The sequence below is a fragment of the Ambystoma mexicanum genome, chromosome 13, assembly GCF_040938575.1.
Source record: "Ambystoma mexicanum isolate Mex_15411 chromosome 13, UKY_AmexF1_1, whole genome shotgun sequence".
Taxonomy (NCBI): Eukaryota; Metazoa; Chordata; class Amphibia; order Caudata; family Ambystomatidae; genus Ambystoma; species Ambystoma mexicanum.
Genome location: NC_090938.1, coordinates 621,701,300 through 621,989,657, shown reverse-complemented (window position 1 = coordinate 621,989,657; position 288,358 = coordinate 621,701,300). Strand labels below are relative to the sequence as shown.

General features: G+C 47.0%; 1 protein-coding gene and 1 long non-coding RNA gene across 3 annotated transcripts; both read right to left on the bottom strand.

Moving 5' to 3' along the window:
• Positions 1-21,426: 21,426 nt before the first annotated feature.
• On the bottom strand, positions 21,427-40,871 carry LOC138521571 (keratin, type I cytoskeletal 19-like). 2 transcript variants are annotated; one of them, XM_069634516.1, is made up of 8 exons: positions 40,287-40,871; positions 32,766-32,848; positions 30,165-30,321; positions 28,674-28,835; positions 28,432-28,557; positions 27,083-27,303; positions 23,801-23,826; positions 21,427-21,957 (listed from the first exon to the last, which is right to left on the bottom strand). In XM_069634516.1, the coding sequence occupies exons 1-8, from the start codon at positions 40,779-40,781 to the stop codon at positions 21,860-21,862; spliced, it is 1,368 nt and encodes a 455-aa protein (XP_069490617.1). In that variant the 5' UTR covers positions 40,782-40,871; the 3' UTR covers positions 21,427-21,859. The 2 variants fall into 2 exon arrangements, with proteins under 2 accessions (XP_069490617.1, XP_069490616.1); XM_069634515.1 differs by lacking the exon at positions 23,801-23,826 and having other exon boundaries at positions 40,287-40,870.
• Positions 40,872-68,888: 28,017 nt separating this feature from the next.
• Positions 68,889-189,167, bottom strand: LOC138520645 (uncharacterized). The gene is made up of 3 exons (XR_011282835.1): positions 189,042-189,167; positions 73,921-74,033; positions 68,889-69,015 (listed from the first exon to the last, which is right to left on the bottom strand). It is a non-coding gene; the product is annotated as an uncharacterized lncRNA (long non-coding RNA).
• Between the last annotated feature and the right edge of the window lie 99,191 nt (positions 189,168-288,358).

Below are 288,358 nucleotides of genomic sequence, written 5' to 3'. Positions count from 1 at the left end.
AACAGGGGTAGAAATGCTTTTACTTGTTTATTTGCTTTACAGTTCAGAATGAAGTTCTCTATAAGGGCATGTTACTGAGAAATACGCTCCCAGCACCCGTGTGGGTGTTCAGAACCAGTAAAACATTATAGTAGGGTGCATGCTCCCGACACCAGTGTATGAAAGTGGTCGGCCCCAATATGTTATTTGCACATCTGGCAAGCCCCACTCAAATAGGCACTTCACCTTTGAGCAAACCTGCACATTTGACAAACTTGCGCAAATAAAAGAGGGGATTCTCTGTGCTTTTTTGTTTGTGCCACTGTTTGAGAATCTGGCCCAATTAATCAGATTCAGAAAGATTTTCACTGGAACAAGTTCAGATGTCTCCAGCATCTTGGATTTGCTTATGCTCCATCACCCCTCATTCACAAAGCCTAAATCTGAAGCAAATTGGACTCTGCACAGAGCCTTTCTTAGATGTAAATGCACAACCAAGTGCATTGCACATAGATGTGGTCAAGGGCATCTCAAAGAGTCTCCAGGAAGCTCCGGATTTGCGGCAGTTACCTTTACGAATAAAGTACAAGTTAGCAGGAGCAGATCTGGGGCCAGATTACAGAAGCTTTGCCACCGTGCAAGTGCAAGGTTTGCACGGAATTACCACTAGGGCAAGGTTTAAACTGGGACATATTAGAAACCCATTGCACCATGACAAGTACAGTTTCGCCTCTTACAAGCACCCAGACAAACATTGCCCTAGTGCAAAAAGATACATTTTCAATGCATTTTTGAACCAGGGCAAAGTTTGCACTAGTGCTAATGCCATTCCGTATTAGCACTAGGGCACATTTTCCCTGGTGCAAAAATACAGTGAAAATATATTGTTTTTGCACTAGATCAATGTTTGCTCTAATGCTTATAGCATGCCAAAATGCACCTGTCATGGTGCGATGGTGTTCTAATATTTCCATATGTTTTTTAGAAATTGGGCAAACTTTGCCCTAGTGCTAATACCGTGCAGCTTTGCACTTGCTCCTGTGCATAGTTTCCGTAATCTGGCCCCTGAGATGCTCAGCGCATCACCTGATCTACCTGGGTGCAAACCAGGCTCGGTGTGACCTGTAACATTCATCAGCATCAGGTTACTGACTCGATTTCTGGTTGCAGGACGTGCAAGGGAAAATGTCCTCATTGCTGCACACACATTAGTAAAGACTATTGGCTTTCATTCTCGGGTATAAGAAGCAAGTGAAAACCCAGACCTTTCGTATACTTTATTGTTTTATGACATATTAATATGTTTCATTGCTTATCATCATCAATTCATGGATTGAGGTGGATAGGCTCTTCAAGCTAATTCTAATCTTCTGTTGTGAACAGCATAACATTCTGTTTCAATGTAAGCACTTATAAATATATTGCACATTTTAGAATTCACCAAATTAAGAAACTGTGCCAATTGTGTCTATGGTCCTAAGAGCAGGTGCTAGATCAGCTCATCACGTGTGCCAAAAGATGACGTGCCCGATTCTGAAATGACAAGTGAATATATGCATCACTGATTCGCACATTCAAATGGCCTCTTTCATAGCCTTTGTGCATTTTTGCAAATCAGAAATTGTTTTTCCACATTTTAATGCATGTCCTAGAATTAAAAATAGGGTTGCATTTTATATTGTGCCAAAACAAATACATTCCCCTGTGCCTGTTTGGAGCAGACACAGGGGGTGTGCATCGGATGGTGGGGTAATTCATGAACTCGTTATGCATTTCTTTTTCAGTGGAACAGCCTATGTATGCACCGCTGCTCTCCCAATTGCATTTCTAGCCCTCGAGCAGAGGCAGCACTGTTTGATCCATATCCTTATCAGCCGAAGGCAGACATCATTTCAAACTGCGCCCCAGAGAAGATCTCTAAAGAGGGGGAAACATGGATGTGGTTGTCGGCATCCTTAAGAGCTGTCCACCTTGTGCTATTCAAATATTGCAGCTCTATACGACACTCACAGTTTCACACAAAGCAAAAGTGCTTGCTTTTCATCTAATTTGCATTCCCAGGATGCATTTCTCATGGCCATGACCAGAAAGAGAATTTCCAGATATGGCTAGTGATGGTGTTGTGGCATGTGTGGCTTGCTATCCAACATGGAATGTTGTACCCTCACATTTTAGGTAGAAGAGATGTTTTCATGCATTTTTAAACCGAACATCTGTGTTAAGGGTTTTATTCCTAGTTTGTGTTTTGTAGCATACTACTGTTATGCGTGTACTGATGCTGTATGTACCTGGCATGTTAATGTCTGTTGCTATTTGGTGTGTAGTGTGATAGCAATAGTAGATGTGGTTGTGGCATAGTTATTATGGTAATTGTGGGCACGTGTTGAGATCATTCAATACGAATTGCGAATGTAAGGGTCGTTTTGAGGTAAGGTGTGATGTGGGAGTATGTGTTTTAGGCCATTTAATGTAAGGTCCATGTTTTTCTATATAGTTACATGATAATAGGGCGTGTCTTGGGATTTATTGAAGGTTTGCTACTATGTTGTTTTGTTGTTGGTGTACATTTTAAAGATGTACCGATGTGCCGGTGTAATTGGTTTCTTGTTATTTAGGAGGGTGAGTTAAGGTTCCAACAATGTTGGTGTTACCATTGCTTTTATTTTATGTTATGCTTACTTTTAATATTGGCTTGTTGTTTAATACTAAGTTAAAGATTACCGTTGGCATTCCCAAGGTTTATAAACGTAATCTGTTTATAGAAAATAACCTCATATTATTTTTTTGTTTTAAATCTATATTGATTTGCTCGTTGTTTTAAAGGAGTGCGCTTTAAATTGTGAATGCATTAAGTTGGCAGAATACCTCGGAGCACCGACATGTTCAGTATGTGCATACTATTTTCTTAACTTTTTGCATTTTGTTCTGTGGTGTGTGTAGATTATGTGATCTGAGCATGAACTCTCTTCATATTATTTTGTTGATGAGTTGTTATATTTTGAAAATGTTCGAGTTCATGTGGTTCATTTAAAATATCGTGGAAGTGGTTCCATTTCATGTCGAGTACTAGCTGATGTTCTGTGTGCATGGCATCTGTTTTGATTAGTGCAATGCATCGAGGGATTGTTATGGTTAGTGGAATTCATGAATGAAGAGGGCAATGGATTTGGAGAAACGCCAAGTCTGAATGCGGGCCCTTTTAGTGAGATTGTTGCCATGTTCTTGCCACTGAGAAGTGAGTCTTCCTTTTAAGAACAATAGAGAGTCTTAAAATGCAGATTTTGTTAATGTGTTTCTCTTTCTTTATCATAGAAATATTTTAAATACATGGCATGGGAAGTATTTAAAAGAGTTTACTAGATCTTTGTTACGCTCTTTATTTAAATTCCCAATATATTGTTCGTATTTATTGTTCACAATTAAATTAGTGTACACATTCTTTCCTTCCTTGTCCATCTCAATGCCATGTAGGAACCTCAAGGAGAACATTTCCAGATCCATAATGGGAGAAAGATAATAAGGAAGAAAGTAGTAAGCACTGCCCTAGAAAAGCCATAGTGTGTGACCTCGCACAAGGGCGGAATCACTAATGGGAACTGTGAGAGATGTGGCGCTGATGGGGTGGCTTAATCTCTCCTCTGTTGGAGCTCAACACCACTATCATAGGCAGAAAGCTTGATAGAAGTGAGCATGACGCAAACAAGAGATTCTAGTCTGACAAAAATCCAAAGGCCAGGCATACACGTGTGCGCAGAGTCCCAATAAGTCATGAAACACATTATGCAATATAAAGAAGACAGCTGTGGGCATTTCATAAACATCAGACATAAGCGTCTGACTTGTTGAAACTTGAAATCTTTCTATGAAGTCAACCTTTTACACGTAAACTATTAAGCATTAGGGACCAGAAAGGAGGTGCAATAATAAATATGAAAGATCAACAAGAGAGTGTGGATTGAAGAACTGGCCAGGAGATCTGTACATCTATGCAATTTAGTGATTATGCTATTTATGCAATTGAGCTGGGTCCCTGTGTCAGGATTTGCAAGCGAAGAACCAGGGCTCACCTGAGGAGACTTGGATGACTTCTTCTTGGATGGTGATTTCAGGGGTGTTGCTAGGTCTGGAAAAGACCCGGGGCTACGCTGATGTCGGAACTGGGGTCTAGCGAGCCTTTTGGTTGTAGCTCCTGATATTCTATCCGGGGCTACAACCAAAAGACCAGGGGCTATATCCCCCTTAGCCCCCCTAGCAACGCCTCTGGGCGACTTGGTCTTTTTCTGAGCGGTGCGGGTCTCATGCAGAAAGGGGCGAGCCACCTCTGACGCCACCCTACTAGTTCTAAAAGATCAAGCAGACTGACACCGGGGAGACTGCCCAGAAACAGGAAAAAAAACGGAAAGGGGAAAACCTGCATAGATGTTGTGGCGAGCAGCTGACACAGAGGATGCAGATGATGATGTATGGTACAGCTCACAACGTTGAAGGCAAGAGCAGCCTGGAGGCAGTAGAAACTGTGGGAGCTGTGCCCAGCGTGAAGGTAAGAGCTGCTCAGAGATAGCAGGCAGCGGGAAAGCAACACGCTACGTAGAAGGTAAGAGCAATGTAGGAGAGAGGAGCAGGAGACCACCACAAGGAAGAGCGGGGCGCAGCCAGGAGAAGAGGCGGAGCACTAGGGAGGCAAGGAAGGGGGAATGGTTCCAAGAAGGAACGAGGAAGTGAAGGCAAGGAGCACTGAGCATGGAGGGACAACCGGACTGGATAGGCAACCGAGCGTTCAGACGCGAGGCTGCAAAGCCGTTCAGTGCATTTATGATGACAGCTGGGGAAGACAGGGCAACTAGACCGCGGCCGGCGCTCAGCAAGAGGTGGCGCTGGCCATCTTGGAAGGAAGAATAGCCGTCGCAATGATGCGACGGCTCTTCTCTGCAGCCCAAAACGGCCGTACACAGCACGGCATGACACCCTGGCCTGTGAGGTGAATACGGTTTGCATTTTGGAATCATCGTCAAATTCTCTATATGCATATAGTTTGTCTGAGCCATTTGGAGGACGATGATTCATTTATTTTTAATAACGTTTTCTCCCTGTTAACTGTGTGAATTTCAAACTTTACAGAATCACACTTTTAAAGTACCATTCCTAAGTACTTTGGTGATAGTGAGAGAGACTTATTTTGGGCTTCTAAAATGTTGTCTTCCATGTTTGTATGTGCTATTTATGTGATGCCATGTTATATCACTCAGCTTTTAATGCAAATGTCAAACTTCATTGAAACCATGATTTTGAGATGTCCTTTAAGAGAGTCATGATATTTATGTTAAAGTGTTGTTTCCTTTTTTATGTTTTACGTTGTTGACATTTCCCGTAACTTAAGAATTGTTGGGGAATCTTGGAGGCTCTGGCTCCAGTGCTTTCGTCTAAACACAGGAGAAGGATTGGATGAAAATCTCGACTGCAACATCCTACAGAAGGTCTTATAGCACAACGAGCTGAGCACCTGTTTCTGACATCTGTGTGCAGCCTGCTGATGCAGGTTTGAATCCCGGCAGGGCCCACCCAACATTTCATCCATCCGAGGTCGCTAAATTGAGTGCCACGCATTACCGCGTGGCACCGCGCTGTGGGATAATCATATTATTTCAGTGCTCAGTGCTCAGATGCCTGTGGGCTTGGAGCACTATATAAAACTAGATATTATTAAGGAAGGTCTTGTATTCCCAAACCTGGTGATGCTCCTGATATGCCGTGTCCTCCACGTCAGTATCAATGACCTTGGTTATACCAGAGGCACAAACCATCTTCAGCTAATGCGGGCCGGCCTAGGTTGATTGTTACTGCACATTGTGTTGCCATGTATCACCGCCCCAAAATCGGGACTCTGAGCCAGAGCAAGTCACCCCAAGATTGACAAAGCTCTCTGCAGCGTGAACACATCTGCACACTTCAGCATGTGCCGTAATGGCCCTTATGTGTATTATGTGGCGACAGGGTTCATTTAGCCCCTCATGCACACATTTTCTTTTTCCAATAGGTTGTTTGTGTGGTCAATGGATATAATGTATTAAATATTTAGTGCTACTGAACAAACATGCAAAACATGTTCTTTGACACCGTCTCTTTATGTTGTTGTAATGGCAGTGGTTGTTGGGCTTAGAGGGTGTGTGTGTGTGTGTGTGTGTGTTTTTTTGTTGTTGTTTTATTTGAGTAAATTAAGCTTTATTTTGTTGTGTTCAATTGTGGGCGTGCTATTTGCAACTGGCAAAATGTTGGCCAATATAAAGTTAATTGCATTGGTCATTCTGGCCTTTATTTAGGCAACATGATGCGAGGAAGGGGAGCATTACCAATCGGGTAATGTCCCCGGGGCCATAGTTAGAAGCCTGAGCGAAACAAGGGCTTTAATGGAGCTCTGCGGGCATTACCCGACCGATAATGCCCCCCTCCTTGGGTCATATTGCCATTAGTACCCCGGCACGCCGTACTCATTTAAATTTTTCTCGAGTCGTAAAACAGCGCTGCAACCTTTTCTCAACTCGAGAAAAAAAGCAAAAGGAATGCCCGCCAGGGATCGGGGAGAAGGGACTACCAGAAACTTTAGGAGTACTTATGAACACAAATCTTGAAACATACTTTCATGGAACTCCAGAGGACAATCAACATATTTAGCATCCAAAGCTTTGTGTGCAAAAATGAGTACCTATGAGTTGATTTGCATCCAGGAAACATGGATGACAGTCCCTCTCCAATTAGATGGTTTCCACTCTACACACCAACTTGCTAGAAAGGGGGCCTAGAGGTAGACCTACTGGTGGTGTTTTAATTGCAGTCAAAAATGCTTTAGGTACACAAATTCTTTAACCAATGGATGTAATTTGAGGTGTCCTGACTTTGGTCATTCTCATATCTATATTCTAGTTCTTATTATTTTTTGGACCCCCTCATTCTCATTAGGGTCTGTAATACTAAAGCTAAATGTGTGCCTCTCGACCATGTTACTCAAATACAGAGGTCTGAACATTATTGTTGCAGGCAACCTTAATTATGAAATTGAATATGGCTTTGGTCTAAACAAAAAGATGGGATCCATGTCCATTCGTAGTGTTCAAAATAATGGTGTGATTGAAGATGCCCCTATTGGCTCCTCTCGAAAAATTATCCATGGCCACATCCGACGAAGCTTATTTGAATCATGGGGTCCTAGGGCTTAATACATGCAAATGCTTCATTTGGCTCCTCTTCTGAAGAGTTTACATGGTTGAATGGTCAATACAAATCTAGCATTGATCATGTGCTTTTGTCCAGCGGACTCTCTGATGCGTGTGCAAACTTCTCTGTGTCTGACTCTGTTTTTAGTGACCACCGCTATTTAGAGGTAAAGCTAGCCTGGTCTCCACAGTCTATAGAATTTGGAAAAATAAAAGATAGTTTCATAGTAACAGCTGCAGGAAATCGCTTTAAATGGCATGCAGGTAACACAAGTAAGTTGAATGTTACCTTTATCCAAGAATTTCAGAATCATACTTGGCCCGAAAGACTTGAGCTTTTCTCTGTTCCTCTCTTTCTTGACTATTTAAAATCTATGATCGATTGTTCTATGAAAACCATTAATATTAAACCAGGCCGCCCTCATAGAGCGCATGTTTATGATCCATTGGTGAGGCAAAAATAAATTGGTCCAACCGTTGCATTAGCTCTACTTTGGATCAGGAAACTAAGGGGAAAAAAAATCGAGTAATGAAACAGGTGAAGAAGAGCTGGCTAAAAAATCATAAAGTGCTGATGTTACGAAAGGACAATTTTTCGATGTTAACAGCCCTAAGAGATGCATCGGGGCGCCAGTTCTGGTCCCTAATTAACTCTTTGGAGACACTGCAGGTCGTTGTGCAATCGAATCTGGAATCGAATCGAATCTGGAAGATGCTTTTCTCTGTTACTTACTGAATCTCTATGAAGGGAAATTTGCAATGATGGAAGAGCTTGATGCAATTAGAAACTCAATCTCTCAATCCCACTTATTGAGCAGCAGATTGTCGCTTCTAGTTCCTCTAGGGCAGCCGGGCCAAGTGGCCTGACAAATGCTATGCTAAAAAAGAACCCAGAAATATGGGTGAAAGCCCTCTTTATTCTATTCTCAGACATCAAAATAACTCGCACTCTTCCAACCTCAGGGAGAATATCATATATTATTCCGATCTATTAAAAAGGTGATAGGCGGTCTCCAGCAAACTACCGTCTGATAGCCGTTATGGATGCAGACTCCAAAATGTTTGCAGGCCTGCTCTTGAAACATATAGTGGAATGGTCAGAATTGAAATATATTCTGTCGAATCATCAGTTTGGCTTTCTAAAGGGTATGGGAACAGAGATTGGGGGCTTGCTCTTTACCCTTTTGCAAGAAAAAGCCTGTAAGAAATCTACAACTCCAATCTTCTTGGCATCTATTGACCTATCCCTCGCTTTTGATTAAGTGGACAGGATTTGTCTATGGTCAATGTTGGCATCTCCAGGGATGCCTTTTGGGGATCCTGGCTCCTCTCATTCACCTCCATGAGGCATTGGTAATTCAGATCAGGCTCAATTTGGAAAGTAATGTATCCGTCCCATAAAAATTTCTAATGGACTGAGACAGGGGTGCCTATTCACCCTGACTCTTTTTAATACATATGTCTCTGATGCAGGACCCTCGCTTGATTGTGCTCCCTTGGTCTCCTCGACTGTGGAGGGCAGTAGAGTGACCTGGTGTGCTTATGCCCATGATTTCTTGCTTGTGGATGGCACTCCAATAAGGCTCCAATGTAAGCCCAATGCCATGTCCCTCTATGTTAAAGCAAACGGTTTGTTCATAAATGAAAGGAAATATGTCATAATATGCTTAACTAACAAGAGAAAAATCCCCTCCTTTGAATGGATCCTTAACTCCCAGCTAGTGACAAAAGTAAGATCAATGTGCTACTTGGGCTTTCCTGTGTTTTGTAGACCTACAAACTATATGTATTGCAATTTCTATTTTGACAGAGCTGACAAACTGGTTCCCCAGATGAAAAAATTGGCAATTAAATACTGCAAATATTGTATCACTCCTCTTTTAAAATTCTACAAACTAAAAGTGGTACCAAAACGTACCTATGGTTTGGAAATCTTGCCCTTCGACCCGCACCAACTTCTGCTTAAACTTGAATCCAGAATCTGGCGCAGGATCATTTATTATCTCCCAAAGAGAGTGCCCATTATTGCAATACGCTTTGAGTTGGGTAATCTATCACTTGAATGTATGGTGCTCTGGAGAAGAATGGCTCTGTACAGAAATCTTTATATGGGTCATGAAACTAGCCTTTTTGCCTTGATGGGTTATAATTTACAATCTGGTGTTTCAAACTCTAAATGGTTACTGACCCTTCAGATTGATTGCCAAAAAATCTTGGACCGTATGGGTCTAACGTATGAAGCCCTTCTATTTAAACCAGACAACGTGAAGCGACTACTATATTATATTGATTGGGAGAAAACAATAGACATGATTCGAGCGTCCAGACTTCATCACCAGCTAGTCCCATATTGGAAGATATTGGGTAATCCAGAGTCGTATTGCATAAAATTCCCTGATCCAAACTGACGGGCCATTTATCTAAGATGTTGCTTTAATGTATTACCTACAGGTGACATTTTGCAGATTTGTGCACATGAGCCAATAAATCTTATTCCATGTCGCTTTTGTCATTGTAATAAAACTATTGAAACATTGAAACATCTATTGCTAGAATGTACAGCGCTAAACATCAACATATGAATTTCACATAGCATGTGAAATGTGCCCAATAGCCTCTCTGGTAAATTGAATTTAGAAGTGTACCCAAGATCCTATGTGAAAGTTGCATCTGGAAGTGTGCCCAATAACCTCACTGTGAATTTAGTAGTGTTCCCAATAACCCCTCTGTGAAATTTAGAAGTGTACCCAATAGCCTCTGTGAGAGTTGCATTCAGAAGTGTGCCCAATAGCCACGCTGTGAAAGTTGCATCTAGAAGTGTTCCCAATAGCATCTCTGAGAATTGATTATAGAAGCGTATCCAATAGACACTCTGGAAAGCGGCATTTAGAAGTGTGCCCAGTAGACGCTCTCTGAAAATTGCTTTTAGAAGTGTACCCAATAGCCCTCTGCCCAATAGCCTCTCTGGTAAATTGAATTTAGAAGTGTGCCCAATAGCCTCTCTGTGGAAAATTGTATTTAGAAGTTTGCCCAGTACCCTCTCTGGGAAAATTACATTTAGAAGTGTGCTCGTTGAAAGAGCACCACCATCATATCACACCACCAGGCGTACTCTCTCCTTTATATCACCACTCAACTAGAACGCAGAGATACTATGACACCATTCGGTATATCTGTTCTCATACCAACATTCCGCCGCTTACTCCACATCACTCTATGTAAACACTGCTGGTTTCACACCCCCAGCCAGGCGTTCTCCTCAGGCCTAACGCAGCCACATGTGTTCCGGATAAATCCCGCCAGAACGAACACATACTCCTGATCTCTCAACCACCACACCTACCGCTAAGAAGCAGCTATTACACGAGTACCGCACGAGCTGCACACATACCCGGTGCTCACACGCACCTTTTGACTCTCCCTACTCTCTCTACTGATCTGAACTTCGGTTCCCAAGGGCGTTCAACCTACCAGCGCCTTCAGACCATACCAATGGTATATAAGGCGCTATATAAGTGCAAAATAACATAACATAACATGTGGCTGCATTTAGTAAATTTGTTCATGATCCAGCTAGAGTTAACATTGAGGATGTATGGTGGAATATGCTTCATGGGAATTCAATTTCTCTAAAGTTGGCCGTTGTCAGGTTTTTATCTGCTGTCTGCGGACTAACCGAACCCTTGAATTAGACAGAATCGGTTTAGAAATGTGAGTATTAGACAAATCTAATTTGTATTTACTAGGCTGTATAGATAAATATCACAAATTAGTATATTATGTCTACTGAAGGATTAATTCATGAATCAAATGTCACAAATTTCAATAATTAATTTATGCTGATTGATGTGGACTCTTACTGTTTGGACTTTTTTTACTCATATTGTATATAGGATATGTTTATCTAAAAATATCTTTTTTACTCACATTTCTATTTAATCATTTTGTAAAGGTATAATTTTGTAAACCATATACAAATAAAATAAATAAATAAATATAGCTAGTTATGTAAGTTTCATCGCCAAGTCACAATCGCAAATATCGGTTAACACGCGGTCCTGGATTTACTCCAAAGGAAGCCTTCACTGGCTTGGGTCTCAACATGTCTTTGAAGAACCTCTGATTCAGTTTCATACGTGTTCGCAAACGATATGGCTGTGAGGATGGGAGGTCCAGCAATCTTTTAAAAGAGGGGTTTTCTGCTACCTGGAGACGATCAGTACTATCATATTGAAAGATGGTGCTTACTGCTGGAGACAGGTCTGAGAGGTCCCAACTCTTCCTTTCCTCATTGTTGCCGGCTGTTCCTGATTCCTTGTCACTCGAAACCGGTATCCAGTCTTTATAGCGAAATTGTTATGTTGACGTGCACATATATCAAAAATGTTACGACAAAACAGAACGAAAATGTATGTGGGAGTGGGGTCAAGGGTTAAATCTTGTGGGGAAACGGTTGTGGTGAGTTTTTAGCGGTGCGAAAGGGGGGCTTGCAGGGGTACCCCCCCCAAAAAAAAAAAATGTGTTATGTTTGTTGCAAAATTTTCGGTAGATGTGCCTTCGTCATAAAATATGTCATTATAAAGACATGTAACCCTCGAAACCTGGGTTTTTATCGCAAATCGGAATGTTCTTTCTTCCCTTGCCCTCACCCTCTGAATATCCTTCCAGTGGGTTCTCTAATGTCTGCTTTAGTTACAAAGTTGGACACATGGATATGGGATGAATTACCATCTTCTCCTTGTGGTAAAGAAGAAAAGTACCCCTCAGGGTCCAGCCCTTGACATGCTCTTCCAGTGTGTACAGTGGCTACATTCAATGAGCAGACATCATAAGTCAGTTTCCACATGATTTTAAGTTAATATGGCTGTCGCCCCTGCAGTGGGGGCCGGACATGGCCAGTAATGGTCTGCAAGCTGGAATCTTAGGCATGGGTGGGGCGCCATTTGCAGCCTGGTGTTTATCCGCAGTGCAAATGGTTTATTTGTTCTCTTCTGGAGTTTGGCTGCACAAGCAATGCAAATCTCCAGAGATTTCTTTTAAAAAAGATGTCCGTTACTATAAGGAAAAGGGACTAAGTCACCTTTCCATTTCTATGGTGGCCGCCGGGAGCAGGAGAAGTGCTGGACCGGAGCACAAACCTCTGGTTGAACAGGTAAGTGGGGAGGGAGGGAGAGGTGAGGAAGAGTTATGGTTTGTTTTGGTGGGTGGGAAGGTGGGGAACAGAGGAGGCAACAGGGATAGTCTCTCTGTTGCCTCCCCACATTAAACAAAACAAGAAAAGATGGTGCCACCCGGGGAAGGGCCTCCAGTGGCTGGAAACTGCTGGTGGAGAATCTGCATTCTTGCCCACTGTTCCAGCCACTTGATTGGCTAAGCACCATTCACTGTGTGCTAATGCAATTGTAACCATGAATTGTGATCTATGTACTTTAATTCTGATAGAGCTTTTTGTTGGTAAGCCCTGCATAGATTGTTCTGCACAGGCAAAGTACTTGTAAAGGTTCTCCATTATCTCTAACATTACCAGGTATGTGGACCATACCCTCCATTTTCTTAGTGCTGGAAACACTATACATTTGCTCAGGGAATTGAACACCTGTAGGGATGGCGGCTGAGGATGGATCGTGGCTAGAGCAAAGTGGCTTGGTCTGATGGAAGCGGATAGTGGTGCTGTCATAGCAGGCAAGTGATAGGCTTGTATAAAGGCTTCTATTAAGTGTAAAAAATGCAGGGCTAAAATAACACTATTCTAACAAGATGACCCGAGACATGCACAAATCACGTAATAAAGTATCTGGACATAACGCATTTCATCAAACTTAGCACATATTACTAATAAACAACACAATGCAGAGCAATATATTCTAATAGTGACACAAAACCCAATGAATGTATAGCAACTAAATGTAATACACAAACCACACAGATAAAAAACAAACCACAAGACCAACGCACATCCCCAGACACATACCCCCGGCTAAACTTATACATACATATTTGATCATTAAATGCTCTAATCTACACTCATCCATACATATCATTGAAGGGCCCCCATAATTTCAGATACATTTCTTCCCGATTCTGTCTTTGAAGCATATGTTTTTCAAAGTTTGAAGGAGTTTGCATGTCTGATTACCAGCCCTCTACAGGGGGTTTCCTTCTAGTTTTTCACACTCTCAGAATTTGCTTGATTGCTTGATTGCCACAAGAAGGGCTTTTTCAATCAGGCATGATGATTCACATGCAATATCACACCTACCCTTAGGTGACAGTAGGATCACTGCCAACGAAGTTCATGGAAATTAAACAACCCTGATTGTATCTAGTCTATCAAGCACATCCTTCCAAAAGTCAACCACTCTAGCGCAATTCCACAACTCATTATATGTCAGCTTATCTATCCTGAAAAGCATTCCCAAGTACCAGCATTCAAAGTAATGCACATCTAAAAACAGCTGTGTTTCTTCACACCAAAATCAAGACTTAAAGAAACATAGGGAAAGAAAATGTATGATAAAATCATCTGCTTGTAGTCATTGTTTCAGACAGCATGTAGGTTTATGCACCCTCATTTCTAAATATCAAAATTAAAAACTCAAGACATGCCACAATCAACAGCTACTCTCAATTGCCCTCTCAGTATTGCTTCCAATATTAAATGTTCTTCTGAAATGAAGAGAAGGGTTGGAAAGACATGTGACAGACCCTTACTGCTGGTGATGTCCTGTACCTCCTCTGCTATTTGCTTAAATTCAAAAGAAACAAGCATTGGCAATGCCAACAGTTTTAACCTTTGTCTAGATATGTGAAAGGCACTTGCCATGCATTGCCGTGGCGGTATTAACTGGCTATTGATAGTAGCAGGTGCAAAATGGTGCAAGTACCTCAGCATCTAAGAGCAGTTTTTTGCAAATGCCTAATACTTCTACATAAGCCAAAGCTGTTGGTGTTGCCAATGCTTGTTTTTAACAGAACTTCGGTGAAGGATGCCATAGGTCTTATACATCGAGTGGCTAAAGACAGAGCTGGTTAAGACATTTTTATTACAGTCGTAGTAGGTTTTCAGCTCTAATTAAGTCATTAAATAAAAGTTTGGTGGTAAGGTTTGACTAAAGCAAGCTCAAAGAGTTCCCATGAGGAGATGTTTTGGGCAGGAACTGGGTGGAAATGGCCATAAGGATTAATGGGTCACTGGGCTGGCAAATACCCAAACAACACCTACAAGCTGTGTAATCCTGGAATTGTACGATCGGACAGAAAAAAAAGATCCGACCGTACAAAAAGTGCAAAAAATGCGACCACCAAAGGTTCAAACACCAAAAGTTTGAACCTTTAGTGGTAGCATTGTAGGTAAGTATAAAAGAAAAGTCTTCAGGGGCTGCAGGGTTGTCCCCCGCAAATCCCCGCTCTCTATACAGTGAGCGGGATGTGTCCCACGCAACACCCCGCTCACTTTACTGTGTGGTATAGTGAGTGGAGGACAACCCTGCAGCTCCCGGAAAAAAATAAATAAGAAAAGGTCCCTGCGGCGCCAGTTCCCGATCACGGAAGTGAGAGGGAACTGGCGTCGCAGGGACTCAGCGTGTAAAAAAGGTAAGTAGGGTCTGTTTATGTTGGGGGTGTGGGTAGGGGAGTGTTGTGGGTATGGTGTAGGTGTGGGTATGTAGGGTTCTGAATGCGTGTTTGCATGGGAAATGTGCAAACCTTTTGTGGTTCCGACATTTCTCATGCAAACTTTTCCGTTGCAGACTTTTCTGCGACAGAAAAATTCACGCAGATCCATAACCTCCTCCTATGCCATTTCTCCCTATCTGTGCTCTAATGCAATAGTTTTGGCTTCTAGGCGGTGCCCCTAATAGCCCAAACCAAATAGGGCAAACTGGAGCACGGCTTTTCTGAGCTCTGAAGTTGGGCTCTGAGCTTAAGGGACAGTCCCACATCACCTGCACACCTCATAATGTTTTTCTGCAGGCGCAATGTTGTATGGCTGCTGGATCATGAGGTTTCAAGGGGCAGGGGGACAGGGACGTCATTTGGGGGTCGCAAGAGGTCGCAACTGCAACCTCTGTGGTCTCCCTTGCGACCTCTAAAAAGAAATTAGAAAACAACGTTTTTTTTTTTTTTTGTAAAGCAAGCACCTGGGCTGTGGCCAGCACCATGTGGCTCTTTACTTCTGGAGTGGCTGGCTTTCTTGTTCAGGCCCCTTAAAAAAAAAAGAACAATAAGAACAGGAGTGCCACAAGTCTAACACTTTCAGCACTGACCCTGAATAAGAAAGAATAGGAACACCAAATAATGTGTCTTTCTGGAATTCTGTACAATAATTGCTATACTCATTAAAGGTTTATTTCAGGCACACTTCAGGGGGTGAGTATTTAGTCTGTTCTTAAATGCCTCACCTTTCAGCCTTCTGAGGTCAATAAATGAGTACCAACATAGGTTGGGTGATATTGGGTGTATATTTTTTCTATATAATGCGCTTAAGCGTAAGTGCTATATAATAACACATCATTATCATTTGGTCATGGACGTCTGCTTGCATTCACAGTCATTTGGTAATATGGGCCTATACACACTGATCTTAACGCTACATGTGGCGATTCATTCTTGTATGAAATGTATATCACATTATAGTGATATCGTAACCATATTTTTCATAGTGTACTTAGGAACAATGCTATGTGATGCCACTTCCTGTTTTATCAATGGGTGAAAGGTTGTGTTCCATCGCTTCCCGCGGTATCACTTCGGGGTGGGGTCAAATAACATAGCGCCTGTGATGTCATCAGGGGTCAAGGGTCATGTGATGTCATTTCCGCTACCTCTGGCATTTTGGTGAAATGACGTCCCTGCAGGGGAACAATTTTGAGCAGGAGGTCCCGCCTCTTGCACTGACCATGATTTTTACCCATTCCCATCTCCTTAGCTGCCCTATCACTATTGGAATGTACAGTTCACTCTCTCCGGGAAGCAACGACAGAGCGTGATCCATAACTTTTTTATGGCCAGGGGCGTCGAGTATGCGGGTGCTCCGCCCCCCGCTCACCCCGCCACCCCCCCCCCACCTGGGAAAGGACGTCTGCGTAGGAGGCCATATACGGTCGATCCCCCCACCTCCCGGAAAACCAGAAGTCCGTGCCCCTGCTTATGGCAACGGCAGGCAGCATGTTGATAGGGAATATGCATGGAGTATCGATGAAAGAGAACACACATACCCGAGGCTCCTTCCTCGGGTTCGGGCTTGCAGGAAACCCGCTTACCGAAGCAGCAGCGATATACAAAATACTTTACATGCCACGGTCCACTCTGCCCTGAATAGATAGAAACAGAGAGTATTTCGAGAACGTGTGTGGTACAGAGAGCAGGGATGGCGTCAGGGCCTTTCAACCATTTTCGGTAATAAGGGGCTAGCGTCAAGGGGCCTTGCAGAAGCAGCGCCCTTGTTAGCTGCCTAAATACCAGACAACAGGCTGGCTTTGCTCGGCTTTCAAGCTATCATCTTCCTCGGCTTCTCGCAGTATCCAGCCAGCAGCATTATCACCTCGCTGCCTTTGTTCATCCGCCTCGCCTGCGTGCATGCTCTTTATCGGCATGGTGCAAATGGCGTTTCTGTGCACGTTTGTTCATGTTTCAGCTACGGCTGCCTTTCCCGGGATAAGCAGCCTCTGTTAACCACGTGCTACTTTCCTCTGTCTCCATTTTAAAGTAATCACTGCTGGGAACGTCAGAATGTTTTCCCAGCTTGTGGGTGTTGCTTAGTTAGTTATCCAACCATTGACTGCCCCAGGCCATGCTAATCCCTATGGCCAGTACCACCCACTTCCTGCTCCTCCGTGCCCAAAACACATCCTCGTGAGATTCTGGGATATCTTTGGGGTTCCACAAGCATTCTGATCAAACTTTGGCCTGTCAGGTTCATTTCTAAGCAGTCTGCTGAGAGTTAACAGCTTGATTGCAACTGTAAATGGCTACTGGTGTAATCAAAATGTCTTCACCAAGTGTGCCTTCAGCTACTTGATTTGTATGTACCCCTTCCATTCACCGAAGTTCTTTTGATAACAAGCAAGGACAAGGACAACAATGTTGCCTTGAGGTATTAGATAGGCATTTTCCAGGTGCTGACAGCATATGCCCAGATAATCACTCCGTGTTCCAGCTGTTGTGAAGTTTGTGTCAGGAGGATAGCTCAGGGGCAATGTGCTTGCCTTGGAAACAAGGTGACACAGAGCAAAACAGGTTTGATCCACTGATCTGCGCATAGAAACCTCTGGGTGTTAAGTGCATTATAAATAACCAATTATGATATAATATAATTTATAGTCAGATAGTACCATTAAATGAATGCTAGTAAATGCTTACCCCCATATCGGTATAGGACAAAAATGTCGAATCCCATAACTGCGAGGCTGAAAATGTGTGTGGGGGTGGGTGGATTCTGTATTTTTGCACCTTTTTTCACACAAGTAGATGGTAAGTGGGGTAGGGTTATTAATTAGACATGGGGGACAGCGGGGGATCTCCCCCCACATTTAACTCCAAATAACAGTGCAAAGAAACTATGAAAAAAAATATCAACATTTTGGGAATTTGCAGTAATTTTTCGCATTGATCACAGAGATCCCCCCATATCTACACAAAAGCCCAAACTGTTGGCTTTGCCTTTGCTTGTTTCTTTTTCTGTTTGCTTTCTTTCCTACCAGCCTCTCCATCTTTCTGTTCAATGCTTTTTCTATCGCCTTTCCTCTGTGTGACTGAGTTTCAGTGTGTCTCCTTAACCAACAATGCATCCATCTGCACATCTAATGTCAATCTGGCCCTGATTCTGAAAAAACTCGTTTTTGGCTCAAGTGATGTCATGTGCGTGTGCAGCCCCCTTCATATGGGCAAAAAAGCTGTACATGATTCCCAAAGTGCATCATAATGTGTGCACCATGCATGCGTACAGTGCATTCAGATGCCTTTTTTTGTGTGTTTGAGCCTTCTATGGCTTTAACTTTGCTGAGTAATGTTGAGCCTCGGCCAGCATTTCTGTGTTATATCTTTGAAGAGACAGAGCTGCTCTCCCTAGAACTCCAAAGTGGTGTGGGTTGAGCCAGCATGTCCAACCCCAGTGTTCTGTTTCATCATTCATTGGAATCGAAAATTTAGGAAAGAAGACAATCGATAAGAAGCTCAGCAGGTTGCATGCTCGATGCTATGAACTGCAGGTTCAAATCCCAGCAAAGTCAACTCAGCCTTTTATCCTTTTGAGGTTGATAAATTAGTACCAACTTAAGTTGAATGGGACTTGTGTGGAAAATGAACTATGTAGAGTGCTTTGAGAAATACGGGGCAGTTTGAGCCGATTCCGGTTAATTCTTAGAAAAAGCTGTGAAATCGAATTTCAATGGCAGCAGGAAGAGTGAGAAGTGTGAGGCAGGTGTGTTGCTAGGTCTGGAAAACATCCTGGGCTATGCTAATGTTGGGACTGTCGAGACTCGGGGCTAGCTAGCCTTTTGAGTGTAGCCCCTGAGCTTCTATCCAGGGCTACAACCAAAGGAACTGGGACTATAGCTCCCTCTGCACCCCTTAGCAATGCTTCTGATGTGAGGGGAGGCAAGGGGAGTGGTGAGGCGCTATAGGTTATTACCAAGAGGACATGGAGTTCTTGTGGTGTGTGCATTCTGTCCGGATAAGCCAGCCCTTCCCAGGCTTGACTCTGCTAGGAACAACGGAGTCGTTCATCCATCCGAAGTTAGTAACATAGCTGCAGTTCACGTGAGTTATAATGAGATTTTACAGAGGACATGCAGAAGCATGTGTCAGACGTGCCTGGGTCTGCATTTCAACCTTCTGACACTGGTGAAATGAGTACCTTGAGGTTTATCATTTCACAATGTAAGGAGTTCATGGCACAAGTACCTTCTGAAAGGGCCATAGACCTGGGGCATAGTCAGTTGCATGTTAGGTGGACATTCTCCAGCGTTTTTAAAAAGATATTTTGGAGGCTGTGTCCACGAATACCACTGTTTTTATTGATTTGCACGAAAAGGGTATTCCATGGCTGGAAAGTAATACGCTCAGACACTCCACTAGTGCTTGGACATACTCAGGCACATGTCAAGTATGAATGATGCAGCCATGAATCACTCTGATGTTACTTATTACACAAGTAGTATTGCAATGCTGTGTACCTATTGCCAGCCTCTACTTGGGAAGTAGAGCACAACATCTTTGACACAGTGTTTGCTTTTAAGGATTGTCTTAAAAAACTAAAGCAAAGTGTTATAATGATGTGTTATTTATATAGCGCTTTGACCAAAGTGCTTTACAGAGAACAGATTTACAAACGGTATCCCTCAACCGAAATTGGTCCTCATTTATTGACCTCAGACGAATGAAAGGCTGAGTTGGCCTTGCCAGGATTCGAATATGCAACTTGCAGAAGAGGCAGAGATTGTGGCAGTGAACACTCAACCCGCTGAACTATTTTATCAGCTATTGAAGGTCATATTGCAGGAAGTAGATTGTCATTCAGTGGCTGCAGCTGTGTGCACCACACGTGCCATCTTCATGTGGCTAGTACTAGGGAGAAGCGAATTGGGAGAATAGATTTCGGCAAAGTCAGGGGAGTTCAGGTGTGACTTGGGAGCACTGACGTGTCCTAGAATGGGGTTTGGTTTGGTTTGATTGACAAGCTCCCAAACCTTCTCCATTGGTGAGGCCCAGGATCACAGGTGTGGGGTGAATTCATAGACGCCCTAATCATTAAAGGTGGACTATGAGGGTTGGACCATTTTAACAAGGCATGATGGGAAGGAGACAATGTTAGGTCCCGCTGAGAATATAATTATCACAGTAACCTGGCATTACAGAGGCTAGAGCTGCAAATATGGCACACTTCATACGCTGTGAACATGGCAAACACAACAAACTCCCACCCGTGGGGCCCAAGAAGCCAAAAGAGATTCTGGGTGCAAGAGGCAAGTCATATATTGTGCAATTGAATCAGAAAATGTGTTATTCAAGGTGGACGACAGAAGAGGATTACCTGAGATGTGTCTTCATGTAACCTAACCACTGTGACCCAAGTCAAGGTGGTGTGGATGTAATCAGACATAGATTGGTAAGTGGCAGAGGACAGAGCAAATTTGTAAAGTGATCAGTTGGTTATGAGGTGTAGAGGTATCAGCAGAACTGATAGAGGCCTTGCTCTGTAGCACTTACATTAACTATATTATAGGAGTTTTTAATGAACTTGGCAACATCAACCAGCAATGATTCATCCAAAAACTATACGGGGTGAAACCAGGCATCAAGTGTGCCACAACAACTTTCATTTGGTTTTGTGCAATGTTTCATGAAAACATTGTCTTTTTGAGTCCATTCCTGCAACTCTACAGTATTGGCCAGCTGCAACCAAATGTGTCTCTTTATGAATTGAGGCAAGCTCCATCAGATGAGGTTACTGATGCATCTTCCAGGAGGATTTGCGGCACGCGCATTCTGCTGCATTTGGCTCCCCTTCTGAATTGAGGGCATGGGTCTGATCCTGACCGTTTGACAAGGGGAGGATTTAAGGTGGCACTCCTTAAACTATATACCATACCCAGAGAAGACATTCATTCTTGGTCATATAGTACAGCAAGCTTTGTTGTTGCCCCTGATATCTGTGTGAAGCCTGCAGTGGCAGGTTCGACTCCCAGCAGGGTCAACTCAGCCTTTCATCCTTCCGAGGTTGATAAATTGAGTACCACGCTGTGGTATAACAATGTCTTCTGTTATTTCAGCGCTCTGGGAAACGCATTATTATTATCATCTCTATTTCTAAGAAACTACATTAATTGTATTTAGATTTTCTCCAATGTGTTATGCGGGTTCTTAGCACGGTTGATTGGTGACCTGGACTCCAAGTCGAGGTGGCTTAAGTGGTCATTCAGGAGATGATCTGAAAAAGGCAGTGCTTATGAGAGACCACTTGGGCGGTGTCAGAGTCATTCACTTGTCAGACTGCCTGACAAGTGAATGACTCCAATTCAGGTCTAATGGGTCATCTGAAACGTCCACCTGCCAAGCGTCCACCTGCCAAGCAATGTCTTACACTTTCAGGAGAGGCTGGACACGATATGATCTTGCTACCACTGGTGAGGGCTGCATTATTCTTTCTGAAGTTGACCTGAGGTCCAATGAACATGGAACATGAAGATATTTGAGCAGATAAACATCTATTTCGCTTCTAATGACATAGAGATCAAAAAAGTTATAAGATTATACATTTTTATTAAAACCAGAGAAGATGAGCATACATCGGTGAGACAGAAGAAGTGGTGGACAGTCATGCAGACATTGTAGGTGCTACTGTGATGGACCCTGCCAGATGATAGCTGACCTTTGAAGCTCATCATCACTTTCCTAGGTCTCCTAGATCAATAGCCTGGAATCCAAGTCACATCAGAGTTCAGGTGAAGCGTGTCCAGTCAACCTGTGCAAGAGAGACAAAACTGCAAAGACTAAAGTGGAGAAGAAAATCCTTAAGCGGGATTGACTCCAGACAGTATTTGGAAGCTGATGTCTGAAGGCCGGCCACTATTCTGGGCAAAACACTTGGCAAGCTCTCGGAAAGGTAGTCCAGCTCAACCTGACATGTTCATGATTTACCAGTCCGGGTCAATCCAAGATCGGAGGTTTCTTCCTCAATAGCTGGTATGGTAGACCTTCTCGGTGGAAGACACGACATGTCCATCCACAGCCTCCTGCACAATGGTAAGGACCTTTTTAGATGTTTTTTGTGCTGCAAAAATATGAGGACAAGAATTATTCCTATTCTATGGGGTCTGCATTATTCAAACCTGCCACTACAGGAAACGACATACAAAGTACGTAAATTGTTCTCATAGCGTTCCTTAAATGGAAGGGCTAGCCAGTCTACTAAGGTAGTCATATCCAGAGGTTCCTATCTGCATAAGTATTTTCAGTATAGCCAGTCAATATGCTACTTTTCCTGGGAACGTGTTCTTTTTATTACCCATGTCTCTTTCTCTGTCTCTTTTTAGTTAAATTAGCCCTCTGGATGATCTCTCAGCCAATCAAGATGGCTTAATTTATAGGGAAATGAATCAGATATCGGGCCTCATTACGAGGTGAGCGCAAAGGGATACCGGGCACTGTTAAGGACATCAGTGCCGGTAATCCCTTTGCGCCCTATTCCAAGGTCCCTTAGCGGGTCCCTTACGGGTCTTTGCGGAAGCCGCAAAGGGACCAGAGAGCAAATAACGGTACCGCAAATTGCGGTATCGTTATTAGCGCCCTCCCCATTCGCATTGAGCCCTATGGGGGCTCAAATGGGAATGGGGATCGCCTTTTTCAATGGGGACTTACCGGTCCCTCCAAGATCGGAATGGACCAGTAAGTCCCCATTGAACCAGGGCAGACTCGGTACCGGTATGGGAGGTAGTCATGGCGCAAATAGCGCCATGATTACGTCCATACTCGGAATGCAGCCTATCGTTCCCTTAAATTGATCTGCTATTGTCACTGTTCTTGCAACTGTTTTGCAGGAATCACAACAGCAAACTATATCCTCTATGTTATATTGACTAACATTGCATACATATACTGATATATATGTTTTAATATTCACTTAATGACAACATGCCTAGGGGATCTGAGTAAAAATCATGTCAGTGGGGCAGTGCTCACTGTGTGTTACTTCAGTGACTATACATTATTATTACCACATGAGTTCCAGTGCAGAACCTTTCTCAGCCACTTAGAATACTTGGAATTCAGTGTCTATCATCTGTCATCTAGACTTCATCCCATGGAGTCTGACCGCAGCAGCAGCCTGAGAAGCAGCAAAGAAGCATTTGCCTTCGGCTGTGTAAAGGCCGAACTGCACATGTGCGGCCCCGTGCCCCAAACTACCAAACAGCAATGAAGCACAAGTGTAAAGGACACTGCTGCTAGTTCCATGTTCAATACACTGACATTGCAATTTACTTCTGTGAACTCCGTGCGCCTCTGCAGTAAAAATACTTCCCCTTTTAGATGGCCACAACTGGCTCAAAGTGTCTGACAGGACTCGGGACCACTTAGTAGCTACGGAGATAGAGTGGTCCTGCATATATGAGACACAAACATGTCAAAGGAAGCAGGTAATAAAAAGTGCTCCCAAGTGTCAGCGGTAAGTGGCTCATCCTGCGTGAGTAATGTGTTACATTCTGGTACTTGTAGCCCTGTGCCAATAGGCGGGGAAAGGCGAAACTACAAGTACCAGAATGGACTGAAAAACCCCAGGAGGATGAATTAAGCGCTCCTGATAGGGGTCAACTTGAGATGTGTAAGATGCATGCATGCCTGCGTGCCTGCGACACAAAATCTCACTTCAGAAGCTAACAGCTCATGCGGAAGTCTCCCAAACTTCCCACATAAAAGGGATGGCATCGAGTCCCCTAAACTGCCCACATAAAAGGGGTGGAACGCATCCACCAGGGATAATATGCTGAACCCTGGGGGCGCCGCACACAACATTTCAAAACCCTTTGTAATTGTGGCACTATTGGGAAGGGGATGTTCTCTCCTGCGAGGCTTTTGGATCCAAGTACAGATGAATAAGTGCGGCTGAAATTCCTTACCATCTTTGGAAGGTCTGGACGAGAGCCTAGGAGAGAAGAGAGAAGTCGAGACGTTAGAATTGAGAATGTCTGAGCCCTGCTCACAAAGGAGCCCATTGTCAGGGAAGAAGGAAGGGCTGGGGAGCAGTGGGGAAACAGAGGAACCACAGGCACAGGAGTAATTAAAGCACATGTTGGCTCCAATTGGCTTCCTGACCTTCCTTTCACAATGAGGCAAGCAGCGATTAAGTAGACCAGTGTGACATACTCACGCCGTCGCGTGACGTGGGCCGGCTTACATAGTGGCATGCGTGGAAAGAGATTTAACGCTGAAAGCCCTCATCAGGGAAAATGCAGTTACTGACTTATATCTAGGAGGCCGGCTCACAAACAAGATACTATGAGTAACTCTGAATTACCCCAGACTTACCCCTTAGAGAGGGCTACTTGAGTCAGAAGGAGTTACCATCAGTATCCCTGACTTACTCTTGGCTTAACCCTTGAGAGGCTGTTAGAAACAAAAAGACGCTACTATGAGTCGCTCCGACTTACTTCTGGCTTAAACATGAAGAGACGTGTGTTATTCACAATGCTGATACTATGATTAATTGTGATTTACCCTTGTCTTACACCTGGAGAGCAGTATTCAATTAAAAAATAAGTTACTACAAGTAACTTTGCCATACCCCTGACTTGCTCATCTATGTCCAGGAAAAGTAAGGCATAAGAATTACCCATAGTAACTGTTTGTGACTCAAATAGCATCCTCCAAATTAAAGTAAAGATTAAGTTTGAGTAGCTTTTTAGTGAATCTGCCTCTAAATCTTGTTTTTTTAAAAAAAAATGTTTTCTCTATTCGACTTTACCATTACTTCTTGGAGGAAACTGCTTTTTAAGTTGTTGATATAAAATTCATTTGAAAAGGACTTTCCCTTAATGCACACACAGCGGGCCAGTTCCTTTCAGAATTCCCTTCTGTGTTATCAGTGATGTATCTTCATCAGCTATGCCCTTGACGCGCCCTTGTTAAATCACATGTTTTTTGTGTCATAACAGAGCTGGAATACTGAAAGAACCCTACAAGTGGTTCATGTTGATTTCACTAGGATGCCCATTTTGGAAAAAACACATATAATGTTTATAAATAATGCCCCTTGTTCTGCTGGAGACAACTGTGTTGATGTCATACCCAGATATGATATGGAGACTATCTCTATGCTGCACAACCCCAGCCAGACTCTCTTTGGCAAGCAACTGAGCTTTATAGACCCAGTCCATTGGCTGCACCACATGTTGTGGACCCTGAAGACTGAGATAAAGGCCAGAGTGGAACAAGGGTGTTTAAAGAGGTGCATTCGTACAGGACACCAGGTACAGCCCACATGTGTAGTCTATAAAGCTATTATAAAATACATCACTTTGGATAGTTTAGAGTATATGTAAATATGTAGATGATGTTATTAAATACACCTGCCTGGGCCGTCTCAGGGAGTTGCCTATGGTATGCCCCACACTGCCCATAGCCTTGCAATGTAGCGTTCTACACAATCTGTGGCTCATTGAGCTCATCTAGGGGCTATAATGGTTCATATTGCCCGCAGATTGCCCAAAGAAAATACTCTTTGACCGCGTTTTTACAGCAGGCTGTCCTAGCAGTGCAATGGACGTCTGTCCATCTGTTGGGGTTTTGTCTGCTTTCGCTGTTGTGGATCACCTTGTAATGCAGAGCAGGAGGGAAGGGCTGGATGGAGAGATGGAGTGGCAGCAGGGTGCTGACAAGAAGGGAGACGACAAGGGAGCGGAGTGGAGAGAAAGTGATGGCGGGGGAAAGTGAGGGGAAGCAGGCGTGCGAAGGGCTTCACTGAAGAACAAATTGGTTCCAGTTGGCCATGAGGGATAGCAGCGTAACAGTGATTATTGTACGGAGATGACAATCCTCACCGGCCCGCAGGAATTCCAAATTCTACTCCAGGTGCTAATAATCGTTTGGATGTAACTCTATGGCGCTCACTTTATCACCTTTAGGAGGATGAAAGCTCCAGTGGACCTTGTCTTTGGCGAGGTGTGCCTAAGAGCTACAGGTAACTAAGAGGCCTCTGAAGACCCACACTGATATAGGCAGGTTACACACAGATATCTACCGTAGCTTGTAAGGCCTCTGCCACGGCAGGGCACATACGCCTGACCACAGCCCCAGAAACGAGGTGCACACAAGCATACGCCTTACCTCCTGTACACTCCCCCAAACCACCCGAAACTATCCACCCTACGTGGCTGAATGGGAATGTGGAGCATTTTTTTTCCTGCGCCCGAAAATGGGCAATTACTGAGTCTGGCAGGGCCGTAATGAGCTGATAATTGCCCATTTGCGGGCGTCGGAAAAAACTGCAAGTTTGGCGGCAGCCTGCTGGTTTTACCAGCAAGGCTACCACCAAACTTTTAATGAGGCCCCTTGTCTCTGACTCCTTGTCCTTAGATCTCTATGGCACGTGACAGAAGAACATGGACTTTGACCACCGCCATCACATAGCCATATGTTTTGGTAGCTCAGATGGTTTATATACGATCTGGTCCATAGAGGACATCGAAAGCTCTCCAAGAAGGCTGGTGATTCGATAAAGGCTGGTATGGTTTTGGTGGACCCTGCTTTATGACTCGCACTGCCCCAACCCTATCAGTATTTTAAAGGCAATGGCACATTTTGAAATCTGCTGATTTCCCTGTCAATCAGACCAATGGTGGCCCACGCCTGATTGTAATAGGCAGCCTACTTGTCAGATCCCCCAGCTCCTGGAGTTTCAGGACATAAGAATATAAGCATTTAGTAAATTCACATTGCAGATAGGGAGCTGTTAACACAGCACTTGGAAAAATTATCCGTCTTGCTACAGGTGTGCTGATAAATGTAAAACTCACGTTTAAAAAAAAATATATCCCATTTTTAAAATGCCACCAAATTACAGGTTGGCATTTCATGGAATATATTGAAGGCATGGGGCACATAGAAAGTACTGCATGGGGCATGAATGGGTCTATTGTATATATTTGCTCTGCTGGCCACACCCTCTTTTGCACCACCTTTGCTTGCTGTTCATTTTTTTATTCAAAATTATCCTTTGGATGCCATGTATTTTTGTTCAGTCATCTTCTGTATAATGGAAGATTTAAAATGATAAAGTATTTTGAACTAAAAAAAAGTTTCTTGCTGACCAATTGCAAGGTAGACGTCATCTACATACATCCCAATCTGTACGTCAATCGTTCAGACTCTTCTTCAAGGCATTCGCCTTGGCTCGCACTTACTGTGCGTCTTCGCCCTCCAGCAGGCGGCGGTAGGTGGCGATCTCCATCTCCAGGCGGGTCTTCACGTCCAAGAGGATCCTGTACTCATGGCCCTGCCGCTCCATGTCGCTGCGCAGCTCGCCCAGTTGAGCCTCCACATTCGAGATCATTCCCTGAATCTGGTTCAGCTGCATGCAGTAACGGCCCTCGGTCTCTGCCAGAGTCCCTTCAAGAGCAGATTTCTGAAAGCAAAGTGGCGGAGAAACAGACGTTAAAGTAATGGCCCAGGCAGCCAGGCAATGGGCGGCCATTTTACACTTTGTCAACACCAAGGATAAAATGGCCACCACCGGGCTATTCTCCTGGACAAGCATGTTTATTTCATGCAACAGGCTGGCACGTGCACTGTGGCCCTCACACTGAGACAGAGTACTGAAATCATGAATAGTCCTAGGTAATGGTACACATGCTTGTTTTATTCCAACAAGATTTCCCAGAAAGTGGATGTCCTTTCTCTCACCCATTGCCCTACTGCAATAATAAACTGCAACTGGTGAGTGCACAATTGTCTGTGTAGGTTTCTAGGATATATCAGTACAATTCTTGTGTTACATAGATGTGATGCCAAAAAAAAATTGTGAAGACATCACCACCACCGCCTGCTCTTATCGCATATTCACAGAATGCGCCACACTTTTATTCACACTTACTCCGTACTATTGCTCCACTGGATTTGCACTAGGCCTTTTGTCTGCCAAGAAAAGATGATTCTAACACACATTATATGACAGTGATGAAACGTGCCCTTGGTTCCATTGAATTCCCCAATGTTGCATGTAATTTTCTACACTGTTACCATTACCCTGCAAATTGCTGATGCATGGTTGCGCTCACTCTCCACTGTCTAACACAATTATCTGTAACCCTGTATCTGCCATATGTGTTGGACTCCAACACCCGTGTAGCACAACATTGACTATGCTGGCTAGGGCTGTTGGGAGTTGTAGTCTGAATCGTTTAGAGAGCCAAAGGTTGCAGACACCTGTCTAGCAGTTTCTCACCACTGCCTTCAAAGTCCTATGCATTGCACGTTATACACAACATGGAATCCCCCAAGTTCCTAAGTAGTAGCTGGTAAGCATAATCAGTGCAACATATAACTTCTGCTACAACTATGCTGTTGCACCTCAAATGCAGTAGCAAATGGGCAGCAGCATATTTGCAGCCCATTATGCAGATTCCACCCAGCCATGGTCTGTAATGGTTGCGCACAAGGCCCTGGCGCTACAAGGCCACACCAGTGAGATGTGTAAGATTCGTACTGGCCAAGGCGCTATTATCGTAATGTTAGAAGTGCATGAGATCCCTACCATGCTCAACTGGGTCTGCAGCTCTATCTCTAAACCTTGCAGGGTCCGCCGCAAGTCTGTGATCTCGCTCTTGCTTGACTGGATCTCTTGGCTATGGGTGGCGACTTCGCGGTTCAGTTCTTCTGTCTGAAACGAGAGGGGTGAATCATTCACTGAAAGCACCTACAAACACTTCTAAAATCTTTTAACCAACCTGCAAGAACCCCAACAAAGGTCCCCAAAGTTGGCCATCATTCCCTTACCTTGCTGAAGAACCAGGCCTCAGCATCTTTGCGGTTCTTGTCTGCCATTAGTTCGTACTGAGATCTCATATCAGACAGGATCTTGCTGAGGTCTGTGGCTGGAGCCGCGTCCATCTCAACGTTGACCTGCCCGCCGACTTGGCCGCGCAGGGCGTTCATCTCCTTTTGTGACATGACAGAAAATTGGACACAGATTATTCTTTGGCATTGCTTCATGACGTGGATTCCATCCCCTTGCCCCATCTCATCAGTGATTGAAATATTGGTCGCCTGGACCAGGTGCAGCGTGGTCTGTGCCGAAGACATTGCTATCCCAAGGTTCCACACATCATGTACACTTATATGACAGGCAGGAATTGTGCTGTTGGTTTGATCGGGTATGAAAGGGTTCAAGAACTAGATTTATTTATTTCACTAGATCTACCTTTGAAAATATTAAAAGAATTATGATGGGCCGAGTTTTGTGCCACATAAACGATGGCAGTTTGATATCAAAATGAGCCTCAGCAGGGTTGTCCTCCTTGATATGGCAGTCTGTAAGATGTCATCAGATGATTGTAGTATGTCATTGGAGAAAGAAGTGGCGCTCAAAGGGGCAGCGCGTTTGTCTCGAAAGCAAGACAACACAGAGCACACCGGTTTGAATCCTGTTTCTGTGTTTAAAGGCTGGTCTCTGGTATTAACATTAAGCAGGATATAAAATGTTAATTAAGTGCTAACTGAGTAAAGAAAAACTGTGGTGGTTGCACTGATCTCACTCTTTGGAGAGGTTGACATCGTATGTCTAATTTAACACTAGATTTGGAATGCTTAGTAAGGCCACCTGGCTTGTGGCTCTGCGGCAGCACTAGTGGGCCATTGGAATTTCTCACATAGTTCAACATGCCAGTTTCCTCTGACTAAGGGACTCAGCACAGTTTCCCCAGTCCGGATACAATGCTGATAACATTACTGGTAATATCATCACCAAGATTTTTACAGGACCTGGGAAACACAAGTTTGCCAGTGGGGGGCCACAGATCTACCCCCAGGCCTCACTTGCCGGGAGACCATGCTCTCACCGGCAAAATAATGCTGCAATTACCAGCACCAGTCTTACAGGTGCTGGTAATTGTGGCAATCCCCTCCGTGGAATGGGGAGTTACCAGCATTTCATACACCCATAATATACCAGTAATACCGGGATATCAGGCGGCAGGAACACTGATTTGGTTTACTGGCGGGATACCACCAAACTCGGAATAAGGGCCTAAGCCTTCTTTGTTCCTCAAAATGGCAATTTTCCACATTTACAAGAAGTAGGGCACAAAAGAACTATGTGGTGCAAATATGTTTCTCTCCTTTCCATAAAGTTTGCTTTAACCCTGTTTTCATGAAAGAGTTACCCTTTGGAGGGACAATTATCTGTCTGTCTCGCTGCACTGGTTCATCGAGCCCCCAATTCTCTTTATGATGTTTGCGTGCGTGGGGTTCTGGGTACATGAGTCCTACCTCCTCGTGGTTCTTCTTGAGGTAGGCCAGCTCCTCCTTCAGACTCTCAATATTGATCTCCATGTCTGATCTGGCCAGGGTCAGGTCATCCAGCACCCTGCGCAGCCCATTGATGTCGGCCTCCACGCTCATTCGCAGGCCCAGCTCAGTCTCGTACCTGGATAAAGAAGCACATTGCAGGATAAGCCACAGCAAGCCTAGTACTCATGGAATGACCCCAACTGGGCACCCTCGGAGCTATTTCCAATATACAAGATGGCTCCAATTTATTGCCAATGAGATGCAAGACTTTGATTCCTCCAGTTGGCCTTACTTTCCAATTCCCTGCTTTCTAATTGGACCTATTTAGAGTGGAGAGAAGAGAGGGATTGGGGGAGGAGGATGGGGTTAGCAAAGAACTCTTGGCTACAAGACGAAAATGGAGGCTGGGGAAGATTAGGTTTGTAAGCACGTGAAATAGTAGGGTTGGTGCAGGCTGTGGATGACTTAAGACAGTGAGAAAAGCTTAAGTGGAACGAGGACAGAGAGAGTCAGGTCAGGCATTTCCTTGGGTTGTTTGATGCTCTGATTGGTTCTCCCACCCACGTGATGTAATGGCTTATGGGGAAATGAGATGCTAATGCCTCGGAAAAGCCTATCGGCCTGGGGCCAAGTCATCCACGTGTCAAGGGCTAGACTGATATGTGACTGAATCTGACCCTGTTCTACTGGCTTTCAGGACTTCCAGCGTTTCATTATTTGTTGATCACTCTGCATCATCTATTCCTGGTCTGGGGAATGGCTCCAAAGCCCCAGGGTGTACATAAACTCACACACGTGCGCGTGGGCGCGACTCTTTTCCTCCATCCCCCACCGGCGTGTCATGTGTGATGACTGCAATGGATTCAGCGGTGTGAGAGGAACTAGCCAACCAAATAAGGACAGAGTGATTCTTCTAGGAATTGCCCACTCATGAAGGGACCTGGCAGGCATTGCCCATTCCAAAACAATTGCTATTAAATGATGATGTAATCTCAGTCCTGGCCACATGCCCGGTCTGCCCACTTCCGCAGGTCTTTATAGAGAGCGTAGGCGTATGGGACAAAGAGAGCGTCGTTCTTGCCACCTCAAACACAGAGGCACATAATGGAGTACGTTCAAAGGAGTGCCAACAGGAGTGCAGAGGCAGCCTGTGTGGTCTGCTTTGTAGCCCCCTCCCCAAACAACATCCCAAAATGAAGAGGGTACTTTCAATCCAATGAGGAGAACGATTTGTTGCCACGGGTAGTATAGCTCAGTGGCAACGCACTCGTCTTGGAAGCAAGATGAGGCAGAGTGACAGAGGTTTGAGGCTCTGCGCTTAGAAACCTCTTTGGTATTGAGTGTGTTGTAAATAAGCAATTATTGTTATCTCTGGGACAGTGTCATTGTTTCTGTCACTTAACCACCCAGAAAATTAGAAGTGTTATCTTTTCTCACGCCCCACATCGCCCCCCACCCCCGCCCACAATAAATCTGGAGTTAGGGGTCTTTAACAATTCCCTGATTTCATGACGTTTACCAAAATACAAAGTAAAGACCAAAACACGTCATTAAAGTCCACTATACTCCTGAACATGATCAGTGGTGGAGCGGCTCTCAAATAAAGTCGATGGAAAGATGGCTATTTCCCAGTGAACAGGCTGTGCATCACCAGGTGGGAATCCCCTGTAAATGTATAATAATAATAATTTGGTATTTATATAGCGCTACGAACCCTCAGGTATCTGAGCGGTGCTTATTATGTGTGGTCATTTATCAAAGGATGAAAGGCTGATTTTGGCCCGGCCGTGAGCGCTCTACTCACTGTGCCACTTGACCGGCTTGTAGCCCATGAGTAGGAGCTCATGTAAGCTGGCTCTTTGTGAGGCTGATCTCTAAGATGTCAAAACACGTGATCGCTTATGAGATCATTGGGACACTGTGCTCTAAGATGGGTAGCGCTATGATAGCCTACAGAACAATGGAAACTTGCAGGACTCAGAGTGTGCTTTAATGTTTCAGAGTGCGTACACATATTTGGTGCAATATAAGATGGCCAGGAGTGAGACTCCACACAAAGAGGTGAGGCTACATTTAGGCTCATGGATCATAAAGGCTTGCCCGGAGTAAGAACGCGCATCAATGCCTGAGACTCTGTTAATTACTAAAGACCAAGGGCATTTCTAGGACTGAGCAATTGCTCCAAGGTGTGAGATCCCATTAACGCCTAATGACCATGGACATGGATTAGGGATAAGGCACTGCTCAAAAGTGTGAGATCCCATTAACGCCTAATGACCATGGACATGGATTAGGGATAAGGCACTGCTCAAAAGTGTGAGATCCCACCCATGAAAGCATGTGACCACAGGAGTTGCTGGAGTCTGGTTAAATTTAAGGGACAGTGGAAAGCGGCTAGGACTGAGACAGTGCTCCAAGGCATGAGAGAGACTGCGTCAGACATTTAAAAGGGAAAATATGAATGCCTGAGAATGATTGGATGACAGGGAGGCCATTAATGACAGTAGGCAAGAGACGCCCCTAAAGTCTGCGCACTTAGACTGTGCACCTTGTCTCTGGACTCTCCAGTATATGGCTTACTTGTTCCTGAAGTCATCAGCTGCCAGCTTGGCGTTGTCGATCTGCAGCAGAGTCCTGGCATTATCCAGAGTGGCAGCGAGGATCTAGGAAGGAGAAGATGGCATGGCATGAGCAACGGCAAGCACCACCGTGGGCAGATCATTAGGTGCAAGAGCAACAGAGGCTACCATCTGAAGGTGGAGAAGAAGTACTTGAAAGGTGGGGACCAATCAACGAGACACCCAGAGAACCCGCCGGGGGTGGGGCGTTCTGTTGTGTCAGCTGAACTGGAGTGTCTGTGATAAATCACAATTGGCAACTCTAATATGAAAGTGAAAGTCCTGTGATTGTGTTATTGTTTTGTGTGTTAACTTTACAATGTTTGTTAAATCTTAATTATGAGGGACTGTGCTGGGCACGTAGGGAGGGGGGCAATGCATTTGTCAGGCCCTGTGCAGACAACCTACTCGGATGACACTGTTGGCATAGAGAACGTTGGATAGGCTGCCTAGTGCCTCTGATAGGCTGGTTGTGCCTGGGCGGAGTCAGTCTCACACAGGGCAGACTGGCAGGCATTATTAACCCCGCCCAAGCCTTATAGAGTTTCATTGGTGAGTGCTTGTCTGATATTTCCCTAATTCCCGATAGCGTAGTCTCCCCAAATGTTGCCTTCTTCCCTATAGACTCCCAACATCATAGAACTCGCAGGAGGGAGGTCTGGGGGAATGCGTTCAGCACTCGCCTAATTGCAGTAGTGTTATATGGAGATTGTTAGAAATTGGGATAGTGTGTGCAGGCCCTTGAAGCATCTTCTGTGCAGAGCAGTGTTCCATTTTTAAACCAGTAAAGGTGGGTGAGAGGGGATAGCTCTGCAACTATGACTGAAACACAGTAAGCTAGCTGGCAGATGAACAGAGATGGCACAGTGCTCCTTCCAGTCCAACACGGAGCGGCTCTCCCTTGGCTGGACTACACAGTCCAGGATCCTCTGAATTGACCATTGTCTTTGCCAACAGTGGCGGGCCAGTCTGTGCCCAGTGACCTGGATTTCAGTGAACTCAGCATCCGTGCACAAGCTTACCAGATGGATCTATGTCCTCGGGGACGCCAAGCGAGCCATCCCAGGCTTTCCGTACTGCAGCAAATTGATTCTGGGAGTTGTAGTAGTGTATCACTTCAATTGAATAACATGGACAACGTTAAAGTAACTTAAACGCAAAGGCCGGACTGGAGTAAGTTGTGCCACGGTGGCCTGGATTAATGTGGTAGCTTTATCCATGCTCACACACGGCAAGCACTTACCCTGTAGTATATGTTAAAGGACAATTTGAACCTATCATGTGGGCCTACCTTATCCAATTCAAATATGACTTTTTGTGTTTACAGAATGACCTTGTGAGTTATCCGAGGCGCCTAGAAGACCAGGTAGCACAAACGGTCGAGGGAGAAGTGTAGTGGATGTTTGTGCATTCTTCTCCGGTGCTGCTCTGGAGTTAATGTCTAGTAAATTGTTCGAGGGTAACCTCTGTTTTCCTAATGTGTGCCCCCTATACAGGACATCCGAATGACTTATTCATGCGGCATACTAAATGTCTCACTATTTAAAGCCCCTGCATGGCCACGTGGTCCTTGTCTATTCCCTGCACCAACTGGGATCCATTAACAGAGATCCGGCGATGTGCAATGGCATGCCTGAAGTGCTAACCCACTCCTACTGTTTTCTTTGCATTCTGGGACTTGTAGTTCTGCTTTTCTCGTTATAAATACATGACTACAAGCACCAGAATGCACACTAAAAAACAATACAGGACTGGGTGAACTTCTCATGCCTGACGTGGGAAAACTCGTGACCTTTGAACCTGGACCCCTCTCCTTTTCCTGTCTAATATTGAAGCTTTCTGCAAGTCATAGACAACAAGGTATCCCAGTAATTATGACCCGGCTCTGCTGTGCAGAGCAATTGCTGTCTCGTGCTCCTCACTTCAGATTACGGTATATTACTACTTCCCAATGTTAAACACCTGAAAATGATGAAATGCCGAGTCAGTCGCAACCACATAATACAATGCTGTGATGAGATGAGTGAACGCAGGTTTCCACATCAGGTGCATTATCCATGGGAGCTATCGAGTCTGCAAGTCTAGACTAATACACTGGAAAGTCCCTTTATAATCCTTCTTTGCAAGCCGCAAATGCCTCATTTTACTTCTGCAAATTACACACAATGAGAATACATCTAGACAGCGGGAGTAGTCAAATAATAAATAAATGGGCCAGTCCTATGCATTAGCCCTGTAGACATGACATCATGTTTAAAGACTATGGACATGTTTTCTCTTTATGGTTTTTAGGGATGATGTCCCTGTCATCTGTGGCATATTCAGTCATGTTATGATAAAAGACATTTCCTATACTCGCGGACCTACTGGGAACCAGGGCCTACATTCTGGCGGAGGAGGTTCTGATGGGTATGGACCCACTGGGAACCAGGGCCTACATTCTGGCAGAGGAGGTTCTGATGGGTATGGACGCACTGGGAACCAGGGCCTACATTCTGGCAGAGGAGTTTCTGATGGATATGGACTACTGGGAACCAGGGCCTACATTCTGGCGGAAGAAGTTCTGATGGGTATGGACCCACTGGGAACCAGGGCCTACATTATGGCAGAGTAGGTTCTGATGGGTATGCACCTACTGGGAACCAGGGCCTACATTCTGCCGAAGGAGGTTCTGATGGGTATGGACGCACTGGGAACCAGGGCCTACATTCTGGCAGAGGAGGTTCTGATGGGTATGGACCCACTGGGAACCAGGGCCTACATTCTGGCAGAGGAGGTTCTGATGGGTATGCACCTACTGGGAACCAGGGCCTATATTCTGGTAGAGGAGGTTCTGATGGATATGCACCTTATGGGAACCAGGGCCTACATTCTGCCAGAGGAGGTTCTGATGGGTATGCACCTACTGGGAACAAGGGCCTACATTGTGGCGGAAGAGGTTCTGATGGATATGCACCTTATGGGAACCAGGGCCTAAATTCTGCCGGAGGAGGTTCTGATGGGTATGCACCTACTGGGAACCAGGGCCTACATTGTGGCGGAAGAGGTTCTGAGGGGTATGCACCTACTGGGAACCAGGGCCTATATTGTGGTAGAGGAGGTTCTGATGGATATGCACCTTATGGGAACCAGGGCCTACATTCTGCCGGAGGAGGTTCTGAGGGGTATGCACCTACTGGGAACCAGGGCCTACATTGTGGCGGAAGAGGTTCTGAGGTGTATGCACCTACTGGGAACCAGGGCCTATATTGTGGTAGAGGAGGTTCTGATGGATATGCACCTTATGGGAGCCAGGGCCTACATTCTGGCCGAGGAGGTTCTGGTGGGTATGGACCTACTGTGAACCAGGGCCTACATTCTGCCGGAGGAGGTTCTGATGGGTATGCACCTACTGGGACCCAGGGCCTACATTCTGGCGGAGGAGGTTCTGATGGGTTTGGACCCACTTGGAACTAGGGCATACATTCTGGCAGAGGAGGTTCTGATGGGTATGGACCTACTGGGAACCAGGGCCAACATTCTGGTGGAGGAGGTTCTGATGGATATGGGCCCACTGGGAAACAGGGCCTACATTCTGGCGGAAGAGGTTCTGATGGATATGGATGGACTACTGGGAACCAGGGCCTACATTCTGGCAGAGGAGGTTCTGATGGATATGGATGGTCTACTGGGAACCAGGGGCTACATTCTGGCGGAGGAGGTTCTGATGGGTATAAACCTACTGGGAACCAGAGCCTACATTCTGGCAGAGGAGGTTCTGATGGGTATGGACCTACTGGGAACCAGGGCCTATATTCTGGCAGAGGAAGATTTGATGGGTATGCACCTTCTGGGAACCAGGGCCTACATTCTGGCCGAGGAGGTTCTGATAGGTATGGACCCACTGTCTACATTCTGGCAGAAGAGGTTCTGATGGGTATGGACCTACTGGGAACCAGGGCCTACATTCTGGTGGAGGAGGTTCTGATGGATATGGGCCCACTGGGAACCAGGGCCTACATTCTGGCGGAAGAGGTTCTGATGGATATGGATGGACTACTGGGAACCAGGGCCTACATTCTGGTTCCCAGTAGTCCATCAGAGGAGGTTGTGGCAGAGGAGGTTGTGATGGGTATGCACCTAGTGGGAACCAGGGCCTACATTCTGGCAGAGGAGGTTCTGATGGGTATGGACCCACTGGGAACTAGGGCCTACATTCTGGCAGAGGAGATTCTGATGGGTATGGACCTAGTGGGAACCAAGGCCTACATTCTGGTGGAGGAGGTTCTGATGGGTATGGACCTACTGTGAACCAAGGCCTATATTCTGGCAGAGGAGGTTCTGATGGATATGCACCTTATGGGAACCAGGGCCTACATTCTGGCCGAGGAGGTTCTGATGGGTATGGACCTACTGTGAACCAGGGCCTACATTCTGCCGGAGGAGGTTCTGATGGGTATGCACCTACTGGGAACCAGGGCCTACATGTTGCCGAAGGAGGTTCTGATGGGTATGCACCTACTGGGAACCAGGGCCTACATTGTGGCGGAAGAGGTTCTGATGGGTATGCACCTACTGGGAACCAGATCCTACATTCTGGCAGAGGAGGTTCTGATGGGTATGGACCTAGTGGGAACCAGGGCTTACATTCTGGTGGAGGAGGTTCTGATGGGTATGGACCTACTGTGAACCAGGGCCTATATTCTGGCAGAAGAGGTTCTGATGGATATGCAGCTTATGGGAACCAGGGCCTACATTCTGGCCGAGGAGGTTCTGATGGGTATGGACCCACTGGGAACCAGGGCCTACATTCTGGAGGAAGAGGTTCTGATGGATATGGATGGACTACTGGGAACCAGGGCCTACATTCTGGCGGAAAAGGTTCTGATGGATATGGACTACTGGGAACCAGGGCCTACATTATACCCTATGGGGTTCTGTTGGGTATGGGCCGACTGGGAACCAGGGCCTACATTCTGGCGGTGCACTTTCTGATGGGTGTGGACCTACTGGGTACTAGGGCCTACATTCTGGTGGAGGGGGTTCTGAGGGGTATGGACCTACTGGGAAACAGGGCCTACATTCTGGTGGAGGAGGTTCTGATGGGTATGGACCTACTGGGAACCAGGGCCTACATTCTGGTAAAAGAGGTTCTGATGGATATGGACTACTGGGAACCAGGACCTACATTCTGGTGGAGGAGGTTCTGATGGGTATGGGCTTACTGGGAACCAGGGCCTACATTCTGGAAGTGCAGCTTCTGATGGGTTTGGACCTACTGGGAACCAAGGCCTACATTCTGTTGGAGGGGGTTCTGAGGGGTATGGACTACTGGGAACCAGGGCCTACATTCTGGCGGATGGGTTCTGAGGGGTATGGATCTACTGGGAACCAGGGCCTACATTTTGGCAGTGCAGGTTATGATGGGTATAGACCTACTGGGAAACAGGGCCTACATTCTGGTGGAGGGGGTCAAGAGGGGTATGGACCTACTGGGAACCAGGGCCTGCATTCGAACTGAGGAGGTTCCGATGGGTATAGACCTACTGGGAACCAAGGCCTATATTCTGGCAGATGAGGTTCTGATGGATATGGACTACTGGGAACCAGGGCCTACATTCTGGCGGAGGAGGTTCTGATGGGTATGCACCTACTGGGAACCAAGGCCTATGTTCTGTCAGAAGAGGTTCTGATGGATATGGACTACTGGGAACCAGGGCATACATTCAGACTGATGAGGTTCTGATGGGTATGGACCTACAGGGAACCAAGGCCTATATTCTGGCGGAGGAGCTTCAGTTGCTGATGAGTCATTTGAGGACCAAGTCCTTTATCTTCTGTTACTCATGGATCCACTGAGGACTGAGATCAAGGATCTGATAGAAGGAGATTCCACCTCTCATGGATCTGCTGCAGACCAAGGCCTCTGAACGGATTGAAGGAGATTCCATCACTCGTAGATCCCCTGAGGACCAAGGTCTATGATCTGAGGTTCCATCACTGTCGGATCTGCTATGGTACAAGGCCACTATTCTGAGGGAGGGTGGTTCTTCTGTAAATCATGGCTCCACTGTGGAACCAATCTGGTGTCCTGATGCATGAAGGTTCCGTTACTCTTGGATCCGCTGTGGGCCAAGACATATGTTCTAATGTAAGGACGTTATGAACACAGTGGGTACCAGGAAGTGGCCTATCCAACTACTCCATCTCGTCAAACGTTCAAACACTGCTTTTGCAAGAAACGAGGCTTTGTACTGATGAGGAGAAAAAGGCAGCAAATATTCTCAATTAGGTTGTCTCTGCTCAGTATACGATAATTTGGTGAGCAAAAAAGGCCTCTCCTGTCAGTCCTGGGATGTCGTTAGGACCTTACTAAACCAGGAAATTGCTTGTTCTTTGCCTCATTGCTAAATGAGACAAAGTGCATAGAGCATGTGTATTTTACCAAGAACATACAGAAATACAGGCTGACTCTACCGGATGTGACTAGCTGAAAAGTCCCCAATTCAGACTGCAATGTAACCAGGACAGCATCCAACAAGGGTCCCCGTCACCTGCCTCTGGGGGACCACCACACATCGAGAGGTTAGCATAGTGTGTGCATTCCAAAACCCCAGGACTTGCCATGGAATGTGTGTGTGTGTATATGTGTACATGTAGATAGACAGACAGATAAAGATATTGATTGAGAAATCTGGTCTGTGTGATTTCATCGAGGAGATTTGGTCGAATCCAAATCCATCATTTTGTTTCATTTTAATCCATTTACCCACAAATGTATCAAGGGGGTTCCCCTGCAGCCCCCTTTGCCCCTCCTCCACCTCAAATATTACACTTACCCACCCTCCACATATATTTGCAGCCAAATTCGGTCAAAATATTTTTGTTGGATTTGGATTCCAATCAAATCTCCTGCAATGGAATCCTCCTATCGCAAGAAATCCACTGGGAATCGATGTTATATGCAGAGCCGGACCATTGATCACCCAAGACTCAGGTGTGCACCGTGATAATATCAAGGGGCATCTCCCATTGCTATGAAGTTGGCCAATCAGCCAGGTTTGCAGCTGTGCACATTACGTGTGCTCCTGGTAACACACACACCACCCACTATATACAATTAACTGTTGGTTCCCCAGCTCACTGGTACTCATTTTCATTCTCCTCAGGTGGGCGAAAGGCTGCTATGCCCATGCCGGCTCTTTTTACCTGTGCCATGCATGTGACACTTGCCGGCTGAAAGGGTCAGCCCTTGTACGTGTTCATATGAGATGGAACCTGTGTATGTCAACATCATAATATGGCACATATAGGTGCTCACAATTTGGGCAGATACTGGAAGTTATGTGCAGAGTAATACATTGATTTGACCAGGATCACACAATGTAGTCAGGTGGGAAGTCGGGATTAGAACTCATGTCAAGTGGTTGCAAATTGTAGAATGTGATCACTGTATGGACAATGGTGTCTTGGTGGCATGATTGGGAGAGCGGTAGTGCCTTACCTTGCTGCGCAGCTCTTCGATGGTCTTGTAGTAGGGGCTGTAGTCCCGGGAGGGACCGGGCCCCTGCTTCTCGTACCACTCCCGGATCTGCATTTCCAGCTTGGAGTTGGCCTGCTCGAGGGAGCGCACCTTGTCCAGGTAAGAGGCCAGGCGGTCGTTGAGGTTCTGCATGGTGGCCTTCTCACCACCGGACAGCATGCCATCTCCAACACCGTGGCTAATCCCAAAGCCAACGCCTTGGCCACTGCCATAACCACCGCCGAAGCCATAGCCACCGCCACCCCCCATACCACCCCCCACGCCAGAGGACACGAACCTTGCCGTGGAGACGGAGATGCCCTTCCCCCCACTCCCCCCATGGATGCTCGGGGCTCGGTAGGTCCCTCCAGAAAGGACCGAGGACACCCTGCTGGCCGAGCTACGACCCAGCATGTCGGCCATGGACCCTGACCCGGACCCGGAAGAATAGCTTTGCCTGACGTTGTACGTGCTCATGGTGCGGCGAGAGTGCTTGCTGACTGGACCCCCAAAGCCTGGCTCTGTCACACCTGTGGAGACGCAGCGAGAGTGAGGTGCCTCAGCTCCGCCGGCCTCCTTATACCAACAGCCCAGGGCGTTGGCCGCGCACCCGCTTAATTCCTCCTCAGCCTGCGTCAGCCTTGATGTCGGTGCCAATTTTCTCGAACATTACCTTTTTTTTCCAGGTCTCTTTTTTTCCCCTCGAATGTCCTTACGAGTGTGAAAAGGAATTGTCTGTACCCCTCCCTCTCTCTCCCACCTGCCTCACGCCCTCTGAGGAGGCCCTGGCTCACAGGGAGGGCCGCCTCGATCACCTGCCTCTCCCAGACAAAGGCGCAGCCCGCTGATTCACAGGCTGGGAGGCCGGCTGCTCCGGGCTACAGTTTTGTCTGTTGCTTCGCATTGTTCCGTCGAGGACAGGTTACAAGGCACTCCACTGCTTCCTCCTCTTTGCAGAGTGCGGGTGGGAGGGTTCGTCAACACTGTATTCAGCCGTGTAAACCAGACCTTGCCCCAGCCAGGCCCCTTCTGCCTAAAGCAGCCACATGGATTTGCCATCTTCCAGCTAAAGTCGGTCGACGACCCCATCCTCAGATACCCACTAGAGCCGAGTTCAGCCTTTTTAACCTGCTCCCTCTCCCTCTGTCGTGCGGGATACGTGGTGAACAGAGTTTAATGTACACATGCTGTGATACAGGGACCGGTCCCTGGCATGTGAGTGCCTGGGCGTCGAATGTATGAAGGGTGTTTAATGGTATCTTTTGATTGTAGTTGCTGTTTTCATCTAACAAAACATCATGTGTCTCAATATCCCAATGGAACTTTATAGAGAAAAGTAAACAAACGTCTATGTCCCACAAGGGAAGGGATGCAGTCTCCTGGTGCTAGAGACGTAATGTGTAGTGAAGCAGAGCATCTTTGGTGCTAGAGATTATGTGTGAAGTGGTGTAGAGTATCTCTGGTGTTATAGATGATATGTGAAGTGATGCAGAGCATCTCTGGCGCTAGAGATTATATGTGAAGTGATGCAGAGTATCTCTGGTGTTATAGATGATATGTGAAGTGATGCAGAGCATCTCTGGTGCTAGAGATTATATGTGAAGTGATGCAGAGCATCTCTGGTGCTAGAGATGATATATGAAGTGATGTAGAGCATCTCTGGTGCTAGAGATGATATATGAAGTGATGCATAGCATCTCTGGTGCTAGAGATTATATGTGAAGTGATGCAGAGTATCTCTGGTGTTATGGATGATATGTGAAGTGATGCAGAGTATCTCTGGTGCTAGAGATTATATGTGAAGTGATGCAGAGCATCTCTCGCGCTAGAGATTATATGTGAAGTGATGCAGAGTATCTCTGGTGTTATAGATGATATGTGAAGTGATGCAGAGCATCTCTGGTGCTAGAGATTATATGTGAAGTGATGCAGAGCATCTCTGGTGCTAGAGATGATATGTGAAGTGATATAGAGCATCTCTGGTGCTAGAGATGATATATGAAGTGATGCAGAGCATCTCTGGTGCTAGAGATTATATGTGAAGTGATGCAGAGTATCTCTTGTGTTATAGATGATATGTGAAGTGATGCAGAGCATCTCTGGTGCTAGAGATTATATGTGAAGTGATGCAGAGCATCTCTGGTGCTAGAGATTATATGTGAAGTGATGCAGAGCATCTCTGGCGCTATAGAGTATATGTGAAGTGATGCAGAGAATCTCTGGTGCTAGAGATTATATGTGAAGTGATGCAGAGCATCTCTGGGGCTAGAGATGGTATATGAAGTGATGTAGAGCATCTCTGGTGCTAGAGATGATAAATGAAGTGATGCAGAGCATCTCTGGTGCTAGAGATTATATGTGAAGTGATGCAGAATATCTCTGGTGTTATAGATGACATGTGAAGTGATGCAGAGCATCTCTGGTGCTAGAGATTATACGTGAAGTGATGCAGAGCATCTCTGGTGCTAGAGATTATAGGTGAAGTGATGCAGAGCATCTCTGGTGCTAGAGATGATATGTGAAGTGATGCAGAGCATCTCTGGTTCTAGAGATTATATGTGAAGTGATATTATATGTGAAGTGATAGAGAGCGTCTCTGGTGCTAGATATGAAATATGAAGTGATGCAGAGCATCTCTGGTGCTAGAGATTATATGTGAAGTGATGCAGAGCATCTCTGGTGCTAGAGATGATATATGAAGTGATGCTGAGCGTCTCTGGTGCTAGAGATGATATATGAAGTGATGCAGAGCATCTCTGGTGCTAGAGATTATATGTGAAGTGATGCAGAGCATCTCTGGTGTTAGAGATACAATGGGAAGAGATTCGTAGGCTATTCGATGCTAGATGTCAAATGGGAAGCGATGGAGAGCCTCTCTGGGAGTAGAGATGGAATTGGGAGGTATGCACAGCCTCTCTAGTGTTTTAGTGATGGAATGGGAAAGGTTGCATAGCCCGTGGTGCCCGGGTGAAGAGAAGCCTTGGGCTGGCGTGGCGAGACAGCCAGGGGGAAGCTCTGGTGGCCCACCCCCTGCGTCTCTATGATGCAATGCAGAGGGGTAGGGTAGGAAGAGAAGCAGGCCCTGGGTGCAGCTGGGACAAATGGAGTTGTCCCCGTTGCCATGGGGGCCCTGCCTGACTCCAATTTAGCTCTGTTGGCACATCTTGTAAGCTAAGCAACGGCGTCCCCACATCAAGGGAGATCCCATCAGAAGTAAATATGGTCCCACAGGGTGCGGTGGTGATGCAGGCAGGCCCCACAGCAATGGGGCCACCCTGGAAAAAATAATGTGGGCACTGGACACAGTGGTGAGTGTGGTCCCCTCCCTTGCCTATGGGGCCCACCCTGAAGATTAAAGAAGGTTGCTGGTGCGGCGGGGATGGGAGTGAGCCGCCATGTGAGCAGGGCGCCACCCAAGGACATATAAAGAGGTGTGGGCCACACATGGTGAGTCGGTGGCCACTTGCAGTGGACAGGGCCACACAGAAGCAACCAGCAGTGGGATCACACCCCAGATTCAAAAGGGCACAGGCCCTTAACCAGCCACCAGAAACAGCCCTATAAGGTACTGAAAGGGGGTGACTGACTGCAGCAGTCGTCTCCATTGTGATGTAATGTGTCTTATGTGTTTATATGTTATATATCATTGTGTATTATATATATGTATGTACACATATAGTTAAATGTATTGTACATGTTGTGTAGAGTACTGTATATATTAATGAATAGTAGAGATGTTAAGTAGGGGATTGTAGAGTGGGGAAATATATATAGGGGGATATGTTAAGTAGGTAATGTTATGTAGGTTAGGCATAGTGAATATATAAGGGAGTAGAGTGGAGGTGCTCTGGCGTGAGGTAGTGGCAGAAAGCAGCAGCTTGTCTGGAGCTGCCTGGGGACGTGGGACCACCCATGGAGGCCATCCTCTAGCCTCACGCTTCAGTGGGTAGTACAAGGAATTGGGTAGGGGGTCTGTTCTGGCGGTTTCACCACGTGGGTCTCTGAGGCCTCTCCAAGGAAGTGTGGGCTGAGGGAGCATATGCCCTTTTGAATGATTGGTAATTTAAAACGTGCTTAATACCTGGAGGTTTCTAAGCACGGACCTGGGGATCGAACCTGTGTTGCTCCGCGTCGTCTAGCTTCCATGGAGATTGTGTTGCCCCTGAGCCATCCTACCAAGATGGTACTCACATCAGGGTAATGTTAGGAGTGGGATGAGAGTTTAAGTGTTTTATAACTAAAGAGGGGTCCCCGTTGGCATCTCTATAAAATCCACTTTGGAGTCTGTGTCCAGTAAATAAGGTAAGAACTCAGGGTGTAGCCCATCTCCTGCCAACAGCAATTTTATTTTACAGGTGCAGTGCCCCTCCTTCACCGGCTGGCCTGGTGGGTGGGGCTATGAAATCATGGGCTACATAGAGACATAATGGAAAATGATGCAGATCATCCTTGATAGTAGGGATGACATTAACATAGATAGAGTCTCTGTGATCTTAGAGATGGATTCGGGAGTGATGCAGAGCCTCTGTGGTAGTACCTATGGGCAAGTGATGCAGATCCTGTTTGGTGCTAGAAATTAGGTAGAGGGTGATGCAGAACCTCTCTGGTGCTAGGGATGACATGTGAAGTGCTGTGCAGGTTTAGCTGGAGAGAGATGACATGTGAAGTGCTGTGCAGGTTTAGCTGGAGAGAGAGATCAAATTGGAAGTGGTGCAGAGCTTCTCTTGTGCTAGAGATGGATTAGGAGGTTATGCAGAGCCTGTTGATGGATATGAATTGTGATGGATTAATTGGTGTTAACTGGATGCAGAGATTCAATGGGAAGTGATGGAGAGCTTCCCTGGCACTAGATATGCAATATGAAGCAATGCAGAGGTTATGATAGGTTATTTATAACTCGCTTAATACCCAGAGGTTTTTTAGCGTGGACCCGGGGATTGAACTAGTGGTGCTTCGTGTCGTGCTTCCAAGGCAAGCACGTTGACTCTGAGCTCTTTGTATGGTGATGTAGATGAACTAGAAAGTTTTAGAGGGCCTGTCCTGGGGTAGAGGCTAAATGGGAGGGATTCAGGCCCTCTCTAATTATAGAACTTGAATGACACGTGATGCATAGCCTCACTGATAATAGAGGTGTAATGACAAGGGATGCAGGGCCTCTCTGGTATTGATGATGGACTGAAAAGAGATGTAGAGTCTATGCGGTGTTGGAGAATTATTGGAAAGAGATGCATGGCCTCTTTGATGCTAGAGATTAATTAGAAAGTAACGCAGAGCCTCTCTAGTAATAGAGATGTAATGTTAAGCGATGCACAGCCTCCCTGGTAATAGAGGAGAAATGAAACGGGACGCAAGGCCTCTCTGGTGTTGTAGATGGATTGGAAAGATATGTATTGCATCTATGGCGCTAGAGGTGGATTTGAAAATGATGCAGCGCCTCTCCGGTAATAGAGATTAAATGAAAGGGGTTGCATAGCCTCTCTGGTGTTGTAGATGGAGTATTGCCTCTATGGCACTAGAGATGTATTTGGAAGTGATGCAGAGACTCTGTGGTAATAGAGATGTAATTGAAAGTGATGCAGAGCCTCACTGGTAGTAGAGGTGAAATGAAGATGGATGCAGAGCCTCTCTGGTGTTGGAGATGGATTGGATAGAGAAGCAGGACCTTTCTGAGGCTAGAGGTGGGTTAGGCAGTGATGGCGAGATTATCTGGTAATAGAGATTTAATGGAAAGTGATGCAGAGCCCCCCTGGTAGTAGAGAGGAGGCAGAGCTTATTTGGTGTTAGTGATGAAATAGAAGGTGGTGTCGAGCCCCTCTGTTGCTAGACATGAATCGTGAACAGAAGTAAGGGTTTTAGCTCGAGGTAGAGATTTAGGGCCTGATTCATGGAATGTTTTGCACTGCTGAAAAGTGACTTTGCACTGCCGACGCAAACCCTGATTCATGGAACTGTGCAAAGTGTATTTGTGTGGTGCAACGTCGGTACAAACTCATTTGTGCAGTACAAAAATGACTTTGCACTGGCTATGCACTGCACAAATGTACTTGGCAGAGTTGCATGAATCAGGGTTTGCGTCAGCAGTGCAAAGTCACTTTGCAGCAGGGCAAAATTCCATGAATCAGTCCCTAAATGTGTAGTGATGCTGAGCCTCTCTGGGGCTTAGGATGAAATGTGAAGGGGTGCAGGACGTTTTAGCTGGAGATAACTATCGAATTGTAAATGACGAGTGAAGTCCTCATTTTTAAAGAGAGTTGAATTTGTGCATTGCAATTATTTCAAATCTATGAGTGGTTTACGAAATTGCGTTTGAGCAATTAACTTCACAAATCCTCCCTTTTTGAGTGCCCTTACAGAGGGTTGCACCCAAACCGCTACCCCCCTTCTTATAACCTCACCCCACCTCCTGTCCTCCCCTACAGTACACTGCACCAGTGCCTCACATTCCCTGTTTGGTTTTGCTGGGTTGTCATTTTCATAATCATGTGGTCTAAAAATATATCCAGGATAAACACGCATGCTGCCATTAAGTTTAATCATCTTGAGATCACTCTTGCTGCAATAAGAGACAATGTACATTTTCCAAGTTCTATAAAAAGTTAAGGGGTGATGGAGAACATCGTTTCCAGGCACTTGCAGCTCTGTGCCCCTTACAAATGCCGGGCGCTCATGTCCCAGCATCTCGACTTTCTTTCTTCTTCTTGCTCACAGGTTTTATCCATCAGCGGTGATTATTGGATACCGAGGCTTGAGCCTCATTACTCCATCTTCTCGGGTTGAGTGTGTAGTCGTGGGTTAGGATTCTTCTTGGTCTGTGTGGACTTGTCACAGTAGGAATGTCCCAGCATGCATCTTGCTTTTGAATTTAATGGCACGGATGAGGAGGTCACACATGACGTGGGACACCTTGCACTGCAGCCACCACGTAGTGAGCACTGCCAGCAGTACCTAAAATGGCCATTCCCTTCGTCAGCGCCGACTTCCGGTCTACCACTGCCCTTCACACTTGACAGAGCAACACCGGACGCGAGTCTCCGCTCGTTCCTCGCTTTCCTGAAAGCCTCTCCACTGGGACAGCCAAAAGGCTTCCCATCTTGGTCACAACTGAAGCGGCAACATAGCCCCTAGGAGCCCTGCACCACTTGATTTGGCCACATTCCTTCCTCGTGCCAAGGAATAGTCTGCACTCGTTTTCACCCTCCTTGTCTTCTGTGTTTTCCTGTCGTCGTGGAGACGTCGAGTCGCGAGCTACAACCCGAGCGCAGCACTGAACTCTTTTAAGCTCTTGGCACCTCAGCCTTTCCCAAGAGACAAAGAGCAAATACTATAAGCTGCTCCTCCTAAACATTCACAGAGAAAAGTGCCCCTCTGTGTGTCGCCCGGCACCTACCAGCACTCTTACGCCGCTAGGGCCTTAGTACCATGGGTGCAGTGGGAACCAAAAGAGGCCCTGGAAATCATTTTCAATGTGGCCCAGTACTACACATTTTCAGCAAGCCCAACACTTTCACTATGTGAACATTTGGAAATAAAATAGGATACCACACAAAAGAGGCCCAGGGTGCAAAGACCTACCGCAAAATCTCTATAGGCCAGTTCACCCCTGCCTGTTAGCACCCCCACACAGCTCCACGTCTTTTCCCATTGGCTCAGATCTCATTAGCGTTGGACTGGGAACCAAAAGTGGTCCTGGAAATGGTTTTCAAAGTGGACCCATGTTAACATATACTGGAAGCTTTGTGACAAATTCTTTACTTCATCCTACTCAAAAAAGGTCCATGCTCTGAGGCCCATGGTGAGAGGCCCATGATGAGAGGCCCATGGTGAGAGGCCCACCGAGAAATCTCCGGATTTCCCTGGCATCCAGCCCACCTCTGGGTCTCTCACGAGGGACACGTGGACTCACTGTCTCCTTCAGCCCGTTACAGTCCACGTCAGTGGCAGTCCCCATGTGCCAAGTACCTCAGAGTCCATGCCCGCTAGAGCGGGGCATCAGCACATCAGCCCACTGACTTTCATAGCCTCATGACTGGCATGACTACTCAGAATCTCCTCTTAATGTTGAGCCCCTTTCTGAACCAGAGTCTCTCGCTCTGGGGAAAAAGTGTGGTTTCTGCCAGTTTCCAATCATGCCGCACACCCTGATTTTATTCCCAGCCATAACCGGTAGACCCATATCCAGGAAGAAAATGTACATTGTTATATTGGGGTGTCTGCAGATACGTTCCCCCCCCCCAAGTATTATGCAACACATTTGTTGTTGTGTTGACAAATAAAAGGCTGTGGAATTTTATTTGTACAGATATGGTCATAAACAACACATAGTAATAATCACATATCATAGTATATTGTACTTTTGGGCATCGGGTCCTGAGCTTACCCCCTCTGGCCTGTGCCGCCTTCCTTGTCCCACTCTTTTTGGGAGGGCAAAGAGGCACGTGGCCTGGGCTCCCACTCTGAGTGTGGGTGGCACATGGCTGTCTGACGCAAGGACACCTATTCCTATTTTTAAAAAAAATGATTAATAACATCATGACATTTTATAGTGCTTAGTTGAGGCACCTGATGCCCACCTTTCTTTCGTTCACAAGTGCATTCCATTTAGATCATGTAGTCATGCAATGCTTCCTGTGTTCACTGTAGTGCATACAGTCTGTGCGTTCACTATAGTGCAACTCTTGTAGCTGTGTCATGTTTTTGTGGACAATGGGCCTCATTACAAGTATGGCGGTAAGGCAATAACAGCGCCGGCATTGCTACTGGCACCTTTTCTACCGTACCGCCATACTAGGAGTTCTGCTCGCGGGTGTCCTTGCAGCCACGAGGTCTGACCTGGTGGCCGTACCGGCACCCGTGAGCAGAACATGATGGTAGCACCGTTACCGGTGTTAAATTTCCGCGCAAGCGTGCGAAAGCGTGCGAATCGCAGCGCAAGTGCAAATATCGCAGCGAAACCCACGCACATCGATTCATGGAAGTCCGGGCGCGTGTAAATCCATGGATGTGCGCTGAACAGCGTGCGCTACGCGCACAGCGAAAGCGCACATAGCGCGGCGCACACAACAAAAGTAGGCGGAACACGGGGCATACCACGCGGAATGGGGAACAACGCGTGAAAATGTGGGCATTACGGGGAAGTACAGGAGGCAAATGGAATGCCCACACGCGCGCCTACAACACGTATTCATGAAATCGAACAGGGCTAACGCGTGCGTCAAAAAAGACGCGCTAATCCAGAAACACGTACGCCAGCAGGAGGCAGGCGTACGCGGACCCGCGCAGCAAAAAAGTGCGTGCAAACAACAAACAAGCTCAGATGCTACGATGAATATACCGTTCCTCGCAGCAGTGGTCGTGGGATACCGCAGGAGAAGGAGGAGGATAGTCAGGGCCAGAATTTCTACACCCAGGACCAGCCTTTTTGGGATGCCTGATGACCAGGTGAATGGGAGGTACAGGTTTCCACCTCACATAATACTCGACCTGGTGAGTGAGTGGGAGGATGACCTCACATCACCCACCCTGTGCTCCCAAGCACTGAAACCCTTGGAAAAGGTGCTCAATGTACTGCACTTCTTGGCTACTGGGTCATTTCAGCGGACAAGTGCCATAGTGGGGGGGTGTCACAGGCCACGCAGTCACGCTGCCTACACCAGGTCTTGGCCATCATGACTGCACGGCCATCAGTCCGCAGGCACATATACCTGCCCAGAACACCTGCAGAAAGGCAGGCTGTTGTCCAGGAGTTTAACGGGGTGGCACACTTCCCTAAAGTGCTAGGTGCCATTGATTGCACCCATGTGGCTCTACGTCCTCCCAGGGCATCAGAGCACATCTATAGAAACCGCAAGCACTGGCATTCCATCAACGTGCAGGTGTGATGCCAAGGGAATCATCACCTCAGTATATGCCAACTATCCAGGGTCCACCCATAGCAGTTTCATATTCAGAATGTCAACCCTAAACCGGGACCTAGAAGCTGGGCGGCATGGCGATACATGGCTGCTTGGTGAGTATAAATGCCACTGCACATGCATGCATGTCAGATACTGAGTAATGTCACAACCCCACTAATGATACCCATCATCACCTCCCCAGGGGACAGTGCCTACCCTCTGAGCACCCACATGATGACGCCAATTCGGAACCCCACCACACCACCCAAGGTAAGATACAACACAGCCCATATTGCAACCCGGGGCATAGTGGAGCGCACATTCCGAGTGCTCAAGCCACGCTTTCGCTCCCTTGACCGTACTGGTGGGCAGCTGCTATACGCTCCCCCAGTAGTGTGCAGGATCATAGTGGCAGCATGTGTCCTGCACAACGTTGCAACACGCCGGGGCCTGCCGGTGGACATGGTGGTGCCCCCACATCCCCAACCACATGCACGGCTGCTGCGCATGGGAGGGGAAAGGGCACTTGGTGAGGCAGCCCGTACGCAGCTGGTGGCTAATTACTTCACCTAAAATCACACCCCTGTGGAGTGCACACAGCCCTAGCACATACCAGCTGACAATCAATGATGATGACATAAGGGACAGTCAACTGTCACAACCATACCAACCTGAGATTGGTCACCTGGAAGTGTTACATTGTGTGCATCCCTACCTATCGAAAGACAACCAATGCTGTGTCATTAAAAGACATACATTCATGCTGCATGAATGACTACTCCCTAGCAAAATACAACATGAAAATAGTGCCATGTCACCCAACCCCTCCCCATCTCCGCCACCCAACACACCATGGCATGTCATGCAAAGTGAAAGCAAACAAAGCAATGCACAAGATCTGACACAAGTGTCACAAAGTGCACTGTCCCAAATGGAAACAGCCCACAGACAATATGCTCCCAGTAATCAATAACAAACAGCACACATGACCAAATACTTACCACCAACACAATACAGCAACACAGCATGAAACATTGCAAAAACATGACAGTACAAAGTCAAAGTAGTGGCAGTCTTACAACCTGAATAAGCCATCACATCGACCCCTTCCAACTGCAGAGAGTTGCTGCCACGCAAATGTGTCAGTGTACTACATACAACATGAACTCCATCTGCAAAGGAGACGGCCTTGTGAAGACATGAAGAAAGTACCTGCGAATTTTGAGGAAGACATGGATGCACAAGCACATATCAATACACCATGCAGTGTTCAATACAACAACAATACCCACTAGGGATGTACACACAGTATTGACTACAGACTGCCCACACAGCTCACGGGAGCCCAATGTCACTGTGTAAGTCACTGTCACTTGGTCACACCCTTTGCAAGCCCATGGAAATGGGAAGCAGGAGGGTTGTGTGTGTCACGAACCCAAGCATTTAACCCAAACTCAGGACAAGCCTGCATGTGCCCAGCCGGAATACACAGTGGATGCCCACGGGAGCCGCACAAGGCAACACACTGTAAAAAAGAAAAAAAAAAAAATGGCCATGTGGGGGGCAGAGGGGTAGGCCACCCAGGAGGTTCGAGGACAGGGTGCACACCAACACTCACCTGTGTGGATGTTGTGGGAAAAAAAAAACCTCCATGGGCTCATGGCCTTCACGGCTATGCCATTGTGGGAGAACTGCTGTCGGTCTCTTTACCCTCTGCTGCTGCATCAGGAGGTGGTGGTGCTATGGGAGGCAGCCCACGCAAAGCCCTGGTATGGTCCTCCATGGCAGCAAGCATGCAGGTCTGGAAGGTCTGATTCTGGAAGATGATAGTGCGGAGATCCCCATGCAGCACCTCACGGGTTGCATGCATTTCTGCACGCATGGCCTCGCGTGATGCCTGGATCACCTCACGGGTTGCCTGCAGCTCAGCTGAGAGTGAATGTGTGAGCTGCTCCAGCTGCTGTTCTGCCCTAAAATTTCGGGAAGCCTCAAGTTCAAGCAGAGTCTCCCTGACGTTATGGAGTTCTACCCTCAGGGTTTCCCTGTGGCTCTGTGACTCTATTGATATGGCTTCGCGCAGCGCTCCAGTGCTGCCCGTCGGTCCCTGTTGGATGCCAACATGTCTTCCCTGTGTGATTGGCAAATGGAGTCTGTTGGCTGCTGTTGTTGCTCCATCTGCCTTTCAGGGGGGATAATGGAAGTGGCCACCCTCTCCATTGCCTGAGCCATAATTTCAACTGATGCTGCCTGTTGGGTTGCCATACTGTACATGGAGTTTTCCCATACAGTATTGCCTGGTGGCGCACGGCCACCACGTCGGCGGGCACCACACCTGTTTGGGGCAAGGCAATCTGCACCTTGTTGTGCTGGCACTGCCTGAGGCTGCAGGACTGCAATCCCCCTCTGATCTGCTGGCCCAGGAAAAGGATCAGATGTTGTGGAGTGTGACCCTGCATCCGTAACCGCCAAAGGCGGACCTACCAACACTGACATCCCCATAGAGGGTTCTACCCCTGGTGCAGGTGGGTTGGACAGAACAGAATCCCTGCCAGAAGCACTCACCTGCGACAGCACATAAGTCTCATCATCCAATTCAGCACCTGAATAGAGGTCTGGGGAGGTGCACCCAGAGATACCCCAGTATGGTCTGCAGTAACAAAGGGTTTTCACCCACCACCACACCCACACCACGTCCTCCACTGGTGCCCGGTCGTGGCTGAGATCCCTCCTGGGTCTGCACCATCTCCTCAACCTCACCAGCATCAAGTGCGTCATCACCTGCAAAAACATGAAATACAACAAATGGAAACAGGCATGAGCACCATAGCACACACATAGGCCTGACAAGACAGAGATCCTGTACATGATTTACACATGTCCCACATGACTATAACCCCGGCATGCATGCACTGTCAATGAGTTGGAAGGGGAGCCAAAAAGCAGACACTGAGGACACCAAGATGGAAAAGAAATACACTTGCTGCATGGTGGGTAGCACTAGCATCACACATTAGCCTGTGAGTGACATGTCCAATACACATACATGACACATGCCAGCACACAGATGGCATGTAGCATTGCCATGGTACATTAGACAACTACAGCGATATGTCAGTGAATGAGTACTGTCACCCATCCATGTGAGATGGACATGATGAGATGAAAAATCCTAAATAGTGTGGCAAAATATGCATGTGCCACACACTGCAACACATCCAATGTACAATAATACAGTGATTGTAGGCAGATGTACACATCAATGGTTGGTCACTTTAACATGACAGGAAACAACTATCATGTTCAGCATGCAAACAGGCCCTAAAAATAAATGTGAGCAGGCCAATACTCTATTGGCCTGAATGATCTAATCCATGGGTGCACAACATACAGCCCGCGGGCCAGTTGCGGCCCGCCATGCTCTTTTGTCCGGCCCGCAAGGCACAAAGACTTTCCTAATGGAGGGCGGCCTGCGGCCGCCCTCCATTATGAAAGTCTTTGTTGTCTTCCGGGTCGGACAAAACACTGGCCCTCATTGGCTCAGCACACACACGCACCATGTCGCTCCTACGAGCCACGTAATGCGTATGTGCTGCACCAATGGAGGGCCAGCACTACGGCTGGCGTGGTCCATAAGGCTTGATGCCGGAAGGCATTTCAGCCTTGGACCACGCCAGCCGTAGTATGATTCCATTGTTCCAGCTTACCTGCCGCTTACCTGCCTTCCAGCACGTCTCCGGTAAGTGGTCTGTTTGTGTTTGTGTGTCGGGTCTGTTTTGCTTTATGTTTGTGTGTGTATGTTGCGATGGGGGGGGGTGTCGGATGTGTATGAATGTTTGGATTTGAATGTTTTTTGTGTGTATGTTGAGATGCGGGGGTGGGGGGTGTCGGATGTGTGTCGGATATGTATGAATGTATGGATTTGAATGTTTTTTGTGTGTATGTCGAGATGCGGGGTGGGGGGGTGTCGGATGTGTATGAATGTTTGGATTTGAATGTATTTTGTGTGTATGTCGAGATGCGGGGTAGGGGGGTGTCGGATGTGTATGAATGTTTGGATTTGAATGTTTTTTGTGTGTATGTTGAGATGCGGGGGTGGGGGGTGTGTCGGATGTGTATGAATGTTTGTATTTGAATGTTTTTGTGTGTATGTTGAGATGTGGGGGTGGGGGGGTTGTCGGATGTGTATGAATGTTTGTATTTGAATGTTTTTTGTGTGTATGTTGAGATGCGGGGGTGGGGGGGGTTGTCGGATGTGTATGAATGTTTTGATTTGAATGTTTTTTGTGTGCTGAGTTGGGGGGTGGGGGGTTCGGGTCTGTGTGGGTGCATGTTTGTGTGTGTGCTGAGTTGGGGGTGGGGGTTCGGGTCTGTATGGGTACATGTTTGTGTGTGCTGAGTTGGGGGTGGGGGATTCGGGTCTGTATGGGTGCTGGTTTGTGTGTGCTGATTTGGGGGGTGGGGGGTTTGGAGTTGGGGGTGGGGGGTTCTGGTCTGTATGGGTGCATGTTTGTGTGTGTGCTGAGTTGGGGGGTGGGGGGTTCGGGTCTGTGTGGGTGCATGCTTGAGAGTGTGTGTGCTGAGTTGGGGGTGGGGGTTTGGAGTTGGGGGTTTGGGGGGTTCGGGTCTGTATGGGTGCATGTTTGTGTGTGTGCTGAGTTGGGGGTGGGGGGTTCGGGTCTGTATGGGTGCATGTTTGTGTGTGTGCTAATTTGGGGGGTGGGGGTTCGGGTCTGTATGGGTGCTTGTGTGTGTGTGCTGATTTGGGGGTTGGGGGTTTGGAGTTGGGGGGGTGGGGGGTCCGGGTCTGTATGGGTGCATGTTTGTGTGTGTGCTGAGTTGGGGGGTGGGGGTTCGGGTCTGTATGGGTGCTTGTGTGTGTGTTGATTTGGGGGGTGGGGGGTATGGGGGGTTCGGGTCTGTATGGGGACATGTTTGTGTGTGTGCTGAGTTGGCGTGTGGAGGTTCAGGTCTATATGGGTGAGGCCATGGGGCATAGTGTTTGGTTGGGGGTGAGGGGGCCATGGGGCATTGTGTTTGGTTGGGTGTGAGGGGGCCATGGGGCATATTGTTTGGTTGGGGGTAAGGGGGCCCTGGGGCATAGTGTTTGGTTGGGGGTGAGGGACATGGGGCATAGTGTTTGGTTGGGGGTGAGGGGGCCATGGGGCATAGTGTTTGGTTGGGGGTGAGGGTGCCATGGGGCATAATGTTTGGTTGGGGGTGAGGGACATGGGGCATAGTGTTTGGTTGGGGGTGAGGGGGCCCTGGGGCATAGTGTTTGGTTGGGGGTGAGGACATGGGGCATAGTGTTAGGTTGGGGTTGAGGGGGCCATGGGGCATAGTGTTTGGTTGGGGGTGAGGGTGCCATGGGGCATAATGTTTGGTTGGGTGTGAGGGGGCCATGGGGCATAGTGTTTGGTTGGGGGTGAGGGGGCCATGGGGCATAGTGTTGCACTCCAAGAGTGAACCCAATAATAAAGCTAAAACAGGCACAGTTAGGAGATGTTCATCTTTGGCTTTTTAAGGAAACCTGACTCAACGAAGGCCATACTCCTTTTGGGCAACCCAAATAGCAAACTGTAGCAGTCCAAAATAACGGCATGTCCAATCTAGGGTCAATAAAATATATATAAGTTAATTAAACAGGTGAGATACAATAACTAAATAGAAATAAATTATAACAATGGAAAATGTGTAGTACAAAATGTAAGTTTGAAATGCAAATAAAAATCGTTACCCCTCAAAAACATTCTTTTTCCATGTGATTAGTACAAATTGGGGGTTTAAAAAGCCTCCTGCCACGCCCCACCTACCGCCCGCCCACATTTACTTTTCGGCCCACTATAGCCCTCATGTAAGGTACTTTCGGCCCTCTGTCAAAATCAGTTGTGCACCCCTGAGATTCTAATCATTCACATAACCAGGTAACAAATGTGGCCCCATTTGTGGTGTAATCAATGACAGAAGCATGTCACATATGTGGCATTAGGGCTGAATTTTTGCGTAGCAAAAATTGGAGAATTGAAACAATCAGCCTGAATGAACACTGAAAAAATCTGAACAATGTTGTTACAAGATGACAGTTCAAGGGCAACTGCAGTAATGTGGCGCTAATTGGCTACTGTGGGCAGAAGGGATACTGTCATACCCAAATTCAAGGCACATGAATGTATTGGAGGAAGCACCTGGGTGACCCATACCACTCTGGAGTACACACCCTCACCTGGCACTCAATCAGAACCCGTCACCCAAGCAACATACACATGGATTACACACACATGCATAGGCACTCACCGGACAATGCGTCATAATCAGGTAGGTCTCCCACACCTTGGATCTGTTGTTCTGTGACGAAGGTTCCAGCAACAGACTCATGTTCAGTGAGTTGGTTGTCCTCTGGTGGAGACCAACCGCCAGTCACCAGAGTAGAGGCATGATTTGAGGCCAGCTTGTTATTTGCTCTGCGTTTCAGGTCATTCCACCGCTTGTAGCAATCATCAGCTGTGTGCCTCACAAATCCAAGGGCACTAATGTGGTCCGCGATGGTCTGCCAGTGTGCCCTACGTTGACCAGGTGTGGTCTTGCACCCTGCAGTCACCACCATTTCGCGGCTATGTGCCGACACATAGGCCACAAGTGCATCAAGTTTGGCGTCATTAAAGCTAGGCTTCCTTGACGTGCCGGAGTGTGTAGCCGTGCCTGGGGTCTCAGCCTATAGTGCCAGAGCACCCTTCTACTTCTTTTTCAAAGGTGGTGCAGATCCTGAGTGGCTTACGCCGCTCTGGTCAGTAGGGGCAGAAGCGCCGGTGGACTGTGTACTAGGAGTGTGCGAAGACACAATGACCATAGGTCTTGGTACAGGCATTGGCTGCAGGGTGATGTTGGCAGGGACAATGTCGGTTTGATGAACCTGGACCGACACTGTCCCGGCTGGGAGACTCAGAGCTGGGTGGATAGAGCTGCAGCTGCCCCTGCAGCCTCCCCACCCTGCCTACTTGGGGCAGCAGATGACATTGCTGCCCCAGATCCACGTGGCCTGGTGACACCAACTTGCACTGCCACACGTGGCTTAGACTTGCTGACCTGGAAGTCAGCCTGGGAGTCTTCCTGTGCCGGTTCAGGTGCCACAATGAGTCGGTCCACCAAGGGCTGAGCTGGGATGGTGTCAGCTACGTTTCCCACAACCATGGGGGCGTGGGGAATGGGTGTCCCTGATTGGTCCTCCACACATGGGGGTCTAGGGGCACCCTGCAAATCCTGGCCATGTCCGCTACCGCGCCCACCACGCCCACCTTTTGAAGGTCGGCCACCTTTGCCTCCCTTACCGCTTGGTCACCTCCCAACCATTGCACTGATGTTGTTGTGTGTATGGGAGTAGCAGTAAACTATTGTCCTGGGCAATTGGGGGTGAAAGGGGTAGGGTACTAGATGGAATTCATACCCTAGTGCTCTAGCAAGACTGTCTGTGACCCGTGGGGGAAGATGACGGGTCACGCAACGCACAGGCACCCCGAAAACAAAAATGAACGTGCACGCAACCCCTCATAGACCACGTGCGTGGAAAAATGAACCCGCACTACGCTGTGGCACCCAGAAACACAAAAATAAGCGTACGCATAATACACGCAGCCTACAATGACCTTCGAAGGGGTACATGACACACGGGGCAAGCACAGTTGGTAAATACGTGCGCGGCTCAACGTATGCCTGGAAAAAGAACGTGAAAAAGACGCGCGTGTGCGCTTTGGCAACACCCCTGCCAAAAGAAGAATTGTACGCTGTCTGAGGAAACAGGACAAAAGAAGAAGTGAACGGTGTTTGAGGAAACAGGCACAACAAAAAAATTGAACGCTGTCAGAGGTAACAGGGAGTATGAACTTGAAACGCTGTGAAGTAATCGCGTGTGAACCGACAAGAAGTACAAAATTCACCCACTCGCTCTCCACGAAAAGCACGCACAAGTAAATGGCGTCCTACACGTACCTTTTAAACTGGTCCACACGTACAACGTCACTTACGCGTGTACGCGCTAAGGCCCTTTCCTCCAATTACACGAGATGACACTCGGACGTGCAGTTTTTGCACATGTACGATGAACATGCACCCGTGTTAAGGGAAACACCCTTGCGTGTCATGTCACAGACACGCTTAGGCGCTAAAGGTCCTTTGGCCCAATGAATTTGCGTACGTGCTGTGTATTCACGTGCTGATTCACTATGCACCCGTCACGAGGGAAACACCCGCACGCGTAACGTCACAGACGCGCTTACACGCTAAGGCCCTTTCCTCGAATTGCACGCTGACGTGCAATATTTTCACGTGCCAAATCACTCCGTATCAAGCTGGCCACACGACAACATACGGAAGAGCACGCTCCTGCCCAGAAGGCCAAATTACTGCCCCCAATAGCCTCGAGCACGCTCCCACCTGCCATCTGCTGCTGCCTGCCTGCCTGCTGCCCACGTGCCCTGTTATTTGCTGCCTGCATGTCAGACAGGGGTGAAGTTGCTGTGAACACCCCTGCTGGAACTGAAGACTCCTGACTGGGATACCATCGCTCCACAGCCCAGCCCCAGCACCCAGTTGTACACCCACACCTGCCTCTGGGGTTGCCATGTCGGGCACAACACCATCTGGCACCACCGGCAACCCCCAGCCAGAGAGGCAGAGGGCCACCAGCTTCAGTGCCAGGGAAGTTGGTGTCCTGGTGGAGCAAGTCCTGGGGCAGTATGATGCCCTCTTTGGAATTTTGTGCACCGACTATGAAGGACGGACCAGGATCTGGATGGACAACGTGACTGCCATCAACGAGGAGGGGGTGGCAGTCCGCGACATCAAACCTGTCAAGAAGCGCTGGGAAGACTTCAGGTCCAGGACCCTCAACAAGGCCCGGTGCCTCTTGAAGGCAGTGGATGCCAAGGGGTGCTGGGGCCACCTGTCCGACCACCAAATGAGGGTCCTGGAACACATAAGCCCAGCGCTCTACGTCCAGGTCCTTGAGAGGCAGACCCGTCTGGAGTCGAGCGGTAAGTGTACATGCATACTGGTTGGACGCTGTGTGTGTCGTGGTGTGCCAGTAGTGTGCAGGTTGCACACGTGTTTCTGTAGGGCCGTGTATGGTAGTGTATGTACAGGGGCGTGAGGCTGACACATGCGAGTCCTATCATGTGTGAGACACATGGATGGTGTATGTGTGGATAAGCATGCAGGCCAAATGCAGATGTGGGAGTACACATGTTTGAATTACTGTGTATGTACGTTCGCATGGTTGTGGTGTCACACATGGATGTTGGTTCCAGCTGCATGTATCTGCACTGTGTACATGTGCATGTGTGTGTATTTGACAAGTGTGTAACTGTGATGCAACATGGATGCAACGGGCACTGACATGTAGAAGGCTGAATGCCAGATGTGACATGGATGGCGATCTCATCACTCTGACAGTTGGTGGACATGTACACATGCATGTAAGTGTGTTGGTGTGTGTGCATGTGTTGTGTACTCCCCGTGTTTCATGTGACGTCAGGCTCACCTTCGGATGCTGATGCTGTTGTATGTGTATGGATGGTGCTGCCTGGTGCAATATTGCTGTGGAATTGCTCATGTGTGTGAGTAGAAATGACATGTGTGTTAGGGAGTGTGATGTCATGTCTGAAGTTTGACACTACCACTCATGTGCAACTGTCATGTGTGTTTCAATCCATTGTACAGTGCCCTGATGCCTGTGTTCTATCTCTCCCTGTCTGCAGCGTCAACTGATGAAGAGGGCAGAGAGGGTGCTGTGGAGCAAAGCGGCAGGGATCGCACCACCAGCCGGAGACGCAAGGCCCGGCTCCCCTCCCAGATTGCCATCTCTTCTGGGAGTGAGTAGTCTGGTGCCACGTCCCAGGCCGCAGCTGCCGAGGGTAGGTCCAAGAGGCAGAGGTTTGAGATGGACTCCTCAGCAGCAGAAGGGGCAGCTGAGACCCCACAGGGTCCGACGGAGGAAGATGGCATGGAGTCATGCAGGTTGGTGGGGGGTTTGGAGGAGGAGGAGGCCATGGAAGGGACACACACGGGGTCTGGAGGTGGGGATTCCACTGGTGCCAGTGGTGCAGTGGAGGGACAGGAGGCAGCACAGGCCACCGCGGAGGTGCCTGTGTTGAATCCTGTCCCTGATCCTGTGACTGCATCATCCGGCACCAGCAGGGATGCCTACATCCAGAACCGTTTTCAGGGAGGGGGTGGGCGCACAACAACTGGCCTATCTCTCCCTGCAGACGTGGCTATCCGGGACCGGGTTGAGCCTGTCCTGACTGGGATAGCGTTGCATCAACGGGGCATGCGAGGTGACCTGCGGTGTTTTCGTGAAGACACTGCACGTCATCTCGGATGCCTCTTTGACTGCATTGACCTACTGGAACGGGTCACCAGTGCTGGATTCCTCCATGTGCTGGACCTTCTTGCGACCCTCTCCTCACCTGAACTGCCTACGTGCCAGTCGTCCTCCATGCCATCTTCCCACCCATGTATCACCTGGGTACCCTGTGGAGCTGCCTCTGACCCAGCGGCCAGGCTGGTGGAGGACGCATCCCTGCCACAGTTGGGAGTCGGACGTCCAGCAGGGGTGGCCACCACGACAACTGCACCCCAGCTGGAGGAGGACGTGCAGGCAGCAAGAGCCAGGGCATAGGCACAGCAGCAGCAGCAACATGGTGGGAGCAATGAAGGCTCTGGGCCTTCAACATTGGAGGGGCAGGCATCGACCAGAGGGCAGGAGGACCCAGGATTGCAAGTGTCTTCCACGTGGCATCGGTTGGGCCATGCCATAGATGTGGAGGGCAGCGGGTGGAAGAGGCACGGCTCACAATGGTCAGGGCGGAGAACTCCATGCGGAGGGCACTGAGGCGGGCCGAGTGCCTCGAGGCAATTTCGTAGGGAGTTGGAGGTCAACATGTCATCGTCCCTGCGAACCCTCAGGGCCATGGAAGAGGACCGCCTCCAGGACATTGAGCGGGAGTTCGATGATGCCCTGGCCTGGGACATCAAAAATTGAGCTGTCGGACTAACCCGCTGCCATTGTAAATAATTAGTTAGTTAGTTAGTGTTAGGTTTCATTTTGGTTTTCATTTTTGTTTGGGACGCTTGGACAATACCCCCCATTTTTGTATATAGTTCTTCATTAGTTAGTGTATTTTTGTAGGTTTCATTTGGACAGTTGGCTCATGGACCCAGGATTTCATCCTTGTAAATAGTTGGAGTGTGGATTTGTCGGCATTTTCTTTTTTGATTTTTCCATGGAACAATGGATTTTACTTTTTCATTTCTGTTTGGATTTGCTTTGTTGGAAGGAGACTTTGGAGACATTTTTGATTTCATATATTTTGGATTCTGATTTCCTTTTTTTATCATTATGTGACATTCTGCATTGTTTTCTTATGTACATTGTTTGGTCTTTGGATTTCTTTCACCACATTTTTTGTTCAATACATTTGTTCCCGTACTTCAATGTGTGGTATTCTCTCATTGGTTTCATGCATGTCACGATGTGGGTTTTCACATTCACTGGCATCCATTGTGTGTGTGTGTGACGGACATGTGTTGATGTACATACATGCCATTTGGGTTGTTTCATGTAATGGGCATTTCAATGTGGGGTGTATGTTATGCTTGGTTGGTTATTTGGGCAGGGGTGGCGTGCCATGGGATTTTGGTGACCATGAGGGCCATGATTGTGGGTCATGTTGACATGTTGGGGAGGGACATGAGTGGGGACCTGCTGGCAGGTGCCCCTCACTACTGGCGGGTTGGGGGGGCAGGGGGACATGAGTGGGGGCCTGCTGGCAGGTGCCCCTCACTGCTGGGGGGTGGGGGTGTAGGGGGACATGAGTGGGACATGAGTGAGGGACTGCTGGCAGGTGCCCCTCACTGCTGGGGGTGGGGGTGCAGGGGGGCATGAGTGGGGGCCTGCTGGCAGGTGCCCCTCACTGCTGGGGTGTGGGGGTGCTGGGGGACATGAGTGGGACATGAGTGGGGGCCTGCTGGCAGGTGCCCCTCACTGCTGGGGGGTGGGGATGGAGGGGGACATAAGTGGGGGCCTGCTGGCAGGTGCCCCTCTCTGCTGAGGGGTGGGGGTGCAGGGGGACATGAGTGGGGGCCTGCTGGCAGGTGCCCCTCACTGCTGGGGGATGGGGGTGCAGGGGGACATGAGTGGGACATGAGTGGGGGCCTGCTGGCAGGTGCCCCTCACTGCTGGGGGGTGGGGGTGCTGGGGGACATGAGTTGATGATCATATTGCAAGGTGACATGTGGCCTGGCTGGGGGGCATGCCCATGGTGGATGGGCTGCCTGAGGGACATGACCAGGGGTGCAGGGTAGTCCCCTGTAGTGTGGGCTGCCTGCAGCGGCCGTGGAGGTGGTAGAGGGGACACCTGGGAGGACCCACACTGCCAATTCACATGTGGGACTCCCCGCGCACCCCACTGGATACACATACCCCGCTCTGACAGCGAAATCGCGTGTGAAACTTCACGCACCCCCCCGAAATACACGTACCCCGCTCTGACAGCGAAATCGCGTGTGAAACTTCACGCGCACCCCCAAAATACACGTACCCCGCTCTGACAGCAAAATCGCATGTTAAACTTCCCATGAACCCCAGTAATGCACGTACACTGCTCGCACAGGGCCAATCGCGTGTGAAACTCCCTGCACACCCCAGTAATACACGTACCGCGCTCGCACAGGGCCAATCACGTGTGAAACTTCCTGTGCACCCCCGAAATACACGTACCCTGCTCGCAGGGCCAATCGCGTGTGAAACTTCCCACGCACCCCCGAAATACATGTACCCCGCTCGCACAGGGCCAATCGCGTGTGAAACTTCCTGCGCACCCCCGAAATACACGTACCCCGCTTGCACAGGGCCAATCGCGTGTGAAACTCCTCACGAACCCCAGTAATACATGTACCCCGCTCGCACAGGGCCAATCGCGTGTGAAACTCCCTGCGCACCCCCGAAATACACGTACCACGCTCGCACAGGGCCAATCGCGTGTGAAACTTTCCGCGCACCCCCGAAATATACGTACCACGCTCGCACAGGGCTAATCGCATGTGAAACTCCCCACGAACCCCAGTAATACACGTACCCCGCTCGCACAGGGCCAATCGCGTGTGAAACTCCCTGCGCACCCCCGAAATACATGTACCACGCTCGCACAGGGCCAATCGCACGTGAAACTCCCTGTCAACCCCAGTAATACACGTACCACGCTCGCACAGGGCCAATTGCGTGTGAAACTCCCTGCGCCGGGGTGTACATGTATTTGGAGGGGTGCGAGGGGAGTTTTACAGGCGTTTTCGTGGTTGGGGGGCTATATGCTGGTCCAATGGCCTGTGCGCCATGTACGGGATTTGTGCGGTGTGCATGGCGCACGGGGAGGGGTTGGGGGCGTAACTGGTGCTGCTGCAGGGTCGCTGCGCCACTCTGCGCCACGGCTGGTTTTGGATGATGAAATCCATGAATACGCTGTGCGCAGAATTGGATTTTAGCGCACGCGGCTGGCGCAGTCTGTCACACGCGCCCACTGTGCTCCAGCCGCGTGTGCCACTTGTGCGCTGGATTCTATGAATTACCCCGTAAATGGCTGTGTTAAGCATAACAGTTATAACAGTTATACATTTACACAAAAACTGAAATTTCGATGTTATGCTGTTTTTTTTTAACTTCATAAAGTGCTATTTTCGTATTATGTTCATTGGAATTTCAATAAAATATATGTTTGGGGAAAAAAGAATGTTTTTTTTTAATATTACTTTATTAAATGATTTGTGTACTTTCCAAGTCACGTTTACAAAACAAGTTGTTATTTTAGTTCATGAAAGCCAAACTTTCACAAATGTGTGCACCTTGCTTTATGACAAGAACGGGAAAACAGTTTGCTCATGTACAGAAATTGCATACTGGGCTCAAATCCCAGCTTCACTTGCTAATGTGTGTTATCCTCAGCTACTCAATTAACCTGTTACCTTCCCAGTTCCTAAATATTTCAAAATTGTCAACCCTTAAGAGTGATTTACGTCTTAGGGTACTCTTCAAAACTCACATATAGTTGATTTAGCCTCAGTGCTGCTTCAAACATAATAACATACCATTGGCATATTGCACACACAAAGTCATTTGCTTCTTTGCTCTCTAACAGCAAATCCATTTAAAGGCCATGCCCTCTTCTAATCACAGACTACATCCAATATGTGCACCTTCCTTTTAGCTTCTAATCTGAACCCTCAATCTATGTCATTATATGTGTGCTTTTCTTGTATTTTACAATCTGAACCCTCAATCTATACTATGATGGTATACACGCATATCATCGAAGTACTTTTCATCGTGGGACTTTTCATCGCCACTTTTTCATCGACCAAAACTCTTTTTTTTTAAAACATATTTTTGGTGGGGTGTTTTTTTGGGGTTGTGGTAAGATTATATAAGTAAGGGGGGGGGGGTCTGTGGGGGGAACCCCCCCCCAGAAATATTTTTTTTTTATTTAAAAAAAAGAGTTTTGGTCGATGAAAAAGTGGCGATGAAAAGTCCCACGATGAAAAGTACTTCGACAATATAATGTAGAACCACTATGATATGTGCACTTTCCTTGAAGCTTCTAATCTGAACCTTCAATGTATGCTTTTAGGTGTGTGTCTTTCTTGTAGCGTCCAATTTTAACCCTCAATCTATGCTATGATATATGCACCTTCCTTTTAGCTTCCAATCTGAACCCTCAATCTATGCTATGATATGTGTGCCTTTCTTGCTGCTTCCGATCTATCTCCTGTATCTATGCTTGAGCACTTGTATATTCTCTGAGGTTGCTAATCCAAGTTTTGTGTCTATGCAGGGGTATTTAAACCTTTATCATACAGCTACTGATCAGTATCATGCATTCATTTGGCGGCCAGTAATACTTCCTCGTGGCTGCTTTCTTTAAAAGATGCCCTGTACCCATGCTAGAAAACAAGCCCTGCTAATGTTGCCCTTAAAATGTCACTTGTTTGTTATTCTGATTTCAATCATCATGAATAGTGCAAGGGCACTTTAAGAGAGTACCCTTGCTTATTGCCTAACAAGAGATTCTGGATTCCTTAATTTTATTTGTGTGAGGAGTCCCCAACAATTCCTTAAGGTTTCCCTGATTCAAGGACATATGATTGGCCACTTGGAAGCAAGGCTTAACTCTCAGGCTGTACTGTTCATAAACTTAAAGCAGGACAGTTCAAGAAGAGAGCCTACATCGACACCCACATCTCCACAGCCACTAACAACACAGCCAAACTCTTCAAAATCTGCAAGGAGATGGTCAATCCTGCTGCAGTCTCCAGCTCTACTGTTCCCTCCCAGGCCCTCTGCATGGCACTGGCTTCTCACTTCACCACTAAAACTCAGGACATATTGTCCTCTCTCTCCTCTTCCTCTCCCCTAAATCTCTCGGCCCCTCCCCGGCCACCTCTCCCTCTCCTGCTCCGTTCTCCTCTTTCCCTGTGTTCACTCCTCACAATGTTTCTAGACAAGTCCGATCTATGAAAGTATCATCCAAACAGGTGCTCCACTGCTCCTCCAGAACCATCAAGAACAACATTGACACCCTCGCTCAAGCCTTGGCCAATTTCTGCAATCACACTTTTGCCACAGGAAACTTCCCCTGCCCCTAAAGCACTCCCTTGTGCACCACCTCCTGAAGAAGCCTTCTGCCGATCCTTCCTCTCTGGGAAACTACCTCCTAATCTCTATCACTCCTTTTATGGGCAAATTCCTGGAAAAGCTGGCTGTCTCCCAGCTTACTTTCCACACTGAATCTGTCGGTTGTCTCCATGACTATCAGTCTGGCCTTAGAGCAGCCAAAAGCATGGGAACTGCTCTCCTGAACAACCCTGAAGACCTGCTCTCTGATCTAGACTCTAGCCTTCCTTCTGTACTCATCCTTCTTGATCTTTACTCTGCTTTCGACATGGTCCACCACACCATCCTGATCAATCAGCTCTGTGACAACCTGGGCATCACAGATCAGGCACTAGCCTGGTTGACCTCCTTCCTCTCCAATCGTCCCTCCAAGGTCAAACTGGGGTCCTTTCTCTCCAATACCTCTCTCTCCACATGTGGTGTTCCCCAGGGCTCTAACCTCTCATCCTGGCTCTTCAACCTTTACTTGGCGCCTTTGCCCCATCTCATCTCTACCTTCTCTCCTAACTTTCAGTGTTATGCAGATGATACTCAGCTCTCCTTCATACTCCCCTCAGCCTCCTCTCCTCTTTTGCTCATTCCTGATTGCCTATCTGTGATTCAGGAATGGTGCACCTCTAACGATCTCTGCCTGAATGCCAGTAAACCTGAGATCCTTGTCATTGGGATCCCTGCACCTGGATTCCCTCTATCACTCTGGCCACCCTCCTTGGGCCCTCTACCTGAGCCTTCCCATGGGGAAAAAAACTTTGGTGTCACCTTTGACTACACCCTCTTCTTCTCTCCTCACATCACAGACGTCTATCTAAGAAATCCCACTATCAGCTGCACCTTCTCAGAGGTATTCTTCCTTTTCTCACTTTCCCCCAGAAGCTGACTGTCTCCAGATCCCTAGTTCTCTCTAGGCTGGACTACTGTGACAGCCTCTTGCTAAATCAGCCTTCCTCTACTCTCCTCAATCTGGAACTTATCCGGAGCAGGCCTGCGAGACTTATCCTTGTTCTCAAGCCCAGGGACCGCATCTCTCCAATGCTGAAATCCCTCCACTGGCTACCGGTGGCTTCAAAGATCAAGTTCAAGACCCTCTGCATTGTCCACAAAGCTTTCTGGGGCCGGGGACCACACTAAATCCAACTTTCTCTTTCTAAGCACTTTCCTTCTCAAGCCCTCCGCTCATCCACCTCCAAGTCTCTGAGGGTCAGACACTTCTCCAGGATGAGTGTGGGGTGTATATTTCTCTCCTCAGCTGGTGCCTCCCTCTGCAACAGCCTCCCTGCCTCTCTCAAACTTGAGCAGGACCACCTCAGGTTCCGGAAGCAATTCAAGACCTCCTTTTCACTTCTGCTTTCTCTCTCTCTCCCCTGCTGATGTTCTTGTCTGCTGCACTAACTGGTAACCTTGCCTCCCCCTGAACCTTATGGAGACCACACTCCTCCACGACCAGTAGCTCCATGCACTGCCTCTGGGCCTACCATGCACTAGGGACAGTATCTGCAACCCTACAGTCCCCTGCTTCCTTGCACTTACATAGAATTGGTCACCCCAGAGGCACTTACTTGAGAGTTGCTTATTGGACTCTCCCTTTCCCTCCGCCTGGCACTTCTCTTCTCCCTTGCCCCTGCACTTCCACGGTCTGAATGACACAAGGTCTAGTAAGATTGTTTCTTATGTTACCCTTTGTCTTCCCCTTGCCTGTCTTGTTGCGCCTAGAAAAACGTGTGTGCAGGAGTGTTATAAATGACTTATATAATATCATATCATACATGACCCACAGGCTCTCAATGGAATGCTCCCATTGATGAACTTGAAAGGATTAATTAAAGCAGACTCCCTCTACTTCAAAGGCACTGTACTAAATATAGCATCAATAAAGAGTGTATTCGTCAAAATTATGTCAAAGTATTCTGCCAGTATGATTCAAACACTGCCATAAAATTAAGGCCAATGACCCCTGGTCTGGTTTAACCTTGAGGTCCTGATGAAAACCCTGGCATCACAGTGTGACATAAGGGTTGAGACATGTACATGATAAAAGACATTTTGGATATAATGGTTATCAGATATAACTCTTGTATGTGTTTTAGAGGGTGTTTGATGCCCAGGCTCCTCACAATCATTGCCCACACATCCTCTTAATCAGTTAGAAACCACCATCTTTTTTTTTCTTTTTTTTACAAATTACGCAGATGATACCCAACTGATCTTGGAAATCATTGGGGAACATGACACAGATACCATGAATCTTAATTCCATCTACTGCACTATAGAACACTGGAAGAAGGAAAACTGGCTCTGTCTCAACGGAGCAAAAATGGAATTACTGTTGTTCAGAAGCTCCATGGTCAGAGCAAAATGTGGGAAGGAGTACTCTTGTTTTAGTATTAAGGATTGTAACATCTCAGTTGCTGGGAAAGTTAAGACCGTGGGTGTCTTTCTCGACTCATCACTTGGTGCTAAGACCCAGAAAAAGTACATCTCTAAAAATGTTCACTACTACTAGAGACTCTTAAATAACATTAAGCCATTTGTCTCTGAGTCAAACTGCTCATCAGTCTCACAGGCTATCATTCTCTCTTGCCTTGACTACTGTAATGCATTACTGATCGGGGCAAGCAAAAAATGCTTGCAGCAACTTCAGACCGTCCAAAATGATGCCGTTCACACTATCAAGGGAATTCCCAGAGCACATATCACCTGGCAGGCTATCTCTACATTGGCTCCCTATCCTTGCCCAGATACATTTCAAGAAAGCCACGCGTGTGCATAAATGTCTTTACGGTAAGGCACCTGCCTACTTGAAGGCGCGTATCACCTTATTCGAGCCTAAACTTACTCTACGTTCTACCAATCTTGGACTGTTTAACAGCCACAAAATCAAAAGGAGCAAGGGTTTGGGAAGGGCTTTCCCACGTTAGCAGCGCAGGTATGGAACTCCCTGCCACGCACCCTAGGCCTGGATAAAAACTCAAAAACCTTTTGCTCATCACTGAAAAATGTACTTTTCGGTTAGTGTCCTAATCTTCCTGACACGGTGATCTTCCTTCTCGGCCATGTTGAACCTTCTTGAGTCCCGTATGTCCACTTGTGGCTTTGAGCGTTTTGATGTCTGTTGGTGGAAAGAAATAAATAAATAAATAAATAAATAAATAAATAAAACAGTCTCTAGTGTTACCTGCTTTGAGGTGTGCTTTATGCAACATCAATGACGTGATATTAAATCCCATATATACTATCCCGCAGTCTCATTTACTGCAGGGTTGGAATACTTTGATGCGGGTGAAAAATGCTATCTCTATTGCATATATGTTTTCTTTAGTTTTATGGTCTAGAAAGAGACTGGTCCATCCACAAATTCCCGATCATCAATCAGCGTTAACTGAGCAATTCTATTATGCATGTTTACTCACGAGGTTAACATTGTCACAAGACGTTTTTAATCAATATGCAATTCGACACAACCAAATAGTTTACCCAAAGATCAGATTAAAGGAATTTGTAAAGAACACAAAACAGCATGGGACGCTCCAGAATAACGTGTTTAGGCGGGATAAAACTCGGCCCAATGGAGCACACGTTCTGCCATATCTCAATTCCCAGCCCAAATGTCACCGAATCAGAGAATGAAATGGAATTTCCGCCCAGGATCATTTCCATCCAAAGATTTAATTGAGAAATATTCTGCACACGTGTTTTTCATTGAAGAATATTAATTGAAATGAAACTCACTGAATATATAAAACAGAAAGTATGAAACAGAAAAAAACATATGGTTACTTTGGGAAAGGGGTTAATAGGTTTATAGAAGTACAGGGGGTAAACGAGAGGCTGCAAGGGTACTTTTGCACCAGAACATCATAACAATGGTAAAAACAGTAAAAAAAAACAGCGGTAACATTTTTTATTGTAAAAACACAAGTAACTGGGATGAACCTCATTAAGCCACAGGAAGCCTCTTGTAAATATGATGTATGTGTGAATAATGAACATTGTTGCCGGCAGTCTCTCTTGACTTCAGAATGAATGCCCAGCATTAATTGCCTCAGTGTTCTTAAAAGGCTTATAAATATGTCATCACGTGTTCCGAAACAAGTCTTGTTTGGCTCCTCTCTTTCTCTGCCTGCGCGTCTTGGGTTTCGAAACAGTGTACTGGGCGCCTTCCGCTGCTAGAATAGAAGCATTGCTTCCCCCTTTAATTCATGTTTGCTGCTCATACCAAATCCGTGCATGGCATAAAGGATATCGCTTTAGGCATTTACATGTGTTTTTATATTCATATTTTAATCCTTTTTAAACAGTTGTTCCCGCTCACCACTTCCAACTAGAGACAGATGTGTGGCACAGGAGCCTGTAGCAAACACTTAATCCAGGAATTGTAATTACTTAATTCTTATTTGCGCTCTCCGGCCCCCCAGGACAAAAACATCAACTCCTTCTCGAATGTGCCCAAGTCATCTACTTTTCTCACTTTCGCGATTGCCTGAGTGTCTTCTGCAGTGCGTATCACCGTATTCTCTTTTGCTGGCCGCCATCTTGAAGTGGTGTGTGCTATATATACCAGCCTTCTGAAGAATGTGACAACATTGTAGAGTGATGGTTTCTACCCACCATTGGTGCAGTCCTTTCTGAGTATTTGGACCAATAGTTTGAACTCTCTTCTTGATTTTAAGGCTCAAATATGTAACTTATAGATAAAAACTCTTTGGCATTACATTTCATCTCTATCATTAAGTGTAAGCCACCAATCTGGATGCAGTATTATTCAATTTTTTATTATACGTTTTCGGTGTTTGAACATTTTTTTTTTTATGTATGCTTTCTTCTACCTTCCAATCGATACTTTTGCGTTCATGCTTCTGTTCGACCGATTCAGTAGGCGCCTGTACATTTTTGATCTCTATTTTCCAGTGCAACTTTTACTTTCCTAGTTGCACAACCAACGCATTTCAAGCAATTCAACAGATTTTGTAATTTGCAGCTTGATAGGAACTTTAGTTCCCATCGAGCTGTGCCAGTGTATATAATATGTGGGAAGTCACTACCAATGGGCATGATAAAACACGCTCATGGCCATAATGACCCCACACGTGTTTGCCGCCAAAACATCAGCCTTCTAACCGCTTCTTCCGGTTCCCTGTAAATCTTCAATAGTGTTTGATGTTTGAACTCCCTTTAACACGTAGCTTGGAGCATTTCTCACTGAATGTAAATCTTTTATTAAATTAATTGTTTAACCAGTTGGCATACCTTGTTACTCTGTGGACAATCTGTAGTGGCACACCCAACCCGTTTTCAGATTTTGGCTTCGCTTTAGAAGTTAATGACAGGGAACTGTGGCGGGGGAGGGCTTTCTTCTTTGCTTGAAGTATGGCATGTTTTGGATAATTCCTCTCAATTCCCTTTTGCTCTAGTTTCGGTTCTCAGCCTCATAATCCCCTCATTTAGAACAATAAACTCCCCGGGTGGTAACCATTAAAATGTATAGTCGGGTATTCCTATCTGGCGTCTTTGTGTTCAGGTTTGTATACAGCACCCTACCTTAATATTTCACTATTATGGCTCCAACATGTTAAAAAATCTCTCTCAGCGCTAGACCGTACCTGTTTTTGGGAGGAACCTGAGTTAATCGAAAGGGGATCCAGAGCAAAGATGAAGGAAGCGGCCCTATGTCTTACAAGAAGGAAAAAGGAGAACGTGTGTGCATTGTTACTGGCGGGTTTGCAATATCTGACCTCCAAGCCAGACTTTGGTTGTGAAGTATACATGGATTGTATAGCGCCTCCCTATGCACGAGCACTTTATGTTGAATTTCGCATGGATTGCCTGAAAGTGGCGAAGTTCACCAGTTCATGCAAGGGGTCTGTGTGCACTGCCTGCCTGATGTGTGCGGCGGAAGCGGGGACAATCTTACATTTCATATTCTTGTGCGAGAGCTTGAGGGCCCTTCAGGGTAAATACCTCAAGCCTCTGTTTACAGCAAATCACATCCAGGCTACTGCTAATTTGGATGTGGTGTTTTTTATCCATTATGCCTGGCTACGAAGAAGTTCATTAGCCACAGCTTTTGGAACACAGCAGGTGATTCATTCTATAAAGCTCCATTATATGTAATTGCCCCTTCTGTTGAAATTTTAATGTAATTTATGCTGGTGATTTTCATCTGTCATTTATTTGATGAATATGTAACTCTAACCTGAATGCAAATTTGAAAACCCGTATATATATATATATATATATATATATATATATATATATATATATATATATATATATATATATATATATATATATATATATATTTATATCGAATAAAGGTTTATGAATTAAGGATTTCACTATTATGTCCATGAATACTATTTCATATTTCTGCATAAACAGGGTTGTCACATTTCACGCGATGCTCGGTCCTGTGTTAATGCCCTATATTTGGACATAGAGCCTGGATTTCAATATAAAGACATTTTTGATAAATGCCAACTTTGCTAATTCTGTGAGGAATCTGCTCGGAACGTTCTGTCAGTCTTGTGTTTTGTAAAGGGCTCTACAAATCACCTCCACTGCCCCATCCGGAGGGATGCGAGTATGAAGGTTTGCCACAACACGTGTGACTAACATATGGGATGCAGCATCGTTTGATCTTTGGCCTATCTTTATAAATCCCACTTTATATGATCCACTTTTTCAGGGTAGACCAAATGCTCCTGTTGGGGGAGGGGGATAGATCTGATATATTCACATGTTCCACTGATTCTTCACCCCAGAGCCTCTGTATCTTTTTTTCTTGTACTCTATAGAAGGCGGATGGAAGACTTCATATCCCAACGCAGGATATTATAAAATATGAGTACACATTGAGGGGGTGTGGTGGCCTCCCAGCCAATAAAGAGGCTCAGAACAGGGTCTATACCACATGGTACAGACCCCGCTCGGAGCCTTCTCAGAGCGGGAGGCTTCCATCATCCCTCACCGGGAATCAGGTAAGTGAGCTCTGCGCAGCAAGCCCTTCCCCTTCGCCCCACCCATTTGCCCCCTTTCCACATGCCCAATCTCCCCACCCCTGCCCCCACTTACCTTCTGCCTCCTTGTCCCTCGCCGGTGCTGTGAACAGCAGTGTTCCCAACGCGTCTCCAACTCGAGCACTGCTGCCATGGACAAGGAGAAGGGACTAGGTGTATGCTCCCTTCTACCAGATACATGGCAGCCATCTTTTTTTGTCGTTTTTTCTCCAGTTGAGAAACGGTTAACACGCCGTTTCTCAACTCGTGAAAAATTCACTATTAGTTCCCCGGTGCAATGTGCCAGGGTACTCATAGCAATACAACTCTTGCAGGGTGGCATTACCGGTCAGGCAATGCCCCGGGGTTCACATTAAAGCCCTTGCTTTGCTCCTACTTGTAATTTATTCCCCGGGGCATTACTTGATCGCAGAGAGAGGGTAGGGCCTGAGAGGGCAAAGCCTGCCCAAAGTCTGGAAATGCCCATTCAGCAGTGTTGTGTTGGCACTCACTGATGTTAATGTCACTGCGGTTGGCCAAAATACAATAGTCTAAGTCCCCACTTGTTAGACAATCCTGGCTATGCCTCCACCTGACTAGTAATGCCCCCCTGCTCGGGTTGTATTGCTTAAATGTTTTATTCAAAGAAAATGGAACATCTTCAAACTTTAACAGAACTATGAATAATACAGGACATCTTGTTAGAAAGGCTGTACATTTTCTTTAAGAAATAGCAAACCTAGTTTTGGTACAAGGATCCCTCCCCCCTAGCTTCAGTGAAGCAGCAATGATTAAGGTTTATTTTCGCATGGACACTCTACCCACCCCCCTCCCGAGCTGGAAAGTAAGAATACTCCGAGCAGACCAGGTCTAAGTGTGGGTGCTTTCAGAGTAATTTTGCAAAGAGAGTGTTTGTCAGTTAGATTTCCACACAGTGAGGAAAAAATCAATGAAAAGTCCAAGCGTTTATTTACGCAGTCTGGTGGCCTTTGAAGGGCGTGAAGGTGATTCTGACTCACCTTGGCCAATGGGCACACAGGCTGTCTCCCAAGCTGTAAAGGTCTCCTCAGGTCACAGTTCTCAAGCTTTAGAAAGCAACGGTTCTAGCTGAATAGTTGTATGTTGAAGTTACCTTGTAAAAGCAAAAGAAAATATCAAGGATGAGTACCCCAAAAGGAAATACACCAAACACGGGTTTATAAAGATTCTCGGATCTTTATTCAAACAACTGTACAGTTTACAAAGAAACAAAGTATCAGATAGCTATCTGGCCCTCAGTACATCACAATGAATACCAGACCTTTCAGTGTGAGAAGTGAGATTTACTGGACGTCTAGACATTTGCATCTTTTATACAGTTTCCAATCGTAATGTCCAACCCCTCTGCAAGTTAATAATTTTCAGTCTAGGGTTTGTGCCGAGTTCACCTCTGATTTATCCAACTATATGCGTGTGGATTATGTCCAGTTCGTACAACAACAAATCACAATGGCAACAGTGTATCTTTGAATTTAACATTTAAGTCTTAGTACACGTTGTATACAATGTATTTCAACAAGTGTTCACATTTCGAATTAAACAACATTGTGCTTGATGTATGTCCATGGATCGGGCTTGTTGCCTTAGGTAATCCTCGACCTACAGGTCAAACGTAGGACAAGGTCTCATTACACGGTCCTAACATTTGGCCTACGGGGCATGTTTGGACATTAACTCTGCGCGAAGGTCAGGATGGCTAGGTTACAAGCAGGAAAACACTGTCCACCATCTTAGAACACAGAGTGACTTTGAAACAGAAATCAAAATGGCGGGTGTACCCAAAATGGTGGCTAGGTCGATCTAAGATTAGAATCTTGCGACGCGGATTTCTTCGCAGAGTGACCGGGCTTAGGCCAATATATACACTAAAGGAGGTACAATATGATATCCTGTTTAACAACCTGACAGCAATGTGGGTGTCCAGGGAGGGGCTCTAGTTGCTGTTGATTTTATAGGGGTATTCTTTTTATATTTCCACTCCATTACTTTTGAATTTGGTAAAGTGCCATCCATTTTTCAGGTTGGAGAATGGATTGACGGGGTTCCATCATTGGGAATCATTAGCAAGCTGAAGAAATGGGGGGCTGGAGTCCTCCCTCCATTTTCTCGTGGATCTTTAGCTGTGCACTTGAACAGGACCAGGAAAACCAACATCTATAAAATGATGTTACCAACCACACCTGGTGCTCTATGTTGTTTGAACATTTCAATGAATTGTGGGAAGAGGTTGTCTAGATTTGATGCATCTATCAATATACAAAGCAGAAAATCTATTATTTGTTTTTTATTTAATTCCAAACCATTCCACCAATCCGCAACAAATGTGATATAGTTACCTGTTAGTACTCCCTGGACATTACTAGCTACATGACATTTGGACACCCCACCCCTTTGCCAGATTTCAATCCCTTCACACATGAGGCGGTCTCGACATGAGGCACGAAACACTTGAAAACCAAGTTTCAAGGTCCTATGATGGACCGTTTCTAGGATATTTGCACCACAACGCACTGCACCACACCGGATACATTTCAAAATTACTTCATCGGTTGTTTGTGAGTGCTTGGAAACAGAAAAAAAAGATTATTGATTTCCCATAACTGACCAGAGTTTTTCTCTGTCTGTCTACAGAACCCGTAAGGAGCATGGGTACTTTTTGCTAGTCCTTTAATACATTTTTGTGTCCTTTATTGATGCTTCCTCCGGGAGCGTATGAATGTTAGAAATTGTTTTACCTGCGATGAAGAGTTGAATGAAATTTGGTGTTTTTCCTAGGGTTTAATATTGATATGTTTACACTCTAGAAATCAAGAAAACAAGATACAGAGGTTTGGGGTGAACAATTAGTGGAACATGTACATATTAGAGCTATCCCCCATCAGCCAACAGTGGCATTTGGTCTACCCGGAAAATGTGGATCATATAATGTGTGATTTATAAACACAGGCCCAAGATCAAACCATTCAGCATCTCAGCTTTTCTGTGAGTAGTTTTGCAAATAAATAAAATTGGAAAAGGCAGCATCCAATGTTGCTGGGCCTCGCTCAGCACTGGCCTAGGTGAAGCATTCCATCTGAAGGAACTAGACATGGAAACCAATGGGCAGCTGGTGCAAGTGGATCTGGGTCATGCAACCTCTTTTAGTCTTTCGGTTACTCTTTTAGGTACTCTTTTCTTATGCATGACCACAGGCGTTGCTGGGGTGGAGGGGCTTAGGAGGCTATAGCCTACAAACAAAATGCTAGCTAGCCCCGAGGCCTGCCAGTCCCGACATTAGCTTAGCCCCTGATCTTTTCCAGACCTAGCAACACCTCTGTGCATGCCCCTTTCTTTCCTTACTTAGCTGCCTTCCAGCCTCTTTTCTTTTGCAGTTCATCAGCTGGGGCAGGTGGCTCTAGGTGTCCTGGCCTCTGCACCACCCACCCACTTAGCCCTGATCCATTTTTGACTTCCTTATCTCTCGGTTCAGAGGACATCCCTTGCCCGATGTGTCTGAAGCAAAGGCCATACAAAGGTAAGGGCAATTCCAGTTTGTTCCTGTGATGGCCTGGAAACAGGGTTGGACTGTGACATAAAATTGCCTCGGGCACCAATGAAAATGTGGACCACAGTTGCAAATGACAATTCATTTCTTTTGTGACACTGTTTGAATAGTAACCAAGGTGGAATTTTTTGATAAAGTGTGATGCAAATTGTGTATTTTAAAGAAAATGTATTCAGCAACACTGGCCAAAACTACTAGCCGCAGAGTGAATTAACTCTTGAAACTGGCCCAAATTTGCCTACACAATGGCCCACTTTGACCAAAAAAACTGGTCCACACCAGCATTTTATGTTTTTGGTTCGGCCATGGGTCTATTGCCCTACAGGCCAGTCGGAACCTGCCTGGAAACCAGTGCAAACCCTGCTCCCTGCATCCCAGGTAAGCTGGCAGCATGAGACCATGCCTTCCTTCGCTTCTGCCCACTATGCACTGCTGACTACGCCCATCTTGGGCTTCCATTTAGGGACACCAGCAGTGTCCGCTTTAAGGGACGCCAGTGACATAAACCGATCTAGCAGGAGGCGTGGTAAGATCAGGTCAAGTGACCTAATTCTTCCCGATTTCTCTGCCCCATCCATTGCTGACCATTCCAACCTCACAGCTCCATTAAGGGAAACCAACAGTGCATGCCGACCAATCCTACAACAGCAGACATGGTGAAGGTAGGTCATGTGACCTCAGACTTCCCACCTCCTGCCTGTCATCCATTGCTGACCATGCTCACCTCAAGCTTGCATTCTGGGACACCAGCAGCGCATGCCAATCCAGCCTCCATCAGTAGACACAGTGAGACCCTCACTATTCCTGCTTTCTGCCTGGCAAACCCTGCTAGCAACAGCCAGCTCTGGCTTCACTTAGGGAACACCAGGAGCATAAGCCAGTCAAGCCGCCAGCAGCAGAAGCAGTGGAAGCAGTTCACTTGAGCTTCCACTGCTGTCTGCACCCAACCCGAGCTTCATTTAAGCAGACTCTCTGGAGATGACATATGAAGTCCACGACACAGCCCATTTATGGCTGTATGGGTATGGCAGGGCTAAGGGCTGGACCAACTGCACCTGGCTACTAGTAAGACATAACCATGTGTTTCTCAGAAACGCAACTCTTCCCCACACTCTCCAATGCCATGCGTGGAAAACAGACTCATCCATACCTCACAAATATTGCTGCAACCTTCTCCAAACACCCCTCGTCACCTCGCACCCTTCTCCTTTGTGCTATGCTTGATGTTTAATGCTGATTAACACCCACTCAGCTGTCCTTCACACAGCAGGGATTTTGGGATTAATCACCACCAATAAACTATGCTATCTTCATTGAGGAATCCTCACACCAACCCCCTCCCTCATCTATGTTGTCTTTGCTCCACCCAAATACAGCATCCGCCATGTTGGCCAATCTGAGAGAACAGTGGGGGAAGTGGCAGACATCCAAAAAATTGACTGGCTTTGTACGGTACGCAATCAGTCACCAGTAGATTCCAGGGAAACCCTCACTTTCCAATTCCCTCTATTGCACAAAGGCTCTTCCACTCTGCATCTCATCTACAGACCACCTCACAGCTGTGGTATATGAGTTATGGGCTACAGTTTCAGTCCCTCACGTGACTAATGTCTTCCATGGAGACTTCAACCTCCGTCTGACCAAAGCAACCAAAAACACTCGCGACACATTGCAACACCTGGCATAACCACTAGAAATAACTCACCCATACAAGACCCACACACATTAGGGGTAATACCTTGTGGCTCATTGCTCCCTCAAAAACATCATAGTTGGGCTGCTGTTGAGTGGTGACATGGAGTAGATGCAGGGTCTAGCGACTCCTTTCTGACTGTAGAAAGCAAGCTCCAAATATCCTGTGATACCGGGTGCTTTTAATCACACCGGCGGTGGACCAGCCAGTGCAATGATCAGGAATCACCTGATCATGTCCACCCAACCAGCAGATCGGAAGGAGTGATGAGCGGCGCAGAGCGAAGCCCGGACTGGCGGCTTCCAAAATGGCAGCGACCCGACAGAAGTGAGCAATCAGGACAGTGCGATGCACCCCTGGACGCACTGGCAGAAGGTAATCGGAGTGTGGCCAGCTCCCTTTTCCTCCCCCGCGGAGTTGAGTGCGGGGCAAGGGTGTGCCTGGGATTGGCTCACCAAGCGAGTATACCTATGCTGCAGCCTTTATTGGGCACACGGAGAAACACTGTGACACAAAGGGCAGAGGCAGTGAGACTGGGCCCCTTGCTTGATACGCTGGTGGGGGGATAGAATAGCTAAACACTCTGAAGAGAAGGTGCGGCACCAGGCCCTGTGCTGAATCTCCTGGGAATAAAAGATACTGGCTGTGACATGAGAGAGGAATTGGTCCACGATGGGAGTGGGGAGTATGACACCCCCCCCAACCCGGACAAGCTGAGAAGAAAGGAATAGCCATCCCAGAGAGGAATTCAAGGGTGAGGGGCTGTCTACTTCCCAGCTCAGGTACAAAGGAGCAAGGAAGTCCCAAAAGTAGTAGAAATAACGTCAGTAGTGCACAGTAGGACCCCATATCCCGAGACAACAGGGTGGCATTAGCGCATAGAGAAGAGACATATAGTATGAACCACTCAGGCAACACTAAGGGAGTTTTAGCGTAAGTGGTTAAGTAAATGGAATGGCAGAGAGAGACAAAGACCACAGTATAATCGACAAAGTAAAGAAGCTGCTACCGAGGCCCGAGCAAAGGAAATAGACAGAGGAGGCATGGCCCAGCATGAAGACCCTCACCCTACTCAATCGATACAGGAAATTCTGAAAGCCATTCAGAAATCTAAGAGTGCAGTGCAACACACAATGGATGTGATAGGACTGGATGTGGGCCTACTGAGACAGGACCTGTGTAAAGTGTCTGCGAGAGTGGGGGAAGCCGAGATGAGGAACTCCAAAGTGGAGGATACTCTGGATCTGTTCAAAAAGGAAGTACAGAGACTATACTCCAAAACGCAGATATTGGAAGACAGATTGAAGGATGCGGAAGGTAGGGCCGGGCGCATTACGATAAGGATAACAGTCCTCGGTGAGAAAACAGAAGGGCCATCAATGGAACTGTACCTGGAGGGATGGATTAAAGGATTAGGTGGGTCTGAATGGCATTTCCAACTTCTTCTCAGTGGAGAGAGCGCACAGGCAGAGCGCCTCCACCTGGGAACACACCAAGGCCGATAATCGCTAAGCTATTGAACTACAGGGACTGAGACATGTTAATGCAGATGTTGAGTAAGAAAGGAGAGCTGATTGTGAATGTAGTAAGGGTGGCCATATACCCTGGCTTTACGAAATCGGTCCAGAAAGCACACCACATCATTCGAAATGATGAAACAAAGGTTATAACACAGTGTACTGAAGTACAGTACGCAACACTCTACCCAACTACGTTGCAAGTGATAGGGTCAAGGAGAGTGTGATTCTTCAATGAGCTGATGGTGTCGTGGGACTGGGGTGATTCACTGAGCCACAAAAAGTGCAGGAATACCAAAGCATATATCTACCTCAGAATTGGGCAATGCTGGGGAAAGTGTCCTGGATCCACAAATAGATGACACGGCCGGAGAGATGGGGAGCAAGATCACACAGAGGTGAAACGGAACTGCGATGTAACAAGCATTAATAGGCAGTGAAACCAAGAAACAAACGGTCTGACAGACATTTTGTGCAACAGAGATAATTAGCAAGAAATTCAAGTGACTGTTGGAGTAGGACAGGCCGATTCTAACATTTGTCACCCATGGCTCTCACCTACGGGTGCTGTTGAAAGTTTTCATGTTTGTGGGTAACAGATACTTATAGTTCGGGGAACTATGGGGTTGGGAGCATTTATAGGGAAACATTGAAAGTTCAGGTTTTGGATATCCCAAGCCACCAGAATGGGGAAACCCAAAAGACATCCATCACAGACGGGAGGGTTTACGAGAGCGGCGTGATCCTGGCTAGAGATATAAAAACCGGAATGGAAAACAGGGATAGGATCTCCCTAAAATATCGGACCTCGAATGTGAAAGGGCTCCTCAATAAAATAAAGCGGGGCCTGGCCGCCACATTCCTCAGCAGACAAAAAGCGGCCATAGTGCTGCTACAAGAGACTCGTATTATAGGAACGACGTGTCTTTCTATCTAGGGAATCGGACATGATGCTTAACACAGTATCACATCTTCCACTCCAGGAAATAATCTGAGACTCTGAGATGATAAGGTTTGAGAGGTCAACACTGACGGACAACCCTATACAATGGAACAGTGGAGAATATGCATATCAGCTGAGTAGACGGACATTAACAGGAGCAAGTTGGTCATTGTGTAGGTGAAGTTTGATAGAAGCAGGATAAGCAGATGCATGTGGCTCTTCCAATAAGACTGGGGGTTAGGGTTCATGATCTCAATTAACCAAAGGCTACACATGGCGGTCTACCGATGAGTTGCGCCACAAGCAGGAATATTGTGAATAGGTCAATCTTTCAGGAGGCAGAGCATTAACCACCGTGTGTAAGCCTATTTGGTCATTACATGCATGTACCCAATGAGTAGTAGCCCTCATGTGAGAAGTCAGTCTATAGTCCATGCGTTGCCACGGATGGGAAATGCAATCACAATGCCGTGCAATCCTTGACTTCTTTCACACCCTCTAGTTAACATGGCGGAGGCTGTGAGGTAGGATAGCAACATGTCAGCAGCAGTGCCAACTAGGCTGGCATCACAGGCACAGACTCAGACCTGAATCATTGGTGTTTTCCATGTCTACCACAGTAGTTCGCACCCACAGTAGAGGGTATATGCATATCTTCGCCGATGATCGCTACAGTTGCAGACACTTAGCAAATGCGGGTGCCCTCGATGAATGTTCCTGAAAGTTGAAGTCTAACATAGCCTCGGAAGAAGTATTTTCACCAACAAGTCGTGAAACACATTGAAACAAACAACATCCTCTAAAATACCAAACTGAGTTTCGGGCCAGGAGAGGGGCCAAATCAGTGCTATCGGAAAACTGAGACAAGTCGGGGCTGCATGCATGCAGAGGGGTGGGTCATCTAAGGATATGGAAGCATGCAGGACTGCAGATGCACTCTGTGTGAAGGGACATTCAGAAGTAGAGACTCATGGGGCTGAGGGCCATGCAAGGATGAGGTGCTTTCATCCCTGGGAGAATGCATAGCTGGACAATCATGGGCATCTGAGACTTGGGAGATCAGAAGACCGGGCATGTAAGCACTAAGGGCATGCACAGTGATGGTCACCGCGACTTGTTGACATTTGAGGCTGCGAACGTCTAAAGCAGATCAGCAACAAGGACCAGGGAATCTGAGGTTTGCAGGGGTGGAGGCATACAGAGTAGGGTGGCATCAGAGTTTCACAGGTCGGTGGGCATTTGCAGAATAGGGATGGGAGCAATAAGATGAATCAGAGAGGGTGACGTGTAGATTTCTGAGGCTAGGCATGTCTGAGGACGGGGCATGGAGAAATGGGAGAGGCACTGAGGGCTGGTGGGCATGCATATGAACCCGGAGGCCCTTTAAGATGAGGTAACAGTATCTGAGATGGATGGGGATGCAGATCCTCCTCATACATCAATATTGAGACCGACTCAGGGAGTACAAGGGACATCAACGATGCCGCACAGCATTCTCTCTCAAGAAACACAACTTTATACTAAAAATGGTGTCATGAGTGATGTCATACTATGTGGCAAAATAAGAAAACCTATGGGGGTTTGTGATAGGCTTAAGGAGAACATCTAAGTACACTTTTTATAAGGGTGGGGATCATGATTGGAGCTCTAAAGTCAGGTGGACAACTAAGCCCACCTCACGTGCAAGTCATTTTCAGTGTCATTTTAATACACAACGTTCTATTGGCTTCTCAAACTATAGGGCTGCGTGCTACGTGGCCCTCTACAATTGATTGGTACACTGGTACCCTTCTGGAATATTCCACTCGCTAGCAGCATGCAAGCTGGTACCCCAGATGCTAGGGGGTTGGCCTGGTCATGCCTCCCCACCCAATTAGCCCAGCATCCATCATCACTACTGCAGTCATCGATTCAGTTAATTGTCTTTGAACTCAGACTTGCGAAGGCTCACTGTGCCTGAGAATAAAAGGGAGTGAGAGCATGACCTTATCTTCTGGCCTCGGTGTAGCTCGCCCCAAAGTCTATTTTCATCTGGCCATGTGACTGGAGACCACGTTTTGAGCTCCTTTGTCGTATTTAATACTATTAAATGAAGAAAACCTGGCACTTCTAGTGTTTTTCCATTACACCTCAAACAGGAGCCCGTCTCGCTTCTCACAATCATTGTATCTTCTCGAGTAGATAACCAGGCTCTTGGTGGCCCTGACTTTTGACACTGGGCCAGGTAAGCCTTCTCGAATCTTGCTTCGCCTTCAGCTGTTCTATTCTGCTGCGCCACACTTTCAGCCCTTTCATTCACGGGGTTCAAATTTGCTAAAATGCATTGTAGAACATCCACATTCTCTGCACACATTTATATATACTGGAGGAACCGCCTCCAGTCTATTCACTATGTACAGCCATCCTTATGGTCACTTCGTATACTTGCGTTACTGCATCTGTACATTTGTGAAATGGCTTTGCATTTTCTTCAGTGCTTCTCCGCACATGCAATCTTCATTTTGCTCCCAAAATGTTGCTTATTTCGCTATTTTGCCATCAGATTCTATAAGGTCTATATACTTTCTTCATTAGTATCTCTTCTGGGTGCGTCATTTCTGCTTCATATGACATCACCAGCCTCCTCTTTCACTCATTTTCACACTTCTTCCGGAACTTCCTTCAGAAGACCGTCATTTCTTTGGGGATACATCATATTGGGTTTTCTCAATGGATACCTTGTTTAGAGGACTCATGATATAGATACCATTACTGGCTTTGCACATGTCGCAATTTCTGGCTGCCAACATATAGGCAGCATGGGGTCGGGACTTCCGGTAGATGTACTCTTGGTTCCTCCTCTACACATACATGAAGGACATGTAAGACTGGAGGGAACTTGAGGCTGGAGGACAACAAGGTCTGGGGGCGTCCACAGCTTGGGTGCATCTGAGGACCAGCGTGCATCCACACCTGTGGGTGTATGCTTGGTAAACGGCATGCAGTACCAAAGCACATCAAGAATCAGGTGCATGTAACGCTGGGGGATCAGATGCTAAAGGCCATCCAGGACTGCATTGTGTGCAGTGTGAGATCCGGCAGAACTGATGCCATGCAATGCTGGAGGTCATGCATGTCTGGAGTAACAGGATGGAGTGCGTGCATGTTGAGGAGTCGTAAAGGGCTGTCGGTATCTGAGCCTGAAAGGCATGTGAAGGTTTGAGGCCTGCAGGGCTTTGGGCTTCTGCAGATAATGGGCCCCCAGTGCTTAAGGCATCAGAGACTAGAAGCCTGAGAATTGTGCATAGCCAGACGTAGGGATGTGTGCAGTGCTTAGTTGGGGATCTGCGACTGAGGTGCCACTGAGAATTTTGTGGCGAGTCATTCAGGACTGAGGGGCGTTTAAGTCTAATGGGACATCCAAGTCTTAATGACAAGCCTCAGTTGCTAACCATTCCTCCCTTTTGCAAAAGTAAAGGAAGGTGTCTCCCATATGAACAGTCACCTACTGGATGTGTTGCCGGAGCGGTGGAAATAACTCCAGGGGGGGCATCCACTTTTTTATATGGGCCCCAAAAACACAGTGACACTCCTGGAAAGATAGAGACAACGCTGAGTCTGTGCATTGTTGGTATGAAATAAAAGGATTCCAACATTGTCAAATAGTGCAGTGCATTTGTATTATCAATGAGGAATGGTGCACATGCCCTGCAGAATATGTAAGATCTAGGTGCAGAATTGTGTCCCATTGTTCTGCTGAACATCCGAATTTCAAAATTCTGTTTTGCTTAGAAATCCACCAGGACGGCAATCATGCAGACGTCTGACGCAGTGGGTACAGAACCGTGGTATCCACACTAAGCCCTGGCACTGTCTACGGCGTACGGGCATGTTTGTTCCGTGTTATGGTGGATTCTTGGGTTTATTTAGCTGTCTCCATTCATCTCTCACATGTTTGGATCGCACATGCCCCGACTCCAGTTGGATTATAGAGCTGCCTGTAGCAACTGGCTGCTGCTGGGCATAATAGAGAGAGTGAATGACATGCGCCATTTCCTTTTGGCTCCCATCCCTCTGCTCAATAAGTGCTGAGGATTAAGTCATTGCCTTAATACTGCCTGCTGATCCTGCGACATCACGCTTCACACATCGCTCTCTGAATTTGTGTTTCCTTCTCCCAGTGGCTAAGCTTCTGGGCCCAATCAGGTAACCTGAGTGTGGTGGGGCTGTTTACCTTAAAAACACCTTCACTCTGATTGGTTGGTGCAGTGTCCACCACTTGCCACCTGCGTCCATGTCAACTCATGCCTATCCCGGAGGGAGACAACTGCCAAGAATCTGATTGACCAGATAAATTTCATTGGACGCTAGTACCTGAAACGATAGCGTGGATCTGGGAGTAGCACGCAAGTCTTTACAAATAGTAACAATTCCTAGTTGCAAACTACTAGCCAGCCCTAAAAAGTTCCTCACCCACTCAACACGCCCCATAGGAACACAAAATAATGTATAACTCGCCAAGAGTCAATTACGTGTGTGTGTGTGTGTGTGTGTGTGTGTGTGTGTGTGTGTGTGTGTGTGTGTGTGTGTGTGTGTGTGTGTGTGTGTGTGTGTGTGTGTGTGTGTGTGTGTGTGTGTGTGTGTGTGTGTGTGTGTGTGTGTGTGTGTGTGTGTGTGTGTGTGTGTGTGTGTGTGTGTGTGTGTGTGTGTGTGTGTGTGTGTGTGTGTGTGTGTGTGTGTGTGTGTGTGTGTGTGTGTGTGTGTGTGTGTGTGTGTGTGTGTGTGTGTGTGTGTGTGTGTGTGTGTGTGTGTGTGTGTGTGTGTGTGTGTGTGTGTGTGTGTGTGTGTGTGTGTGTGTGTGTGTGTGTGTGTGTGTGTGTGTGTGTGTGTGTGTGTGTGTGTGTGTGTGTGTGTGTGTGTGTGTGTGTGTGTGTGTGTGTGTGTGTGTGTGTGTGTGTAAGCAAGCAACCTCAGACTGGCTGATAGGGCAATAGGACAAAGTCGGAATAAAAAATGTAAAATGTTAGTGTGGGCCACTTTTTGGGTCAAAGTGGTCCAGTTTCATGAGTTACTTCACTAAGCGCCTAGTAGTTTTGGCCAGTGTTGCTCAATAAATATTCTTTTAAAACATTTTATCAAAAAACTCCCCCGAGGGAAGCATTCAAACAGTCTGTCACAAAAGGAACGAATTGCCATTTGCAACTGTGGGCCAGTTTTTCATTGGTGCCCGAGACAATTGAATGCCCCAGTCCGACCCTGTGTTTAAGGTTTACATTGTGCGTCCACCAGCCTGCCTAAACGGCACGGATGATGGGGGAAGTATACTCACACTCCACGTCTCTTAACCCCTAGACTGTTTGCCCTAAGAAGGATAATGTGTACCAATTCTCGCGCTGTTTCTTTCAGTGAAGTGATCAGCGGCCATTTTAGACCGAGCCATCAAGACGTTGTGCATGTTGCACTGAGAGAGCTGCCTGATGGTCCCGCCAGCCATTGCTGGGCATGAGCCTTTCACCAATAGTTTGACTACCCTGCGATATCAGAGCCAAACTATGGCGTCATTCAATATGCTATACTTTGGGCTCTTTTGTGGTCTCAGTTCCGGCGCCTTATTTGATGCTTTCTTCCGTCTGCTCTTTTAGGTAAGATGCAGCCACTTCATCTGTTTTTATTTTAATGTGATGTTGCTGTTGTATATTTTCTGTGGGTATTAATTGTTGTCACTTTTAATTCAATTCACACTGTGGAATGGGTAGGGTAACCAGAGGTCCCGGTTTTCCCGGGACAGTCTGGGGTAATTGCCCTCCGTCCCGGGGTCCCGACACTTTTTAAATTTAATTAACCCCATCCCGGGATTGGATTGGCAGGTGGCTGCAGTCCCGGTTTTTGCCGGGATACCATTCAGAAATCCTGAAATCAGGCGCCTGGTGCGACTCTTCCTATGCGTAAAGGCTTTTAACGTGCCCATGTGCTCCCCCTTCCACTCCCTGGTCGATCTCCTCCAATGAGAGAAGTTTGCCTGGAACACCCGCCTCGCCCCACCAGGCCAGCGACATAGGACAACAGTTTTATCTGAGTCCTGTTTATGTTTTACTGTAGTCCTACTTCTATGTCTATGGCCCTAGGAATGGGGCTGTACCCGTTGCTTGCCCAGCCTGTTGCTGGCCTCCCAGTCTGTCCCTGGAGGGGACATCCCACAAGATTGAGGAGGCCCTACTGACACAAGGAATACAGTTTTAACACCTGGTAAAAGTGCTGTGAGAAACAGGTCAGGGAGCCGGAGGCTGATAGGCTCTTTGTGCAATTTACTCACTAAGCCCATTGTTCCTGTCCTGGACCTGTCTTGTAATTCGCTGTAACACGAGCAGCCCTTGGCAGCTACGTCTCAGGAGTGACTGTGAGGCCTATTGAGTAAATTTACTGAGTCCGCTGAAGCGAAATATAATCGACTTACACGTACGGCAATCCACTGCACAGGCCTCTCTTTCAACCGCGATCTCCTTAACTCCTCATGGAACGTGTCTGCACGAAGTGCAAGGGGAATATTCAGTCAACAAGCCGGTCCTTCTGTGCACCCGACACACACAAGAACCTGTAATTACGGTTTCTAAAGGTCCCAGGGTGGAGAACTACCCACTTAAATAATAAATTGCACGGCGAGCATGGACACCCAGCAGCCATGTTGATCATCAAAAGCCTTTCTAAGGCAGACACTTCACCAAAACTCTCTAATCCCACCCTCGATAAGGTGCAGAGAGGTGGGCTTGTATCTTGAACGAAGTCAGGGGGAGAAGCCATGTTGTGGTAGTGTTGTTTAGTTTCGTTTAGCTCTATTATGTATATAGCGCTGATATTAGCCCGTAGGCATCAGGGCGCTAAACAGAAGAAAAAAAATACAAACAACAATTAAACTCAGCTATAAAAGAGAAATCTGAAGGAATAGCGAAAGGAATACAATGGGAGGAATAATGTAATTTAATTAAGAGTAATTCTTAAAATGGAGGCCAATGACATGTTGCTCAGATTCCTACACTGACCCGAGAATACGGGAAGATTGCTCTGGCCTCAACCTATGATAATGCAGTCTGTGGTATTCCCAGTGCACCTGTCCTTAGTACACATCCTTCAAAGAAGCTAAAACCCACAGGCGTAAAAGCACTAGCAGGGAGTACAACAAGCACCCTTAGTCAACTAAGGCCAATTAAAGAGACTGATAAAGGGGAAATAGACACCGTTTCAGTTGTCTCTTAAAACACAGTAGGTCTGGTCCAGAATTGAGAACCATGGACTCTGAAGAAGGCTTGCATATTCCTTATAATCCACAAAACCTCCATAATACGACGCTTAAATTTGAAGACAAGCAATGTACAGAGTCTGACATACTCAAGAGAATGTCAGACTTAAGGCTCACGTCCTGTATGGGAGGCACCTACCCCGCCAACATCTTTAAAGGATCACTGGATGACTTAGTCCCATGGATTACCAGATTGGTTAATCTCTAATTTACCGAAGGGCTGGTTCCACATTCTTCGAAGGACGCTTGGATTACGCCACTCCTGAAAAAGAGTAATCTCGATCCAGCTGTGGCAAAGAATTATCGGCCCTTAACAAATGTGCCATTCGCCCTTAAAATCCTGGACTGAGTGGCATACTTACAATTCCAGGAATTCATAGAGAACAGCGACATTCTGGGAGCCCACCAATTGGGTTCAGAGCCCGGCATTGAACTGAAACGGCCATTCTGGATCTTAAATCCAACCTGACAAGCATTGTGGACAGAGGACATCCAGCCATGCGGACGCTGCCAGATCTTTCAACGGCCTTTGATCTGGTCGGCCACTCTCTGCTGGTGGATAGATTAAAGGACCTGGTATGTTGCTCTGACTTGGCTGCTCAATGGATCACCTCCTTGTTGGGACCATGCACTGCCAGAGTGGCAATTGAAGGTGCTAAATACACACCACCCACGACGACCTGTGGAGGCCCACAGGGATCCTGTATCTCCCCCTTCTTTGTTTAACATCGATATCGGGCCACTGCTCAGCCTCGTTGACCGCCTGGGTGTCCAATATACCAACTACACCGACAACACCCTTGAGTTGTCTGGCAACTATGCAAAGGACTCTGAAGCCCTTAATACAGTCTACAATGCTATGCAAGTTTGCATGGACTCAAATTCTCTGGCACTTAACAGGGAAAAAACAGAGCTCCCTATTGTGGCCTCCAGACCACGATTAAAGAAACTGAATTCTAACTACAAAAGCTTCATTATTGCGGGTAGCAGGATTACAGTAGCCAAATGTGTGAAGACCTTGGGGGTATATTTGGGTGCCGAATTGTCAATGTGATCTCAGGTCTCACACATTCGATCCACCTGTGGCTACGTCACCAAGCTCATAAACCATATAAGACCATACATCTCCATCAGCAGTAGAGCAGTTCTGGCCACGGCCTTAATTAACACACACCAGGCTAGACTACTGCAACAGCCTGCTTGTTGGAACTTCACAAGTTATCATTCAATCACTGCAAATATCCCAAAATGGTGCTGTGCGTGCGATTCATGGTCCTTAGAGACACAAACACATCACGACCACCAGGAGGGCCTTACACTGGCTCCCTGTAAAACAAAGAATACCACACAAGCTCCTGTCTCTATCACACAAATATTGGACCACTACAACCCCTAAATACCACATGGACCGCCTGACGGTGAGACAGCCAAGTTCAAATTTGCGATCTAAAGACAACTTCAAAATGGTCCAACCACGGTTCAAGTTGCCAAATTTGGAGGTATCACCTTTGACGTTCAGGCTCCAAAAGTATGGAACGATCTGCCAGTCACACTGAGGCCTATTGGCGCCCTCTCTGTATTCAAAAGAACAGTAAAGACCCATGTGTTCAACCTGAAACCAGTCTGAACTCTCCCTTGTCATTGCTCTAGCCCCCTCCCACTGCTTTGACCTTTATTTCTGAATGTCTTGTTGTGTCATGTTTGTTTTGTGCGCGCCCTGAAGCCCGTGGGCATGTAGCGCACTATAAGAAATAAATAATAATACTAATGATAATTCCCTGAGGTCCCAGGAGGGAGTTCCAAACCATAACACCCTGGACAGAGAAGTTCTTTCTCCCACTGATTTCATCTTAAATCTACAGGCGCTAAAAGTATCAGGAAGGAAGAGTGACGAGTTTGTGTTGGCTTACAGAATTTGATTCTGGAGGCCACGTACTGGACGCAGTCTTACATATGCACTAAAGTGGCCACCTTAAATTTGATTCTAGCTTCGAAAGGCAGCCAATGTAATTGGCGAAGAATTGGAGTTCCATGAGCCCTAATGGAGGAGTTGGAGAATGTTTTTGCCTACACAGTTTTGCACCAATTGAAGTTGCTGAATTATAAAGTTAGGAGAATGGTGTGCCTGACATGGCTGGGGTAGGGCTAGTGATACCACTGACCTCTGCTGTCCGGATGTATCTCAGGATAACTCATTGTGATATATTAGGGTATGTCACACATATATACCACCTGACTGCCATGGTTATGGCCTCGAATGCTGTGGGCTGCCAGGGAATACGTTTGTAGATTGAAGTCTGAACATTGTGAGATAAGACTGTGCATCATGTTGCAATGTAATGATATTAATTATGTTAGTGGTGACTATAACATTATATTTAAAAGTTGTCATGTGTTGGATGCAGAGTGCTGTGTTTTTCACCATGTCATGAGATAGTGATTGCTGTCATGAGAACTGAATTTAGGTCTTGGGCCTCTGAAAGCTATGATGGGAACATTGCACCAAAAAGAATGAGCAAACAAGGTGAATTGGGGCACGAATATCTATCCGAAGCAACTGATTGCAGTCGTGGGCTCTGCGATAGGATGATGCAATGTTCATTATTTTACAGGGAACGAGATGATAAAGTGTGCCTTACACTGCAGGAAAATAACAGTTGTTTGGGCAGCGGTGGCTAGTGCTATAAGGTATTTAAGAAACAGTGCAGGCACTTTTTTCTGAAACACCCCATGTCACGCTCTTGGGATATTTACAAAAATGTATTTCATCCCGGTTTGAGGGTTGGAAATGCGTGTGGTACATTAGAGATGCATACAGTCTCGGGAGGATAGCTCACGGGCAACGTGCTCGCCTTGGAAGCAAGACGACGCTTAGAAACGCGGGTTTCGATCACTGGGTCCACGCTTAGAAACCTGTGGGTATGAACCGTGTTATAAATAAACTATCATATCATACAGCTGCTGCCCCATGAATGAAATTAAAAGAAGAGACAGTAATGACCCTTCTGTGCATTGTGCATCAAGGGCCTGGGAAAGCAGGCCTCTATGATAGATGCCCAGTATCTGTCCCTTGGAAGGTCCTCTGCCTCCTTCTGTATTGTAAGTTGAAAGGATACCCCAAATAAACATTTTACCATGGTGGGTGGTGTGGGAATGGGGGTGTGGGGGCATTTTAATGTCCTCCTTTAGGGAGGAGGTAAAACATGCTAAATTTGAAGAATTATATATTAGATAAATCCCTTAGTATCCATAATGAGTCTGGGGTAAATATCAGGCAGAATTCAAAATAATGGGTGTCTTTACTGTGACCGCCTAACTCCTAGTGACCCCCATGTGTAAACTGTGAGGACTTTATAACTTCAAAAGTATGTTGAGACGGTAAAAAGTTGGCTGTGTACTCGATGCTTTTGGCATGTTCTCGTGGCTACCAATGAACACAGCTGGCAGCTGACCATAAACCTCTCTGGGATCAACTGGGGACCAGCCAGCACGTTAGGTTTAGGAAGCAATGCAATCAATTTTCAATGCAAAGCGCCCCAAGGTGCGCTTGTGAGGACAGTCGGTGCTGACAGTACAGTATACAGTCCCATGTCCTCTGTCATACACCAGTTCCCTTCTGACCTATGTCCTCTGTCATACACCATCTCCTTTCTGACCCATGTCCTCTATCATACACCATCTCCCTTCTGAAATATGTCCTCTGTCATACACCAGCTCCCTTCTGACCCATGTCCTCTGTCATACACCATCTCCCGTTTGACCCATGTCCTCTGTCATAAACCATCTCCCGTCTGACCCATGTCCTCTGTCATACACCATCTCCCTTCTGACCTATGTCCTCTGTCATACACCAGCTCCCTTCTGACCCATGTCCTCTGTCAAACACCATCTCCCGACAAGTCCATCAGGACCCTGAGGTGCTCACCTGCGTCAGTATCTGTGGGATGGGCCACCCACTTCATGTGTTTTCATGTCCACGAACACCCCAAAAAATATCAATCTTAAAATACCATATACCTACTGACGGTGACAACTATCAGCGTTCTTTAACATGCAGCTTTCCAGATGTATTGCACTAGGACTCCCATTGACCCTCCACCTTTGGCCATGCTAGCTAGGGCTCATGGGAGTTGTAGTCAAATAATTGCAGAGTCGTAGGTTGCAGAGACTTGCAAATATCAAAGCAGTAGGAAACACCTTAGACTACAAAATGACGCAGAAACTAGAGAGTTCACTTGGAGAGCTTATGCATTGCATCGAAACGTTGCAGATGTTCATATTTAAGCAATAAACCCCCATGGGTGGGGGCTTTACTGGTCCAGGTGCTCCCAGGCCAACTAGCCCGATAGAAGCGAGGGCTTTAACAGGAAACTGGGCATTACCTGCCCTGGTAAAGTACCCCCTGAGGGGTTTATGGCTGTTAGTATCCCGGCATTTTATGCCACAATTCGGACAGACTTTTTTTCAACTTGAGAAACGTCATGTCTGCCATTTATCAGCTTTCAAAAACTGCAAACCAAGATGGTCACCATGGACATGGGAGAATGGGACTACACGTAATTGGTTTTATGGAGGTGAAGCAGAGCGCAGTGTACACCTATCTGATTTCCTGGAGGGGAAGATGGTGGCCTCTGCTTCTGAGGAGGATCAGAACAAGGATTTGCCATGAGGTAAAGGCCCTGTTCCAAGCTCTTGATTGGCTGCGAGGCTGCCACCCCCTGCTCCCGTTTGGCTGAGAGGCCACCCCATCGGGTGCTAATTATGTTTACAGTAAGATTCGTTTTCACCCCATAGCCAGGGGTAATAAAATTGTTTTGGGCACCAATGAAAAAGTGGCCCACAGTTGCAAATGGCAATGCATACCTTTTGGAACAGACTAAGTAGTACCCAAGGGGGAGGCTTTTGATAAAATGCGATGCAAATTGTGTATTTTAAAGAATATTTATTCAGTAATTGATGGCCTGTCCCCCACACCACCCCGCCAGCAAAGAAATCTTTGCAGAGGGCCTTAAAGGTGCTCTGTTGCCTCAACCATCATTCGCTCATTATCAGGCTTTATTTGTATAGCCTGTGTTCTTTCTTCTTGCCTGAAAGGGACACCAATGGGCCATGAATATCACTGGGGGCCATCATGGATAAAGGCAGGCTACCTGCATGGTGGGCACACTTTTGTTTTCAAAATGTGGTGCTTATACTTGTCTAGAAAAAAAAAACAAAAGACATTTCCAAACTGGAACATGCTTCTTGAACTTACATTCATTAGTTAATGTGTTTATTTTTTGTCAGACTGCCACACAAATAGCCTGTGATTTTTGTGTCCTTTCCTTTGTGTTTTTTTACAGCATATATTTCTAAAGTTGTTATATGCGTATCAAACTGCTTAATCGCAAATAAATACTTCTATTGTACTAACAGCAGTTATCAGGAAAGTAAACTGTGGGTTCATGGGTGCCAACTTTTGATTTTCACTACGTGGGCAGAAATTCCCCCACCGTCACCCTGAATATAAGCAAGCTACCAGCCTAACACATCGCCAGGTCGAACAGCTTTTATACATATGTAGCATCTTATCAACACTCACTCAACCTGCTGAGCTACCCTGGTAGCTTTTTTTCTGTAGGGCATGTCTATGAGTCCATTAATGTGTTCAAAATCAATGTATTACCAACCGTGCAGTTTGTGTCCCAGACTTCTAAGTGTACTGGATTTCATCTCCAGCCACACTGACCCTGTGCATACATTCTTTGACGGTGCACCAATTGTGCTTCTCTATAATGGGCAAGGTTGCACCAACCCACGGGCTCCCTGGACCATAACGGAGGAGCCAGCCCAATATAAACACTGGGTACCCACTCAGCTGCTTTATGCAGATAAGGAATCGATCCTCGGCCGGCTTGCACTGTCAAAGGGAAACACGATTTCTGTTTGACAGTTCTATTCTTCAGTCTCGCATATTTATTTTATTTATTTATTGTGCATTTGTAAGACGCTCATACATCAAGTAAATTGTGTTTCAAAGCACCCACAGGGCAAAGGAGAGGGAACATACGAATGAAAGGCAAATATAATAACAATGAAGAGAAAGAGAGAGGCAATCCTACTGGGCCTTGTCAGCATTCAGTACATGCAAGAGCAGAAAAAGAGACGAGGGAGGGTAGGTAAGTGCTAGGAGTTCCGCGGAGTGAAGTGCTAGGGAGTGAGTCGCAAGCAGCCTAAATGTCTTGCAGGGATCACTTGGTAAGAGTGGTCAACTGCCAATACAATAAGTGCAGGCCTGTGAGACAGCACAGGCCAGTGGCTGCCCAAAGGCAAGTGCTGGGAGTGGGAGGAGGCTAAAAACGATTGGGGGGAGGGCCAGGATGCAGAAGGACACATGATAGCCCTGGTCAACAATCTCAGCGACCGTGGGGTTTAGCAAGGGAGGGAGAGGGGGAAGGAGGAGGTGAAAAGAAATCTCTTGAGGAGCTCCTGTAATTTGAGGAGATCTGGCTCAAGACAGAGAGGAAGGGGAGCCTGTTCCAGAGGAGGGAGCCAGCTGAGGAAAGAGGTTGTCCACCATCTCACTGTTTAGAGAAGCACTTGTCACGCAGAGAGTTGGCACCGGTGGAGCGTAGATATCTGGAGGGAGAGTATTTGGTGAGAGCCAGTTGTAGATAGCGGGGTGCCTGGCCACAGGCAGCTTTATGGATGATGCAGAGGGATTTGAATTTGATCCTGGCAGCAACCGGGAGCCAGTGGAGAAATTTTAGGGCTGGAGAGATGCAGTCCGTGGACTTGAGGCCAAGGATAAGCCTTGCAGCTCATTGGATTTTATCCAATGAGCCATGCAAAGCTGGGGGTGTTTTGCTTCCCCAAACTTGCCTGGCCCTTTGGGGATGTGGCTGAGGAACTGTGTGTTTGTATTTGCAAGAGAGGGGCTCCTGTGCCTCCTCCCACATACAAAAGCCACAGAGCTCTTCATCATCAGCGCTCGGACTCTTGCGTGCACGAAGCAGGAAGCACTCTCTGCTTCCTTTTCCTGCTACGCTGGAGCTGTAGCACTGGGAGGAAACATCAGGACCAAGGCAGAAGGTACTCTTATTTAATTAATTTAAGTATGTGTATGCCCGTGTGTATGCTTGTGTTTTAAAAATGTTCTCGGGGAGGTGGGGAAGAAGCATCCCCAACACCTCTTGATTGGTTCGGGCTCCCTTGCTATGCTCCACCACATTGCCATATTTGGGGGAAATATTTAGGCCCCTCCAATTTAGTACACAATTTTACCAAAACCGGTGCTATAAAGCATGGTAATAAGCAGTATAGAAAACAAACTATATTGGTTGTATTTTCTTTCCATGGCCCGTACACACCTCCTTTGTATGATGTTTCAGAGCAAAGTATTGCAAAGAGAACATTAATTTATTGCCCTGGTGACAAAGCAATGTTGACAGTGGGTATTGAAGTCTTTTGTGGCAGTACCTCTGAATGCCGAGGTGTTTTGTGGTGGTCTGTGAAGGATGCAAATGCAAAGGTTATACTTTCAATGTGATGATGTCCTATGATGCCGGTGGCCTCCCATCTCCACCTTTTGTAAAGTGCAAAGGGTTGGAGGCTGCATTCTCTTCTAATATCCAGAGGCAAAGCTTCCTCATGTAGTCAATAATGTGGGCAGATCACTCGCTCACTCACCTGTTTGACAGCTAGCTCTGTTCTAGTTCTGTTAGGTTATTGCTGCTGAGGGTCCGGGATGATTTTGTTCTCGCACTATTGATAACATGTTAAGTGCCCAGGGCCAAATCAGCTTTTCCTCTGGCTTGGTAATAATGTGTACTGCAGAATTGAAAGCACAAATAGCAATAAAGGCAAGAAGTACACCACAAATGCCTGTTTGTTTCCCCAAATGCTTAATAAAATTGTCTGAGGGAGGGGTCGTAAATTCACCATTCATCGTAAATGCCCCTTCTGGCTACTCTACACAAACAGTCCGGCCCCCTGTAGACAGCTTGTAATGTACATTTGGCCCTGCTGCAAAACTAGTTGTGCACTCCTGTGTCTAGAGTGTCAGTGAGGTCAGGCTAGTGTGGCATCCTGTGGGTACCAGGCCTCAGCACAGTCTCTAAGTGGCCCAGTAATTGTTCCAGCTGTTAATAAGGTAGCGGCTTGAAAGTTCCTGCCCGAGGAGAGGAGACTAGCGCTAGAGGAATATATGCAGCGGGGCAAGGTCACCAAGGAGTGTGACAGGGCCGCCATAGAGCTGCGCCAGCTGCCACTTGAAGAGAAGAAGGAGGCCAAAAAATCCAACTCTAGCGAAAGCAACAGTAGTGGCTCAAGACAGTGCCTGGGATAAGCCCGGCGGCACATCCCCAAAGACTGGCACAGTGCAGGAACCTGAGGGGGAGGACCAGGTGAGCTCAAATTTGAAGAGCCTGCCCAAGCTGGATGAGTTTGCATCAGCTGGGTGCCCAGATCATGCCAGCGTGTTTAAAGCCTAGAAAGAGTGCCCCACTCTGGTGGGTCTGTGGAAGCAGGTGAAGGAGCAGGGTAAGGGTGGGGCCCCTGGCCTGTTCAAAGTGTACTGGGAGGATGGACTCATGTACAGTGAACCAAAAGACTATGAGGGTGGGGGCACCAAACGGTTGGTGATTCCCCAGTGCCACAGAAAATTCCTTTTGGATTTGGCTCACCAAAATCCTTTAGCGGGTCACTTGGGAATGACTAAGACATTAGACCAGTTGATTGTGACCTTTTACTGCCCGCAGTTTGGCATAAAGGTTAAGGAATTTGTCAGGTCTGGCCGACTTGTCAAGCTTCTGGCAAGTCAGGTGGTGCCACAAAGGCCACCTTAATTCAGCTACCCATGGTTGGGCAGCCTTAAGAGAGAATAGGCATGGAAATTGTTGGTCCTTTCAATCCTCAAACCAGCTCAGGGAACAGATACCTCTTGGTGGGGTTAGACCGCACCACAGGGTACCCAGTGGCTGTCCCTGTGTGGAGCATCAAAGCCCCTGTGGTGGCAAAGGCTCTAATAGGGATATTCTACCATGTTGGATTCCTCAAAGATGTAGTTTCTGACAGGGAATCAAACTTCATATCAGCATTTTTGAAGGCCATGTGGGAAGAGTGTGAAGTCACCTACGGTTCTCTACATCTTTCCATTCACAAAAAAATGGGCTTGTTGAGCAGTTTAACAAGACCCTGAAAGGCATGATAGGTGGCTTGGAAGACCACCCGAGGAGAAAATGGGATATCATCCTACCATGCCTCCTGTTCGCCTACAGGGAGGTGCCACAGAATGGAGTAGGAATTATCCCCTTTCAGCATCTTTTTGGACACCCAGTATGAGGGCCCCTCAGTCTAGTGAGAGGATTGGGAGGGCAAATCCTCATCCCCTACCTGAGATGTGGTGGACTATGTACTTGGCCTTCAGTTTAGAATGGCAAAGTACATGGAACAATCAATGAAAAGGCTAAAGGCCAGTCAGGAGCTGATGAAGCACTGGCATGACAAGAAGGCCACACTGACTGTCTATTCTCCAAGCCAGTGGGTGTGGATTATAGAGCCTGTCAACCCCAGTGCAGGGCAAGTGGACTGGGCCTTACCGTGTGCTGGAAAAAGTCAGTGAGGTAAATAACCTCATTGACGTGAAAGGACCGAAACCGATGGGCAGGGTCTTTAACGTCAACCGGCTAAAACCCCATTATAGCTGGGATGACTTGGTTATGGCATTAGTGACTGATGGCGAGACAGAGGAGGAAAGCAATCCCCTCCCAGACCTCCTGCACACTGAAGCCACAGATGGGTCAGTTGAAGGTGTCAACCTTGCAATGGACCTGTCAGAACAGCACCTGACAGATTGTCGCCGGTTACTGGGACAGTTTGGCGGTCTGGTTTTGCTGACTCCAGGTGGCGCAGATTGGTGCACCCAATGTGGACACTGGAGACAGTAAGCCGGTGAAGAATGGGTTTCACTGGATGTACGATAAGTTCACGGACACCATCAAGGAGCAACATTCCAAGATGCTGTCCCTAGGAGTGATAGAGCCATCCCACAGTGCCTGGGATTACCCAGTAGTACTGGTCCCTAAAAGAAGACCAGTGGTGGGTAGAATGAAATCAGCTTTTGTGTAGACTAAATGGGGCTCAATTCTGTCATGAAGACAGATGCTCACCCCATTCCTCGGGCAGATGAGCTCATTGACAAGCTCAGTGCTGCCAAGTACATGAATATCTTTGACCTCACTGCAGGTTATTGGCAGGTCGGCTTGACAGGTGGAGCGAGAGAGAGATCAGCATTCTCAACCCCAGAAGGATGTTACCAGATCACTGTGATGCACTTCGGATTGAAGAATGCTCCTGCCACTTTTCAGTGGATGATTAACCAGGTTTTGTCTGGTCTTGAAAACATCAGTGTCGCCTATTTAGGCAACATTGCTATGTTCAGCCTCACCTGAAAGGATCATTCATCCTGCCTCAAACAAGTGATTCAGGGACTGCAGAATGCAGGTCTGACTATCAAGGCCACGAAGTGCCAGATAGTGCAGGGCACATTGACTTAGCTAGTCCACCTGGTCGGTTGAGGTAGGACACAATCCCTAGAAGAAAGGTACAGGCTGTGAAGGATTGGGACATTCGCACCAAACAGACGCAGGTGAGAGCCTTTCTAGATCTCACTGGGTACTACCTGTCATTCATCCAGGGATATGAGACCATTTTCATGCCCCCGAATGATGTAACTTCCAAGAAAATCCTCAAGAAGGTAACTTGGGTCCCCGCTTGTCAAACCTCCTTTCAAGATTTTAAGGACGAATTGTGCAGGGCCCCAGTTCTGAAAATGCCAGACTATGGTCAGGAGTTCATTATCCAGACAGACGCCTGTGATTTTGGGATTGGAGCAGTGTTCGCCCAGCTGAACTCTGAAGGGGTACAGCAACCTGTTGTCTAAATTAGCAGACAATTGTCAAAAAGGGAAAGGAACTGGGCTGTCATTGAAAAAGAAGCTTATACGGTCGTGTGGGCTATAAAGGAGCCGAACCCTACATCTTTGGGTCACAATTTACGATCCAGACAGACCACCAGTCTCTTTGATGGTTAATGGCCATGTAAAGGGGACACCCTAAGCTTTTGCGTAGGGCCATATCCCTAGAGGGATTAGATATGGCCATCCAACACAAGCCAGGCTCCCAGCATGGAAGTGCAGATGGCCTCAGCCGGTACCTTCGCCTTGATGACAAACCAGACTCTCAGTAGGGTAGTGGTTAACATGTTGAGGCTGAGGACATGTGAGGAATCTGACCATCCACACGGTGGGTGTGTGCTCACATGGGCTTTTTTAAATTTTATATGAAATTGATTGATGGTAGATCAACCTCTGGAAAATGTGTGGGGCTAATCCACACACATTTTCCTATGCTTACCACACTACATACACATAGACCTGTGTCAGCCTACAGGTGCAGTCCTGCCTGTCAGTTTTAGTTGGAATCTGAGAATATGGATGATTTTCACAAATCCAAAATGACTGAGGAAGAAATTACTGAATGTTATTTGTTCGAAAATAACATTCAATATATCCTCCTGCTGCCATTTCGAATAAACCAATCCCACCCACCACCTTACTTACCCGTCGGCAGCACACTCCGCCGTGTGCTGCCGACTCAACATGACCCTGTGACGCCTGATCCCATTCACTTCCATGATGGAGAACTTGCGCTGCAGGGTCCTTTTCTTTTTTTTTTAACTTAATAAGAATGGGTGTGGGGCACAACCCTGTAACCGCTGTTGAGATTATAGTGAACAAGGGTGTAGGGGGAAACCCTGCAGTTTCTGCTCCCTTTGTTGACTATAATGCCACCAAATGGAAGATTTGGTTGAATTTTTCGGGCGTTCAAAGTTTTTGTATGGCTGAAAATTCAGCCAAATCTCCCATTCTGACTTTTATTTTCGGTCTTTTTGGCCTTTTCCGGGATCTGATTGGTGGAGTTCACGATGGATCTCAGAAGGAGGAGGGCCAACACCTTCCTCCTATCATGGCCAGCCCAATTAACTATCAAAGGCCCCATGGAGCCGCCCTTTCAGTTTTTTTACCCTCGGCAGATGGTGGCAGCAATTAATATAATTAACATACTGATAGAGTATACTTCAAACAGCCCCTCATGGGGCCTGGCTGCAGAGGTTAATAAAAGAGACAGGAAAGCCCCAACAACCTTTGATGTGCACTGTGTCAACGTGAAGCCAGCTCCCGTCTCTCAGTATCAAGGGCAGTGACCTATCATGTCTGGGACAGCTGTTTACAGTAGTCATCCCCGCAGCCGGGGCCCATTCAGAAGGTACGAGTATGTGGTTTGGCGACGAACGAAAGACTGGTCTCGCCGCAGCTTCAAGGGAGACATGCCACTTAAATCAGGAACCACAGAGAGCTCAATTAACCAGAGAGACCCTTTGATCCACAACAGACAGGAAGCTGGGTGGGACTTAGTACTACAATTGTTCAATCCTTTACCTGTTCTGTTGCAGAGATTGTTGGTAGGGACCCAGGATTGGTTTATTAAGGTAGGCTTAGCCTACAACAATCACTGTGGCCCATTTGGCTTTAAAAGAGGTCTGAGCCCCTCTTTTGGACAAATCATCTGAAGACTTTGCAAGGAGTAACAAGAAGAATTAATTTGGACCCTGGCTGAAATTATAGACTGCCTTACAGCTTATTCCAGTGAAGGAAGGCTAGGAGTCCCAAAGAGGGACGCAAGATCCCTCCCCTAAACATCTCCGAGTGAACAGAGGGAAATACTGAATCCAGAGAACCCTCCACTAGCTCCAGAACTGGTACCCAGCCAGCACAAAGAATGCCCTGCTAGGCTCTACAAGCAATCTTCGTAGGTGGGACGTGCCAGAGAGTCTCTGACCTAAACCAAAGACAAGGCTGTTGCCTGAAACACTCTCCTCAGCTTTGGCGCATCCACCTTAAAGAGAAGATGAGCCAAGTGAAGAAGCTAGGAGGAGTGCATCGACAAGCATGAACCAGCATCTGCCTTAAAAGACATTTTGGTGCCAGTCGATCCCCTCAAGCTGCAAACAATTGCACTGCTGACTGCTGTCACGCCGCAGTCGCTCTCGTCATCTGAGATGCCTCGGCCAGTGCTTCAAACTTGCCAACCAGCACTGAGACGATTCCTGACCCCAAGCCACTGTGTAGGCTAGTCCGCAGCTGTCCATCCAGCCTCGCTTGCCGAACTGCCTGCTGCATGATATCGGCAACCATCTCCCATCTTGAACTTTGTTGCAGGAGCTTCAGAGTGCCCTAAAACCGACTCAACTCTTTTGAGCACAAAGAACTTCTACAAGCACAAGGTACATTGTGGTTCTGTCCCCCTGGTCCTTCTGCGAAGGCCCCTAGTGACATTTCACGACCCATTGCGCTTTTGGTCCGAAACCAAGTATCCTTGAACTGTTGTGATTAATTACTTTACCGACTACCTTTCTGTCAGTATCCAGAGTGCATCCCTTTTCCTTCTTGAAACTGTCTGTCCTCTGCATTCCTTTACAGGGTGGGTTGTATTTTGTAGTGTGTTAGAACTGTCTGTTGAATAAGAATAAAGCAGATATTTGTATACAACCTTGACTGGACAGTACCTTTTATCAATGGGTAATAATTGTATTTTCGCTGTGTTACAACTAACCAACGATACACGACCTTGCAGAGATAAGCCTGACAATCTGTCCACATTACCAAAATTGGGCAAGGAGGTTTATAATTAGCTTCTGTTTCCAATATGTGCGTATCCCTTCTGGAGTACTAGAGGTGTGGGGCTGACTGATGGTTTAGAAACCGATATTGATCCCTTGACCACTGGTGCCCCGGAAGTTGATTCGTCACAAACTCTTAGCATTTTTTAATGCTTCTTTTTTTAGTTACACAGCCGTTTAGGCATAGTGATAGCTTACATAGTGTTTTGTGATGCCCTTTTATAACAACATTTTAAAAAATACTGGTGTACTTAAAGAAAGGAAATAGCTAAATAGAAAGTAAAGAAACTGTGTTTATAGAACCTAGTGTTTCTTCTTTAAAGGTTTGTGGGAATCCAGTCCTATCCATTGCCTTTCCTACACATTTCCACCTCCCAAAGGGGAACACCAAGATGATCTTGGACTCAGGTAAGTGGGGGCTGATGGTGATAGGTAAGAGATTGGTTAAACATTTAAAAGTAATAGGCAGTAGGTCAAAAAAATATATTGCTGTGCCTGCCGATACCTGTCTCTCAATAATTGTGTTGGAACCATCCCCCACTACACATGGAGCAATTAGGGGTTGCAAGGATTCTTCTGCTTGGGGGGAAAGGGCTCTCTTCCAGGTGCTGCAGGAATATCTGTTTTTCTGCCAGGATTCATCAGGGAGGGAGGTTGTCATGCTTCTGCATGGAATGTTGGGACGGGAGTGAGGGAGGTGCCTATCCGTGGTTCTTTGTGGGTAGTTAGAACCTGTGCCTCTGCTGGATGTTACAGGGTGACCTTAGGGCCTTAGTTAGGTGGTGTTTCATGCAGGTGAATGGGAAACAGAATAACTCTGTATACCAATAATCAGACAACTCAGGAAGATGGCAAAGTTTCTTTACTGTTTTAATATCAATTATCTAAAACAGTTACAACGGACATCAACGGATGTTGCACAGCATTCTCTCAAAGCATTTAATAAAAAAACAACACTTTTATAATAAAAACTCATCATACATGATGTCATACTACGTGCCAAATAAGAAAACCCTACGGGGGATTGAGGTTGGCTCAAGGGGAACATCTAAGTATACTTTCTATGATGGGTCGGGTTGTGATTGGGTCTCTATCTCTACGGTGAGGGGGACAACTCATGCCCACCCCTAGTGCAAGTCATCTTCATCAGTTATTAGAAACACGGTACTCTATTGGCTCTCAAACTATAAGGCCCTTCGTTATGTGGCCCTCTACAATTGGTTGGAATGCTTGTGCCCTTCTGGAACATTTGGTTCACTTAGCAGCATGTGAGCTCAGACCCAGGTCTCAGGGGGTAGACTAGACTGTACCTCCCCATCCAATCACCTCACCATCTCTCATCACCCATGCCTTCTGCCATGCAGACTGTCTTTGAACTTGGCCTTGCAATGTATCCTCGTCTCTTGGAATATAAGGGAGTGCGGGCACATGCTTATCATAGTCCTGGACTGCATGCCCAACTCCTATTTCCATCCTTGGTTCACGTGACAGGAGACAGCAATTTGGCCCATTTTATAGCATTTAATTATTGTCTTGAATTATTAAACTTGGCAGTCATGGTGTTCTTTCTTTGCACCTTAACAAAGGATGAATCAGCTTCTCATGTTCTCTGCCTTCAAGGTTAGATAACCAGTTCTTGGCTGCTTTCAGTCTTTACACCAGGCCAGACAGTCCTTCTCGTTTCTTCCATGCTCCCAACTAATTCTCTGCTTTGACACTTTCAGCCCTTCTCTTCATGGTCTGAACTTACTAAAATTGTGACACCGATATCCAGCTTCTATATAATAGCGGCTTCGCCTGCAGTCTATTCACTACGTATAGCCAGCTTCTATGATCACTTATTCTACTTGCGTTGCTGCATCTGTACAGTTATCAAGTGGCTTGCACTTTCTGCGGTACTTTTCACACATGCAATCTTCGTTTCGCATATGAAAGCTTACTCATTTCTTTATCTCATCATCAGTTTCTATAAGGTCCATACATTCTCTTCGTCAGCCAGTCTTCTCAGTGTGTCATGCTCACTTCTTGTGACATCACCAACTTCTCTTTCTCTGTTTTTCATATTCCTTCGGGGATTTCCTCCATGAGATTGTCATCTCTTCGGGAATACATGCGATAGGGTTTTCTTAGTGGATACCTTTTCTCTAAGACTCGACACAAAATAGTTACAACTGCTGGTGTCAAGCATGGCACAATTTCAGGCTTCCAGCATACAGGTAGTAGGGGACGGGACTTCCTGCAGAGGCAGTTGTCTGCTCCTCTACAAGGGGTTGCAGAGTCATCTACCATGTGCTCATGGAGGGCACAGGGTTTCTCTGCAGGATAGAATGGGGGTATGCACATGCCTCTGCCAGGGTGCTGGCCGTGTGGGGGACACTGGACTACCACACTACCACCTCAATCATCCACCATACACCCCCATCCAATAAGCAACAGGGTAAGCCCACCATGTCCTCAAATCACTCCTTCCCCTTGGAAGGTATTGAACAAAAACTAGGAACTCTAACCACACACCACACCCAACGTTGATGCGTTGTTATCAACTATCAACCAAACCCATAACTGAACTGGTTTATGCTTCTGCCCCCTTGAACGTATGTCACGTCAGACTTAAACTCTCCAGCCCCTGGTACATGTAACAACTATCCAACAATAAGTCACTCAAACAAGGTGTAAGCTGCAGGAGAGGAGCAGATCCTCACCCTCAGAGGCTCATGCAGTAAATGCCAGTCCCTCACAATCAAAGACAAAACTACATAATACTCTGAGCTACCTTGGCTGCCGGCAACAAGAGTAAACCTCTCTCCGCAGTAGTAACACACTGCCCACACTCCCTAACTGACCTAGTAATCCTTGAGACAATATGAAAATGCCACACTATCAATAACCTTTTCATCGAGATAGATAATCTTTGACAACAGATCAATACTGTAAAAGTCAGTTGCCTGCTCCCAGCTCATCATCATAGAGTAACACAAACCTGGAGCACCTTTACTCCCCTCATCCGTAAGGATCTTGCTGATCAAACAGATCAAAGGGGCAACCCTCCCCGCTCTCTTCAAAATAGTAGATGGTGCTATCATACCAGGCATCTTCCAAACTGCCCTAAAAACAGGACTAATCCACCCGCTCCCCCCAAAAATCCACCTTTGACCCAGACTATCTGGGCAACTACTGACCAATCACTAGTCTCCCATTATTTGGTGAACACACAGAGACAGCAGTTCCATGATTGGATTTATCAACTCTGCCTGCTCTGTGGTTACCAGTCTCGGTTGAGACCAAAATGGAGCACTGAAACAACAACCACCCACGCAGGGTTGGACTGGGACATAACATCGGCCCATGCACAAATGAAAAGGTAGCCCACAGTCCAGGGGTGTTGCTAGGTCTGGAAAAGATCAGGGGCTAAGCTAATTTCGGGACTGGCAGGACTCGGGGCTAGCTAACATTTTGGTTGTAGCACCCGAGCTTTTATCTGGAGCTACAACCAAAAGACCTGGGGCTATAGCCCCCTTAACCCCCGCGCCCCTAGAAATGCCTCGGCCACAGTCACACATTGCAATTTGTTACCTTTCAGAACAGACTGTTTAATACCACCCAAAGGGGTGTTTTTGGTCAAATATGTTGCAAATAATGCATTTGAATTGGTAACATTGGATACAACTAATTTATGAAGCTGGCCCACTCTGGCCAATAAAGCGGCCTATTCTGGCCAGAAAACTGGCCCATACTAGACTCATGGGCTGGCACATGGCAATGCTATATTGCTTTACACGCCCGTCCGAGCATACACCCAGGGTGGAGGTGAGTCCCTTCAAATCCTGGGCAAACGCCACTCATGCCTACCGGTCCTCTTTGGCATTGCTGCCATGTTTGGCACAGTGTGCCACCTCACAGTAACTAATCTATGCCCAATCTGAACGGGCTTCCCAGGCAGTTCACCATTTTTTCACATTTTACCTCTCAGACTGACACCAAGCCATCCGGATGGGCCACTTCAGGTAGGACTGCCACCGGGTCAGCTACAGAGCGCGGCATAGCTCATTACTACCCTGGACGACAGCTTTTCGTCAATGGATTCCTGGTGTTAACGCCAGAGGGGCACACTTTAAGGTCAGTCATCCCCGCTGGTGGAAAACATGCAGGAAAGTGGGAGATTTCTAAATCCGACAGACTCTTAATGGGGCCCTGTGTGTCTAGGGAAACACTGACTGCTGGTAGATGAAGTCTATTCCGCAGCCAACTGGCAAACTAAAAAAGGCTGTGAGTAATGTTGTGCTGCAGGTTGGGAAGTTGGGTTTATTACCTCGTAGCCGGTTGCAAAGGACTATTATTTAAAAAAAGTAACAATGCATGATGGAAAATTGAATATCCCATCCAGTATCCATTTTTTTTAATTAAAAAAACGTAATCTCCGGAAATGGTGTATGCTACCCCTTTACACATCTAGGAAACCTGATGGTAAAGAAACACTGGATTTGGGAAATTAGGTTTCCCGTCCCTCTGCAATTCTAGAAAGATTGTGGGTAAAGAAACCTTGCTTTTTAATAAATTGAGTCTCCTTCCCCATAAGGAACTGGAAAACGCTATATATAAGGACACGCTGCTTACTGGGGAAGATGCTTGACTTCCAACAAATTATTATATGATGGCTAGCCACAAGACCACAAACCCAAAGAAATGATGACACCTAGTTTGTGTTTAAGGGTGACAATTCAATGACGATCAAACAGCATTCCTTTTATTGTCCTTAATAATAACTGGTTTCCTTTTTACATTGTGAGTCCTTCTTTTCTGTTTATTGCTATCCCGTCTGTCTGACAGCTACAGAAGAGAATGCTGCAGAGTGTCACTAATGTCCAAGAGTACTGAGTACATGTTTCCCTTAAGACAGGTAAAACAAACCAAAGCTTGGATACCTATTGGTGGCAAATGTCTGGATTGCCTGTGGTCTGCTGGGAATACCCATCTGGATTAGTAATGGTTCTGTAACACAGGCTAGACTTGTAAAAATAAAAGTTGAAATGTACTGCATCTAAAATGGGGGCACCAACATAATTCAAGTTTCGTTACATGCACCAACTTATCTAAGCCCCCAAAACAGATTGATAGTGACGATCGGTGCAAGGAGCCCAATCCTCTTCAAAGAACTCTTGAGCAAGACTTTAAAGGCCTCCAGGGTGTGAAGTATTTCAGAAATCGCCACACCAGGGCAGCTTGTGCAGCAACACTGGACCCCCGGCCAAGAAGAGTATGTTCCCAGGTAGATAATGAGATGAATTTGCCCACCTAAAGACAGGAATCCATCACGTTCAAGGCCTTCCTTAAACAGTAGTATGCCGAGGAGAAGCCAAATGGAATGCACCAGAACAACTTGGATTTCCCAACCCAACATCAGGAAATTGAGATGTTCCTACAAAATAGTAATGGAAAAGTCGGCATTTTTTAGGAGGAACCGAGCCATTGAATCATGAAGTTCAGGGAATGTAAATCGATGACTGAGTGCAAGACGCCTTTCATTTTCTGATTGAGGAAATCATTAATGTTTAAGTGACATTACTCTGGGGTGGATGGCGGTCTGTGACTGGCATCTGAGTTTAGAACTTACAGCCCTTTTTCCTTCACCACCACACACTCGACCTGCAGCATCCCCCAGTGCTCTATCCTATCGCTATGGCTCTTCAATATCTATCTCACCTATCTTGCTCAACTGATCTCCTCCATCTCTCCTCATTTCTAGTGCTATGCTGATGGCACAGAGCTTTCCTTCAAACTTCCCTCTACTACCTCTTCTTCCTCCTCTCTCATCTCTGATTGTCTGACCGCCATCCAGGCATGGTGTGCAGCTAATGATCTCTGTCTTAATGACGGTAAGACGGAGATCCTTCTCATTGGTACACCTGTGCACTGTTTTCCTCCTACCCTCTGGCCTCCCTTTGCTCTCTCCTTCACCCCTCACATCTTGGACCTTGCCAAGAAGGCTCACTTCCAGCTTCACCTCCTCAGAGGCATCCTCCCTTTCCTCACCTTCCCCCAGAAGCTCAATGTCTCCAGAGCTCTGGTCGGTCCACTCTAGGCCGGACTGCTGCAATAGTCTTTTCCTCAATCTTCCCCCCTCCTCCCTACGCCTACTTCGGCTAATCCAGAATAGGGCAGCAAGACTTATCCCTGGCCTCAAGCCCAGGGACCATATCTCTCCAGCCCTAAAAACTCTCCACTGGCTCCCTGTGGCCACAAGGATCACATTCAGGACCCTCTGCATCATCCAAAAGGCTTTCTGGGACCTGGGACCACGCTATCTCCAACACTCCCTCCCTAAATACTCCCTGCTAGAGCCCTCTGCTCTCCAAATTCCAATTATTTGATTGTCAAATGCTTATAAAAGCAGATATTGAGGGGCAGGTCTCTCTCTTTGGCTGGTGCCTCCTTTTGGAACAGCCTCCCTGCCCCCTCAGATTTGAGCCGGACCTCCGTAAGACCCTGAAACCTTTCAAAACTCTGCTCTTCTCTACCTCTTTCCCTCTTTCTCTTCCTTGCTAACTACCCCACTGCTGCTGAGACCGGTGGCCTGGGCCTCATGAATATGACTGGATCCCAGGCCCTCTACTCAGTCGACACCAGCACCATCCCCAAACTGCACCCTGCGGGCCCCTGCTTGGTGGATGTGCACCCACCCTTGAGATTCATCAGCTCTAGCACTTAGCCTGAGGCCTCCTTCTTGGCTCCCCTTGGCACTTCCCTCCGGGTCACCCACCAGCACTTGTCCATTCCTCCCCACCACCCATCCCTATCTCCTGCACTTCTCTTCACTGCACTTGCACATCCGAATACCACCAGGCCTAATAGGACCATGAAGGTATATTTGCTGTTTTGCCAATGTTATTCATTCCCCTTGTTCCCTCCCCACTTAGCCTTATGGTGCCTGGGTACACAATTCTGTTGTATAGGACTATCAAATGCTCCATAAATAAATACATTAATGGGGCTGTGGCATGGTGCGATATGATATGATATGATATGGCATTTATAACGTGCATATACACAAGTGTTTCAAGGCACGATGAAGACAAAAACCCCAGAAGGGATGGGACGCAGTGGAAGCCGTTGCCCACCCGAGAAGTACGTGTGAGGATGATGATTCGAACGTGGGACTGGGGTGAAGGGGGAGTTCCCCCCTTCATGGGAGTCTGAGGCTGGGGTCAGGGGGAAGAGTGGACCCCCCTTCCAAGACACTGGTCGGGTTGGGTCAGGGGGCTGAGATCGAGGGATAGACCTTTGAGATATTTGAATGTGATGAAGACTTGTGCAGTGAATACCTCTGAAGACATGGAACCAGGCCTGCCCCCCTGAGTCACCCTCATGCCAGCAGCCATGGTATGCCAGGGGAACTCATCACACAAGAGTGCGCTTAGATCAGAGGAGAGCCATGCAAGAGGGTATTGGTTGACTAAGAAAGCAAACCAAGTCCAGAGCTGGAGGCACCTCCACCTAGAGGCCATCACTAGGTTGCTGTAGCAGTTCCTCAGTCTCATAATCCGGCAGCCAGGTACAAACTCGCACTGGCGGCTACTAGCGCTTGTAAAATATGCACGCACTAGGGCTTGGATCAGAACAAACCCCTGTTATTGTGTGGGTACCCATGGCCAGGTCTGTTACAGCAAGGATTAGGGAAGAAGGGAAGGGTTACTGGAAACCATTTGCCTCAGGAATGAGGTATTAAATCTCCTAGAAGGAATAGAAAGGGACGAAGGACAACAGAGCACGTCCCTATGAAGAAGGGTGGGACAAACACTGGGTAAAAATGATGACATTGAAAGAAAAGATGTAACAATGAGGAATGCAGAGGAGCAGGATCAAATGTCCAGAACATGGGGGGCTGGTGCACCCTTAAACCTTGATGCTTGCCTTTTTTATGCCCTAAAGCTGGTATCTGCAGTCTGTGGCTCTACACATGTTTTGGAGTATGCCTCTCAATCATGATCCCTCTCTGCTGACCCTGCCAACTAGGGCCGATGGGAGTTGTAGTCCATAACATCCAGAGAGCCAAATGTTCCAGACCCCTGCTCTAAAGAATCTAAATGATATGATAGTTTATTTATATAGCTGTTGATGTTGTGTAAGGATCATTCTCCTTGGCAGTGTTACCCACATTGAAATATTAGACTATTTATTGGATAGCATTTCAGAACTCCCTGCACACAAAAGCATATCACTCTTCATTCAATGTTTGTTGAAGAAATACCTGTGAAAGTCTCAATTTGGCACATTCATTTCAAAAAATATTGTAGGCTTGGGGAAGGTAGTCTTCCATTGGATGGGGTTTTCTGGTTTATTGTGTTTGCGGACCCTGGGACTGTTCTTATTCGCGAGTCCCGAAACGCGTCGTACAAACTTTTGTGTTCTAAAAGAATGACACCCTTTTGACAATGAAAATGAAATTAATGTTTGCTTGTTATAAATTGATTACAGATTGTGGAACTTATTCACTGTCCATGCACTAAAAGTATTTGTTTTACCTTTACGATTTTCTGTTCTAATTAAAAAAGTGTAAATTCTTTTTTGAAGTACATATGTTTGAATATGATCAGTATGTTATCGTGAAGCAAATGAACACATTTTGTAGTTTCATCACGTACGTTTCTGAATGGTCAGAAAGAAGTGTGCCCTGTGTTTGCCCACCAGCCCTAAGGTGGACCACGTCCCTGTTTCACTGTTCTTATTCGCCCTTGACACTGCATGCCAGCAGCCATATCAGGAGAAGCAAGAGGTCTCCTGGAAGGATTGTGTCAAAATAAATGTAGTAAGAGGAAGGCGCGGCGTCATCGGCTGCACATAGAGGCATAGAGGTGTGTGCTGAGTTAAAGCCCTCTGGCATAGTTACTAATCGCATAAGCACATCGTTTCCACAATGAGAGGAAACCAGGGCGCGTCGGTGCTCGCAGATGGATCATGAAGTATTCGTTTGTCTAGACAGAGCCTGCCCAAAAATCTTTCATTTTGTATAAATGCTTAACCGGGCCATAACAACCCCTTTCCATCAGTGGAAAAACAAATGATTTTAGGGGACAGGAATCTCAGACTGCCCGGGCAGATTTGCGGTGGGTGATGCACGTGGCGGTGTGAAGGGGGCAGGAGGAGAGATACAGGGAGGCGGTGAAAAAAAAAAAGAAGGCAGGATCGAGGCCACAGGTCCTCAACACAGGGTAGAAAGTGATGGGAGGAGATGTAGGTGTTTAGCGCTTAGCACCGCCATACGCTAGAGGGTAGAGAGACCAACCGAGGTAGGGCGTTATGGGGAGACGTGGCGCTCTAAGAAAGGAATTCTAGGCACTGGTGGAGGCACGCCAGGCATAGGCTGTGTACTGGCCATCAAAACTCCAAGTTCTGCTTCATTTTAAAGGAGGGAGCGTGCCAAACTGGTACCTCAATTGGGGTGGCATATATCCTTGCGCCAGCCCAGCGTTGTAAGTGGAATAGTTTAGAGTGTGGGGCACCAAAGAGGAAAAGGAGTGTAAATAGGAGAGGAGAGGAACAAGTGATTCAATGTTTTGAAAAGAGAACATAGAGTGAAATTATAAGAATAATTATACCTGGGATGTTGAGCCATATAGCCAACGGGCCTGATCATGGAAATGAAACTGCAACCCTGAAAACTGCATGCATTTTTTTAAATAAATGATTTAGGGGGCAGCTCTGAACCCCGGGACTCAACGTCTCAGCCGCTGCCGGGAATCGGCAACAGACTGGTGGTAGAAGAACCTGTGATCGACCCTGGGGCTTTTCGCCTTTCATTTGGCCCTCCCCTGGTAAATAAGGACGCCTCCTTGTTTTACGTATGGTTATTGCCTCTTAGTCTGTTATTTCATGTCTCCAGGTTTTGAGTGTGCATTGTGTCTATTGAAGTGGGAGAATGGAAAACCAGACTCCCGTCCTTCACCTCTCGCGCTTGGCCTAGAGGGTCGCGGCCCAGACACCCGCCACGAGAAGAGTTTGCCCATTTACCAGATGACCAAATACCCTGGTACAGAAACATACGGATGTGTCCATCTGCCTGCCCAACAGCCCGCACTGGCCATGCCGACACCTGCGGCACGGACCAACTAGACTGAAATCTACACATCGTTAGAGATGCCATGACGACCTAGATAACGGGAAGCACCGCTGAACTATTATACACGCTGAACATTTCCACACCAATCTACACGAAGAACATACTCAGTGCTCTGACGTAGGCGACAGGCTTATTCACGGACGTGCATCTTTATTATTTTTACATAGGCTTTCAGAATGCAGAAACGCAAGACGCACCATGAGCTCATTTATAACGCTTGCTCACGCTTCTCTTGAAACCCGTTACCATCATGAGAGATATAATGGAAACACGATACTGGCCATGAAACTGTATGCCACTATAACCTAAAGCATCCATGCACTAAATGGATTACTCGTGCACCAGGCCCAAGTAGGCCTCAAGCAAGAGTTCCCGTGGACATTAACAAAGCAAAAGTCAGGTTGCTGAGCCTGCAGAAAGAACCCAGTGGAGCAACCAGCCAAGGTCGTAATGTTGCAAACCCACAGTCAAGAAACAAATCTTCAAAGGCACGATGTTGCAACCTCGCACTCCACGTACCAATGTTAAAATCATATCTGCAAATTAAACCAGACATACAGTGGAAAAACAATATTAATTGTGCAGAATTATGCCTCAAACACGGTCCCTCCCCACGTGACCAAGCCGAACCTGACGAGATGCCAAAACCCAGGAGAGAAAAGGCGTCTGGGTACCTCGCTACGAGACGCAGGCCGACACACTTGAAAGGCTCAATGGACACCTGCTACAGTGGGAACGGTCAGTCTCCCACCTATGAATAAATCCTCACATTGCCTGCACGTACCCATATTGAAACACTGTTGCAACCACAGGTGCACCGTGTGCTGGGAACAACGGTGGTCCCAGGCTGGGGAGCTCACGGATGCACCAATCAGAACATGAGGTTCTTATCTCAGACGTCAGTAACGTTAGCCAATCCTCAGGGGTCTTCATGTAACAATTCTTATGTATCTAATTGTAGGGACAACCCAGATATACCACCTGACTACATCTTAACCACTAATATCATTCTCTATATGCGTACTATACTAACCCCACCACTCGAGCAACCAATCAAGAGTGGCGATAGGTTCTTTTGGTAACTTTTTGGAATGACGCAAGTAGCGCGTCATAATGTAGTAAAAAGGGCCTGCGAGCCCCACTATTGTGTGTGTGTCAGGACGAACGCGTGCGCTCCTTGACCCATCCCTGCCGTTTGCATAATAAACGACAGAAGTTGCCTTGCTCCTTGTGTGTGCCTCATACTCTGTCTCGATCCGAGATATACACGGGAGGAGTTGGGGCCTCCCTGCCCGGAGGTCTGCGGACGGCCCGGCCGACCCCGGCAGAATCCCCCCCGACAAGTTGGAGGCACTGCTGAGATCTGTTTAAGATCGACTTTTATTTTTTATTTTTCCAGGCACTCCCGTTGCGGGGAGGCCCGGCGGCGCGGCCCCCTCTGCCGTTGCCCCCTTCTGAGGACTACAGGACCATCGCGGAGCTGCGAGAGGACCGGACAGCGCAATCCGGATATTGGCCCTCGGGAGCCGGTTGAGAAGTATCCCGCCCGCGGTCGGCGAGTGTCCAGACGTGGTCCAGACGAGGGGAGGTGGCGAGCCGCTTGGAGGGGTGCACGCAGTCGAGCGGCCCTGCATCGAGGGAACTTGGTGAGCATGACACGCACAACAAGCAATGCGAAATTGTGAGGGAGGGGGCGGAAGTAAATAAGGGAGGAGGGAGGTATTGTAAAAAGGTGGGGTGAAGGTTTAATTGAGTGATGATAATGGAATGAATGGTAGTGAATTGAGTGCGAGAGAAGGCGGCTAACGTTACGCGAAAGAGGGGGGCAGGGCACGAGAACAACACGTGCAGACGCTCGCAACAAAAAGCTAACGTTACGCGAAAGAGGGGGGCGGGGCACGAAAACATCACGTGCAGCCGCTCGAAAGACACTGATTGGCCTAAATCGCGACTACGTGTGAGGGTGGGTGTGTGTGGTTTCCTACGATTTGACATTTATCATTCAATGAGTAGATGAGGTTCCCTATTGTTCGAGCAAGAAACTCGATAGGTAGATGAGGTTCCCTATTGTTCGAGCAAGAAACTCGATAGGTAGATGACGTTTCCCTGTGGGCGGTGGCTAGTTACGTAGTTGCCCAAAACGGAAGATAATTGGCTGGTTAAGCCCTCCTGTTGAGGGGCGTATCACACGCGAGGCGACGCAGCGTGCGCAGTCCGGTTATAGTATTGATGAGATTACCTTGTTCCAGGAGAGACAGGAAGACAGCTGTAGGGTTAGCGGGGTAGATTGCAAGTGTATTTTGAATTTAAAGAACATAACACGAATATACCAGTAGTTCGAAGAAATAGGTGACGTCACCAGTAGGGATTTAGTAAGATATCGTGAACACAAGAAGCTTTGGGTTTGACATTGGTGGGGAAGAGAAACATGATAAAGGAGCGGACACGGAGATAAACGATAAACGAGTGGATCAAAGAGGAGAAGGGGAAGGGGGCGTGGCTGCGCACGGAGAACGCCGGCCACGGCAAGTGTAAAGGTGGGAGGAGAACGGGGAAAAAGGACGACTGTGTAAGATCGTCGTAAGGGGTACGCAGCTGCAGGGGGCTGCGTGCGCTTCGGCCGCAGGGGGCCGTAGGGGAAGGAATATAATATAACATCATAAATATATTTGTTTTATAATTTTTTTTTTTTTTTTTTGTGATTATTATCATTGCATAATTTGTCAAAGGATTGTCGTAAGTCCCCACACTTGCGGGGCAAGGTAAGCAATAAAAGGTTGTATGTTGCAAACTGGTAGCAAGGGGAAGGGTAAGAAAGGGTGCGCTAGTATGTCATACGGGAGAGGGTTGGGAGGGTGGGGGAATACCCTCACTACCCCACTACAACATATATGCACCACACTGCCACCACATAGGGAGAAGTTAATTAAGTACAGCATAGAGTGGACCCAGGGGACGGACAACAAAATGTTGACACCATGGCCGCCTAATGGTAGCTTTGACCCATATGCCCAACATTCACTATTAAACCATCTGCACAATACATACAAGGGGAAGAAGTTGGCAAACCATGTGGAGGTGTTTAACTTATGGAGGATGTTCCAGGGGTCTAGACCAGGACCAAATGGAATGTTCACTATGGGGGAAACACCGGAAGAAAAGGAGATTAAGAAAGAAGGAACGGATGGGGAAAAGGAGAGTGAAGGAACAAAGAATATGGGGAATGAAAAACTGGGTGGAGGAAAGGTTGATAAATTAGCTGACATAAAACAGGAACCGAGCAATGAGATACCCTTAACACCGGGAGTGAAAACAGAGGGAGGAGGGTTGTACCCTTTAAGAGAATTAGGAGAAATAAAAGGACAGTTAAGGGCGGCTGAAGGATACTCAAACCCGGCATACAGCCCTCCACCATATGTGGCTCATGGAAAGATACCAATGGGGGACGGGAGGAGAGAAGAGCAGACTGTAGAGATAGGAAACGATGAGTGGGTAGCTGCACAGATATTGTTGAAATTACGAGGATCACTAACTGGAGAGGAAAGGGAGGCGGTAAAGAGAACAAACGAGGATAGTGAAAGAGAGAGTGAAATGAGGGGAGAGGAGCTGCTACGGCAGAAGGAAGAGATTTTGGAGGAAAGATTAGCTAAACTAAGGGATGAGCAGAATGAACTGATAAAACAACTTGAGGGGGAGGAAAGAGAGAGAGTGAGGAAAAGGAAAGAAGGTAAGGACGAATTGGAAAAATTAAGGGAGCAAAGTGAGGAGAGAAAGAGGGAAGCTGTAAGGGTAAAAGCAGCAGCAGAAAGGGTATCAAGAGTAGTGATGAGGGAGAAGAAGAAGGAAGAAGAAGAAAATGAAAAGGAAATGGAAATATGGAGGAGGAGGATAATATCAGAGACAGCTAAAAAATATGAAGAGGGGAAGGTAATAGAGAGTATAGTAGAAAGAGAAAGGGTGAAATGGGAAAGGAGGAGAGAGGATGAAAGGATATTGGAACAGATGAGCAACGAAGTAATGGAGGAATTAAAAAGGAAAAGAGAGGAAAATAGTAGGGAGATGGAGGAGAGGAGTGAAGGGGAGAGAGAAGAGAGTAAGAGGGAGAGTGAAAGATGGGGAGAAGTATATAAAAATAGAGAGGTAGCAACAACGTCAGCACTAAGGGGAACAGGTGGTAACAACGGAAAGGAAGAGGGAGACCTAATAGACTTAAAAACTGTAACAATAAAAGGAAAAAAGGCAGAGTGGGGGGCGCAATTTATGAATGATTTTTGTAGTGAGGATGGAAGGAAGAGTGAAAGGGAAAGCTTAGATAAGCTATACCTCACTAGAACAAACATAGATTCGCCATGGGTGAGTAGAAGATGGGAGGAGCTGGAGAGAAGTAAGGAGGAAGTGAAAAGAATGGGAGAAACACAAACTAACGAACACACGCCACCCACATCACCATCACGCTCTCTAACGCCACACCCCACATGTTCAACAACTGCACGCTCTCTGCACAGAATAAAGCTCGCACCCTTCATGGACGAAGTTACACCTTATGCATGTCGGCTTAGGGACCTCCCTAGTCGCAGGCAAGACAGGCAAACAGACGTGCCAATATTGAACACAGGAAAGGATGAAAAAAGGGGAAAGGAAGAAGAGGGAGGTAGGAGAAGAGGTAGTAAGGAAGGATTTGAAGTAGTAAAAGGAATGGGGGAAGAGGAGGGGTGTGAAGAGTTAACATCATGGAGCATAAAGGATGACACAAGACAGAATGTAATGCCACTGCTGGAGAGAGGAGGGGTTAGACCACAATATGTACCTTGGAAACATACGGATAAGGAAAACATAAAATGTAGGCTCCCATCATTAAGTGGAGGTGCGGGTAAATGGATATATGAAATGGAAAAACACACCGCAGGACAGAAACTAGCAGTGGGAGATGTTAAGGGCCTGTTAATATCAATATTAGGGGATAGAGCGGATGACATTTGGAAAAGAGCGGGATTCCATGGGGTAACAATAACAAACACATCGCATGATGGGGCACCATTTGCAAACTGCAGACATGCGCTATGGCAGGCACTAAGAGTGCAGTACCCAGACACATCAGACATAGGAGCCATTACTTCCCGTAAGATGGGTGAGAACGAGGATCCTGTTGATTATATCCAGGATATTCAAGAGAAGTGGCGCATGGAAACTAGAGAACAATGGGACAAAACACCAGCCATATTTTATCATATACTAGTACAAGGGCTCCCAGAAGGAGTTCAGAGACAATTAAAGAAAGTAGTGGGGATGGAAGCAAAACCATGGCCGGAAATACAACTGACTATAGTACATCACTGTAGAACATGGCAAGGAAAAATGAAACAAAAGGAAGAGGACAGGAAAACAGAAGAGGCCAAATTAGTACAGAAAAAACTTACTAAATATACCATGGAAGGGGCACTAATAACTGCGCCAACACCAATGGCCCAAAGCCCAACGCAAGTAGTGGCTGCACAAAATCCAGCTCAAATAGCGCCTCCACAAGAGGTAATAGAGCAAGTGCTGCCTCTGCAATCACACGCACAGAACATGGGAGGAGGGTACCCAATGCAAGGAGCTGGGTATTATAATTATAATAGGGGGAGAGGAGGGTTTATGAGGGGAAGAGGATACGGATATAATACCCAACAACAGGCTGGGGGACTCAGAAATAACTACCAGACAGGGCAACCAGTATACCAGGACAACACAGGGAACTTCCCATGGCAAAACAGGGAACCACCCGTGTGTTGGAGCTGCGGACTATTAGGACACATGTCACGTACATGCAGGGTCAGGCCAGGAACACCAGCATGGAACGAACAAGCACAACATAGGACATCACAAGAACAGCAGGGCATACAACCACAGCAGATGTCACCACAAGGGAGTGACCAACACTATTCCCTACCACAACAACAAATAAAACAATACCTGCCACAAGTAACTGGTGCAGCGTTAATACAACCACCACCACAACCTGAACGAACGCAATTGGGTGGGGTGACGGTGTTGGGACACAACCCTTACACAGGGAATGGCCAGTCATTGTACCCCCAATAGGACAGCCCACAGACGGCCTTGGTGTGTCCCATCCTGTCAGTAACACCTAATAGTGCGGAGGAGCCACGCATAGAGGTAACGATAGGTGACAAAAAATTATCATTCCTTGTTGACACCGGGGCAACCCGGTCTTGCATAAGGGAAGGTAAGTTTAAGATGTCAGGCGAAGCCATGAACACACAAGGGTTTTCTGGGGCTAAAGGGTTGGTTCCATTTACTGATAACGTTCCGCTATCTATTGGAGATTACGATCTGTCAGTACCACTTTTGTATTATAGTGCCTCACCAGTAAACATACTGGGGAGGGACATAATGAACAGATTAAATATGACGATCTCCTTTACAGAGGATGGCATAATTTGCTCTACTCCAGGGATTAACATGCTTGCAGCACGACAGATTTTGCAAGCATACTGTGGACAGATAGCGATCAGGGCGGAGCCGGTAGACGGCGAGCTATTCCAGTACGGAACAGACATGGCATTTGCATGGATGCCAGGGATAGGAGGGAAAATATGGAGGAGACCAGCAGCCTATCTATTCCGACCAGAAACACCAGCTAATGAACTGGAAGGGAAGGTCATTGCAGTGGACATTGAGAGCATTATTGCAACAGCTGATTATGTTGCTGTGCACGCCCAAGATAAAGAAGGGAGAGCATGGAGGGCGGTGATAGCACTAGCAGAAGGATGTAGGCTGACCCAGGTGTCAGATGAAGAGTTGTTTTCAGAAGAAAAGGAGGAAAATGAAATGGTGTTCATGATGAGTGTAGAAATGTGGCTAACAGTGGCTCACAAACAAGTGGCACAGAAAATTGCAATGGCACTTGAGGCACCCGCTGACACACCAGTCCCATTTTTTAAAGAAGATATGTCAAAGGTGCCAAAATCATTATGGACTATTAGCCCTTATGATGTAGGATGCATTAAAAGCATAGGGGGTGTAAGGATAAAATTAAAAAAGGGTGCCATACTACCAAGAGTGAAACAATACCCATTGTCAAGAGAGGCAGATGAGGGCATATACGAAACCATAACAGCCCTTATAAACAATGGCATATTGGTCCCCTCAGAATCCCCATGCAACACAGCTGTGTACCCGGTGCGCAAGGCTAAAGGAGGGTCTTGGCGGTTCATACAGGACCTCAGACCGTTGAACAACATAGTAGAAGCAGAGTATCCAGTAACAGCAAACCCGGCCACAATTTTGTGTGGCATTCCAGCAGAAGCATCACGGTTTACAGTGATTGACCTTAAAAATGCTTTTTTCTCAATACCATTACACCCAGACTCACAAGACTTGACAAGCTTCACTTACCGAAATAGGAAGTGGAAACATACCAGATTACCACAGGGATATTGTGAATCACCTTCAATTTTCAATAGGGTAATACAGATGGATTTGGGTAACGTTGAGTTGGAAAGCACAGTGTTACAGTATGTGGATGACATAATAATTTGCAGTACAAATGAAGATAAATGTAGAGAGGACTCATTAAAAATGTTGACGATATTGGCTGAAAAGGGGTACAAGGTAGACATGGAAAAGATACAATACTGTCAGGAACAGGTACTTTACATTGGCCAACTGATATCACAATATGGAAGAAGGATTGCACCACAAAGAGCACAGGCAATATCAGGCACTCCCGTGCCACAGACTGTAAGAGAACTGCAGCAATTTCTGGGACTGTGCAACTACTGTAGAGCATGGGTATTTGATTACAGCTCTTACATAGGACCCCTGCTTGAGGGTTTGAAGGAAGCAAATAAAGGGGAGAAAAAGTTGGGATGGACTATGGAAATGAAGGAGGCATTTGATGAATTAAAAGAAGCAATATCAACTGCTCCAGTACTAGCATCCCCAGACTATGAGCGACGATTTTTTATATTTTCACATTGCGACTCAGCAGTAATGAAAGCAGTATTGGCCCAAAAGACTAGCATGGGCTATAAACCAGTAGCATTTTACAGCGGTCACTTAGATCCAATAATGTTAGGACAATTCTCTTGCGAACAAGGTCTTGCTGCAGCTGCATTTGCAGTAGAAAAAGCATCATCAATAACTATGGGGTGTCCAACTACACTATTTGTAGAACATGCACTATTTGCGATATTGAATAAACCTAAGTCCACACTGACGACACAGAGGGCAACAGGTTATGAGATTATTTTGTCCAAAGCTGAACTGGCAATTGTTAGATGTAGCACGGTTAACCCTGCAAGGTTCCTAGCAGAAGTAATTGAAGAGGGAGATTACGCCCACGACTGCACCCAAGTAACTGAGATGTACTCATGTACTAGGAAAGTTGAAGAAAACGCACTAGAGGGAGGTGAGCTTTTGTTTATTGATGGGTCATCAACTATTGATCAAGGAGACGGGATAAGGAGGACTGGGGCAGCAGTAGTACAAATGATGGAAGCGCCAGTGTGTGTGGCTATTAAGTGTGTACAATTACCACAGCATTACTCTGCTCAAGCGGCGGAACTGGTTGCACTCATATTGGCACTAAAGGAAAGTTTTGATAAAAAAGTTACTATATATTCCGACAGTGCATATGTTACATCCACTGTCCACTCAGGGCTATCAAAGTGGAGAAGAAGAGGGTTTAGGAGAGCTGACGGCACTCCAGTACAACATGCCCTCTTGTTGGCTGAACTAATTGAAGTAATAAACGATCCCCAAGAACTAGCCCTAGTAAAATGCACAGCACACACCAATGGAGAAGACTATATATCAAAAGGAAATGCAGCAGCAGACGCACATGCAAAATATGCTGCATATTTTGGTGAGATATGGAACCCCACAGACTCACAGAGAGGGAGAGGGAGGGGAATAGCGAGGGAGATGTTAATAAAAGAAGGGTACACCCATCTCCCAGCCACCCAGATTATGGAGTTACAAGCGGCTGCACCAATGGCCGAAAAAGAAGTATGGGTGAAAAGAGGATGCACAATGTCACCAACCGACGCACTATGGCGCCAGGGTGGCACTGGGAAAGTTGTAATACCATTGGCATTGTTAAATACCGCCTTGAACCAATTACATCACCCTGCCCATACAGGCAAAGAAATAATAGCAGCACGAATTAGAGAAGATTGGTTCTGTCCCGAGTTAACATCCCATGTGTCAAATTTTATCAGCAATTGCCTTACATGTCAACAGTTCACGGCCGGTCATACTTTAAAGGTGATAAGAGGTACCATACCCCGACCAGAAGGACCTTTTCGGCACCTCCACATTGACTATGTTGATATGATCAACATTTGTCAAGGCAATAGATACATGATAGTAGTAGTGTGCCCATTTTCTAGGTGGATCGAAGCAGGGCCCTGTTCACACCCTGATGCGTTTAGAGCAGCCAAATTTATAGTAAGGGAGGTATTCCCCAGGTGGGGAGTGTGCGAGGTGTTAAGATCAGACAACGGACCCCATTTCGCAAATGAAATGTTCCAGCATATCACATCCCTACTGAACATTAAACACAAATTTGCATGTGCGTACCACCCACAGGCCAATGGTGTATGTGAACGCCTGAATGGCCTATTGAAGGAGGCAATTGCTAAAATACAGCAAACAACAAAGAAAAGTTGGTTGTATTGCCTTCCGTTAGCACTGTTCGAACTTAGAAACAGGCCAGGGTCCGACCACCACCTCACCCCACACGAGGTGGTTACTGGACGCCAAATGCGCCTTCCCTTAACACCAACGTCAAGGGCATTCACCGACCAAGAAAGTTCTGCGAATGTGTTAGGTGATGAAATGTATCAATATGTGTCTTCTTTGATTACTAGCGTTGTGTTTGTGTCTCAACAGCTCGAGCGCACACGGGGCGGGTCCACCAGCAACCAAGAAATAGACGAAAATACAGAATTGGGAAAGGAGAACTTGTGCCAACTTGCCAAAGGTGACCACGTACTACTTCGAAATTTTAATAGAAAGTGGAACCAGCAGAGGTTCACTGGCCCCCATTTAGTAGAGGACGTATCAACAAGAGCAGTAAAACTAAAGGATAAGCGTGCGTGGAACCACCTGCATGATGTAAAAATTTACAAACTGCAGACCCGCCCCAGCGCCAACGACAGGTCCATTGGAAAAACGCCAACAACATCCCCGGCAGCGGAAGAAAACACAACCACAGACAACGACCCAATTGTTCCCTCGGAGAGAATAACGGACGAAGAAGGGGGTGATCCCCACACTGCCCACCCCATGGTCACACGTTCAAAGAGTAAAACTGCTCCCGCCATCTGAGCAAACCCCCCCCCATTGACTACTAAATACAATTGTAATAAAAACTAAGGACTTCGCTTGCACCAATACACATGTAAACACGTGAATGTTCTCTTTTTCTCTCGCACATACAGGAGCTGCGTAATATTGTATTGTTAAGAAAAGTTATCTAACAAATTCAGTGTGCAGGCGTAGATGGTGCTGCCAGACGATAGTTACCCAGAAGAATTGTCACACCAATTTGTATACGAAATAAAAAGGCCAACATACTTAAAAAAGAAAAGGGTACGTGTATACTACACGGCCTTCCTCCTGGCCATAGAAAATTACATGCCCCACCTCCGCCCATACTTGCCGGTCTTGAGAGACCGATCACTTAGAGTAGCGTGGGAGCAACTCTTCACCTGGGCACTGAATGACTATTTGATAGGGAGAGCTTAATGAAACAAAACTAACATTTAATAACAAGCACTTTTTGAGAATTTTTAGGCGGGCAACTTTAACGTCGCAAGAATACGCTGCCAGGACTGCAGCAAGGTAAGAGCAAAAATGTCGGTGAGGTTAGCATATGTAATAAAAATAATAGGGATTTTTATGATCACCGGAGTTTTGGCTGCCTCTGTATGGCAGTACAGCTATGCTATGAGTTTTTTTGCTGCACCCAAACCTAATGTACCCCACCTCCCTGCTGCAACAGGTGTTACGTCAGGTGGTAACAGTAACAATGAACAAAAGCGAAATAAAGTTAAACGCAGCACATACTCAGACAATAAAGGTATTGATAATTATGTACAAGATTCAGCACACGTCACAAACAACATATGGTACCAGCACATGACCCGCATTGGTAAGCAGACAACTGAGGATAGCTGTTACGTTTGCTCATTAATACCATACGCCATGAGCGCTTCACGAACATTTGTTGCCACAGAAATAGATGAAAAAACAGCACAGTGCATAATATATTTGGCCCTGTTCCAAACGAAAGGAAGATTCCAAGGAACAGTAGTGCACATGACATGGAAAACACGAGACTCATACCCATATGAAAACAACTTCCTCAAGACCTATCTGAGTTATCACAAGACCAGTTTACATGCTGAAGCATTCAGATACATAACAAGTGGCCCTGAAAAAGGAGAAACAAAGAAGGTAACACTGCAGTATCTACCATGTGATTGGTACGCCACGGAAGTTCCGGGTAAACAAGGATGCTGGGAGAGGCCATTACTGACGATAACAGGAAAGGTGTTCCTGGGTACCAGCTGGGAGATAGGAGTGGTTGGCAGCAACATGGTAACAAAAGAAACTATCTCAACCATCGAGACACACAATCATCGATGTTGGACGACATGGATCAAGTATGTACCAATGCTCACGTGGGTAGAAGAAGATGAAGACCCGATAACTATATTACCATTGACTGCGCCCAAAGTATGTTACCAGCATAAAGGAGAGGTGGACGTGGGATATAACACCAATTGTGCAAGTGTGATGGAGTTACCTGAGGGGGGAGCGGGAACAGCAGTAATAATGGACCATTATTGGGCCTGCGGAGAAAAGGCATATCATACACTGCCTCCCCTGTGGAGTGGTGTGTGCACAATGGTACACGTCAATGTACCATCACTAGTGGTACCTAAGAAGCATGTCGATGTGGCGAAATTTCCGAAAATGGATGAAGGAGACAGGAGAAGAAAGAGATCTGCACCACTCCAGAAGGAGCAAGAAAACAGGACCAACAGCAATGATACTGTCCTAAACAGGAGAAAAAGACAAGGAGAGCCATTAACAGGAAATTATCTGTGGGGAAGGTCGGAAACGGAACTAACATCAATACCGCCAGAACACAGACTATTCAGCAGAGCAGCAATGTTCTTCTCCTCAATAATACATCCGGGACTGCAGGCATACGCAAACGCAAAATGGCTGCAAATAACCAGATGGGAACTAATGATGACCATAAATTCGACAGTAAATGGGTTTAACGCAATTAAAGAGGAGCTGCGAGCTGTAAGGATGGTAGCACTACAGAACAGATATGTATTGGACCTTCTCACAGCAATGGAAGGAGGAGTTTGTGCAAAGATAGGACAATCATGCTGCACGTTCATACCTGCCAACGATGCCGACAATGGTACACTAACAGAAGCAGTTTCACAATTGGCCCAGATGCACTCCAAAATGATGGACGAAAGTAACGGCGTAAACAAGGATAAAAGCTGGTTTTCACTATTATGGTCATGGATGCCATCTTGGCTGTCAGATGGACTGAAAATAATAGTGGGATGTGCTATTTTGGCTGGAGCTGCACTGATAATAATTAGATTTTGGAAAGCCCGGAAGGCGCGCTCAACTGATGAGTTGCTGGAAATGGTGGGAATGCACCCCTTGATGCCAGCGGATGACGGCCAGCACACAGGTGTGATAATACACGAAAGGGAGAAGTTGCGCACCCAAATCATCGCCAATCATCTAGACCCACCATCAGTGAAGATCGAGAACCCAAGGAACCCTAGGAGCTACATAGGAAGATGGGTGTACTGTACTCCTGGAGGAACATGCGAATACATGTATTGGTCATTTGAAGATCACGTAAACCATTATGGACATCTCGGAGGGATAACCAAGATATGGAGAGTAAGAGGAGATAACGAGAAGGATATGTTTGTGGTCGACAAGTCGACCAGAGGGGGGACTGAAGTGGGAGAATGGAAAACCAGACTCCCGTCCTTCACCTCTCGCGCTTGGCCTAGAGGGTCGCGGCCCAGACACCCGCCACGAGAAGAGTTTGCCCATTTACCAGATGACCAAATACCCTGGTACAGAAACATACGGATGTGTCCATCTGCCTGCCCAACAGCCCGCACTGGCCATGCCGACACCTGCGGCACGGACCAACTAGACTGAAATCTACACATCGTTAGAGATGCCATGACGACCTAGATAACGGGAAGCACCGCTGAACTATTATACACGCTGAACATTTCCACACCAATCTACACGAAGAACATACTCAGTGCTCTGACGTAGGCGACAGGCTTATTCACGGACGTGCATCTTTATTATTTTTACATAGGCTTTCAGAATGCAGAAACGCAAGACGCACCATGAGCTCATTTATAACGCTTGCTCACGCTTCTCTTGAAACCCGTTACCATCATGAGAGATATAATGGAAACACGATACTGGCCATGAAACTGTATGCCACTATAACCTAAAGCATCCATGCACTAAATGGATTACTCGTGCACCAGGCCCAAGTAGGCCTCAAGCAAGAGTTCCCGTGGACATTAACAAAGCAAAAGTCAGGTTGCTGAGCCTGCAGAAAGAACCCAGTGGAGCAACCAGCCAAGGTCGTAATGTTGCAAACCCACAGTCAAGAAACAAATCTTCAAAGGCACGATGTTGCAACCTCGCACTCCACGTACCAATGTTAAAATCATATCTGCAAATTAAACCAGACATACAGTGGAAAAACAATATTAATTGTGCAGAATTATGCCTCAAACACGGTCCCTCCCCACGTGACCAAGCCGAACCTGACGAGATGCCAAAACCCAGGAGAGAAAAGGCGTCTGGGTACCTCGCTACGAGACGCAGGCCGACACACTTGAAAGGCTCAATGGACACCTGCTACAGTGGGAACGGTCAGTCTCCCACCTATGAATAAATCCTCACATTGCCTGCACGTACCCATATTGAAACACTGTTGCAACCACAGGTGCACCGTGTGCTGGGAACAACGGTGGTCCCAGGCTGGGGAGCTCACGGATGCACCAATCAGAACATGAGGTTCTTATCTCAGACGTCAGTAACGTTAGCCAATCCTCAGGGGTCTTCATGTAACAATTCTTATGTATCTAATTGTAGGGACAACCCAGATATACCACCTGACTACATCTTAACCACTAATATCATTCTCTATATGCGTACTATACTAACCCCACCACTCGAGCAACCAATCAAGAGTGGCGATAGGTTCTTTTGGTAACTTTTTGGAATGACGCAAGTAGCGCGTCATAATGTAGTAAAAAGGGCCTGCGAGCCCCACTATTGTGTGTGTGTCAGGACGAACGCGTGCGCTCCTTGACCCATCCCTGCCGTTTGCATAATAAACGACAGAAGTTGCCTTGCTCCTTGTGTGTGCCTCATACTCTGTCTCGATCCGAGATATACACGGGAGGAGTTGGGGCCTCCCTGCCCGGAGGTCTGCGGACGGCCCGGCCGACCCCGGCAGAATCCCCCCCGACACTATGTATAAAGGGTTTTAGGGGAGGTGGTGGTTGGACATGATGGGGGCTGCCTTCCTTACATGCTGGCACAATTTGCATTCGGCCTGGCTATCCGAGCCTTAGTGGGGTGGGAGGCAGCATGAGGAGGGTGGGTACTCTCGCTCCCTCCTCTCTTGGGCCAAAAACAGGATGCCAGTGTCAGGAGATTATCACATGGACATCTCTATGGCATCACAGGGAAACAAGGGTTAAAGGACCTTCCCGCGGCTGGGGCACCCCTTACTATCCTGCCTCTGCAGTGATTCCACCTCTCCTTCGTGTTCTTTACCACTTTCCCTGATCTTTCCCTTATTCTTGAAGTCGGAGGCCACCATCTTGCGTCACTCTTCTTATCTATGCTTGATGACATGAAGTATCATTTCCACCACGCCCCTGCCTCACGCCACATCCCGGGTCTGTGACATTTCAACAAAAGGATTGTAAATAGGGTAAAGTACCCCAGAAACTCCCCCACACAAGGGAGAGTACCCTTTTCTCTACTGTTTGGGTCACATACATAGCACAGTACAGGGGCGTGGTCTGGCGCGCATGGAGTGAGGAAGCAGGGCACTGAGCTCCGGCCATGATCCTACGTACTGATCCTCCAGCGAAGCACAGATACAACCAATAGAAAGCAGAATTAATCCACTAGGACGACAAAGCGATCCGCACCAGAACCGTGGCGGAATCGACAAAAATCGGACGTCGAGGGAAGCAGTGAGGTGTGTGAGACGAGTCCCCCCCTGAGCAGCCCAAGATGGCGGCGACGGACCGGAGCTAGAAGAGAGAAGGGGGAAGGGCGCGGAAACCGCACCGGCCCCAGAACTGACTACACCAGCGACGGAAAAGGGCCCCCCGGCTTACAGAAGAATCTCACGGATCGAGCACCACGGCGACGGAGCCCAGCGGAGTCGGCGAAGAACCCAGCTGACAAATCCGAGCGGGGACCGCAGAGGTGAGCCGGCACCGAGGCAGCCGCAGCGAAGGAGACCGACGCGGCGAAACCTCTGGGAGCGGAACTGCGCCCACGGATCCGCAGCGGAAGGACATAACGCGGCGAGGGAAAGGAGATCGGACCGGACGCCGCAGACGGACACCCAAGGGTAGAGCCACGCAGACGGCGGACCCTGAGACCAAGGGAGCAGAAATCCGGCGCTGAGAAGTACAGCGCAGCCAGAGACCCTCCCAGGAACCACGAAAGAGGACAGTGAAACCCCGGGACTCTGTGAGCACTGCCAGCAGAAGACAAGGTGAGACCGGTGGCCCCAGCGGGGAACGGGCACCCAGGTGAGAGAACGGGGTGGAGAAAACGGCACCCAGAGTGTGCAGAGACGGCTCGGGGACCACTGACCGGACTGCGCAGGAAACTACCCACTACACCACCCGGGGCTCTGGAGAGCTAACACAGGGGAGCAGGGCTAGCGGCAGGGCCGGCAGCAGTCTGTCGCAAACACACCGTGGGGCACTGCAGCTCCGAACCACGGGGCTATCGGGAAGCCCGACGGATCCAGTGACCAGAGCAGCGCGGGAAACACCGGCCGTAGAATCAGGTGGCCGATAACCGGCAGATAAGCAGAGCAGGAGGAGCTGGTGGGGGATAAGTCCGGAATGAAGGGGCACTGGACGACCCAAGATCAATCACTGAGACTCCAGCGAGAGCTGTAAAGCGGAAGAAGCCAACGCATAGAGAAAACCGAGAAGAAGCCCGGCGAGTGAGGACGCAGGGCGAAGTTGGACACACGGATCGGAACCACAAGCGCCATACAAACATGCCAACTACTAAAGACAAAGGAAAGGTGAAAATGACGACCATGGACGCGTTTGTGGCACAGAAAACGGCAGCCACAGCACAAAGAAACCCGCCGGAAATCGAGGTGCAGGGAGAACCAAGAATGGACAATAGAGATGGGCAAGTGCTTGAGGCCATAGCTGCTCTAAGAACCTCCATAGAAACGAAAATAGACGAAATAAAAGTGGACATGCAGCTTATGAGGCAAGATGCACGGAACCTTGCGGAGAGGGTGGCGGTGACAGAAACCGGAGTGGCAGAAGCCGCGGAGGCCACGACTGAACTAAAGACCAAGGTAGGGGAACTGGAGAAGAAGGTGGCAATGCTGGAGACTAGAGCTGAGGAAGCTGAAGGGAGGGCCAGGAGACGTAACGTTAGACTGCTCGGCATCCCCGAAGGAACCCAAGGAATGAATCCGACAAGATACGTAGAGTCCCTACTGCAGCAGGAGATAGGCCCAGGCAACCTGTCACACGGATTCGCAGTGGAAAGAGCACACCGGGCCCTACAGAAGAAACCGCCTCCCGGCTCACACCCCAGGCCGATGATAGCAAAAATCCTCAACTTTCAGGACAGAGAGATCATACTCAGGCATTCGAGGGAAGGCGGGCTGATAGAGAGAGGAGACTCTAAGATAGCCATATATCCTGATTACACACAAAAGGTGCAAAGGGCCAGAAACTCCTTCGTTCCGATCAAAGCGAGGCTGCGGCAGCTCAACATAAAATACATGCTGCTTTACCCATCCCGCCTGAAGATAATCCATAAGGGGCGAGCCATATTCCTGGAAACCCCTGAGGCGGCGAACATGTGGCTAGAGCACAATAACTTAGCGGATGGCCAAGACAAAGATTCCCGAAAGGATGGAAGCTGACGGACGAACACAAAGGCACGGAAGCGACGTCGACAACTAAGCCACCAGTGAAAGTCCCATGGAATACTGGGGGTGAACCACAGGTGCTCTTAACGGACGGCCGACCAGAGCTCAACCACTGCACCGCACACATCACCCCAACACTAGGAAAGATGGATGCCAGCCTGTTGCTGGCATACCCAAGCCCACGCTGGATGCCCCTGAAGGGGCTAGAGAGCGTGGAGGCGCCCGAGCACAACGCCGGTTGTGTAGTTGCTGGGCGCACCTGTTTACGCTGTGGATGTTGCCGCAGCAGTTCCAGTTTGATACCACAGTCTTCATACAGAACGAGGAGTAGGGAAAGGTGGCCGACAGACGGAGGATGCAAGAAAAAAGGTGAGAGGACGAGAAAGAATAAGAGCCTGGGGGGTAGACACCCTACGAATGGCAACACAACTTAGAGTACTAACCTGGAACGTGAGAGGGTTGGGGTCATACCTATGCCGGAACAGGATCAGGTCCTACCTTCGCAGGAAGAAAGTAGATATTGCAATGCTCCAAGAGACACACCTCACAAAGGAGAACCAGTCCAGACTGCAGGAGTATTGGGCTGGACAAGGGCAAGGGGCCCCTTATTCCAAATTCGCTAGGGGAGTGTACACTTGGATAAACCCTGAGGTACCCTTTCGGATGATAGGATGTGAAATAGACACGGATGGGAGGTATCTGATAATGTGGGGCGTGCTAGAGCAAGTGGAGATCTGCTTAGTCAACACCTACTTTCCGAATCACAGTATTCCGCCCTATCTTGAAACACTACAGCTGAAACTGGCGGGACACAGGGATGGCCTTTACATATGGGGCGGGGATCTTAACTGTGTGAGGGACCCGAGCTTAGACAGATCTGAACCCCCACAGAAACGAGTGGATAGGACCTCCCGGGCACTGAACAGCCTGCTGGAACAACTGGACCTGGTGGATGTCTGGAGGGTACACCACCCCGCAGACAGAGAATACTCATACTACTCCTCCCCACACAACCTCCACACAAGAATCGATTATATGTTTATAGATAAAACACACCAAGCCCAGGTTGAATCAATACAATACATGGGTAGATCGATCTCAGATCATTCCCCCCTGTTAATGAACTGGGCATTGAAAGGCCCAAGACCCCCTGTCCCGCTGTGGCGTATGCCCACGGACACACTGACGGATCTGATGTTTAGGGAGGAACTGGGAGAAAAGCTGGCAGACTATGTCACCACTAACAGCGGCAGCGTTGAGCACTGGAGCACGGTCTGGGAGGCCCTGAAGGTGGTAGCGAGGGGAGAAGTCATAGCCGGGACAGCGGGAATCAGGAGAATGCTGATGAGGGAACTGGAAGATAGGGAGGAAGAAATAAGGCAAGGGGAAGTTAATAATTCAGGGACTAGAGAGGAAGAGGAACATTTGCAAGAGGCACGGATAGTCTGTCACCAGGCATGGGGACGGTTAGCGAAATTCGACTACGCAACACGCACCACCAGAGCACACATGCATGGTGACAAACCAGGCAGGTTGCTGTCCTGGTTATGTAAACGAGAGCACCCCAGACACCCAGTGACCGCCATAAAAGACATGAACGGTGACACTAAGACAACCCAGCACTCCATAAACACCACATTTGCTGACTTCTACACCACACTATACGCACACGACACCCAAGTCCCGCTGATAGACATACAAAACACCCTGGAAGAGATAGGACTCCCCAAATTAAGTGAGCAACAACGAGACTTGTTAGAAGAGCCCCTCACACCCGATGACATTACAGACGCCATTAGATCCCTGGCCACATGCAAGACCCCAGGAACGGACGGGCTCCCCCCCGAGTTTTACAAGGCATATGAGACAACACTGGCCCCACTGTTATATGAGGTATACCAGGAGGCTTATGAAACAGGAACCTTGCCCAAATCCATGACAGAGACACTAATAGTCCCGATACCCAAACCACATAAACCGGCCGAGGAATGCGACTCTTACAGACCAATAGCAATGCTAAACTACGACTGTAAGATACTGACCACCATACTGGCCAAAAAACTGTCAAAAGTGGTAGGAAGCCTAGTTCACGAGGACCAGAATGGCTTTGTGCCCGACCGCAATACGACGGCCAATCTGCGTAGATTACAGCACATTATAGCACACACAGAGGGAGACCAGGATCATATGGCGGTAATGTCATTAGACGCCATAAAGGCATTCGACTCCATATACTGGGAGTGGCTGATAGAGGTGCTAAAGGAGTTCGGATTCGGGGAACGATTTGTACGCTGGGTCAAGATATTGTATAATGGACCCACGGCCAGGGTAAAGACGGGCAAATGGGTCTCGGGAGCCTGGAACATACAAAGAGGCACAAGGCAGGGATGCCCCCTGTCGCCCATGCTCTATATCTTGGGGCTGGAGCCAATTGCGATCTACATTAGGAGTCAATTCTGGGACGCTGGGATAAGGGTGGGCAGGAGACATCATGTTATCTCGCTATATGCGGATGACGTCCTGATCTACCTAAGGGACCCAAAAAACAACGCCCCAACAATCTTGGAAGTGTTAGATAATTTTGCGCGTTATTCGGGGATACATTTTAGTAAACAGAAGTCCTGCATGTTTCCGCTGGCGGGCCTAAGGGAGCTAGGAACAGACAACCTACCCCAAGTTGGGATAAGATGGCAACCGGACACGTTTAAATATCTGGGGGTCTGGATCAGGCATACACCTGAGCTTACACACGAGCAAAATACGCTGAGGGTAACTCAGGGGCTTCACAAATCTATGAAATTTTGGTCTAAGCTACCACTCTCAATGATGGGAAGAGCATCAATAGTAAAGATGATTATACTCCCCCGATATTTATACTTCTTCCAGACTATTTGCCACTACATTAGACCACCCTTTTTTCGAAAGTTAGATGCCCAGATTAGGGATTTCATATGGGGTAAGGCACGCCACAGACTGGCACTGAATATTCTGACCCTCCCGCATGATGTAGGGGGCATACAGCTCCCGGACTTCGAAAGATACTATCTGGCGGCCCAACTTAGCCATGTCACCAAATGGTTATCAGACGAAGCTACCAACGAAACAGGCCTCCTGGGAGATCTAATCAAACCTCTGTACCTTAAGGAGATAATATGGGTGCCCCCAGACCGTCCCGACAGAGCACCCCCATTGGCTGGATTGGGCAGACTGATATGGGAAAGAGTTAAAGCCATCACGCACTTAAAGAATCCTTATTCCCCAGAAATCCCAATAATGGCAGGCTTAAGAAAAACACCAGCCGACACCAACACGATCAGGCAGTGGGAAAGACTGGGTATCTACGCCTGGGGAGACATGTTTGAGGATGGGGAGTTCAGAGGGCTGGAATCACTGCACGAGACAGAGGGAATACCCATGGGACAGTTTTTATGGTATCAGAAGCTTAAGCACGAGGCTAAAGCGAGATGGAGCAACTGGCCAGAGGAGCCAACAGCGACCCCTCTTGTAACAGAAATGTACAATCTAAGCGATGGGTGGAGGCCAGTGTCAAGTATCTATGCGCATATGAATGATAGGCCCAACCCCAGGGGCGCTACTCTAAAAGCTAAATGGGAAACTGACCTTGGTGAAGAGATTTCAGGCAATGAATGGGAAAGAGCACTGAAGTTTCCGAAAGCAGTGTCCAGAAACACCAGATTCAGACTCATCCAAACAAATGTCTTATACAGAACGTACATGACCCCGAAAAGAGTAGCTAGCTTTAAGCGGCAACCGGAAGCGCAATGCCCATGGTGCGCCAGTGAAAACGCAGATCTAATACATATGTTTTGGGGATGTGCAAAGGTGGGCACTCTTTGGGCCAACATCAAACAGGCATGCGAGAAGGGCGGAGTAAGCAGATACGACTGGACAATGAAGGAGTGTCTGCTAGGCACGTACCCCAGGATCAGCAAGTTAAAACACATTGTGAGGGTGATGGACATAGCATGCATCTTGGCAAAGAGGGAAATAGCAATGTCGTGGAAGTCAAAGAAAGGCCCGCAGTATACAAGATGGAAAAGGGAGATGGAGCGGTGGACGACCGCAGAGACGGAAGCGTGGGGCACCGGGACCACCAGAGGGCTAGGGGACGCTAACGCTAAATTCGAGGCATGGAAGGCCGTGATCAGAGACATGTTCCTGCCGTCGGATGATATGCCCCCATGAACTAACGAGTAGGTGGACTGGCACACAGCCCCAAGAGACACGTGGTTCGTAAAGAAGAGAGGAGAGAGGTGTGGCACATTGGGAATGAATGCTAACCTTACCCTCAACCCACAAGCAGAGATTGGGACGGGCCACCAATCCGACCCTAAGTAATCCAGACGCCATATTCGCTACAAAAGGAAGACAATGTATGTTCGTGGTATGTTAGAGTTTTGTTTATTATGTATAAGAAATAATAGAACATGTTTCAACCTCATAAAGAGGATGTAATGCCAACTAAGAAATGCTAATAAAAATATTTTGAAATCAAAATAGCACAGTACAAAAAAACATATACATTGCGGAAATCAAACCACCAACACTTGGACAACAAAACGAATATACAATGGTCCAATGTGTGTGGTTACATAGTCAGCCCAACATGTTTCTGTCCCTACACAAATAGCTAATGGGACATTCATCAGTGGCAATCCAGCCAGGAATTGCTAAATTTTTGATGGGTGGGTAAAGTTGGCCTTTACCCATTGTATGGGAGGATAGGTCCAAGAGACCCCCCTCCGCTGCAGCCCCCCCTTGTGAAGTCCATGGCTCGTCGGGGGTCCCCCCTGCCACCAGGGCCCAGGTGGCGGGTGAACCACTGGCTGAAACATTGACCAAACGTGCTGTATTAAGCTAGGCCCTGGAAACCATTTTGTGAAACCAAAATGACTTGAGCCCCTGTGCGCCGCAGCGCACCCAACACCCTTGGAGAGTCCTCACTTGTCCATGCGGCCGCAGCTCCCTGGCAGATCCGCTGAGAGCCCTTTCCCACGAACAGACGGACATGAGCTAGTGCTAGAAGCAAACACTGTAACATTCACCTTCCGCAGTGTATCACTGTCCTCAGTATGACCCGGCCAGCGGGGCTGGGGTGGAAAAGAACTGTAAAATGGTCCCCCGACAAAAGTAGAGCCCGCAAATACTAATGAGCAAACTGCCTGTGATGAAACTCTTCTCTCCATGACCTTTTGATAAAACATGTAACCTCCATGAAGATGGCAGAATGTGTGTTCATGTGGCATTGTAGTTAAAATACCCACATCCCTGTAGCTATGCGCAAATGGTAAAAGTGTCCCGGGGTTTTATGTTATATGTTTCTCCGAGAAGAATGTACTCCAAGGCCCTATGCCATAACTGAACTAATGCTGCTAGAGTGCAAAGGAAAACAAGTGCAATTGCATTGGGAGTTCATGTAAATTGTGTAAGAAAACACATAGAATGTATTCGAATGTCCAAGCTCACCATGTGTCACTGCCATCAGTCTCATTGGCCAGTTGTTCCTGCGTGCTCCACCAACCTTAATACTACCTTGCTTATCGTGCATACACAGAGTGTAACAAAATGTCGTGGTTGTTAAATACTTAACATATAGTTATCAATTGCAAAATAGGTATAGATAACGCATTGGAAATGGCCATGTAAAGGCACTAACAATGTAGAAATGTAGGCTTTAAAAAGACTCAAAGAGTATTGTACATTATATGAATGTTTATGTCTTTTTATATAATCTGCAACACACGAGGAAAATACCATTGTGGCCATATCCAAGGCCATTCCCCCTCCCTCCCCATTGAAGCCTGCCAGACGAGAAGCAGAGGCCTATACTGCTCTGCCTCGCCTCCCCCAATTCGGCTGGAGCCGCTTCAAGCATTCACGTTCCCCCACAGCTCCCATGGCCGCAACCAGCCACCTGAATTGTTTACAATCCAGCAGCAAACGCCGGCCATAAACGCAGGCCAAAAGATGCCCTCTCTTAGGCTCCACGACCCACCAGCTCACCCCAGGTTAATGGCCCCTGTAAAATTAGCACACCCAATATTATAGCAACACTGGAGGAACCCATTCATAATGACTTCTAACGAGACAAGAAAACTTGGACAGCTCACCCCTGGCCCTGAGACCCAACCTCGTGACCTATGATACCCGGTCAACAGGATGATGGTAACTATGTACTGATGTATTACCGAAGGGTCCCACTCTAGGTGCATTCCTCCTGTGTTGCATTAACCTGTAGAATAACCTATTGGGGGATTTATCGGGGAAGATAATATTGCGGTATTGAATGAATGCGGTGTGCGTGGCCTTAGGGCAGAAAGCCAAGGAAGACGTTCATCAGTGACACTGGCCACGCCTGGCACAACAGCACCACCCATATGAGCCCAGCTGACCTGCCCAGCCCACGTTGGCAACCAGTGACGTCCACCAACCACGGCGCACCACATCACAGCTGCACCTATAGTTAGTCGTCGACACCCAATCCCCACAAACATGTGCCCCCTATAATGTGTAGGTTCTTATGACGTATTTTGTAAATATATATGCCTGTCTTTGCTAATGTCAGACAGAGCGCTCTCAGAGTTTGCAGAGTCCTTTGCATGCCCTATTTTGACTTATATAAACTCCCATTAAGCTCACCCGCACTCTGTCTTAGCCTTATTCCCATCTTGGGAGAGTCCATTATTGTCTCTCATTGTGGGGAGGATCGTGCTATCTGGAGACGCTCGCCTTCAGTGGTGACCCCGACAGCGTGATTATTTTTCCTTAAATATATCCCTACCATCCCCCTTGGCACGAAAATCTCCGGTCGAAAAGGGATACGCACAGTGCGCCGGCTCCGGAAGGCTGCCCGCCAACGGCGACCGGTACGCTCAGAAGTGCGCACTCAACAGAGAGAGGGTACGGGATCCCGGTTGAAAAATCCCCTTTGAGTACCACTCGCCGGAGCCGGGGCTGACCGTTGAGCGTACGGCAACACTGCCTGGACGGACCCAGTTCGGAGACTCTTGGTTCAAGACGGGCACGTGAGTATTAAGTGCGAGCGACCATAGAGGGAGCAGGGGAGGAAAACAGGACAGGGAACAAAGTTGTTTGAAAAGGGACACTTTGGGAATACTAAGAACCACTCTAGGCTTTCTTTACTTTTTCTTTGCATATGGCCATTAGGATCAAGAGGTGAAAAGAGATAAAGAGACGGGAACCTAGCTCTGCAAGGGGGTAGAAAGCGGTGCCGCATAGTGCTATCTTGTCTAGTACTGGGAATATATGAAGAAGTGGAAAATGAGATAAAGGTGTCTGGTAAAAGGGAGACGCGGTAAATACATTAGTAACTGCTATTCTTTCTATTTTTCTCTCTGGGTTTATGGGGAAAAAACAGGGTTAGTACCAAAAAAAAAAAAAAAAGATAACCTAAGTAAAAAGACGAGTTTATATCAAACTACAAAGACAAATTCATATCAGATTAAGAAAGAAAGGGACAACTAGCAAGGGAGGAAAGGGAATTACAAATTGAGCTGTGAATAGAGTGTTGCCTATTGGTGTGTACGCATCACATGTGTCAGAACATATTTGTCAAGATGAATGTGTAAAAGTGGTAAAAAGTGCATAATTATGGTGTGGTCATGGTAAGTGTGACCAGAAGAGATTTTACGGGGAAGAGCCCGATGCAGTAAAATGACTATTTTTGGAATAAATGTGCTGAAGATATTGGTAGTGTACAAAAGGTGGTTTGCTTTTGTATGTGCACCCTAAATTATACGGAATAGAGGCTGTGCACGCACATTCTCATATTGCCCAGGTGGCGGAAACACAGACAGGCCCCTACACGCACAGATACACATATATAGTTATATCTAGTGATATATATATATATACATATATAGAGCAACCACAAACCATGGGGGCAGAAACACCCATGGCACATATTTGTAAAAATCTACCTGGGTATGCTGAACCTATTAATATTAAGAAATATCACGATCAGTGGATTACAGAACTAAAGGGGGAAGGGTTACCCCAAATATGGCCAGAAGGAGGATTGTTTGACAAGAGTGTCCTGGATATGGTAGCTACATGCATTTGTTTAAAATACAAGGGGAAGCAGTTACATAATAGGAGAAATATTAGATCTTTGGAGATTGTTTGAAGAAGTACCCCCTCCCAAAAAAAGAGAGCTAGCTACTGATTTGCCATCTACCACTGACAATCCATTGCTGATACCAAAAGACGACAAGGTGTTGCAAGAAGGGGAACCACCAGTAGAGGTAACTAGATTGTACCCAGTACTAAATAAGCCAGTGCCCGCAGAAGGATACAGTGACCCAACACATGTGCCCCCAACAACAGTCACTATGACTCGAGGACCAACGGCACCCCCACCGTATGAGAGCCATAGACAGAGCAACCAGGTAAGTACACCCACAGTAAATATAGAGAAACTAACAGAAGACTTAGAGTCTAGGCTCTCCGTAGCAAAAGATGAGCTCTCGAGGATAAAAAGCATATGTGAACAGAGTGGGGCTAACGCTGCTCGGTCAGAGCTGACATCAAGAACACAGTCATGATAAAATAATTGAGGAAGGTTGGAAGAAGGGGGAGATACTGTTCAGAATACAAGAAGAACCAACTCGAATAATTGAGCTAGAGGAAAGGGAGGAGCATATTGACGATGAGATAATGGCCACAGGAGGAAGAGAGGAACTATTGTGCGATATAGAAGAGGACTTAGAGGAAAGTGAAAGATTAAGCATGGCGACGGGAGGAGGAAATGAGAGGTTGGATGGTGCATGTTCGGGAAGAACAATGGAAGAAGAATGGACAGGACGACTAAGGAATAGGTTGGGGAAAATGGCGCCACTAGGAAAGAATGGAATGAAAGTGAGTACAGAAGAGACAACAAAGAGGAAGTTACAACTCCCACTAATACACAGGGGAGGAGGGAGGCCGAATTACCTACCCTGGGCAAAGATGGACAAGGCAAATTTGTTAAAGCTATTACCACTGCTATCAGGAGGGGCAAGCAAGTGGTTATATGCATTTGAGAACTAGCAATAGGTGATGTGAAAAGTCTGCTAGTATCGGCAGTTGGGGATCAAGATGACAGAGTATGGGTAAAGGCTTGCTTCCCGGGGGGTAACTTTAAGCTGCGATTGCCACGATGGTGCCTCTTTTAACACAGTATGTGCAAGGGTGTAGGACGCATTAAGAGAGACATTCCCAGACACCCCAGATTTGCAGTCAGTCATGTAATGTACGATGAATGATGGAGAAGATGCTATGGATTACATTTTTCGGGTCCAGGAGATGTGGAGAGCGGAAACCGGCACGCCCTGGTATCAGTCAACCTCATTATTTTACTTTATAATAAAGAGAGGGCTCCCTAAAGAGGTACAAAAGGCACTTGACAAAATTGCAGGTATTGAAGCGAAAGGGTGGCCCGAAATACAGAGCATACTAGTTCACCACTGTAAAAGAATAAAGGAGAGGGAAAAGGAGATAGCGCAAAAAAGATTGGCAGACGAGGCAAAGTTAGTACAAACAAAACTGGTGAAGGTCGCTGAGCAGTAGCCGCGCTCCCACATAGCAGGGAGGGAGAAGAGGAGTAGGAGGGGCTGGTAGCAATACAGGGGAGGATGGCAACGAATTGGGCAGGAGCAGGGCAACTACAGTGGAACGAGCAGGAGCAGAACGGAGGTCTGCAGGGGCAAGATTGGGCCCCTCGAGGGGGACGAGGTGGGTACAGGGGTCGCAGAGGGGGTGGACAAGTGTACGGGGGAAACGGAGGAAATGGATGGCAAGGTCCCAGAGGTGCGCAGGGAAGCTGTTGGAACTGCAGGAGGTGGGGGCTCTTTTCCAGAGAGTGCAGGAGTAGATCGGACAACGGATTTCAAGAGATGGAACACTATGGTAACCCCCACCCGGGAAGCCCATGCGGTCTTCCAATGGGACGACAACAGAGGGAACAAGAACAGGGGTACGCAGAGCAAAGGCAAGCGCACCATTACAGAACACAGAATCACCCACAAAACAACGACAATATGCACTACACCCCAGGCAACTCTTTCGCAATGAATGCCAATGGAGCACCAGCCCCGGCCCCCTATAGTGGTGTGTCAGTAGTTTGAGGAAACGTCTTCTGCCAGGGGGGGACAATGAGACAACCAGCATAGGACAGCCCACAGAGAACACTTGCGTGTCCTGTTATATCTACCACCTACGATGCAGCGGAGGAACCATTGGTAGGGGCGCAGATAGGAGATAAGCAGTTCATATTTATGGTAGATTCGGGAGCCGAGAAATCATGTATCCGTGAAGGTCTGTTTCCGCTATCTAACCGGAAGTTAGAGATGCAGGGGTTCTCTGGGGCTGTAATTGAAGTTCCTTACACAGAAGATTTGGATGTGACAGTGGGGGGTAAAACGGTAAAGACACCCTTACTGTATTATGAACAATCGCCAATAAACCTGCTCGGAAGGGACCTTCTTAGCAAGCTTAACATGACAATATCATTTACAGAAAGAGGGATAGTGTGCTCAACCCCAGGAATATGCCCTTTACGCGTAATGCTGATGGTACATGCCCGGGCAACAGCACTAGAAATACGCGGCATGCCAGTGGACGAAAGAATGTTTATCGAAGGTTTAAAAACACTGGCCCAAGAAGTTCCCGAGCTAAAAAAGTTAGAGTGGAGGATACCAGCAGAATGTATCTTCCGCCCAATAGTACGCCCAGACATAGCACCAGGTTCAGTGGTATCCTTAGACCTGCATGCTGTGCAGGTATCAGCAAAAAGGATTGCAGTAATTGGGATGGACATAGACGGGTGTGAATGGCACACTGTACTGTGCATCAATGCTGATATTGCCCTACGAGACTTATCTGATGAGGATCTCTTTTCTGATTCGGAGAGTGATGGCGAGATAATAATGGAAATAGCAATACCCTGTGACATTTTAATTCAAACAAGACAAGTGCCCGTCCAGTTGATGGCAGTGGTGGGAGCACCACCATCATTTTTTGATGATGACATGCGACTGGTGCCAAACAATTTGTGGACAACAGGCTCCCATGATGTAGGCTTGTTGCATGGAGTGACACCAGTGGTAATCAAACTCAAACCAGGGGCAATTGTGCCCCGAGTGAAGCAATACCCATTGTCCCGCGAAGCTGAGGAAGGGATAAAAGAGACAATAAATGCATTGCTAGTACAGGGGATAATAGTGCCCTCAAATTCCCCATGTAACACCTGTATCTATCCGATCAAAAAATCAAAGGGATGGGCTTGGAGGATGATCCAAGATTTACGCCCCCTTAATGATGTCATATAAAAAGAGTTTCCTTTGGTCCCGAACCCTGCAGCCATACTGTGCAGTATCCCAAAAACGGCATCACATTTCACAGTGGTTGATTTGAAAAATGCATTCTTCTCCATCCCCTTGGTGGAAGAAAGCAGATACTTGACAGCATTCACACTAGGGGGGAAGAGATACGAGCATTGCAGGCTACCTCAGGGGTACTGTGAAAGTCCAAGCACATTCAACCGCATACTACACGAAGACCTGGGTAATCTATCAGTTGAAAGCACGATCATTCAGTACATAGACGATTTGCTCGTCTGCGCACAGAGTGAAGAGATGTGCAGAAGAGACTCAGTTACCCTCTTGACACTGCTGGCCAATAAAGGGTAGAAAGTGGACAAAGGGAAACTACAATACTGCCAATCAGAAGTGCTGTACTTGGGACAGCTGATATCAAAGGATGGGAAAAGAATAATACCTGATAGGGTGGAAGCAATAAGGTCAGTGAGAGAACCAACCACAGTGAAGGAGATGCAAAAGTTCCTAGGAATGTGTAACTATTGCAGAGCATGGATGCTAGATTATGCAGCATACACCAGACCTTTGCTGCAAGCACTCAAAGAGGCCCAGCAAGAAAACCGGAAAATAGAGTGGTCAAAAGAAATGAGTGACTCATTCGGGTCACTGAAAGAGCCGATTTCGAGTGCTCCAGTACTCGCCAATCCTGATTATGAGCGCAAATTTTACCTGTTCTCACATTGCAAGGGGACTCTTATGACGGCTGTCCTGACACAAAAGACTTCCCTAGGACACAACCCATTGGCCTACTATAGCGGCACATTGGATGCAGTAATGCAAGGTCACTTTGCGTGCGAGCAGTCCCTCGCTGCCGCCGCGTTCGCCATTGAGAAAAGTGCCACAAAAGTAATGGGGTCCCCTGTCACTTTATTTGTGGAACACTCATTGTTCGCAATACTGGAAAGGTCAAAAAGTACACTGACTAAACAGCGAGCAACTGCCTATGAGATAATATTGTCCAGCGCCAATATTCACGTAGTGAGGTCCAGGACAGTAAACCCAGCAACATTCATTACAGAACCATGCACACTAGAGGACATGCAAGAACACAATTGTGCAACATACACAGGAGAAACAGGGGAGGGCACGGTGGTGTGTGAAAATGCCCTGAGCGTGGGAGAGGTGTATTTTGTAGATGGGTCAGCATCTATTGATATGTACACAGGAGAGAAACATGTGGGACTAGCAGTAGTGTGGCTAAAAGAAGGTGAGTATGAAGTGTTAGTACAATACCGCCTTCCATCCCATTTCTCAGCCCAAGCAGCAGAACTTATCGCCCTAATAGAAGCATTACATGCAGCTAAAGGATGTGCAGTGACGATATACACTGATTCAGCCTACATGATGACCACCGTACACGGAGGTCTAGCCCGGTGGGGGCGGAGAGGGTTTCGAAGGGCGGATGGGAGCCGAGTGCAACATGCCGAACTGTTGAAGGAATTGATTGAGGCCCTGAAAGGCCCAACAATGAATGCAATAGTGAAATGCCAAGCACATACGCCCAACACCGACGTTGTGTCTTTAGAAAACGCCAAGGAGGCTTCGTATTTCGAAAGACATGGAACAGGTGAGTACCTATTGCAGCACCAGACGAACGAAGAGCTTCCAGAAGGATACAATGCCATGTCCACATCACAAATACTAGAGCTGCAGGAAGGTGCAAGTAGTGAAGAAAAAGTGTTGTGGGAAAAAAGGGGTGCAGCCAATCGACAACTGACTTATTGTGGTGCCAAAATAACTCAGGAAAAGTAGTAATGCCCATCAAACTGTTAGAGATAGCATTCCAGCAATTAAACTTTCCAGCGCACAATACTAAAGAACACATTGCGGCAGAGATACAGGAATATTGGTTCGTGCCATGTCTCCAGGAACACATATCCAGATTGACAATGGAGTGCACAACTTGCCAAATATATAACTCCGGGATGACCCTACGGACACTCAGGGGGACAATTCCAAAACCAACAGGGCCCTTCAGAGAACTGCATATCGATTATGCAGACATGGGGGAGAGGTGTAATGGGGCACGCTACATGATAGTGCTTGTATGTCCATTTTCCAGGTGAGTTGAAGCGGGTCCATGTGCGCGACCTGATGCTAAGTGCACTGCAAACTTCCCAGTAAGGGAAGTGTTCCCGCGCTGGGGAATTTGTGACGTAATTCGCTCAGACAACGGCACTCATTTTGTGAACGAACTCTTTAAGGAAGTGACTGCGTTATTAGGAATAAAGCATAAACTCTGCTTGATTTATCATCCTCAAAGTAACGGCGTTGTCGAGAAGATGAACAGCCTGTTAAAAGGAAGATTGTCTAAATTGTGTTTTTCATTAAAGAAAAACTGGATCTACTGCTTACCCCTTGCACTGTTTGAGCTGAGGAATCAGCCGAGCAAGGATCATCATCTGTCCCCGCCCGAAATCGTGACAGGGAGACGGATGCACACAGCACATTCCCCACTGCGCCAAAACTCAGATGCACACAGAAGCGCCACCATATTAGGAGATGAATTCACAGATTACCTGAAGAAGCTAACTAGGGCAGCGCGTGCAATTTCAAGGCAGTTCTCACCACCATTCACAAGGGAAGAAGAGAACACAACGGTGTCCTTTGTGGAAGCAGACACACAAGGACAACTAATGCCAGGAGAGTTCATTTATGTCCGGAGCTTTGTGCGCCGGTGGAATGCCCCAAGGTTCCATGGGCCATACGAAGTAGTGTTTTGCATACCCACAGCTGTAAAGGTGAAAGGACTCAGGTATTGGATACATTTGACAGATGTGCGGAGGGCATATACTAGTGTGCAGGAAGGGATGGGGAAGTACAGACAACAGCAAACCAAAATAATGGAAATTATGAGTGAACATGAACAGATGAATGGAGGAGTGTAACTGATAAATAAAGCTGTTAACGAAACAATTCTATTACAGGCTATTGGTCGCGACAAATAAAAAATAAAAAAAGGGAAATGTGTTTCATTGAAAATAACGGTGTAAAATATATGTATTTTCTGCTCCCTTCTCTGTGCACCCCTCACCACCCCCCCAACCATCTCCCTTTTCATGACCTCCTAGTACATACAGTGCCAACAAAAATGTTTACATGCACGTACTTAATGCACTTTTATATCTCAAACAGGAACTACCATGGCAACAAACGGGCAGCCTGCAACGAATAGATTGATTAGATGTAGAGATGCTTTAGCTGAAAGGTGTAGATATTCATATGAGTGTGGATTGTCTGTTTGCATTACATTATTTTTTACAATACTGTTTGGCATGGCTACTTATTGGATCATAGTGTTCATCTCTATCGAGATGAACGAGGCGGGAGGGAATAACGGGATTAATGTAACAAATCAAACTACAGCTGCGGATACTAAAGAAGGTGATTTTTTGAGGTGGGACGGATCTAAACTTGTATGGGGATATTACACAAAACCGCCCAATGTTGTTACCCCGCCAAATGAGAGAATACAGGATAAAATGCAAAATAGCACAACTTCCCCGCCAAATGCCTCCGATTACAATGCCCGCAGTTTAAATGATCGCAACCCCTCTGTTATATCATGGCTGTACAACACCCCCACCAGCGTGCCCACACATGTAACCACCCCCACAATAGAGAACACACTACCCGATAGAATAAAGAAAGAGAACCAAGAGATGGCTGTGAGATACACTGCATTATATGATGAATTTGAAAAGGGGGGCGGAGGGAAGAAAGGGGGGGTCTAGACTGTTCCTCGGCCATGAAGCTGGGAGATATCTTAGAAATAATAGGAGGAAAAGGGAGGTGGGGAGGAGAAAATACGACAAGTATTACAGGTTGGGGCTGGACAAGATGGAAGACCCACGACACCCCCACCAGACAAATAAATGGTATGCAGACATGAGTGCAACTGCAAAACAAACAACAAATGAGAGTTGCTATGTCTGCTCCCTTATTCCCCATGCTTCAGGTACACCCAAAGTATTGCTGCCAAAAGAGTTGCCTATTGTGGATGCCCAATGTCTCCTTCATCTAATGTTGTGCAGAATTAAGAACACCTTCCAGGCACACGAGGTAACTTTTAAAATGCTGCAGAATGAGAAGACCTGCTACCCGAAAGCGGAAGGAGTGATATGTTTGGAAGAACCATTTTTTATAATACAAGGGACATTATTTTCAGAAAGTAAGTGGACAGATGAAGAAATAATGTGCAAGGCTGAAGCGCTGCGAGGTGTGGCACTTGAGAAACTGCAGTGGATAGAGAAAACATGCACACCAGTATGGAAGGAGCACATCTCAAAATTGACCTGGGTGACTGCCATTGAAAAGCCCTTCAAGCTACAGAAAGAAATAAACTATGAACTGTGTTTCAAGGGAGACGGGAAAAAACTATAATGTGGGGGAACAAAAACTGCAACAAGACCCTCACCATCCCAGATATGAGAAAAGGGACAGCGGCCCTCATGGACACTTATTGGGTATGTGGCAACCAGGCATACCTGCACCTCCCACAATCCTGGAGCGGCAGCTGCTCATTGGCCACCCTACATTCTGCACTTATGGTGATACCGGAGAGCCACATTGATGGGAACAAGAAAACGCGAGAGGTTCCCCAGAAAAATGAGGCCCAGCCAACCACAGAATCACAATTATATGTCCTGTCGTCCGGCAATAAGGGGGAGATGCTGTCTCGGGGTAGACGATCGTCGAACTACATATCAAAAGCATCCTCAGAACCACTGGCACAGATCCCAGACAGATATCGATTATTCAGCTCTGCAGAGACTTTCTTCACCTCACTCATCCCCAGCATCCAGGCACGGGCAAATGCAAAATGGCTCCAAATCACACGCTGGGAGCTGATCCAGCTGGCAAATGACACTGAAGAAGGATTTAATGTAATAAAAGTGGAACTGCGAGCACTGCGGCTAATGACCATGCAAAATAGGTATGTCTTAGACCTGTTAACAGCGATGGACGGAGGTGTTTGCCGAAAAATTGGAAGTGCCTGCTGCACTTTCGTACCTTCCGAAGATGCAGATAATGGTTCTTTATCCCACGTGATCGAAGCCGTACATAACCTAGTAGAAAGAATGAAAATGGAAGGTGGAGCAGAAGCAAGCACTTGGTTCGACAACATCTTCTCCTGGGTCCCGTCATGGCTGGGAATGACTGTTAAATTACTGATGCCGACAGTAGTGTTCCTCCTTTTTATTTTTTGCATGTGCCAGGTGGGTCTTCGATGTTGTGCAAACGCAGTACCAAATGGTGCAATGATGATGGTGACAATGGGCAACGCTGGCGGTACAATAAAAAATATGCAGGAGGTAGAGGTACAAACAGGAACAGAAAACACACCAAGATTCCAGATGGTGCCCATATTCCACAGCGGGGATGTAGTAGACAGGCTATGGCAGCCTACAATTAAAGAGCCCCATGAACTTGAGTGGTATGAGGAGGTGTGGGTGGATTTGGAAGGGGACGGAGGTTGTATATATATGACCTGCACACCAGACGAGTATGCTAGAAGGGGAGGAAGCCTGCGAGGGGTATGTAGGGCATGGATGCCCATAAAAGGCACCCCTGCATGGGATGAGGCAGTAGCTCAAGAAGAGGAATGCCAGAGGTTGAGGCAGTTACAGTATTCGTTACTTAAGTAACGAAAGGGGGAAAATGTATTGGAGGATAGGTCCAAGAGACCCCCCTCCCCTGCAGCCCCCCCTTGTGAAGTCCATGGCTCGGGGGGGTTCCCCCCTGCCACCAGGGCCCAGGTGGCGGGTGAACCACTGGCTGAAACATTGACGAAACGTGCTGTATTAAGCTAGGCCCTGGAAACCATTTTGTGAAACCAGAATGACATGAGCCCCTGTGCGCCGCAGCGCGGCCCCCACCCTTGGAGCGTCCTCACTTGTCCCTGCGGCCGCAGCTCCCTGGCAGATCCGTTGAGAGCCCTTTCCCACGAACAGACGGACATGAGCTAGTGCTAGAAGCAAACACTGTAACATTCACCTTCCGCAGTGTATCACTGTCCTCAGTATGACCCGGCCAGCAGGGCTGGGGTGGAAAAGAACTGTAAAATGGTCCCCCGACAAAAGTAGAGCCCCCAAATACTAATGAGCAAACTGCCTGTGATGAAACTCTTCTCTCCATGACCTTTTGATAAAACATGTAACCTCAATGAAGATGGCAGAATGTGTGTTCATGTGGCATTCTGGTTGAAATACCCACATCCCCGTAGCTATGCTCAAATGGTAAAAGTGTCCCGGGGTTTTATGTCATATGTTCTTCGAGAAGAATGTACTCCAAGGCCCCATGCCATAACTGAACTAATGCTGCTAGAGTGCAAAGGAAAACAAGTGCAATCGCATTGGGAGTTCATGTAAATTGTGTAAGAAAACGCATAGAATGTATTTGAATGTCCAAGCTCACCATGTGTCACTGCCATCAGTCTCATTGGCCAGTTGTTCCTGCGTGCTCCACCAACCTTAATACAACCTCGCTTATCGTGCATACATAGAGTGTAACAAAATGTCGTGGTTGTTAAATACTTAACATCTAGTTATCAATTGCAAAATGGGTATAGATAACGCATTTGAAATGGCCATGTAAAGGCACTAACAATGTAGAAATGTAGGCTTGAAAAACACTCAATGAGTATTGTACATTATATGAATGTGTATGCCTTTTTATATAATCTGAAAAACACAAGGAAAATACCATTGTGGGCATATCCAAGGCCATTCCCCCTCCCTCCCCATTGAAGCCTGCCAGACGAGAAGCAGAGGCCTGTGCTGCTCTGCCTCGCCTCCCCCAATTCAGCTGGAGCCGCTTCAAGCATTCACGTTCCCCCACAGCTCCCATGGCCGCAACCAGCCACCTGAATTATTTACAACCCAGCAGCAAACCCCGGCCATAAACGCAGGCCAAAAGGTGCCCTCTCTCAGGCTCCACGACCCACCAGCTCACCCCAGGTTAATGGCCCCTGTAAAATTAGGACACCCAACATTATAGCAACACTGGAGGAACCCATTCATAATGACTTCTAACGAGACACGAAAACTTGGACAGCTCACCCCTTGCCCTGAGACCCAACCTTGTGACCTATGATACCCGGCCAACAGGATGATGTTAACTATGTATTGATGTATTACCGAAGGTTTCCACTCTAGGTGCATTCCTCCTGTGTTGCATTAACCTGTAGAATAACCTATTGGGGGATTTACCGGGGAAGATAATATTGCTGTATTGAATGAATGCGGTGTGCATGGCCTTAGGGCAGAAAGCCAAGGAAGACGTTCATCAATGACACTGGCCACGCTTGGCACAACAGCACCGCCCGGATGAGCCCAGCTGACCTGCCCGGCCCACGTTGGCAACCAGTGACGTCCACCAACCACGGCGCACCACATCACAGCTGCACCTATAGTTAGTCGTCGCCACCCAATCCCCACGAACATGTGCCCCCTATAGTGTGTAGGTTCTTATGACGTATTTTGTAAATATATACGCCTGTCTTTGCTAATGTCAGACAGAGCGCTCTCGGAGTTTGCAGAGTCCTTTGCATGCCCTATTTTGACTTATATAAACTCCCATTAAGCTCACCCCCACTCTGTTTTAGCCATATTCCCCTCTTGGGAGAGTCCATTAATGTCTCTCATTGTGGGGAGGATCGTGCTATCTGGGGGCGCTCGCCTTCACCACCCATCAAAAACTTTGTAAACATGTTGGGCTGAGTGTGTGTTTTATCGACTGTACTATGTATGCTGTGTTTATAGTGGGTTTTTATGTAGTTTTACATTGTGTGTGATATTTTTTACATTCAATCAATTTTGTAAGAAAGTTCAATTTAACTGTTGTGACTACACTATTAGATTAATTTGGTCAAGATTTAGTAGCTCAGAAAGTTTGAGTCACCTCCATTGTTTGTTTGAATAGCTTTTTCTTCCTTATATATACATACATTTCACGGAAAGCCATTACACCTCAATCCCAACTCAATGCAGTCATTTTGGTGTAAGTCAATTAAATGAAACGTTCTTTTAGGACCTTTTCCCCTTAAGTTATCTTACCACATTTTGGGACTTGTTTAGCTTTTTTTTCCTTTTTATTTATGTTCCTCCCTCCTTACAGCTTGGCTGGGAAAATCTCTGCTGTCCCCGATTTGATCTACTGACCCCACCTTCTCATTTACTCTTTCATATTGTTTGTTTTGTGCTTCTTTTTATCCATTTCTTTGTGTGCCCTACTCCACTTTAATGTTTACTATTAAATATTTACATTATATTCTTAATTTAAAAATATGCCTTAAAAAACCAAGTGTGTACATTGTCTGTGAGATTGCATTGAATTGAGATGCATTGTATGAAAAGGCTTTCAATGGGGTAGATGGGGTGAGATCGTAGGATAGCCCCCGACCCATGTAGACCTCTTCCTTCAATGTTGCAGGACCATTCCTCCATGAATTGAAGCAAAGCCTCCTTACAGATGAATGCTGACCGTAGTCACATTTAACAAGGTGTTCTCTCACATCGTGGGAAGGAGGTGTGGCTCCAGCGGACACGCTGGCAAGACTGTGGTGCAAGGCAGCTGTTCCCAAGTACAATGAGTAATAGTGGTGTTGTCTTAATCTGTTTTTTCCTTCCTGAATTTCAATATTGACCTTAAAGATTAATCAACTTATCTGACCGCGCAGGTAGGTTCCGCGATGAGCACTTGCTCCACCCACTGCAAGATCTTGCAGCAAGATGTTCCATTTCCCTCGTTCCTGGGCCGCATTCACTGTACTCATGTTGGATCAGGTCACTGGGCGTCCTCTATGCCTCCCGGAATTCTAACAAATCATGCAAAGGTTTTCAAAAGGTTGTGCTCTAAATCCATATAAAGATGGGCAGAAATTATGCATTGCGTCCATCTGGAAACCTTCCCATGGGTTGCTGCTGTTACTAAAGGTTACCAGGCCCTCTGCCAGTCGACACCAGCTCGCACCCTCCTCTGCACTTCCCTCTGGGTAGCTATGCCCCTGCCCTCTTGGGACACATCTGCCCTCGCACTTAGCCAGTGGCCTCCTCCCCTGGCACCCCCTGGCACTTCTCCTGAGCACACTCAGCACTTGCCCCTACCTGTTCCCTCCGCCCTCCCCTGTACCTATCCTCACTGCACTTGCATGTCCGAATGCCACAGGGCCTAGTAGGACCACGATTGTTTAATTAGTTGCTGCTTTTACCATTATGTATTTACTCCCCTTGTTCCCTCCCCACTTTTTTCTTGTGGCGCCTGGAAACACCATTTGGTTGCATAGGCGCCTAACAAATGCTCAATAAATAAATAAATAAAGGGAGCAGACGCCAAGACGGTTTCCATCGCTCTCTGCGCTCATCATTTTCTGTGCCCATTACTCCCCCATGCCACATTTCATCACTCTTGTAATAAACTCCATCATGCTGTGATGTTGCAAGGAAAGCTCCTGGCCTTGGTGACCATTATAGTCAAGACATGATCCACCCTCCCTGGGCGACCACCCTCCAAAGTTCACAGATTGATATGGGTCGGAGGGAGGGGGGTTTCACTCCAGGCCATCATATTGTGAAACCCACTCCACTGTTCCTGTCGGCAACTTACCTGCCCTGCACATTCTAGCCCATGACACTCCTGCAGTGTCATCAGGGAATTCTTGAAATGATCAACACTGCTAAATGAGATGTGTCTTATCCTTTTATAAATAGATGTCATATTACACACTAAAATGCCTGTGTCCCAGAATCGCAAACATCCCCCAAGGGTTATCGAGTCTCGTACAGCATCACAGACAGGTCTAGAGATGAGGGGTGCACCGGCCACGTTTACTCCCTAAAAATAGGTGAATGCTCCCAAAAAATAAAAATAGGGAGTACAAATATGCCCAACAAAAAATAGGAAACAGGCACAAAGAACCTAGTGTCCCTGCTTCCCCACACGCAGCTCCATGGATATGTTTGAACCAGTAGTGCACATGAAGAAACTATTATTATGCCTGATCAGAAGAAGTAAACATCTATCTTTTAATTTGTAAGAATAAATAAGTGCAAATAAATAATTGTGACAAAAATATTTCCATTTCCTAGTTAAAACATATATTTACTCTCCTAAAATGCTCCCATTGGGAATTGCACTTACATGTTCCTCTCCGTAAAAAATGATTTTGCAACCCAACTTTAAAAAAACAGAGAGTAAAATACTCCCACTTCCAAATCTTATCTGGAGCACTGACTCCAGGCATTTTTGACAGACCTGAACTCTGCTTAAGGTCTAAGGCAGGAGGGGTCTGTGACCTGTGGCTCACAGATGATTTGGACACTGACTCGGATGGTCCATCAGTATTGATTATGCTGGCTCTGGCTGGTGGGGGTTGTATTCCAAAGCATCTGAGAGGCAGAAGTTGAAAACACCTGGACTAAGGGATAGTACTCCTATCCCCACGCTGCCAGCAATCAGCATTGTCACCCATATCCAATGTCCCCATGATGGGCATTCCTAATGCCTGGAGGAAACTGCGGCCCATCACTCAGAGCAATGAGGCTTCCTAAACCCCATCCAATCGGATAAGCATCTTGGGTGGCATGTCCAGATAAGTGCAAACATATGGAAACATTGTCCTTCCAACTTTAATGTACAATAGTCTGAAGTGATCCCACAAATCCAAGGGTATCCTACAAACACCTTAAAATAGAAAATAAATGTATAATATGGCTTGAACTTCAACAGAGAAGGGATAGAGATTGGAGGTGACCCCGTTCACGTGTGTGTTCTCGAACATGCCAAAAAACATAGGGTCCTCTGTGGTCCTCATTTTACTAGCCCAGGTGGGATGAGAGATGTATTTGCTCCCTCAATGATTTGAATTTACCAGCTAAAGCCCTCTTGAAAGATTTCCCCTTGTGTGATTTTAGGGCCTAATGTACACAATAAACACTGTGTTTTATGTTTGGTCAAAAACCTCTAACACTGCCTACAGTGTACATTAATATTTATTTAATTGATGCACCAAATCTAAAACAAAATGTGACATGGCTGAAAGAACATCCTTGAAGGAACTCATATTTTGGCTTGCAAGGGTTGAAGGTCAGATAGGTTTCCCCCTAAGTGCTTTCTAATAGTAGAGGGGAATATCGCAGGCATGGCAATATGCCCATGAGATCCTGGAGTTGCTCATCCACTTCTGATTTTGTCTTTTCACTGTGAAGTTTGAGGTGCATAATGCATAATGGGAAACACTAAACTACAGTCCATAGAATGCAAAGAAACCTGGAGTCAATGTGCACACCCTGACTGACTATGAGGATGTTGGGACATATGATTAACATGGCAGCCACACCGAAATGTCAGCACGTTGTTTGTTTTTTTAAAAAACAACATGCAATCTTGCCGAAGTGGAACAGAGGTTTAAGTGCGCCAGGGCTAGCCACGACTCTGTCCGAGAAGAGTGCAAAAACTGTCCTCAAATCTAGACTCTCACGACTTCCCCAACCTGATTTCGTCATGCTGAAAGTCAATGAAGCTGTGACGATTGATTATACTGCACTTTCCCACTAGATGCCACTATGACCCATTTTTAGATTGGTTCTAGGTCAAAGTTTTGAATGTAAAGGATCGAATTACCAAAGGGTCGAATCAAAAGGACCGAAAACCAAAGGGTCGAATTTTTCAAAACCCACATTATTGTGTTAACCACTTTTTTCAAAACGGAAACCCAAAAACAAATCTATATAAAAAAAAAAAAAGTCGACCCTTTTGTTTTAGGTCAAATTGACTCGACCCTATGGCATTCCATCCTTTTGGATTCAAACCTTTCACCGGACACCGTTTAGATTCACATACCCAGCTTCAGAAGTTTGGAGAGTATTTGGTCTGTTATAAAGTGAAGAGAGAACTATAATATAGAGAATCCATTGTTTCACTCTTGCAAAATAATTGTATCGGTCTTGTCTTTAGAATGATTCATTAAAATGAATAAGTGCATAACAACCATGGATTTCATTCCAAATAATTGAGGGACTGGAAACTGCAGTGACCTATTTTGATGTGATTTCTCTTTCATATTTGAAGATGTTTTCTTCAGTCCATTTTTTTGTTGTTTACAGTTGATTATTTATTTGATATTAAACACACGCGTTTTAAAATAGATACTACTCCCTTTTGTGGCAGGTAAGTAAATGTTACTGTATTTGTGAGGTTACTCATTTAGTTACCTAGGCAATACTTCTTATAGAGTGCCTTAGCTACCTCGGGTTCTTACGCTGTGACAGACACGTCATAGGCCTCTCTAGAAAGGTATTTTAATGTAATCCCATTCTGTACCCATAATATGTCATATTCTATCGAGAATGAACACATGTAGTGATATTTGAATACAATGTCATAAGCGCCAGGGCTGAACAGTCCTCTGATTGGTTGGCACTTAGGGTCTCATCACCAGTTGGGCGTTATGCCCTTAAATGTGGTATTACTGCTGCATTTAAGGGCTGGGCCAGTCACAAGTCTGGCTTATTTACCCACAGCTCTGAGTTCGGGGGCAGATTTGCAGAGAAAATGCCCAACAAAATTAAATAAATGCTATAGAATTACAGGCATAAATACTGTCCTATGCCCCCTCAAAGGTCCTTTTACATACGATAAAATATAAAACATAACATCCTCATCTATCGAGTGCAAAATTAAAAACATAGCCTCTGCACAGCTTCTAACATTATTCATTAAAATATGTGGTCTTAACCATTTATTCCTTGGCACAATACCAACAGGAATGTAAACGATTTTCAGGGATTCCCATCCCACATGGACATTTCCTCGCCACACCTAGCCATGGGGTCCTGGTATGCACCGGGAAGAGATTTGACTGCACTCGTGGAAGTTCACCCTTGTAATAGAATCTTGGGGGATCGGAGAGCAAAAAGTTTGCAGAATGAGGCCCTGCTTCAGAAAAATGTGAGAAAAGTGAAGCATGTGATATAATGATGGCATGTGAGCAGACAGGTGAACCGTGAGCTGAAGCAGGGGTGCAGGGATAGGAGGCGAGGGAAATGAGGTGACGCGACCAGGCTTGATGGAACAGTACGAGGGGTAGATGGGACACTCCTGAGAAAGCAGCATCCTCAAGGGCAAGTACTCAGCGGGATAGGCGCAGCACCCCAAGACATATCTTTCAAAGGAAACCTATGGAAAGTGGGTTGCACCTTGGTATGTGCAGCCTCTTTTGTCAGACCGGGTTACTAGGCCCATGTGCTTCTTACATTGCATGAAATTAAGAGACTCTGTTGCCTCTTGATATCTACATTCCAGTCCTGCAGTGATGATCCTCGAAACTGCAGCCCTAAATATGTGTTGTGAAGTGTCACTCCCACTCTATTTCTTATTCAGATAAAGCAGTGGCAATACCTTTAGTTAGGGGATGAATTCATCGTTTTGCTGTCGAGCTTTTAGGAGCCTTTAGGTCCAATCCTACCCTCAAGAAAGGGCCATATGTGGTCTTGAAAGCTAGCAACAACAGAGGAACCCTCAGGTTTCCTCGGGCCATGCAAGAGAAAGTCACTCAGCCCTTTTATCCTGGCATTCTGGGAATCGTAGTTTGGTGTTTCCCATTTTAAATGACAGCATTCCAAGACAAATACAGGCCTGCATGACCTTCTCACACATAGCATGGAGAAAGTTGAAAACCCTCATCACCATTATCGTCACCACGGCCCGAATAGCCCTGAAACTCTCAAGATCATCACAGACCCTCGTTACCCCTCATCCCTATCCGCGTCACAGCGCTTATTGCACCTGCATCGGTCATCATTGTGACATTTGTTATTACCAACGCTTCCGGCACAATCTTTCAGTACCCTTATCCTAGCATCCTGCATCATTTTCTCAGCCCCTCATTTACCCATCATCACCCTTCCTTGTCACAGTACCTTGTTACCATGGCATCCCCCCATCCACGTCATAGTCCCTCTTTACCGCTGCATCTCTCAAACTTTTTGGTGGAAAAGTGAGGAGTAAAAACATTCGTAAAATCTCCTGTACTCTTCATTTTTCCACCACGTTAGTGGAGAAGTGCAAATTCCGCCTGCAAAGCATGCTGGTATTAGAATGCATCCGATCCCACTGCACAGCCCCTGGCTCCGCCATCTGATTAGGTGCTCTGTCTCTAACAGAACTCCCCTCAGCCTTCGTCTGCTGTGCGCTCTTCTGGGTCAAGCTAGTATCCCATCCTCCCATCACTCTACCATGGAAAGTGAAAGGGGGACTCTGCCTTTTCAGACAGATCTCCCGTTTCACTTCTCTATGGTGGCCATGTCTGGCTTGTTAGTTTTAGCTATTAGGTGTGGCTAAACCCAAATTATTGCATTAGAGTACAGTTTGTGAGACATGGCATGGGAGGTGGATACAAAGCTTGTACGTGTTGTTTGGGTTTTTACCCACCCTTTGACTTCCCGTGGCCATGTTAATCCCTATGGCCTTTCCCACCCACTTCCTGCCACTCCCTGCCCAAAACACGTCCTCCTAGGATCTCTTTCAGTTACGTTTATCAATCCTTACAATCAAACTTTGAACTCCAAGTGCCTGCCAGTGTTTTTTAAAAGAATCATTCTGAAAGTTAATGTCTGTCGTAGCTGTAAACCCACTACTGGTGTAATAGAAATGCCTTTACCAGTTCTGCCTTCAGCCACTCAATTTAAAACTACTGTTCATGTCCTTCGCTGAAGTCCTGTTAAAAACAAGCATTGGCAAAGTAAACAGTTTTGGTGTGTGTACACGTATTAGGCATTTGCCAGGCACTGATATTATGTGCCCAGTTACTCGCACCATTTTGCACCTGCAACCATCAAAAGGCCAGTTATTACCACTATAGCAGTGCCTGGCAAATGAATTTGCCATGCCTACGCAAAAGCAAAAACTGCAGGCATTGCTGATGATTATTTTTACAGTAGCAGCTAACTGCATTCTGGGAAACTTGAGTTCTGAGCACACACATCATGTTTTTTTTTGTACTCAGGAGCGTACTCAGTAATGTTTTCCTTGTACTCAGAAGCACACTCACTTTTTTTCTGCAGTCATGTTTAGCACTTGTAGAGGAGGAGCCAAATGCCTCTACCAGAAGTCCCGCCTCCATTCCACCTATATGTTGGAAGACGGAAATTGCAACATGCACAACGCCAGTAATGATACCTATACCACGAAGAGTCTTTGAGACAAGGGACCCGGACCCGGTATGGGAGGTAGTCATGGCGCATTGAAAAATCCATTTCCCATTTGAGCCCCCATAGGGCTCAATGGGAATGGGGAAGTAGCTAATAACAGTACCACAATTTGCGGTACCGTTATTAGCTCTCCAGTCCCTTAGCGGCTCCTGCTAAGGGCGCCTGGTAAAACCAGGCGCCCATTGCGGGACCCGCTAAGGGACCTCGGAATAGGGCGCAAAGGGATTACCGGCACCAATGTCCTTAATGGTGCCCGGTATCCCTTTGCGCCCACCTTGGAATGAGGCCCAAGGTATCCATTGAGAAAGCCCTATAAGATGTACCCTGGAGAGATTCCGGTCTCTTGTGGGAGATTCCTGAAGACGTGTGAACATGAGTGAAAGAGAAGATTGGTGACGTCACATGAAGTGAAGACGACGCACCAAGAAGAAATGCCAAGCAAAAGAATGTATAGACCTTATAGAATTTGATGATGAAGTAAACAATCGAGTGAACTTTCATGTGCGGAATGCAGATTGTACGTGTGAAGAGCACTGCAGAAAATGCAAGCCATTTTATAACTGTACAGATGCTGAAACGCAAGTAGACTAAGTAATCGTAAAGGCTGGCCATACGTAGTGAATGACTGCAGGCAGTGGCGCCATTATAGAGAATCTGGATATTCGATTAAGCAATTTTAGTAAGCCAGGACCCGCGAAGAGAAGGGCTGAAAGTGGGGCGCAGTAGAGCAAACAGCTGAAGATCGAGGAAAGATCGAGAAGGCTGTATGGCCCAGTGTCAAGGGTTGGGCAGATAAGAACTGTTTATCTATCTGTGAAGATACAAAAGACATTAGAAGCGAGATGAGCCTCTCTTAAGGTGCAAAGGAAAGACACCATAAGTGGCAAGTTTTATTCATTTAATATTATTAAATACGATAAAGGTAGCTAAAATACAGTCTCCTGCCACATGGGGTAGATAGAAATAGAAAATGGGCAAGCAGCACCGAGACCTGAAGATAAGAACGTGCTCACACTCCCTTCTCTTCTCAGGAGCAGTGATACTTTACAAGGCCGAGTTCAAAGACAATCTAAATGGCAGAAGGCACGAGTGATGATGGCTGATGGGCTAATTATGTGGGAGGCCTGGTCAAGTCCACCCACCAGCACCTGCGGTACCAGCTTTTGTACTGCTAGCGAGTCGACTATTCCAGAAGGGTACAAGCGTGCCAACCAATTATAGAGGGCCACGTATTGAAGAGCCCTATAGTTGGAAAGCCAATGATGTACCGTGTAGTTCACACATGTTGACTATAACTTGCCCTAGGGGTGGGCATAAATTGTCCTCCTGACTATAAAGAGCTAATCACAATCCAATCCCCTACAGAAACTATACCTAGATGTTCCCCGTAGACCAACCACAATCCCAAGTAGGTTTTCTTAGTTTGCCACATAGTATGACATCACGTATGACACATTTTTGGTATATAAACAATGTTTTTTTAGGAAATGAGTTGAGATTATGCTGTGCGACGTCCGTTGATGTCTGTTGTACTCCCGTTGTAGACAATTGAGTATAAAACAGATTACTTTGCCAACTTCCTGAGTCTCTCTTATTATTGGTGTAAGAGTTATTCTGCATCCCCATCCATTTAACGATGCTCTACCAAATTTAAAAGGGCCATAACGGTTCACACTGACCTATGGTCTTTGGCCTTATTGTCCTAAGTTTTAATGGGCCGTTAATTTGGACTTCCATGCCATTCAGGGAGGTATATTACACAGGTGCGAGAAATAAAGCCAAATGATTGCATGCAGAAATGGTTATTGTTGCATGAGGTAATGACAGGTGATAAACCACCAAATGATGGATTTTGTGGGATGTCAGTGTCAGAGGAGTAAAAATGTGTGATCACACCGGGGATTTCAGACACCTGCCTATGACCTAGACTACTTATAACCAGCAAAACAAACAAGGGACATTTGGCATCATTAGGAGTATGGCGGTAAGTGGAAAAAGTGGCAGTAATGAAATTACCCAGTAGCAAGAGAAAACTGGGTGGGGACCACACAGTTATCCAGATGCTCACACACTGCTCAGTAAGTTAAGGGGGAGTTGCTGTGAGATTTTCACACTTCATGACTTTCTTTGTTTAAAGCCTTCTGCACAATGGTTATTCAAAAGGTTCCAAAACGTCTTGTATCATAAGAACAGATTAAGGGCCTGATTCATGGAAGCGTTTTATAATGGCGCAATCCCATAGGAAAACGCTCTGTGAATCAGACCCTTAATGACAAAAAGGTTGAGGCAAACATCATGCTCATCTATTTCAGCTCATACGCCACTGCATTTCGGAGGAAACGTAAAGTGTGAAAATCTGACAGCAACTCACCCTTAACTTACTGAGCATCTCCACGTGGGGAGCAATGTGTGAGCGTCTGGATAACTGTGTGGTCCCCGCTACTGTGTACTTTGATCCTGGTATCACTCGATCTTTTTTTTACAAGACAGTTCCTCCAAATTATTCTCTCAACATAAGCAACGTGATTCTATACAGTGATCTAACTGCATTTACTGACACAGTGGTGCCCCCCTTTTTTCTTCACCGGTAATGAAATGACCGCCACTTTTTCCATTCCGCTTAATCATGGCATATGGGAAATGGGCAGTAAAAGTGAAAGCAGTGGAATTACTGCCAACCTTACCACCCAACTTGTAAAGAAGGCCATTATACCGTGTATCCTGACTGAATCAGACACAACAGTCCCCAACAGCAGCTCTAAGAGGCAACTGGAATTCCCACAGGGGTAATTGCACTGCAAACATTTTTACAAGATTTCTGAAAACATCAGGTGTTAGCAATAAAGTTCACGAACATAAATGCATTATTGAGACCTGTCCTATTGATGAATGTATGATGTATGTTTGCAAAGTCTTTGGCTATAATATCATTTGACAGAGGGCGTGTTCTTTGAGTACACCTACGATGCTAAGTCCTTTAATTATAGAGGAAATGTTGCACTGTTCACTTAAAAAAAACACCACACTGGTCTCTACTGGCTGAATGTGAGCCAGGCAAGGCGAGGAAGGTGTGGCGGGGGTGGGGCGATGCTGCTTGCTCAACATCTCCCCAGTGTCTCCGGGAGCATGATGTCATGAATTCCACTCAGCTGGATCAGTAGACACAGGATTAAGTAGCTGCACCCCACTGATGAAGCCCAACAAGGTCGAAACATGCCTGTGGTTGCCTGTGTACCTGGGCACTGGGGATGTTGCCTAGCAGTGCAGTCTGCAGAGGCGTTGCTAGGGGGTGGGGGGTCTATAGCCCCGGGTCTTTGGGTTGTAGCCCGGTTAAAAGCTCAGGTGCTACAACCGAAATGCTAGCTAGCCCCAGTCCCGCCAGTCCCGACATTAGCTTAGCCCCTGATCTTTTCCAGACCAAGCAACACCCTTGGCAATCTGGACCACTCCTACCGGGGAACAGGATGAAGACTGATTTTCATATTGGCGGTCTCCTAATGCAATATTAAGGAGTAGCTTGAAAATGGCAGAATGGAAAGAATACTGCTACCCAGAGGAAGCAGCAGAGTTTAGTAAGCGTTGGCAGAGGTACTACTCTTTTCTTTCCCTCTCAACCTCTTTGCTCGCCATCCCAAATGTTCCTATCTGTTCCTCCCCGATCCTTTGGGCTTGCTGAAAATGTGTAATATGGGGCCATGTCCAGAATTATTTCCAGTTGCCAGTCCACCCCTGTGTGGCATGTTTCGGTTCGGCTCAGGTTTGTCCCTAGGTGCCAAGCTAGACTCACTGTCTCGTCTCTGCCCTACTCATCTGCCCGTTCTGAACTGGACTGACCTTGCAAGCCTGATTGATCAAAGCACCAGCAGTGGAACAGGGTTTAAGTAGGGAATTTCTGGGGAAAGGCGGAGAACCCCAACTCCTAACTCATCCTTTCCTGCTGAGTAACCGATCAAGAATGACAAAGCTCTATGCCACTCTCTCCCACCTGAAATGGGTCCATGGTGTCTTCTTGGACCTGAGAATAAACAATGGAGACTTCTGTCCTGATCCCCCTAAGGTTTCCCATAATTCTCTCTCTGCACTTGCACGTTCTGAATGCTCACAAGGCCTAGTGGGTCTGCTTCTATCTTTCATTGTTATATTTGTATATTATTCCCATGATCCCCCCCCGATGCCCTGGGCGCTTCGAAGCACAATTTATTTGGTGTTTAAGTGCCTTACAAATGCACAATAAATAAATTGATAGCGAATGTGTGCACAGACTTATCTGACCCAGCCAACTTTACGGGAGATGGAGTTCTGTGGCAGGAAACACTTATGAGCAAGAAGCTTATTTGGTTCCCTTCCTATTGCACTCTTTCTCACTGCAACTTAGCTGCATGATGAAATGACAGCATTGGAGGAAAGAATCTCTGCTTCAATGGTTCAGATATCCAGATGCTATCTAGTAGAATGGCAACATTCCTCTCATATTTACTGACTTTGCTAACAACATTAGGAAACTCATGTGTTGTTTTTCCCTATTTCAGTATCTATCGTCATACCCACAATACTGACATCATTGTGTTAAACATGCCCTCTAACTGATGCCTCTGTTGATCAGTAAGAAGACTGGAAGGCTGCCACTATGACGTCTTTGAAATGGGTCTGCTATTGCCATTGCTCTGGACAATACTATGTTCATATCACAACAGTAAACTACAGTTTCAGCCAAAGTTGTTCCTCTAAATTTATATATATGTACATATATATGTACTGATACAAACACCACGCATTCATTTTATGTGGTGCTTCTTTTTCTTTATTTTTTTTTTAAACATAGTAGATACACCTTTACAGTCTGATTAAAACATGTGTAAAACAGGCCAGAGACAGAAATAAAAAATGTGCCAGGTGCATAGTTCAATCACACAATATTCCTTAGCATTATGTGCATATGCCACGTTTTAAAATGGACTCTGCGTCCCCATCCCGGTCCCATTGCTCTGTGTCCTGCATGTTGCTAGTGGCCATCTTTAGATGGCCTGGCTGCAAATCTGCTGATCAATGGTTAGCATTGGTGCCATGCTTAAATGTAAGAGCAGGCATTTTGCACCCCAACATCTAAAGACAAGAATGCAAGCACATGCTTTGATTGAAAAAACACAATGGGCCTCATTACGACCCTGGCGCTCCCGTAATGAAGGGAGCCGGTACCGGCACCCTTCATTACGGGAGCACCTATTACGAGGTTCCCTTTACCAGACGTCCTTTCCGGGTCCTGCGAGGGGAAGAGGGAGCTAATAACGGGCCGTTAGTAATGTGCCCGTTATTAGCGCCCTCCCCATTGCCTTTGTGCCCTATGGGGGCTCAAATGGGAATGGGGAATGGTTCCTTCAAGAAGGAATTACCGGGTCCTCCAATGTTGGAATGACCTGGTTATTCCCCATTGAAGGATCCCGGTATTGGAACCCGGTATGGAGGCAGCCATGGCGCTAATAGCACCATGGATACCTCCATACTCGTAATGAGACCCAATATGTTCTTATTTTGATAACTACTGTGCACTGTACAATAGGAACTAAACACTCAGGGCCTCATCACGAGTTGGGTGGTATCCCCGGCGGTATTACTGCGGGGGCTATTAGCGTTACTGCCAAACCCCCAGCGCTATTAGCGCAGGATCACATGTTTAGCGGAACGCTAAGTCCCCATTCCCCATTGGGCCCATTCGGGAATTCCCCATTCCCCATTGGGCCCAATAGGGAATTTTTGGCGCTACTACCGCTGGCGGTATTAGCATGCGCTAATAGCACTGAAAATCAGCGAAATCGTGACAGATTTGCCCCCAGCTCAGAGCTGGGGGTAAATCCTGCCAAACCCGTGATTTGGCGGACCCTTAAATGCTGCAATAATAGCGTTACTGCCGCATTTAACGGTTACCGCGAAACTCGTGATGACCCCCTCAGTATTAGGCATGGGCAAGTTTTTCTGCACCAAACACCAATCGTCTGAATTTTGTATAATTTGTCCAGGACGAACTTCGGCAAACCTTTTTAAAAGCTTGTCCGAAGTTCGGCCAGATGGCTTGAAGGGAGACACATGATTGGAGGTCCAGTTCAGGCTTGGGAAGCTTTTAGAGAGGATGCTGTTGCTGGATGCAGGCGTTTGGATATTTAGGGGAGGCTTAGTATGCTGCAGAGCATTTAGAGTTGCTGTAGGAATCAGGGTAGGCAGAGGTAGTGAGTACTGGGACTCAGTCAGAGGGTGAGAATTAAGGTCGGTTTGGCTTCACAGTGCTGTGTGACGCCTTCAGTGATTCGCAGCGGCTGAACCACACAAGGGCCATCACCAGAGATTTGAGGAGGCGGCGGATGACACACCAGTCAATGGGCCTCATTACACGGTAGGCGGTGGACCAAGGTGCTATTAGCACCTTGGTCCATGCCGGTAAAATACCGGCACCGGCTTGGAGGAAAGGGGAATTACCGCCCTATTCCAAGGTTGGCGGGACGGTAATTCCCCCTTCCCCCATTGCCCTTCCCCATTCCTATTTTTGCCCCGTAGGGCATAATGGGAATGGGGAAGGTGCTAATTACGGTACCTCAAATTGCGGTACCGTAATTGGCAACCTGGTCCCTTTGCGGTTTGGTTTTTAACGCCTGCTAAAAAGTAGGCGTTAAAGTACCAACCCGCAAAGGGACCTCTTAGTAAGGCGGTAAGGGTTAACGGTCACCGGTACCATTACCGGTGACCGTTAACCCTTACCGCCTTCCGTGTAATGAGGCCCAATGTCTGCCTCTTGAAGCAAGTAGACAAGACACATGCCATTTGGTGCTACGTGGGAGAGATGGCATAACCTGAGGGCAGCTTGTGGGGGTTTCACGCTTGCCTGATTTTGCCGGGAGAGAGCAGTTGGGATTCAGGGAGGTGGATGACATAGCAGTCAGCGTCTGTTGACGTACATGTAAGTAAAATCTTTATTTCGAAGTATCATGCTTCATAAAAGGCAACATACACAAACAGTGCAATATACGCACATGTGATTGTACAGCTAATGATAGGTATACAAAGATAAAAATACAGTGAAATGAAACCCATAAAAATTCATGACACTACATACTCCAGCCATATTTCTGCACACAGCTTCTAGAAACATGTGCTCAGCTGCTGCAGCTTCTCTAGAACACAGGGAGAGTATGAATCTAGAAGCTTCTTTTATCGTGCAACATTTGCATTTCCTTAATAATGGAGTCCAAAATTGTTCCCTGGGTTGAAGTAAGTGGCTGAGACATGTGCCATTAGGTGGCAACTCGGAAGAGGAGTGTAAGGAGCCGGGACAACCTAATGGCAGCTTTTGGGAGAGACATGCTGAACTGAGAAGCTGAGATTCGGGGGATGGCGGACACACCAATTACTGTCCGTCTCTTGGAGCAAGAGCCTGATGCCTCTGCCATGAGGCGACACCTAATGGGAGGAGTGTGGGGAGCCTGACATGCCTGCGGGCAGCTTGTAAGGTAAGAGAGACATGTTTGCTTGTTTTACTTAGAGGAAGCAGCAGAGATTTGGGGAGGAGGGTGATACACCAGTTGGTGCCCATCTCTTGAAGTGAGTGAGCTCGTCACATGCCATCTGGCGATGCCATGGAGGAGCAGCGGGAAGAGCTGGAAATCCTTGGAGGCAGCTTATGGGAGAGGCACACGCATTTGATTTTGCAGGGAGTGAGCAGCACAGATCCGAGGAGGTTGGTGACAGAGAATTCAATGCCCATCTGTTAAAGAGAGAGGGTGAGACCCCTGCCATTGGGTGACACCTGAGCAGAGGAATGGTAGGAGGCTAACTTTTCTGAGACGGAGCAGCAGAAATCCAGGCAGGTGGGTAAAACACACGTCAGTGATTGTCTTTTGAAGCAAGTAGACGAGACACGTGTAATTGAGTGACACCAAGAAGGAAACAGAATGAAATATGTGCCATTGTGTGACACCTCGGAGGAGGAGTGGGAGGAGCCAGTAATCCCTAAGGGCAGTTGGTGGAGAGAAACACTGCACTGATTTTGCTGGGAGGGAGCAGCAGAGAGTCCTGGAGGTGGATGATGCGCAAGTCAATGTCCATCACTTGAAGTGAATGGACAAGACGCGTGCCGTGGGATGACACCTGGGAAAAGGAGTGGGAGGAGCCAGTAATCCCTAAGGGCAGTTGGTGGAGGGAAACACTGCACTGATTTTGCTGGGAGGGAGCAGCAGAGAGTCCTGGAGGTGGATGATGCGCAAGTCAATGTCCATCACTTGAAGTGAATGGACAAGACGCGTGCCGTGGGATGACACCTGGGAAAAGGAGTGGGAGGAGCCAGTAATCCCTAAGGGCAGTTGGTGGAGGGAAACACTGCACTGATTTTGCTGGGAGGGAGCAGCAGAGAGTCCTGGAGGTGGATGATGCGCAAGTCAATGTCCATCACTTGAAGTGAATGGACAAGACGCGTGCCGTGGGATGACACCTGGGAAAAGGAGTGGGAGGAGCCAGTAATCCCTAAGGGCAGTTGGTGGAGGGAAACACTGCACTGATTTTGCTGGGAGGGAGCAGCAGAGAGTCCTGGAGGTGGATGATGCGCAAGTCAATGTCCATCACTTGAAGTGAATGGACAAGACGCGTGCCGTGGGATGACACCTGGGAAAAGGAGTGGGAGGAGCCAGTAATCCCTAAGGGCAGTTGGTGGAGAGAAACACTGCACTGATTTTGCTGGGAGGGAGCAGCAGAGAGTCCTGGAGGTGGATGATGCGCAAGTCAATGTCCATCACTTGAAGTGAATGGACAAGACGCGTGCCGTGGGATGACACCTGGGAAAAGGAGTGGGAGGAGCCAGTAATCCCTAAGGGCAGTTGGTGGAGGGAAACACTGCACTGATTTTGCTGGGAGGGAGCAGCAGAGAGTCCTGGAGGTGGATGATGCGCAAGTCAATGTCCATCACTTGAAGTGAATGGACAAGACGCGTGCCGTGGGATGACACCTGGGAAAAGGAGTGGGAGGAGCCAGTAATCCCTAAGGGCAGTTGGTGGAGGGAAACACTGCACTGATTTTGCTGGGAGGGAGCAGCAGAGAGTCCTGGAGGTGGATGATGCGCAAGTCAATGTCCATCACTTGAAGTGAATGGACAAGACGCGTGCCGTGGGATGACACCTGGGAAAAGGAGTGGGAGGAGCCAGTAATCCCTAAGGGCAGTTGGTGGAGGGAAACACTGCACTGATTTTGCTGAGAGGGAGCACCATGGATTCGGGGTGGCCGATGACTCACCAACTAATGTGCCCCACCCCCCCTCGAAGCAAAGGGACAAGACACCTGCCGTCAAGTGATACCTGGGAAGAGGAGTGAGAAGACCTGGGAATGCTCACATACTTTGCAAGTTGGGAGCAGCAGAAACTCAGGGAGGTGGATGACACACCAGCCAGTGTCTGTCTCTTGAAGCGAGTGGACGAGACACCTGCAATCCGGTGATTCCCGGAGGAGGAGTGGGAAGAGTCGGGAATCCCTGAGGGCAGCTTGTGGAAACCCCTCACCTGATTATGCTGGGAGGGAGCGGCAGACATTCTGGGAATTAAGTGAAACACATTTACACAAATTTCGAGCAACATGTCTTGCTGCCCATCATCTGTTCCCTCCTTCAGCCGCACCTGCAGCGTGCAATGAATAGGCCAGAATTGGCAAATTGTGGGTATCATCCAATTCATGTTCCACACCTCCAGTCACAAGTCCCTCTGAGGTTCACGCGTCTGTATGAGAAAATGCAGGGGTACTGCACCACAACAATGAACATCCACCGAGACTGACGCAGTAGTGTGCACCTGCAGTCCCATCCACTGTCTCAGGCTCTGAAGGGGGATACGCGCATGTTTTCACTACTGACGATCAGAGAAGAACAACACAGGGAGTCTTTGAACAGCAGGAGGTGATTGAAAATCACAGGTCAGGTCTCTAGCTCCTCTGCCCCATCCACTGGGTCAGTCAATAATGATGGTGAGATGGATGATGATTGAGAGAATGATTATGATCCATCAGAGTGCAGCACCACTAACACCAACACCATCACACCCACATTCCCTGCCAGTGTGCTAGTCTACTACGAAATCAAAGTGTGGCAATACTTTGCAGAGAATACACTGCAACTGAATATGGCCACTTTCACACTCTGCCAGAAAATTGTGTGCTATCGGAAGGCAGGCACCAAGTACCACATCTTTGCGGCTCCCTTAAGCAGCCGGGCCATGCACAGACGTGGGAAAAGGTCAAAAGAATCTGAGGGGCATCACACACCGCACTATCAGACAAGCAGCATACCTCGACCGGCATACAAAATTACCACTGAAAACACTTCAGCTGCATCAGTGCTTGGGAGTTGGACACCAAGCACTATCCCATCCGCACCAGTGATGCATAGCAGTGACCCCCCCTTGGATCAGGGAAGTGTATTATGGAAGCATTTGCGTGAGATTAAAATAATCACAGGTCCCACAGCAAACAGGGCCTGCTCAATGCTAACCTTGCTATACATTTGGCAACAGATTTTTGTCCTAATTATTTTTGAAAAACGCCGGATGTTGGTGCCTTTGAGGAAAAATCAATCACTGCTACTACAATGCATTTTCTCTTGCAAATTGGCACTAGTATTATACAACGAGGTTACGGCATGGGTGGGGCGGGTACTACTGCAATCAGTGGGGCAAAAAGGCCACTTCATAATGGACATGTTGAAAGGGGCCCCTAGTGGTCCCTCGTGATATGGAAACAAGGCAATAACCATACAGGAAAAGATGCGCCAGACACGAGGTTCAAATTCCCAATGCTAGGGTTTATTGCAAGCAAAAATAGTCCCAATTGGCCAATTCTGGTCTCACGCCCCGCAACGTGAGTTTCCTAGACCTCGAGGGACGAGAGCGAATTACGTACATCAGTTACATATATACAAAATGCACATCATACAAATCAGCTATGTCATGTTTAACACCAACCTTTATTAAGTTTCTTTGAACTCGGGATGACGATGGACATTTCCGACAGGTATGACAATTATGACACTTTCGATATCTATTCTAGTAACAATGTGCAATTTAGAAAGTGCAGAGGCATCTTTTAGTTGTTGAACAGAACACGGTGGTTCTGTTCTTGGAAGCAAGCTGCACACGGGGGAAGAGCCACATTCCATGCTTTGCTATCTATGAGGTACTATTCGTGTCCTGGGAGCTGATGCGCTCTAAAGGGTTTTACAAAGGGGGGCCGTAGGAAGAGCATAATTCAAGCCTTTAGCTGTTTTATTCTAACATATTCTACCATCGTACGAGACTGGCTGGCAGCTGTGAAGTGATTAAATTCCCTGCAGCTCTCCCTCAAGGCTACAGAGAGGGAGCGTGGGCATTCCTTTCTGGGCTACTCATGAGGAGTTTTCAACAAACTCCTCAGTCCCGCGACCTTGCCCTTTCATATTCAGACAACAATGTTAACAGTTGAGCAGAGTAAGCAGAATCCGCAAGAATTGCAAGCTGCAAAGCAGTTTTAGACAGAAAGCAATGAGCAATGGTTAACAAGCAAAATGGCAATTCTTGCTACGTTTGAAATGGCCGTTTGTTGGTCAAACATAACAGTCTATATTTTTATAATTCGGTGCATAAGACGGTTGGCCTACGGCCATCAAGTTACGTCTGTCATTCAAATGAAGGGTATTCACTTTTCCAGATTGACAAACCCTCCTTTTGGCCGTATGCCAAACGTCTTATTCATTCATTGTATTCTCCTCCGATGAGGAAAAGTCTGGGGTACCTATGTCTGAACCTTTCATGCTATTATGAGCATCATCTTCATCATTAATGTCTATAGCCATGAATTGTTTTACTGTTTTTGTTTCATCAGTGTCTCTGTTATTTTGGCCATGCGTTTGTTTTCCTCCCGACACCATGTGCATACATCCCTTAGTACATCTATCAGTTATTTCGGTGCAAACTATTGGTAAGCATTGTATGCAACAGCAACATGTTATGAATATACCAAGTACCACCATTAGTATCGAAATTAACTTCCATCCCCAAGACCGCAATAATCCCCAAAACCAGGATCCTATCCCCCAACCCCCTTCTTCAGTAGAGAGTGTGGAACTTAGGACATGTAATTTCCGGATTGCTTTAAATATTGTAGGGGAGTAATCATCTATATACACACAGCATGCAGTTTTTACAAGTTTGCAAACTCCCCCATGATCAACTAATATTATATCGAGAGCCATCCTGTTTTGGAGTGCCATTAGTCTTATTCCTTTTTCTTCTAACGTCATATTCAATAAAATATCCGTTGTTGAATCTATTGTATTTTTTAATATTGTAGACAGTTTTCTTATATTGTAGGAATTTTCTATTTGGGACAAGAATGGTATAAATGATTTGGCTATATCTATTGCTATCATTCCATCCTCGCTACTCCTTTGAGTTCTACCTTTTGTTCGTCTGGCTACTTCTGCTGTCTCCAAGAGGAACACTCCTGGAAACAGTAGACCTAGGTAGCATGTACCTCCCCAGTTCCTAGGTAACCATGGATATGCTTTTTTCCCACATATAAAGTAAAAAGGGTCCCCTACGTACACAGGTTCTATTTCGTGCTTTAAAACCACTGTGTTCAGGCAGTTGCTAAACGTTCCTACTTTATAGGAACCCTTTTTCTGTAAACATAGGGGAGCAGTTTCGGGGCTGTGATCCACTGTATAGGCAGGGGGCACAGCATCTTTATTCCATTCATCCCTCATTCGAAATGTCATTACTGATGTTTCTTCTGCTGGCGGGGTTGGTCTATTCTGCCTATGTAATCTATCTAGTCTTGTTGTCTTTCGTGTATTCTTCCTCATGGGATCTGGTGAAAACACGCAAGCTTTGTCGAATATGGAACCACCCACAGGTCTCATGATCACTTCCTCAAATTCATTCATATTGGTCTCATCTAGCTGACCCGTATTACTCTTGTTCCATTTCCCAAAGAACATTGCACTCAATGATACTTCACATCAATAAACCAATGGTAACGGTTGTACATACCAGCCTATCCCTTTCCCACCGTGCTGTGGTAAATGGGCACAAACCCAGCAATCTTTATTCTTTAAAACCGCATGGGTCATGTTCATGATGAGCAACAATGTATTGTTGCTGTATCCTTCTCTATGTCTTTCTTCCATTGTTGGCAAAGTACCAGTGGTTACATGAACCGGGCTTTCAGAAGCTGCTTTTGGCAAAAGTGTTTCTAATGGGTGCGTGGACTCCAGGAACCATAGTATAATAGCTGTTATTGTTGGTACTACCATAGTTAAGAAACACAGGACCAATGTCCAAATCACTACCTTATTCCTGTTACCATGCTTTTTCCCTAAATTTACAGTCTCTAAATCTATCATCTTTTCAGCAGGGGTGAAGGAGGAGGCTGAAACCGGTCTTGATTTGTTCTTCATCGTCCTTCTTCTTGCTGGCAAAGTTTGTCGCAAATGTCTCTCGTTCTTGATGCCAGAAAAGTTCAACGAAAAATGTCACAGTTCAATTCTGCCAGCCCTTTCACAGCCTAAATCACCTATCCACTCCGAGCAAGATTAGTTGTTCTTCCTCCCACTGCTCAGACGATTTCTGAACATTTTTTTTATTGATAGAGTACTATGTGCATCCAGCTTGTCCCACTCTGCCTTAGGACACATGCACTCTATCAGTCTTAGTACTTATGTGCGTCCAGCTTGTCCTGCTCTGGCTCCTGACACATGTACTTTTTATAAGTGCACCGAGGAGCCGTGAGTCTTGAATTGTCCGACTTGCACAACTCTCACACTTCTCTCCTCTACGCCCCTGGCTCCTACTTCGTCCGTGAGTGGAACCAAAGGCTAAAGAAAAGCACCAAAGATCTGTGGATCACTTTGCCTGTCGAGGCCGCAAATTATACCGTTTCACTCCTGGTATTGTATGATCCGTGAATAGTGCCGTTGCACTTCCAGTATCAGGCTCAGTGTCAGCCTGCGGCACAATGATGGGTAGCGATGAGCGCCGTGGCAATGATGTAGTTTCTTTCTTTGGCTTTGGTGCGTTTGCAGAAACTGGTGGGCGCCAAAGGGGTACACGCGTTGTTTCTGCTCGTGTTTGCAATGCAGGGTTTGTGTCGCTCGGCAGTGATGTTGTTTCTGCTGAGCAACGTTGGGGCACTCTTCGCCCTTTCCCCTTACTGGCAGCCTCCTCAGGCTCTGTTTCGAGTTTCACTTCTCTTTTGGGCTTTGTTTCAACTTTCACTTCTCGCTCAGGCTGATGCTGTGGCAGTGGACTGGCAACAGTTTCTTTCGTTTCCGAGACCGTTTCCTTTCTCTGGTCGTCGGAAGTTGTCAGCAGTCCTGGGAATCTTTTGGCATGTGTTGCATGGATCCATGCCTTCCGTCGGTCCACTCGAATGGCCGTTTGCGTCGCCAAAAGTACTTGGTAGGGGCCGCGCCACCTGGGTGCTACTGCTGTCTTCCGCTCAAAGTTCTTTAGTAAGACCCAACTTCCAGGCTCCAGCGAGTGTCCCGGTCCGGTTTATCGCACTGGTAATGACTCCTGCACCTGCTGATGAATCAAACGCAACTTCTGCATTAAAAGGCCACAGTACGTGCTTAACATAGGATGCTCGACCTCACATAATCTTTTGGGCTGCGGTGCGCACCATACATTTGTCGGTCTCCCCATTATAATTTCATAAGGGGAGAGCCCAGTTTTAGCCTGCACAGACGTGCGCATGCACAATAGCGCTAGGGATAATGCACCCACCCAACTCAACTTGCTCCCCGCACAGATTTTAGCTATCTTTGACTTTAAGATATCGTTATGTCTCTCAACAAGCCCGGCAGAACTGGGATGCCTGGAACTGTGGAATCGTTTCTCTATCTGCAGACCTGCACAGATCTGTAGTACTACTGCGCCCACAAAGTGTGGGCCGTTGTCTGACCACAGGACACTAGGCAACCCAAACCGGGAGAAATACTCCTTCAACATTACTTTTGCCGTTGACATGGCAGTACAGTCTTTTAAAGGATATGCCTCCACCCACTTGCTGAATGCAGAAATTACCACTAAAGCATATTTGTAGTTCTGGCACCTTTCCATTTCTATGAAATCAAAATGGATCACCTCAAATGGCATAGAGGGTGGCCCAAAACTACCTACTGGAGTCATGGTTCCTTTCCCTACATTGTGTTGCAGGCACGTAATACAATTCTGCACTAGCCTTTCTGCATTCTTTTTTATGTGCTCATTTTTCCATACTGTGGATAAATGCTGTACCATCTTCTTCGCGCAAATGTGGGTAGGGCTATGCGCCATTGTAACCATCTCGGTTATGTAACAATTTGGCAACATCCAGTTCTTGGTCTCTTTGTCCACCCAACATCCCTCCAAATCTAACTCAGCAGAGCCCTCAGCCCACCCCTGAATCTCTTCGGTCGTGGCCTCAGCCTGCATTTATTTGACTGTGGCAACTCCATTCTCTATCATACAAGATACTTCCTCAGTCTGTACTGTCATCATTTTATTTCCCAAATCTGTGGCTGTTTGCTTCGCAATCCTGTCTGCAAATGCGTTTCCCTATCCCACTTTACATGTCACTTTTTTATGCACCTCGCATTTCGCATTGAGTGCAGACAACAATCCCACAATAAAAGGGCCATGCTGAATCCTGGCCCCATGTGATGTCAAGCAACCCCTCTCAGCCCAAAGTCGGCCAAAGTTATGAACCACGCCAAAGGCGTACTGGCTGTCAGTATAAATATTCACGTTCAAATTCTCAGAGAGTTCACAGGCTCGGGTCAGTCTTATTATTTCTGCGGCTTGTGCCGAATTGTAGGGGATTCTTCTGCTTTCTACAACACTCTCTAGGGTAGTAATTGCATATGCGGCCGTTGATGTGCCATCAGGTAATTTAAAACAAGACCAGTCACAAAATAACTCCCCATCTGGCTCTTTCTGTGGGATGTCGCTCAAGTCAATTCTTCCCTTTGTTTCTTCTTCAGTGACCATTAAACAATCATGGGGTGGTGATTCATTGTCACCAATTTCTGCTATGGGCAGTGGCATTAATTCTGCAGGATTCAATGCGCTACTCCTCATAATTTGGATGTGGGGTGCAAACAAGATGAGCTCATATCTTGTTAGTCTAGCTGAGGTGAGGTGTTGCGTCTGTGTCCTATTTAATAGAACGTCTATAGCATGTGGCACCATCAGAATTAAAGTGTGCCCCAATACCATTCCTTCCGCTTGTTTCACTGACGCAGCAGCCACTGCGACGGATCGCAAACATCATCATAGTGCGCGCGCTACAGGGTCCAGCACAGAAAAACAATAGCCGCACGGCCTATTTCTTCCACCTTGTTCCTGTGTCAAAACCGCCAATGGACATCCTTCACTCTCACTCACAAATAGTCTAAAGATCTTTTTATAGTTAGGGGTGCCTAAAACTGGCTCAACACACAATGCAGCTTTCAATTGCTCAAACGCTTTCTGACATTCCTCATCCCACTGTAAAGGCATCACTGCATCCTTTTTAGTTAATTTTATCATCGGCTTCACAATCAATGCAAAATTACTGATCCACTGCCGACAATAAGAGGCCATGCCTATTACAGCTCTCACTCCTTTTTGAGTTTTTGGAATAGGCATACTAGAAATACTTTCTATGCGTTCTGATGTTAATCTTCTCCCTTCTTTTGAAAGTAGGTAACCCAAATAAGACACCTCCTTTTGATTATACTGGAATTTCTTCAAACTTGCCTTATGACCATGGGTCGCTAAGTGTGTCAATAGTAATATATTACTTTCTTTGCAGATCTCTTTTGTGTCAGCAGCTAATAACAAGTCATCTATGTACTACAAGAGTACGCAACCTTCGGGTAATTCTAACATGTCTAGCTGCTCTTTTAGCGCTCTGCTGTAAATACTCGGGCTTTCTGTGTATCCTTATGGAATGCGTGTAAATGTGAATGATCGACCTCCTAGAGTGAACGCGAACAGATATCTACTGCTTTTATCCACTGGAATGCTAAAGAACGCGTTCTTCAAATCAACTACACTGAAGTATTCTGCAGTGGCCGGTATCATTGTCAGTATTGTTGTGACATCTGGGACCAAAGGGAATTGTGGGTCTACCACTTTGTTTAATGCGCGCAGATCAATTATGAAACAATATGGTACTTCATTGCCTCCTTTCTTGCAAACTGGAAGAATCGGGCTGTTGCACGTGCTACCTGCAATTTCTTCAACCACCCCCAATCTCACCAGGTCAGTAACAATACTTTTTAATCCCTTCTCACCTTCAACAGAGATTTTATACTGGGGAATTTGTGGTAATGTAACACCTTCTTTCAAAGTTATTTTTGCTGGCTCTATTTTCAAGCATCCTACATCGTTATCATGCATTGCTCACAGACAGGTTGGTACTCTACTTAGCTCTTCTGGTAACGCTTTTGACATAAATTCCGTTACCGGTGCATCGTGAGGCCACATCGTGAGGAACACCCCGTCTGCCGTACAATGTATGACTGCCCCCAATTTTCTCAACAAATTTAATCCTAGCAAGTTCTCTCCACAATTTTATGTCAAAAGAAATGGACAGTGCTCCGTAAATGGTCCTATTGTAATTGGGACAGCTTCGGACATGGGGTTAATTACTGGTGTACCTGCGAACCCTACAGAAACATTCTTTTACCCCGACAGTGGGATCTCCGAAAACCAAGTGGTGGTCTATCGAACACTTCTGTGCCCCTGTATCTACAAGGAAACCGTGCTCCTTATTCCCGACTCTCATTTCTACGTAGGGTCCTCTCTGATTCACGGGAATAGACACTGGTTCTGACCCCTGCCGTGGGCTGTCCTATCGCGAAAATAACACATCGTCCGATGTGTAGCTATAATACGTGTTTGGCTGAGTATCAAAAATATTCCCATTTCCCCCTCGGTGTCCTCCACTCTGATAATTTCTCTGTTGGCCCTGCCCGCCCTGATTTTGGTTCAAAACATTTTGGTTCAATGCCTGGTTCTGTTGCGCTTGGTTTTGACCATAGGATTGGTTTTGAGTACCTCCATTGGTATATCCCTGCTGCTGCTGCATGCTATTTCTGCTTGGGCCGTTTGACCCCTGATGTCCTCTATGAGGCCTTCTCTGACCAAACCCACCTCTATGCTGTAGGTGCGGGCATTGTGCTCGCCAGTGTCCTTCCTCCTTACAGAACGCACATTGATTTACTCCCAATGACACCCCATGCATATTATTCAAATTTCCTCTGCCTTGTGCATTTCCTCTACCTCTATTGTATCCAATGACCTGCTGCAGTAACACCCTCGTTTTAAAATTTACTCTATCCTTCACCTCTCTTTCTTTCGCCACATTTACCCTGTTCTCGTAAAATTGGGCTATGTGTAATATCTCACTCACCGGTTTTGCTGCCCAGGAACTTTCCGACGTCATTAACATATCTTGAATTGGTGATATTAGTCCCCTCACATATTTATGAACAAATAGCCTTTTCCTCGACTCTGTGCTCACATCCTGCCCACTGAAGTCTGTGAATACTCCTTCAAATCTATTGAAATAATCTGTTACTGGCTCATCCTTGCCTTGTACACATGTAGTTAATTTGTCCCACTGAATCCTTTTTCTGGAATTATTTCCCTCAATCTCCGCATTATCCGTTCTGGTAGATCTGCCATGCGGGTTCCCGGATTTTCCCCTACTTTTCTATTTTTGTCCTCCAATAGTAACTCCGCCCATGTGGCGCCAAAAGCCCCCACGTCATCTACCGTCCTCATCTGTTTCCATATATCTGCTGGCAAAATGACTGGGAAAATCAAATCTATATCGCTCATAGTAAGCACTGCTGATCTCAGGGTTGACTCTATTTCCTTGTAGAAACCTGATGGATTCTTTCTTATATCGGGAATCGTCTGTTTTATAGTATTCACCTCTTGCCTGGAAAAGGGGACATGCACATACAGGGCGGTGAAATGGGCTGGTGTTACCTGCGCTCCTACTGTACCCGTCGCAGGGATCTCTACTTTTGGTACAAACGTGGGCGGAACCTCTCTCATTGGAAATGCCCCACTCACGATCCCTCCCCCTTCTCTTAGGTTCAATAGTATTCTTAAGTCCATTGATAGGCCCATTTCTCCTGTACTTCGCTCGAATGCTCTCTTGTATACTACTAGTATCTCAGGTGGACTGGCCTTATTATTTTTTATATCCTTCTCTATCAAATGTTCAGCCATCAATTGCAGTCCCTTTCTTTTCATTGGCATGGAATAGTCATCAAATATGTCATGTATGACCATTGTTGGGATACTAGGATTCGACACCCACTTTATCGCTTCTCGTATACACACTTTCAGCTAGTCGCCCCTCTGTACAGATGACATTGAATGTCTCCGCTGTATGTATGATTCTACCGTCCCTCTCCCATCTCTTCTAATATCCCAACCCCTGTATCCAGGTGCAGCAAACATTTCGGCATACTCATTATCCAACTCATTTTTAAGATCAAAAAGTCCATTCACATGTTCCTTTACTTCTTCATCTTTTATTCTACAACATGCTAATTGGTTCAAATCTAACAATCGTTGTGGCGGTAATTTGTCAAGTAACTTTTTCCATTCTCCCACCAATAATTTCCCCATGCATTCCAACACTACCTGTCTCTCGTTGCTTCTTCGGTACCCATACAATGAGGCCAATGCTGCCGTCCCATCGTTTCCTTCTATGTACATTTCTGCCTCTTGCCGTAATTCAATCTTTCTTTCTTTGCTGATCGCCCTTCGAGTTACCCGTCCAAATCCTGTTCCTTCAGCCCCGCCTCTCACCTCCCCGGTCTCAATTTCGACTTCGGGGGGGGCGAATGGTGCTGAATCTGTCTCTGGAGCGGGAGGTGCGGATGGGACAAGTGACACAGGTGGCATCTGTGAAGGGCCTTCCTGGGTGCTGGGAAATTGCGTGTCTGCGGTCTGCGCTTGTGGGAGGGCTCGAGCTGTGGGTGGGGTTGTGGTTAATGCTTGCGTGAGGGGAAGTGCTTGGGCTATGGGAGGGGGTACGAGAGCTACTGGTTGGGCCTGCGCAGTCACTACTGGCGTGTTTGGTTTCGATTCTGGTTTTGGGCCTCGACCCGTATTGGTTAACAAATGTTCCATTAATCTGTCTGCTATGTGTAGTTCCCGCTGCGGGTATACTCCTTCTATGTTCATTTGCTCACGTCTCCCTTCCCGACTTAGACTTGCCGTCCACTCCTCCTCCCCCTTTTCTTCTGCTACCTCAAGCTTCGTTTTGTGCCTACGCGCATGCTTCTCTATACTCCGAAGTCGGAGCATTGCTTCCCTCCTCCAATCTTTGACAGTCTCAAAAGCTGCGGGTCGCGCTTTTTTTCTTATCAACACCCTTTCTAGGTTATCTATCCTCGCAATCTCAAAGCTACCATTAATCAGCCACTGATGGTCGGTTTGCTTTCTAATTTGCCTATGCCAAATTTCACAAAATATTATCGCACCCAAACCATATTTTGCATACATGTCATAAGCCGGCGTTCCCCCAGGCGGTGCACTTTGGCCATATTCCAAGGACTGTCTACCACAGCTGAAAAGCCCAGCTAAAGTGGACAGTACTCCAGGCATGTTTTTTAACCTTCCCCTTTGGTTAGCTAACCTTTACCTGGACGTTTGAATTTGCAAAATCAACACTCTACCAAAAATCAGGTTTTTTATTTGAATCGGGGAATGACTCACCTGATAAAACAAGTTGCCTGTCCTAACGCAACCTCTCCCAACACCGCGTCTGTGCTTCTCTGGCTTCTGCCTCGTCTCGGGACCCTCGCCTCCTTTGCCCTCTGGCCCGGTACGTTGATCAGGGATCAGATGTGTGCAGATCTGCGGAAGGAATCTCTCCTCACTTCTACAGGGCACCCCGTACACCTCTTGATCCCGGCTCGATCGTCCCGTCCTCGACGTTCTTCCGCCTTTACTCCGTTATAACGTATACGATGGGGCAAGTGGGGGAGGGTCCCTATTCGGGCACCATCTTGAAAGGGGCCCCTAGGGGTCCCTCTTGATTTGGAAACAAGGCAATAACCATACGCAAAAAGATGCGCCAGACACGAGGTTCAAATTCCCAATGCTAGGGTTTATTGCAAGCAAAAATAGTCCCAATTGGCCAATTCTGGTCTCATGCCCCGCGACGTGAGTTTCCTAGACCTCGAGGGATGCAAGAGAGCGAATTACGTACATCAGTTACATATATACAAAATGCATATCATACAAATCAGCTATGTCATGTTTAACACCCTCCTTTATTAAGTTTCTTTGAACTCGGGATGACGATGGACATTTCCGACGGGTATGACTATTATGACACTTTCGATGTCTATTCCAGTAACAATGTGCAATTTGGAAAGTGCGGAGGCATCTTTTAGTTGTTGAACAGAACACGGTGGTTCTGTTCTTGGAAGCAAGCTGCACACGGGGGAAGAGCCACATTCCATGCTTTGCTATCTATGAGGTACTATTCATGTCCTGGGAGCCGACGCGCTCTAAAGGGTTTTGCGAAGGGGGGCCGTAGGAAGAGCATAATTCAAGCCTTTAGCTGTTTTATTCTAACATATTCTACCATCATACGAGACTGGCTGGCAGCTGTGAAGTGAGTAAATGCCCTGCAGCTCTCCCTCAAGGCTACAGAGAGGGAGCATGGGCATTCCTTTCTGGGCTACTCATGAGGAGTTTTCAACGAACTCCTCAGTCCCGCGACCTTGCCCTTTCATATTCAGACAACAATGTTAACAGTTGAGTAGAGTAAGCAGAATCCGCAAGAATTGCAAGCTGCAAAGCAGTTTTAGACAGAAAGCAATGAGCAATGGTTAACAAGCAAAATGGCGATTCTTGCTACGTTTAAAATGGCCGCTTGTTGGTCAAGCATAACAGTCTATATTTCTATAATTCGGTGCATAAATCGGTTGGCCTATGGCCATCAAGTTACGTCTGTCATTCAAATGAAGGGTATTCACTTTTCCAGATTGACAATGTGGACCAGTGCTCTGTGCACTGCCCACATCGCGTTTACAGCGCACTGCGTGCCCTTTCGTACCTCAACAGACAGAAAGGTCTCACAGTAATGCAAGGGGGCACCCGGTGTCCAATTCGGCACAAGACAGCCTTTAGACGGAAGTGTTTCAGGGCAGAAGCTGCAAGGGAGTTCAACCATGGGCGAATGTGGAGGAGCCAGAAGCACATTGGCTAAGGTCGTGTAGCTTTCCATTTGGAAATGTCCTTGCCTCCTTACCAGTCAGCCAGGCAATGCATGTCTCCTACTTTGCACAAGTTCTTCAACTTGTGGCCATACATTTTGCGAGCCTGTGATTTAATTGGTTTCTGTGCTCCTATTTGAGCCTGGTCTACTGTGGCTAAGATAACTGCTGGCTGCAACTGTGCCACAAGACGCCACTGCACAACTTGAAGACCTCAGTGGCCATCCATTGGAACTCTACATTGCACAGGGTTGGACAGGTTATTGGAGCAGTACGTCGCCATGAAGAGCACTGCAACACTTAATGGAGAACTCTGGATGGGGACCTTTTAGCACTGTGTCGTTGGCGACTTCTGACTAATGTCTTACCTGAACTACTCCTTTTTGAGGAGGCCACCAAGCAAGTTATCAGTCACAGTGCATCCTTGAGCAGCATAGCGAGGGCCCGTGCCTTAGCAGGAGATGAGGAGGCATCACGGCTGGTGAAGGACCTGCTGTCACGCTTGCCTGATGACACACAGATAGTTTGATTTAAAGGTAACATTGGGTACCTGCTGGCTTCCTTTGTTGGCCCACATTTCATAGTAAACATGGCTGCTATTAATCCGCATTTCTCAGGGGAGGAGAACTTGCAGCAAGCACCCCAAAGAGGAGACAGTTCAAATGTGCAAGGATACCTTTCTGCATCGCTCGCAACATCAACTGGAGAAACAACACGGGCAGCAGGAGGAACACCCACCTGCCCAAAACCTGCCAACTACAGCGGGCATGTTAAGCTGTTAGATGATGCTGGCATCAACTGGCAGAACATCTTCAAAGCATTGAGGGCAATGCTGCCACTGTCCCCAGGGAGGAGAATCGGTGAGGTACCCTCATCAATTACTTAGGAATCGTTGATTTCAAATGGGTCATTAACAGGAGGAGGCAGCAGTGCATCAGCTTATCAACTGGGCACTTCACCCATGGGAGGGGATGCCAGCCCTTTACAGTAATGGTACAGCAAGCAGTCCATCTGGCCAGCAGCACTTGTTTGAGTTGTTTTAAAACTGATAAGCAGCCCCCTTCCCAGCCAGTGTGTAGTAGGAGGGAATTGTTGATGCTGCTTGGCCTATTGTCTATGACCGCAGGAGGTTGCCACTTAGGATACTGCAGTTGTAAGCTCCCTCTGTCCAATATCACTTGATTTGATGGCGATACATTACCAACCAGTCAGAGCACCAGAGTTTCCAGTGTAGCGCAGTGACCACAGCAGATCCAAAATGAATTTCCTGCACAGCTGCTTCCAGCCCCCAGAGTTGCTCGTGCTGGCGATTTCGGTCTCAAAGGAGAATGAGTGAATCTCTTTGCTACTCCTTGTTATGCTAGGCCAATGTCTCTCGTGCAGCCCAACTTCTGCCCTTTTCTTGGTTTCTTGGTGCCTCGGGATCTGCAAGATGAATTGTAGGGCACACCCATAGGTGCAAAGCAAGCAGGGCAAGCCTCCTTTGTTGTAATGTTGATGTATGCAGATTTTATTTATTTATTTATTTGTTTCTAATGGGCCGAAGAGCCCGCAGGCATCGGGGCGCAGATCTGCAATGATAGGTCACTCTATGGTGTGTACAATTTAGATATGTTTTGAGTTGCCTGGGCAGTAGTTAACATGTACACCAGGTTGTGAATGTATATTATATCAGCGCCTCAATGCCCCCGGCTTTGTGAGCGCATTAAAATGAAAATAAATATATATATATATATATATATGTATATATATATATATATATATATATATATATATATATATATATATATATATATAGATATCATCAAAGCACTGATGACATCAGGCAGGGTGAGTAGCACTCTTCACATCACAAAACTTTGCAGAGTCCGGACACCAACGTTCAAGAATAATAGTAATCTTTATTGATGCCTTACAAAGTGGCACACAAATTAAAAGGCCATCAAAATTTGGCTCTCCCAAAGTGTCTGTGCGCGTTTGGGAATGTTAACGCGTTTCGCGGCTTGCCTCGCCGCTTGATCACAACAATGCGTCCCCATCAAACCACAGAGTTTTAAACAACATGGTGTAGAGCAACCGGCCACTATTTTAGCTGAAATAAAAGAGGGACTCCATTGAAAACCACAGCCTCCTTAACGCAGACTCATGGCGGACATCTTTAACTATTTCAAACCGCAAATGTAGCATGGATGCAAAAGCATGACACTACCACCTAATGTAACTGTTAGGTCCCTATGGGTTATCCTTAATAGCGATCTGATGCGGAGTTATTATGTGTATAAATAACCCTATTTGCCCGCCATGGACTGCCACAGGTAAAGCATGTGTGAATGAAGCCCCTCATAGCCGACCACATAATTTTCAACACTTTGCATGCATTTGGACATCTAGTTTAGCTCGAATAACAGACCTATTAAGAAAAATGAATGAACATTAGCATAATTCGTAAATCATAAAATTGCAATCAGTTTATATGCTTTTCCCAGTTCCAGATGTAATGGCATAAGTGCTAGATCAGCCCTTAAAGTGCATGATGCAGAATCACAATAAAGTGCAACGATCTCTCTAAAGTGCAAAAGTCACAATAAAGTGCATAGTGCAGGAAAATTGTGCTAAGGTGCATTGGTTGTTTTTGGAGTGCAAAGTGCACAATCAACAGTCTGAGATATTTTTTTCTTATTACATCCAGGTGCCTGCCATCTCGTCTCCTTTTGTTCTAGCTCGGCAGTTGTTTCCACAAGCTCTACACTACATGTTAATAATCAAACTCTGGTTAAAACGACTAAATCTATTATCACACAAATGTAAAAATATTACTAAAAAGACAACCACCTAGTGAATTAAAAATATGCTTACAAAAAGTTTAAAACCAATATTAAAATAGGTGTTTCCAAGGATGGAGGGGCAAAAATAATTGTCATCCTCCTCTTGATACTCTTTCATCATTGGAAATTAAGCATCTTACAATGTTAGCGGACTCGACATTTTCAGAATCACTCGGATTTCCTTATCTTGTTATATATAATGTCTGTGACTTAGAGAAAGAGGAGAAACAGGGGAACAGAGAAGAGGAACAAAGGAAGAAGAAGAAGAGGAAGAGGAAGAGGAAGAGGAAGAGGAAGAGGAAGAGGAAGAGGAAGAGGAAGAGGAAGAAGAAGAAGAAGAAGAAGAAGAAGAAGAAGAAGAAGAAGAAGAAGAAGAAGAAGAAGAAGAAGAAGAAGAAGAAGAAGAAGAAGAAGAAGAAGAAGAAGAAAAAGAAAAATACAAGCGAAAAAGCATAAAACATCAGTGGAGGAAAACAGAAGCAGAGAGAATCACTCAATTGTCAATTACTGGCCTATAAATGTGTAGAGTTCCTCGTCTATGTTGTGTCCATTAGGAAATTTACTTTCCAAGTAATATATATATATATATATTGTTTGTGTGGTTGTCTGTGGTATATGGCAGAGTGGTGTTTAAAGAGAGTGCAGAGTATTGGTTTGATTTATCTATGGTGGCTTAGTGTGGTGTTAAGAGAAATAGTTTAACCGGTGTTGTTTTGTTGCTGGAGTTGTGGGTGGAGATGTGCTGCTGGCTAGTGTGGGAGGTCGAATGATTTTGCAGTGGTTGTTGTTGCCATGCTTTCCACAAGACACCACACACTGACGAATGGGGACAACCTATTTCATTTTGGAAACATCACAGATGGCCACATATATTTGTTTTTATTCATGCAAATGGGTGCCTTGTTATATTATGTGATGTTAGGCTAAGTCATGCTATGTCAGATCACACAAGTGAAGCGCTACTCCATCTTAAGTGGGATTATGGTAAAATGCACAATGAACTAGCAGCGGATAAAGCCAAACACACACAGCAACCACGCCAATACCATGCTGGCAGGGACCGTTGGTATTGTTCATTTTGTCTTCAAATCTGGACCATTTGCTCGTAACTTGACAATACTTGCCACTTGCGGAAAAAGGCGAAGGTGCTCCCCACAAGAAAGTTTGACCTGCTACCACAAAGTCTCTGAAGGTAGACCCTCCCCCACAATTTGATGCATTATCCCACCAGAAGTGTTGTTCTAGTTGTGCCCCGGCACTACACAGCCACATACGCACAGACACCCACCACAAGCTTCGCTGACATCACATTAACACTCTAAACTTCTCTGTTAATCCTATCTCACTCCTCAAATCACATGTGATCATTACCCAAAATACAGTTAGCTTCTTATTTCTTGGGCTCTCCCTTCCACGTAACATTCCCAAAGGGTCTCCGTCAAATCCTTGGAGGCAAACTGGTGCACAGGGCCCAGGTACTTCCGATCTGCACCCATTAAAACCTAACGCAGTGATCAAGATTTAGTCATAGGCGCCCCTCTGCGAGAAGGAACACGGGCCATTCACCTGCTCTTTGAGAAGGTACCCACTCGAGAGTCCGCAGCCACACTTTTGCCCACTGTACCTTTCACAGAAGGGAAATATCCATTTGCATATCAGTCTTTGTCCCGCCAACACCTAACGCAGTGGTGTTCAAACGTATTCATGCTGAGCCGCCCCTTGAGTAAAAATATTGTTGCTGCGCACCGCATACGTCACATCAGCTTATATTTTCTATTGAAAGCAGTCACCGTACTCCCATTTTGATGAGCCTCAAGCACCCCCCAGACATTCTTCGGGCCTCTATAGGGGGGGCCAGCCCCACGGTTTGAAGACCACGGACCTAAGGTGTTTTATTAACCTCTTCTGCTTTTCCACTACAAACCCCTCTGTGCTTTCTTTACTGAGCCGCATGCATCGAGACCAGCAACAAATAATAGCTACACAAGACAGTTCACTTCCTGTTACGCCGGTCTCTGTGGCTGAGGCGGCGCCAGACCATCCATCGTCTGTGCTTTCCTAGATCTATTCATTTGTTTACTGTGGTTTTGAAGATGTACAAACCTGTTCCCAGTGGGTGCATTATTTTCAAGGCTTCACCTAGGGGAACGAAATGTCTGGGGTTTATTTGAGTGCAAACTGAGGAATTTAGAATAGATCTTTGTTAGATATTTGATTAGGCTGGTAGGAGATAAAGGAGTGTGTAATTCCCCATCAACACTGAATGTTGCTGCTTCTGACTTGGAAATTGTTGAGGGTTGCTGAGATCTACTAGTGATGGAGTGGACTGTGCTACTAGAAGAGAACGGGAGCTTGTCGGGTGTTCCACGAGACACGGGAAGTTGTATCCAGCAGGTGACACGGAAGATGCTCTCTCTCTCTCTCTCTCTCTGTCTCTCTCTCCCCCCAATAAGTGCACCTGTCCCAGTGACCTCGTCTCTTCATCTTTGCACTGACCATGGCTGATGCCAGACTTAGGAGGAGAGCAGCCGGGATGCAAGTACCAGCTGGTTACGAGGTGTATCAATTTCCTATTCAAAAGAAATGCCACTCAATGAAGAGCTTATCCACATTTTTTTGTGTGTGTTTCTCGACACAATTCATGTCATTAGGACCATAGAGTTAGGTCACGGGTATGATATGATATGGCATTTATAACGCGCCTATACACAAGTGTTTCAAGGCGCGATAACAGCGGGTACCAGCTTCATCACTGTCCCATTGATTCCTCCTTTGATCTCCTCCTGGAGGCCATTGTCCTGGGAGGATAGCTCAGCAGCAAGGTGCTCGCCTTGGAAACAAGACAACACAAAGCCACACAGGTTCGATCCCTGGGTCCGGACGTAGAAACCTCCGGGTATTAAGCGTCTTAAAAATACACAACTCAGAGACATATTCCTGTAACAGCGCCTCGATGCCACCGGGCTGCGTGAGCGCTTTAAAAATGCAAAATAAATAACATTTTACTGGGATCAAAAGGGTCTTCTGGTCTTCTTAGGCCTCCCTGTTACTGTCCCTCAGTCTTTCCAAGAGCGTTGCTGGATTACCGGGACTAGGCTTTTGCAAACTCCAACCTAATAACTTCTTAATTCTTTCAGCGCAATGGAATGTCTAGTGACATCGCTACTGCTCTGCAGTAGTACAGTGATGAGTAGTGGCTAGTTTCTAATCAGCATAGACTACTCCTAAACCAGCAATGATCCCAGTCATAAAGGTGAAACAGGCACAGCCTGACAGGTACACCTTATTTGCCTCTTTTGGGAACTTGGGCAGAGGGTGGGTGATTCTCTTTAGGAGTGGCATGAGCCGGTGTTAAAAAAAAAAGCAATCCAACCGACTATAGTACGGTGGTACCAAAATAAAAATGATGTCCAACCCAGTTTCTATTAAAATTCAATTTTTAATTAAACTAACAAAAATGCACACAACTAACAAAATCACGGTTGCCCACCCATGTAAGGAAAAACACAGAGAATACAGACTTTAGAATAAAGGAACACTCTTGGTTTGTAGACAGGGGTACTCAAACATAGATTTCAGTAGAAAAGGTCAAAGCTAAGAATTTTAAGTATTTTATAAAGTTAGAGAAGAGAAGGAGGGTACCTTAAGGCAGATCGGGGAGACAGGACCACTTCAAATAACTGCAGCATCTTATCTTTGGGGCTCGAGGTAATTGAGTCAGGCTTCTAGGTGCTTTACTGTAATCGATCTGGTGTTGAGACTGTCGGGCCACACTGTTCCAATTGTGAGTCGGCGTCAAGGTGACTTTGAGATGCGGCTCACAGTGGATAGAGTCCGCGTTCTCCCCGAAGAGGATAGATGGATCATCAGGAGGGTAGCTAGCAGAGCAAGCACAAGTGGTGGTAGACATTGTGCCACCAGTGGACTGAATGGGTCCAAGGTGGGAGGGGTTATTGCTGGCAGCAGAGGCCTCTGTGTGTGCCCTAGCTTGAAATAACAGCTTATGCAATGCTGCGTTTTATGTTTTCTATGCTATGCTATGCTATTTTATCCAATGTTATGCTATGCTGTCCTATATAGTGTTACCTTGTGATATGCTGGTCTGTGTTCAGTCAGGTCAGTTTATGTTATGTTATTTCGCTATGTTATGCAATGTTATGTTGTGCATTGTTATGCTAAACTATATTGTTTGAGAACATCCTTCCATCCTGATTGCCTGCCTAAACACCCTGCCTGTTGGTGCCCATTCTTGGATCGAACGGTAAGCATGAATATCCACCCCATTTAAGGGTTCATGCCCCCCACTAATAAGAGCAAAAACAAAGAGGTGATGGCTGGAAGGTTTAGAATTAATCTTAACCACTGGCAACGCTCTGGGCAACCCTCCAGACCACCGTTCTTTGCCTGCCAAGCCATTACAGAAGGGAAAGACCATATGCAAATCAGGCTTGGCCCCACCCCAAAAGGGGCAGTCCAGCCCGAACTGCTAGGCCACATCCCCTCTGCACGAGACCACAAGCATCCCCAAACATGTTTCGCCCTTGTTGGGGCTCATCAGTGAGGAGTAGCTTGGGTCTCTAGGCCCAGCAGGCACGGGACCCACGTCTGGGCATACCCGTCCCCAGTGCCTTAAGTGGCACTACAAATCGAGCCGGGGCTCATCGAGGGGGCGTGGCCTAACAGCGGGGGTCTTGATGGCCCGTTAGGCCACGCCCCCTTAACGAGCCCGGGTTCAATGGGCTACTGCCACCCCTGCCAGGCAGCCTTTCGTAGAGATTAGCACCCTCTCCCCTATGGGGAGAGGGTGCTGATCTCTGCATTTATTTTGTGTAGGCTTGCCTGGCAGGGGACAGCGCCTGCCTATTCAGCCTTAATGGTGGTGCTGCCCCTCGCCAGCTGGGGAGGGGCAGCACCACCATTAAGGCTGAAAACGTGAGGCCACTGGAAGCAGAGGCCTTTTTCCTAAATACTGAAACTCCCGCGAATGCGCGGCAGCTCCAGTATTTAGAAAGCAAGGCCTCTGCTTTCAGCGGCCTCACGTTTTTTCCATAATGGTGGCGCCGGCCGACGGGAATCTCTTGATTAAAGGGATGCCTCGCAGGTGCGGCGCCACCATTATGGCTGAAAGGCATTTTTTTTCTGTAGCCTGAAGCTCTCGCAAACGAGCGAGCGCTTCAGGCTGTAGAAAAAAATGCCTTTTCGTGTAGTGGCCGGGGCTGCCAGGGGAGATTACCTGGCCCCGGCAGGGCCCCGCCTCAAAACGAAATTTCAGAGCCTGCCGGGGCCCAGCCCCGGCAGGCCCCGGCCCACTTAAAGCCCTGCCCGTCCCACTTGGGGTGACATAGCAAAAACAAAGAGGTGATGGCTGGAAGGTTTAGAATTAATCTTAACCACTGGCAACGCTCTGGGCAACCCTCCAGACCACCGTTCTTCGCCTGCCAAGCCATTACAGAAGGGAAAGACCATATGCAAATCAGGCTTGGCCCCACCCCAAAAGGGGCAGTCCAGCCCGAACTGCTAGGCCACATCCCCTCTGCACGAGACCACAAGCATCCCCAAACATGTTTCGCCCTTGTTGGGGCTCATCAGTGAGGAGTAGCTTGGGTCTCTAGGCCCAGCAGGCACGGGACCCACGTCTGGGCATACCCGTCCCACTTGGGGTGACATAGCAAAAACAAAGAGGTGATGGCTGGAAGGTTTAGAATTAATCTTAACCACTGGCAACGCTCTGGGCAACCCTCCAGACCACCGTTCTTCGCCTGCCAAGCCATTACAGAAGGGAAAGACCATATGCAAATCAGGCTTGGCCCCACCCCAAAAGGGGCAGTCCAGCCCGAACTGCTAGGCCACATCCCCTCTGCACGAGACCACAAGCATCCCCAAACATGTTTCGCCCTTGTTGGGGCTCATCAGTGAGGAGTAGCTTGGGTCTCTAGGCCCAGCAGGCACGGGACCCACGTCTGGGCATACCCGTCCCACTTGGGGTGACATAGCAAAAACAAAGAGGTGATGGCTGGAAGGTTTAGAATTAATCTTAACCACTGGCAACGCTCTGGGCAACCCTCCAGACCACCGTTCTTCGCCTGCCAAGCCATTACAGAAGGGAAAGACCATATGCAAATCAGGCTTGGCCCCACCCCAAAAGGGGCAGTCCAGCCCGAACTGCTAGGCCACATCCCCTCTGCACGAGACCACAAGCATCCCCAAACATGTTTCGCCCTTGTTGGGGCTCATCAGTGAGGAGTAGCTTGGGTCTCTAGGCCCAGCAGGCACGGGACCCACGTCTGGGCATACCCGTCCCACTTGGGGTGACATAGCAAAAACAAAGAGGTGATGGCTGGAAGGTTTAGAATTAATCTTAACCACTGGCAACGCTCTGGGCAACCCTCCAGACCACCGTTCTTCGCCTGCCAAGCCATTACAGAAGGGAAAGACCATATGCAAATCAGGCTTGGCCCCACCCCAAAAGGGGCAGTCCAGCCCGAACTGCTAGGCCACATCCCCTCTGCACGAGACCACAAGCATCCCCAAACATGTTTCGCCCTTGTTGGGGCTCATCAGTGAGGAGTAGCTTGGGTCTCTAGGCCCAGCAGGCACGGGACCCACGTCTGGGCATACCCGTCCCACTTGGGGTGACATAGCAAAAACAAAGAGGTGATGGCTGGAAGGTTTAGAATTAATCTTAACCACTGGCAACGCTCTGGGCAACCCTCCAGACCACCGTTCTTCGCCTGCCAAGCCATTACAGAAGGGAAAGACCATATGCAAATCAGGCTTGGCCCCACCCCAAAAGGGGCAGTCCAGCCCGAACTGCTAGGCCACATCCCCTCTGCACGAGACCACAAGCATCCCCAAACATGTTTCGCCCTTGTTGGGGCTCATCAGTGAGGAGTAGCTTGGGTCTCTAGGCCCAGCAGGCACGGGACCCACGTCTGGGCATACCCGTCCCACTTGGGGTGACATAGCAAAAACAAAGAGGTGATGGCTGGAAGGTTTAGAATTAATCTTAACCACTGGCAACGCTCTGGGCAACCCTCCAGACCACCGTTCTTCGCCTGCCAAGCCATTACAGAAGGGAAAGACCATATGCAAATCAGGCTTGGCCCCACCCCAAAAGGGGCAGTCCAGCCCGAACTGCTAGGGCACTAATAAGAGAACACTTCTCTGATCACTAGCTTCAAACCCATGTGAAACTCTGCGGCTGATCAGGCGATCATGGTGACCAGTGAACATGAGGCTTGCAATTCCCAGGTACACAAGGGGACAGCTGCTTGTAACTCGGTGCAAGGCAGCATGCAGCACTACACACAATACCTAAATAAAGCAGTACATTTTCATATTTATAATAGTGTTCTGTTCATAAACAACCCATCAAGGAAGATGACTCATTGAACAACAATGCTCTAAAAACCGTTAATAAACATTAATTCCAAATAATGTAAGTTGAATTATTATCTCAATGATTTTAGCATCACCCCGGCCAAGTGGGGCTTACAGGGCCGGAAATGGCTCAGCTGCCTGAGCCTATGTCTTCACGCACGGCGAGGGGTGATTCCTACATTAGCACCACAGGGTTCATCCGTTGGTGTGAATATTTATTTTTTGTTACGCGAGTTGGGCTCCGCGCATTTTGTGAGAGCCCAGAAGCCCATTGAAAAAAATGGCAGCTGCCATAGCAAACAGAAAAGTGACTGAGTCCCTTTTCTATTTCTACTGAGTTGGCCGGAGGTAGAAATGCGTGCCGGGACTGGAGCAGAAACCTCTGGTCCAGCAGGTAAGTGTGGTGGGAGGTGGCACAGGGCAGGATAAGGGATGTATTTGGTGGTTGGGAGAGGGTCGGGGCATGGGGAGGCAACAGGGAGGGGCTCCATGTTGGCTCCCCACAATCAAGATGACGGCACCCAGGGAAGGGTTTGGGCTTGGGTGGCTGGAGAAACACGTGCGGTACACAGTGTGTTCTGGCCCATATTTCCAACTATCTGATTGGCTGAGCACCCTTCTCTGGGTGTGAATAGCTATTCTGATACAGGTAAACACATTTATAAAATTGCATTAATCACTAAATTTACACAGACTCAAATGGTGTATCACAGTACAATTGACTAACACATATGATACAATACATTAAAAGTGTCAGTGCTACATAAAATATATAATGCAACATGGAACAACAGAGCACACAACTTGTTTACATTCCAAACATCATTGCTTTTCTCTTTATATACCATAGTTCATGTACAATATGTGCACTTTTTTGACAGTCCTATACTTTTATCAGCCATCATTCATATGAAATAAATGCTATTCAAAAACAAGGCGTCAATGCTCGAAGGTTTACCTGCAAATGTGGACCGAAGAAGGTGCACGTCCAGCAGCCACTCGAGTGCAAGTCACACAAATGGGCACACGTTTGGGAGCCACGAGCTGAGTGTTGGCTGAGGCTCCAGTGCTTCCCTCCCCCGCTCGTGTCTTCCACCCCTCCTCCACCAGCAGCCCTGCCCTCCAGCAGCGGACCAGGCCCTGGAGATCTCTGTGTGATGAGCAGGATCCCTGGTGAGTGTGATTTAGCACAAGGGGATAATTACAGCACATAGGGCCTCATTATGAGCATGCCGGTCTGGTAACAATGCTGCCGGTAAGTCTATCAGCACCGTTGTTACTGGACCGGCACACTCGGAGTCTGCGTGCGGCTGCCGTCCCGCCCGCCAGATCTGACCTGGCAGGCGGATCAGTAGCCGCTCGCAGACTTTCACAGAGGCCCTGGCACTGTTATTTGCGGTGCTGGTGCTTTGGTGTTCCCCATTCCCATATGGGACACAAATGGGAATGGGGAATACCATTTTCCAGCAACTGACTTCCAGGAACACTGGGGTCGTAATCCCCCAGTGTTTCCGTGGAGCCAGGTGCCAGAAAAAATCACAACTCTGGCGGCAGCCTGCCCGTTTTACCAGCACGGCTACCACCAGAGTTGTAATGAGGCCCATAGTCTGTGGGGGAATGCAATAGGCAAAGGATTTCCAGAAGTGCCTAGATGGGACACAGCCTTCCCGGCACCCGTGGAACCCCAAAAGGAACCCCAAAGGGAAACTAGCAAGGCACTCATAGTGTGTTGCACTCAGTTGGGAACTTACAAATAGACACCCAGCCCACTTGAGGTGCCTCTGTGTGTTTGAAATCATTCACAAGGCTTGCCCCCCTGCGGGTCTAAGGCCAGGGGCCGCTGTGTTGGCCCAGTGTTGCAGTGAGGTACAGTCTTTTGACTGTGGCGCCTGACACTGGTCTTTTTCTGGCATTGCAGGCTGCAGGGTCTCCACGTGCTGAGAAGTAACTGTAAAGCAGCATATCAGTGCTGTATAAACCACACAACAGAGCAAGCAATTCTACTGACATGATTACCTGTAAAAAGCACCATTTCCAAAACTGGTGCCCAGAGAAGGGCCATTCCTAGGGACAGGTGAAGTGGGTGACGCCCCCAGGGCACAGAAGAGGGAAGGGGCACTGGAGGGACCGGAGATAATTTACTTTCTATGACCAAGGTTGGGTGAGACCAAGATCTTACAGACCACACTTTCTTAAGAGTACAAAAGACTGACATCATAGCACGTCACTTCCACCTGCTGCATCTAAATCTTTACTTGCTCTTTATTTTGGGAGGGTTTAATACCTCCATTAAATGAGCATCTTTCTCTCTATATATATATATAAAAGTCAAAAGTTGTGTGTGGGTTTGTGACTTAGCAAAGCATTATTCCTCATACAATTCCCCACCATTTCACAAATCTGCACTAAATTTTGCAGCTAGCATTCCAGAAGTTTACACATTTTTGCCACATCAGGAGAAATTAGTTTTCCAGAGGATTTTTGCAAGATGGTGTTTACCGGCAAAGCCGTAAACCATAGTTACTGGGAAGGGAATACAAAATGTTGCTGCATCAGGTGAAATTACTTTACTAGAGGATTTTGCGAGATGGTGCCTGCCGAGGAAGCCATAAACCATGTTCATCAGGAAGGGAAAGAACAATTGTTGTTTTTCAACCGGTCCCGACGCGAGGGACAAAACATGAGGTCCCTATGGGACCTCAAAAACCACGTTTCAAGGCCCTAGGATGCACGGTTTCTGGGATGTTTGTACCGCAATGCACCACAACGAACAGCACCACTCCAGGCTACAGGATCATTCGTTTTCAACAATTAGTGAGAGTCTTATGTCTGTCTACAGAACTCGTTCGGAGAACTAGTACTTTTGCTAGTATATATAAAAAGCAGAATAAATCTGTTAGTTTTGTTCCTAATACAATTGCACACTGTTGCACCATTCTGCTCCAAATTGGCATAGTTACCTGTTAGGATCTTCCGGACATTACTGGTTACATGTTATTTGAATCCCCCACCCCTTTCACTGGATTTTAACTCCTTCACACATTTGCCTGAAATCGGCAAAACATCAATGTGGTCGTAGAAGGACCGCACAAAGCTCATTTTAAGCATCCCGACTCCAGGAACAAAACCCAAGGTCATGGTGGGACCTTGGAAAACGCATTTCAAGGCCCTAGAACACACCGTTTCTAAAGGTATTTGCCCCGCGATGCAACACTATGCAACAATATGCACCACAACGCACTGCAACGCCTCAGGTGAGGTGACAGGTGGTGACAGGTGGGGTGAGCGAGCACACACAAGTTCCCAGTATGCTGCAGCATGCCAATTCTCGCCTCCCATCCACGTCTGCTGCGGTGTATGTCAGCCAGCCACCCATGCCCATCCTCTGTTCAGTTTACAGCAGTGGTCAAAGCACATTACACGATAAGCGATTCGGAACAGCGACCTCCAGGATCATTGATTGTCAACAATTGATGAGAGTGTTATCATGTCTGTCTACAGAACCAATGCTGAGTATGGGTAATTCTTGCTAGTTTACAATAAAACACAACTTGACACTGAATGACCTACGCTTTGAACACCTGCAGCGCCCCAATCCTCCTTCGAAAAAACAATCCTAGAAAAGACTGTCCTGCCCAGGAGTGGGTGTGGAGTTCTGGAGCCGACAGGGAAGGGTCAAATAAGGACCTACGAGAAGATGCAAGAAGGAGAAATAAAGGAACTTCGAGCGAGGAGGAGATCTGCAACAGAAAGGGAGGAGAAAGAACGGAGAACCTTGGGGAAAAAGATGGGAATGATGTAGGATAAGTGCAAGAAAATGAAAGCAAGGAGTCAAGATGGAAAGAATGATGCAAAGTGAGAAAGACAGTGAAAGAAAAGAGATTGGAGAAGTAAGAGGATGATGAAAAAGAGAAACAGGAAGGAATGAGAAAAAAGACTGGAAGAGGTTAAACAAGAGAGAGAGGAAATACACAAATAAGGATAACAAAGACAGGCTGAAAGAACATGGGAGCATGTATGTAAGTGTAGAAGAAAGGGGCCATGAAAAGGCAGACAGTAGGAGAACCTATGGGGAGATGGAATGAAGGTCTCCATATCGAGGTGGGCAAAGAGATGAAAGAGAGGGGAAGGGAAGAGGAAATATGCAATGAAGAGAGTAAGACGTTGGGAGTTCAGCAGAGATGGGGCCGGTGAGAAGCATAAAGCTAGAGAAATCGTGGCGCAGCCACACAATACGTGCCAGTGCCCTTTGTTTAGACAATGAACAGAAACGTGGGATGAGGAAAATGAATACCTGTTTGTCTACGCGTTGCGTCATTAAAGGTTAATGAAACTGTACCCAAATTCAGGCGCTGGAAATGGAAAGTGTTTATTCTGGGATCCGACCAGCAACAGGGCTAGTGGGGGCAGAGAGGGGGGGGGCTAGAGGTGGAGTTGAGAGGGAGGTGGGGCGATTGTCCTTATCCTCATAACGCTTTGCCTCTCAGAAGATTATTCACTAACACATGGCTAGTAACGCGAGTGAGATGAGTGGTCCTATAATGTTGCTGGCCACAGTATAAAAGGGTCCCACTTTTAAACTTAAGAAGCTGTATTTTAATATTTCCTGTTTTCTGCAGAGTACAATCCTAGTGAGCGATTTCACAAGCATTGTGATCAGAAGTTCATGTGCTCTTGTGGAAAAGTGTACGCACCATGTATAGCAGTTTGAGCACTAAACCAAATGAAGGTATGCAGTGATTGAAACTTACAACATATATATAAATATATATATATTCAATGAAAAAACTTAGTTAAGGGGACATTATGGTTAAGTTGCAATAATAAAAACCTACGAAATTCATTGGAAAAACATTGCTACAGGAGCGTTATGGTTACAGGTAAAACCAAAAAACGTCAGAAATTCGCCAGTTATGGTAAGGTAAGCAATCATAATTCACACCACCACTGTGCACTGCTAAGACTAGCACCCAGGACATCAAAGATGAAATCACAAATGTCACACCACAGGACTGCCCTGGGACATCTGGAGGGTTCGCGGACTGTCGGAGGGTGAAACAACCCATGTTTTGGCTTCTTATGGCCATATGCCATCCCATCCTCACCCCCCCACATCCCCAGAGATAGTTTTTTGAGTTTGACAAGTGCAATGTTGCTTTTTTTCTTATGTTTTCACTGCGCTGCCCGCGGACCATCAAAAAGGTCTACGAATCCATGATGTCGGGCGTTACAGGAAAACAAATGCATTTCACGTTTTCTCACCACCCAATCAGCGGCTGCGTCCCAATGTCTGCAGACCATGAAAAAGTCTGCGAATTTTTCTGGCCAATCAGAGGCCAGTCCGCGGACCGAACAGGGAAGTGAGTACGTGGAACGGACATGATTTTATCACACATTTTTTGCCTTACATTTTGGTACTTTAAAAAAAAAATGAATGGACAGATTTACACCAAATGAACAAAAAAGCACGCTTTTGGGACGAAGTCGCCGCTCCTGCCGCAAATTTGGTGAAAATCCGTCCAGCGGTTTGGGCTTTAGGCGTGAGCAAAAAATTGTCCCATTATGTCTCTGGAGAAAAAAGAAATTTTGGGTCCCCCCCTATAACTTTATCCGCCCTTGATCAACGTCACCAAACTTCGTAAAACCAAAAAAAAAACGAAATTCACCAGTTATGCTAAGCTAAGCAACCATAACTCGCGCCACCACCGTGCACTGCTAAGTGTAACACCCAGGACATCAAAGATGACATCACAAATTCCATATTTTATTTTTTCAAAAGTGTTAAATGTATGCACATACAATAGTCATATAACCTAGCCCCACTTGACAACATCCATATAGACTTTATGGAAACATTCATATCTAGATCTAAAATCTTTTTGCAAACGTTTGTGTAGATTTGTCAAATTGCACCACATTTATAAACCTTTACAATATTTTGGGACCCCCCTCTAATTTTGCCCCCTCTTGATAAAATCCCACCAAACATTGCAAAAACTTGTATATCTAGATCTATAATGTTTTTGCACACCTTTGTGTAGATTCATTAAATGGCACCCCATTTATAAGCCTTTAAAATAATTTGGGACCCCCCTCTAATTTTGCCCCCTCTTAACAGAATCCCACCAAACTTTGCAAAAACATTTAAATCTAGACCTATAATCTATTTAGAAACCTTTGTGTAGATTTGTCAAATGGCACCAGATTTATAAGCCTTTAAAATAATTTGTGACACCCCTCCTCTAATTTTGCCCGCTCTTTACAAATTCCCACCAAACTCCGCAAAAGCATGAATACCTAGATCTATTATCAGTTCCCCAACATAAGTGTAGATTGGCAAATGGCACCTAATTTATAAGCCTTTATATTATTTTGGGACCCCCCTCTAATTTCGCCCCCTCTTGACAGAATCCCACCAAACAAGACTATAAGTGCAAAATTTCATGCAGTTTCATTGAGTGGTGCCAAAGTTATAAGCCATCCAAGAACTGCTTTTCACCAACCCTGTAATGCAGGGGTGTCCGGGAACTTCACAAGACTGTTCGCGAATATCTGGACTGTTTGTGGGCATGCGGGGCAAAAAAACACCTGTTTTTGTTGCTTCTTGCAGCCATATCCCACCCTCATCACCCCTCACCTCCCCAGAGATTATTTGAAAAGTTTGACAAGTGCAAGGCTGTGTTTTTTAATATGTTTTTACCGCGATGTCTGCGGACACCGGCCGCTGTCCGCGATTCCAGGATGGTGGTCGTTTCCAAAAATCTGACGCACTTCATGCTTTTCACCATCCAATCAGTGGGCGTGTCTAATGTCCGTGGACACCGCGTTGCCCTCTAAGCCAATCAGAGTCCTGCCCGCGGAGAGAACAGGGAAGAGTGTCCACAGAGAGGACATAGATATCACACATTTTTTGGACCTACTTTTTGGTTGTTTTAAAAATAAATACTGGACAGATTTCCACCAAATTTACAAAAGCACACTTTCGTTACCAAGCCGCGACTCCTTCCGCAAATTTGGTGAAAATCCGTCCAGCAGTTTGGGCTGTAGGCGTGAGCAAAGTTCTTTCTCCATTCAATCTATGGGGAAAAAAAGACATTTTGGGACCCCCCTATAACTCTGCCCCCCCTTGACCAAACCTCACTAAACTTTGAACAAAAACTCAGAGTAGGACATTTTTTTTGCAAAGTTTGATGAGGATTTGTCCAGGGGAGCGAAGTTATAAGCAGCTCAAAAAGTGTTCTTCCTATGGGTTTAGCAACTTAACCATAACTACATGGCCGCTACTGTGTTCATGTAATATATATAAACATTTATGACGAAAACAATTCCGAATTTTTAGAAATATATATGGGGGTGGGGTAAAGGGTTAAAACGGGCGGGGAGGTGTTTGGGGTGGGATTATAAACAGGGGGAAACAGGGGGCAAGCCTTCCCTCCAATAAAAAAAAAATAATCGAGCCAGTGCTCTTATAGGGGCATGGCCTAACAGACAGCATTCAGCTGAAGCAAGTGTGGCCTCTTATTTGTGGTACCGACCCCCTTGCAGGCCACGCCCCTATGCTTGATTGATTGGCAGGCGACTTAAAGCACTTGCGCAGTCTAATGTTTAACCCTGGCTGCCACATTATCTAGCAAATGCATTGGCCCATAGATAGCCCCAGCTTGTTAGATCTTAAGTTTTTTTTTTTTTTTTTTTAAACCAACTGCAAACCATGAATGTGGAAGCCCCAGGCCATTTTTACTTTGTCCCAGGCAGAACTTCTAGGTATCGCCAACAGGTATTGCGCAAAGCGCAGTGTGTAACGCGAGGTGTGTTGTATGTGAGCATTTCGGCTACAGTGGGTTCCTTTCAGTCAGAGCTATTCAACAGCCCTGCTGAAACCCATCCGGTGCCAGCTCGAGCCCGAGGCTGGGGTGGCACCCCCGCTTGATTTCCTGAATCCTCTCTCCAGGGATGTATGGGAGGAGGCAGGGCAGGCTCGCACGGATATCGAGTTCCCCCCAAATCCTTCCATCCACCCGCTGAAAGCACGTCAGCCCCTGCACGGGCGCCTCAAGCGGCAATCCTTAGAGGTGCTGCAGGTGCAGTGGGACCTCTCTTTCAGCTGCTCTAAGCTTCTCAGTGTGTCTGTGCCTCTCCTCCTTCCTTTCTTTGTGTTACTGTTAGTGCATGTTTTGCCGCGTGTGTGCAGGTTGCTCACAGTTTCTCTGCATCACTTCCTGCTGGTATTGTTGTGACTCAGTGCATGCTCGCGTGTAAATGCAGGTTTAGTCAGTGTAAATGCAGTGAGCTAAGGTCTCTCCTCTAGCTAGTGTGGAGGCGGCTCTGTGCATGCTCAGTGGGCCCATGCCTCTCTTGCGCTAGTGTGGTGTGCCTCAATATATGCTTTGTGGGTATGTGGTGGTGGCTCAGTGGGCCCATGCTTCTCTTGCACCTACTGTGGTGTGACTCCGTATATGCTCAGAGGGCGAATGCCTCTCCTACAGCTAGTGTGGAGGCGGCTCTGGGTATGCTCAGTGGGCCCATGCCTGTCTTGCAGCTAGTGTGGGGAGCCTCAAGATATGCTCACCAGGTTAATACATCTCCTTCAGCTAGTATAGAGGTTACTATACTATACTATACAGTGGGTCCATGCCTGTCTTGCAGCTAGTGTGGCGGGACCCAAAATGTATGCTCACTGGGTCAATGCCTCCCCTCAGCTAGAGAGGAGGTGGCTCAGGGTATGCTCAGTGGGTCCATGCCTCTCTTGCAGCTAGTGTGGTGTGACGCCGTATATGCTCAGTGGGTGAATGCTTATCCTCTGGCTAGTGTGGCAGTGGCTTTGTGCATGCTCAGTGGGTCCATGCCTCTCTTGCAGCTAGTGTGGTGTGACTCCGTATATGCTCAGTGGGTGAATGCCTTTCCTCCGGCTAGTGTGGCGGTGGCTTTGTGCATGCTCAGTGGGTCCATGGCTCTCTTGCAGCTAGTGTGGTGTGCCTCAATATATGCTCTGTGGGTAAATGCCTCTCCTTCAGCTAATGTAGAAGTGGCTCTGGGTATGCTCAGTGGGCCCATTCCTGTCTTGCAGCTAGTGTGGGGAGCCTCAAGATATGCTCACCAGGTTAATACATCTCCTTCAGCTAGTATAGAGGTTACTATACTATACTATACAGTGGGTCCATGCCTGTGTTGCAGCTAGTGTGGCGGGACCCAAAATATATGCTCACTGGGTCAATGCCTCCCCTCAGCTAGAGAGGAGGTGGCTCAGGGTATGCTCAGTGGGTCCATGCCTCTCTTGCAGCTAGTGTGGTGTGACTCTGTATATGCTCAGTGGGTGAATGCTTATCCTCCGGCTAGTGTGGCGGTGGCTTTGTGCATGCTCAGTGGGTCCATGGCTCTCTTGCAGCTAGTGTGGTGTGACTCCGTATATGCTCAGTGGGTGAATGCCTATCTTCCGGATAGTGTGGAGGTGGCTCTGTGCATGCTCAGTGGGTCCATGGCTCTCTTGCAGCTAGTGTGGTGTGCCTCAAAACATGCTCACCAGGTTAATAAATCTCCTTCAGCTAGTATAGAGGTTACTATACTATACTATACAGTGGGTCCATGCCTGTGTTGCAGCTAGTGTGGCGGGACCCAAAATATATGCTCACTGGGTCAATGCCTCCCCTCAGCTAGAGAGGAGGTGGCTCAGGGTATGCTCAGTGGGTCCATGCCTCTCTTGCAGCTAGTGTGGTGTGACTCTGTATATGCTCAGTGGGTGAATGCTTATCCTCCGGCTAGTGTGGCGGTGGCTTTGTGCATGCTCAGTGGGTCCATGCCTCTCTTGCAGCTAGTGTGGTGTGACTCCGTATATGCTCAGTGGGTGAATGCCTATCTTCCGGATAGTGTGGAGGTGGCTCTGTGCATGCTCAGTGGGTCCATGGCTCTCTTGCAGCTAGTGTGGTGTGCCTCCATATATGCTCTGTGGGTAAATGCCTCTCCTTCAGCTAATGTAGAAGTGGCTCTGCGTATGCTCAGTGGGCCCATGCCTGTCTTGCAGCTAGTGTGGTGTGCCTCAAAACATGCTCACCAGGTTAATACATCTCCTTCAGCTAGTATAGAGGTTACTATACTATACTATACAGTGGGTCCATGCCTGTGTTGCAGCTAGTGTGGCGGGACCCAAAATATATGCTCACTGGGTCAATTCCACTCCTTGAGCTAGTGTACAGCTGACTCTGTGCATGCTCAGTGGGTCAATGCCTCTCCTTCAGCTACTGTGGAGGTGGCTCTGTGTTGCTCCCTGGGTACCAAGCCTCTCTTGTAGCTAGTGTGCTCTGGCGTAATTTATGCTCACTGGGTCAATGCCTCCCCTCAGCTAGAGTGGAGGTGGCTCTGGGTATGCTCAGTGGGTCCATGCCTCTCTTGCAGCTAGTGTAGTGTGGATCAAGACATGCTCAGTATGCCACTTCATCTACTATCTGCTATGCTGTGGCTCAGTGCATGATGTGTCAGTGAAAGCTTCCCAGAGGTTTGTCGGCGACTCAGTGTTTCTAGTAGATCTCTCCCTGTGGGTATGGATGTGGATAACTGGCATGCGCAGTGTGTCTGTACCTCTCTTCCAGATTCTGTGAAGGAGACTTCGAGTTGGGCATGCGCGTTGCCTCTGTGTATCTTTTCTCGCTGGTGGTGAGCTAGTCACTTGGATGCTTCATTTACATAGATATCTCTTCCAGATGCCGCAAGGGTGACTTTATGCATGATCTGCCGATGTGTGCATCTCTCCCAGCTGACCAACTTCCGGGGCATCAGTGGTCCAGGGGTGAAAATCGGTATCAAAACCATCAATCAGCCCCACACCTCTAATACACCAGAAGGGATCCGAACACATTGGAAAAACAAGCGAATTATAAACATTCTTGTCCAATTTTGGGACACAATTATCACCCACTGATAAAAGGGACTGTTCAGTCAAGGTTGTATTAAAAAGATCTACTTTATTTATATCACAACAGACAGTTCTAGCAACACTGCGAAATACCACCCATGCAGAGGACAGACCGTTTCAAAGAAGGAACATTGATGCACTCTGGATACTGACAGGTGTGTAGTCGGTATGGTTAATAACCACAACAGTTTAGGCTTTCTTGGCTCCAGCACAAAAGGAGCAGTGGGGCTTAAAATGTCTCCAGAGGCCTTCTGGGAAGGACCGGGGGGACAGATCCACAATGTACCTTGTGCCGTAGGTGTTCTTGATGCTCGACAGGGTTGAGTCGGCTTCAGGGCACTTTGAATGCATCTGTGATAGAGTTCTAGACGGGAGTCAGCAGTGGAGTAACTTTGCTTAAAATGTTGCGGGGGACATGACATCTGAAGAAAAGGTGCCCCAGCCAAATTAATGGGGACACAATGGTGTGCCATGAAAGTTGGGGGGACAAACACCCCTGTCCCCCCTAAAATTATGCCCATGGGAGTCAGCTGCAGTTATTAGGCAGCAAGACAGCTCGGCGAGCGAAGCTGGACGAACAACTGCAGGCTGGCCCACACAGTGGCTCAGTGTCAGGGATCTTTGTCTCAGTGCTGGTCGGCGGTTCTGAAGCAACAGGGCAAGATGTCTCAGATGTCTTTAAGTGACTGCGGCTTGACAATGGTCAGCGTTGCAGTCGGTTGCAGCTCGAGGAGCTTAACTGGCTTGAAAATGTCCTCTAAGGCAGATGTAGGTAGATGCTCGCGAGGCACTTCTCCCAACTCGTTCAATGGGCTTGCGTCGTCCTTTAAGGCAAACGACCCAAAGCGGAGGAGTGTGTTGCAGGCAGCTGCATTTTCCTTGGTTTCGGGTTCAGAGATCTTATGACACTTCCTATCCAGGAAGCTTGCTGCAGAGCCTAGCAGGGCACGCTGTGCTGGTGAGTACCAGTTCTACAGCAGTTAGAGGGTCCTCTGGATTCAGTATTCCCCTCTGTTCCATGGGAGATGTTAAGGGGAGGGATCTTGCTTCCCTCTTTGGAAATCCTGGCCTTCCTTCACTGGTGGAAGATGTAAGGCAGACTGTACCTTACTACTTGCAAAGTCACCAGATGATCTACCAAAAGAGGGGCTCGGCCCTCATTAAAGTCAAGTGGGCCACAGTGATTGGTGTAGGCTAAGCCTACCTTAACAATCTCCTGTATGCATGAGGTCATAACCAGACTGCTTTGCAGAAGGAAAGCTAAAGGGGTGAAAATTTGTGATACTAAGTCCCACCTAACTTCCTGTCGGTTTCTGATCAAAGAGGCTCTCTGGTTAATGGATCTCACTCTGTTTCTTGATTAAAGTACAGGTCTCCCTAGAAGCTGTGGCGAGACCAGACTCTCTGGCTCATGCAAACCACAGCCTTGTACCCGATGAAGGGGGTCCGCCTCCTTAAGAGGCCTACTGTAAACACACAGTCCCAGAAAAGACAGCTCATTGTCAATGATCCTGAGGGCTGGAGATGGCTTCAGGTTGACACAGTTACATATGGAAGGTTGTTGGGGTTTCCTGTCTCCTTCGTTAACCTCTGCAGCCAGGCCATATGTAGGCCTCTTTGAATAACACTCTATTAGTATGTTAATCATGACCACCAGCGGCAGGGCCAAACAAATGAGCAGTGTAGATCCCTGCAGACCTTGTTAGTTAATCAGTCTGGCCATGGCAGGGTGAAGCTTGATCCACCTCTTCCTGGAAAGGACATAGTGTACTCCTGCCTGTCACATTCCAACTAACTATGACAGGGCAGACTGTGCATGTAGGCTGTTTCCATCCAGAGTACACAGGCCTATGTGTTTGCGAAGGTGTGAGCATAGGAAAATGTGTGTGGATTAGCCCCACACATTTTTCTGAGCTTTGTCTACCATCATTACATTTTATTTTAATTTCCAAAAAAGCACAAACGAGCGCACACCCACTGTGTGGATGGTCGAATTCCTTACTCGTTCAGGTCACACCTTAGTCATACCTCTGAACTTGCCCACACTTAACCAATGTTGCCCACCTTGGACCCATTTCCTAGTCAGGGCAAGCTCTTTATCATAACATAGACTTCAATGGGCTCTCACCTGCTAAAACCAAAATCAACAGACTTCACAAGACTGGGTGGTTTTAGTGCGAGCATTCATTAGATAAATGTGGCGGTGGCTCAGTACATGATCCATGCATCTATGAGAATCTCTCATTAAATGTGCGGGTGGCCAGTGTTTCAAGTAGGATGAGAACTCGAGTGGGTGGGGGGGCTCTAACAATGGAGCGGGGCCTATGTGCTTGACAGTGGCTGGGGACAAAAGGTGGCATTTCGTTTTTTGGACAAGATCTGTCAGAGAGTCCGGCGGATTGCTTGCATTCATTTTTACTGCACCAGCCTCTCCTTATCTTTCCTAATCTGTGGTGCTGACCCCTGTAAGTAGCCCTTTAACCACTTGCAACTCTCTACAGAGATTGCAAAGGCTGTATCATGAACGGGATGCCTACAGGACGCCTCTCAGATTAAGAAACGAAAGTTGAAGCAGATGCAGCCAAATGAATTTGCTAGCAACGCGCCCTCCTCTCCCACTGACCTCTTACAAAAAGGCGCTGTCACCTCTTGCTTCACCTTTGTAGGTGTGTGGTCTTGCTTGCATCCAGTCTGCATACTGTCAATTGAACTCCCTCTGGTTCACTTTCCAAATATACTGCTGTCTGTACATAAATCCCTTTACGATTCAGTATGTAAGCAATTCAGTCAGTGAGTAAATGGCCATCATTCTGTGACCAAAAACACATTTGAAATCCTGTCGGGATTTATGCTCCCCTGCTATCCCGTGATAAACTTTAGCTATTAAGTGCCTGCAAGGAAGGGATGATAGTTTGCACATATTCCTTAAGTAGGCACCGCCTTCTCAGAGTAAAGGGTGTGCTACTGACAGTGTGTTTTTGCTTGCCAAAGCCAGATTTCAAGGTGTTAGCACATCTTTGACATATTCAGATAGTCCTTAAATCACCCACGAAAGCCCCTTTTAGAAAGGGGAGGAGAACAAATAGCACCAACAAAATACTTGCTGCTTTGCATAAAATCAAAGGTCATTCTGTGAACCTACGAGCAAACAAAAATGTTCTATATGACATATTTGTGACAGTGATTCATGCCAGCCACCCTTCTGGGCACATAATGCACACTGGCCTTGCAACTTATTTCATTTATGATAACACCCTACCAGTAAAGTGGCAGCAAACCTAACTAACTAACTAAAGAGTTTCTTATGTAGCGCAATCACTCATCCAAAGGTCTCAGGGCGCTTACATAACATAACAAACAAATAACATAAATTGAAAAAGAAGGGGAAGAGAAATAGCCGCGATGGAGACTAACACGTCCTGAGAGATAGCCAGAGATCTTAGGGCATAAGATGGCGATTAGACATCAAAAAGAAAGGTCTTAAGACGTTTTCTGAATTGCTGCAGTGTGGTGGACTGTTTGAGGTGGAGAGGGATTATGTTCCAGTTCTTAGGGCCCCAGGCCCTTCCATGAGACATATATAAGGATTAGGATTGTGCCATCCTTTGGCTGTCCTGCTTTCACAGTCCATATACAGCTTCTCCTTACGAAGCACAACTGTAGTGCTTCGTTTGGCTTATCTGCACCCTCTGTGATGCATCCACATGATACTTGGCCTGAGGATGTCATCGCAATCCCCTCAACAGATTTGCTTATTTGACCCCTTATATTTTCTAAATCAGCCTTTATTGCTGGTTTAAATTTGGCTCGAGCTGTTTTGATTTTATTTTTACAGCATACTACAGGAACCATTTGACAATTATAGCGCTGAACGAACATGGCATTTAAAAGCGAGTGATGCATTTCACAATCACTGCTTAAAACATTTCTAAAAGATGTTTTTTTCTTATCCCAAGAGTAACTGGAAAATTTGTTGCATTTCTTAATTGTGGTGACAAAGTCAGTCATTGCGGGTGCAAAGATACTTTGTGGACAAGTAATGCCACACTTAGGGCCTCATTACACGGTAGGCGGTAACCATGGCGCTATTAGCGCCATGGTTGCCACCGGTATTTTACCGTGTCCGCCTTGGTGGATGGCGGAATTACCGCCCTACTCCAAGGTGAGCGGGGTCGGTAATTCCCCATTCACCATGGCCCTTCCCCATTCCCATTTTTGCCCCCATAGGGCTTAATGGGAATGGAGAAGGAGCTAATTACGGTACTGCAAATTGCGGTACCGTAATTAGCACCAAGGTCCCTTTGCGGCACCCTACTTTAACGGCTGGTAAAACCAGCCATTAAGGTCGGGTCCCGCAAAGGGAACTCGTAGTAAGGCGGTAAGGGTTTACCGGTACCGGTGCCCTTACCGGTACCAGTAAACCCTTACCGCCTACCGTGTAATGAGGCATTTAGTGTTAGTCTTTCTTCCGCCAGGGGTGAGCGTAGAGCCTGGTTGCCCCCGGAACACTGGTGCAAGTGAAGAAAGGGAACCAGTGGTACTCTGGCTGCATCCATAAAAGGAGGGAGTAGGGGGGGTGGTGGGGGAGGGGCAAGTCAAGGCAGGACGAGGCAGAGCCGGGCTTGACCTTTGGTTTTCAATCTTCATTGGCTCGTGTTGCATTGGAACGTCGCCAGACGATGCTCGGAATAATACAAAAAATTGCCCTAGAGTCAACCCCGACAGAAATATCCAAAACATTATATTAGTAAATAGAAAGCTTTGATCCAGCTGTGCATGCAAAGTAAAGAAGGTACGATTAGACCAAGATCTCCCCTTGGAACATGTTTATTAGTGTTATCTGTGAGTCATCATTTACACTAAGACACACAATCACAAACATTGCTTAAACATATTGTGATGGATATCAGATTAGAACTTCACAGGGCTCTAAGCAGTGCCAGTAGGCAAACATTGCATTTTCTTGAATGCATGGCACAGGGAGTCGACCAAGTGATGGCAGGTGATGCATTAATGTTCATTTTATATCATTACTGCATCCTTTTCCCTTAATAAAATATTGTATTATTAAATAACAATTATTGAGAAAACCGGAAATAGAATACTTCGGGTAAAGTCCATACTCATACCTTATACTCAATACACTATGCAGTTGCCATTATTTATGTAGCTGCAGTCAATTCTATGAGTAAAATGGACTGAGGTAAAACTAAGGTAAAAGCAAGGCCCAGGAGAGGAGTAGGGGGTTCCTCATGACATGGAGTCATCTGGCAACTCTACTCTACATTATGAGATGCTTCTATGGCCCTTCACCCCTCTGGTCCTTGGCTGCTCTGGTCTGTTGCCCCTTTGACACCTGGCTGCTCTGGTCCATCTGGACGTTGGCTGCTCTGGTTCATCACTTCTCTGGTCCATGGCTGCTCTGGTCCATCGTCCCTTTGTACCTTGGCTGCTCTGGTCCATCACCCATCTGTTCCTTGGTTGCTCTGGTCTGTTGCCCCTTTCCTGCTCTGGTCCATCACCCATCTGGACGTTGGCTGCTCTGGTTCATCACTTCTCTGGTCCATGGCTGCTCTGGTCCATCGTCCCTTTGTACCTTGGCTGCTCTGGTCCATCTGGACGTTGGCTGCTCTGGTTCATCACTTCTCTGGTCCATGGCTGCTCTGGTCCATCGTCCCTTTGTGCCATGGCTGCTCTGGTCCATCACCCATCTGGACCTTGGCTGCTCTGGTTTGTTGCACCTCTGGTCCTTGGCTGTTTTAGTCTGTCACCCCTCTGATCCTTGTCTGCTGTGGTCTGTCGCCCTTATGGTCTTTGGCTGCTCTGCTCTATTGCTCCTCTGGTCCTTTGCTCCATTGTGAGTCACTGGCAAAAACAAATGGAAACAAAATTCTTCCTTTTCTTTGTGTTGTTGCTGCCTAAAATGCACTTTAAATGCCTTAAATTCCCACACTTGCATGGTGTGTCCAAGCAATCAAATTTGTCTCTTTGATTGTATAATTATTTGTTAAGAAAAACACCTTCAACATCATCCTACCTCCCACCCTAAACGACAATACATCTCTACAATACAACCTCTGAATCAAAACAATAAAAGTAACACAATGGAACGTACACCGCCCAAAGGCTGGAGTCTGCACTAAATGTCCCTAAGTGCCAATTAACCCACCACAGATACACCAATAAAACTCTCCACACTCCTTAAGCACCACTCTGACAGACACCACAGACAAGCACACAATTACCTTAGCAACATAGAGCACACATTAAGCACTATCCCAGACAGTGAACAAAACATTTCATATGTACACCCCATAGAGAACCCTATGTGTACTCATCTGCACACATCAACGTTGTAACAAAGCAACCTTGCCCTGCTCCTCTGCTGCTACATTCATCCGTACACCATCTCTTGCTAAGAAACGTATGTGACTGGCAGAAACAGGAGAGCAAATGAATGCTGGTTCTGCCACACTCAGTCCTCATATTGTTGATTTGGTGCACTGACTGGCTGGTGACACTACGAGCCTGAATCACAGAGTGTTTTATGATGGCACAATCCCATGGGAAAACGGTCTGTGAAACAGGCCCTTTATATCTGCCCGGCAAGTCAAGCGATTTGGGGCTGAGGGACAATAATGCAATGTTAGGTGACGGTCTCAGGGGGGCACTAACAGAGGAGCACAAGGGTACATCATTGTGTCTTTTAAATCATTACATTTGGCTCATTGTGATGGAGACCTATTTGTGAATAGTGTGTCCTTAATCACTTCTGAGGACAGTTATGGCACAGTGAGATTACATTATTTACCCAGGATCACACACTTTGGTTAAAAAGTGATGCTGGGAGTTTAACCCTTTCACTAATGAAGCGAGAGGACCACATTCCTTGCAAGCTTTACTTGGTCCAATATGTAAATGCTTGATGTCAAGGTCTGCAATAATCCTGTCTGACATAATGTACTTGCAAAGGAGACATTTGCAAGGTAAAGCAACCTAACAACATGAACATTCTTATAGAAACATCGTAAGACAAAATAATATCATTGTTGCTTTATTGTCTTCATGCTATTATGCTAATATGCTTATTAACCGGGCCAAATCATCACTGCAGTGGTATCATGGCACGTAATCTTGTCCATGAGGTGATATAATGTCTTCTGTTATTACAGTGCTCTGAGACCTATGGGTGTGTAGCGCTGTATAAGAAATACATTATTATTATTATTATAATTATTATTATTATTATTATTATTACACTGTGCCCCTGTCAGGTGTATCCAGACCTTTGTCAGCAGGAGGAAAGAAAATAAGCCAGTGATGGATAAGATGGGAAAGCAGGAAATAGATGCTAAAAACACAGAGGAGGAGTGGTGCAGCGGGGGAGTAATGCAGCGAGCCGGGGGAAGGAAGAATGCTTTGTGATATCACAGGTGCATGTCAGTCCTTTTAGATGGACCATGGCTCTGCGGAAGTGAGGAGGCACAAATGTCCTAAAATCTTCTGATACTTCAGTTGTGTTTCCAGGGCAGATTTTGGAGGATTGTAAGTTAGTACACAATGCAATGTTGAATGCAGGAGGGGCTCGAGGGTGTGCTCGGGTGAACCTGAAGGTTTGGTGTCTTATTCTTTGCACCCCAGGGAAATATCCAGAACATGAATTCTAAGGCTGCCAAGCCAGAGCTAAGAGTGGCCTAGTCAGGAATAGATTGTGTATAAAGGCGAGTATGGGCCTCATTACGACCCAGGCGGTAAGGGGTTAACGGCGCTGTAAAAGGTGGCGGCGCCGTTAACCCCTTACCGCCTAATTACGAGGTCGCTTTGCGGGTCCCTACCTTAACGGCTGGTTTAACCAGCCGTTAAGATTGGACCCGCAAAGGGACCTTGGAGGTAATTACGGTAGCGCAATTTGCGGTACTGTAATTACCGCCTTCCCCATTTCCATTGAGCCCTATGAGGGCAAAACTGGGAATGGGGAAGGGCCAATAGTGAATGGGGAATTACCGCCCTGCCATCCTTGGAATTACCCGGTAATTCCGCCATTCACCATGGCGGAATCGGTAAAATACCAGCAGCAACCATGGCGCTACTAGCACCATGGTTACCGCCTGGATCGTAATGAGACCCAATGTGTTTCTATCAAAAGATAAGGGAGTGGAGTGGTAAAATAGTCCAGTAAAATTAAAAATGCCAGGTACCCTGATGTAAAAAAAGGAACTAAAAAGAGATGGTACTGTGACCTATCAACTTCCGGGACACCAGTGGTCCAGGGATGAATATCGGTTTCTAAACCATCAATCAGCCCCACACCTCTAGTACACCAGAAGGGATTCGAACATATTGGAAAACAAGGCAATTGTAAACCTCCTTGTCCAATTTTGGTAACGTGGACGGAACGGCAGGCTTATCTCTGCAAGGTCGTGGATCGTTGGTTAGTTGCAACAGAGCAAAAATATAATTATTACCCAATGATAAAAGGGAAAGTCCAGTCAAGGTTGTATACAAATATCTGCTTAATTATCACTACAACAGACCGTTCTAGCACACTACAAATACACCCTACCCTGTAAAGCAGGGGTGCACAACTAATTTTGACAGAGGGCCGAAAACACCTTACATGAGGGCTATAGTGGGCCGGAAAGTAAGTATGGGCGGGGCGGTAGGCGGGGCGTGGCAGGATGCTTTTTCAACCCCCAATTTGTATTAAACACATGGAAAAAGAATATGTTTTTGAGGGGTAACGATTTTTATTGCATTTCAAACTTACATTTTGTACTACATATTTTCCATTGTTATAATTTATTTCGATTTAGTTATTGTATATCGTCTGTTTAATTAAATTATATATATTTTATTGACCTATGATTGGACATTCCGTTGTTTTGGACTGCTATAGTTTGCTGTTTGGGTTGCCCAAGAGGAGTATGGCCTTCATTGATTCAGGTTTCCTCAAAAAAGCAAAGGATGTACATCTCCTAACTGTGCCTGTTTTAGCTTTATTATTGGGTTCACTCTTGGAGTGAGACACTATGCCCCATGGCTCCCACCCCCCAACCAAACACTATGCCCCATGGCCCCTTCACCCCCAACCAAACACTATGCCCCATGTCCCTCACCCCCAACCAAACACTATGCCCCATGGCCTCCTTACCCCCAACCAAACACTATGCCCCATGCCCAAGGCCCCCTCGCCCCAACCAAACACTGTGCCCCATGTCCCCCTCACCCCCAATCAAACTCTATGCCCCATGGCCTCCTCACCCCCAACCAAACACTATGCCCCATGGCCCCCTCACCCCCAACCAAACACTATGCCCCATGCCCATGACCCCCACCCCCAACCAAACACTATGCCCCATGGCCCCCTCACCTCCAACCAAACACTATGCCCCATGGACCCCTCACCCCCAACCAAACACTATGCCCCATGGCTCCCACCCCCAACCAAACACTATGCCCCATGGCCCCCTCACCCCAACCAAACACTATGCCCCATGTCCATGCCCCCCACCCCAACCACACACACTCTCAAGCATGCACCCATACAGACCCAATCCCCCCAACTCAGCACACACACTCTCAAGCATGCACCCATACAGACCCAAACCCCCCACCCACCAACTCAGCACACACACTCTCAAGCATGCACCCATACAGACCCAAACCCCCCACCCACCAACTCAGCACACACACTCTCAAGCATGCACCCATACAGACCCGAACCCCCACCCCCAACTCAGCACACACACTCTCAAGCATGCACCCATACAGACCCGAACCCCCCACCCCCAACTCAGCACACACACTCTCAAGCATGCACCCATACAGACCCAAACCCCCCAACCCCCAAACTCAGCACACACACCATCAAGCATGCACCCATAAAGACCCGAACCCCCCACCCTCCAACTCAGCACACACACTCTCAAGCATGCACCCATACAGACCCAAACCCCACAACTCAGCACACACACTCTCAAGCATGCACCCATACAGACCCGAACCCCCCACCCCCCAACTCAGCACACACACTCTCAAGCATGCACCCATACACCCATACAGACCCGAACCCCCCACCCCCAACTCAGCACACACACTCTCAAGCATACACCCATACAGACGCAAAGCCCCCACCCCCAACTCAGCACACACACTCTCAAGCATGCACCCATACAGACCCAACCCCCCCACCCCCCAACTCAGCACACACATTCTCAAGCATACACCCATACAGACCCAACCCCCCCACCCCCTCCATCTCAACATACACAACAAAAACACTCAAAAACAAACATTCATACACATCCGACACGACCCCACCCCCCATCTCAACATACACAACACAAACACTCAAAAACAAACATTCATACACCTCCGACACCCCCCCACCCCCATCTCAACATACACAACACAAACATTCAAAAACAAACATTCATGCACATCGGACACCCCCTACCCCCCGCATCTCAACATGCACAACACAAACACTCAAAACAAAGATTCATTCACATCTGACACCCCCCCCACCCCTCCATCTCAACATACACAACACAAACATACAGCAGAACTGACCCAACACACAAACACAAACAAACAGACCACTTACTGGACATGCTGGAAGGCAGGTAAGCTGGAACGCTGGCGAGGTGGGTCGTACTACGGCTGGCGTGGCCAGCAAGGCTGAAATGCCTTCTGGCATCAAGCCTTACTGGCCACGCCAGCCCTAGTGCTGGCCCTCCATGGGTGCAGCACACACGCACTACGTGGCTTGTAGGAGCGACGTGGTGCGTGTGTGCTGAGCCAATGACGGCCAGTGTTTTGTCCGGCCCGGAAGACAACAAAGACTTTCCTAATGGAGGGCGGCCGATGCTGCTTGCGGGCCACCCTCCATTAGGAAAGTGTTTGTGCCTCGCGGGTCGGACAAAACAGCATGGCGGGCCGCAACTGGCCCGTGGCCGTATGTTGTGCACCCATGCTGTAAAGGAACACAGAGGACAGACAGTTTCATGAAGGAAAGGGATGCACTCTGAATACTTACAGAAAGGCAGTTGGTAACGTAAGCAGTCTTACTGTTCAAGGTTATTCGGTTCCAGTACCAAGGGGTCAAAGGGTTGTAACTGTCTCTAGGGGCCTTCAGTGAAGGACCGGGTGGTCAGAACCACAATGTACCTTGTGCTGAAGAGGTTCTTGGTGATTGACACCGTTGAGGCGGTTCCAGGACACTTTGCAGCCCTTGGTACAGAGTTAGTGGTGGGAGACAGCTGCGAGTATCATGCATCAGGTAGTTCAGCAAGCCGAGGCTGGATGGACGTCTGCAGACTGGCCGGCGTGGCAGCTTGGGTCCAAGAATCGTTGTCTCTGTGCTGGTTGGTGGATCTGGAATGCTGGTCGAGGCGGTTCAGACGGCTCTTGTGACTGCGGCGTGGCAACTGTCAGTGGTGCAGCTGGATGCGGTTCAAGGACTCAACTGTCTCAAAAATGTCCTTAAAAGATGAACGCTGGTTGATGCTTGTGTGACACTCCTCCTAGCTTCTTCACAGGGCATGTGTTGTCCTTTCAAGGTGGATGTCCCAAAGCTCAGGAGAGTGTTTGCAGGCAGTGGCCTTGTCCTTAGTTCAGATACTCTCCTGCACTTCTCACCTAGGAAGCTTGCTGGCAGAACCTAGCAAGGCACACTGTGATGGGTCCTCTGAGTCCGGTATCTCCCTCTGTTGCCTGTGAGATGTTTAGGGGAGGAGTCTTGCTTCCCTCTTGGAACTCCTGACCTTCCTTCATTGGTAGAAGATGTAAGGTAGACTGTACCTTCAACCCGGGTCCAAATGAGTCCTTCTTCTTACTCCTTTCAAAGTCGTCCGATGATCTGCTAAGTGAGGGGTTCAGCCCTCTCTTAAAGCCAAATGGGCCCCACTAATTGGACCAATGCTGGGTCTCCACCAACAATCTTCTGTTATGCATGAGGTCAGGACCAGAGTGCTCTGCAACAGGACAGACACGGGTGACAACACATACCTAAGTCCCACCCATCTTCCTGTGAGTTGTAGATCAAGGTGTCTCTCTGGTTAACTAAGCCCTCTGTGACTCTTGATTAAAGCGCAGGTCTCCCTTGAAGTTTGTGATGGGAGAAGAATTCCTGTCGCCCCCAAATCACATCCTTAGTTCCTCTGAAAGGGGTTTGTTCTGCAGCAACACCTGCGGAAATTGATGGACCCAGACAGGACATTCACTGTCTTTCATATAGAGGGATGGGAACTAGCTTCAAGTTAAAACATTGCATACCAAACAGGGGTAAGCCCTGCCTTCCTGTTGTCTGTTCAGCAACCAAGCCTCTCCTCTGGGCATGCTGCAATTATCTCTCATAGATATGCACTGCCACCAACCAAACTACCACAAAAGGAAGGCAGATCCATTGAGCATTTGATATTTAAATTAGGCTGCCCATGGCTGGAGGAAGGTGTGCCTTCCCCCGTTTTGAGATGCTTTGATGTAACCATGGCTGTCGCATTCCAGCTGAATATGACAGAGGAAGACAGCGCCTGTAGGCTGTGTCTTCATGGAGTACACGTGACTATGCGTTCCATGCGGAAGCAGATGAAATGTGTGCAGAACGGCCTCACACATTTCTCAGAGGTTGATCTCCCATCATTCATTTTCATTATCAAAAAATCAAAAAGCCCAGACGAGCGCACTCTCCCAGTGGTGATGGTCTAATTCCTCACAGGTATCATTTCATGCCATGCTGTACTTTATTTTAGTTTGAAGTGAGACTTGATGTTTCGCTACTTGGAAGTCGGCTATCAAAGTATGGTAATACTTACACTTCAATCATGAGAAAGTACAGCCGGAGGTCCCTGTGCAGGATGTGGACATTAGACTATATGAAAGGCAGAGGTGGATATCAGACCAGACAGGTTAGGTAGGGGGAGAAAGGACAGATGCCTGTCCCTCTGTATGCCATGGCAGACTGTCACCCTTCTCTCATATTATATTACCACGCTTTAATCTTAAACTTGAGCATATGACATGCATTGCACAGCGCCTCATGCCAAAGTGAGGCCTCCTCACAAAAATGAGGAGCATGGATGGAAGCTTTCCGGGCGCAAGCCAATAAATGTGAACACTAGTGCGCTCATAGGTCAGCCCTGAGGGGCCCCTCAGCCAGCCAAAGTGGAGACAACGGTATAAAGCAGAAGTGAGTGTGCCTCAACATGGACTCACAAGAAACAGAAAGGGTGATTTGCACAGCTTGCACACCTGTAAACCCTTTTTAAAGCAACATCCGGGTGAGGTTGTATGCCAGAAATGAAAACGCTCTTTGTTCGCAACCCCCTGAAAAATAAGCAAAATCATCTTTTGTTTCTTTTGCTTTGTTTCACTTTTATGCCAGCAACTAAGATGTTCTACTGCACTAATTCACGACCACCACAGTAATCGTTATTTTGTGCAACGTGTTATAGGGCGTGAACACTGTCTTTGGCTCAGCAGTGGTCAGACTTTTAGGAATTCCACAGCTGCAGTGTGGCATTGTGAACCCGGGCATGTTGAACCAATGCCAAGAACATACAGAGTTCAAAGCCCTTCTACTAACTTCCCCAAGCCCCAGATTGGCCATGTTCTTAAGACAGGAAAGCTGGAGGAAAATATGGGCACTTGTATATCAGGGTGGGTTTTCAGTCATGGCTCCCTTGGGACAGCATACAAATCAGGTCAAAACAGGACTGTAGAGTCAGATTACAAGATTACATTTCCAGATTTACTTTGTGTCTCCTGTGTTTTTTAGTTATTTGGATGGTTTGGGGACTGCTACTTGCCACCTTATGGCTGCTTCAGGGCCCTTTACTATTAGGCATTAATGAAGAAAAAACATAATAAAACCTTGTACCTTGACATGAAATCCTGAATGGAAACCTAGAAGTCTGAGAAAAAAAATAACACAAGCCTGAAAAATGCAATGTTTCACTCTACTGTACGTTCACTAAAGGAAACTGCGTAATGCAGTCACGTGGGTCTGATTCGTTGTCACAGACGTCCAGCTCTTTGTTGTGCATGATGTTAAGAATATTTGACAATCAACATAAAAGGAAACCTCTATTGCACGTCAAGTTACTAGACATCATAGATATGAACTCATGTTCAAAAGGGAGCTTCATTGTGTTCATTGAGTGCGTGCCTAATCACCCAAGCCGAGCTGATGCTAAACCTGCTTCCCCTACTGCTCCGCTTTGCACCCATAGCTAAGGTCCCATGAAGCACAGGTCCTGGACCCAGCATGGGTTGTTTTGCCATGCCTCTCTGCCATCCATCTCCAAGTGCAGATGAAGCACAGAGCTAGGACCTGGTATTGCTTTGGCTTCCCACACTACTCTGTCATCCACCTCTAAGTCCCCATGAAGTGCAAATCTTGGACTCAGCATTGGTTTGGCTTCCCACACCACTCCATGACCCATCTCCAAGTCCCCATGAAGTGCAAAACTTGCACCTGGCATTGGTTTGGCTTCCCACACCTCTCCATGACCCATCTCCAAGTCCCCATGTAGTGCAAATCTTGGACCCAGCATTGGTATGGCTTCCCACACCTCTGTGCCATCCATCTCTAAGTCCCCGTGAAGTGCAAACCTTGCACCTGGTATTGCTTTGGCTTCCCACACTACTCTGTCATCCATCTCTAAGTCCCCATGAAGTGCAAATCCTGGACCCGGCATTGGTTTGGCTTCCCACATTTCTCTGCCATCCATCTCCAAGTCCCCATGTAGTCCACATCTTGTACCCAGTATTGGTTTGGCTTCCAACACCTCTGTGCCATCCATCTCTAAGTCCCCATGAAGTGCAAACCTTGCACCTGGCATTGGTTTGGCTTCCCACATTTCTCTGCCATCCCTCTCCAAGTCCCCATGTAGTCCACATCTTGGACCCAGTATTGGTTTGGCTTCCCACACCTCTGTCCAATCCATCTCTAAGTCCCTATGAAGTGCAAACCTTGCACCTGGCATTGGTTTGGCTTCCCACACCTCTCCATGACCCACCTCTAAGTGCTCATGTAGTGCAAATCTTGGACCCAGCATTGGTTTGGCTTCCCACACCTCTGTGCCATCCATCTCTAAGTCCCCATGAAGTGCAAACCTTGCACCTGGCATTGGTTTGGCTTCCCACACCTCTCCATGACCCACCTGCAAGTGCCCATGTAGTGCAAATCTTGGACCCAGCATTGGTTTGGCTTCCCACACCTCTGTGCCACCCATCTCTAAGTCCCCATGAAGTGCAAACCTTGCACCTGGCATTGGTTTGGCTTCCCACACCTCCCCATGACCCATCTCCAAGTCCCCATGTAGTGCAAATCTTGGACCCAGCATTGGTATGGCTTCCCACACCACTCCATGACCCATCTCCAAGTCCCCATGAAGTGCAAACCTTGCACCTGGCATTGGTTTGGCTTCCCACACCTCTCCATGACCCATCTCCAAGTCCCCATGTAGTGCAAATCTTGGACCCAGCATTGGTATGGCTTCCCACACCTCTGTGCCATCCATCTCTAAGTCCCCGTGAAGTGCAAACCTTGCACCTGGTATTGCTTTGGCTTCCCACACTACTCTGTCATCCATCTCTAAGTCCCCATGAAGTGCAAATCCTGGACCCGGCATTGGTTTGGCTTCCCACATTTCTCTGCCATCCATCTCCAAGTCCCAATGTAGTCCACATCTTGTACCCAGTATTGGTTTGGCTTCCAACACCTCTGTGCCATCCATCTCTAAGTCCCCATGAAGTGCAAACCTTGCACCTGGCATTGGTTTGGCTTCCCACATTTCTCTGCCATCCATCTCCAAGTCCCCATGTAGTCCACATCTTGGACCCAGTATTGGTTTGGCTTCCCACACCTCTGTCCAATCCATCTCTAAGTCCCTATGAAGTGCAAACCTTGCACCTGGCATTGGTTTGGCTTCCCACACCTCTCCATGACCCACCTGCAAGTGCCCATGTAGTGCAAATCTTGGACCCAGCATTGGTTTGGCTTCCCACACCTCTGTGCCACCCATCTCTAAGTCCCCGTGAAGTGCAAACCTTGCACCTGGCATTGGTTTGGCTTCCCACACCTCTCCATGATCCACCTGCAAGTGCCCATGTAGTGCAAATCTTGGACCCAGCATTGGTTTGGCTTCCCACACCTCTGTGCCACCCATCTCTAAGTCCCCATGAAGTGCAAACCTTGCACCTGGCATTGGTTTGGCTTCCCACACCTCCCCATGACCCATCTCCAAGTCCCCATGTAGTGCAAATCATGTGCTTGTCACTGGTGTGGTGTCCCATACCTCTATGTCACAGATAACTAACTCCCCATGAAGTGTCAACCTTGGACCCAGCATTGGTTTGGCTTCCCAACCCTTGCGATTAGACCTGTGCTTCATCCGCATAAGATTGCTGGGACAAGTGAAACCCCCGAAAGAGTCAGATCTGGGATTCTACATCTGGGGCATATAAATGGAGTTGGGGAGCAAACATTCTATTAGTCACAGAAGACCTACAGTTGTATTTGCCATTGATAACATGGGGATAATATGGGAAGTAAGCAGGTCTAAAAATCTCTCTTGCATTATGTATGTATTTGTTTGCTTGTTAGGCGCTTATACAGGAAGTAAATACTCTTTAAAAACGCTGTTTTAGGTATGTGTGTTACATATTAAGGCATTTATAAGAGCATAAAACATGTTTGCACTGCTTTTGAATTTTGGAAGAAATGTTACTTTGAATTCACCCCGAAGCTTTTTCATTATGCATAAGTATGTTAACATGAATGTCTATTGACAAATAGATGAGGCATTGCCCAAGCATGAAAAGTGAGTCAGTGGCCATCAATCTGAGGCACAATGAGTGAAAGTGACAGGTTGAGGCACAGTGATAAACAAAACATGAACTCATCAAACATCGAAGGTTAGGCAAACGTTCAGCGTGTAGCACGGGGATCAGTGAACCTCAGGCAGAATGGAAAGTGCATAGTAGAGGGAGGCCATCCATAGAGGTAAAGTCGGAAAGTCAACACTGAATGATGCATGGAGACCCAGGGAACTGTTAGGGCACAGGTTGAAGTGAACAGTAACTAACGGGAACGAAGAAGCACAGCATGCATGTGTTTCCGGTTTATTGTGCCATTACTTTATGCAACCATGTTCACAGTTCCGGACCATATCTCTTTGCAGTTGAAGCATAGTGCTAATTGGTTCACATGGGGGCTTGTTGACCTCGTAAGCGCGTAAAACAATATCTAAGGCACTGAAAAGTGATGCTTTCTAGCATGGGAACCCCAGTGCCCTCAAGATCTCCTACTCAGTCTGAGGGTCTGGCGGGAGGAAGTGTGGTAGCTCTTCAGTGTGTTGGGTGCTGACACACACAAATACGACAAGCCGATCAGCTTTAACTACGTGGGGAAAGGTTGCAAAGGATCTGTAGAAAAAGTATATATGATTAAAGATCATGCTTAATTATAAGGTTTCATTGTAAATCATTGAAGTAACTAAGAATGAGAAAAAGAACCCTGCTATCCAGAGGCATTGCTTGGGGTGGAAGCGGGGGGCAATAGCCCTGGATAGAAGGTCAGGGACTACAACCAAAAGGCCAGCTAGCCCTGAGCCCTGACAGTCCCGACATTAGCATAGCCCCAGATCTTTTCCAGACCTAGAAACACTTGCGCCTTTTGCAGTGAATGGGCCATGGGCAGTTGTGGGCGAGGTCTCCCTAGGACTGGTCTGCACCACCCAAGTGCACCTGATTGCATGTGTCCTGGAATGAGCCTATGAGGAGCGTGCGTCTCACATATAGTGTACATGCCTAGCTCCACCTCTGTCCAGAAATGGTCATCCCAGGACCGTCTCTGCTGACACTGATTGTGGCCCTAACAGCCAAGAGTTGTCCCTTAGGCCCCCGGACTTTGGCTCAGGGAGTACTGGGTTTTGAAATGTGACCACAGATCCAGCAGCTGGGAATCTTGAGGTTTTCCCGGCATTGTGACCGGATTGGTGAGGTAATAAACACCTGTCTAAGGTGAGAATAGCCTCTTCCAGTCGACTCACTTTCCTTTGCTTGTTATTCCGCCTCATCCTGCAAGTCCAATTATTATTATTATTATTGTTGTATTTATTGAATGCGGACCTCGCTTCGAGAAGCAACCGAGCACTTTACAGAGGTATGCAACAGTACAGATGCACAACTTATCGCTTTACAATGGTGTCCAACATTACAGACGCATAACGGAGCACTTTTCAGTGGTAATAACAGAACCGATCTACAGCGGGAGGGAGGGATACAGAGGGGAACAGAGGAGGGGTACAGCTCTACCAGGGGCGAGGAGGTCCAACAGTGAAAGCAAAACTAAACGTACCTCAAGGCACATTAAAAAGGAACGCTAGATGAGCAGCTCAGGCCTGGCCCGTGACAGTTTGAGAGTTTTTATATCATTTTTTAATTTGTGCATAAGAACACTAATTTGAAAGGTGATTGCACAGGTTGAGCCACATCATGAGAGCAACATTTTAGAGTGACCATGCGTGATTCATTTACGGGGGTGCTGCGGAAGAACTCCAAAGAAGAGAAAGCCTTGGCCCACTAGGGCAAGGCTACCACAAGGGCCATTATCGTGTCTAGCGCTATTGGCAGGGTCTGTTATGTGAGCTTGCTCTGACGCGTGAACCCATGGTTAGAACTGGAAAAGCAAAGTTAGAAATAGCAAAATGCTATTTTCCAAAAAGCACGGAAATGGTGAAGGGGTCACTCATGACCTAAACATGCATGTCAACATGATTCATTTCAATCGGGAAAAGCTAGTCCAGACCTAGTTTTAACTTTGCATTTTGGGGCGTGTAATCCTCAATTTCTCTATAAACCCAGGACTAAAATTCCCAGAGTGCAATGTCCATCCGGGGACTAGCATCTCCCGAATGGAATGGATAATATTTTCATGGATGACTGAAGCTAGTTGTCAGGTCCATTAACGGGTGGCATCAATTATTAACCCTTTCAAGGCTGAAAGAGTAATAGAAACCTGTCATTTGTAGTGCTACAAACTCTAAAGTTGTGGCAGCAAGCGCTACATAAAAAAACGCCAGTTGTTCTTACTATAACCGTAGTCTACGCCTGCTGCGTAGCTGCGTGGGGCGTGCCTGCCTGCAGACGCAGAAGACACGCCATGCTTGCTCCAGGCTCTACACTAAATCTTTTCAGCAGATCATTTGTGCTACACAGTTGCAACTAATTTGCCATTGTCCCGGCCTTGTCTGACTTTGTAAGCACCTGCCGCCTGCAGGGGTTTCCGGCTGTGTGTCATGACGCAGCCCCACCTCGACTTTCAAACTAAGCCCGGGATAAGCCTCTCTTAAAAATCAGCTTCAATTAGAGAACATGTCCAATTCAGCTGACATTTGGCCAGTTATCTTGCCAGCTTTGGGACTTTCAGAGACATGCAGAACTCTCAAAGTGTTAGCGAGTTGCTACTGCTGTTATGTTTTTATTTATTTGCATTTTGGGGCTTGTAGTCCTGTTTTTGCAATGGGAGATCAAAAACTACAAGAGTGGAAATGCAGAAAAGAAATCCAGAAGTGGATAATCTGCTCCTGCCTGTCCTGAAACAGGTTCAGAGCTAAAAAACAAAAAATAAAGCACTTCAGTTCAGAAAGTAGCATGCTTCACATATGACTGTTTTTCCCCAGCCCTATCGGCTTTTTCAGAGTTTTAGGGATGTCTGACATTTGACTCTTGCGCAACCCCAGAGATATTACAAATGTAGGGAAAATATGCACCTGCTCTAGTCTTTGCACTCTTTCTGAGGGACCGGCCTGCCATGACGTTTTACCTCATTTCCATACAATCCACTCAAAGAATATTCGCAAGGCTTGGTCCCTCTTTTGCGGGATGGCAGTGCTTAGAAGTCCCATCCGAAAGCATAGGACAGCAAATTAAGCACTTGTCTCTGCAAGTTCTCTGTAACCTGCAGCTTACATCAGTTCACCGCTGCCATTTATCCTCCTAAATCAGAACAATCTCAGTGGGTATTATTACCAACTATTATATCCCGGGGAGCGACATGCCACTTGCCTGTTGGCCAATTGCCGGGCCATACGAGCCGGTATGGCGTGGACAATCAGTATAGCCTGGAAATTGGCAAATGCGAGGGAAGCCTCGCCATTCCCCAGGGATCCCTGTGCCGGTGACACGGCTCTCAGTGCAGCGCTCCCTCTTATCACAAGGGCGCTGAGGTGGCAGACATGCTGCAGCACCGCTCTTCACCTCACCAAGGCCGCACCTGACAGAAGCAGCCTGGGCACCAAATCACCCATCCCCTTCCATGCGTCGCACATTCTTGGACTGGGGGCTGCCATTAGACCCCTTGCTGCCTGTAATCTTCGCCGGGCCGTACCTGGATGTCAAGGCCCAGCTGGTTTCTAAGACCTTCCCCTCCCTCCTCTTTGCGTTTTTACATGGCTGGTGGGACGTAGCCAGTTCCCAGCAACTACTCCTGGCAGATTGCCTTGTGTTTACATCCCCCACCCCCTTCACCCAAAAAAAAGGGACATAATAGCTTTATAGACCTGTTAAGGGACCATAAACCTCATTAAACGCCCTTGCTGCAGCCAGGCTGTAACTTAATCTTCAGGGTCCATAGCTCCCAGTATGGCCGTCGGGCTATGTCTGTAAATTCTAATTATTGCAGCACTAAACTGCAGGAGGAAGTCTGCATCATGTGATGTATGAAAATGGGTACAACGTTCATTACCTCCACGTCCACTCTTCCTAGTCCCAGTACTTACCTCATGGGGCCCCTGCCTCCTACACAGGATCTTCTTCTATTTCTTTCATTTCCTATAACTCCTCCCCTTAACCCATGGCATCCAGTTAAATTTTTCCTGCCTCCGGCAGGTTGGACTATTCCAGGAGCGGAGCTCTGAGGAGCTACAGTTACTGGCGCCCTGGTGGGGCTGTGTGGCGGGGCCTCGGTTTCCTCCAGGTGCGGTGTGCCCGGGTCCTGCAGGGCCTCGGGCTGCGGTCAGGAGATGGGGGGTGTTGGACCCATGTATGCCCCGGTGGGGGGGGGGGGGGGTGTGGAGAATATTTGCACACCTTTTCTGTTCCAGGAGGCCCCGCGGTACTCAGAATTCCGTTTGTTGCGGCATTACGGTTGTTTGGTGACCCTTGCGGATGCTCCTCATCCAGAGGGCAGGGGGAGTTTTTCGTGTTCATGTTTCTCTGTGACTTGAGGGGGACGCTGAATATAACGGCCCGCTCCCAAGGGGGTGGATTGTTCGTTTCCCCTGTTGGTGGGTTTTCTCCTGGCCTACGGTTGGTGTTTTTGGAGGATCCCGATAGCTCAACAGGTGGCATGTGGGTCCCCCTGCTACAACATGTGGGGTTCAGGCCACCTCTCAGGCACATGAAAATAAAATGGCTGATTGAGGTGCAAGTAAATATTTTAAACTCAACTAGTGACATGCCTGTTTGCTGTTACTACACTCCTTGGGTGTGCGCTCTGCTGCACTAGGGCACATTGCCCTGACATTTTTCCTTTAATATAAAGAAGTGACAGCACATGCTGTTTTCTCCGGAACGCTGTTGGAGCCGGTGGACTACAGATGGTGTTTTGTGCCTTCCGAGGGCAGGTTGGACCCTCCTCAGGGGGGTGGGGGTTGTTGTTGTTGTGTTCCGGTGGGGCTGGAGTTGAATAATTGCAGTGATGGCCCATTCCAGGGGGAATTGGGTGATTGTTCTCTCCTGGAGTTTAATAGACGTACATATGTTGCTAGCATTTCTGTTTTATCTGTGTTTTGCGCTGCTTGCTCCATGGGCCAACAAACTGCTCAGCTCAGGCTCCTTGCCCTTTTTCCTCTTCCTCATCTTCCTCCTTTCCTGAGCCTCGCAAGCGGTGGAAGAAAATGTCAGTAAGAACATAGAAAGGAAACGGGGTGCTGTGGTCAAAGTGACTGGGGACGGTTGGGCACTGGTGTTCCACTACTTTGTTTTTCGCTGTTCACAGCTCCTCTACTTTTTGCACCGGTTTGTCACCATTCTGGACCTGTTTTTGTGAAATTAGAGCACACTTCTCTTTTTCCCACCGGATGTCTGTTGCAGCTAATCTGATCTCTGTTTTCAACTCGATTGGCTGTCTACAGGCATGACTGCAGCCCTGGAATACTGTGTTGCACGTTGCTCCCTTCCTTCCTACTCTGTTCCCCACCGGGGTCACAGTCCCACTCGTTTTTTGGTACTTTACAATCGATTATGTCCTCGCTAGTCTGATGGGCCGCTCCTCTGGGTCGGCCGAGGTGGCGGCTGTCCGGGACCCGGTAGACCTTAAGGTGGATGGCAGCCTGAAATAGTTTCATGCTGGTGCACATCGGGCCCTCTGGATGAATATCTATGGCTCCTACACTGTGGAAGTTGTGCTGAGGGGTTCAGGAGGTTGAAGGTGGCCATTGACGGTGGCTCTGACTGTGCCCCGCTGCTGGCTGTCATGCTACGGCAGGTTGCCCTTTTGTCTGATCTAGCATTTGATGGAGTGTGTGGCTCAGCCTTGGTGCTGTTTTATCGGCCCACAGGCATGTTCGTCTGTGGGATTGGAAAACGGAGGGGTCTCAGTGGGCGGCTATCTTCAACTTCCTTTTGGCGGTTCCAAACTTTTTAGGGGGATTTGCTTGAAGTGTTTTTCCGATATGGGCCCAGTGGTGCTCGCAGTCTTGGGCTCAAAACACTGTCCGGAGAAGTTCTCAGGAGAACTTCCTGTCTCTTCCCTGTCCTGGTCTGCATGGTTCGTACTGCTGTTCCCCGCTCACCGCCCAAGTAGTTGGCGATGGCAATGGCTCTGACCGAGTTACTTTTGAAGGCAGCTTTTCATGTCCGTTCCTTTTCCACAGCGGGGTCCGGGGTTTTTACTTGTGGGTGTTTCTGGTCCCCGAACTGTCGAGAGGGTTTTCTGCTCATCTTGGACCTCGGGGCTCTGTACTGTGTCATCTGTGAGGAAGGCTTCAAGATGGGTCCTTTGCAGGACATTCTCCCGATCTTGTGCAAAGGGGTCTGATTGGTTTCCCTGGTTCTCCGCGTTGCATGTTACCACATCTCTCTCCGTCCCTGCCAGATGTAGTTCTTCCGCTTTACAGTGGGATCTCAGTGTTCAGTTCTGAATGCTCCCATTTAGGTTGCGCTTGGCCCCCAGGGTGTTCCCCGGGATGTTGGCTCCACTGGTGGCGCATCTTAGCCTGATGAGCCTTCAGTTTTTCCCTGCATGGAAGCCTGGTAGGTCGAGGTAGCCCTCCGACGGTTGATCCTGATTGGTCTCCGGCTGGTTTACCGGGCATTGCTGGACTGGGCGTTTTCTGGGGTACTCGCGTTTGTCTCTTGTGGAGCCTCTCGGGATCTGATTTTTGTCAGGGCTCAGGTTTGCTCATGGAGTCCAGCGCCTGTTATCTGTTCTGGGCAGGGTTCTCAGGTGACAGTGTGTCATGACCCACCTGTTGATCATGCTTCAGGGGCCCATGGCGTCTTACATCTTTCTGGTTCCATGGGCTCGACGTAATCTGCATCCTCTGGTCTCTTACCTACTCTCCCACTGGCTACTGGCTTCTCTGGCTTATTCAGCCTTGATCCCAGTGACTCAGGCTCTGTGGGTCTCCTTACTGTGGTGGTTGTGGGTTCCGAATCTCCAGGCGGGGCTGTCATTTGTCCATTCTCCTTTGACCCCTCTTTCTCCACGCCAGCAAGGGGGGGGGGCATTGGGCATCCGCACGGCCCAGGGGTTGTGGGCTCCGGAGGAGGGCCATCGTTCATTCTCTTGGAGAGATTGTGTGCCACTCTCTGGGGCCTGCTGTACTTCAGACGTTTTTTCGGGTAGGGAAGTTGTTTCAGGGTCTCCCTTCTTCCCGTCCTTGCACTGATAGTGGCCTTCTGCCTTGGGATCTCCCTTTGGTCTTGATATTCCTTCGGTGCCACCTTTGACACCCCTTTCTGGTTTGTCGTCAAGCTCCTTACTCTACTGACTGTTTTCCTGATCACTATCACGTCTGCCCGTATGCTGTGGGGGGGGGGATTGGAGCTCTGTTGTGTCACCCCACCTTTTACTTGCGGGTTCTTCTGGATGCTGTGGTTTTGCGGTGTGCTCCAAGGTTACTGCCTAGGGTTGTGTCTCGGTTTCGCCCCTTTCAGGATCTTGTTGTCCCTGCATTTTCAGTTCCCACAGTCACAAAGAAGGGGTGGCTTGGTCTGCCTTTGCTGTGTGGCAGGTGGTTTTTTGGTGTATTTAGCTCGGACTTCTCCTGGTGGGTGGTCTGGTACTCGCTTGGTTGCTTTTTTGCCCCACTGCTGCGGATGGTTTCCCATTAGCTGGTGGCTTCGTGTTGTTCTCTCCATGGCTTCTGTGGTTTTCCTGGCCAGCCTGTGCCTGCACACGCAGGGTCGCTCTACCAGGGGTTTGGCTGCTCCCTGGGCGGATGCTAGGGGGTTTATCTGTGAGGAGATTTGTGTTGGGCGGCCACCTGGGTGGCTCAGAGCACTTTTGTCACCCTCTTTTGATTGACTGTCTCCCACTCTGGGATGGTTCCTTCAAGGATTGGGGTTTTGTCTGTTGGGTTATGAGTTTGGAGTTCTTAATGGTGTGAGTTTTTGTTCGGCACATTTCTGGCTCTGTGTCTCATTGGGACCTCTCCCCGTTGCTGCTATGGTATGCTTCATGAGGTAAGTACTGGGATGAGGAAGCATGGACGTGGAGGTAATGCTCTGATTAATTACCAGTAATCTTCATTACTCCTAGTCCTGCTCTTCCTTGTCACAGTACTGACGACCCTCCTCTCCCTCCCTACGGGGAAGGACCCATGATCTGGCTTGGATATGTTAAATTGGATGTCATAGGTTAAGGGGAGGAGTTATAGGAAATACAAGAAATAGAAGAAGGTCCTGTGTCAGAGGTAGGGGCCTCATGGGGTTAATACTGTGACGAGGAAGAGTAGGACCAGGAGTAATGAAGATCACCAATAAGTAATCAGAGCATTCAGCACCAGGGTTTTTTCGCAGAGTTTTCTGCCACCGATTTTGGGCTGGAAAAAACAAATCAAAAACTATGTGGGGTGGGTAAAAGGATATAAGGGGCAGGGGTGTGTGGGGAATAGGTAATAAATAACTGGGAAGGGGGGGATTGGGGGCACCCCCCACAATTAAACAAAAAAACATGGTTGATGAGTTTTTTCATCCAAAAATCAGTGGTGAAAATCTGCACAAAAAAAACTGCTGATGGAAAGACATAGAGCCATGAAAACGTGATGGTAATTATGCATTTTTTCATTCTTGCATTATCTTGAATGTGCTATGGACCGCTGGGGTCATCCACTGTGGGCACTAGGCGAGCCTGGTGAGGACTGTTCTTTAAACACAGGCACCACAACCTTATAGATTGTACAGACTCCCCTGCGCTCCCGTCACAGCATGAAGTGATCCTACACAAAGACACTGCCAGCAGTAATATTCTCGTTAACAACACGAGCATGGCCAGAGCACAATATCCCATCTCAAACATGTTAGTCTTAGCCAAAGGGCACTTGACACCGTTTCTAGGACTGGGTCTGTGCATTATTCTAACTCCAATCCTAGTCCCTTCGACTGTAAGCGCTGGATGGCGGCTGCTGCTCACATTGCGGTTTAGGAACCTTTTGCCCAGGGGATATTGTGACTGTGTTGATATTAATTATTGTGCTACCATTGTTGCAGATATGTTCATGGGGATATTTGCACTGGATACATTATTATTACCCAGAGTCGTTGCTAGCGGGGGGGCTCAGGTGGCTATAGCCCCCGATCTTTTGGTTGTAGCACGGTATAGAAGCTCAGGGTTTACAACCAAAAAGGTTAGCTAGCCCCAAGTCCCGACAGTCCCAACATTAGCGTAGCCCCGGATCATTTACAGACCTGGCAGCACCCCTGTTGTTACCTATACTCTGCTAGTAACTATGCTTGTGTTTTTTCATGCTGTACGGCGTGGTGATGTCACTCGTTTGCGAAATCGCTATATGGAAAAATACATCACCCTGCAGTTTCGCCAACGTGACCTTTGACAGCGTAGGTAATGCGCACCGCAAACTGCTACACGACGCCGCACCATGTATCTGAATCTGAACCTGTTTCCTTCCCATAAACAGGGGGTTGGAACTTTCAGCCCTCCAGATGTTTTGGACTACGACCCCATCCTCGATCTCAAGCACGGTCAATGGTGAGAAATCATGGATGTATAACCCAAACCAGCTGGAGAACTGCAGGTTGAAGACCACCTTGGCATAGAAGACACATCTGCACAGCTCAACCATTCGACTACCTCCTAGCTGTGTTTCGCAAGGATGCAGAGCTCACCCCCTGCAGTGAATGGTTGGAGGGAGGGGAATGTTCAATTTCGGGTCAACTGTTTCCTCGACACCAGAGTCACTCGCTGGTAGCCTGGCCGTTTAGCAAACAGCACAGGGCATGCTGGGACTTGTAGTGTCTCTTTTTCTACTATTATTATAAAACAACAAGTCCCAGAATACAAAGCGGTGCTGATTAACAAGCCAGAACTGGATGAAAGCGACTATGGGGATAACCTGGAGCAGCAGCACAGCCAGTTAGAAACCTTCCCAGGGTTACAGATGATGTTCATCTGAATGTCGTCCGTTTACCGCAAACCCAACATTTATTTTATCTTTATTTTGGAAATATAAAAATAAGGGGAAAAAATACTCTAGCATCAAGGAAGAAAGAGGTTCTCGGAAGGACGTGGGGACATTTGAAAGAAGACGGAGACGATGTAAGTCGTTCCAAATCTACACCGTGGTTGCCCTCTGCTGGTCAGCTTTGATATCTCTCAGCTTTATTTTAGAGCTAATTAGATTGTTTAATTCACGAGAAGGTCGCTCATTTTACGACACGTTAAATAATGTTTTATTGACATTATTATGAGGCCTGTTTGTGATGGCGTGGCGCCTGGCGCTCGACGTGAAGCATTTGTGCTTGCCTCGTGTCTCTAATTAAGTGCCATGCACTCCAGGGTGCCCGAAGAACTGGCGTTGCGGTTCACCTGGAAGTGAACTGGCGCCCATTAATAAGACACATAAGACAACTAGTCCAGGCAACTTTTCCCAGTTTGAAGTTTAAAAGCGGGTTTTATATATTTATTTTTACATTGTATTTGTCTTCTTTTCCTCAAGAACACCTCATAAGTAAAATGTCATTTTCTGAGCTGAGATTCGAACTTGGCAAGTTCGAATCCAGTGGCAGGGCTATTTTAGCCATTTATTCCTCCGAGGTCGGTGCATTGAGTACCATAATAAAGGATAATAACAACACCTGATTTAGAGCACTTAAAAGTGGCGGGAATCCGGTATGAAGTGCCATATAAGAACACTTATTATTATCAATTAATTAATTAATATTTTATAACACACTCATTACTGGAGACCAAACTGTGTGGGACCCCGATTCAAACCTGTGTTGCTCAGCTTTGTTTTGCTTCTAAGATAAACACGTTGCTGCTGATCTACCCTCCCGTGTGGTGCAGGGGCCATATTATTATTATTATTATTATTATTATTATTAATACATATTTTACATTCTGAGTAGATAAACTAGGCAGTTATGAGGTCCCTTTATGTCAATAGCAGGTACTAGATTTTGTGGCGTTAACACCTGATCCGCCGGGCCGGATTGGGTGTTATCGGCCCGGGGCCAAGCCTTTTAAGCAGGCCCCGTGCTGAAAACACTCGATCCGGCAGGCCGGATCGGGTGTTAAGGTCATTAGCACCCAAGGTTACCAAATTGGCAACCTGGGGTGCTAAACAAAAAGATTTTCCTTCAGCGGAATGCGAGCGGCTTCCCGTTGCATGAAGGAAAATCCTTTACCGACATGGCCGCCATGGAAAGAGAAGGCAGTCCTCCGTATGGAGCCCCTCTTCCCTTTCCATGGCAGCAGTTCTGTCCAGAGAGAAAGGTGCGGTTGCGGCGGCTAGTGCCGCCACAGCCGTAATAAAGTAAGTTGGGGGGCGGAGGGGTTAAAAATAATAAAAGGGGACGGAGGTGGGGAGAAGATGGCAGCGGGGGAGCCACCAGTCAGGTGGTTTGGAAGGCGGGCTTCCACAGGCGGATCAAGCCCGCGTTCCTAGTCTCCTGACTGGCTGGCTCCCCCCCGCCTGGGTGCTAAAGGAGGTTATTGCATATTTAGCTCACTCTGCTGTGGAATAATATAGCTAGAGAAACGGATTGGTATGCAGAAAAGCAGACAGACTGAATCCATGTGATTACTGCGCAGTTTTTATTGTGACAAACAAAAATGTCACTTTTTCGTTCCCCTTTATATATGCATTGGGAGACCCCCCCACACAACCCACCACTCGCTTCCATATTCATGATTTACTGTACCCATCCCCCCACATATATATGGGGTGAAATGTGGATATCGGAAATCGACATTTTTGTTTGTCGCAGCAAAAAATGTGCAGTAATTGTATGATACCAATAGACTGGCCCTCAGGTCCAGTCAAGATTGGCCTGCCTGAATTCCCTGTAAAAATTCCAGCTTTAAAAACGGATGCACTCTCCCGATGCCTCTTTTATGTGCAGCCGGGCACGAGGAGGTCACTGCTCTCCATCATTTATTAATGGACCTTTCTTGACTGACAATCAGCTCACAGCTGCACTGGGACAGCAGTATCAGCTATTCTAATGTTTGCCAGCACTGCTGATCATGTGCTCTAGCTCCTGTTGCGCCTTGCTTTGTAGCACCCTCTATTTGGAGCCAATGCCTGGCCCGGGTACCTTTCTCAACCCATTTATTTGTTTATATTTATTTATAAGGCGCCAGACACAGGCATAGTAGTGCCAACAACGACTAACACACAAAAAGAAAACAAGGCATAATCACATAAAATCAGAAGTCAGATCCAGAATCAGCAGAACAACAAAGTCTTTAGTCCAGCTTTGAAACTTCTCATGGATTGGCGCATTCGTAGAAGTGGAGGCAGAGCACTCCAGATCCTTGGTGCAGAAAAAGAAAAGGAGTCCTGGGCTACCATGTCAAGTTTTGCCAGAGGAGTTTGGAGGGGACACACATTGTTGGATCTCAGTGTCCTTCGGGCCGATAAGCAAGAAATACGGTTAGATAGGTAAACCGTACTGACTTCAGACAGGCATTTATGATTAATGCACAGAAGACAAAAGGGTATCCTACTAGCCATGTGAAGCCAGTGCAGTGCTCTCCTTGCTTCAGAGACATGCTCATTCCTTTTCAGTCCCTCGACTGCTCTCACCCCATTATTTTGCGTGATCTGGAGATGCATCGTATCCCCTTTATCTATTCCATGTAGTAGGTGGAGCAATAATCTAGTTTAGCTCTAATAATGACACTTGCAATTGTTGCCCAATTCTCGTGCGACAGGAAAGGCCTCAACTGTACAAGCAATTTCAAATAGTAGGAGGTAGAGAACACCCAAAGCTGACATGAGCCTTCATGCTGAGCTCTTGGTCGAGCACCACGCCCAGAGTCTTTACCTTTGGGCGGGTGGGGATAACACACCCGGCTATGTGGACCTCACTATACTCTGACCCTAGTTTCTTCAGGCACATCGCTGTGCCCACAATCAAGATTTCCATCTTCCCATCATTCAAGGCCAGCCCATTTTCCATCATCCAGGTTTGTATCTTGGTATAGACACAGTTGATTGCCTCAGAGGCCCTAGTATAGTTTCCTGACAGGGGGATTAGGCACTGAGCATCCTCAGTGTAATTTGTGAATAGAACCCCCCCCCCCGCCACTAAGTAGTTCAAACAGCGGTGCCGTAAAGAGATTAACAAGGCTCGATTTCAAACTCATTTGCTTTGTAGTTATCAAAGAAAACTCTAGCAGAGCATAGGGACAGAAAGGACTCAATCCATTTGGCTGCAGCTACGGAAAAATGGGCGGCGGGTGCGAGCCTCAATACTAGTGTAGAGTGATCCACTAGATCGAAGGCTGCAGAGAGATCAATGAGCAGAAGAAGAGCCGTGCCTCCTCCTTCTACAATTTCCAACATATTTGCCTTAAGATCCAACAAGGCGCATTCCGTACTATGGGCCCTCCAAAAGCCTGACTGCCTTTGATTCAAGATCTGGATTTCCTTGAAATAGACCTGTACCTGCGCATAGCCGGCGTGATCCAGGATTTTAAGCAAGAAGGGCATATTCTAAATGGGTCTGTAGTTAGAGAGTATTTTAGGATCCATAGACATTTTTTTTAGTAATGTCAATATCCATGTCTGTTTGATACGGTTTGGTGCAAAGCACTCCCTAAATGACAAATTCACACATTTAGTAATGAAGCTGAAGCAGTAGCAAACATTTATAGTGCTTCCCATCACTGCTGTGCACAATAGCCAGGCCAGCAACAGGAGGAGTGTGCAGACTGAAAGCAGTAAGGGGGCAACAAAGCAACGCAAGGGAGCTCCAACCTCATGGCGATGGAACGCCCCTCCCAAAGGACATCAAACATTAGAACGCTACACTTCTCCAAGCAACTTATATATCACAATCTTGACAAACATATCCTCGAATTGTGGGCACACAAGTCTCCTCTTTGAACAACAGTATATAAGTTGTTCTTGGTTTAGAAACAGAACCACTCACAGAACCAGCGTATTTCCAAACTGCACAACATCAAACACAATGATGGCTGTGTCTTGAATTTTCCATTTTTGTCCTACCTTAATCTAGTTTCCCTCTCTTTCAGATCCGACAGAGCACCAACAGACCATACACATGGCAGTGGAACACAGTACTAAACACAAGAACATAAAATTACTTACCAGTGATTGACATGTGTATCCACTTCAATTACATTCACGATTGCACCCCGTCACTGCTGATAGATGTGCTGCATTGTAGTCCTTCTTTTGTGTTGAAGGCCATTGCCGATGTTTAGTCTTCCTTTTTGACAGCATCTAATGTAAAATTGTGATGCTACTTACATTGTAGCAGCCTATCCTGGTTTTCAAAATCTGGCCACCCTACATCAAGGTATTAATAGAGCCTGATCAGAGACCTATACCTGATATAAGTCAAAGGAAGTCTCTCTCTCTCACTCTCCCCCTCTCTCTCTCTCTCTCTCTCTTATTATCGCTCTTTACTGTCCGTCACAATCTCTGTTTCTCTTCATCTGTCTCGTTCTCATTACCTTTCTCCCCCACCCTTTCAGTCCTACTCTCTCTCTCACTTGCAGTCACTATTTGTGCCTCTCTCTCCCTCTTTCTCTGTCACTCTCTATCGCAGTCACTATTTGTGCCCCTCTCTCTCTCTCTTTCTCTGTCTCTCACTCTCTCTCTGTCTCTCTCTCTCTTGCAGTCACTATGTGTGCCTCTCTCTTGCTCTTTCTCTGTCACTTTCTCTCTCTCTTGCAGTCACTATTTGTGCCTCTCTCTCCCTCTTTCTCTGTCACTCTCTCTCGCAGTCACTATTTGTGCCCCTCTCTATCTCTCTTTCTCTGTCTGTCACTCTCTCTCTGTCTCTCTCTCTTGCAGTCACTATTTGTGCTTCTCTCTCGCTCTTTCTCTGTCACTCTCTCTCTCTCTCGCAGTCACTATTTGTGCCTCTCTCTCCCTCTTTCTCTACCACTCTCTCGCTCTCGCAGTCACTATTTGTGCCTCTCTCTCCCTCTTTCTCTGTCTCTGTCTCTATCTCTCTCTCTCTTGCAGTCACTATCTATGCCTTTCTCTCCCTCTTTCTCTGCCACCCTCTCTCGCAGTCACTATTTGTGCCCCTCTCTCTCACTTTCTCTGTCTCTCACTCTCTCTCTCTCTCTCTCTTGCAGTGACTATTGTGCCTCTCATTCGCTCTTTCTCTGTCACTCTCACTCTCTCTCCTGCAGTCACTATTTGTGCTTCTCTCTCGCTCTTTCTCTGTCACTCTCTCTCTCTCACTTGCAGTCACTATTTGTGCCTCACTCTCCCTCTTTCTCTGTCAATCTCTCTCGCAGTCACTATTTGTGCCCCTCTCTCTCTTTCTCTGTCTCGCTCCCTCTCTCTGTCTCTCTCTCTTGCAGTCACTGTTTGTGCCTCTCTCTCGCTCTTTCTCTGTCACTCTCTCTCTCTCTCTTACAGTCACTATGTGTGCCTCTCTCTCCCTCTTTCTCTGTCACTCTCTCTCTCTCTCGCAGTCACTATTTGTGCCTCTCTCTCTCTCTTTCTCTGTCACTCTCTCTCTCTCGCAGTCACGATTTGTGCCTCTCTCTCCCTCTTTCTCGATCTCTCTCTCTCTCTCTCTCTCTTGCAGTCACTATCTATGCCTCTCTCTCCCTCTTTCTCTGCCACCCTCTCTCGCAGTCACTATTTGTGCCCCTCTCTCTCTCACTTTCTCTGTCTCTCACTCTCTCTCTGTCTCTCTCTCTCTTGCAGTCACTATTTGTGCCTCTCTCTCGCTCTTTCTCTGTCACTCTCTCTCTCTCGCAGTCACTATTTGTGCCTCCCTCTCCCACTTTCTCTGTCACTCTCTCTCTCTCTCTCTTGCAGTCACTATTTGTGCCTCCCTCTCCCTCTTTCTCTGTCACTCTCTCTCGCAGTCACTATTTGTGCTCCTCTCTCTCTCTCTTTCTCTGTCTTGCACCCTCTCTCTGTCTCTCTCTTGCGGTCACTGTTTGTGCCTCTCTCTCCCTCTCTCTCTCTCTCTCTTTTACTGTCAAAGTGTCACTGATCTGAGTGGCCATGGCAAATGTCTCCATGTGCGTCTTTCTCCGGGTGCCCGGCGTGAGACCTCCTGCTCACCAAGTATCCTCTCAACAATAGCCTGCATGTTACCACACCAGCCAACTACAAGTTTGCCGGTGAGATAGTCGGAATTACAAAAACGCTGGTATTACAGCCGCTGGTAATACCTTCGCCTGTAATAGCAGCAAACCCCCAATGGAGTCCTATGGGACTCCATGGAATGGGGAGTTACACAGGCACCCGGCACGCAGAATCCAGTGGACATTCCACCAAACTGAGCACCGGTAACGGTAATATGGTTTGCCTATATCTTGGTGGATTTACTACCAGGATACCGGCAAACTTGTAATGAGCCCCTATGCTTAAACATCAAGTGGATGAAGACACTGTTGGTTAAGACATTTTCATTACACCAGAAGATTGGTTAGAAATAACAATGACAGACCCACAAAAGCCCACAGTTTCATGTTACTGTAAGATAGGGCTAGCTAAAGGAAATTCCAGGAGAGTGTGTTTTAAGCGGGGACAGACCAGTGGGTGGTGGGAAAGGCCATAATGTTTATTAGTACCCGGCGAGGGCGCAATCAGAATGAAAGTGCCATTCTGATTGGCCCTCACCGAGTCATTACCAGGCCGGGAATCCCTCTGTTGGGATTCCACAGCCTTTGTCCCTGGCGGGGGCCGTGGCAACCCCTCAGCCAGTGAGGATGCTCGAAGTGGGGCCATCGCCGTTCCGAGCCTCCCCACGGCTGATAGGCTGCCTTCGCACCCCGCCAGGGACTCAGGTAAGGCTTTGTTTTTTTTTCCTCCCTCCCTCCCTCCCTCCTCCCACCTCCCTTCCCTCCCCACCCCACTTACCTGCTATCCCTTGTCCCCGGTGGGGGACGATGGCAGCCTCCTGCCGTGTGGAGACTCAGAGCGGGGCCATCCCCGCTCCGAGCCTCCACATGGCTGGAGGCTTCTATCGTCCCCCGCCGGGGACCCAGGTACGTTTTTTTTTTTTCCTGCTTCCGCTCCCTTCAACCCTCCCAACCACACTTACCTTCTTTTTTTTCGGGACTCGGGAGAGGACGTGCTGGAAACGCTTCTGTTTCCAGCGCGTCCGTTCCCGATGGCCGCCATGGAAAGGGAAAATGGACTCCGTTTTCCCTTTCCATGGCGGCGGCCATTTTCTTTGTCATCTTTTTGTTTTTCCCCGAAACGCGTTTCGGAACAAAGAAAAAACCTTTTAGTGCCCCGGTCACGCAGTTTTGCAGGCCGGGGTACTAATAGCTATATGCCCCTTACGGCAGGGGCATTACCTGAGTCGGTAATGCCTCCGCCGCTCGGGCATATTGCTTAAGTATTCAGATCGGAAGTCAATTGGTGGGGAAAAATCCAAACAGCCGTTACAAGCTTTGTGCGCTTCCTCGTATCCCATGTCCCTCTATATACTATGTCACTAGTTTTGGCTTTACAGGTAGTGATGAATCGCCAAATAATAAGCAAAGCTAAAAAAGGTGCAACATAATTGAGCAAATTAAGAAGCATTGTTCTCGTGTTACCTATTGAAGGTACTTGGTCATGAATTAAGCACAGCTGAAGGCAGAGGAGGAGGTTAGTATGATGCAAACTATACAGTGAACAGGCCACGCTCACCGATTAGCGTTTTTATCTTCTATAACAGCTGTTTCAATGCTCCAATATTTCACAAAGGGGACTACGAGTAAAGCAATCAGTGGATATCACACATCTCAAAGTCACTATAGTGACCCTCGTTGAAACAATACTTATAATTGGAAACCTACGTCTTGCACACTCAGCCCTTCACAGGTGGTCCACAGGCTGCCTAACCTTCAGACCAGCAGCCCGTTGGCGTCCTGCCAAATTCACATTCTCGAGCCACCCAATGAGGTGCATTTTGAGGGAAGATTCTTCGACTCACCCGGCTCAACTCACCAGGACTCCCCCCCACTGCTCCACCACTTCAAAGATGAAGTGCCAGAAAAGGTAGACCGCCTGCTGTTTCAGCACCCACACGGTCGGGACCCCAACCACTGGATCTGTAAGAAGTTTTGTCCGTCAGCTTGGGAGAGAGTTGAGTTGTATGGTTGATTGTCATATCATAATATCGTAATGCAAAATAATGTTTTGGCTAATGTTGACCTCATAATATCGAAACTCAAAATATAAGCCATCTAATGCATTGCACCCTGTGCCTTACTTCATTCGGTTTGTTTTGTGCATAATTAACTGTGTTTACTTTATGTTGGTAAGATAGCTCAGCGGGTTGAGTGCTCATGCTGTGATCTGCAGATCACAGGTTTTAATCCTACCAGGTCCAACTGATGCATCTGTGGTCAATATGTGTTTAGCTGCTTCGGCTGGGTGATAGTTGTATTTAGTAAGTATGTTCTATGTGCAGTGCTTTGGTGAAAACTCAATATCAATAGCAAATCATTATGTCCAGTTTTGCTTCCACTAATAAAGTTGAGATGATCCAAAGCGCCCCCACATGCCCTCCCAATATACAGATATCTTCCTGCCTGTTATGGGGTTCAGGAGCCAATGTGCCCAATTCCCTTTTTATGCTATTTTGACTGAAATCAGTTATCTACTCAGGATGGGACAGGGCCCCACCCACATGAGCACCCACAGAATCAGGAGCTCCTGTCGATTCAGCATTAACCCCTTAAATGCCAAGGACGAGTCTCTTTGTCCTTTTTTTTCCATAGACTTGCATACTAGCCTGGCAGTGCGCCTCTTTGTGGAGGGCAAGGAAATAGCAGGTCTGGGCAATTCTGCACTCAGTAGTTTTGTGAGAGGAGTTGAGGTGCTTAACACCGACAGGTTCCGGACAGGTTTACTCTGTGGATTTCAAATTTCATTAATAATGGCCGTGGCCGTGTTGTGGAACAAGGCACATTTCCTTTTGCAGAGATTTGAGTCCTGGGTATTGGTGGACTCCAACGTTTTAGGGCCTCATTACGGCTTTGGTGGTAGCCATGCCACTATTGGCGGCATGTCTGCCTCCAAAACTGGGTCTGGGTCAGGGTTCCCTGAATGGGGAATTACCGGGCCCTCCAAACTTAGAGTGGCCCGGTAATTCCTCCCTCAGGGAGCCCTGGCCCGGACCGTCCCCATTCCCATCGAGCCCCCATAGGGCTCAATGGGAATGTGTGCAAGGAGCTAACAACGTGCCGATTACGACCGGCCCGTTGTTAGCTCCCTAGTCCCCTCGCGGGACCCGGTAACGACGCCTGGTTTTACCAGGCGTCCATACCGGGTCCCGCGAGGAGACCTCGTAATCAGGTGGATGGGTTTAACGGGTCCGCATCCATTTGCGCACCCGTTAACCCATTCCGCCAGGGTCGTAATGAGGCCCTTAGTGTTTTATTATGGAATTCATGTGAGTACAGTTTTAATGTTGTGTACGTTTTACTGGAAACTATATCCCAATACACAAATAAATAATACGTGCAGCAATACCCTAAAATCATTCATATTTGGTTAGAACTAAACGGCTTCAATTTTATACTTAAAATATATATATTTTTTTAAAGAAATGTTTTGCAATGTGCATTTCCATACATTAGTTTAGAGTCATATGCAGATGTTGAAAGTAGTGTCATACATTATCCCTCCTTGTGGAATTTTTGCAACGTTTCCACCCACAATGAGAATGTGTCACTCCGTGGGGAGGCATTGCAACGTTTCCACACACAATGAGAATGTGTCACTCCGTGGGGAGGCATTGCAACGTTTCCACACACAATGAGAATGTGTCACTCCGTGGGGAGGCATTGCAACGTTTCCACACACAATGAGAATGTGTCACTCCGTGGGTAGGCATTGCAATGTTTCCACACACAATGAGAATGTGTCACTCCGTGGGGAGGCATTGCAACGTTTCCACACTTAATGAGAATGTGTCACTCCGTGGGGCGGCATTGAAACGTTTCCACACTTAATGAGAATGTGTCACTCCGTGGGGCGGCATTGAAACGTTTCCACACACAATGAGAATGTGTCACTCCGTGGGGCGGCATTGAAACATTTCCACCCACAATGAGAATGTGTCACTCCGTGGGGAGGCATTGCAACGTTTCCACACACAATGAGAATGTGTCACTCCGTGGGGAGGCATTGCAACGTTTCCACACACAATGAGAACAATGAGAATGTGTCACTCCGTGGGGAGGCATTGCAATGTTTCCACACACAATGAGAATGTGTCACTCCGTGGGGAGGCATTGCAATGTTTCCACACTTAATGAGAATGTGTCACTCCGTGGGGAGGCATTGCAACGTTTCCACACACAATGAGAATGTGTCACTCCGTGGGGAGGCATTGCAACGTTTCCACACACAATGAGAATGTGTCACTCCGTGGGGAGGAATTGCAACGTTTCCACACACAATGAGAATGTGTCACTCCGTGGGGCGGCATTGAAACGTTTCCACACACAATGAGAATGTGTCACTCCGTGGGGCGGCATTGAAACGTTTCCACCCACAATGAGAATGTGTCACTCCGTGGGGAGGCATTGCAACGTTTCCACACACAATGAGAATGTGTCACTCCGTGGGGAGGCATTGCAACGTTTCCACACACAATGAGAATGTGTCACTCCGTGGGGAGGCATTGCAACGTTTCCACACACAATGAGAATGTGTCACTCCGTGGGGAGGCATTGCAATGTTTCCACACACAATGAGAATCTGTCACTCCGTGGGGAGGCATTGCAACGTTTCCACACTTAATGAGAATGTGTCACTCCGTGGGGAGGCATTGCAACGTTTCCACACACAATGAGAATGTGTCACTCCGTGGGGAGGCATTGCAACGTTTCCACACACAATGAGAATGTGTCACTCCGTGGGGCGGCATTGAAACGTTTCCACCCACAATGAGAATGTGTCACTCCGTGGGGAGGCATTGCAACGTTTCCACACTTAATGAGAATGTGTCACTCCGTGGGGAGGCATTGCAACGTTTCCACACACAATGAGAATGTGTCACTCCGTGGGGAGGCATTGCAACGTTTCCACCCACAATGAGAATGTGTCACTCCGTGGGGAGGCATTGCAACGTTTCCACACACAATGAGAATGTGTCACTCCGTGGGGAGGCATTGCAACGTTTCCACACACAATGAGAATGTGTCACTCCGTGGGGAGGCATTGCAACGTTTCCACCCACAATGAGAATGTGTCACTCCGTGGGGAGGCATTGCAACGTTTCCACCCACAATGAGAATGTGTCACTCCGTGGGGAGGCATTGCAACGTTTCCACACTTAATGAGAATGTGTCACTCCGTGGGGAGGCATTGCAACGTTTCCACACACAATGAGAATGTGTCACTGCGTGGGGAGGCATTGCAACGTTTCCACACACAATGAGAATGTGTCACTCCGTGGGGAGGCATTGCAACGTTTCCACCCACAATGAGAATGTGTCACTCCGTGGGGAGGCATTGCAACGTTTCCACACTTAATGAGAATGTGTCACTCCGTGGGGAGGCATTGCAACGTTTCCACACACAATGAGAATGTGTCACTGCGTGGGGAGGCATTGCAACGTTTCCACACACAATGAGAATGTGTCACTCCGTGGGGAGGCATTGCAACGTTTCCACACACAATGAGAATGTGTCACTCCGTGGGGAGGCATTGCAACGTTTCCACACACAATGAGAATGTGTCACTCCGTGGGGAGGCATTGCAACGTTTCCACACACAATGAGAATGTGTCACTCCGTGGGGAGGCATAACCTTGTTACCAATAAGTAAAAATGCCAATTCTGCCAATTGCAATATACAACAGCCTGCAACACAGCATAGAAATTGCAATAAAACTTCATTTAACAAAAGATTTCTTTTCTTAAAAGAAGCTTTTTTTTAAAGTTACAGCTGCCACAAAAACTGCATAGGTAGGGCACCATTTCATAACAACAAAAGTTGCAACAATACTTCTTACATGTAACCGCTCCACATTGGTTTAAGCCAGGGTTGTCCAACTCCAGGCCTCTAGGGCCGGATCCATGCCGGAGTTTCAGGATACCCCTCATTAATATTCATGAGCTAAATTTGCATACAATGATTCTAAATCTATGCAAATGTTTCCTCATGAATATTAATGGGGGAACTCATAAAAACCTGTCAGGGTTCCAGCCCTTGAGGCCTGTTGGACAACCCTGGTTTAAGCCATTGGGACCTCACGGGGAATACGTTCGACAGAAACAAGTAAAGTGCCCCTCATCTTCAATCACAGCCGGGCAAACAGGGCACAAATATGAAAGGTATTTACCCCACTCAACAGTAAAATGAGCAAGTGGCAAAAGTCCTAAATGAAACTTGGTATAAATACGTTTGTGAGGTGTAACGTCTATTTTCATCTTCATTGAAGACCAAAACAGAAGCGCCGACCAAACATTTGAAAAGGGGTGAGTCTGAGGCAGCACGTGTGATGAGGGGGAGAGCCAGAAAAACAAATTCCAGACGACGACAAAGGAGGGATTCACTGATGGAGACTGAGGGACTCAACAGTGCCCTGAGGAAGGAGATCATACAAAGCTCACAGGAAAATAGCTTCAGCAGGACTACAGCTGCGAAACCTGCCCGACACAGCCTGGTCTACCTTTCCCTCCCTAACCGGTATCCCCACCCTGTACCTCTGTGTAGCCCCTCTCTCCATGTCCCTCCCAGTATAGCCCTCATGCCATATGTTTCCATGTGTACCCACTGTGTACCCGTATTATTGTATCTTGCTATGGTATGCCTTTCATGTACAGCGCTCTGGTGCTTCACACATAGGTTTGTACTATAAAAAAAACAATACATAAATAGCTAGTTTACGAAAGCATGGACCATAGAAGTACAACTTTTATAATCTTGTAATTTTGGATAGTACAATAATGAATGTTCCCACTCAAAGAACTGGACCATGATCAACATAAAAAAATAAAAATGTGAAGTCCTTCGAAGTTGCCAGATGTACTGCTTGGATTAACATATGCACTAACTTAGAAAACAAAATGTATCCCAAATGCAGGTGGATGTCTTCAAACTCATGCAACAATACTTTGAAGGGGTTTTCTTGGAACGGGAAGTTGAATCGCGGGAGGTGGATGGATTAGTTGCAGGGTCTACCATTGTGGGGTTCAACACCAACTGTACTTCATCGCCCCAACTTGTGAACTCTATCGTGCGCCTATCTAAAGCAGGAATCGCCAAGCTGTGGCTCCCCAATTACCATGACCCCTCACCATGAACTACGCTGGATCAGGCTTATGGGAGCTGTAGTCCAAACCATCTGGAACTAGGAAGCCAAAGCTTGCACACACCCTGAACTAAGGATATCGTCAGGTGGATCTCCAAAGAGACCCAACAGGTCTTTTCTTCAGTTTTGAGAGGAGGGCGATTATGTTTTCTCTCCACAAACAGGATATGCTTCTCTCCCACGGATGTGCTATGTAGCACGTCACATGTTCATAGCTGCCAATTGGCCCTATGCCATTTGTGATGTGCTCGAGCTGTCAATGTTTTTAGCCAATAGATGCCGTGTGTTGTTGGTTTCTAAGTCAGTTTCATGCTGCATTAAAAAAGCAAAATAAATCTGCACAGTTTACTTGCACCGTACGAAAATAATGAGTACTGAATAATCATTTTCAAATGCCTCCTGTCCCTGTGTGTCATGCTGGAGTAGCATTTCTCAATCAAAGAGTATACGAAATGTCATGTATTTTCATACTATTTCCATTCGAGCTAGTTATGCTAGCTGTGCCGTGCTTTGTTATGTCATGCTTTGCTATTTCACGCTATACGAGCTATGCTATATTCAGCTAGTTATTAGCTTTTCTGCTGTGATATACTATTCAATGCATTGCAGTGCTTGTAGTGCTATGATATGCTAGCGTTCTGGACTATGCTATGCGTGTTATGCTACCTACGCTGTTAGATCATGCATGCTAGCTATTATGCTAATTCTACTAAGCTAGACTTTGCTATGCTTGCAATGCCATATTATGCTAGCTCTTCTTCACTAAGCAACGATATGTTATGCTAGCTATGCTTCATGCTGTGTTATTTCATGGCATGTTAGCACTGCTATATGATGCTAGTCCGTCTATTCTTTGTTCAACTATGCAATGCATGTTATTGAGCTAACTTTTTCATATAATGTGTGGGTGCCAATAACGAAAAATGTCCATGGCTTGAAAACCTTCATATGTTGAGCAATGTTGTTTATTCTACCGGTATTTGCCCAAGGACAAAACAGGAGAAATCAGTGGAGTAATAACATTAGCCCATAGGTGACAGCAGATAGCTGTTTTCAAGCGAGTGGGAATTGCCTGTCCATATGCATTCCCAGTGAATGGCGATATGAGTGTTCAGCATCACTATGGGCCGGAAGTGCAGCATCCTTACGACTTATTTCACAAAGAGCAGCACCACGAAGCTAGCAGAGCAACGCGAGCTGACTAGATAAACCTCCTGCAACCGCCTGCATTGCCCTGTGCTCCCAGACGGGCAGTCTGTGCCGTGGCCCAGGGACCCGCGCTCATACCGTGCCATGCAGGCACCAGCTTCCAGCCTACCACGTGTTTACATAATAATGAAGTGTGTGGCTGGAGGGGCTACTCTGCTTCCAGCGTGAACTCTCCACCCATCCATGATAATCCAGGCCGTGCTTCCGCCTCCCCAAATCCCCGAGAGGCTGCAGAGAAATCTGCGCCCCCAACTCACCCGTTGCAAACAGTTCCCACCCACCGAGGCCTGCAAATACTTTAGTACTTCACGCTCCATTTGGGATGGAACAGCATTACAATAGGAAGCTATTAGTATGAGATGAGTAACCATGGTTTGACACGAGATCTTGTGTTTTAAGGTTTAAATCTCGGGAGGATAGCTCAGGGGCAAAGGCCTTGGCAGCGAGACGGCACGAAGCAACACAGGTTCGATCCACGGGTCCGCGCTTAGAAACCTATGGGTATTAAGCCCATTATAAATAACCTATCATATCATAAATGATTAGAACAGCAATATTAAACGTGTTTCTAATTCCAGCACGTTTGTGCTGGAAATATAATTGTTGATCTTTCTTCAGCTGGTTTGTTTGGGGAGGCATAGCTTTCACGTTTCACAGCTCCATGCGTGACCCCACGATCCAGTCCTGGTTATTCCCATTGCAGGGCGTGCAGTTTCATTTCTCCCATTGTAAATAGGGGCCTAGGAGTCACAGCGTGCAATGGGAAAAACCAGGACTGTCACGCAAGGAACTGAAAACTTGGCAGCTAAGGGGAGGGAAGCAAGCCCAGGGATGCCGAGTGGGGGTGAGTGGGCATATGGGAGCTTTGGGTAGGATTGCATGGGTCGTCCCTCAAAGGTAACCCGCAAATATGTTCGCGTTACTGAACCGTGTAACGACTGACCAGTCAATATTTGAGTGTAACATTTTTAGGTACCCAGCACTGGCATTGCAAAGGTTAATGTTATTTGTGGCCATTTTTATGTTGCTGGTTTTGATATTGTAAGGAACCTGAGCTTGGATTGGAACTCTGAAACTTAAAAAAAATGTATTATAATAAAAAACAAAGTTGGTAGATAATGCCAAAAAATGACAAGGTTGGAACCGTCCCAGCATGAGGGGTTTCACTCCACGTGTTAGGGGGGTGGATATGAACTGATGTGCCCCCACCCATTGGAAAAAGTAAATTGGCATTCTCGCATGCTGGAAGCCTGACGTTTTCAAAACGTGGGGAGGGAATGACGGATTTTTTGTCATAAGTGTAAATGCTTCTGACGCAAGCCTTCCCACAAGATGTCATCGACAGTGTATTGTGTTGTATTCGTCATTTATATAGCGCCCTTTCCCCATTTGTATGCCCTCAATGCACCTTGTGGTTGGAACACCCTCAGTGACCGCAGTCCATATGCAGGAGGTTCTGAGAATTTAAATTAAAAGATGCTTGTGTGCATTCTTGCCGGGTTAGGACTCAGTTGGCTGGCTAGGTTCCAGTAAGCAGCCCAGAGTTCAGGCATGTGGGCAGGTGCTGTGGGTGGTTTAGGATAGAGTTCTAATGCTGAAGATTCAATGTGTGCCCAGCTAGACCGAATTTCGTTGGTTGTCGCTGTATACTAATGGCAGAGGTGTTGATGTACATCAGGGGTTTCAGTTATGTGTGCTGCTAGACCGGAATAGCATAGCCGCAGCTGCTTTCTAGGGTGCATGGATGGGTGGCTGTGCCTATGGCCTGTGTCCACAGATGTGGTGTAAGATGAACGTGGTCTCCCTGGAACGAACGTCTGAGCAGTGGAAGACAATCCAGAGGAATGATGGGGCAGCAGTGAGGGCAGAACAATAGTTTGTGATGGTGTGCCTCTGTGAATGCTGCCGGCAACTGTGGGGTATTGGTGGGTAGCGGTGTTGTGTTTGAGGAGGATGATAGTATGTTATGTTGTGCCTCTGCGAACGCTGCCGACATCCTTGGGGTATTGGTGGGTAGGAGTGTTGTTGTGTTTGGGAAGGACGGGTTTATCACGCTGTGACTCTGCGAACGCTGCTGGCATTGATGGGGTATTGGTAGATAGGAGTTTTGTTGTGTCTGGGTCTGCGTTTCTGTGCTCCTTTCGAGAGTGTAGAGTGGGGAAGGGTTTCAAGAGGAGGGAGGGAAAAGCCAGGTTTGAGGGCCTTTCTGAATGCAGGTGATTTTCAATATTGCAAATGGGTAGGGGTGGAGAGTTCCAGATGGTCGTCGCTTGGAGGAGAAAGAGGATCCACCGAATCTGGACGAGTTGTAATGTGGGACTACTAGGAGAGATGCTGTGCCAGATCTGGGGGTCCTTGAGGGGTGGTAGCATTGACTTTGTCTTGAAGGAATCCTAGCCCTGTGTCGTGGATGGCCCAGTGGGTGATGCACATGACTTTAAAGGTAGTGCCTTGGCTCATAGGGAGCTAATGGAGGACTCTCAATGTAAGGCTGATGTGTTCTCTGAGAGGTATGTTAATGAGACAGGCGGCTGCAACGTTTTGGATTCTTTGCAGTTTCCTTAGCTGAAATGCTGGTCTGGCTAGGTAAAGGCAGCTTGCATAGTTTAACTGGGAGAGGATGATGGCGATGATGGCAGAGAAATGGTGAGGATAGGTGGTATAAGCGAAGATACGCCTGAGGATGAATAGGTGGAAGAAACAGGGTCTGGAAACAGAGTTGACTTGTTGCGAGAGGGATAAATCTGTGTCCAGTCTACATTCACGTTTTTTCACCAAGGTGGATGTAACCGGTGGGGGGCTCTAGGGATTGAGGCCAGGGAATAGGTTGGGGGAGGAGTGATGTTTTCCCACAGAGTGGGATTAGTTTTCCCAGGGTTGAGGATGAGGTGGTTGGTCGTCATCCAGTAGACAATATCCGAGAGGCATGATGACAGATCTGGACTAGTGGAGCCTGATGGTTTGGAATTTTAAGGATGATCTGGGTGCCGTCTGCATAGTTGTAGCAGGTAAGATTGTGGGGGCGGATGAGGGCGGGAAGAGGGTTTAGTTAGATGTTGATGAGCAGGGGAGATGGGGATGCTCCTTGTGGGACCCCTTTTGTACCTGGTCGTGAGGTGGAGGTGAATGGGTGATGGAGCTTGATTTGTGATTGATTAGAGATGAAGGAGGAGATGCAAGAGAGGGCTGCGTCTTTCATTCCTAATGAGTGTAGCCCATCTGGGAGGATGGTGTGATCGATGGTATGAAAGGAGGCAGTGAGGTCATGAAGGATGAGTACAGCGCAGCCTTCTGCAACAGCTGTTGTTCTTAGGTCATCCCAGATGGACACTATGGAGGACTCCGTTCCTCGGAGTGGTCTGAAGACAGATTGTGCAGGGTCCATGAGGTTGTTGGCTTCAGTGAAAGGGCCCAGCTGCTTGTATGCTGTGCGGTCCATGAGTTTGGCCATGAAGCAGGTGTTGGAGATAGGCCGGTAGTTCTAGGGGTGGAGTGCGTCCAGTGTAGGTTTTTCGAGGAGGAGTTTGATGCAGAAGGTTTTTAGGGCTTCTGGGAAAGTTCCGGATGTCAGGAAGTGGTTAAGGATTAAGCATGAGATAGGATGGTGTGATCGATGGTATGAAAGGAGGCAGCGAGGTCATGAAGGATGAGTACAGCGCAGCCTTCTGCAACAGCTGTTGTTCTTAGGTCATCCCAGATGGACACTATGGAGGACTCCGTTCCTCAGAGTGGTCTGAAGACAGATTGTGCAGGGTCCATGAGGTTGTTGGCTTCAGTGAAAAGGCCCAGCTGCTTGTATGCTGTGCGGTCCATGAGTTTGGCCTTGAAGCAGGTGTTGGAGATAGGCCGGTAGTTCTAGGGGTGGAGTGCGTCCAGTGTAGGTTTTTTGAGGAGGAGTTTGATACAGAAGGTTTTTAGGGCTTCCGGGAAAGTTCCGGATGTCAGGAAGTGGTTAAGGATTAAGCATGAGATACTGCCTGCACAGGTTGAGGCTACAATGTTTTTGAAGAGAGTGGGTCGGGCCGGGGTCCTCAGGGATGCCTGATGGTTGGCTTTGTGCTAGGAGTGAGAGGCACTCCTGGTGTGGGATTGAAGAGGAAGAGGTGAACATTTCTATCAAAGCGTGGGGTTCAGAGGCGGTTAGGCTGTGGGTGATATGATATGATATGTTATTTATAACACGCTTAATACCCAGACGTTTCTAAGCGCGGACCTGGGGATCGAACCTGTGGTGCCCCGTGTCTTGCTTCCAAGGTGAGCACATTGCCCCTGAGCTATCCTCCCGAGGGTGAGTAAGGTTTGGGGAAATGTGAATCAATTCAGAGATGATGGCGGAGTGTCTGTCGAAATTGTGAAATTGTGGAAGTGTTCTGATAAGATGTCACATAGGGATTGGGAAGTGGGTGAGTGGGGTTTAGAGCAGGCAGTGGAGTTGAATTTGGAAATTATTCTATGCAGTTCCTTGCTCAGGTTCCCAGAGTTTAAGATTCTGTTCCAATAAAATGCTTTCCTGGTTTTTCTTATTTCTAGTCTGTATGCTCTCATTAGTCTTGCTAGGGCGGTTTTGTTCTGGGCCGTAGGGATGGTTCTCCAGGTCCATTCCAGCAGGTGCTTGAGGGGTTTCAGTTATTTGAGGTTGTGGGTCCTGATCTCTGATAAGACTGTTTTGTTGGAGTGAGGGGTGTGACCTTGGGTGCCAGTTGCAGTGGTCAGTGGTACAGAGAAGAAAATTGCTGAGTGATCAGTTCATGATAGAGGGGTTGGGGGCAGTGTGGATATGTTTTCAGTGGTGAAGATCGCATCAAGGGTGTGACCTCCAGTGTGAGGGTGTGTGTGGAGATACGTTGTCAAGTTGAATGCTTCTAGGTTGTCTGTAAGAGATCGGGTCATGGGATTTGAGGGGGAGCCAAACCAGATGTTGAAATCTCCCAGGATGGTAAATGTTGGATGGACATTGAGGATGGTTGTCAGAGCATGGCACAGTGTGTCTGCAATTTTTTTGTTGTAGCCGGGGGGATCTGTAGATGAGTAGGAATTTGTGTGAGTTAGAGGGTGAGAGTTGGAGGTTTACCAGAAGGGTTTCGTAGTCTGTGGTGTTGGGTGAGGTGTACTTAATTATTAGTGGGAATTGGTGTTTCTGTAGTATCGCAAGTCCGCTACCTCTTCATGATCTGTTCCGAACAGTAAGGTTGTACACAAGTGGGAAGGCCTTGTGCGCAATGGGCTCATAATCATCAGCAAACCAGGTCTCTGTGATGAAAAGGACGTCTGGATTTTCGTATCTGCTGAGGTATCCCTAATGTAAGCATGCATATGAGGGCACCAGGCACTTATTGTTGACCCTATTAATGTTTCTTCTTTCTCTCTCTTTCTCTCTGGTATGTGTTGCAGCATGCCACCCTAGATCACACCTTTACGGGCCCCATTCCAACTTCTTTCTAGTCACCAGACCACTTTGACGTACTATGCGTGTGCTAGCATGCTGGGCAAGCAGTCTGAGGACCACAGTCGGCACAAGCACCGTCATTATGGGGGGCCCAGTGAATCAGGGTGTTTGTTGGCAGTGCAAAGTCACTTTGCACCAATGCTAAAAATTACATGAATCAGGCCCTAAGTAGCTTCTATTTGTTTTCATTAAAAAGAATATATAATCCAACTATCCAATCAATTTGGGACTTTCTTTTGTTGCTGGTTTGACCAGTTGAAGGTGACTGGCTAAGTGGTTAAGCCCTGACATGGGCTATTTTCGCTTAGAATTCCCCCTTATAAATTACATGTAGTAATTGCAGCGACCTGTACCCGGAGTATCATATGCCAGTCTAGAGAGCTCTCTTCTCTCTCTCTCTCTCTCTCTCTCTCTCTCTCTCTCTCTCTCTCTCTCTCTCTCTCTCTCTCTCTCTCTCTCTCTCTCTCTCTCTCTCTCTCTCTCTCTCTCTCTCTCTCTCTCTCTCTCTCTCTCTCTCTCTCTCTCTCTCTCTCTCCCTCCCTCCCTCCCTCCCTCTCTCTCTCTTCTCTCTCTCTCTCTCTCTCTCTCTCTCTCTCTCTCTCTCTCTCTCTCTCTCTCTCTCTCTCTCTCTCTCTCTCTCTCTCTCTCTCTCTCTCTCTCTCTCTCTCTCTCTCTCTCTCTCTCTCTCTCTCTCTCTCTCTCTCTCTCTCTCTCTCTCTCTCTCTCTCTCTCTCTCTCTCTCTCTCTCTCTCTCTCTCTCTCCTCTCTCTCTCTCTCTCTCTCTCTCTCTCTCTCTCTCTCTCTCTCTCTTCTCTCCCTCTCTCTCTGAGAACAGTCAGAGTGTAGTCCAAAAATCGGGCAGGTTGCAGACCGCTGGCCTAGATGAAGCCGAGGTCAACTGGCTTAGTTGTCCTACTTGAGCACGGCCACCTGCCCATTGCAGGTGCTTGTGGTTTTGCTTGGGGCCGGCCTCTCATCGTGCATTAAAGGTGACATATTGTATGACTTTTGTACTGGTTATATGGAATGAGTGCAGGAATGCTGAGTGTGGCTGAAGATCTAAGACAATCAAAGACTCTGAACCAACCCTCAGCAGGTCGCGCAGCAAGAATCTGGAATTCTCTTCCATATGAACTATGTTGTGCGCCCTCCCGCGCCACTGTGTGCAACAAATTCACATCTTTGCTGTTCAAGAGCGCCCCCACAGATAGCACATGACATTTTTCATCTTGCTCCTCTGCCTATCTTTCCCTAGGATCCAATCAGACTCTACCTTCGTCGCCCTCCACTCTCGCCACCTAGCCTTGCGTCTTACTGCTTCCAGACAGTCCACCTTTTTGAGTCCCCGCTTTCCGCCTGATGCCCTCCCACACTACGTAGGCCTGCGGAATCACTAATTGCCTATCAGTTTGCTTCCTTCTTTCTGCATGGCACACGGACAACCTACCTTGACTTCCCATCCTTCTTCTCTGTGATGACCTTCCACTGAGACCCCGCTCTTGAACTCTTTTCTGCACCCCAATTTCAGCCCTTTCACTGCACATGCAGACAGATTCACTGCTAGCATCCTCTTAGTCGCCCGCTCTTCCTGTGCCCATCTTGCCCATGACACCCCTTCTGTCGCCCAACAATGGACTATAACTGTCCCACTCTGTCTCTGCGTGGAGTCCTCCTACTCCTCTGTATGCTTATGGCTCATGGCTAGATTATACAGCCCCTGCCCACTTCCTATGCTAACACTCTGCCCCCTCCCACCACCCCCTCATGTTTGGATGCCTGCTCTCCTCTTTTGCTTGATTCCATTCACCGCGGAGTCTACCTTGACTGACTTTGTCCTGATTGATGCATATATAAATGTACATTTCTTGTACACACACTTTGCGGCCTGGTTCTCTGTGAATAAACCTAAATCAGGAACATTGCACAGGAAGGGTTTTTATACACGCTGGACTCCAGCTGCTCCTCTGGGCCAAGTCTTGTGGAGACTTGCTTTAAGAGTATCAGCGTCGCTCATATGGTAAGCAGGGGCAAGCCATGGCAAGCAGGGACAGGCCATGACAAGCAGGGACAGGCCGTGACAAGCAGCAACAGACCGTGTCAGACATCAGCGAACTATAGCAAGCAATAAAAAAGATGTGACAAGAGGGAGGAAGCCCCATCAAGCAGAAACTATCCATAGTAATACGGAGCAATTTAGAACATCCAGAAGCAAATTGTGGCAAGCAGAAGCAAGCCATAGCAATGAAAAGCAAGCCTTAACAAGCCACGGCATGCCTTAACAATGAGGAGCAAGTCTCAACAAGCCGGAGCAAGCCTTAACAAGAAGAAGCAAGCCTTAGTAAGCAGGAGGAAGCCTTGACAAGTATGAGCAAGCCTTAAGAAGCAAGAGCAAGCCTTAACAATCCGAGCAAGCCATAACAAGAAGGAGCAAGCCTTAACAAAGCGAAGCAAGCGTTAACAAGAAGGAGCAAGCCTTAACAAGAGCAAGCCTTAACAATCAGGAGCAAGCCTTAACAAGTAAGAGCAAGCCATAACAAGCAGGAGCAAGCCTTAACAAGCAGGAGCAAGCCTTAACAATGAGGAGCAAGCCACAACAAGCTGGAGCAAGCCTTAATAAGCAGGAGTATGCCTTAAGAAGAAAGAGCCAGCATTAACAAGCAGGAGCAAACCTTAACAAGTAGGAGCAAGCTATAACAAGATGGAGCAAGTCTTAACAAGTAGGAGCATGCCTTAACAAGTAGGAGCAAGCCATAACAAGCTGGAGCAAGCCATAACAAGGTGGAACAAGCCTTAACAAGCCAGGACGTGTCCAATTGCGCAGCTGCAAGTTGCTGCAAGTGGCTGCAAGCAGGTGAAAGCCCGAGCAGTAACAATTTGTTACAAGCATCAATAGTATTCGTAAAAAAGGACTGCTTATCGGCCAACAAGAACAAACGTTTGGAGGATTTCTTCTGTCCAGAGACATCTTTTCTCGTTGGAGGTCCCTCCCCCTGACTTCTCACTACCAAGGAGCACCTTTTGTTTCCGAGGAGATTGGAAATGCTCTTATTTAGAAGTTAACATTAGGGGCCGAGCAAGTGTCTTTACTGTTTCATTCTGCTATCAGTCAGAATGGCTGAGAGATCATCACACACTCTAAAGTAGGGTCTCAAGATTTCAGGGCCATGAATGGTCGAGATATCATTCCAAGGTCTGAAGTGGGGCCTCTAGATGACAAGGTCATGAATGATCGTGATATCATCGCACGCTCTGAAGTGGGGTCTGGAGGTGGCAAGGTCATGAATGGTCGAGATATCATCACACACTCTGCATTGAGGTCTGGATATTACAGGGTCATGAATGGTCGAGATATTTCAAGGTCTGAAGTGGGGTCTGGAGATGACAAGGTCATGAATGGTCACAATATCATCACACGCTATGAAGTGGGGTCTGGAGATTACAGGGTCATGAATGGTCGAGATATCATTCCAAGGTCTAAAGTGGGGTCTGGAGATGACAAGGTCATGAATGGTCACAATATCATCGCACGCTATGAAGTGGGGTCTGGAGATTACAGGGTCATGAATGGTCGAGATATCATTCCAAGGTCTGAAGTGGGGTCTGGAGATGACAAGGTCATGAATGGTCGTGATATCATCGCACGCTCTGATGTGGGGTCTGGAGATGACAAGGTCATGAATGGTCGAGATATCATTGCACGCTCTGAAGTGGGGTCCCAACATTACTCTCGGGCACCAATTAAAAAGTGACCCACAATTGTAAACAGCAATTCATTCCTTTTGGGACAGGCTGCTTGATTAGTACCCAGGGCGGATTTTGTGATAAAATATGAGGCAAATTGTGCATTTTAAGAATATTTATTCAGCAACCACGGTCAGAACGACTAGCTGCAGAGTGAAGTAACTTATCAAACTGACCCACATAGGCAAAAAAAGTGGCCCACACTAGCATTTTACGTTTTGGGTTCGGGCATTGCACTGTTGCCCTATAAGCCAGTCCGAGACTGGATACCATGTTCTCAAACCTGTGCCTGCTTGTTAAATGTGTCCTCAAAATGCTGCTTAATCAAACGCACGTGCCTGCTCACCAGCACTGTCCCTATATGCTCACTTAAGTTAGACCTATACTTAAAACAAACCATGTACATAAGACTATAGCTGGTGATAAGGCACCTACTCGTAAAACTGTCTGTACAGTATTTGGCCTCACTTAGACAAGTACATTTTAAAATGCACACCAGTCGTGGCCTGCAGACCCCGCCTCCCTCACTGTGCACATCAAACCTGACCCGTGCAGGCGGAGTTTGATCAACACCAGGCTTTCCACATAGCTCTGCCAATGCACATCTACTGTGATGTACAGCAACCTCAGCTGCTCCAGTACTCAGAACTCCATCCCCCATCACCATCCCAGCTCTGGAGCCCACTAGCCAAAGAGCTCTGCCAGTGAACCTCTACACTCAGCAACCTCAGGTTTTCCAGTGCACAGAACCACAGCGCCCCCACCCCAACACTGGAGCCCAACAACTGCAGTGCTCAGTCAGTGCGCCTCTATACTGAATGTACAGCAACATCACCTGTTCCCATAGTAAGACCCAAGGAACCCATTCCAGAACTGCTGTTCCACTATTTAGAGCCCCAGCCCCCATCACAAAACCAGAGACTGACAGAAAGCTGCTCCGGTACACCCCAACAATGGATGCACAGCAACCGGAAACCCACACCTCCATTGCAACAGCCGAGACCGACAAACAGCTCTGCCAGTACACCTCTACAGTGAGGTGCAGCAAACTCAGCTGTTCCAGTACTCAGATCCTCAGGACCCCATCACAAGACCAGAGACCACCAAAGGGCTCTGCTAGTACCCTCTTAACTAATCTTCAGCAACCTTAGTTGTTCCAGTGCTACAAACTGGCCGGGAGGATAGCTCAGGGACAACACGTTTGTCTTGGAAGCAAGACAACACAGAGCCACACAGGTTTGAATTCCACTTAAAGGCTGGTCTCTGGTGTAAAGTGTGTATGATATGATATGATGGGTTATTTATAACGCGATTAATACCCAGAGGTTTCTAAGCGCGGACCCGGGGATCGAGAACCTGTGTTGCTCCGTGTCGTCTCGCTTTCAAGGCGAGCACGTTGCCCCTGAGCTATCCTCCCGAGACTGTAATAAAAGGTTAATTAACCAGCACCTCACAGCAATGCTGGAGACCACAAGAGAGCTCTACCTCTACACTGGGGTGCAGAAAACACAGCTGTTCTGTTACACTGAAACCTAACCCAATCTAGTGACCCTCTCCTTTTCACATAGGAAGGTCCAGGGTTGCACCTCACTCCTCATCTCCTGCCCTGTCATGCTTTGAAAGGCACACAAAGTCCAGCCAAGGTATCCTGACCCCAAACAGCAGCCCCTGCTCTCCCCTGCTGGCAACCCTGACACAGCCCTGTGAGTGAATCCAACCCATTCCTTTAGTGCAGTGCCCTCAATACACTCGGAAATGAACCCAGCACAGCTCTGCTGAGAATGACACCTCAGTCCAGTCCTGCAGCACTGTGACCCCCCACCCCTCTATTCCATGCCCCCACAGCCCCACCACACCGGGTTTTCAGGATAACCGCTGACTATGTAAATAACTCCCGTTTAGACGCACTGCATTCATTTGTAGAGGAATTGCAAATACATGATTTTCCTTTGGTGCGCGGGGAATGGACTTGGGGGCCACCAGATGCAGTTCAATCCCGCCATTTAGCGCTTGCCCTTTTATACCAGTGAGACCACCTCCAGGTGGAGCTCCAGTGAGGGTCCCCGCACATCAGACGCCTCTATACAATGCCGTGCACTGGCTCTTCCTGATGCAGCTCAGACCGGTTCTGGGACGCGGCCACGCCCTGCTACTCAAAGGCTGGGAACTGCACGTAGTCTAGTGTACGTGTGCGAGCTGGATCAGGCCGGAAGCGCCAAGTACATGGCACTTGCCCACCTTCTCCCTCACTGGGGCAGGAGTGTCATTTTGCCCCGTGGAACTTCTGCAGCAGGGCTCCTGGCTCCTCACCTGCTGGGCTCAGGCTGGTGTAGCAGGCATCTTGCAAAATGAGCAACTGCTGCGGCCCTCAAAGTGGGAAGTCTGCCTCATTGCCGCGTCAGCCTTTATTGGGGGCGTATGAGGGACAGGCCAAAGCTGTGTCCAGGTGCGGGATAAGTGGGTAACTCCTAAAGCACAATGCTGAAAAGACAGCTCAGCAGGTTAGGCGGCTATTGCTGAGATATTTCATGTGTAGGCCTGCCTGGAAATGCTCTGGATACTTCCAATTCCTTCTGCTAAATTTGCTGTGAAGTGTGGCTCGACCTGGGGATGATGGAGCACGCTCGCTAAACTTAGGGATGGAATCTCTGCAACCCCTCCACTCCCCACCACCTCCCCCCAAGAGAAAATCACATTTTGGTCCTTCCCCCCATAGCGAAAATCAAAAGTTGGCACCCATGCCTCAGGCTAAAGTGGCGGCCTACATATCTAACAGCACACCCCCATCTTCACCTGCAAAAAGCATAGGCAAAGCATGCACCTCAATCTCAATGGTCTGGAGGGTTGCCAAGAGCCGAGTCAGTGGTTATGATTAATGTGAAACCTTCCAGCCATTACCTTTTTGCTTTCCTCAATCCCAACCTGCCACTGAACCTCTATGCAAGTTCTGTTGACGCATTTCAGTCATTATCTGGCATTACAGGCCCCAAGTGACCTGTCAATGCCTCCAATCCTGACCTTTGCCTGCACCCCTTTAGTGATCTAATAATGCACTTCAGTCCTGACATTGCACTGCACCCCCCATACGGATCTTTCAATGCTCCTGAATCCTGACCTTACTCTGCACCCCACTGTGATATCCCAATGCACCTCGGTCCTGAAACTGCACTATACTTCCAGAGCGATCTGTCAATGCACCTCAATCCTGGCCTTCAACTACACCCCAAAAAAATATCTCAATGAGCCTCAGTTTTGACATTGCACCCCAATCCCAGAGTGACCCGTCACCACAAACCTGACCTTACACAACACCCTCAAGGGCACTGCTGCACTGTATCCCCATTGTGATCCCACAACACAACACACTTCAACTCTCACCTTCCACTGCACCATCAGAGTGGCCCATAAACGCACCTCATCCGTGACCTTGCACTACACAGTGATCTCTCAAAGTGCTTCAGACCGCACCTTTCCCTGCACCCCCAGAGGATTCTGTCAGTGTGCCCCAATCGTGACATTGCACTACTTTCCACTGGGGGTGTGCCAATGCACCTCAATCCTGCATGTGATATGATATGATGGGTTATTTATAACGTGCTTAATACCCAGAGGTTTGTAAACGCGGACGCAGGGATCGAACCTTGCTCCATGTCGTCTTGCTTCTAAGGCGCGCACGTTGCTGCTGAGCTATCCTCCCGGGTGCTACACACCCAATGTATTCTGTCCATGCACCCCAAACATGACATTTCAATTCATCTCCTGACATTTCTGTCAATACAACTCAGCTCTAGGTTGATATGCACCTAGCAGAGGTTGTGGGAACACAGGCCTAATCGAACCAGGTATTTCCTCCACGACCAGGCTCAGGCTGGCAGATAGGGAAACAGGGCAATGCCCGAGTTCCAGCCCGATATGCTAGCGTGGCCCAGTCTCTTTTCTCAAAGAGACCACGTTTCTAGGCCAGCGTGGACCAACGTGCTCTACTTCACGGTGTAGCTAGTAGATCGGACCTGTCTTACTGAACCGAGAGTCTCCAATATGCACAATTTGGAACACCTTCTACCCCCAAATCTCCCTCTTGCGTACTACTCTGTTTGTCACGAAAGGAACACATTGCTATTTGCGACTGTGGGACACGTTTCCATTGGTGTCCAACACTGTCCACAATGTGTTCTGACAATGCACCTTAATAGGAACTTCCCATTGCACCTGGAGATTGTTCTTCAAAGCACTTCACTCTGCACCTAGTACTGCGGCAGCAGGAAATCCTGCAAAGGCACCACAATCCAAGATAATTTTGCCCGCACACGTCATTCCGGCCCTGCACCCAGGAGATTTATGCCGCTGCAGCGCGTGCCCAGATTACAGTACTAGGACCACCTCACGCCGTATTGGTGCACACTGCCCCTGCTCTACAGTGGCTCCTACTTTCCCTACCTCCGGGGCCCTTAGAGAGGCATCAGTCCAGGAACGGTGTGCCTTAGAGGGCTGTGCCAATGCAGTTCTCTTTCCGTGAACGGATTGCGATGCCCACTCCATCCACTGAACCCTAGTCCTGTGCCTCCGACTCTCCCATTAATGCACTTCACATGGATCTGCCAATGCACCTCATTTCTGACTTGAAGCACCCTCCTGGCTCCCAATGTGTTTTGATTGCTGGTCGGTGCACAGCTTCACCAATGCACCCCCAGCTGTGCTTGCAGTGAAAGTGCAGCTCTAACTCTCTGCACAGCTCTGCTGAGCTTTGGTAAGGACCTATAGACTTACCTGCAGGACTCCTGCTGCCTCATTTCGAGGTCTCGGCAAAGCTGTGTCAATGCACTGATTTTCAGTATCACAGCTTTCACATTGCGGGGCCGTCCTATAGCTCTGGTTATGCTACTCTACTGCAATACCTCTGTCCTATAGACCTCATTTATGAAATTGCTTTCTTCTCTGGCCTGATATGAAGTATGCCTGTTTTCCCAGATGTGGGTCCCGTTCCTGCTGGGACTAGAGACCCAAGCTATTCCTCACTAAGGAAGTCCAACAAGGTTGAAACATGTCTGAAGATGTGTGTGGTCTCGTGCAGAAGGGATGTGACCAAGCAGTTTGGGCTGGGCTGCCCCTTTTGGGGTGAGACCAAGCCTGTTTTACATATGGTCTTTCCCCTTCTGTAATGGCTTGGCAGGCAAAGAACGATGGCCTGGAGGGTCGCCCAGAGAAATGCCAGAGGTTAAGATTCATTCTAAACCTTCCAATCATCACCACTTTGTTTTTGCTTTGTCACACCAAGAGGGACGGGTATGCCCAGATGTGGGTCCCGTGCATGCTGGGCCTACAGACCCAAGCTACTCCTCACTGATGAGGCCCAAAAAGGCTGAAACATGTTTGGGGATGCTTGTGGTCTCATGCAGAAGGGATGTGACCTAGCTGTTTGGGCTGGAATGCCCCCTTGGGGGGGACCAAGCCTGATTTGCATATGGTCTTTCCCCTTCTGTAATGGCTTGGCAGGCGAAGAACAATGGTCTGGAGGGTTGCCCAGAGCATTGCCAGTGGTTAAGATTCATTCTAAACCTTCCAGCCATCACCTCTTTGTTTTTACTATGCCTGCTTCTGTCCTGGTATTCAGTTGCATAGCTCTACCAGCACAGCTCTAGCATGACATGCACTGGGAGCTTTGTGCCCTCTCATAGTTCTGCCAATGCACCTCCAGCATGTTCTGTGGTGTTACCTGGGCTGTTGTTTACCGTCCCTCAAAAGTGTCTGCCAGTCAGGCTTGGGCAGGCCCAATGAGAAAAGCCCAAAGGCCGTCACAAAAGTTTTCTAAACCAATGTGATCCACTTTAAGGCAAAGTGCATTATACAGCTGGTAGTATGAACCGATGCCATGTGCTTCAAAATGACACATTTACGTACAGCAAGCTTTCTTCAAAAATGCAAAGTTTACCATTAAAGCCACAAATTGCCATTCGTGCATAAGTGCCTACTGCTTTTTAGTGCCAGGTCCTATTTTGTTGTCCCTGTCTAATACTGCTAGACTACCCCTAGCGCGGCATGGAGTAACCCTTCTTTGATACCCCTCCGGTGTACCTTCTACTTGACCTTTCCTCCAACCATGCTGTGCATCTGTGCCCTCGTCCAGCTTTGCCAATGTGCCCATAGCACGATAATGCTAGCATACGCAGACCGTGCGGCCATTTTGTCTGGCTCAGCTTCTCGCTTCTACTTTATTGACAGAGCAGCATTGTTTGGGGAGATGGCTGCCGTGGTTCTCAAGGGTGTAACTTTCTGCCGTGGAGTGAGAGTCGGGGCAGGTGAGAATGTGGCTTTACATTCTGCAGGAACAGGCTTGTGCAGGCCCCTAAGCCTTGCCCGCGGCACAGGCGTCCCCACTGCCCGAGCAGGCTCCCTTGACAGGTTAATGAATGCCTCTGTCAGCAGCACCGTGAGGCATTTCATACCTCGACCACACCTAAAACAACAGAAAAAGTTAGAGGAATTCCAACCGAGGCAGCATCGCGTTTCTCAGAGAGAGAAAGCGAGAGAAAGAGACCATTTCCAAGCTCTAATGGGGCGAGGAAGTCACATCACAATGGACATTGTTTAATGTTGAACTGTCCCGATAGTAAACCACAGGCAATTGTGTTCACCAATGAACAGAGAATATGCATTTGTGAATATTTTCACACTGACCCCTCTGTAGATTGGACTCTCCCTGAGGGTCGTGCATCTCACTCTGTGGTCAGAACTCCCCAACCGTAGGAAGACTACCTTGAAGGTAAAAAGGACGAGAAGGGCCAAAAACTGGGTCGAGAAGGGCCACAAACTTGGATCTGACACCAAACACCCTGAGCCAACCGGGGCTCCTCAAACTTTCCACTCACATGAGCACATTATCATTGGCAGAGCTGGTGGACCAGCTCACCGTGCAGCTCACCGCGCGCCCTAGCCTGCACAGCGGGATGTTCATTGATTCTGATGAGCCAGCCCTGCAGACCGCGGAGTAGTGAAATGATGCTGACCACAGACCCATGAGACCAGAGACCCATGACGAGCTGTTTGCCCCTTCTGGCACCACCACCTGCCTCTGCCCCTTTTCTTTCAGTAGTCCATGTTGGGCAGTGCTGTGAACCCACCGGCTCTATTCTCAACATTGCTTCGCTTGTCATAGTATACAGCGCCAACAGATGACCCCCATCACATCGTTCTGCTGACACCAGAGATCCAGGACATTGAGGAGCCCTAGCCTGTAACATTCAGGTCATCTGTCAACAAACTGTCTCCAATGTAGGGCCAAATAAACTCCCTTCATCACGCGGGTCAATGCAACCAGTGGAGTAACTTTGCTGAACATGTTGGGGGGGACATGACAGCTAAAGGAAAGGGTCCCCCGCCAAATGAGGGCGACAAAATAGTGTCACACGACAGTTGGAGGGGACAAACACCCTTGTCCGCCCGAAAATGATACCCATGACGGCAACCTTAAACCACATCTGGTGAAGTATTTGATATCCACCAGAAAAGATGTAACCCAGAGCTCCTAAAAACAGCTGGGAAGATCCTGCCCAAGCTTGAAGCAAGCATCGCAGTGCTGTTGATTGCATCGGTCCAACCAGAAGCACTACGCAAACCCCTGTAACATGCACTAGTTACCTCGTAAGAAGCCCACTGCCAGCCCCAAACAACTTCTCGAATACTGGCTTATCTCTGGTCTACCACTTTCGGTCAAGATCCAGGAAAGGGAACTATCTATTTTGGTAGCATTATGTCAAGGCCCCTTATCTGCCCGAGTGCACCTGCCCTCCTTCAGACGCACCAGAAGAACCGAGACGGCATTGGCAGATATCTGTGAGCACCTGCTCTTCGCCCATCAATAATCCTGTAATCATCCTCATCCTCTCGCACTTGTCTGTGCCCTACCACATGGTGGACCACGAGATCCTAGATAACCATCTACCAGAATAGATGCATGTAAGTGGAACTGTTCTGGGCTGGATCTTCTCCTAACAAACCATGTCCAACAAACAAGGTTAGGCCCTTCTTCCATAGACATGGCCACCTGTGACACGTGCAGTGCCCCTCGCTATATACCCTCATCATGTTCAAAGCGTGCATGCGCCAGTTAGCCAAGATCATTAAACAATGCATTAACACTGCATAGTCCAGATGTATGTCTATACCACCCGGATCTGCCCATCTCCAAATCGGGATTGGAACTACCCAGGTTGGGATCAACATCAGGGAACGTCGATACCGCCTACTTCAGGGTGAATCAGAGCTTCTTTCGTGGGTATGTTTCTGAGAATCAGCTCTTAAGCCTGAGTAAGCAACACCTTCGAATGATTATTTTTATTGTACAGGCAGTCCCCCTTAACGTTTTGTATCCCCTGTTCCACAAACCTCAGCCCCCCACCCCCCACCACCTATAACCCTTCTTGTTACCCCACTCTACGTGCAAGTGCAGGAAAGCTGCTGCATAAAAGAACTGTCACAAATATACGTCATGACTGTGGATCAAAGAATGCAGAGCACTGCTCTAAGGGTTCCATGAATCCACTTTCCCTTGCTTGACTTGCTTGACCTGCTTGACGCTAACGAACTTCTGAAAATCATTCCATATCTGAAGGGAGGCCTTAGGAAACCTACCGCCAGGAGCAAGCACGACTTGCTATAAAGACGGCATTAACACACGTTTTTTTGCAGTTCAAAGTCAGTGCAAGTGGCCATTATTGCAGTACAGAATTACTTTGCACTGACTGTGCACTGCAAAAATACACGTTGCGCAGTTCCATGAATCAGGGTTTGTGTTGGCAGTGCAAAGTTTTTTTCCTACTTTTCATGTACTTGTAACTAAGTTGAGCATATCCTTGTCTGTTTGCACCCTGATGCCCCAGGGTATGGCGCGCCATATAAATAATAAACTAAACTAAATCAAAAGTCACTTTTCAGCAGTGCAAAATCACTTAGAACCGTGCAAAAAAATCAATGAATCGAGCCCTTAGTGCATTACTTTCCTTGACCTCTCATTGGCCACAGTAGGTTCACACTCTCAACAAGCCTCGCCCACCGCCTTCCATACGCCCTATCATGGTTTCCATTGACTTCAGTTTTGCCTAAAAGACCAGACACACTCTAAACAACTCCGAAATCAATGGATCCCTCTGTAATCCGGGTGCCCTGATAGGCATCATGACTCTGTCCCAGCCCTACCAGATTGGCAATTAACACTTTCATTGACCAACAAATGTGCTCAGTGGTGTGGCAAACCACGAAGTGCACATTCTTGGCTGCAGGTTTGAGCTACACAGCTCTCTGCGCTCACACTTTGATGTCATCTCGCAGAAAAGTAAACGCTGGTCAATGAAGTTGTGGAGCTGCTTTGGCACCAGATGAGCGGTGGCACCAGGGAAAAGGGACAAGGTCACTTTGGCCTGCAGCTGTGTTCACCATTTGAGAGGTTTCTTTTGTGCACCGTGGGAATTGTTTGTTCTTCTGGGCTTTTGGGGACACTGTGGCAGTTTTATGGGGCAAACAATCATCGATGATTCTTGCCCCATTCTGTACAGCCACACAAGCACCTGCACATTTTGCTCCTTGCATAAAGGGAGTTCCTCTGGCAGGCAAAAGGCCTAAGAGGCGCCACTAGGCACACGCGCAAGATACAGTGAGGTCCGATACCGCTATTAGACTGCCACTATGATTATTATGCTATGTATTAGCACGGGCCTAGCTTCTGGAACCAGAGAAAGGGGGAGCGAACAGCAAGCGAGGGTGGGCAATTGGCAGCAAGGGATCTGCAAGCAACCAGAAAGGAAAAGGGGAGTGCCTGTATTTTTATTTTTATTTTATTGGACATTTGTATGGTGCCTATACACAAGCATTTCCAGGCACCACAAGACAAATTGAGGAGTGGGGTGGAATGGGGGGAGGTTCATAGGAAAGAAAACAACTAAAACAACAATAAAGTTGATATTGGCCATGTGACAATCCTACTGAGCAAGTGTAAGACAAAGGTGGTAAGTACAGGGGGAGAGGGAGGAGGAGAAGTGCAGGAGTGGGTGCCCAAAGAAACGGGGGTGAGCAAGTGCTTGGGGGGTCAAGACGGCAAGTGCCAGGGGAAGGAGAGGAGGAAGGGAGGAAGAGTGCGGTGGACAGGGTGGACCAAGTTAGGGCTAGCCCGGGGACGGGTGTCTGAGGGCAAGTGCTGGCAAAGGATGCTGGGAGGACTGGTGGGGGGTGGTCTGGCCCCTGTATGACTCAGAAGGGACAAGGCCACTGTCGCAGTGGCAGAGGGACGTTAGCACTGGAAGGGAAGAGGGAAGGAAGAGGAGAAAAGTAAGGTCTTTAGAAGTTTAAGAATATCTGGTTCAAGTCTGAGGGGCGCAGGGAGGCTGTTCCAGAGGGAGGAACCTGCTGAGGAAAGGGATCTACCTCCCACACTCTGCTTGGAGAAATGTTTGACCAGCAGAGAGTTTGAGCCAGAGGACCGAAGGACTCTGGCTGGGAGGTATTTAGAGAGGGAAACCTGGATGTAGAGAGGTCCCAGGCCCCAGACAGCCTTTTGGATTGTGAAAACAAGGAAATAATATGAGGCAGGGTAACCAAAAAGGAAACACACCAAACACAGGTTACAAAGGAACATACAAAGCACTTTATTTTATGCTGAATCCAGTTACAAAAGAACAGAACAAAATTCAGGTAGCTATCGACCCTCAGTACAACACAGCAAACTCTGGCGTGGTTCAGTGTGCTCAGTGAGTGCAAATATTCATTGAAACAGTCAGGCTTTTATACATTTCAAGCCTGCTGTTCCGCCCTCCTTTGGGTTAACCATTCCATAAATAAGTTACTGCTCTAGGGTCCCTTGCCAGGTCAAATCTAGTTCATCTTAGGTTTATACATTAACAAGAAGAAATGGTAATAATGTATGCTCTAGGCCTAACATTACAATGCAGGACTTCATTTATACAATATAGTTAAGCAGGTGTTCTCATTCAATTATAGATCAGTTTCGGTGATACAGGTAATTCATTGCACACAGGTCAGCAGAAGGACAAGGTCTCAGCTCATGACCCTAAAAAGTGGCCTGCAGGCATGTTATACATTAGCTGTACAGAGGTCATGACAATTGAGTTCTGTTCTGAATAACATAGGCTACCATTTTAGCTCACATGGTGACTTTATAAAGCAAGAAAACCTAAAATGGCGGCTTGACCCAAAATGACAGTTTACATGGTTTTTAAGGTCAGGACCTTGCAATGCGAGTTTATTCAAATGTAGTTTATAAGCAGCTTGTTAGCAGCTTGGCGTAGGCAAATATACATATATTCATAGCAATAGGAGGCACAATATAATTTCTAGTTTGACAAACCCTCCTTTTGGCCTATTCCAAGTGCTAAACTACTTCTGATCTCCCTGCAAATAACTCCATGTGTCATCGTCCATACACCCTGAATAGCTGTCAGAAATATCTATCGCCATTACAGCTTTTACTAAGATCTCTTTCAGTACATACTCCTTAGAGGTTTTATCCGGGGCATACACTTTATGTCCTATTGTACCTATCGCCTGAGCGCAACATCCCCCTAGCATTGAACATATACTTGGTACACATTGGATACAACAACAAAGAAATAGCGGAATTCCCAAAATAATCAGCAAGACTGAAAGCACTTTCCAACCCCAAAACCGCAAGAAGTCCCAGAACCAAGCGCTAAGATCCCAATTTCCCTCGGGAACATGCACTTCTGAACTAAGAATGTGCAGATTCTGTATTGCCTTAAAAATAGTTGGGGAAGAATCCAGTACGAAAACACAGCAAGCGGACCCCACTAGTTTACATACTCCACCACTTTCAGCCAGAATGACATCTAATGCCATCCGGTTCTGAAGCGCTACCAATCTGATCGCTTTCTGCTCTAAAGACATATTATAGAGTATATCTGTGGTCCGGTTGATGGTTCTCTCCAGTACTCTCGCTAGTTTCCTGATATCCTCGGAATTCGCTGTCTGCCCAAAGAATGGAAGGAATGATTTCGCTACATCTCCTAAAACCTGTGCTGGAGTGTCGCCATTCCCGTCCCGCCGTGGACGAGCCTTCGAAACCTCTACAGTACTTGCTATAAACACCCCAGGTAACAGGATTCCTAGATAACAAGTTCCCTGCCAATCCCTGGGCAACCATGGAAATGCTACATTACCGCAAACAAAATAGATAGGTTTGCCTACATACAAAGGTCTGTCTTCCCCAGTCAAATTTGCAACGTTGGCACAACCTTTAAAATCTCCCATTGACCGAGTGCCATTTCTTTGTACAAAAAAGGGGACCGAGTCAGGGCTATGATTTATAGAGTAAGAAGGAGGTACGGCGTCCTTATTGCCTATCAGAGCCATTTTAAAGGAAATTAAAGTTTGAAAAGGAAGAGACAGTTTATCAGACGGCCTAATAGAAGCGACATTAGGTTTACTTCTATTTGCAAAAAGCGAGCATCCCAGGGGAGTTAATTCACGTTTCTCGAAATCATTCAAATTAGTTCCATCAAAGTTCCCTGAGATGCTGTCATTCCAACTGCCAAAGAATAGTGCTCTAAGAGAGGCATAGCAAGCAGTCGTTAAAGGTAAAGGGTGAATATACCATCCTAGTCCCTTGTTCCCATGTTGCGGTAAATGAGTGCAAATTCAACAATTACTCTTATTAAAAATGGCATGCGTTGCATTCATTACTATCATTAGAGTGTTATTATGATACTTTTTTCTATGTTGGGAGTCTCTAGGGCACAGAGTGTGAAGGTGTACAAAGGGAGTCAAAACAGTTGGTACAATCTCGGTCGGTAGTAGAGGTTTTAGTGGATAGATTTCTTCAAAGTACCAAAGTCCTACAGCAGTAGTTGCAAAAATAACAATTATCATTATCAAAACACAGCAATAAGTTTTCGGGGCCCAGGCACATTGTTCATTGTCCAAGTTGGTCACCCCCTTATTCACAAGTCCAGTGCGGGGAGCAGCAGTGGAGGTGGCAGGCATTGTAGTTCCTCAATCGACGACCCCAATGTTCATTGCTGGCGACGCTACGGTCGAGTGATTTCTTAGTCCTTCCCAACCCTAGCCAGCAGAATCCCTTTTTCTTCCTGTTGTTCAACAGAAACTTTCTTATACAAAAGAAAACTTCCAATCACTTCTCTTTTTCCCAAATGCACGGAAAAACCCGTGCCGTAGTTCTATTTTCTTCGTCGAAGGTTGTACCTGGTGGTACCCAAGATTGTTTGATCCGAAAACAAGGTATCGTCACTTCCTGAGGGAAGCGACGTATCGGAGGCGACGGAAGTCGCAGAACTCGAAACAATGTTTTCCGGAAGTAATTTTTCAAAAGAATGCAGAGACAAAATTGACTGTTCCCCAAGCTCCACGGGCTCAGAGAAATTCTCCGACGCACTCACAGCGCTGTTTGCTACTCCAAGATCAGGGACTGTAGCATCAGCGAGGGGATCTGCTTCTTCTGTAACGTGTGGCGTCGGGTGAGGAAGTTTCTTGACATGCGTCGCGTGGATCCAGTGTTTCTTCCCAGCCACCCGCACTGCTGTCCGGGTGACCAACAACACCTGGTAGGGTCCCTTCCAACGAGGAGCGAGACAGGAAGACCTTTCGTAGGCCTTCACTAGGACCCAACTTCCAGGCTGTATATCGTGTCCTGGGCCCGTGAACCGTACAGGTAAAGCCGAATACACCTGGTGATAAATGAAATACAGGTTTTTAGTTAACTGGTTACAGTAGTCTACAATCAATACATTTTCCACCTCTCTCAGGGCTTCAGGTTTTGGGAGACCCCAAATGTTAGCAGGTCTCCCCATCACTACCTCAAATGGAGAAAGCCCAGTCTTAGTTTGTGGTGTGGTACGCATAGCCAATAATACAATAGGTAAGGCATCTGGCCATTTCAGTTTGGTATCGGCACATGTTTTTGCAAGCTTATTCTTTAAGATACCATTGTGTCTTTCCACCAACCCAGCACTTTGAGAATGTCTAGCTGAGTGAAATTGTTTCTCAATATGTAAAGCTGTGCATATCTGCAAAATTACTACTGCAACAAAATGAGGACCATTGTCCGACCAAATTACTCTCGGCAAACCGAACCGTGGGAAGAATTCCTTTAACATGGTCTTTGCAGTGGTCATGGCTGTAGCGTCTTTAACAGGGAAAGCCTCGAGCCACTTACTAAAGGCGCAAATGACCACAAGGACATATTTTAGATTGTTACATCGCTCCATTTCAATAAAGTCAAAGTGAATCACTTCAAACGGGACAGAAGGAGGCCCAAAGCTACCTCTTGGAGTTGCTGTCCCCTTTCCCACATTGTGTTGTAGGCAAATCATGTAATTTTGGACATAATGCTGGGCTATTTTTGAAATCTTATCATTTACCCAGACTTTCTCTAACATTCTCGTGATCTGTTGAGCGCACACATGTGTGGGACCGTGTGCCATGGTAACCATCATTACTATATAGGCATTAGGAAGCAACCATTTCCCTTCAACCATGTCCACCCAACACCCATCATCATCGAGTTTCCCAAGCCCTCAGCGCACCTCTTGGATTCTTCTAATGTGGCATCGGCTTGGATATCCCGTACAGACCCAACACCCTCATCCATTGCATAGGCATCTACAGTCTCCCTTGAAGATCAGAGGCAGTTTGTCTAGCTATTTGATCAGCGAAAGCATTCCCTTTCCCTACATCATCTATAATCTTGCGTTGTGCTGCGCACTTAATGATTGCTAACTGACTAGGGAGCGCAAACGCTGAAAGCAATTGTACTATCAGGGAGCCATGTTGGATCTTGGTGCCATGCGAAGTTAAAAACCCTCTCTCTGACCAAAGTCTCCCAAAGTTGTGATCCACCCCAAAGGCATACTGACTATCAGTATATATGTTTACTGTTAGCCCTTCGGAAAGCTCACAAGCTCGAGTCAATGCTATTATCTATGCGGCCTGCGCAGAGTTATGCGTAATTCTCTTGGTCTCCACAACCGTACTCAATGTAGTGACTGCATAAGCAGCTGTGGATGTACCATCCAGTAGTTTGAAGCAGGAGCCATCACAAAACAGCTCCCCTTGTGGGTTATCCAAAGGAGTATCCCTCAAATCAACTCTGCCTTTTGTATCTTGTTCAGTAGTATACAGGCAGTCATGTGACTCTTCGTCACCGCAAAACAGTATTTTGCGGGAAAGGTAGGAGTTCAGCCGGATTAAGAACGCAGCACCTCCTAATTTGAATGTGGGGAGCAAACAAGATTAATTCATATCTTGTCAGTCGTGCGGAAGTGAGGTGTTGCGTTTGGGTTTTGTTCAATAGAATATCTACAGAGTGAGGCACCATCAGGGTTAAATCATGGCCTAGGACCATTCCCTCACTCTGTTTTACAGACGCAGCAGCAGCGACAGCGCGCAAACATCTTGGCAAAGCGCATGCAACAGGATCAAGGGTGGAAGAGTAGTAACCGCATGGCCTATTCTTCCCCCCATGTTCCTGCATTAATACAGCCAAAGCACATCCATCACATTCATGCACAAACAACACAAAGGCCTTCTCATAGTTCGGTGTGCCCAAAACTGGTGCCAAACATAATGCAGTCTTGAGCAACTCGAATGAATGTTGATGCTCCGTATTCCATAGCAATGGCGAAGAAATACCCTTCTTCGTCAAGGCCAACATCGGTTTTATCACTAGTGAGAAGTTTGAGCTCCATAACCTACAGTAAGAAGCCATACCTATCAAGGCTCTAACTTCCTTTTGTGTATTTGGGACAGACATGCCAGAAATGTGTTTTATTCTTTCAGGTGTCAATCTTCTTCCCTCCTTTGACAGGAGATAGCCTAAATAGGCGACCTCCTGGCAACAATATTGAAACTTTTTAAGCGAAGCTTTGTGACCATGCTTAGCTAGATGGATGAGCAACAACACAGTGCCCTCTTTACAAGAGCTCTCACAGTCAGCGGCTAAAAGCAAATCATCAACATATTGAAGCAACATACAAGTAGGGGGCAATCCAAGGGTATCAAGCTGCTCTTTCAAAGCCCTACTATAAATACTAGGACTCTCAGTATAACCTTGAGGTGCACGAGTAAATGTGAATGAGCGCCCCCCTAAGGTGAACGCGAACAAGTATCTACTATCCTCATGTATAGGAATACTGAAGAAAGCATTCTTTAGGTCCACAACACTGAAGTGAGTAGCCATAGCTGGAATCATAGTTAATATTGTCGTCACATCAGGCACAATTGGAAATTGCGGAGCGACAACTTTATTAATGGCACATAAATCAATTATAAAACGAAATGGAATTGTATTATCACCTTTTTTGTACACGGGTAAAATCGGACTATTGCACAAACTTCCTGCAATCTCCTCAATCACCCCACGATGCACAAAATCGGAAACAATGCTCTTAAAAGCTCGCTCGCCTTCAACTGAGATCTTATACTGTGGAATACGGGCAGCTTAATTCCATGTTTCAAAACTATTTTAACAGGCTCAGTCTGCAAAACACCGACATCATTGTCATCAACTGCCCACAAATACTCTGGTACATTATGGAATTCTGGCGGCAAAGGTCTAGTCAAGAATTGCGAAACAGAACATTGCTGTGATGAAATCGTCAAACGCACTCCATCAGAAGAACAATGAATTACCGCATTTAATTCCTTCAACAGATTCAACCCCAGCAAATTCTCTCCACAATTCGAAGCCAAGAGAAATGGACAGTGGTCCGTAAAGGGACCCAAAGAAATAGGTACCGGTGAAGAAACCGGACAAACAACTGGTGTGCCAGAAAACCCTACAGAAACATTGGTTTGCCCTGACAGTGGAATGTTTGGAACCCGAGAATGATCAATGGAGCACTTCTGTGCTCCAGTGTCTATCAAAAATTGATGTTTCCTATTTCCCACTACCATTTCAACATAGGGACCTTTCTGATTAACGGGAATAGGTGTAGGTTCCAAACCCTGCTTCGGGCAAGCCTAACGAAACAAAATATCATCAAAAGGAAGCTCTTCAGATAGATATGCAGCAGAAGGATGATCAAATATGTTTCTAGTATCCACACTCAAAGTCTGATTATCCTGTGAAAAAGGTTGTTGGGGATCCTGCGAAAACTGGCCTCTACCAGGGCCCCCTACACCCGGGCGACCTCTGGATCGTCTACCCATATTTCCAAATGTGTTATTCGACCTCTGTCGAAGGACGGGGCATTGTGCACGCCAATGACCCTCCTGGCGACAATAGGCACACTGGTTAATATTCACAGGACCCAAGGGCACATTCCCTTGTGGAACATACTGACCTCTAATCTGCGAACTACCCCCTCTGGGGCCTCTAACAATTTGCTGTAACAATACTTTAGTCTTCAAATCACCTTTTCTCTTCTTGACTCTATCTTTTTCATTATTGACACGGTTCTCGTAGTACTGAGCCATGTGCAGAACTTCTGAATGGGATTTCGCCTGCCAAGCGCTCTCAGAAGACATAATTTGTGACTGGATGTCAGGCAGCAATCCACGTACAAATTTGTCCACAAATAATCTTTTCCCAGACTCTGTGCCTAAGTCTTGTCCACTGAAATCCGAGAATACCTGTTCGAACCGATTAAAGAACTCGGTAGCACCCTCAGATTTTCCTTGTAAGCTTGTCCCAAATAATTCTCTTTTCGGGGTTATAGTTTTCAGTTTTGCAATGATTCTGTCAGGCAAAGTTAGTATCTCTCACCAGCTGGCCTTTCCCCATCAAGCCTAACTATGTTAGCCCATGTATCTCCCAACCCTGGTACATCGTCTATAGTTCGAACTTGTTTCCACAAATCTACAGGCAGGAGTACAGGGAATAGCAAATCAATGTGCCTAGGGTAAACACTGAGGACTGCAAAACGGACTCCATCTCTTTATAGAACCCTGTCGGATTTTTCCTAATGTCAGGAATAGTTTGTCTAATAGTATTCACTTCCTGTCGTGAAAACGGGACGTGAACAAACTGCGATACATAATGTGCAGGAATGTCCACAGCAGGTGTACCTGCTGCAGCATTAGCAGGAATCTCAACCTTTGGGACAAATGTCGGAGGAACCTCTCTCATAGGCAACTGAGATGTAGGCAACTCCGAACGCTTACTAAGCAACAGAGCTAAGTCGAGCGCTAAAGCAGTTGAAGAAGTGTCAAGTGAAAAAGCTCTCTTATAAATGCTCAATAACTCTGTGGGACAACTAACCTTTCTCTTTAAACATTCATCCTGCAGGTACTCTACCATTACCTGTATCACTTTCCTCTGCATTTCTAGCGTATATTGACTGTATGTGTCATATACCTCAACTGGAGTTATCGATATGTCTGAAATCCATCTAATCGCATCTTTTGTACAAATTCGTGCCTCCTCTGATGTCGATTTACGACACAGAAGAAATCGTTTCTGTACAGACATAATTTCTTCTTCATCATCCTCATTACGTAACCTCTCCAACTCCTTTCTATACTCAAATATCCTCTCAACATGCTCATGTACCTTCTCCACAGTGTCTCTTGAAAACGCTAAGGTATTCAGGTCCCTCAACCCTTGTGGGAGGTCTGCATTATTTAATTTACCCCACATTACACATAAATGAATCCCTAAACCTTCAATGAAAACATTTTTCTCAGGAAAATTATCCATATTAGAAAGTGTGGCAAGAACATTAGCTCGATCATCTCTCTCCATACAATGCTTAGCCCATGCAAACAAATCCTGTTTCTTTTCTGTAGGAACAGTATTACGAGTAACAATCCTCGACCCCGCACCCTGATCAACTACAAGCGGTACAGAACTACTTGGGAGTGAGGGTGCAAGCAAATTCAATGGAGGTACTATTACTGGTGCAATGGGAAGAGGTAGAGGAGCAGGTGGAGGAACAACAACCGGAGGAATAGGAGCAACAGGTTGAGCAGGAAGAGCAGGAATAACAGCAGGAAGAGGTACAGCAGGAGGAAGAGGAACATACGGAGGTGGTGCAGAGGCACCAGGCCTTTGTTCATTTAACAATTTGTCGATAAACTCATCAGAAACATGAAGATCTTTAGAAGGATAGATTTTTTGAATACCGAGTGAGAAAGCCCTGTCCATATTCCTAACCGACTCAGACTGTTTGTCCTGATCATATAACAACGCCTTTTCAGCATTTGTTTTATGACGGCGCACATGTTTTTCCCTACTTTTAAGCTGCTGCAACGCTTCTCTTTTCCAATTTTGCAAAACGTCAAATGCTGCAGGTCTGGCCTTCTTTTTTAACAAGACTGACTCTAAATATTCAATACGAGGAATCTCAAAACTACCATTGACTGGCCACTGAAGTTCGGAGGCATGTCTGGTTTGTCTGTGCCAAATTTTATTAAATACTACACTTCCAATGCCATGCTTACAGTACATAGTACATGCCGGTGACCCCTCCTGTGGTGCCGGACGGCTAAATTCCAAAGATTGTCTATCGCTGCGGAATAATGCCCTAAAGCAGCTAGACAATTTCCCAGGCATTTCTCAAATACTCAGTGTTACCTGGTCAATAATTGTGTCTGCAGATACAATGCGCCAAATTCAAATTGTCAGGGTTAAATTAAGACTCGGGTAACGACTCACCTGACCAAACCTAAGGAGGACCGATCGGTTTACAAAGGGCTTACCTAACAAATTTTACCTTGTGTATGGTGATTTCGGCAAATCTGCCCGCCTCAAAAAATTGACCCTCGTCAAGATGCCGTCTCAGACCACACGGCTATCGTCCAAGGAACGGATCGTGCAGCGCTGTTGAGGTGTCGCGTCTCGTTCAGTCGGGCCCGTTATGTCACACCGTCTGATCCCGGTCCGATAGCGTGCGTCAACCTTCAATAATCCGGCATCAATCTTGAGGGTCCCTATTCCGGGCGCCAACTGTGAAAACAAGGAAATAATATGAGGCAGGGTAACCAAAAAGGAAACACACCAAACACAGGTTACAAAGGAACATACAAAGCACTTTATTTTATACTGAATCCAGTTACAAAAGAACAGAACAAAATTCAGATAGCTATCGACCCTCAGTACAACACAGCGAACTCCGGCGTGGTTCGGTGTGCTCAGTGAGTGCAAATATTCATTGAAACAGTCAGGCTTTTATACATTTCAAGCCTGCTGTTCAGCCCTCCTTTGGGTTAACCATTCCATAAATAAGTTACTGCTCTAGGGTCCCTTGCCAGGTCAAATCTAGTTCATCTTAGGTTTATACATTAACAAGAAGAAATGGTAATAATGTATGCTCTAGGCCTAACATTACAATGCGGGACTTAATTTATACAATATAGTTAAGCAGGTGTTCTCATTCAATTATAGATCAGTTTCGGTGATACAGGTAATCCATTGCACACAGGTCAGCAGAAGGACAAGGTCTCAGCTCATGACCCTAACAAGTGGCCTGCAGGCAAGTTATACATTAGCTGTACAGAGGTCATGACAATCGAGTTCTGTTCTGAATAACATAGGCTACCATTTTAGCTCACATGGTGACTTTATAGAGCAAGAAAACCTAAAATGGCTGCTTGACCCAAAATGACAGTTTACATGGTTTCTAAGGTCAGGACCTTGCAATGCGAGTTTATTCACATGTAGTTTATAAGCAGCTTGTTAGCAGCTTGGCGTAGGCCAATATACATATATTCATAGCAATAGGAGGCATGATATAATTTCTAGTTTGACAGGATGATGCAAAGGTATCCCAGGGACCTCTTTCGCTCAACCAATACCCTTAGCTCTGGATTTAGGGAAGTTAATGGCGTTCTGAGTAGACCCCTACCCTAAGAGGCCTTTTCCTGATGTCTGTGCAAATTGTGTGCAATGCGTCTAAGAGAGAGAGCGAGAGAGAAAAAGAAGGATATTGACATTGGCAGAGTAAGAGAGTGAACATGGGAGCACCATCCTTTTTCTGGAACTCCCCTGTTAAGACGGTCTGGAAAGTACCAACATTACACAGAGGTTCTGGAGCCAGATCAAACCAGACTCAATGACGGAAATAGACAAAGTGTAAGGCAGAACCCAGATTTATTATCATCAGAATAAAGCAGGGACAGCATACAAGCACAAAATGTCATCGCTCTCAGCGGGCTGATCAGAAACAGTTGCTTTGATACTACAAATTTGTCATCAATGACATTGTAACATAATATCAGTATACAAAACCTACGGGAAACAGAGATTTGATAATAATGGTGACTACTTATACATTCTATATGGGTTAAAGTTCTGATTGAGTAACGCTTGTCTGATGGATCCTCCTGAGACCACCTCTAAATAGATAACATTAAAAAGGCATAATACCTACAATGAACTATTGGTTTGCCTAATACCTAATGGGCGGCCTGACATTGGGGGTTTTGATGGGTTGACTTTCTACTGACCAACCTTGGGAGACTGACAGGTTGTCAAGACATGAGCCAGACATGAGCAGCGGGAGTGAGGTTCATGAACTGCTTTTCCTTCAATGAAAGAAAATGCTATATACTGAGGAGTGAGGCAGGTGTCCTATCGTGTTTGTTGCTAGAATGTGTTCTTCAGTTATGGGTCACATGTGATAGACCGTGTTTGGAATTATTTCTATTGGTGTGAGTGTTATGGTTTGCTCTACCACTCAGGACATTCTTGAGCCATTCCCCATGGAGTCTTTGCTCTTATAACTGTCCTGCACCTAGCTTACACATACTGGTTGTTCTCTTACAAAATGATATTTATCTGGGGAGTTTCCTTCTTTCATCCTGGGAATTGCTGTCTCGTGCTTTCACTGCAACGTTTTGACCCTCCCTTAATTCGCAGTAACCTCGGCTGACCATTGCTCTCGAGTCTTGAGGCCTTTTATTTACTTGCAGCTTCCATTTTGGAAAAGGTGGCTGACCAATGCCCTTGAGTTTCTATGGTGGTGAGCGTGTCATTCCTGTTGAATTCCTCTTATCCATTGCTATGAAGGAAAAACAACTCTACTAATATTATTAGACTTATCTGCAGCTTTTGACTTGCTTGAGCATACTCGCCTCCTGGATTGCCTATGTACTTTTGGGCAATGTTCCAAGGATACAGCCAACTGGCTTGGTTCTTTCATTGGAAATCGGAAATCTAGAGTGCGCTGGGGGAGGCAGTTTCAGCTGCCCACAGGGAGCTTGTTTATCACTGTTTAATGGATATACTAAACCTGTTTGCGATCTTCTGACGGCTCCCAATCTACATTTCTCAAATTATGCGGATGACACGCAGCTCCTCATGAAACTATGAGCACAACTCGGCAAAGCTCATTTGTATATATACATCCGGATCAACGACTGGATGATGCAAGATTCAATGTGCCTGAGCCAGTGGAAAACAGAACTAATGATTTTCGGTTGGACATCTGCTAGATCCAAACTTAGTCCGGAATGCTCCCACATGAGCACTGAAAGAAATCACATAAAAATCCAAGACAATGTCAAAACACTGGGCGTATACATGAATGCCACGGTGAGCTCAGAGGCACAGTGGATGGAGTAGTTAGCAGTAGACAGTACCATCTGAAAGTACTGAGGTAGACCTAACCACTCCTGTCTCAAAACAACAGGACAACCATGACAAGAGCAATCATTTTGCTCTGCCTTGACTAATGTAACGCTCTTTTGGTTGGGGCAAATATCTGTAGCATTTTAATAAACTACAATGCAGAATGAAGCTGCACGCATCCGCTATGGCATCCCCAGGAGGGAACACATTACCAGTGCCAGAAGAAAACTTAATTGGCTCTCTGCGTCAGCCAGAATAAGGTTCAAAGTACTTGCCTTGACACATAGATGTATCCATGGAAATGCTCCAACATACCTAAAGGAAAAAATAAAAACCTACATTCCCTCCAGACAACTCCGCTCTAGCAACACAGGCATGCTGAACGTACCCAGGAGTGCAGAGGTCTGAGCAGATCTTTTGACATACTCTCAGCTCAAGCCTGGAACTCCCTGCCAATAACATTGAGATTGGAAACCAAACAGCAAGCTTTTAGGAAGCAACTCAGGACACTCCTATTTGAATAATTTCTCCCCCTCTTGTTGCTACTTATAGTCACCTGTGGATTAAGTTGTTTGTCCCGTTTTATTAGTGTGATGTGTATATGTAGCAGCCTGATTCCTGAAGGCTTTAGCACACTTTAAATAAATAAATAAATAAATAAATGAATAGCGTTCTTCATGTCTTATGGAAGCCATGATAATATTCTTTATGTATAAATGCATGTATCACCTAGTGTTTGCGTTCTCCATTTTGAGTGCACTTTTGCTTGGTGCCTAATCCATGCACATGTATTGTTTCATTGCGAGTTTGTTTATTTTTGCCATCTTTAGCCTATATCATGTCCATCTCCTGTTGTACCTGCCTGGGATATCGGCGGTATAGTCGCCTTAGTGAGTAACGCTTCTCACATATACGGTATTGGGGTGGGGGAGCGGCAGTAGCTATGGATGAGATAACCATCTGCCTCCCTGCACCCTAGATTTTCCATTGGCAACTCCAACACTAAAAATGGATGCAAGTATGTGACGATTAAACTTCCGGGGTACCAGTGGTCCAGGGATGAATATCGATTTCTAAACAATCAATCAGCCCGACACCTCTAGTACACCAGAAGGGATCCGAACGGATGGGAAGCACAAGCAAATTATAATCCTCCTTGTCCAATTTTGGTAACGTGGATAGAACAGCAGGCTTATCTATGCAAGGTCATGGATCGTTGGTTAGTTGCAACACAGCAAAAATACAATTATTAACCAATCATAAAAGGGACTGTCCAGTCAAGGTTGTACAAAAATATCTACTTTATTATTATCACAATAGACAGTTCTAGCACACTATAAAATACAACCCACCCTGTAAAGGAATGCAGAGGACAGACAGTTTCAAGAAGGACAGGGGATACACTCTGGATACTGACAGCAGGGTAGTTGGTAAAGTAATGAATTGCAATAGTTCAAGGATACTTGGTTTCAGCACAAAGGGAGCAACATTTCACTGGGGCCTTCCGAGAAGGACCAGTTAGACAGAACCACAATGTAACTTGTGCTTGTAGAAGTTTCGGCGAGCAAAGCTGGACGGATGGCTGCAGGCTGGCCTACACAGCGGCTCAGGGTCACAAATCATTGTCTCAGTGCTGGTTCTAAAGCACTGGTCGAGGCACCTTGGACGATGTTCGTGACTGCGGCATGACAACAGTTAGCGGTGCAGTCGGTTGCAGCTCGACTGGCTCGAACACGTATTTTAAGGTGGATGCTGGTTGATCTTGTCGATGAACTCCTACTAGCTTCTTCACTGGGCTTGTGTCGTCCTTTAAGGTGGACGGCCCAAAGCTGAGGAGGGTGTTGCAGGCACCAGTCTTGTCCTTGGTTTGGTTCAGAGACTCTACAGCACTTCCCACCTAAGAAGCAAGCTTACAGATCCTAGCAGGGCACTCTGTGTGCTGGCTTAGTACCGGCTCTGGAGCTGCTTGAGGGTCCTCTGGATTCAGTATCTCCCCCTGTTCCTGGGAGATGTTTAGTAGAGGGATTTTGCTTCCCTCTTTGGAAATCCTGGCCTTCCTTCACTGGCCGAAGCTGTAAGAAAGACTGTACCTTCAGCCAAGGTCCAAATGAGTTCTTGTTACTCCTTGCAAAGTCTTCAGACGATCTCACCAAAAGAGGTGCTTGACCCTCTTTTAAAGCCAAATAGCCCACAGTGATTGGTGTAGGCTAAGCCTACCTTAAAGAACCAATCCTGCGTCCCCACTAACAATCTCCTGAATGCCCGAGGTCATAACCAGAGTGCTTTGCAACAGAAAAGGTAAAGGGGTGAAAACATGTAATACTAAGTGAAACCCCTCTTCCTGTCTTTTGTGGATCAAAGGGTCTCCCTGGTTAATTGAGCTCTTTTTAGTTCCTGATTAAAGCAGCAGTTCTCCCTTGACGCTGTGGCAAGACAAGATTTTCAGTTCCCACAAAAAATACTTACTCGTACCTTCTGAATGGAGTCCCCCTGTGGGGATGACTACAGTAAACAGCTGTCCCAGGCATGACTGGTCACTGACCTTAATACTGAGAGGGGGAGCTGGCTTCATGTTGACACAGTACATATCAAAGTTTGTTGGGGTTTTCTTGTCCTTTGTTAATCTCTAGCGGTCAGGCCCCATGTGGGCCTGTTTGAAGTATACTCTGTTAGTATGTTAACTATGTTAATTGCTGCACTATCTGCAGAGAGTAAACAATCAGACAGTGTGGATCCATGGAGACTTTGATAGTTAATTAGGCTGGCCATGGCAGGAGGAAGGTTTTGGCCCTCCTCCTTCTGAGATGTATTGGATACTTCACCTGTCAGATCCCAACTAAATATGACAGGGAGAACTATGCCTGAAGGCTGTGTCCACCCAGAGTACACAGTCTATGTGTATGTCATGTGGTGAGCATAGACAAATGTGTGAGGATTAGCCCCACACATTTTCCGGAGGTTCATCTACCATCATTCAATCTCTTTTAAAATGTTCTGAAAGCTCAGGCGAGCGCACACCCACCGTGAGGACGGTCGAATTCCTCACAACGTAATGACTCCACTGGCCATTTGGTCCTGAGCACGTTCTGACAGAGTGAGGTTAGAGGGAGGTCCTGGTTCAAATTCATCTACATGCTTACCATTACTGGTAGAAAAGGCGGACTGCATCCAACATTGACACTAGATTTTGAAGTTTAACATATGACCCAGCTGTGGTGCTGATAGTCCTGTTAATGGTGCCACCTCAGTAGCCACAGGGTGAAGCCTGTGGTCACAGGTAACGCGAGGACCACTGGGATGGGAACCAGGCAACATCATTCAGAAGGTAGCAGGTGCTCTGCTCCTAACAATGTGGATCTCTAAACAAGTGGTGGGTAAATTGAGAATGGTGAGGTCCCAAATAGGGGGCTTATTCCGTCGGATTCTGGAATCCACGTGTCAATATTTTGATACAATTGGACCTTCTACCAAAGAAAAAGCAAAAGAGCAGGAGTTGGATATTAACTTGCGATGTATCCTTAACCGCCCCCCGTCCAACTCCACTGCTACTACTTGTCTATCCCAATCTTTCTAGCTTATCCTGAAAACATGTTGTAACTTCTTTTTCAACTTCCATCTCAGCAACCTTTGAACCTTGTAAAGCGCTCTAAGACCCTATAAATAGGGCCAGCGCTGAACAAAATTCGAATAAATAAATAAATTATCCAAACTGTGCAATGGCTCCTTATTAAATTTGACCCCCATTGCAGATGTGGACAGTTTTGTGGGTTGGGATAATCATGGCAACCAGCTATTTTAGGGTTTGTCCTGATGGTTGGCCTGGCTGCTTTGTGGGTGTTGTGGTTTCAGTGGTGTCCTTGCTTGTTGGGTTTATGGGTCTGCATTGTACGCTGCTGGGATTGCAAGTGGCTGTTGTGTGTACAGCAGTGACTCTTGCCATTACTGGTGCTCCACCATTGTAAGATGTCAGCTACCTTGCATTTCGTTTCATTCATTGGGGCTACATGATTGGACGTTCCCCATACCATCATGGCTTCCACATTCTTCCTGCCTGGTGGTTAGAGTGTTGTGTGGAAGAGATCTGGTCAGGGAGGAAAGTCACGTTGCAAATTTTCCTGTTGCCTCAAAACTAAAGGTCTTGTGCTTTGGTTTCTTATCTGGGCTCTGCTGGTTTGGATGTGTGAAAACCGAGAAAGGGTTTTTCTTGGTGGGTGTTTTTTTTTAATTTTTTTATTGGATTTGGCATATTCCAGTTAGGGGTCTGGCCCCATGGGGCTCAGGTTGAGGCACCATGCAGGCGGATGGCGCCTGCCGAATTTTTGAGAAGAGGAACGTCTGCCAAGATTTCTTTTTTTAAAATGTGCATTTCCTTTTCACACTTTCTCCCTTTTCTGCTGCCAGGTCTGGAAACCAGGTTGAAAGGTTGAAAGGCAACACTGTTAGCCCCAGAAACAGATGAAGTGTGCATCAAAACACTGTAAAATGCATCTAATGTTCACTTCATGTGTCGTCACGTTCCCATGCTTGCATCACACTCCCCCCACTTTTTTTTATTTAGGTTCGAGCCCTGGATGGGGGTCACTATGTTTCTGGTCCAAGGCTGATACAGCGGCATTAGTGTATATTTGCCAGTACCTAAGTACAGAAATGTGTGATTGGGCATCCTGGCACACTGGTGGCCTGGGCTGTGGTGAAATGGACAGAACTCTTGCTAAGCCTCGTGTTACTGGAGCATTGGTGAGGCAGGGACAGTTTTATATCCGATGCTGCCCCAGCCCCACCGACGTTTGAGAGACACCAGCTTCTCTAGGCTTTCCCACCCATGACATTCCTTCAGCCTGCCTATTGAATGGGTGCACAAACGTTTGTATGCTGAGCTGGGCCAGCCTTAGGGCACAGCCACGCGGGCGACCGGCCGAGGCGCCATTAGCCACCGTCACACCAGCTCGGCAGAATCTTTCAAGGTCTCCCCTGAGCTAGGGTGGCCAGATGTCCCGGTTTTGCCAGGACTGTCCCGGTATTTGGTGTTCTGTCCCCCTTTCTTAAGAATATGTTCCCATTGGAAACTGCAGTGGTCCCGGTTTTTGGCAGTAGGTCTTCTTAACTGGCAAACAGAATTGCACTATCTCGCACAGAATAAATGCTGCATTTTACAACTTAAGACAATGTTAGCTTGTGATAAAGTAATTATATTATGTGTTTCTTCGAACAACAACACTTAAACGCCCTTCTCCTCCAAACGCTACTGAAGTGTAGTGCCTTGACAGCCATTGTCAAGAGTTAATCCTAGTTTTATGTTAGTTGCCCAGTCCCATTTTTACTTTTTAAATCTGGTCACCCTACCCCGAGCTGACATGGTGGGAGAAGGCGCGGCAGGCGCCCTATTGAAATTAAATGCTCCCTGTTCACAGGAGAGCGGGGGGGGGGGGATTTAATAACAATAGGGCGTTGATGAGCATCAGCACCTATTAAAAAATTTGGCTCCCCTCCCCTACTGCCCCCTGCTTGACATGAGGTGTGCGGGGAGAGGGAGGGAGGAGTGGCACATTTTGGTTTTGCTGCCCGGGACACTTCCGCTGCTAAGGCCAGCCCTGATGCTGAACCCCCCGTTTCTGGGGCACCACTAAATACAGAAACTAATTTTGTTTTCTGTTGAAAACAGTCACCCTCCTCCTTTTTAAAGGAGTCGTGCACCCCCACCAAACATCATCTAGAGCCCCCTAGTGAGGTCCGTCCCACAGTTTGAAGACCACCAGCCTAAAAATCAAGCAATGCAGCTGAACTAGGAGATGGGGAACCCCGAAAGTGTACGCGATTACCAACCAGTCCTGTCCACTACAAGACATTCTGTGAGCCTTGAAGGCCCATGCCTCCAGCGGGCCGTGCGGGCCCCCCGCCCCGCCCTGGGTTCTTTGAATTGTGCCAGTTTTGCTCTCTGCCTTTTCCCATGGCGGCCTACGCCTTTCTCGGCGGTGGTTGCCATTCCTTCGCCATATAAGGTAAGAACATCGCAGTTTCCCAGAGGGTGTGCCACACGCAGGTAAGGCGAGCCTGCTGCGCGACACACCTCAGTTGGCGCCGTCTGGGAAGCCGTGAGTAAAGAAGGGCGTGTCGCGAGAGCGGGAGCCTCGCGCGCCTCCCGGGCTTGCACAGGCATCAGAATATGTATCCATTAAGAAGCTTGGCCGACAGCACAGCATTACTCATAGAATGGCTTCTCGGGCTGAATGGGCGAACAAGGAGTAGTGACCTCCTTTCAGAAAAGGATCCAAGCGTTTATGGGGGCATATGCCCTGTTGCATGACGGAATGAAATGAAATTCGAGCCCAACAACTGTGGTTTTCATTGTAGAAGTTACGATTGAATTGTCTAGGCGCAACCCTACACCCCCCCCACCCCCAACAATCTGCCGCTCAAATGCCATGCCCCCACAGCCCACCCCTGTACCTCATCACCAAACACAGGAGTCTACATTCACTCTAAACCATTAATCATAATGGGTTTCCGAAAAGTAATCGCCAAGCTCTGGTTTTTCTCAGTTTAAAGAAATTGTCCAAGCGCCCTATCCCTTTAAAGAAACATCCATTGCCGTGTGCAAAGAAGGGCTTCATGGCTTGATGGACTTCTCTAAAAACGCCAGCACAGCAGGCATTGGCGATACCTCTTAATGGGAACACTAAAAAGGATGTGTTAGAATGGTACAGACAGTAGATTCCAGAAATGCATCGACTTCTTCATAAGTGGACGAAGAGGTCATTGGGATATTGTAAAGTGCACACACTTTCAAAGTCCCACACTTCTTCATCAGCAAATGAAGATGTCTTTGGGAGATGGCAAAGTGCACACACTTTCAAAGTCCCACACTTCTTCATAAGTGGACGAAGAGGTCATTGGGATACTGTAAAGTGCATACGTTTTCAACATCCTACACTTCTTCTTCAGCAAATGAAGATGTGTTTGGGAGATGGCAAAGTGCATACGCTTTCAAAGTCCCACACTTCTTCATCAGCAAATGAAGATGTCTTTGTGAGATGGCAAAGTAAATAAGATTTCAAAGTGCCACAGAGAACTTCATCAGTGGGCGAAGATGTCTCTGGGAGATCAAAAATGGTATAAGCTTAGTCACAGACTTCTTCACCAGCAGGGGACGATGTCATTGGGAGATATCAAAGTGAATAAGATTCTCAAGTCCCACAGACCTAATGGGTGACAGCGTCTTTGGGGATTGGTAAAGTGCATGCACTTTCCAAGTCCCACAGACATTTTCATCAGTACGTGACAGCGTCTTTGGGGATTGGTAAAGTGCATGCACTTTCCAAGTCCCACAGACATTTTCATCAGTACGTGACAGCGTCTTTGGGGATTGGTAAAGTGCATACAGTTTCCAAGTCCCAGAGACTTTTTCGTTAGAGTGTGACAGCGTCTTTGGATATTAGTAAAGCGCATAAGCTTTCCAAGTCCCGCAGACCTCGAGATACTTTCGTGGAGAAATGAACGCAAGCCCAGATCATTTCTGTGTAGTGGTGAAGCTTGGACTGGCGAGTGGTTTCGAAGAGCATTCTCGGGAAATCAGTCTTACGTCACATGCACCCTGTCGAAAGATCAGGGACTTTGAGTGTTAAACCTCTGCTCACTGATTACAGGACATTCCCCCCCTCTTGATCGTGGACAATCCTCTTCCTCAAAGCTGCATCCTTCTATGCAGCCCAAAACAGGCTAGGCCCATCCGAGCTATGCCCTTCGTGGCATGGAATTCTTTGCCTGCGGAATCTGGGATCCACGGACCAACTCCGGTTCTGAAGCAGCTCAATCAATAAGATCTTGAGTGTTTGGCGGGCACCCTTATTGATCTTGCCCACCCTCGCGGTAATGATACCCAGTCTAGTGAACGTGCCCCTGATACATCCACTTATTATTATCATTCTTACTACAGTACCAGCTCATTGCTTCTGCTGTGGGTTGAGTTGCCCGAACCAGAATGAAGAAAGCGCCAGACAGGCTGGCACCTCTGAAGGGTGGTGGGGCTGGGAAAGGCATGCCAAGCGGCCACCACCAAGTAATTGTAAACATGTTCCTATGGTCAATCCCTTACCGCTTCCTACCAAAGCAAAACCTGCTTGCCAGGCTGCTCTGCCGCTTGCCTTGGAAGATGTCCCATGTTTATTCTCAGATTGTCGACATGGGAATGTGGCCTCTGACCGTCCATGTGTTATTAAAGTAGCGCTTTCCATAGAACATGTTTACATACAATATCACTCATTTATCGACCTCAGAAGGATGAAAGGCTGAGCTGGCCTTACCAGGATTCGAACCTGCGAATCACAAACAAATTGTAGCAGCAAGCACCTAACTCACTGAGCTGTCTTACCAGCAATTAGTGCATTCGTGTCCCAGGGATTGTCCCTGTTTTAAGGTGATAGAGCGTGTCAGCTACTTAGGAATAGCAGACTCTTCTAGATTGAGGTTTTTCAAGAGTTACTGTGCAGCCCTGGTGCACGGGACACGTTCACTCCCTAGCAAACGGCATAGACTCCCAACAAGCAAAAACGTAGGGCAGACACACTCTTAACCAAACATAGCAAATAATGGACACATGCCAGGTTGAACCCTGCTTATAGAGCTCCAGCACCACGGATATCTTGGGATCAGTGATATGGGCTCAGCGGCGGGACAGGAAGGAGCTCGAATATCCGTGCATGACCGCAAGCTCCACGAGACAAAAAGGTATCGTTTAAATACAGTTTACAAAAACATACTTGCTCTAAAATTGCAATATATTTAGCTCACCTAAACAAATATGCCCGCTGGAAATGAGAATTACTCCAAACTTTAAAGCATAGGGAGTCAAATGCTCCCACATTAAAATCGTACCTGGAGCCACGGCTGGGGCCATACCTTTATCATCATCTGTTGGCAATTAATGCATGACCTGAGCCCCACCAAAATGCTCTGCACTCGAGAGGGCGCATGGAAGGCAAACAGCTGAGTGGCACACATCGAGTTCAGAGTGGTTAAACCACTCATGCAATGCCTTCTTACACAAACATGGAGTACAGACGGGTTAAACCACTCATGCAATGCCTTCTCACACACACATGGAGTACAGAGGGGTTAAACCACTCATGCAATGCCTTCTTACACACACACGGAGTACAGAGGGGTTAAACCACTCATGCAATGCCTTCTTACACACACATGGAGTACAGAGGGGCTAAACCACTCATGCAATGTCTTCTAACACACACACAGAGTACAGAGGGGTTAAACCACTCATGAAATGCCTTCTTACACACACGGAGTACAGAAGGGTTAAACCACTCATGCAATGTCTGTCTTCTAACACACACACGGAGTACAGAGGGGTTAAACCACTCATGCAATGCCTTCTTACACACACATGGAGTACAGAGGTGAACCCAGTGACCTAGGCCCCTGGGGAACTCTTGACGCCTTTAGTGTTTTTCTATTCCAAATCGAAGTTGTTTCTTTCTCAAGTTCATGTCACTACTGGATGGACACCCAGGCGCAAAGTGGCCTTGTCTTCTTGGTGCTGGCCCAGCCAAGCCTTTCTTGAATTTCTCTCTCGCCATATGTAATTTTCCAACTACGCCACACTGAAAACTCTTTCCAATCACGGGTTTCAGCCTTGCTTAAAGTGCACTGTGGAATATGCCGGTTCTATACATTCCTACGTATTATACATTGGCGCATCCCCGCAAAACTATTCACTACATGGGCAGCCTTAAGATTACTTAGTCTACTTGGTTACTGCGTCTGTACAAGTGTAAACGGATCAACATATTCTTCACCATTTCTGTAGCATGAGCAGCTTCATCTCGAGCCTGAAATGTTGCTCATCTTTACCATCTTCTCTTCAGAGCTTATAAAATGTCCATATTCATCTGCTTCGTGCATCTTTTCCAGGCGTGTCATCTTCTGCTCCACATGACGTCACCAATCTTCTTTCTTGTTCAAATGCACACTTCCTTTGGCACTTTATCCAAAAGAACACTATGGGGGTCATTACGAGTACGGCGGTAAGGGGTTAATGGCGTCGGTAAGGATGCTGGTGCCGTTAAACCCTTACCGCCGCATTAAGAGGATCCCTCGCGGGACCCGCTCAGAACGTCTGGTCAGACCAGACGTCCTTTGTGGGTCCCGCAAGGGGACCAGGGAGCTAATAACGGGCACGTTATTAGCTCCCTCCCCATTTCCATTGAGCCCTCTGGGGGCTCGAATGGGAATGGGGATGGGAATTTTGGATGAGGACTTACCGGGTCCTCCAAGGTTGGAATGACCTGGTAGATCCCCATTCAAAGAACCCCAACACGAATTTGGAGGCAGCCATGGCGCTAATAGCACCATGGCTACCTCCAAACTCGTAATGATGCCCCATGTCTTTGTGCATGTATAGGGTTTTCTCAATGGATAACTTGTTTCCATAATTCTCAGTGGTACAGGCATCCTTACTGGCACTGCACGTGCTGCAAGATCTGGGTCCCAACATATAGGCATCATGGGGGCAGAACTTTTGTTGGGGGTACTGAACTCCACCTTTACAGAGGGATTAAAACACTCATGCAATGCCTTCTTTCACACACATAGAGTACAGAGGGGTAAAACCACTCATGCAATGCCTTCTTACACACATGGAGTACAGAGGGGTCAAACCACTCATGCAATGCCTTCTAACACACACATGGAGTACTGAGGGGTTAAACCACGCAGACAATGCCTTCTTACACACACAAGGAGTGCAGAGTGGTCAAACCACTCATGCAAGTCCTTCTTACACACATGGAGTCCAGAGGCGTCAAACCACTCATGCGATGCCTTATTACACACACAGAGTACAGAGGGGTTAAACTACTCATGCAATGTCTTCTAACATGCACATGGAGTACAGAGGGGTTAAACCACTCAGACAAGGCCTTCTTACACACACATGGAGTACAGAGGGGATGAACCACTCATGCAATGGCTTCTTAAACATACATGGAGTGCAGAGGGGTCAGACCACTCATGCAATGCCTTCTTACACAGACAGAGTACAGAGGGGTCAAACCACTCATGCATGTCTTCTTACACACACATGGAGTGCAGATGGGTTAAACCACTCATGTAATGCCTTCATACACACACATTGAGTACAGAGGGGTTAAACCCCTCATGCAATGCCTTCTTACACACGCATTGGAGTACAGAGGGTCAAACTACTCATGGAATGTCTTCTTACACACAGATGGAGAATGGTTAAACCACTCAATCAATGTCTTCTTACACACACATGGAGTACAGATTGGTTAAACCACTCATACAATGTCTCCTTACACACACAGAGTACAAACCTCTCATGCAATGCCTTCTTACACACACTTGGAGTGCAGAGGGGTTAAACCACTCGTGCAATGCCTTCTTACACATTCATGGGGTACAGAGGAGTCAAATCACTCATGCAATGTCTTCTTACAAACACATGAAAAGTGGTTAAACCACTCATGTAATGTCTTCTTACACACACACATGGACCACAGACTGGTTAAACCACTCATGCAATGTCTTCTTACAAACACACATGGAGTACAGAGTGGTTAAACAACTCATGCAATGTCTTCTTACACACACATGGAGTACACAGGGGTCAAACCACTCATGCAATGCCTTCTAACACACATGGAGTACAGATGGGTTAAACCATTCATGTAATGTCTTCTTAGACACATATAGAGTACAGAGGGGTTAAACCATTCATGCAATGCCTTCTTACACACACCTGAAGTACAGATTAGTTAAACCACTCATGCAATGTCTTCTTACACACACATGGAGTACAGTGGGGATATGCAATGCCTTCTTACACACATGGAGTGCAGAGTGGTTAAAACACTCATGCAATGCCTTCTTACACACACTTGGCGTACAGAGGGGTTAAACCACTCATGCAATGCCTTCTTACACACACATGGGGTACTGGTTAAACCACTCATGCAATGTCTTCTAACACACACATGGAGTACAGAGGGGTCAAACCACTCATGCAGTGCCTTTTTGCACACACATGGAGTACAGAGGGTTTAGATCACTCATGCAATGTCTTCTTACACACATAGAGTAAAGAGTGGTTAAACCACCCATGCAATAATGTCTTCTTACACACAAGGAAAACAGATGGTAAACCACTCATGCAATGTCTTCTTACACACACACATGGAGTACAGACGGGTTAAACCACTCATGCAATGCCTTCTTACACACACATGGAGTAGAGAGGGGTTAAACCACTCATGCAATGCCTCCTTACACACAGATGGAGTACAGAGGGGTTACACCAATCATGCAATGCTTTCTTACACACACATGGAGTACAGAGGGGTTAAACCACTCATGCAATGCCTTCTTACACATACATGGAGTACAGAGGGGTTAAACCACTCACGCAATGCCTTCTTACACACAGGGAGGGGTTAAACCACTCGTGCAATGCCTTCTTACACATTCATGGGGTACAGAGGAGTCAAATCACTCATGCAATGTCTTCTTACACACACATGAAAAGTGGTTAAACCACTCATGCAATGTCTTCTTACACACACACATGGACCACAGACTGGTTAAACCACTCATGCAATGTCTTCTTACAAACACACATGGAGTACAGAGTGGTTAAACAACTCATGCAATGTGTTCTTACACACACATGGAGTACACAGGGGTCAAACCACTCATGCAATGCCTTCTAACACACATGGAGTACAGATGGGTTAAACCATTCATGTAATGTCTTCTTAGACACATATAGAGTACAAAGGGGTTAAACCATTCATGCAATGCCTTCTTACACACACCTGAAGTACAGATTAGTTAAACCACTCATGCAATGTCTTCTTACACACACATGGAGTACAGTGGGGATATGCAATGCCTTCTTACACACATGGAGTGCAGAGTGGTTAAAACACTCATGCAATGCCTTCTTACACACACTTGGCGTACAGAGGGGTTAAACCACTCATGCAATGCCTTCTTACACACACATGGAGTACTGGTTAAACCACTCATGCAATGTCTTCTAACACACACATGGAGTACAGAGGGGTCAAACCACTCATGCAGTGCCTTTTTGCACACACATGGAGTACAGAGGGTTTAGATCACTCATGCAATGCCTTCTTACACACATAGAGTAAAGAGTGGTTAAACCACCCATGCAATAATGTCTTCTTACACACAAGGAAAACAGATGGTAAACCACTCATGCAATGTCTTCTTACACACACAGATGGAGTACAGACGGGTTAAACCACTCATGCAATGCCTTCTTACACACACATGGAGTAGAGAGGGGTTAAACCACTCATGCAATGCCTCCTTACACACAGATGGAGTACAGAGGGGTTACACCAATCATGCAATGCTTTCTTACACACACATGGAGTCCAGAGGGGTTAAACCACTCATGCAATGCCTTCTTACAAATACATGGAGTAAAGAGGGGTTAAACCACTCACGCAATGCCTTCTTACACACAGGGAGGGGTTAAACCACTCATGCAATGTCGTCTTACACACAGATGGAGTACAGAATGGTTAAACCATTCATGTAATGTCTTCTTAGACACATATAGAGTACAGAGGGGTTAAACCATTCATGCAATGCCTTCTTACACACACCTGAAGTACAGATTAGTTAAACCACTCATGCAATGTCTTCTTACACACACATGGAGTACAGTGGGGATATGCAATGCCTTCTTACACACATGGAGTGCAGAGTGGTTAAAACACTTGTGCAATGCCTTCTTACACACACTTGGCGTACAGAGGGGTTAAACCACTCATGCAATGCCTTCTTACACACACATGGGGTACTGGTTAAACCACTCATGCAATGTCTTCTAACACACACATGGAGTACAGAGGGGTCAAACCACTCATGCAGTGCCTTTTTGCACACACATGGAGTACAGAGGGTTTAGATCACTCATGCAATGCCTTCTTACACACATAGAGGAAAGAGTGGTTAAACCACCCATGCAATAATGACTTCTTACACACAAGTAAAACAGATGGTAAACCACTCATGCAATGTCTTCTTACACACACACATGGAGTACAGACGGGTTAAACCACTCATGCAATGCCTTCTTACACACACATGGAGTAGAGAGGGGTTAAACCACTCATGCAATGCCTCCTTACACACAGATGGAGTACAGAGGGGTTACACCAATCATGCAATGCTTTCTTACACACACATGGAGTACAGAGGGGTTAAACCACTCATGCAATGCCTTCTTACACATACATGGAGTACAGAGGGGTTAAACCACTCACGCAATGCCTTCTTACACACAGGGAGGGGTTAAACCACTCGTGCAATGCCTTCTTACACATTCATGGGGTACAGAGGAGTCAAATCACTCATGCAATGTCTTCTTACACACACATGAAAAGTGGTTAAACCACTCATGCAATGTCTTCTTACACACACACATGGACCACAGACTGGTTAAACCACTCATGCAATGTCTTCTTACAAACACACATGGAGTACAGAGTGGTTAAACAACTCATGCAATGTCTTCTTACACACACATGGAGTACACAGGGGTCAAACCACTCATGCAATGCCTTCTAACACACATGGAGTACAGATGGGTTAAACCATTCATGTAATGTCTTCTTAGACACATATAGAGTACAGAGGGGTTAAACCATTCATGCAATGCCTTCTTACACACACCTGAAGTACAGATTAGTTAAACCACTCATGCAATGTCTTCTTACACACACATGGAGTACAGTGGGGATATGCAATGCCTTCTTACACACATGGAGTGCAGAGTGGTTAAAACACTCATGCAATGCCTTCTTACACACACTTGGCGTACAGAGGGGTTAAACCACTCATGCAATGCCTTCTTACACACACATGGAGTACTGGTTAAACCACTCATGCAATGTCTTCTAACACACACATGGAGTACAGAGGGGTCAAACCACTCATGCAGTGCCTTTTTGCACACACATGGAGTACAGAGGGTTTAGATCACTCATGCAATGCCTTCTTACACACATAGAGTAAAGAGTGGTTAAACCACCCATGCAATAATGTCTTCTTACACACAAGGAAAACAGATGGTAAACCACTCATGCAATGTCTTCTTACACACACACATGGAGTACAGACGGGTTAAACCACTCATGCAATGCCTTCTTACACGCACATGGAGTAGAGAGGGGTTAAACCACTCATGCAATGCCTCCTTACACACAGATGGAGTACAGAGGGGTTACACCAATCATGCAATGCTTTCTTACACACACATGGAGTCCAGAGGGGTTAAACCACTCATGCAATGCCTTCTTAGAAATACATGGAGTACAGAGGGGTTAAACCACTCACGCAATGCCTTCTTACACACAGGGAGGGGTTAAACCACTCATGCAATGTCGTCTTACACACAGATGGAGTACAGATGGGTTACACCAATCATGCAATGTCTTCTTAAACACACATGGAGTACAGAGGGGTTAAGCCGTTCATGCAATGCCTTCTTACACACACATGGAGTACAGACTGGTTAAACCACTCATGCAATCCCTTCTTACACACACATGGAGTAGAGAACGGTTAAACCACTCATGCAATGCCTTCTTAAACACACACAGAGTACAGAGTGGTTAAACCGCTCATGCAATGCCTTCTTACACACAGTGTATGGGCTTAAATTGTAAATGAACAGAAACATACAATAGAGTGATGTCACCCTCCCCCCACCGCTCTTCCCATCACCACATTCTCCTGTGAAAAGGTGCCTGAGGAACAGAATCATATATATAGCAACGGTAAAGGGAGTGCCACCAAAAACGATAGGACTCCTTTCAGTTGCTTTGCAGTAATGGAACTATGCATTTAAAAAATCTACAGGGGGAGCGTTACTATATCTGAAATCCAACGAGTAAAGGATAGAAAAAAACGACACCACTCTCACAAAGTGAGGTCTGCTCGAAGCCACCGTGTAACGCATTGAGTGGCCTCTGATGTCACACACCTGATCAGCATGCATGCAGAGATTCGTATGAAACATATAGCGGCCTCTGATATCACGCATCTTGCCAACTAGCAGAGACACATGTAAAGCATGGCGAGGCCCTTGAGGTAACGCATCTGCCCATCGAGCAGAGACACATGTAAAGCATAGAGAGGCCTCTAATGTCACGCATCTGCCCAGCGAGCAGCGGCACATGTGAAACATGGAGACACATATGATGTCACGCATCTGCCCAGCGAGCAGTGGCACATGTAAAACATGGAGTGGCCTATGATGTCACGCATCTGCCCAGCGAGCAGAGACACATGTAAAACATGGAGTGGCCTATGATGTCACGCATCTGCCCAGCGAGCAGAGGCACATGTAAAACATGGAGTGGACTGTGATGTCACGCATCTGCCCAGCG

Bases quoted from the DNA above. Each gene is read 5' to 3' on its own strand.
- LOC138521571 (XM_069634516.1), bottom strand. From the start codon at position 40,781: ATGAGCACGTACAACGTCAGGCAAAGCTATTCTTCCGGGTCCGGGTCA. The intron at 28,836-30,164 runs GTAGGACTCATG...ATGTCACAAAAG, and splicing joins TCAAGAAGAACCACGAGGAG to GAGATGAACGCCCTGCGCGG. The intron at 27,304-28,431 runs GTAGGGATCTCA...CTTTGCTTTCAG, and splicing joins TGCAGACCCAGTTGAGCATG to AAATCTGCTCTTGAAGGGAC.